Raw genomic sequence first — 288358 nt, forward strand, 5'->3', positions numbered from 1 at the left:
AAGGAGTATAGAGAATTGTTTGTTAGCTTTGGCTGTAAGTCATTAGTAAGTTTGGTCAGGGCAGTCTCAGTGGAATGGTGGGGACGGAAGCCAGATTGCAGGTTGTCAAAGAGCGAGTTAGATGCAAAGTTAGAGGAAAGTTCAGCATGGACGTGCTGCTCTAGGAGTTTGGAAACAAATGGGAGCAAAGATATGGGGCGTTAGCTGGACATAGCGCTCGAGTCAGGGGTTGGCTTTTTGAAGATAAGTGTGATTGTGGAATATTTAAAAGCAGAGGGGAAGGTACCAGAAGTTAGTGATAGGTTGAACAGTCGGAATAAGTGTGGTGGTGAGGTTTGGGAGGAGGTGGGATGGGATGAGGTCAAGTGCACAAGTGGTGAGGTGTGATTTGGAGAGAAGGTCAAGCTCTCCTTCAGTGATTTTGGAGAGGAAGTTATGGGGTTAGGACATTGGTCTGGTATACAAAGAGGTTGTGGTGGTTGAACCACAAACACTTGCCTTATTTGGTCGATCTTATTTTTCAAGTGCGTGGCAAAGTCCTCGGCAGAGATTAGGGAAGTTGGAGGTGGCAGTGGTGGGTGGTGGAGGGAGTTAAAAGTGTTGAACAACTGTTTGGGATCGGAGAGTTTGCTAAATGAAACTCTCACTGCACAATCAGTAACAATCAGGAAAATAAGGCAAAATTGGAAGCATTAAACACTTGTTAAAAAGGAAAAAAGAAATGTTTATTAAATATAAAGAGGGGGACATATCTAAAGAATAATATAATGCTCTCTGCAGGAAATGCAGGACATTCATTAGAAGAGCTAAAGCCTGTAATTAAAGGGAACCTGTCACCCCCAAAATCGAAGGTGAGCTAAGCTCATTCTGGAATGCTGTAGATAAGCCCCCGATGTATCCTGAAAGATGAGAAAAAGAAGTTAGATTATACTCACCTGAGCAGACGGTCCGGTCCGATGTGCATCACGGTCCGGTCTGGGGCCTCCCATCTTCATAGGATGACGTCCTCTTCTTGTCTTCATGCTGCGGCTCCGGCGCAGGTGTACTTTGTCTGCCCTGTTGAGGGCAGAGCAAAGTACTGCAGTGTGCAGGTGCTGGGCCTCTCTGACCTTTCCCGGCGCCTGCGCATTGCAGTACTTTGATCTGCCCCCCAACAGGGCAGGCAAAGTATGCCTGCGCTGGAGCCGCAGCTTGAAAACAAGAAGAGGACGTCATCGTAAAAAGATAGGAGGCCCCGGACTGAACCGCAACGCCCATCGGACCAGAACCGCAGCGGGACCGCCCCTGGGTGAGTATAATCTAACTTCTTTTTCTCATCTTTCAGGATACATCGGGGGCTTATCTACAGCATTACAGAGTGCTGCAGAAAGACCCCTGATTCTGGTGGGCTTAGCTCACCTTCGATTTTGGGGGTGACAGGTTCCCTTTAAGTGAGGCTTGCAAAGGAGACTAAGAGCAATAAAAAAGGATTTTAGGGGTATGTCAAAAGCAAAAGAAAAGTCAAAGATACTATAGATTTTTACGGGATGAAAAGAGTGATGTGCTGAAAATGATGTTGAGAAGGCTGAACTTTTAAATTCATATTTTGCATCTGTTATGTACAGTTCCCTGTAGCCAGCAGACTCTAAGGCTGTTATTTGGCCATGAATTGCCATGGCAAACATCAGGGCCACACAATCATGATGTTAGGGTGCCAATAGGAAAAAAGAAGAAGCCCCCACACTCTGTTAACCATTTATATGATGCACTTACTACTGACAGCAGCATCTAAGGGGCTAAACAGATTTGGATGGTGCCAACACTGATAGTTGCTAAAACAGCAAGTTGTCCGCTAAAGTTTACAGCCAATAGCTGTTTGATTGTCATCTGTATGGGGATGCTCTTCCCTTTTTGGCCAGTAAAAAGACTTATTGGTGGTCATTAAGTGAGTAAACAGCATGTATGTATGTACTTGAATAATAATACAATAACTTGCCAGAGGCAGCATAGGTTTCTAGCAAGCAAGTTATGCAAAACTAATCTAATTTATTTCTATGATGGATTCTCTGACTTGGTGGATCAGAAATGAGGTAGATATAGTATATCTCAACTTCAGCAAACCATTTGATAATGTATCTCATGGTATCCTTTTTGAAAAAAATGACCAAGTATGGGATTCACAAGTGTACAGATAGATGAATTCATAACTGGCACAGTGATCGTACTCAAAGAGTGGTGATAAATGGTTGCACATCCAATTGGAAGAGTGTTTCAAGTGGAGTACCACTAGGCTCTGTAGTGGACTCAGTGTTTGTCAGCATTTCTATAAATGATATACATAAAGGAACTAAAGGTACACTAATCAAATTTTCAGAAAAAGCTAAGAGGGATATCTAATGCTAGAGAAGACAGAGAAAGGATTCCGAAGGCTCTAGGTAAGCTTGAAAATTGGACAGCGACTAGTAGAATGGTATTTAACAGGCAAGATTCTACATCTGGGCAAAAAAAAAAAAAAATGAAAATTACATCTACAGAATGGGAGGAATAGAACTAAGCAACAGCACTTGTGAAAAAGACTTGGGTATACTAACAGAACACAGACTGCACATGAATCAACAGTGTGATGCGGCAGCAAAAAAGGCAAGCACAGTTCTAGAATGTATTAAGAGAAACATAGAGTCTAGATCACATGAAGTAATTATCCCTCTCTGCTCCATCTTGGTTAGACCTTATCTGGAATACTGTGTCCATTTCTTGGTGCCACATTTTAAAAAGACATTGGAAAACTGGAGCAAATTCAAAGAAGAGCTGCCAGGATGATGAGTGGACTGAAAAATATGTCCTACAAGGGATCTGGGAATGTTTACCTTGCAAAAAAGAAGGCTACGAGGAGACTTAACAGCTATATACATATATATGAAGGGATCATCATAATTCTCATTTGCAAATGGAAACAAGAGAAGCAATGGAATGAAGCTGAAAGGGAGAAGATACAGATTTGTTATTATAAAAACCATTTTAACAGTGAGGGTGATCAATGAGTGAAACAGGCTGCAACGAGAGGTGATTTTTCATCAATTGAAGTCTTCAATCAGAGGCAGGATAGACATATTTCTGAGATGGTTTAGTGAATCCTGCATTGAGCAGGGGTTGGACATGATGACCCTGGATGTCCCTTCCATCTCTATCATTCTATGATTCTATGATAATAACCTGCTTAGAGATTGTGTGGATAACTCCTAAGTAAACAAGACTAAGCTTGGATATATATGGGGTTGTAGCACGGATGTCAGGATAAGCTGACAAGATTGGCCAAACCGGAAACAAGTGTAGTAATAAATTCCTAACATAGTTTAGGGAACTTAAGCATTGCTACTAAACTACATCTGGTCTGCCGATAGACTGTAAAACTCTGATCAGATCACTTTAAAGGGACACTGTCACCTGAATTTGGAGGGAACAATCTTTAGACCTAGGGGCGGGGTTTTTGGGTGTTTGATGCACCCTTTCCTTACCCTCCGGCTGCATGCTGGCTGCAATATTGGATTGAAGTTCATTCTCTGTCCTCCGTAGTACATGCCTGCACAAGGCAATCTTGCCTTGTGCAGGCATGTACTACGGAGGACAGAGAATGAACTTCAATCCAATATTGCAGCCAGCATGCAGCCGGCGGGTAAGGAAAGGGTGCATCAAACACCCGAAAACCCCGCCCCTAGGTCTAAAGATTGTTCCCTCCAAATTCAGGTGACAGTGTCCCTTTAATCTGCACTAGTCTTTTAAAGTGTCAATGTGTATTGAGCAGTTTGTACAAGATTGCGCAGCCAAATGGGTGTAGAACCAACTATCAAACAGAGCCAGACCTCCAACACAGAAGATATACATGGTTTATTATTATATTTATCTTCTCAATCACTGTCTAAAAAGATAAACCAGTCGACAGTGTTGAAGGCAGAAGACAGGTCCAGGAGGAGGACAGAGTAGTGTTGCTTGCTCTTAGCGGTTAGTAGGTCGTTGGTAACTTTAGTTAGGGCAGTTTCAGTTGAGTGATGTGGTCAGAAGCGAGATTGTAACCATTCAAAGAGGGAGCAGGAGGAGAGGTAGGAGGACATGCTGTTCCAGTAGTTTTGAGGCATAAGGGAGAAAAGATATTGAGCGATAGCTAGACACAGAGGATGGGTCGAGGGAGGGTTTTTTGAGGATGGGTGTGATCAAGGCATGTTTGAAGTGTGAGGGGAAGACACCATTTGTAAGTGAGAGGTTGAAGAGGTGTGTTAGGGATGGGATGAAGACTGTGGCGAGGTTAGGGATTAGGTGGGATGGGAGCAGGTCAGGTGTGCAAGTGGTGAGATGTGATCTTGACAGGAGGGTGGAAAGCTGATCTTCTGTCATGGTGGAGAAGCTGGATATGGAGGAACAGGGATAAGCAGCTAAGAGGGGCATTGGGAGCTGCGGGTCAAACCTTTCTCTCATGGTATCAATCTTCTACTTAAAGAAAGAGGCAAAGTGTTTAGCAGAAATGAGAGGAGAGGGAGGAGTTGCTGGGGGACGGAGCAGAGAATTGAAAGTGTTGAAAAGGGTTGTGAGACAGGGAGGATATGAGTGATGAAAAATAAGTTTGTTTTGCGGCAGTGAGGGTGGACTTGAAGCTGGTGAGGGACTGCTTGTATGCGATGAAGTGCTCTGCAGAGCGGGATCTCATCCATCTCTGCTTAGCGACCCAGGAAGCCCATCTTAGTTCTTTGGTCAGGCTGGTCAGCCAGGACTGCATGTTGATTGTACAAGTTTTGCTATGTGTGAGGGGGGTGGCCGAATCAAGTGTTGCTGTTATTGTGGTGTTATAAAAAGTGGCAGCAGCATCTGTGTCATGTAAGGAATCTATGTCTGTAAGAGAGAGAAGGGACTCAGAGAGTGATTGTAAATTGAGGTGTTTGAGATTTCTGCGAGGGTGAGTGAGTTTGTGGACTGCTGGTTGCACACTAGGAGAGGAGAGGGAAGAGAATATCAGTAGGATGTGGTCAGACAGAGGGAGGGGTGAGTAAGTGAGATTAGTAAGGGAACAGAGGCGGGTGAAGATGAGGTCCAGCATGTTGCCATTTTTGTGATTGGCCACGGAGGACCACTGAGTGAGGCCAAAGGAGGCAGTTAGAGATAAATGTTTAGAGGCAGCTGGGGTGGAAGTGTCAATGGGGAGGTTGAAGTCACCCATAATGATAGTGGGGATGTCAGCAGAGAGGAAATGAAGCAGCCAGGTGGTGAAGTGGTCGAGCAAGGTGGAGATGGCTAGTTCTGGGGGGCAGTAGATGACAGCCAGCTGGAGGTTGGAGGGGGAGTAGATGTGGATGGATTGCACCTTAAAAGAGAGAAGAGTAGCAGAGGGTGATAGCAGAATCCGGGTAAAGGAGCAGGTGACACACTGGAGCAAGCCAACTTCTCCATCACGTATGTTGCTGGGGCGAGGGATGTGGGAGAGATGGAATCCGCAATAGCAAAGTGCAACTGGAGATGCTGAGTCCAAGGGGTGAGCCAGGTTTCAGTGATGCCAAGGAAGGAGAGTTTGTTGGTGATAAAGTGGTCATAGATATACTACAGTTTGTTGCATCAGAGCGTGCGTTCCATAATGCCCCAAGTAGGGGGACCAGGGGAGTGGGTCTGGATGAATGGGCATGAGGTTATTGTCATTGCGAAAACCTGTAGAGGCTCGTGGCAGGGTTAAGAAATGAGATTGGGGATGTGTTGAGGAGGGCCAGGATTTGGTGATACGTCACCAGCAATGATGAGTAGCAGACAGAGTGTTAGAAGGTGGGATTATGTATTATGTATTATGTAACGCAGTCCGTTAATGCTGCTATTAACCCTGTGTGACCAACTTTTTACTATTGATGCTGCCTATGCAGCATCAATAGTAAAAAGATCTAATGTTAAAAATAAGAAAAAAAATAAAAAATCATTATATACTCACCTTCCGGCGGCATTCTCGCTTATTGCGACGCTTCGGGCCTTGCATTGCGGTCTCGCGAGATGATGACGTAGCAGTCTCGTGAGACCACTAAGTCATCTGGGTAATTTTGCAATGCGTTATTGTGAACAGCTAGGAACAGCTTCGCTGGACGCCAGAGGGTGAGTATATAACTATTTTATATTGTTATTCTTTTTTAACAGGGATATGGTGCCCACAGTGCTATATAGTACTTGGGCTGTGTTATATACTGCGTGGCTGCTACAGTATATACTATGTGGGCAGTGTTATATACGGTATGGCCTGAGTTATATACTGTGTGGGCAGTGTTATATACTACGTGGGCAATTTTATATACTACGTGGGCAATGTTAAATACTACGTAGGCTGTGTTATATACTGTGTGGAAGCTATATATTAAGGGGGCTGTGTTACATACTAAGTGGGCAGTGTTATTTACTACGTGGCAGTGTTATATACTACGTGGGCAGTGTTATATACTATGTGGGCAGTGTTATATACTACGTGGGCAGTATTATATATTACATGGGCTGTGTATTATACAACGTGGCAGTGTTATATACTACGTGGGCAGTGTTATATACTACGTGGCAGTGTTATATACTACGTGGGCAGTGTTAAATACAACCTGGGCTGTGTTATATAACAAGGTTGGCTGTGTTATATACTACGTGGGCAGTGTTATATACTATGTGGGCAGTGTTATATACTACGTGCACAGTGTTATTACTATGTGGGCTGTGTTATATACTATGTGGCAATGTTTATACTACGTAGGCAGTGTTATATACTACGAAGGCAGTGATATACTACGTAGGCAGTGTTATATACTACGTGCGCAGTGTTATTTACTATGTGGACTGTGTTATATACTATGTGGCAGTGTTATATACTACGTGGGCAGTGTTTTATTATACTACATGGGCTATGTTACATACTACATGGGCAGTGTTATATACTGCTTGGGCTGTTATATACTATGTGGCAGTGTTGTATACTACGTGAGCTGTGTTATATACTGCGTGGGCTGTGTTATATACTGCCTGGGCTGTGTTATATACTACGTGGGTTGTGTTGTATACTGCGTCGGCAGTTTTATATACTACGTGGCCAGTGTTATATACTACGTGGGCTGTGTTATATACTACGTGGGCAGTGTTATATACTACATGGGCAGTGTTATATACTGCGAGGATGCTATATTTTTTGTGGGCTGTGTTATACTACGTGGCAGTGTTATATACTACGTGTGCAGTGTCATTTACTGCGTGGGCTGTGTTATAAACCATGTGGCAGTGTAACATACTACGTGGGCAGTGTTATATACTACGTGGGCTGTGCTATATACTATGTGGGCAGTGTTATATACTATGTGGGCTGTGGTTTATACTACATGGGCTGTGTTATATACTGCTTGGGCTGTGTTATATACTATGTGGCAGTGTTATATACTATGTGGGCTGTGTTGTATACTGCATGGGTTGTGTTATATACTACATGGGCTGTGTTATACACTTCATGGCAGTATTATATACTACGTGGCAGTATTATATACTACGTGGGCAGCGTTATATACTATGTGGCAGTGTTATATACTACATAGGCAGTGTAATATACTACGTGGGCTGTGTTATATACTATGTGGGCAGTGTTATATGCTAAGTGGGCAGTGTTATATACTGTGTGGTTGCTATATATTACGTAGCCTGTGTTATACTATGTGGCAGTGTTATATACTATGTGGGAAGTGTTATATACTATGTGTTAGTGTTATATACTAAGTGCGCAGTGTTATATACTACATGGGCAGTGTTATATACTACGTGGACTGTGTTATATACTACATGAGCTGTGTAATATACTATGTGGCAGTGTTATATACTACATGGGCAGTGTTCTATACTGTGTGGCCTGTGTTATATACCGCGTGGCTGTCTGTGTTACATACTATGTGGGCAGTGTTATATACTACATGTGCAGTGTCATATACTATGTGCGCAGTGTTATATACTACGTGGGCTGTGTTATATACTATGTGGGCAGTATTATATACTGCGTGGCCTGTGTTATATACTGCATGGCTGTCTGCGCTATATACTATGTGGGCAGTGTTGTATACTACATGGGCAGTGTTATATACTATGTGGGCTGTGTTATATACTATGTGGCAGTGTTATATACTACGTGGGCTGTGTTATATACTATGTGACAGTGTTATATACTACAAGGGCAGTGCTATATACTACGTGGGCAGTGTTATATGCTACATGGACAGTGTTCTATACTGTGTGGCCTGTGTTATATACTGCGTGGCTGTCTGTGTTATATACTATGTGGACAGTGTTATATACTACGTGTGCAGTGTTATTGTAATAATTATAGGGGATAATTCAGGAGACTCTTTGCGTGGAACAAGACAACAGGACACAGTTTTATAAGTGGTAAAGTTTATATTATCACACGGTGATTCAAGCAGTTGCAGAGAGAAACTGAAGTCCACAACACTTGGTGCAAATAATAAATGCAGCTTAGCAGTCAATAGGAAACTTCAAAGGTAGAAGCAAACAAACAGAAAGTCTACGAAGCACAGTTATACTTGATGAAACTTGACATGAATAGATCCTTGACTTAGTCCAGACACAGATAGATATGCTATTAGGCAGTTCAAATCATATCTTAGCTCAACCAGGGAGGCCTGGTTAATAGTCTTAGGTTTTGCAGAGCAGAAACAGCTTACATGTCCAGCAAATGCAGATGGAAGTAACACGAGCAGCAGATGAAGGAGGATTACTGAACACTGGTGTATGCAGCAGGAACTCAGAGCAGATTGGCAGGATCTCCAACAAAGGTTCACAGGAGCAGTTGCAGGTGCAAGGCCAGGGAGTAATCAGGAGCTGGATGCAAAGCAGAATAATCTAGCACAGACTGAAGGCTGGGGTGGAGTTTTATAGCAGGAAGACAAGTGCACATGAGACCAAAGACGCCATGTTGGAAAAGGGCAGTAATGCACAAAAGGTAAAAAATATTCAGAGTCCTGACATTAGGAGTCCTCCTTAGGAGCAGCCTCAGGATGATCCAGGACCTGGTTTCTCAGGGAATCTCTGATGAAAATGAGAAATCTTCTGTTGGGCATTGATGTTTTCCACAGGTTCCCAAGAGTATTCCTCAGGGGGATATCCCTGCCATCTTATCAGATATTGGAGCCGATTCCTGCGAATCCTGGAATCAATAATTTCCTCCACCATGAATTGTTCTTGCCCATCAATCACCACAGGCTGCGGAGGTGGCACAACACATCCCTGGAAGGTATTAGGAGATACAGGCGTTAGTAAAGATACATGAAAAACTGGGTGTACCTTCATTGTCCTAGGTATCTTCAGCCGGCAGGCCACAGAGCTTACAATACCGTTGATCTTGAAAGGGCCAATAAATTTCTGTCCAAGTTTTTGTGAAGGAACATTTAACTTCAGATTCTTAGTTGCTAACCACACGGAATCTCCTACCTTGAACATGGGTGCAGATTTACGGAATCTATCAGCCGATCTCTTATAACGTTCTTGAGCCGTGGTCAGGGATTCCTTCAGAACCTCCAGATTTTGTCTCATCGCAGTCAGCCTTTCCTCCACTGCTGGAACCGGAGAATTAATTGGAGACCTAGGTAAAATACACGGATGATAACCCAGATTGGCAAAGAAAGGTGTAAATTTAGTGCAGGCGCTCTGAGAATTATTATATGAAAATTCGGCTAATGGCAACCAATCATCCTGGAGATGGCTGACATAGCATCTTAGATATTGTTCCAGCGTCTGGTTGGTACGCTCAGTCTGACCATTTGTCTGGGGATGGTAAGCAGAAGAGAGACATACATTAATATTGAGTGCAGAGCAAATCCCCTTCCAGAATCTTGAAGTGAACTGTACTCCACGGTCAGAGATGTTCTCATCTGGCACCCCATGCAACTGAAAGACATTCTGTATAACCGAGTTCACTGTATCTTTAGCAGAGGGAAGGCCGGTGCACGGAACAAAATGAGCAGCTTTAGTCAGGCGATCAACTACCACCATGATTGTATTCATGCCCCCCGATGTAGGCAGCTCCACAGTAAAATCCATTGATATAGACCTCCAAGGGCGGGATGGAACAGGTAATGGTTGTAGAAGACCCGTAGGTGCCACATGAGGAGTCTTGTAACGGGCACATACCTCGCAAGAGAGAACATAGTCCTTGGTATCCTTCAGGCAAGTTGGCCACCAGAAGAATTGGCTCAGGAACTCTTGTGTCTTCTGTACCCCCCTGTGACCAGCCAACTTTGAGTCATGTACCATCTTGAGGATCTGCAGACGGACGACCTCCGGGACGTAGATACGTCGATCTCTGAACCACATGCCTCCCTTAAAGACAAGATTAATATCCACAGGTGGGTTGTCCAGAAATACATCACCTTCGTAGGCCTCCCTGCACTCCTTCCACAAGTCCTGATCGTGGATAACTCCGATGAAATTGGCATCATATAGAATTGTCTTGGATGGGGCTCCAGGTACGGAATCCGCAGCATGGATTCGGGATAAAGCATCAGCCTTCCCATTACGAGAACCTGGACAGTACGAGATAACAAAGTTAAATTGATTTAAGAATAAGTTCCAACGAGACTGATGAGGAGAAAGACATCTAGCGGATCTAAGGAACTCTAGATTGCGATGGTCAGTTAGCACTACAATCTGTTGTGCAGCTCCTTGCAGATGATGCCTCCATTCTTTGAAAGCCACAATAATAGCCAGCAATTCCTTGTCTCGCACGTCGTAATTCTTCACTGATGAGGTTAGTCTACAGGAAAAGAAAGCACAAGGATGTAGCAGACCCTTCTCTCCAGTTCTTTGGGAGAGAAAAGCCCCCAAAGCATTATCAGAAGCATCCACCTCCACAATGAAAGGATGTGTTGGATCTGGATGTATCAACAGCGGTGCTGATGTGAAACAGATCTTCAGCCGATCAAAAGCTTCTTGAGCCTGTGATGACCACTTAAAGGGCTTTTCCTTCTTTGTCAAGGAAGTAATGGGACGGACAATATCAGAAAAATTTCGAATTAAGCGTCTGTAGAAATTTGCAAAATTTGCAAAACCAATAAAACGTTGGACCTCCTTAATGTTCTTGGGTGCCGGCCAGTCAAGGATAGCCTGAATCTTACCAGATTCCATGTTCAGCCCCTGGGGAGAGATGATATAACCCAAGAACTGTATCTCAGAACGATGGAACTCGCATTTCTCCTGCTTGATATACAGTTGGTTCTCTTTCAGATGTCTTAAAACAGTTTTGACATGTTCTTCATGTTCCTGTAGAGAGTCAGAAAAGATTAGTATATCGTCCAAATAGATCACCACAAACTGGTCCAACAAATCTCTGAAGATGTCATTAACAAGGTGTTGAAATGCGGCAGGGGCCTTACAAAGCCCGAAGGGCATCACAAGAGATTCAAAGTGTCCATACCGGCATCTGAATGCTGTCTTCCACTCATCCCCTGGACGAATACGCACCAAATTATAAGCCCCACGAAGATCCAACTTAGAGAACACCTTAGCGTGGCGGACTCTTTCCAGTAATTCGGGAATCAGAGGCAAAGGGTAATGGTTTAGTACGGTTACCTTATTGAGTTCCCGATAGTCAACACAGGGTCTCAGGGTTCCATCCTTCTTCTTTACAAAAAAAATGGGTGCCCCTGCTGGTGAGGAAGAAGGACGAATGAAGCCTTTGGCCAGATTTTCATCAATATACTCCTTTAAGGCTTGAAGCTCAGGTGCCGCCAAAGGGTATACGTGACCAAAAGGAATATCTGCCCCAGGAAGCAACTCAATGGAACAGTCATAATGCCTGTGTGGAGGAAGTTGATCTGCATTCTTCTTGTCACAGAGGTCAGAGAACTCTTTATATGCTGGAGGTAAAGAAGATACCTGTACATGTGGTTCCATAGCCGTGGACTCAGGGACAGCTTCTGTTAACGCTGAGTTGCTCCTTGTTGAGAAGATAATCTCCTTTGTCTCCCAGTTGATAATTGGGTTCTGAGAACGCAACCAAGGAATGCCTAAAATCACAGGAAACTGAGGAGAAGAAATTAGCAAGAAAGAAAGTTGCTCCTGATGATTAGGCTCCAACAAAATTTCAAGGGGTACGGTCTCCTGAACCACAGGCCCAGAGATTAAAGGTGACCCATCCACTGTTTCCATGGTAATTGGAGAGGCTCTTTGCTGAATTTTAATACCATGTTCCTTGGCAAATGCGATATCCATGAAATTGCCACCTGCACCAGAGTCAATCATAGCTGAACTGGAAATCCACTTTCCTGAACACAGGATCTTAATAGGGAGAGAACAGTGAGAGTTCTTTCCCTTCAGCTCCTTGGGGGGTAAAGTCATAGAAAGTGAATGGAATACAGCGTTTAAAGGCAGGCTACATTCAGAGATGTCAGATTCATCATCACAGTCGTCATACTCCCCTATTGCTGCTAGCACCTTGTTAGGCTGTCTAGGACACTTAGGACAATTGATCAAGAAGTGGTCAGACTGGCCGCAGTAGAAACATAGACTTTCATGAAGGCGATGCTCCCGGCGCTCATTGATCTCGCGTCTCTGAATGGAATCAATTTGCATGGGCACCTCCTCCACTTCCCGAGATGTTTTACCTGCAGGCTCTTTGGAAGGAAGGGAAAAGTTAGAACTACGGTTATATGCAGCAAATTTCTCCCACCCACGCTCAGTAAGACGAATGTCTATGCGCACACAATGCTGTATAAATGTCTCTAGTTCTTGTGGTGACTCTGAGTGAGCTAGTTCATCTTTTATAATACTAGACAGACCCCTTTTAAAAATAGGCAATTGTGCATAACTGTCCCAATTGGTATCTACCGCCAATCTCCTGAATTCAGTGGCATACTCAATAACAGAACGTTTAGCCTGGTGTAAAGACAATAAAGCAGATTCAGCGGTTGCACGGCGATTAGGATCATCAAACATTAATGCCATAGCAGCCAAGAAATCATCCAAGTCATTTAACCGTGGGTCACGAGACTCAATCATCGGATTCACCCAGGCGAGCGCTCGTGAGGTCAGTAGCAATATTACACACAATACTTTGGATCTATCAGTAGGAAAATGGTCAGCATGCACATCAAAATATAGCATACATTGATTCACAAAGCCACGAAATCTGTCGCGATCACCATTAAATCTGAATGGGGGCAACTTAGGTGGGCTAGCTGGTGGCGGTTGCCCAGAGGGTAAAGTCACTTGTGCAGCTATTTGCGTGCTTATGTCCTGAAAAGCCTGTCCATACTGGGACTCTATGCCAGCAAGTTTGTTTTCCTGGGCTGCCATGCGATTGCTTAAGGCTACGTTCACATTTGCGTTGTGCGCCGCAGCGTCGGCGCTGCAACGCACAACGCAAACAAAAACGCAGCAAAACGCATGCACAACGCTGCGTTTTGCGCCGCATGCGTCCTTTTTTTCATTGATTTTGGACGCAGCAAAAATGCAACTTGCTGCGTCCTCTGCGCCCGGACGCGTGCGCCGCAGTGACGCATGCGGCGCAAAACGCAAGTGCGACGCATGTCCATGCGCCCCCATGTTAAATATAGGGGTGCATGACGCATGCGGCGACGCTGCAGCGCCCGACGCTGCGACGCACAATGCAAATGTGAACGTAGCATAAGTCCTGCAACGTTTGTCCAAACACTTGTTGATTGTGTTCAAAGCTTCCAAACTTCTTTTGCAGACCTTCCACATCTTTCTGCAGTGATCTAATTATGGAAAACACCTGCTCTAATCTGCTCTCTGCAGTCATTGTTCCAGCAGTCTCCTTTTTTTTATCGCTAGATTATCCTGTAATAATTATAGGGGATAATTCAGGAGACTCTTTGTGTGGAACAAGACAACAGGACACAGTTTTATAAGTGGTAAAGTTTATATCATAACACAGTGATTCAAGCAGGTGCAGAGAGAAACTCAAGTCCACAACACTTGGTGCAAATAATAAACGCAGCTTAGCAGTCAATAGGAAACTTCAGAGGTAGAAGCAAACAAACAGAAAGTCTATGAAGCACAGTTATACTTGATGAAACTTGACACGAATAGATCCTTGACTTAGTCCAGACACAGATAGATATGCTATTAGGCAGTTCAAATCATATCTTAGCTCAACCAGGGAGGCCTGGTTAATAGTCTCTGGTTTTGCAGAGCAGAAACAGCTTACATGTCCAGCAAATGCAGATGGAAGTAACACGAGCAGCAGATGAAGGAGGATTACTGAACACTGGTGTATGCAGCAGGGACTCAGAGCAGAGTGGCAGGATCTCCAACACAGGTTCACAGGAGCAGTTGCAGGTGCAAGGCCAGGGAGTAATCAGGAGCTGGATGCAAAGCAGAATAATCTAGCACAGACTGAAGGCTGGGGTGGAGTTTTATAGCAGGAAGACAAGTGCACATGAGACCAAAGACGCCATCTTGGAAAAGGGCAGTAATGCACAAAAGGTAAAAAAATGTTCAGAGTCCTGACAGTTACATACTATATGCGCAGTGTTATATACTATGTGGGCTGTGTTATATACTACGTGGCCTGTGTTATATACTGTGTGGCTGTCTGTGTTATATACTACGTGGGTAGTGTTATATACTACATGGGCAGTGTTATATACTACATAGGCTGTGTTATATACTATGTGGCAGTGTTATATACTACGCGGGCTGTGTTATACTGTATACTACGTGGGCAGTGCTATATACTATGTGGGCAGTGTTATATGCTACGTGCGCAGTGTTATTTACTACATGGGCAGTGTTACACACTACGTGGGCAGTGTTATAGGCTGCATGTGCAGTGTTATTTACTACATGGGCTGTGTTATATACTACGTGGCAGTGTTATACACTACGTGGCAGTGTTATATACTACGTGGGATGTGTTATATACTACGTGGGCTGTGATATATTCTGCTTGGCTGTTTTATATTCTACATGGCAGTGTTATATACTATGTGGCAATGTAATATACTACGTAGGCTGTGTTATATACTACGTGGGCAGCATTATATGCTAAGTGGGCAGTGTTGTATACTGCGTGGATGCTATATATTATGTGGGCTGTGTTATACTATGTGGCAGTGTTATATACTACGTGGGCAGTGTTATATACTACGTGGCAGTGTTATATACTAAGTGCGCTGTGTTATATACTAGGTGGGCTGTGTTATATACTACGTGGCAGTGTTATATACTATGTGGGCAGTGTTATATACTAAGTGGGCTGTGGTGTATACTACATGGGCTGTGCAATATACTACGTGGCAGTGTTATATACTACATGGGCAGTGTTATATACTACGTGCACAGTGTTACTTACTACGCGGGCTGTGTTAAATACTATGTGGGCAATGTTATATACAACGTGGGCAGTGTTATGTACTACGTGGGCAGTGTTCTATACTGTGTGGCCTGTGTTATATACTGCATGGCTGTCTGCGTTATATACTATGTGTGCAGTGTTATATACTACGTGGGCAGTGTTATATACTATGTGGGCAGTGTTATATACTACGTGGGCTGTGTTATATACTATGTGGCAGTGTTATATACTATGTGGGCTGTGGTTTATACTATGTGTCAGTGTTATATACTACGTGGGCAGTGCTATATACTACGTGGGCAGTGTTACAGTATATACTACGTGCGCAGTGTTATTTACTACATGGGCTGTGTTATATACTACATGGCAGTGTTATATACTATGAGGACAGTGTTATATACTATGTGCACTGTGTTATATGCTATGTGGGCAGTGTTATACACTACGTGGCAGTGTTATATACTACGTGGGCAGTGTAATATACTATGTGGGCTGTGTTTTATACAACGTAGGCTGTGTTATATACTACGTGGGCAGTGTAATATACTAAGTGGGCTGTGTTATATACTATGTGGGCAGTGTTATATGCTAAGTGGGCAGTGTTATATACTGCGTGGATGCTATATATTATGTGGCCTGTGTTATACTACGTGGCAGTGTTATATACTATGTGGGCAGTGTTATATACTATGTGGGCTGTGTTGTATACAACAAGGGCTGTGCAATATACTATGTGGCAGTGTTATATACTACGTGGGCAGTGTTATATACTACGTGCGCAGTGTTATATACTACGTGCACAGTGTTATTTACTACATGGGCTGTTATATACTACGTGGCAGTGTTATATACTACGTGGGCAGTGTGATCTACTATGTGGGCTGTGTTATATGCTATGTGGGCAGTGTTATACACTACGTGGCAGTGTTATATACTATGTGGGCAGTGTTATATACTATGTGGACTGTGTTATATACTATTTGGGCAGTGTTATATGCTAAGTGGGCAGTGTTATATACTGCGTGGATGCTATATATTACGTGGCCTGTGTTATACTATGTGGCAGTGTTATATACTATGTGGGCAGTGTTATATGCTATGTTGTAGTGTTATATACTAAGTGCACAGTGTTATATACTGCATGGGCAGTGTTATATACTACGTGGGCAGTGTTCTATACTGTGTGGCCTGTGTTATGTACTGCGTGGCTGTATGTGTTATATACTATGTGGCCAGTGTTATATACTACGTGTGCAGTGTCATATACTACGTGCGCATTGTTATATACTGTGTGGGCTGTGTTATATACTATGTGAGGCAGCGTTATATACTATGTGGGCAATATTATATACTGCGTGGCCTGTGTTATATACTGCATGGCTGTCTGTGCTATATACTATGTGGGCAGTGTTGTATACTACATGGGCAGTGTTATATACTATGTGGGCTGTGTTATATACTATGTGGCAGTGTCATATACTACGTGGGCTGTGTTATATACTATGTGTCAGTGTTATATACTATGTGGGCAGTGCTATATGCTACGTGGGCACTGTTATATACTACGTGCACAGTGTTATTTTTTTATGTGGGCATTCTTATATACTACATGGGCAGTGTTCTATACTGTGTGGCCTGTGTTATATACTGTGTGGCTGTCTGTGTTATATACTACGTGTGCAGTGTTATATACTATGTGGGCTGTGTTATATACTACGTGTGCAGTGTTATATACTATGTGGGCTGTGTTATATACTACGTGGGCAGTGTTATATACTATGTGGGCAATATTATATACTGCGTGGCCTGTGTTTTATACTGTGTGGCTGTCTGTGTTATATACTACGTGGGCAGTGTTATATACTACATGGGCAGTGTTATATACTATGTGGGCTGTGTTATATACTACGTGTCAGTGTTATATACTACGTGGGCAGTGCTATATACTACGTGGGCAGTGTTATATACTACGTGTGCAGTGTTTTTACTACATGGGCTGTCTGTGTTATGTACTACGTGGCAGTGCTACACACTACGTGAGCAGTGTTATATGCTACGTGTGCAGTGTTATTTACTACATGGGCTGTCTGTGTTATGTACTACGTGGCAGTGTTATACACTACGTGGCAGTGTTATATACTATGTGGGATGTGTTGTATACTATGTGGGCTGTGTTATATACTGCTTGGGCTGTGTTATATACTATGTGGCAGTGTTATATACTGCGAGGATGCTATATATTGCGTGGGCTGTGTTATACTACGTGGCAGTGTTATATACTACGTGGGCAGTGTTATATACTACGTGCACAGTGTTATTTACTACGTGGGCTGTGATATATACTATGTGGCAGTGTTAGATACTACGTGGGCAGTGTTATATACTACGTGAGCTGTGTTATATACTATGTGGGCAGTGTTATATACTATGTGGGCTGTGTTTTATACTGCTTGGGCTGTGTTACATACTATGTGGCAGTGTTATATACTATGTGGGCTGTATTATATAATGCATGGGCTCTGTTGTATATAGCATGGGCTGTGTTATGTACTATGTGGGCTGTGTTATATAGTGTATGGGCTGTGTTATATACTACATGGCAGTGTTATATACTACGTAGGCAGCGTTATATACTATGTGGCAGTGTTATATACTATGTGGCAGTGTAATATACTATGTAGGCTGTGTTATATACTATGTGGGCAGCATTATATGCTAAGTTGGCAGTGTTGTATACTGCATGGGCAGTGTTATATACTATGTGGCAGTGTTATATACTAAGTGCGCCATGTGATATACTACGTGGGCTGTGTTATATACTACGTTGCAGTGTTATATACTACGTGGACAGTGTTATTTACTATGTGGGCTGTGTTGTATACTACATGGGGTGTGCAATATACTACGTGGCAGTGTTATATACTACGTGGGCAGTGTTATATACTACGTGCGCAGTGTTACTACGTGGGCTGTGTTATATACTATGTGGGCTGTATTATATAATGCATGGGCTCTGTTGTATATAGCATGGGCTGTGTTATGTACTATGTGGGCTGTGTTATATAGTGTATGGGCTGTGTTATATACTATGTGGGCAGCATTATATGCTAAGTTGGCAGTGTTGTATACTGCGTGGGCAGTGTTATATACTATGTGGCAGTGTTATATACTAAGTGCGCCGTGTGATATACTACGTGGGCTGTGTTATATACTACGTTGCAGTGTTATATACTACGTGGACAGTGTTATTTACTATGTGGGCTGTGTTGTATACTACATGGGGTATGCAATATACTACGTGGCAGTGTTATATATTACGTGGGCAGTGTTATATACTACGTGCGCAGTGTTACTTACTACGTGGGCTGTGTTATATACTATGTGGGCAATGTTATATACAATGTGGGCAGTGTTATATACTACGTGGGCAGTGTTCTATACTGTGCGGCCTGTGTTATAAACTGCATGGCTGTCTGTGTTATATACTATGTGTGCAGTTTTATATACTATGCGGGCAGTGTTATATACTATGTGGGCAGTGTTATATACTACGTGGGCTGTGTTATATACTATGTGGCAGTGTTATATACTATGTGGGCTGTGGTATATACTATGTGTCAGTGTTATATACTACGTGGGCAGTGCTATATACTACGTGGGCAGTGTTATATACTAAGTGCGCAGTGTTATTTACTACATGTGCTGTGTTATATACTACGTGGCAGTGTTATATACTACGTGGGCAGTGTTATATACTATGTGGGCTGTGTTATATGCTACGTGGGCAGTGTTATACACTACGTGGCAGTGTTATATACTATGTGGGCAGTGTTATATACTACGTGGGCTGTGTTATATACTACGTGGGCAGTGTAATATACTACGTGGGCTTTGTTTTATACAATGTAGGCTGTGTTATATACTAATTGGCTGTGTTATATACTACATGGCTCCTATATACTACATGGCTGAGCTATATACTACGTGGCTGTCTGTGTTATGTGGCCTCTGCTATATGCTATGTGGCTGCTATATATACACATACATACATATTCTAGTATACCCGATGCGTTAGAATCGGGCCACCATCTAGTAGTATATAACAGGGCAGACAGATCATTGATGCAGCCTGTGCAGCTGCTTAGGGTCTTCAGGGTAGGTAGGTGCCTTTTCACCTCCAAAACAGCTTCTGTCATAGCAGAATTATTGGACTGCAAAGGGCACATATACTGCTTTTGCACAGGGGAACTTTTTTGTCTGTATTCAACACTAAGTATATAATATTATCACAAGATTCATAGATACTATAGAAATCCATGTACCCAAGGGACAAGGTCGACGGTCAATAATAGATGCTAATAATCTATGAATTGTCAGGAAGAACTAAGTTAAACAGGCATAATTCAGTTGTGCAAATCACAGAATGGGCTCAGAAACACTTCCAGAAATCATAGCCTGTGAAAAATTAAAATTAACTGAGGCTAAATAGAAAATTGTTATTTAGTTAGTTGAATAAAAATTTGCATTCATTACAGAAACCACATACTCCTTGTGTTAAACGTAGGGATTCTGCAGCTGCGCGGGATAGAGCCCAAGCATTGCCTGGTACTGTGGTCTCCCAGTCAGGTCCGGTAGCTGCGATTGCTACTGAGCACAGATGTCAGTCTCAGGTGTCTTGCTCAGGCTCGTGGTATATGTTTGGCTACTGCTGGCTCTTCAGCCCAGTCTATGGTAATCAATGATATGCAGGTGCAGCCTTGCGCTCTGGAGTCTAAGTCCAGAGTTCATATTATTGAGCATGTCTCTGATATAGCATCTTCTTATTGGTGGTCGGATATTAGCTGCTCTGGTGATGTGGTAGCTTAGGATTGGCCGGCGGGCGATGTCTCGACTGACTGGGCATGAGTGTTTGGGGTGGAGCCTAGCATATAAAAGGTTCTCAGCGGCGCACGCGGACGTGCTAGTGTCATTTACGTTTGGTGTGAGTGGGTGGTTACTCTATCTCTCTGTCTGCATGTTTATGTGAGTCTGTCTATGCTCAAAGACTATACACGTTGGCAGACAGGTAGCACACTTATGCGGTTTTTGCACCCTTAGTTTTATGCCTGTGTCTCTAGTTTGCTACATGCTTAGGGTGCCGGTCAGGCACAAGTTTGGTAGCGTCAGGACTGGGGTAACTAGCTGCTTGGTGCGGTTAGCACAGTTCAGTTACAGAGCAAGCTCCACCCTTATGCTTCTGCTCAGTGTAGTCAACAGGGTTTTGTACCTAGTGTCATAAGAGTTCTTTCTCTTGGCACAGCACCTGCTTCATTCCTATGTGCGGGTAGCACTGGTTAGTTGCAGAGCAAGCTCAATCCACTTACTACCATCCCTGTGGCATTAACAGGGTATAGTACTTAGCATTCTTAGTGCAGTACCTCTCTGTGAAGTAACTGAGCTTGGTACTCAGTGTTCCGATCACTCTGTGCGGTTGTTTTTTTCCGTCATTGTTCACACTAAGGGTATGTGCACACGTCCGGAAAGTATGCAGAAATTTCCTGAGAAAATCCTGAGGTTTTCTGCAGGATTTCTGCACGCGTTTTTGTCGAGTTTTTATCACGTATTTTGCGCATTTTTTGTGCAGATTTTACGCGTTTTTTCCGGAGGTTCCCAATGTAATAATATAATGGAAAATCCGCTTAAAATACACAAAACTAATGAACATGCTGTGAGTTTTTCTGCATGCGTTTATTTCGCGGAAAATACACAACATGTGCACAAAAATTGAGGAAACCATTATAAATGATGGGATACATATGTTTGTGTTTTTTAAGCTTTTTGGTTGCGAAAAAACGTGCAAAAACACAAAAAATCCATGAATATTCCGGAATGTGTGCACACAGCCTAACAGCAGGTTCATCTCTGTACAGTGGACTCCGGGGTACGTTTGCACTTTATTTTATATTTTATTTAGTGCAATCCGCTAACCCTAAAACCTTGTCTGTGGACTCAAGAGGAGAAGAACCATACAGCTTGTTATCAGCACATAGTTCAAAACAATGCATCTCTGCTGGTGTAGCATTTGTGCTTACAACATGTTTAGCTTACACGTTTTGTTAAGTCACTGTCACAGCTGAAATTGTTTCAGAAGATGAAGAATTTCTCTCTGAAAATTATTGCAATTACACCTGTTTTACTATATGCATGCTTATTTCCTTGGCATGCATTGGAGCAACATGAAAGAACAGATAAAAAAGGTAACTGGACATACTTTCACATAAAACCCCTAAAATGGGCTGAACAAAATTGTTGGAACCCTCAACTTATTTGGTTGCACAGCCTCTGGAATAAATAATTTTACATTCTTCTTACATCTCTCATTTGGAATTTTGGACCACTCTTCTTTTGCAAACTGCTCCAGGTCTCTCATATTTGAAGAGTGCCTTCTCCCAATAGCATTTGTAAGATCTCGCCACAGGCATTCAATGGAATTTACTTCTGGACTCATTGCTGGCCACTTCAAAACTCTCCAGCACTTTGTTTTGATCAATTTCTGGGTGTTTCTTGAAGTATGTTTGGGGTCATTTCCCTGCTGGATCCATGACATAGGACACCAACTGGGCTTTCTGACACTGGGCACTGCATTGTGACCCAAAATCCTTTAGTAATCTTCGGATTTCTTGATGCCTTGCACACAGACAAGACACAGAGTGACATAGGTAGCAATACAGCCCCAAAACATATTTGAACTTCCACCATATTTGACTGTAGGTACTGTGTTCTTTTCCTTGTAGGCCTCATTCTGTTTCCAATATACAGTAGAATGATGTGCTTTATCAAAAAGCTTAATCTTGGTCTAATCTGTCCACAAGACCATTTCCCAGAAGGAGTTTAGCTTATGTACACTTTGGCAAAATGCAGTCTAGCCTTTATATGTCTCTGTCAGCAGTGAGGTCCTCCTAGGTCTACTGCCATTGTGTTTAATTTTATTCAAATGTCAATGGATAGTTTGCACTGGCACTGATGCACCCTGAGCCTGCAGGGCAGCTTTAATTTCTTTGACATTTAATTGGGGCTGCTTATCCACCATTTGGACTATCCTGTGTTGCAACCTTTCATCAATTTTTCTCTGCCATACACATCCAGGGTGATAAGCTACAGTGCCATGGGTTGCAAACTTGATTATGGTGAGCACCGTTTTTCATCTGATTTCAGGTGTGATTTTCATATTGCCCACACCTTGTCACAGGTGAGTTTGAATGAGAATCACATGCTTGAAACAAAGTTGTTTACTCACATTTTGGTAAATGTGCCAACAATTTTGTCTGTCCCATTTTTGTGGTCTTGTGTGAAATTATTCCCTTTTTGCCTTTTTTTCTCAGTTTTTTATATTGTTGCAATACACACAAAGGAAATAAAACATGTGCATAGATGTGTAATTGCAATAATTTTCTGGGACAAATACTTCATTTTCTGGAACAATTTCAAGGGTGTCAACTAGTGATGAGTGAGTGTATTCGTTACTCTTGTTTCCCCTAGAATGTGCAGGTGGTCTCCGAGTATTTTGGCATGCTCGTAGATTTAGTTTTCATCACCACAGCTGCATGATTTGCAACTGCTAGACAGCCTGAATACATGTGGGGGTTGCCTGTTTGTTAAGGAATTCACACATGTATTCAGCCTGTCAAGCAGCCGCAAATTATGCAGCTGCGACGATGAAAACTAAATCATGCCAAAAAACTCGGAGACCACCCGAGCATGCTCGAGGAAACCCAAGTAGCGATTACTGTATGCTCCCATCCAAACAACATCTATTTCAGCAAGACAATTCTAAGCCACACAATGCACAGATCAATACAGCATGGCTTTGCAGGAAGAAGAGTTTGGATGATGAAATAGCCTACCTGTAGTCCAAACCTTTTACCAATAGTAAACACTTGGCTTATTAGATAACACAAAATATTGGGCAAAGAAGGCCCAGGACTACAAATAAGCAGATCATCATTAACATAATCAAAAAGAACCACCATATATTGAGGCCTAGAGCACTGTGTACCAGCTCTCCCAAAATGATGAAGAGATATAAATTCAACTGGACCGCTCCAAATAAATACCAACAAAGAAGAAAAATAGAGCAAAAATGTTCCAAACAACAATCCTAGAAGTATAAAGAGGTTCATTTATTAAGAAAATCATATACAAAAAGTCTCTTAAATATACATATTATATATCAGGGAAATTTTGACAGGAGGAGACCTGCAGATATGCAGTACTGATGGAGAACAATACAATACACCCCAGGGAAGCAAATATGTAACACACATGCTATAGAAAGAAAGATCTACTGGCTTTAAACAATCAAAGAAACCCATAATACCTCAGTAAATTATAAGCCAGTTCAGACCAAAAATAAATCCAAAAGTATGCTTACTCATTATTAGTCAGGGGAATGTCCCCACCTCGCCCCACAGCCCCTGACGCGCATTTCAGCTTTTTCAAAATGGGGTTCAGCAAATGGGTGGATCATGCAAAATTCGATTTCACCTGTTTACATGATTTTCCTGGTAAATTTGATGAATGAAAAAGTTATTCCCCACAAATGTAATATTCCTTATTATGCTTTGAGGTAACTCCAGACCCCTGAGCATTATAAAACGTAATGTTCAAATAATTATGTAAACTCTTATATTCGACAACCCAACCTCTCCAGCCATTTGACTGCTCACTGCCACCTGTCTGGTCCTTGTCACATCTTCCAATTGATGTTGGTGGCACTGAAATCCTGTGGCCTCAGTCGCTAGGCCAAGACTGTAAGTTTGCTAAGACCAGGAGGGTTCTGCGGAAATTCCTGGAAAGGCCTGTTGTGGTGGCCAACATACCTCTTTTTGATGAATCCACATGCCAGCAAATTACTCAAATTTTACAAAAATTTGCAAAAGGTTAAAATGAAGATTTTATTTTGTAGAATTCAATAACACTTGAGTTTTTTCACCCATTTCTATCCAGAATTATTGACCACCTAGAATCGTACATCAAACAAGAATGTTTACATTAACCCCTTCATGACCTTGGGATTTTCCGTTTTTCCGTGTTCGTTTTTCGCTCCCCTCTGTCCCAGAGCCATAACTTTTTTATTTCTCTGTCCATATGGCCATGTGAGGGCTTATTTTTTGCGTGACAAGTTGTACTTTTGAACGACATCATTGGTTTTACCATGTCATGTACTTGAAAACGGGAAAAAAATTCCAAGTGCGGTGAAATTGCAAAAAAAGTGCAATCCCACACTTGTTTTTTGTTTGGCTTTTTTGCTAGGTTCACTAAATGTTAAAACTGACTGCCACTATGATTCTCCAGGTCATTACGAGTTCATAGACACCTAACATGACTAGGTTCTCTTTTATGTAAGTGGTGAAAAAAAATTCCAAACTTTGCTAAAAAAAAAAAAATTGTGCCAATATCCGTAGCATCTCTATTTTTCATGATCTGGGGTCAGGTGAGGGCTTACTTTTTGCGTGCTGAGCTGGCATTTTTAATGATATCATTTTGGTACAGATACATTCTTTTGATCGGCCGTTATTGCATTTTAATGCAATGTCGCGGCGACCAAAAAACGTAATTCTGGCGTTTCTAATTTTTTTATCGCTACGCTGTTTAGCGATCAGGTTAATGCTTTTTTATTGATAGATCGGGCGATTCTGAATGCGTCGATACCAAACATGTGTAGATTTGATTTTTTTTTTTTTACTGATTTATTTTGAATGGGGCGAAAGGGGGGTGATTTAAACTTTTATATATATATATTTTTTTTACATTTTGTTTACTTTTTTTTTAACTTTTGCCATGCTTCTATAGCCTCTATAGGAGGCTAGAAGCTGGCACAACTTGATTGCCTCTGCTACATAGCAGCGATCATAAGATCGCTGCTATGCAGCAGAAAATCAGGTGTGCTGTTAACGCCGACCACAGGGTGGCGCTCACAGCTGCCGGGGATCTGTAACCATAGAGGTCTTAAGTACCTCTATGGTTACAAAGGAGAAGCATCGGCGATGCGCTCATTTCCGGCCGCCCTGCCGGAAGAGCAGGTTAAATGCCGCTGTCTGCATTTGACAGCGGCATTTAACTAGTTAATAGGCGCGGACAGATCGCGATTCTGCCCGCGCCTATTACGGGCACATGTCAGCTGTTCAAAACAGCTGACATGTCCCGGCTTTGATGCGGGCTCACCGCCGGAGCCCGCATCAAAGAGGGGCTTCTGACCTCAGACGTACTATCCCGTCCGAGGTCAGAAAGGGGTTAAACTCTCCCAAAATTCCAGCAATAAGTCAGTTCCCAAACATTTACAGAGTGGTGTACAAAGAAGAGGTTATGCTACTGAATGGTAGACAAGGTCCTGTCCCAACTTCTGTGAGATGTATTGCTGTCATCAATTTCTAATTAAATCAAATTGAATGGACAATTTCCAATATTCAACTTCTGATACATGTTTTATGCTCTGGTGTGAATAAAATATGGCTTTACTGTAAGATATTTCCAAATCATTCATCTCAACTTAGGGGTTACAGTTTTCATCCTTCAAGCTGTGTGCTTGGTTTTCATGAGATGAGCAGTAGTTTACATTAGTACCATTTTTATGCACAGTACATTAGGCTATTGGATCATATTTTATTCCATTTATTTAGCCCCATGATGACCAAAAAAACAGCAATTCCGTTGTTCCATACTTCGTTGTTCATTGTTTTAACTCCTTTCACCATGCAGGATAAGCAATGATAATTTTATCTATTAGGTCATTTCAGGTGTAGCAATCCCAATAAGGGATATTTTTTATTATTATAGTATAATAAATCATTCTTTTTTAATATTAGCAACCAACAAGCTGAAAGGATTCTCCAAAATTGGCTCTTGATGAAGGATTTGAACATCTAAACTGTATTGTGTTCACAAGTCTCAAGAAGGTTTGGGTTGAAGCTTTGCATGGTCAAGCTGAAAAGTGGAGACAGACAAAAGTAAATATCATTCAAACCTTTAGAAGATCTCCACTGAAGAATATGTTACCCAAGCTTCCATGCAGGTCTTTAGCCCCTTAATGACCGCCAATATTTAGTAAAACAACGGCCACTAGGGACACTTATTCCCTCATCGCTGTTTTAAAATGGCGATCAGAATAAGGCTGTAGTGCCTCGCAGAATCTCCATGGTCTTGGTTACCATTGGTAGATGAGACCCCAGAGAATATGATCAGGGATGAATTTTCTGGTCCCTGTTCATGTGATCACAAAAATAGTGTGCCCACTATTACAATGATTTCTATCTTTTCTGATATGATGTAAAGTACATGTCAGAGGAGAGATAAATGATGCCCTGCCCCTGACACCTCGCCATCCCGGACCCTCCTGATCCATCCCCCAGTGCAGCATCTTCTTCAAGGAAAAAAAATATCGGGCGCATGAGCAGTGTGCCCACTGAGATCTGCTGGCCAGTACCCGGCAACAATAGGGAATTTTTCCTATTGGTTCCTTTAGACTCTATCACAGTGATCAAAAGAAAAAATAATAAAAAATCAAACCTCCCTTTGTTACCCCCTGACTTAGATAAAATTCTAAAATATTTTTTATTTTATTTTTCCCATTCTTTGTAGTTAGGTTTAGGGTTTGGTTATGGTTGTGTTATGGTTAGGGTTGGTGTTAGTTAGGTTTGGGGTTAGAGTTGGAGTTGCGGTTAGAATTGTGTTTTTTTCAAAAGTAAAAAAAAATGATGATATGATTGTTAGTGTTGACCACAAGTGCTCTCTACTCGAGTTTGCATCAGGTGCTCGGGTATGCATGCAGTATTGTTGATCTCCGCATGTTTTTTTGAGGTGCCTAACAGCCACGTAACATGCAAGGCATTTCACTCGAGCACCTGCGATATTCAGTGCATATCCAACCACCCGATGCAAACTCGAGTAGTGAGCATTTGGGCTCAAAACTAATGACAACATATTCAGTTTGACAACCTCATGTCATCAAATTCTGTGTTGTACCTGTGTGTGCAAAATGCTTACTATACACCTGGATAAAATCCTTGAGGAGTGTAGTTTCCAAAGTGGGGTTACTTGGAGGTTTCCACTGTTTAGGCACATCAGGGGCTCTCCAAATGCGTCCTCTAAATATTCCAGCAAATTTTACCTTTAGAAAAGTCAAATGGCGCTCTTTCCCTTCCGAGCTCTGAGGAGCACCCAAACAGTAGATTTCACTTACAAATAAGGTATCGACATGCTCAGGAGAAATTGCACAACAAAGTTTGTAGTCAATTTTTTCATATTACCCCTGTAAAAATATAAAAATTTGGATCAAAATAAAATTTTTTGTGAAAATAAATAATTGTTCATTTTTTCCTTCCACGTGGCTTCAGTTCCTGTGAAGCACATGGAGGGTTAATAATCTTCTAGAATGTGGTTTTGAGCACCTTGGGGGTGCAGTTTTTACAATTGTGTCACTTTTTGGTATTTTCCATCATATAGATCCCTCAAAATCACTTCAAATGCGATTTTGGTGTCTAAAAAAATGGCTTTGTATAATTTGATAGAAAAATGAGAAATCGCTGGTCAACTTTTAAACCTTTTAACTTCCTAATAAAAAAAAAATTGTGCTTCAAAAAATGTACTGATCAAAAGTAGACATGTGGGAGATGTTATTTATTACCTATGTTGTGTGACATAATGCTCTGATTTAAGGGCATAAAAATTAAAAGTTTGAAAATTGTAATATTTTCTAAATGTTTACCAAATTTCCATCAATGGGATCTGTTGAAGCATTCCAGAGCTACAAACTCATTGAAAGTGGTCAGAATTGTAAAATTTTGCTTGGTCATTAAGGTCAAAATTGGCTTGATCATTAAGGGGTTAAAGTGCCAATAGGGCATAGATTTGGTAAGAAAAATAAGTTATTGAACAAAAAAGGTTGCAGACATTTTAGTTTGTTGCTTGATAGCTAGGTGTTTTGCTCTATGATTTGTCCATACTGTAAATCTGTTGACAATACTGTCTATAATATTATGAACTTTGCTTCCTTCCGCACTTGGCAGAGAACATTTATTTGCTTCTTTGTATTTTAGCTCACTTAATTACTTGTACTGCCTAATTAACTCCACAAACTATACTTTTAATAAACTGATGTCAACATTGTCATCTATATAAGGGTGGAGTCTACATTCATTATGACTTAGGCATCTTAAATATATAGACATTTGCAGCTTCTCCAAAGTGCTGTTCATTTTGATTTGCATTGGGCAGCCACAAGGCAAAATATACTCACAATGAAGCTAGCCACAAGTGTAGTGGTGTTAGCTGTAGCCCTTTTCAGCTGCCTAACTGGTAAGTAAGATGTCATTGAATGCATAGGATTCATACCTATAAAGTCTGCTGTGCACAGATAACATATTACCACCTAATTTAGTGATGTGTTAAGAGAATTTAATAGCTAAAGTCCAAATCGGACAATTTTGTATCAGCTTCTTTTCGATAGAAAATCTACTATGAAACTTTCTTGTCTACACATCCTCATAGTTGTTGATCAATATGTTCTCACCACTAGTGCTGGTGTAATTGGAATCATTACATAGTTTTGTATTAATCACTTTCCCAGTTATTCAGCATTGTATAAAACAGGTTCCAATCAAACTTAGAAAACCAAATATATTTTTTACTTTGAACATTACTTTCATTGCTGTGCATATTAAACATTAGCTTTAGATTTTTTATTCTACCTTAAATTCAGGATATAATAAGAGGCTCAAAAATGATTTCTAATAAACATGGATATTTACGGCAGTTCTTCATGAAACTTGTAGAAATTACAGGAAAACATAGAGTAGAAAGTGCATTAATGTTTTTTTCATCAGTGTTGTTCTGAAGTTTAGAGTGCCTTCACTGGGCTATGTGTTTGTTTTCTTTGACTAATTTTCACTTACTTCTGTCACTTCCCAATATCTGTCTTTGTCAATCATAAATGCCAAAAAATACAGTACAGGTAATTTATATACAATTATGTGTTTTATCTCCCCGGTGGAGCTCACAAACTAAATTCCCTATCAGTATGTCTTTGGAGTGTGGGATGAAACCGGAGGAAACCCACCCAAACACAGGAGAGCATACAAACTCCTTGCAGATGTTGTCCTTGGTGCGATTCGAACCCAGAATGCCAGCGCTGCAAGGCTGCAGGGCTAGCTACTGAGCCAAGTAATCAATAACTGCAAGAAACTAATCATGAAGTCCTATAAAAAGTGTTTTTCTGGGACTAGTACTAATAGAAGTTGGTATGTCACTGTAGCGATCAGTGGGGGCACATTGATAGCACATGCTAGAAATAGCGTACCAAAATTAATTAAAATTGTTATTCAACTTATAAACCTATCATTAGTGATGAGCGAGTGTGGTCGTTACTTGAGTTTTCCAAGCATGCTCGGGTGTTCTCCAAGTATCTTGGGTGTGCTCGTAGATTATGTTTGTGTCTCCGCAGATGTATGATTTCCGAGCACGCCCAAGATACTCGGAGAACACCCAAGCATGCTCGGAAAACTCGAGTAGCGAGCACACTTTCTCATAACTACCAATAATGCTTTAGCGAGGCTCACAATTTCTAAAACTATTTCAATATTTAATGCTGGAAGATGTTTAGAAGAGAATATGGGTGTTTAGCGGAAAATATAATTTAATCAGATTAGCTAATATAACAATTTTAATAGACCAAGAATGACTAGTACTCTATTTCTTCTTATTTAATATTATCTAAAAAATGGTTTACAGTCATTACTTAAGATAGTTTCTTTAAAGAACATTTCTATAAAAGCATAACTGAGAAAACTCACCATTTCAAGAGAACAATGTATCTGTATTTATCTGTACATTTGTCTTGTATATTCATTTGACTGAAATTGTATCTTATTCTAAGGTTGTTTACTAGTGATGAGCGAATATACTCATTACTCGAGATTTCCTGAGCACGCTTGGGGGTCCTCCAAGTATTTTTTAGTCCCCGGAGATTTAATTTTCATCGCCGCAGCAACCAGGCAACCCCCACATGTACTTATGCTGGCTAACAGATGGAAATCATTCAGCTGCGGCAAGGAAAACTAAATCTCAGAGTACTAAAAAATACTCGGAGGACCCCCGAGCGTGCTCAAGAAATCTCGAGTAATGAGTATATTCGCTCATCACTACTGTTTACGCCAATGAAACATTTGCATTGTATGTATGGTTCATTTTGATGCTTACTAAGAAACCTTAAGGTCAAAAGGGTTTTCCCATCACAAACATTTATAATATTTTAGAAGGACTAATAGAATATGGATGGTGTCTCTTATTTATGGCATAGAGACACAGACATTATCCTTTATACACCAAAGGAAACAAAGAACAATGGCAACTTCATTCTTCAACAAATAAACAAAACTTTTATGGGCAGATATAACAGTTGGGATTATTCAGAAAGCTATATGTAATGTAAATTGGAAATTTAAAAACGCTGAAATAATAGCAACAGGGTGAAGCCAACAGGCTTGCAACTGCGTTTGATATTGCTTTCAATAGTGCCACAAAAAATGCTACATAGTGCCAATGGAATCATCTGGAACTGGACATATTTATAGGTGTATTGTGCTATTTACTTTGATTAGTAGCATTAGAATAAATACAATATTGGGTGAAAAACAGAAACCCGCTGCTATAAAAATGAATTTTATAGAATGATGTTTTATGTTAGGTCATATACTATAGCAAAACCAAGCACAGCAGCAAGCCCAAGATGATTAAAATGCATTGGCAAGTTCTCTTGAAGTCATACATTTCAAAGCAGATTTGGGTTTCAAGATGTGCTATTCAAGCTCTTTTGAAAAAAGCCAAAAAATGGGTTACATTGAGTACTTTTAATGCAGTACTCTGCCAAGGAAACTTTGTGCAGCAGATGAAAAACACATTATGAATACTTCCCTACCAAATAGGAATATACTCAGCAGTGCCATCAGCTGAGACGTGGCAGCAGCACGTGAGAAGTCTCCCAAGATATTGCTTTTATAGAAGAATTGAGCTAAAAGGCCCAGTGACTCATCTATGCACAAAACATAAGAACTCTAGTGCAGAAAAATGGGCAGAAGATGTTGTCGACTGACAACATCAAATTTTAAACATTGGGCTGCAACAGAAGGCATTTTGTTCTGCAAAGGACTGGAGTACGATACAATAAAGAGTGTCTACAGGCCACAATGAAGCATGGCATAGGTTCGCAAGTTTGGGACAGTATTTACATAAATGGAGTTGAAGATTTGGCCAGGATTAATGATTCCCCAAGTGTTGAGAAATACAGATTAAAACTTATCCATCTTTCAAAACCACCAGGAAGCCATCTGATTGGCTCCAAATTTGTTAACCAGTAAGACGACAATCTCAAACATAATAGTCAATTTAATTAAGAACTATTATCAGAATAATGAAGAACAAGTAGGCCTGAACATGATTATATGACCTCGACAGTTCCATGATCCCAACAATATTAAGCCTGACTGAGATTACATGAAGAAACAGAAGGATTTGTGTAAGCCTACATCCACAGAAGATCTGTCTTTAGTCCAAGATTTTTGGAGCAACCTTCCTGCTGAGTTTCATCAAAAAGAAAATGATTGTGGTCAGATAAAATATTGATTTGATTTAGATTTTGCTTTTGGTAATTCACTTTTCATGTAAGAATAAACTACTGACACTTCTATTTGTTAAGGTATTCTAGCATTTTTCCAAACCTGCCTAGATGCTTTCACTGCATGCTATCTATAGAGAAAATGGTGATTATAAAATCACAAATCTAAGAATTTACCACCAGTCGCCATATCCATAAGCGAACAGCAGACTAGATTGGCATGAGTACTGGTGCACATGCTCTGGTGCAGTCCAATTCATTTATATTCCTGAAGTAATGATAGTCAGCATCTTAGCAATCTATAAAACAAGATATACACCAAATTGATGGTCATATTCATTAAGAAATGGTGGATCAAAGCAAAATATCAATGCAAAATCAAATTTGGAGGTATTTACAGTAATGCCCATATTTACGTTTACTAAAAATTAGGACAGGATAAAATTAAGATGGATTATCCTAATAAATGGACTATTTGCAAGCTTACATACAAGTGACAACCCAGCTGTGCATGCTTTCACATGGTTAATGTGGTCAAACGCATAAGATGACTGCACATTTACAGTTAGGTCCATATATATTTGGACAGAGACAACATTTTTCTCATTTTGGTTATAGACATTACCACAATGAATTTTAAACAAAACAATTCAGATGCAGTTGAAGTTCAGACTTTCAGCTTTCATTTGAGGGTATCCACATTAAAATTGGATGAACGGTTTAGGAGTTTCAGCTCCTTAACATGTGCCACCCTGTTTTTAAAGGGACCAAAAGTAATTGGACAGATTCAATAATTTTAAATAAAATGTTCATTTCTAGTACTTGGTTGAAAACCCTTTGTTGGCAATGACTGCCTGAAGTCTTGAACTCATGGACATCACCAGATGCTGTGTTTCCTCCTTTTTGATGCTCTGCCAGGCCTTCACTGCGGTGGTTTTCAGTTGCTGTTTGTTTGTGGGCCTTTCTGTCTGAAGTTTAGTCTTTAACAAGTGAAATGCATGCTCAATTGGGTTGAGATCAGGTGACTGACTTGGCCATTCAAGAATATTCCACTTCTTTGCTTTAATAGACTCCTGGGTTGCTTTGGCTTCATGTTTTGGGTCATTGTCCATCTGTAGTATGAAACGACGACCAATCAGTTTTGCTGCATTTGGCTGGATCTGAGCACACAGTATGGCTCTGAATACCTCAGAATTCATTTGGCTGCTTCTGTCCTGTGTCACATCATCAATAAACACTAGTGACCCAGTACCACTGGCAGCCATGCATGCCCAAGCCATCACACTGCCTCCGCCGTGTTTTACAGATGATGTGGTATGCTTTGGATCATGAGCTGTACCAAGCCTTCGCCATACTTTTCTCTTTCCATCATTCTGGTAGAGGTTGATCTTGGTTTCATCTGTCCAAAGAATGTTCTTCCTGAACTGTGCTGGCTTTTGTAGATGTTTTTTAGCAAAGTCCAGTCTAGCCTTTCTATTCTTGACACTTATGAGTGGCTTGCACCGTGCAGTGAACCCTCTGTATTTACTTTCATGCAGTCTTCTCTTTATGATAGATTTGGATATTGATACGCCGACCTCCGGGAGAGTGTTGGTCACTTGGTTGGCTGTTGTGAAGGGGTTTCTCTTCACCATGGAGATTATTCTGCGATCACCCACCACTGTTGTCTTCCGTGGGCGCCCAGGTCTTTTTGCATTGATGAGATCACCAGTGCTTTCTTTCCTTCTCAGGATGTACCAAACTGTACATTTTGCCACTCCTAATATTGTAGCAATTTCTCGGATGGGTTTTTTCTCTGTTTTCACAGCTTAAGAATGGCTTGTTTCACCTTCATGGAGAGCACTTTTGACCGCATGTTTACTTCATAGGAAAACCTTCCAAATGCAAGCACCACACCTCAAATCAACTCCAGGCCTTTTATCTGCTTAGTTGAGAATGACATAATGAAGGGATTGCCCACACCTGTCCATGAAATAGCCTTGGAGTCAATTGTCCAATTACTTTTGGTCCCTTTAAAAAACAGGGTGGCACAGGTTAAGGAGCTGAAACTCCTAAACTCTTCATCCAATTTTAATATGGATACCCTCAAATGAAAGCTAAAAGTCTGAACTTCAACTGCATCTGAATTGTTTTGTTTAAAATTAAATTGTGGTAATGTCTATAACCAAAATGAGAAAAATGTGGTCTCTGTCCAAATATATATGGACCTAACTGTATGTAAAGGACAGAGGAACACTAGTTGTGTACACAAACCCTAATATACATTTCAATTTGAGTATCCCCATATGCAATGGACTGTTTATCTTGCAACACAAGGACTAGTATCAATGTAATCTGCATAATAAGTAATACAATTTTAACATGATTACTCAATAAAGAAGAAATATTGTTAAAAATAACAGAAATACCATTTCTCTTCACATATTTGTTTAGAAACAATACACCCTGTTAACAGTGACATTAATAATTGGATTTTTTTTGCGTTTCTTTTTAGACCATGTTGGAAGCTATCCTTTTGGTGGAAACAGTGGTTCACATTCATCAGAAGAAACTTCAAGTTTGGAAGATAAGGTTAGTTTTGTTCTCAATCTAAATATGTATAATGACAGTTATATACTAAAGTATATATAGCAGGGTAGAAAATCCAAAAACGAATGAAAATGAAGAATAGCAATTGGATATATAAAACTTAACTTTTACTCATTGATATAAAAATACAATACAAGAAGGAAAGAGAAAACACCTAAGTGCCACGTGAACCCTATAACAACACAACAAATGGGAAAGACAAAAGTACAATGACAAATATAAAAATACTGACGCTGCTGAAAAGGTCACCCCCTGTGACCTATGTGAAATTCAGCTAGCAGACTCATGTAGCGATATTACACTTTTTAACTACTAAAGTACACGCTTGCCACAGAGTAACGAGGGGCTATGCCCGTTGTAGTCATATGCAGATTCGGCCTTGTCTACACTATGCCCTTTGCCCCTATGGTCTCATGCAAGTGTACCAATAGAAGGTATATATCAGTTCTTGCCCTCTAAAGTTGTAGCTATTTTTGACAGATCCTTAGGATATATAATTAGAGATAACCGGTATCTGTAAAAAACGGACAGCAAAACTAGTAACCAATGCCAAGGACTACTACAAATCGCTTGTTGTCGGTATACATAATAGCGTGCTATAGAGGCTTAGACTAAGAGACTAGACCACCAAAATGCAACCATGAAAACTGGGATCATGCTGCCTCATCAAATGTATCATGAGCATCCCCTATGGCCATGTTGCGTGGTAAAGATCTGTTATACACCAAACATTTTATAGAGCCGTTGGCATGTGTGAATTGGCGTCATATATTATAATCATTTAATATGGAACGATCTCACCCCGTTTGTCACTGGAATCCCCAGGACCTGTATTAGCCGCCAGGTTACAATACTCCCCTGATGAGTCTACTAAGATGAAATGCGTCGGGAGATGCCGTATTTATACAGAGGCTTCATTGTCACTCCACAGCTCCTGACAACAAGCGATTTGTACACACACTTAATAACAAGTAGTCCTTGGCATTGGTTACTTGTTTTGCTGTCCGATTTTTACAGATACCGGTTATCTCTAATTATATATCCTAAGGATCTGTCAAAAATAGCTACAACTTTAGAGGGCAAGAATTGATATATATGTTCTATTGGTACACTTGCATGAGACCATAGGGGCAAAGGGCATAGTGCAGACAAGGCCGAATCTGCATATGACTACTGTTATGATCCGGTGACCTAGGAGCAGCATGAGACTTTCTCTGGAGTTGGTGGAACCTGTACTGACCGCAAACCCTAAACTGACACCGCAACTAGAAGTAGCCGTGGGGTGTACCTAACACATCCTAGACACCCCGACACAGCCAGAGGACTAAATACCCCTATAGATGGAAATGGGAATTCTATCTTGCCTCAGAGCAGAACCCCAAAGGATAGGCAGCCCCCACAAATATTGACTGTGAGTAGGAGAGGATAGACACACGCAGGCAGAAAGCAGGATTTAGAAAAAGAGGCCACTCTAGCTAAATAGGAAAGGATAGGACAGAATACTAAGCGGTCAATATTAAAACCCTAAAAATATCCACAGCAGATAATACAAAAATTCCACCATCTAACTAAAGACATGGAATGTATATCTGCATCTCCTGAGAATCCAACTTGACAGAAAAAATCCTAACACAGTCTAAGCTGGACAAGAAAAAACAATGAATAGCACTGAATAGTAAAGCACACAGCATGTGTGCTGCAGAAACAAAAACCAGACACTTATCTTTGCTGACTTGGCAGTAGGGCAGGAGGAACCAGACAGAGGTGCAAAACCTCCAAGAACAATGGACAACTGGCAAGGACTACTGAATCCTGCACACCTAAATATCCCAGTCAGAGCTGCAATCAGCTCACCCGACCAAGACTGCAACCCAGGGACAACTGCACTACCACCAACAACCACCGGAGGGAACCCAAGAGCAGAATTTACAACAGTACCCCCCCTTGAGGAGGGGTCACCGAACCCTCACCAGAGCCCCCAGGCCAATCAGGATAAGCCAGATGAAAGGCACGGACCAAATCAGCCGCATGGACATCAGAGGTAAAAACCCAAGAATTATCCTCCTGGCCATAACCCTTCCATTTGACAAGGTACTGAAGCCTCCACCTCGAAAAGCGAGAATCCAAAATCTTCTCAACCACATACTCCAACTCCCCATCAACCAACACAGGGGCCGGAGGATCAACAGAGGGAACAACGGGCACCACATATTTCCGCAATAAAGATCTATGGAAGACATTATGGATAGCAAAAGAGGCCGGAAGGGCCAATCGAAAAGACACCGGATTAATAATCTCAGAAATCCTATAAGGACCAATAAACCGAGGCTTAAACTTAGGGGAAGAAACCTTCATAGGAACATGACAGGAAGACAACCAGACCAGATCCCCAACCCGAAGCCGGGAACCAACACACCAGCGACGGTTAGCAAAACGTTGAGCCTCTTCCTGAGACAATACCAAATTGTCCACCACATGAGCCCAAATCTGCTGCAACCTGTCAACCACAGAATCCACACCAGGACAGTCAGAAGGCTCAATCTGCCCCGAAGAAAAACGAGGATGAAAACCAAAATTACAAAAGAAGGGCAAAACCAAAGTAGTCGAACTAGCCCGATTATTAAGGGCAAACTCGGCCAATGGCAAGAAAGCCACCCAATCATCCTGATCAGCAGAAACAAAGCATCTCAAATAAGTTTCCAAAGTCTGATTAGTTCGCTCGGTCTGGCCATTTGTCTGAGGATGAAATGCAGAAGAAAAAGACAAATCAATGCCCAGCCTAGCACAAAAGGCCCGCCAAAACCTAGAAACAAACCTCTGTCGGACACAATAATTCCGGAATACCATGCAAATGAACCACATGCTGAAAAAAAAATGGAACCAAATCAGAAGAGGAAGGCAATTTAGGCAAAGGCACCAAATGAACCATCTTAGGGAACCGGTCACAAACAACCCAGATAACCAAAATCCTCTGGGAAACCGGAAGATCAGAAATAAAATCCATAGAAATATGCGTCCAGGGCCTCTCAGGGACCGGCAATGGCAAAAGCAACCCACTAGCACGGGAACAACAAGGCTTGGCCCGCGCACAAGTCCCACAGGACTGCACAAAAGAATGCACATCACGTGACAAAGAAGGCCACCAAAAGGACCTACCAACCAAATCTCTGGTACCAAAAATACCAAGATGGCCAGCCAACACAGAACAATGAACCTCAGAAATCTCTCTACTAGTCCATCTATCAGGAACAAACAGTTTCCCCACTGGACAGCGGTCAGGTTTGTCAGCCTGAAATTCCTGAAGAACCCGTCGTAAATCAGGGGAAATGGCAGAAAGGACCACCCCTTCTTTCAGAATGCCGAACGGTTCCAGGACCTCAGGAGAATCAGGCAAAAAACTCCTAGAGAGGGCATCAGCCTTAATATTCTTAGAACCCGGAAGATACGAGACCACAAAATCAAAACGGGAAAAAAACAAAAACCATCGAGCCTGTCTAGGATTCAGCCATCTGGAAGACTCGAGATAAATCAGATTCTTATGATCGGTCAAGACCACAATACGGTGCTTAGCTCCCTCAAGCCAATGTCGCCACTCCTCAAACGCCCACTTCATAGCCAACAACTCCCAATTGCCGACATCATAATTGCGTTCAGCAGGCGAAAACTTACGGGAAAAGAAGGCACACAGTTTCAACAAGGAACCAACAGAATCCCTCTGAGACAAAACGGCCCCTGCCCCAATCTCAGAAGCGTCAACCTCAACCTGAAACGGAAGAGAAACATCCGGTTGACGCAACACCGGGGCAGAAGTAAATCAGCGTTTAAGCTCCTGAAAGGCAGAGACAGCCGCAGAGAACCAATTCGTCACATCAGCGCCTTTCTTTGTCAAATCGGTCAGGGGTTTAACCACACTGGAGAAGTTAACAATGAAACGGCAATAAAAATTAGCAAAGCCCAAAATTTTCTGAAGGCTCTTCACGGATGTGGGTTGAATCCAATCATGAATGGCCTGAAACTTAACCGTATCCATCTCTATAGATGAAGGAGAAAAAATGAAGCCCAAAAAAGAAACCTTCTACACTCCAAACAGACACTTAGACCCCTTCACAAACAAAGCATTATCACGAAGGATCTGAAATACCATCCTGACCTGTTCCACATGAGACTCCCAATCATCGGAAAAAATTAAAATGTCATCCAAATATACAATCATGAATTTATCAAGATAAGTCCGGAAGATATCGTGCATGAAGGACTGAAAAACAGATGGAGCATTAGAGAGCCCGAATGGCATCACAAGGTATTCAAAATGACCATCGGGCGTATTAAACGCAGTTTTCCATTCATCACCCTGCTTAATACGAACAAGATTATATGCCCACCGAAGGTCAATCTTCGTAAACCAACTAGCCCCCTTAATCCTAGCAAACAAATCGGAAAGCAGAGGTAAAGGGTATTGAAACTTGACTGTGATCTTATTCAAAAGGCGATAATCAATACAGGGTCTCAAGGAACCATCCTTCTTAGCAACAAAAAAAAATCCCGCTCCCAATGGTGAAGAAGATGGCCGAATATGCCCTTTCTCCAAAGACTCCTTAACATAACTCCGCATGGTGGTATGTTCAGGCACAGACAGAGTGAAAAGTCGGCCCTTAGGAAAAATACAGCCTGGAATCAAGTCAATCGCACAATCACAGTCCCTATGCGGTGGAAGGGAACTGGACTTGGGCTCATCGAATACATCCTGAAAATCAGACAAAAACTCTGGAATTTCAGAAGAGGAAGAAGAGGAGATTGACATCAGCGGAACTTCATTATGAACCCCCTGACAACCCCAACTCGTCACAGACATAGACTTCCAATCCAACACAGGATTATGTACCTGCAACCATGGAAAACCCAGCACGATAGCATCATGCAAATTATGGAACACCAGAAATCAACAATCTTCCTGATGGGCTGGCGCCATGCACATGGTCACTTGTGTCCAAAACAAAACTTATTTTTAGCCAAAGGTGTAGCATAAATGCCCCTTAAAGGAATTGGGTTCTGCAAAGACTGCAAGGGAAAACCACAACGCCTGGCAAACTCAAAGTCCATTAAGTTCAAGGTGGCGCCTGAATCCACAAATGCCATGACAGAAAATGATGACAATGAGCAGATCAAGGACACAGATAACAGAAATTTAGGTTGTACAGTACTGATGGTAAATGAACTAGCGATCCTCTTTGTACGCTTAGGGCAGACTGAAATGACATGAGAAGCATCGCCACAATAAAAACACAACCTATTCTGACGTCTGAGTCCTTGTCGTTCTGTTCTAGACAGAATCCTATCACACTGCATTGGCTCAGGCATCTGCTCTGAGGACAACGCCACAGCGAGCACAGTTCTGTGCTCCCGCAAGCGCCGATCAGTCTGAATGGCCAGAGACATAGAATCACTCAGACCGAAAGGCGTGGGAAACACCACCATAACATCTTTAACGGATTCAGAAAGACCCTTTCTGTAAAATTGCCGCCAAAGCATCATCATTCCATTTAGTCAACACAGACCATTTTCTAAATTTCTGACAATACAATTCTGCCGCTTCTTGACCCTGAGACAGGGCCAACAAGGTCTTCTCCGCTTGATCCACAGAATTTGGTTCATCATATAATAATCCTAAAGCCTGAAAAAAGGCGTCAACATTAAGCGAGGCTGGATTCCCAGATTCCAGGGAAAATGCCCAATCCTGAGGATTGCGACGCAGCAGGGAGATGACAATTTTAACCCGCTGAATGGAATCACCAGAGGATTGAGGTCTCAGAGCAAAAAACAGCTTACAATTGTTTTTAAAACTCAAAAATTTGGACCTGTCACCAAAAAACAAATCAGGAGTAGGAATCTTAGGCTCTAAAACCGGAGTCTGAACGATATAATCAGAAATACCCTGTACCCTAGCAGCAAGCTTGTCTACACGAGAAGCTAATCCCTGAACATCCATGCTAGCACAAAACTCCTCAGCCACCCAGAGAAAAAGAGGGAAGGAAAGACAAAGCAGACTACAGAAAAAAAATGGCTCAACACCTTTCTTCCCTTCTTCTGAGATGCATTTAACTCATTATCGGCCAGTTGTACTGTTATGATCCGGTGACCTAGGAGCAGCATGAGACTTTCTCTGCAGTAGGTGGAACCTGTACTGACCGCAAACCCTAAACTGACACCGCAACTAGAAGTAGCCGTGGGGTGTACCTAACACATCCCAGACACCTCGACACAGCCGGAGGACTAAATACCCCTATAGATGGAAATGGGAATTCTATCTTGCCTCAGAGCAGAACCCCAAAGGATAGGCAGCCCCCCACAAATATTGACTGTGAGTAGGAGAGGATAGACACACGCAGGCAGAAAGCAGGATTTAGCAAAAGAGGCCACTCTAGCTAAATAGGAAAGGATAGGACAGAATACTAAGCGGTCAGTATTAAAACCCTAAAAATATCCACAGCAGATAATACAAAAATTCCACCATCTAACCACAGACATGGAATGTATATCTGCATCTCCTGAGAATCCAACTTGACAGAAAAAATCCTAACACAGTCTAAGCTGGACAAGAAAAAACAATGAATAGCACTGAATAGTAAAGCACACAGCATGTGTGCTGCAGAAACAAAAACCAGACACTTATCTTTGCTGACTTGGCAGTAGGGCAGGAGGAACCAGACAGAGGTGCAAAACCTCCAAGAACAATGGACAACTGGCAAGGACTACTGAATCCTGCACACCTAAATATCCCAGTCAGAGCTGCAATCAGCGGAGACACCCGACCAAGACTGCAACCCAGGGACAACTGCACTACCACCAACAACCACCAGAGGGAACCCAAGAGCAGAAGTCACAACAGACTACAACGGGTATTGTGTGCATAGCCCCTCGGTACTATGTGGCAAGCGTGTACTTTAGTAATTAAAAAGTGTAATATCGCTACATGAGTCTGCTAGCTGAATTTCACATAGGTCACAGGCGTGACCTTTTCAGCAGCATCAGTATTTTTATATTTATCATTGTACTTTTGTCTTTCCCATTTGTTGTGTTGTTATAGGGTTCACCGTGGCACTTAGGTGTTTTCTCTTTCCTTTTGTATTGTATGTTTATATCAATGAGTAGAAGTTAAGTTTTATATATCCAATTGCTATTCTTCATTTTATATACTAAAGTATAAGAAGGATAAAAAGTCCAGTCTCAAAGGGGTTGTCATGTCAGACAATTGATCAAAAACTCTATGGAAATTGTATCAGACTTACATATAGAATTTCCCACCTTCTTCCTGACTGATGAGTTCTGCAGATTCTACTCAAATGAATTGTTATGATGACAAAGGTTGATGGAAAATCAATTTAAAATGTGGTTCCTACACTACAGCACTTCATTAAACATTGTTAGAAATCCAAGTAATATTGGAAATCTGTATCATTAAACTCAGTAAGCGGAAACACGTAGAAATGTCCCTGAGCTATAAGTCAGATAAATTGATACTTATAGTTTGTTTGCTTTCAAGAAAGTGGAAAAATAAAATATTTGCAGCCAATCTTTCTGACCTCCACCCCTCTAATTAACACATTGCAATAAAAACACTAAAAAATCCACATTTCCATATGTATATGCAGAGCAAGTAGAATGTTTAGGTATGCCAGAATCCATGTGGCACTGTTCAGTACAAAGTTGTTACAAAACATGTCTCCCACTGCTTTAAAAAAAAAAAAAAAAATTGTTAAAGAAACTGCCATTCTATGAGTATGTAGCTTAAAATTGCAACAGATTGAAATCTAAAATTGTTGGCCAAAGCTTAAAGTGGCATTTCTTTTTCAGTCCATATAAAATAAAAACATAATATATCAATTGAAAAGCAGTCATATTATAAAAAATGCTGCTTCTGCTATTTCTTAAATACCATGCTGATTAAAGTAAAGGTCTTTACACAACAAAGGCAAATTCTTTTCAGTTTCATGTAGAAATTCATTAGCTGTGAATTCGTAAATAGGGATCATAGTAACCCTGTTCTGTTCCTAGTAAACAATAAAACATCATGGTGGAATTTCTTTAGAGAAACTTAGAATGTTCATTATCATTTAAATTGATTGATTCATTTTTATTGTAAAAATTAAAACTGGAGCTACCCTTTATTAATTCTGCAACAAGAAAGTCCTTTATTTCTAAACAGAGAAGTGCCTGCTTATTAGTTTTTATAATAATGTAACATGCATATTTTGGTCTTTTATTTTTTTGTATGATAATATTACTGCTTCTTTGGTCTGATATTTATTGAAATCATTTAATTTCTATTGAAACTTACTGAGTTTAATGGGATTCTGTCAACAGAAAATGACTGTTCAGACCAAGCACATCACTTTAAACCGGACATAACCCTAATAAAAATCTGTTTTTACTTTTCACAAAAATAGATCTTTATTGAAATATGTTAATGAGGTTGTCGTTGCAGCTCTAGGTGCAGATAAACTGTTCAGTGCACTATTTCATCCATCTTCTTCCCTGGTCTTCCTTGATTACAGCTCCGGCTTTTTAGTAGTCAAAAGATTGTGAAAGCAGATACACTGAACAGTTTAGCCACATGAAGGGTGTACCTTAGTAAGCTTTATCAACAAAGAACAATTTCAAGAAAACACAGCAAAAGATTCCGACACGAAAAGTAGAATTTTGTATTAGGGTTTTATCACTGCCAAGGTGCAATGTTTTGTTTGAACAGACTCAATTTAAGTTGTTTGCGAAGACATTGATTTTTCACGTGTTCTATTAAGGAAACAGACAGATGCAGGTATAAATTGGACCGAGATCGGAATACAGTGCATGGTCTGGCCGACAGCTCTCTTGACCTGAGTGTGACAGCTTCATGTATTTCTATGCAGTAGTCATGATCGGGTCGGGAAAGCCGCCATCCAGTCTGTGCACTGAGTTTTGATTTCGGACCGATTTATACTTGAGCCACCTCTGTTGTACAAGTGATGTAAAATTTCAGATCTTGAAACATTGAATTCACTCAGAATTAGGCTTGTTCCTAAAAACATGGAAGTACTGTGGATTTCTCTTGATTATTGGGTTATGGCAGTTTGTAGTCTCCCATGGAGACTATTGAAGCATGCCAAAAGTAAAAAAAAAAGCTTTTAAAAATAGAAAAAAATTAAAAAATATATAAAAGTTCAAATCACCCCCCCATTTGCCCCATTCAAAAGAAAACAATAAAAAATTCAAATATACACATATTTGGTATCGCCGCGTTCAGAATCGCCCAATTTATCAATAAAAAAAGAACCTGATCGTTAAACGGCGTAGCGAGAAAAAAGTGCCAAAATTGTTTTTTTGGTCACCATGACATTATATTAAAATGCAATAACAGCCGATCAAAAGATTGCATCTGCACCAAAATGGTATCATTATAAACGTCAGTTCGGCACACAAAAAATAAGCCCTCACCCACCCCCAGGAAAAATGGAGATGCTACCGGTAACGGAAAATGGTACAATTTAAAAAATAAAAAAAGTTTGGATTTTTCTTTCACCACTTAGATAAAAAATAACCTAGACATTTTTGGTGTCTATGAACTCGTAATGACCTGGAGAATCATAACGACAGGTAAATTTTAGCATGTAGTGAACTTAGTAGAACAGCAGAACAAAAAACAACTGTGGGATTGCACTTTTTTTGCAATTTCACCGCACTTTGAAATTTTTTTGTTCTCCAGTACATGATATGTTAAAACCAATGATTTTTTTTTAATAGAACAACTCGTCCTGCAACAAATAAGCCATTTTGACCAAAAAATAAAAAAGTTATGGCTCGGGGAAGAAGGGGAGCAGAAAATTAAAATGAAAAAACGAAAATACCTCCGGGCGTTAAGGGGTTAACCACACAGATTACATCTTTGAATGTAGCAGGTGGCTACTTTAATTACAACTGTCATTATTAGCTGATTTTGGACAGTCTGTTATAAAAAATAAATATTATATGAGTTTTATTATTATTATCATATAAGTATTATATTATATTAGTATTATTATATGATTGCGTTTTTGTCTTTTGTAGTATTCATTGTACAGGCGTAGCATTGTTAACCCCTTCACTCTCAAGCCTGTTTTCACCTTCCATCCTGACCAGACCAAATTCTACAATTCTGATCAGTGTCACATTATTTGCTAATAACTCTGAAACTTTTCAGTGTAGCCAAGTAATTCTGAGAATATTTTTTTGCCACACATTGTACTTCATGACAGTGATCAATTTTGATCAATATATTTTGCATTTATTTGTGAAAATATTTTTATTTTGCCAAAAATGTTGGACATTTCGCAGTTTTCAAACATTTAATTTGTGTGCCCTTAAAGCATATAGTTCTATCACACAACATATTTAATAAATAACAGTTGCCACATGTATCCTTTACTTCAACATCATTTTATAATTTTTTTTTCACAAGGCTAACAGGAGAAAATAGACCATATAATTTGTTGTGCAATTTTTCCTGAGTACACCGATACTCAATCCATGTGTGAAATTAGAGTTTGATAGTCTGGATGTAATGTCACATTTGAAAAGCGAAAAACCATAAAGAACAAGGATCTCTAAAATATAACTTTTAATAGAACAAAGTTAAAAACATGTCCAAGTTTGTAGACAAGAATATTAAAAAAAAATGAAAAAAATATAAAAAAGGGGATAATCGTCAGGGAAAAATTACTAAAGTGTATCCTAATAGGCCCTAATGAGTATTTATGTGAAAACTGCCTAACAGTGGAGGTTAGCACCCTAAGCTTCAGCGGTTGGCGCCCCCACTCCTCAATGGCTCACCCTGATATCCCTAGTAATCCCCAAATAGGAGAAAATCTCCTATTTAGGGATTACTAGGGATATCAGGATGAGCCGTCGAAGAGTTTGTTCACCAACCGCAGAAGCTTAGGGTGCCAACCTCCACTGCTAAGCAGTTTTCAGCATAGTGAACCATTAGGGCCTATTAGGATACACTTTAATATTTTTTCCCTGATGATTACCTCCTTTTTTATATTTTTTTCATTTTTTGAATATTCTTATCTACAAATTTGAACATGTTTTTAACTTTGGTCTATTAAAAGTTATATTTTAGAGATCCTTGTTCTTTATGGTTTTTCTCTTGTGTAGGATCTTACATTATTGCTCTTTGGTCATATTTGAAAAGCCCCTGACATGCCAAAACAGCAAACAAATCCTCAATTGACCCCAGTTTGGAAACTACATATATGAAGAAATTCTTCTAAGGCTGTAGGGGGATTTCTAACCTTCAGGCAATTCATAGAATTATATAACATTAGGCTGAGCAAAAGGCTGCTGACCGGTACGCGGCAGCAATGAGAGAATTTTCCTATTGGTTCATTTTGATTACTGTGATAGACCAAAACATACTGATCAAAATAAAAAAAATTGTAAATCAAATCCCTTTTTTTCACCCCCTTAGTTAGATAAAAGAAATAAAACATTAAAACATTGTAATTATTTCCATTCTTTGCAGTTAGGGTTAGGGTTGGGGTTAGGGTTGTGGTTGGGGTTATGTTAGGTTTAAGGTTCGGTTGGGGTTAGGATTGTTTTTGGGTTATGGTCTAAGGATGGGGTTAGAGTTGGAGTTGGGGTTAGGAGTTAGGGTTGTGTTGGGGTTAGGATTGTGGTTAGAGTTAGGGCTGTGTTGTGGTTAGGGTTAGGGTTAGGGTTGGGATTAGGGTTATGGGTGTGTTGGGGTTAGGGTTGGGTTTAGGGCTGTGTTAGGGTTGGAGTTAGAATTGGGGGTTTCCACTTTTTATTCATATCAGTGGGTCTCCAAGTACAACATGGTGCCTGCCATTAATTCCATCCAATTTTGCATTCAAAAAGTCAAACAGTGTTCCCTCCCTTCTGAGCCCTGCCATGTGCCCAAACACTGGATTTACCCCACAAATGGCGTAACAGGGTACTCCTGATACTCTTGTAAAAATAAACAAGTTTGGGTCTAAATTATTATTTTTGTGAAAAAAGTTAAATGTTAATTTGTCCTTCTACATTGCTTTAGTTCTCATGAAGCACCTGAAGGGTTAATAAACTTCTTGAATGTCGTTTTTAGCAACTTCAGGGGTGCAGTTTTTAGAATTGTGTCACTTTTGGGTATTTACTGTCATATTGACTCCTCAAAGTCACTTGAAAAGTGATGTGGTCCCTAAAAATATGTATTTGTAAATTTTGTTGGAAAAATGATAAATCGCTGGTCAACTTTTAACCCTTATAGCATCCTGACAAAAAAAAATTATACTTCCAAAATTGTGCTGATGTAAAGTAGACATGTGGGAAATGTTATTTAGTAACTATTTTGTGTGACATAACTCTGTGATTTAAGGGCAAAAAAAATAAAAGTTTGAAAATTGCACAATTTTCAAAAAATGTGGCCAAATTTCTATTTTTTTCATACATAAACGCAAGTCTTATCAAAGAAATGTTACCACTACCATCAAGTACAATATATCATGAAAAAATAGTCTCAGAATTAGTGGGATATGTTGAAGTGTTCCAGAGCTTTAACCTCATAAAGTGACAGTGGTCAGAATTGTATAAATTGGCCTGGTCATTAAGGTCAAAATTAGCTCGGCCATAAAGGGGTTAAAGCTCTTTCTTATGGCATCATTTTGGTCTTTTTTTGCATCATCATTTGTAAGCCAAAACTAGCATACTAGTGGGTCTGACACGTGAATTAAGTATTAATATTTCTTTTATAGCTTTTTCTTTTTTAAGGTTCTGGTTTTTGCTTACAACTACTAATGCAAAATATTGACCAAAATACTGACATGTGAAATTCTCTTTAGGCTTAGTTTACATTAAATATTTGCCATATAGTTAAGGTGCTTTTTCTTTCTTTTTTTTCTGCAACCGTGGTATTTTATTGAGCTTCATACAAACATCAATTAAATTATGTTATAAGGAACACAAATTAAATGTTTTGTTTATATGTACATGAAGAATCTAAAGGAAAAAGCCCACCTGCACTCAAAAAAGTTACATGAAGTAAACATAAATTCATATACAAACCTGTGGCATGAATGAGGTATTGTGAAAGACAGTTCACTTCTATGCTTGTTTCAAAATGTTTTTTTTGTTTGTGTTTCAGAGTAATGAACAGCATGATGATACTGAGCATCTCAAGAAGAGAGTTGTGGTAAGAAAATAGCTTTCCAATCAGCACATAAATATTTACCACATAAAAATCTGTATCAAAATGTTTTCCTCTTAAAATTCTGAAATAACTTTCATGGATTCGATTTCTCATCACATTTTTCATTTCAAAAGCCAAAAGGAAAACAGCTTTCTAGAGCCCAAATATACTGATTGACAGTTCTAATTTCAATAGGAGACGGATGTGTAGTACCCTACGGCTGCCGCTACAAGTAGACAGAGCAGCTCAGCAAATGTACACTTCCGGCTGGTAGCTGCTGCCACCGACATGGATAACAGCTGATCGGCGGGGGCGCAAGTGTTGTGAATTAGACTTTTTTGGCTCCCTCTTGTGGTCACTAGTGGTATGACTCTGAGATTGTCTTTCCCTAGTTTGGCACCCACCTGGGTCGTTAGTCCAGGGGTGTTGCTATATGAACTTCCTGAATTCTTAGTCTGGTGCCTGGCATCGTTGTAATCAGTCCTTTCTGTTTGCTCCTGTCTGCTGGTCCTGGTTCATGCAAAATTAAGCTAAGTCCTGCTTCCTTGTTTTTTTGGTTATTTGTATTGCTCTTATTTTTTGTCCAGCTTGTACTAAATGTGATTCCTGAGTTTGCTGGAAGCTCTAGGGGGCTGGTATTCTCCCCCCGGGCCCTTAGACGGTTCGGGGGTTCTTGAATATCCAGCGTGGATATTTTTGATAGGGTTTTTGCTGACCGTATAAGTCATCTTACTATATTCTGCTATTAGTCAGTGGGCCTCTCTTTGCTAAATACCTAGTTCATTCTTACGTTTGTCTTTTCTTCTTACCTCACCGTTATTATTTGTTGGGGGCTTGTATCCAACTTTTGGGGTCTTTTCTCTGGAGGCAAGAAAGGTCTATCTTTTCCCTTCTAGGGTTAGTTAGTTCTCCGGCTGGCGCGAGACGTCTAGAACCAACGTAGGCACGTTCCCCGGCTGCTGCTATTTGTGGTGCTAGGATTAGCTATACGGTCAGCCCAGTTACCACTGCCCTATGAGCTGGTTTTTTGTGTTTGCAGACTTGGTATTTATTGCAGAGACCCTCTGCCATTGGGGTCATAACACGCAAGGTGTCGGACTCTGGCCGCTCAGACATTGATGACTTATCCTAAGGATAGGTCATCAATGTATAAGTAGTAGACAACCTCTTTAAAGTAAGACTATACCTTTATAGGTCCTATTACAATAATAAGAAAATGTTACCAGCATTACTAGCCCTATGCCAGCACTGAGAAGTTGTGAAAATTAGCCTGAAAGTGCATTGGAGGGTGTTGATAAACTTAGAGTACATCGACAATCCCTCCATGCACTTCCAGGCTAATTTGGATGTGACTTCAGAGCTTGATTTCTCAGTACTGACTCATCCAAGACCAGTGTCAACCCCTGATGTACCTGGGCAAGTGCCTGGGCCCTGAGCAGGTGGGGGGCCCATTTTCCATCAGGGACCCCTGCGCGCTATGGGAGTCCAGTGCCAGCACCTGTGAGTGGACCCTCCCCTGCTTTCTCAGGGTCACGGACCTTGTGATACTTACCTATCCCCGTGCCACCATTGCATCGTCTTCTGCATCACCTAACTCTGTGACGTTTCAGGGCAGAGGGTGCGATGATGTCACTTGTGTGTGCATTCTGTTGTGAACAGTCACAGCGCAGAGAGCCAGAATATGGAGACGCTGAGGCATCTGGAGCAGAGCAGCAGCCAGCGAGGAGAGGTGAGTATTTCATTTTTTTTAATGTTTGGAGCAATATATGAGGCCCGTCACATACTGGAGTGGTCATCATTAGGGTTGAGCGACCTTTACATTTATAGGATCGGGTCGGGTTTCACGAAACGTGACTTTTTCAAAAGTCGGGTCGAGTGAAATTGGCCGATCCTATAAAAAAGTCGGGGTCGGGGTCGGCCGAAACTCAAAACCCAATGCAGTGCATTGGGTTTCCAATAGTTCCCAGGGTCTGAAGGAGCGGAAACTCTCCTTTAGGCCCTGGGATCCATATTTAAGTGTAAAATAAAGAATTAAAATAAAAAATATCCCCATACTTACTCTCTGATGCGCCCTGGTACTAAGCGGGAACCTTCCTTCCTTAGAATCAGCCTTCCAGGACCTTGCGGTGACGTCGCGGTGACGTCGCGGCTTGTGATTGGTCGCGCGGCCGCCCATGTGACCGTTCGTGCGACCAGTCACAAGCCGCGACGTCACCGTGACATCACCGAAGGTCCTGGAAGGGCTGATTCTTAGGAAGGAAGGCTGCCGGAAAGAAGCCGAGAGTGAGTATATTCCTATTAGGTATATATTCACCCTCACACGTGCCCTGCTTCTTTCCGGCAGCCTTCCTTCCTAAGAATCAGCCCTTCCAGGACCTTCGGTGACGTCACGGTGACGTCGCGGCTTGTGATTGGTCGCGCGAGCGGTCACATGGGCGGCCGCGCGACCAATCACAAGCCGCGACGTCACCGTGACGTCACCGCAAGGTCCTGGAAGGCTGATTCTAAGGAAGGAAGGTTCCCGCTTAGTACCAGGGCGCATCAGAGGGTAAGTATAGCGATATTTTTTATTTTAATTCTTTATTTTACACTTAAATCTGAATTCCGATACCAATTCCCGTTATCTTAAACATATCGGGAATCGGTATTGGAATTCCGATTCCAGATTCAGAAGATCGCCGACTTCATGGCCGACCCCACACAGGGGTCGGGTCGGGTTTCATGAAACCCGACTTTGCCAAAAGTCGGCGACTTCTGAAAATTGCCGACCCGTTTCGCTCAACCCTAGTCATCATATACTGGAGCATCATATGGGGTCCATTATATATGGAGCATTATGTGGAGCCCATCATGTACTAGAGAATCATATGGGGCCCATTATATGTGGAGCATTATATGGGGCCCATCATATACTGGATCATCTAATAGGGCCATATTATATGTAGAGCAACATATGGGGACCATTATATATATGGAGCATCATATGGGGCCCATTATATATGGATCATCATGTGGAGCCCATTATATATGTAGCATCATATATATGGGGCCCATCATGTACTGTATGGAGCCTTTTATGGGGCACATCATATACTGTATGGAGAATTATATGGGCCCATTCTGTTTGGAGCAATATATGGGGTCCATCATATACTGGAGCATTATATGGGGCCCATCATACATTGTTTGGAACATTATCTGGGGCCTATTCTGTATTGAGCATTATGTGGGGCCCTTTCTGTATAGAGCAATATATGGAACCCATTGTATACTGTATGGAGCATTATTTGGGACTCATTGTGTATGTAACAATATATGAGGTTCATTATACTGTATGGAACATTTTATGGGGCTCATTATACTGCTTGGATCATTACATGGGGTTCATTATACTGTATAGAGCAATATATAAGGTTCATTATTCTTCATGGAGCATTATATAGGGCCCATTATACTGTGTGGAACAATATATGAAGCTCATTATACTATATGGAGCAATAAATGGGGTTCATTATACTGCATGGAGCAATATATGGGGCTTAAAAAAATAAAATACTAGCTCAAACAGAACAAAAGCCTGTATCCCAAAGTTTAAAATCTTAGGAGATCTAATTGGTTAACTTTAATTCTCATGAAAAGTTTTTAAAAAATGGTATACAGTAATTAATTGTGAGACACATACTTTAGAAAGGTTTTATTTTATTTTTTTAATATTTGTTAACAATATTTCTCATTGGACAATTAATTTCATTGCATTTTTTCAGTGTATGGTGTATCATAGTCACCTATACATGTGCAAGGCATAGTACACTGTGTTCCAAATTATTATGCAAATTGCATTTAAGTGTCATCAAAATTTAATTGTTTTGTTTTTCATATAAACTCGTGTATGGTATTGTGTCTCAGGGCTCAATGGATCACTGAAATTAATCTTAAACACATGTGATAAATAGTTTTCCAGGTGATTCTAATTAAAAGAAAACTACTTAAAAATGATGTTCCACATTATTAAGCAGGCCACAGGTTTCAAGCAAGAAATAAAAAGGATCTCTCTGCTGCTGAAAAGAGTTAAACAGTGCAATGCCTTGGACAAGGTATGAAAACATTAGATATTTCACGAAAACTTAAGTGATCATCATACTGTGAAGAGATTTGTGAATGAAACAGAGCACAGACAGAGTTCATGTACAGGTCCTTCTAAAAAAATTAGCATATAGTGTTAAATTTCATTATTTACCATAATGTAATGATTACAATTAAACTTTCATATATTATAGATTCATTATCCACCAACTGAAATTTGTCAGGTCTTTTATTGTTTTAATACTGATAATTTTGGCATACAACTCCTGATAACCCAAAAAACCTGTCTCAATAAATTAGCATATCAAGAAAAGGTTCTCTAAGGGTATGTGCACACGTTCAGGATTTCTTGCAGAAATTTCCTGAAGAAAACCGGAAATTTTCTGCAAGAAATCCGCATTTTTTTTTTTGCGTTTTTTTTCCGTTTTTTTTCGCGTTTTTTTAGCATTCTGCAAGCGTAATTAGCTTGCAGAATGCTAAAGTTTTCCAAGCGATCTGTAGCATCGCTTGGAAAACTGACTGACAGGTTGGTCACACTTGTCAAACATACTGTTTGACAAGTGTGACCATCTTTTTACTATAGATGCAGCTTATGCAGCATCTATAGTAAAAGATAGAATGTTTAAAAATAATAAAAAAATGCTTATACTCACCCGCAGACAGCTGATATCCTCACCGGCGTCCGTTCCGTATAGATGGTGTGCGCGAGCAGGACCTTCCATGACGTCGCGGTCACATGACTGGTCTCGACCAATCACAGGACGGTCACAAGACCGTGACGTCATCGCAGGTCCTCCACCGCACATCAGCTACAGGAACCGAAGCGACAGCATGCAGTGGAGGCGGGAAGACATCGAGGGTGAGTATATGACTATTTTTTATTTTAATTCTTTATTTTTGACCAATTATATGGTGCCCAGTGCGTGGAGGAGAGTCTCCGCTCCTCCACCCTGGGTACCAACCGCACATAATCTGCTTACTTCCCGCATGGTGTGCACAGCCCCGTGCGGGAAGTAAGCAGATCAATGGACCCCTAGGTGTGCGGAATCCCCGCAATTCCGCATTTTTAATGAACATGTTGCTTTTTTTTCCGCGATGCGATTTTTTCGCGGAAAAAATCGCAACATTTGCACAAAAAATGCGGAATACACTGTAAATAATAGGAGGCATATGTTAGCGTTTTTTTCGCGTTTTTATCACGTTTTTATAGCGAAAAAACGCGAAAAAAACGCTAAAAATCCTGAACGTGTGCACATGGCCTAAATGACCTATTACCCTAATCTTCTGAATCAACTAATTAACTCTAAACACATGCAAAAGATACCTGAGGCTTTTAAAAACTCCCTGCCTGGTTCATTACTCAAAACCCCCATCATGGGTAAGACTAGCGACCTGACAGATGTCAAGAAGGCCATCATTGACACCCTCAAGCAAGAGGGTAAGACCCAGAAAGAAATGTCTCAACAAATAGGCTGTTCCCAGAGTGCTGTATCAACGCACCTCAATGGTAAGTCTGTTGGAAGGCAAAAATGTGGCAGAAAACGCTGTACAACGAGAAGAGGTGACCGGACCCTGAGGAAGATTGTGGAGAAGGACCGATTCCAGACCTTGGGGAACCTGAGGAAGCAGTGGACTGAGTCTGGTGTGGAAACATCCAGAGCCACCGTGCACAGGCGTGTGCAGGAAATGGGCTACAGGTGCCGCATTCCCCAGGTAAAGCCACTTTTGAACCATAAACAGCGGCAGAAGCGCCTGACCTGGGCTACAGAGAAGCAGCACTGGACTGTTGCTAAGTGGTCCCAAGTACTTTTTTCTGATGAAAGCAAATTTTGCATGTCATTCGGAAATCAAGGTGCCAGAGTCTGGAGGAAGACTGGGGAGAAGGAAATGCCAAAATGCCTGAAGTCCAGTGTCAAGTACCCACAGTCAGTGATGGTGTGGGGTGCCATGTCAGCTGCTGGTGTTGGTCCACTGTGTTTCATCAAGGGCAGGGTCAATGCAGCTAGCTATCAGGAGATTTTGGAGCACTTCATGCTTCCATCAGCTGAAATGCTTTATGGAGATGAAGATTTCATTTTTCAGCACGACCTGGCACCTGCTCACAGTGCCAAAACCACTGGTAAATGGTTTACTGACCATGGTATTACTGTGCTCAATTGGCCTGCCAACTCTCCTGACCTGAAACCCATAGAGAATCTGTGGGATATTGTGAAGAGAAAGTTGAGAGACGCAAGACCCAACACTCTGGATGAGCTTAAGGCCGCTATTGAAGCATCCTGGGCCTCCATAACATCTCAGCAGTGTCACAGGCTGATTGCCTCCATGCCACGCCGCATTGAAGCAGTCATTTCTGCCAAAGGATTCCCGACCAAGTATTGAGTGCATAACTGAACATTATTATTTGATGGTTTTTTTGTTTGTTATTAAAAAACACTTTTATTTGATTGGACGGGTGAAATATGCTAATTTATTGAGACAGGTTTTTTGGGTTATCAGGAGTTGTATGCCAAAATCATCAGTATTAAAACAATAAAAGACCTGACAAATTTCAGTTGGTGGATAATGAATCTATAATATATGAAAGTTTAATTGTAATCATTACATTATGGTAAATAATGAAATTTAACACTATATGCTAATTTTTTGAGAAGGACCTGTAGATAAAGGCATCATGAGGAAGGTTTCTGCCAGACAAATTCATTGAATTATGAGAGCAGCCTCTGGAGTCCCTGAAACCTCAAGATTTAGGATCCTTCAAAGGCTTGCTGCGGTGGATAAACCTACTGTTCTGCCACCCCTAAACAGTGTTCACAAGCAGAAACGGTTACTGTGGGCCCAGACATATATGAAGACTAATTTTCAAACAGTCTTGTTTACTGTTGAGTGTTGAGCAACCCTGGATGGTCCAGATGGATGGAGTAGTGAATGGTTGGTGGATGGCCACCATGTCCCAACAAGGCTGGGACGTCAGCAAGGAGGTGGGGGAGTCATGTTTTGGGCTGGAATCATGGGGAAACAGCTGGTAGGGTCCTTTAAGGTGCCTGAAGGTGTGAAAATGACCTCTACAAAGTATACAGATTTTCTGACTGACAACTTTCTTCCATGGTATAAAAAGCAGAAACGTGTCTTCAGGAGCAAAATCATCTTCATGCATGACAATGCTGTCTCATGCTGTCTCATGCTGCAAAGAATACCTCTGAGTTATTGGCTGCTTTCTGCATAAAAGGAGATAAACTCATGGTGTGGCCACCACCTTCCCCTAACCTCAACCCTATAGAGAACCTTTGGAGTATCATCAAGCATAAGATCTATGAGGGTGGGAGGCCGTTCCCATCAAAACAGCAGCTCTGGGAGGCTATTCTGACTTCATGCAAAGAAATACAAGCAGAAACTCTCCAAAAACTCACAAGTCCAATGGATGCAAGAATTGTGAAGGTGATACTGTATCAAAGAAGGGTTCCTATGTTACCATGTAACTTGGCCTGTTAGGATGTTTTGGAGTTAAATAGCTTCTTTGTTCAGTGAATGTGACCTCCTAATGCTGCAAATTCCACAAATGAGCATTTTTGGTTCTTTAAAACATATCAAATGTTTAGAAATTCAGTGCATTTTGAGTTTTTATTCATTTTGGAGATTATACTGCTATCATTTGGAGGTTTCTTCAATAAAATTTGATGTATACTCTAAGGCCCCTTTCACACTTCAGTCTTTTGGCGTCAGTTTGAATCCGCCGTTTTCCTCAAATAGCGGATCCGCCATTTTTTTTTGGCGGATCTGCTATTTTCCCATAGACTTGCATTAGCGACGGATTGTGGCGGATGGTCGTCCGTTCCATCCGCCATGTGACTGATCCGTCGAGATTTGGTGGACGTCATCTAGACATTGACGGACATTATAACGTTTTTTTTCTGCGCCGAAATGGCAGTTCGCGACGGATCCATCACGTCCGCCATTCCATAGAATAGCCGCCTATGGGTGACGGACCCTTCGCGACCGTCATTTCGGCGGATCCATCGCCCCAATCCGCTTTTTCAATTGCGCATGCTCCAAAAAGTGGATACTTTTCCCAGACCATCCCCAAGTAACGGATACGTCAAAAAAACGGATCCGTTAGAACCGTTTTCTCAACAATTGTGACGGATCCGTCGATCCGTCACTATGTCAGAGCAGACTGACGCCAAACAACTGAAGTGTGAAAGAAGCCTAAAGGGTGATGACTTTTATTAGATTGACTGTCATTTGCACCAACCATTTAGGAAAATCCGAGAAAAATATAATCTGCATAATAATTTGGAACATGGTGTATGTCAGCCCACAAGGCAAATGTGCAGCAAAGCACACAGTCGTTCTTAGTTCATCCAGCCTCTTGAACTTGATGTCATTGAGAGGGGACGGGCAGCTCAGCGCAAAATCTTGTATAAGATAGCACTACCACCATCCACAGTAAGCAGCCACCCTTAAGATAAGTTCACACTAGGTGTTTTAATGCTTTTTTTATGCTAATTTTCAGCTGCGCTTTACAGTACCAGCAAAGCCTATGAGATTTCAGAAATCTCGCGCAAACAGCTTTTTTTTGTCATCATCATTTTGGGCTTTACATGTTTTTTGGACCTAGAACATGTCACTTCTTTTAGCATTTTTTCAGCATTTTGTGAAAGCAATGGGTGATGAAAAAAATGAAAAAAGCAAGTACAGCAGTATATGAAAACTATTTATTTTTGTGATTTCCCCAAGTCTACCAACTTTGTCTTGATCACCTGTGATGGTAGTTTGGATTAGTACAGCTGAATTAAATTATTGATATGTACAAAATAAATATTGGCCAACAAAGGTGTGAAATTGAACAATGCCTTCGGCTGGCTGTCATGATTGTGTCAAGTGTGTCATCCTGGATCCGGCTGTAGAAGGTCTTTCCATTTAGCTCTACAAGCACCTGTTTGATTTTTGCATCTCTTGTATGGATTGATATCCCTCTCCCTCTAGGACCCAATAGTTACCTCCACCTTCTGCTGCTAATCACACACCTGTGCTGAAGGTGTAAATACATTCAATTGATGCAGCATGGTTCAGGTGTTAGCTCATACTTGCCTCAGTCTTGTTGGAAGCTAAGTGTTTTCCCCCCATCCGTCTTCCCTCTCTGTCTTTCGTTTTAGTGGGGACAGACGACTGCTACCCCGTTCCCTCCCTATGTAGGGCCTATAGCTATGGTCAGGCAGGGATTAGGTTCCTGTTCGATGATAGGTGCAGAACTTATATAGGGACTTTTAAAGCAGACAGGATGATTTTAGATCTGCCTGGGGGTCTCCACTTCTTTCTTCCATAGTGTTTGGGGGCTTCCCTTTCCGTCTTTCCATTGTTGTGCACTTATCCTTCACCCAGAGTGATACTGGCAGAGGTGTGAGATTGCACAATGCATGAGCAACTCAATGCCTAACCAAAGTATGAAAGTTATACAGTGTCCTACAAACGTAATGCACTGCCAGTGTCTTGGGTAAACTATTCCAGACCAATTCATCTTCCCAAGCTCTTATATTTGAATGTGTATTTTTTCATGAAAATATGTCTTTGTATTGGTAACCTGTGTTCATACTTCTGTGGTGGAAGCAAAACTGAACTTTGAGATCATGAAAAATGCACCAAAAATCGCACCAAAAATGCACAAAAACATGCGGTTTTGACTCTGCTTCTTGTCTGCCAATAATGCAGGTTTTGCTGCAGAAAAAAGTAGCAAAAACACTTAGTGTGAACTTAACCTTAGACCACGTGCAGATATTGAGTATTTGGTCAGTATTTTTCACCAGTATTTGTAAGCCAAAACAAGGAGAGGAACAATCAGAGGAAAAGTGTAATAGAAACAAGTCACCACTTCTGTATTTATCACCCACTCCTGGTTTTGGCTTGCAAATACTAAGGTAAAAAACTCACCAAATACTCAATGTGTGCACATGGCCAATGAGCTGTGATTTATTGATAAATGTATTAACATTTCTGACTGTTCCCTTTATAATTCAAGTTTCCAAATATCTATGCTGAGTTAGTAGCTGAATATTGCATAAGTTGAGCTGCAGGAGAGAGGAAGCTGCTGTCGGTCACAGCAGAACATCCACTGAGTGAGCAAAGACAGTTCATTGGGTGTATACCTTTACATACAGTATTGATTTGGGCAATGTATGCAGCTCAGGAAGGACCAGTCCTCACAAGCACATGGGTCCTTTAGCTGCAGATGTGACAGACTCTTATTTCCTAGCTTTATGTTAATTTTAACCCCTTTGAGACGAAGCCTGTTTTCACCTTAATGACCAGGCCAATTTTTACAATTCTGACCACTGTCACTTTTTGAGATAATAACTCTGGAACGCTTTGATACATCCCAGAGATTCTGAGAATGTTTTCTCATGACATATTGTACTTTATGATAGTGGTAACATTTCTTCAATATGACTTGCTTTTATTTGTGAAAACATGGAAAGTTGGCTAAAATTTTGAAAATTTTGCAAATTTAAAACTTTTAATTTTCATGCCCTTAAATCAGAGAGTCATATCGCACAAAAAAGTTAATAAATAACACTTCCCACATGTCTGCTTTACATCAGCACAATTTTGTAGCCAATTTTTTTTGGTTAGGAAGTTATAAGGGTTAAAAGTTGACCAGCGATTTTTCAATTTTTTAGCAAATTTTATAAAACCATTTTTTTAGGGACCACATCACATTTGAAGAGTCTATATGAAAGAAAATACCCAAAAGTGACACGATTCTAAAAACTGCACTGCTCAAGGTACTCAAAACCACATTCAAGAAGTTTATTCACCCTTCAGGTGCTTCACAGTAATTTTTGAAATGTGGAAAAAAAAATTAACATTTACTTTTCTTTCATAAAAATTTTCCTTTAGACCTATTTTTTTTTACTTTCGCAAGGGTAACAGGAGAAAGTAGACCATACATTTTGTTGCGAAATTTCTCCTGAGCTTGCCAATACCCCATATGTTGGGAAAATCTACTGTTTGGGTACACGGCTCAGAAGGAAAGGAGCTGTTACGAGTCTGCAACACAGGACTAAGGTAGAAGGGGGAAAACTGACCCTGCACTATGACAAGGCTGAAAGCCTACGATGGAGTGGGCGACCCATTCCTTGCGAACAGACCCACCGACGATCCTAGGTTAATCTCAAGCGAAGACCTATAGATAAGGGGAAGGGGTTCCCTAAAGGAACTAATGACTGGGTACAAAAACGGGTCACCTCCTAATAGGAAACACAGAGAAGGCTGCAGAAACCAAAAGAAAACAGAAACTAAGGCTAGCAGAACCAGTGGTACCAGCACTACACAAATAACACACACAGAACACAAAGCAAAGCACCAAGCTAGAGCTCAAGCAGATTAACACTGTTGTCCAGCAAGGACTGGGAGGCAGGTGCTGGTTAATAAAGAGTGGAACAAACACCTGACCCAAGACAAACCCAGCACCAGAGGAAAAAGACCAGCAGCCAGAACTCCACAAGAAAATGGCGGATAGTCACAAACTAAACAGATTCTATCAGGAGCGCCATTTCACTTTTTGAATGCAAAATATGCTGGAATAATTAGCGGTTGCCATGCCGCGTTTGGAGAGCCCCTGATGTGCCTAAACAGTGGAAATCCCCAACAAGTGACACCATTTTGGAAACTATATTACTACCATATTACAGTGCAGATTTAGCTTCACTTGTTTGAGTGTGCCATGTTACATTGGCAGAGCCCCTGAGGTTCCAGAAAAGAAGAACACCCCATAAGTGACCACATTTTGGAAATTATAACCATTTGGGAATTTATCCTCAGATGTAGTGACAATTTTGACTTCATGGGTATTTTCCAGAAACATGCAGCATTGGATGTTGCTGAGTGAAAATTGAAAACTGCCGTTAAGAGTCACAATTACATTATGCCCATCTCATGGTTCTGAAGACACACACCTGTAAGTTAGGTGGGCTCTCATCACTACATAAAAGTCAAACATGTGGGCGCTATATGTGGATTAGGCACACTGGGCGTCAGAAGGGATGGGGGCATTTGTATTTTGGGAGCGGAGAATTTGCTAAATTTCTTTTGGCGGGTGAGGAGCCATTTCGCCTTTCCAGAGCCTTTGTGCTACAAGTAATGTGGAAGCCCCCTATATTTATGTTAACAGATGACAGATCTGAGTGGGATCTTGCTTTTTTGTGTTTTGTATGGAAGCTTTTATTGGGAACATGTTGCATAACGTTTGGGATCACGTTTATCTGGTGCTCTAAGCTGACCACTTACCTTGGGGTTTCCATCTAAATCTCTGAGTGAGATGATTCAGATGAAACCCCCGAGGAATCCATTCACTATAATGAGGCAGCAGAGTTACTCTGGACTCCATCTGGCCTCTGATCCGCAGTGTCCTTCTTTTCAGAAGTGCACAAAACTGTGGCTGACGGCACTTTTATGCAATCCTAAAAAGACAGACACCGCCAGATCACAGGTCAGACGGCGTCCACAGTGCCTTCATCTGCCTCATTATAGGGAATCTTCAGCCAAATGTTCTGTCTGAATCACGTAGAGATTTACATGGACACCCAAATGTAAGAGCTCAGCACAGAGCACACAGTAAATGTGAGCCTTACTGCATCTTTGGGAGGCAGAATGAAAAAAATCAACAGCATTTGAAGAATTGGTTTTATTTTTTTTTTATGCAGTTCCTCGTGCGGTATAAGTGGCTTTATTCTTTGGGTTGGTGCGATTACAGCGATACCAGATTTATATTGGGTTTTTATGTTTGGCTGCTGCCCACACACTAAAAGACGCTATTTAATGTGAACACTAGTTTTTGCGTCACCATATTTTGAGAGCTATAATTTTTTCACATTGCAGCCGACAGAGTCATGAGGGCTTGTTTTTTGCAGGACGAGTTGACTTTTCTATTGGTTTCATTTTTGGGCACATAACATTTTTTGATCGCATTCTATTCCAATTTTTGTGAGACACAATGAACAAAAATCAGCAATTCAGGAATTGATTCTTTTTCTTTTTTTAATTGTTCCGCATGTGGTAAAATTGGTAAGGCAGCTATATTCTTGGGGTCAATGCGATTACAGTGATACCCCATTTATATCTTTTTTATGTTTTGGCGCTTTTACACAATAAAAACTATTTTATAGAAAAAATAATTAAGTTTGTATCAGTTTAGTCTGAGAGCTATAACTTTTTTATTTTTCTGCTGATAGAGTTGTATGGCGGCTTGTTTTATTGCGGGATACGATGACATTTTCGGTGGTACCATTTTTATTTACATCTGTTTTCTTTATTGTGTTTTATTGCATTTTTTGTTCGGCAGTCTGATGATAAAGCATTGTTTTTGGCCTCATTTTTATTTATTTTTGTAAGGTTTTCACTAAAGGGGTTAACTAGTGGGACAATTTTATAGAGCGGGTCTTTACGGATGCGGCAATACCAAATATCTGTACTTTTATTTATTGAAAAATATTTTTTTGGGGGGGCGTCTTTGTTTAGGGATTTTTTTATTTTTTAAATATTTTTACACTTTATAATTTTTTTTTAACTTTATTACTAGTGATGAGCGAATATACTCGTTACTCAAGATTTCTCGAGCATGCTCGGGGGTCCTCCGAGTATTTTTATGTGCTCGGAGTTTTAGTTTTTCTTGCCGCAGCTCAATGATTTACATTTAATAGCCAGCATAAGTACATGTGGAGGTTACCTGGTTGCTAGGGAATCCCCACATGTACTTATGCTGGCTATCAGATGTAAATCATTCAGCTGCGGCAAGAAAAATTAAAACTCCAAGCACTAAAAAATACTCGGAGGACCCCAGAGCATGCTCGAGAAATCTAGAGTAACGAGTATATTCGCTCATCACTATTTATTACATTGTCACAGTATGGGACATTACTATATGACATCAGATTGCTGACCTGACACTCTGTACTGATCTGACAGGCAAGGAAGGAGGCTTCCCAGGTCCCGCTCCCAGCAGGTGCTCACAAGCCACCTCCCGGCAGGACCTGGAAGGATCCCAGGGCCAACTTGGTGCCATCCGCGGAAACCATCAGAACAACATGATCGTATTGCGTTGTTCTGATTGCAGTGTGCAGGGAGCCCCCTTCTTGAGCGATGCTTATTTATGCCGCTGTCACTACTGACAGCGGCATCAGAGGGGTTAAATGCCTACGATTGGTGCTGGGCACCGATTGTGGGCGCTCCTGCGGGGTGTCAGCAGTCACATACAGCTGACACCCACAGGTGATCGCCGCAGTGCTCAGCTTGAGACTGCGGTGATCACGGTGCCATACTAGTACTACTCTGAGCTTGAATGCACCTCTCGCAGAGCAGTAATAGTGCAGTGAAGGTCACGAAGGGGTTAAAATATGTTGCAAAGCATTTATATAATGGCCTCATTATTATACCTCATAATTTCTTCTATCAGAAAAAAATAATAGGGTCATGTTTACAAACGCATAGTGACTGGCAAGTGCTTTACTTGTATGAGGTGTTTAATGCATACTGTATCTCCCAAGTTTTGAAGAACAGAAAGACGGACAGATCAGGTGGTGTGCATAACGAGTGGCGTCAATTTTGCCCATGCTCTTGGCCACACCCCATTCCATGCCCATTTACCATTTCTTTCTCTTCTGGCAGGAGGAGATGTCAGAGCAGCGCTGGTAGTGAGGGAAATTCAGCAGACACCCGAGACACCAGGGCATAGGCCCAAGTTCAGGACGGTCCTACAATTAGGACCAGAGATGAGCAGGTGGATTCACGGGTCTCTAGTTCAGGGTCCACGTCAGTGGTACCTGATGGCTGGATGGGAGGCCGCGAATCTCTAACCTTCCGGGTTACCCAGTGCGGCTTTTGATCACCCAGGGCTGGTGCGATGTTGTCTGTGCATCCTGCTCATCTCTAGTTGGGACCTGTGGATTATTTATTACTCTTTCATTCACAGTTGAAGCCACCAGAACTTTCTCATCTTTATGTAGCTTCGTTATATGACATCTGGCTTTTTTATGTCTATAAGGTTGTGTTCACATGCTGCAGAAATACTATGTTCCTTGTTTTCTGCAGATGTCCACAGGAAACTACACAATAACAATCTTCTTCTCCTTATTTGATGCATTTTTGGTGCAAATCTGAATCCGCATTTTTAATGAGCTTTTTTAGAACAGAAAAGCTTTCTTACTGCACTTAAAGTAACTGCAGTTTTTACATACTTTTTTTAGGCTCCATATAGAAGACAAGATGGAAAAAAAATCACCAAAACTGCACAGTCCATCAGCATCCTTGGGTGCTCAGCGGGTGCCTTTTTTGTTAATGTAGTTTTTATTGAGGATTTTATACATAAATAGGGCAAATGAAAAACGAAGAGACATATTATAAATACCAGTAATAGAAACACAACAAGAGCAAACTAAAAAAAACAAAAACAAAATTTGGTTGAAAAGGTTAAGGATGAGAAGGTGAAGGAAAAATATGGTTTATTAAGGAAAATGGTCAAAAATTATAAAGAGATAAAAGGAAAATGTACAGAATAGGCTGTGGAAAGAGGTTACCGTACACATATAAGATACCTTATATACAGTATAAAGAGGTAGGAGGAAAAGAAAAGCAATGGGAAAGGCAAGGAAAGAAAAGGGAAAGGAAGAATAGCTGTAAGAACAGAAGGAGAGTAGTGATGAGCGATTATACTCGCTACTCGAGATTTCCCGATCACAATCGGGTGTCCTCCGAGTATTTTTTAGTGCTCGGAGATTTAGCTTTCATCGCCGCAGCTGAATGATTTACAGCTACTAGCCAGCATAATTACATGTGGGGGTTGCCTGGTTGCTATGGAATCCCCACATGTAATCAAGCTTGCTAACAGATGTAAATCATTCAGCTGCGACTTTGAAAACTAAATCTCCGAGCACTTACAATACTCGGAGGACACCTGAGTGTGCTCGGTAAATCTCGAGTTACAAGTATACTCGCTCATCGCTAATGGAGAGTCAAGCAATACCAGTGCTTATCACTAAATTAGAATATCATAAAAAAGTGAAACTCATATATTATATAGAGTCATTACAAACAGAGTGATCTGTTTCAAGTGTTCATTTCTGTTAATGTTGATGATTATGGCTTACAGCCAATGAAAACCCAAAAGTCATTATCTCAGTAAATTAGAATACTTTATAACACCAGCTTGAAAAAATGATTTTAAATTCTGAAATGTTGGCCTACTGAAATGTATAATCACTAAATGCACTCAATACTTGTTTGAAGCTCCTTTTACATCAATTACTGCATCAATGCGGCTTGATATGGAGGCGATCAGCCAGTGGCACTGCTGAGGTGCTATGGAAGCCCAGATTCCTTTGACAGCAGCCTTCAGCTCGTCTGCATTGCTGGGTCTGGTGCCTCTCATCTTCCTCTTGACAATACCACATAGATTCTCTGTGGGGATAAGGTGAATCAAGTTTGCTGGACAATCAAGTACAGTGATACTGTTGTTTTTAAACCAGGTATTGGTACTTTTGGAAGTGTGGACAGGTGCTAAATCCTGCTGGAAAATGAAATTTCCATCTCTAAAAAGCTTGCGGCAGAGGAAAGCATTGAAGTGTTCTAAAATTTCCTGGTGGACGGCTGCGCTGACTTTAGACTTGATAAAACACAGTGGACCTACACCAGCAGATGACATGTTTTGAGCATCTAGTCTATGTTATACAGGCCTCATCAACAGGCCCCCCAAAATTATTGTTACTAATGTAATACAGTAGGGGACATCTCACCTACAGATTGTTTGGAATCCACACAAAAAACAGAAAAATAGTCTGTTACTAATATCATACAGTAGGGGACATCTCACTTTGAAATTTTTTGTAGCAGATCTTCTTTGTCATACAGGCCTCATCCACACTGAAAGAATTAATTCTTCTGTGAGTAATGTGATTCATTACGCCATATTTCACTTTTTAATTTTGTGGTGCTGAAATTCAGCTGTGTGCAGAGGTTGTGCAGAATAAAACATCTAATTTTTAGTTGCTAATAATGTGCTCCTAGCACAATAGCTGAGCAACATGACTGAGAAAAAGCGAGGTTGTGGTGAAAGGGGGATTAGGCTTGGTGTTAGAGGTGTGTGTGGTGTAGGTGTTAATGTGTTACAGCTGGTGGAACGCACCGAGTAAATATAGAGGCTTTATTATAATAGATGCATTTGCAGCCCGGGGTCCACTGTGCAGGAGAACCTGCTGCTAGCAAACGGCGGAACTATAAGGCGGTATGAGCTAACCCTGTTACTTCACAAAGTAGCCGAAACTCAAAGCACTGCGCCCTGTTTGACTTCACAGTGGCACAGGCTAATTACCCAACTGAGAGCAGTCAGTGGTCATGCATGCACACAAACTCCTCGCCGGAGGTGCCAGCGTTCTAGGGGCTTATTTCAGCCAGATCCCTGAATAGATTCACACAAAATCTCCTCGCCGGAGGTGCCAGCATTCTAGGGGCTTATTTCAGCCGGGTCCCTGAACACAAACTCACATGACCACTCTGGCGCAAAGCACATAACATAGAACAATACTAGCGCATGGCCGCGCGGCCATGCAAGCCTTAAATAGTTGCAGCACATACAGGACCTTCCTAGAAGGACCAATGAGAGGCTGCTACAGAGTGTGAGCACCTACAGGACCTTCCTGAAGGACCAATGGCCTTAGCTGCAGTATCTGATCACGTGACCCTCGATCTCCACTGAGAGATCTTACTCTGGGCATGCTCAGAACGAGAAAAGCAGGACTTAGTCCCAGAAGCGTCTGCTCGCCACTGCCCAGCACTGACTTCAATGGCAGAAGCAGGAAAAGCAGCAGTAACTCTTTGTACAGAGTCAGACTGAGCAAGATGCTGGGACCAACGTCTCTGCTGAGCAGGCTCCACTGCGGCAGGAGGAGAATGGGAGACCGCAGCGGAGATGGCCCGAGATTCCCCCTGTGCAGAGGTGGGGACTTGACCCCTAACATAATGTTTCTGAAAGCACTAGAGAACCACTAACATGACGCCCTATCCAAAGACAACTGACAAATTCTATTTCTGGATGTTGTAGCTTTTAGTGTCCTGTACTGTTCAAACGTAATTGCAGTGTCTGATATTTTTAGTGGGGCTTATGTGCCTGCTGTTGCTGCTGCAGGAGATGTTAACACTAATTTGTGGAAATGTGAATAGTCCTGCTTGGGTGTCCATCTGCTGTGTTGGTGTAGTGAAAGACCTGTGGCTCCCTATTATAATATTTCTATTGTGTTAAAATTGATGCCACTTTGTTGGTGTTTTCCACTAATTTTTTAAAATGTCAACACTCCTGGTTGGGTGTCCATCTGCTGTGATGGGTGCAGTGGAAGACCTGTCTGTAGCTATTAGACTATTTCTACTGTGGTGAAATTGATGTCACTTTGTTGGTGCTTGCAAATAAAATTTTGTAAATGTAGATTCCGCATTGAGTCTCCTTCATGTGTGTTGCCTGTAGCAGTAGACCTTTGATACCGGCAGTCCTCCACTGTGTTTGAATCAACTACCCGCATTACTATCCTTACTAGTGATGAGCGAGCACTAAAATGCTCGGGTGCTCGTTGCTCAGGTCGAGCAAATTGGAATACTTGGGTACTCGACCCGAGCAACGAGCCCGATGTAAGTCTATGGGAAACTGTAGTAACTTTACCGTGATCCCCCCTGGGGGTTCTTTTAAGGTCTAAAAACGTCTGAAAATGATGGAACACTGCTCAAATGACAAGGGAACATCATGGGGATTGCTCCTGGAAGCATTTCTGACTCCACGGTCACAGCTGTAAGCAATATTGTCAGAGTTTAAAACCATTTGTACAGGTGTACCAAAAACATACAAAACATAAATCAAAATGGATTTTACTGGGAAATATGTTAAGGTACATCCTTTCCAGGGTAATGAATTGTATATAAGGCAAAATAATTAACTCCCGACCAAAATGTTCCTTCACCATTTGGGCTATGTTCACATGCGTATTTCAACTTTAACATTGCTTTCAACCAATACAAATGCATTTGCTGGGAAATGTCATTGCAACATACCAAACCCTAGTGATGTGGTGTGAGACACATAAGGAGACACATCTTGCTTCATTTCTGAAGGAGGGACTCTTAAAGTCACAGAGCCTATTTTTAGAGGGGAATCAGGTGGCATTAATATTCTTAAAGGGCCAGTGGGTCTCCTATGCTGTTATTGTCTATACAGTGAATGGCTGGGTTGCCAACAATTACAACGCACCCCAATAACTCTTTCACAAGAGGTACTGAAAGGCTTCCTGAAAAAACGTTGCATTGATTGCAAGGCCTGCCCTGCTATCAAGTCATATGCACCCCAATAAGCCTTTGAACCAAGGTACTTGATGGCCACAGGAAAACCCACTTCACATTTTTCAGTTGATCCTGTCATACTGTTTTCTTATGTATTAACTGCAAGGCCTGCCCTGCTACCAAATCATATGCACCCCAATTAGCCATTGAACCCAGGTACTGGACGGCCACAGGAAAACCCACTTCACATTCTTCAGTTGTTCCTGACATACTGTTTCCTTATATATTGAATGCAAGGGCCGCCTTGACCCAAATATGCACGCACCTCAATCCCCCTTGGAAGAAACATGGAGGAGGGCCTCATAAAAAACTGTCCCATTATGAAGGAACATGTCTCCTAGACTCGTAATGCATATATACTAAGTGTATGGTCTTATAAACATTTTCTCCTGGGGGTACACATCAACATACTGTGTAATTATTTTTATCACGGGCGTTATAAACACCCTTGCAAAAAATTATATTGGCTGTTGAAGCACGGAACATGTTAACCCTGGTGATCTAGTGGCGGTGGATGATGAGACGTGGAGGAAGGCCTCATTAAAACATAGGCCCATTTTAAAGGAGTGCGTCTCCAAGACTTGTAATGGCAATACACTAAGTGTATGGGCTGACAAACATTTCCCCATGTGGGGTAAACTTTTTAAAAAAATTGTTTACGGGCATCATAAATACCATTGCAAAAAAAAATAGTGGCTGTAGCAGCACAGGACATGCTAAAATAGGCCCAATTTAAATGAGCGAGTGTCCTAGACTTGTAATGCCCATAAATTAAGTGAAGAAGCTGACAAAACTTCCCAATGGGGGTAATTTCTTTTTAAAAAATTGTTTATAGGTGTCATAAACACCCTTGCAAAAAACTAGAGTGGCTGTAGCAGCACGGAACACGTCAACCCTGGTGATCTAGTGGCGGTGGATGATGATATGTGGAGATAGGCCTCATTAAAAAATAGGCCCAATTTAAAGGAGCGGGTCTCCTAGACTTTTAATGCCCATTCACTAAGTGCATGGGCTGACAAACATTTCCCCATGGGGGGTACATTTTTAAAAAAAAATTGTTTACGGTCATCATAAACACCCTTGCAAAAACAGGAGTGGCTGTAGCAGCGCGGAACACATTTACCCTGGTGATCTAGTGGTGGTGGATGATGATACGTGAAGGAAAACTTCATTAAAAAATAGGCCCAGTTTAAAGGAGTGGGTCTCGTAGACTTGTAATGCCCATATACTAAGTGCATGGGCTGACAAACATTTCCCCATGGGGGGTACATTTTTTAAACATTTTTTATGGGGATCATAAACACCCTTGCCAAAAAACTGACTGGCTGTAGCAGCATAGAACACGTTCACCCTGTTGTTCTAGTGGTGGTGGAAGATTAGAATGAGAACAAGGAGGAGGAGTACACCAAATAGCCAAAATCAGGAAGCGTATACCCATGTGGGGGTCTGAAGAAGTGCATGGTAATACCTCCCAAAAAGACACTGTATTGGAGGTTAAGTTTTGCTGTCATTTTGGTGGTGTAGAGAAGTTTTGCCCAATCCAGCCATTGTTCATTTTTATAAGAGTCAGCATGTCTGCATTTTCCATTGACGGGCGAATGTGCCTATCTGTGATAATTCCACATGCGGCACTAAAAATCCACTCTGTCGATACGTAGCGGCAGGGCACGCCAGGAACTCCAAGGCGTAGAAAGACAGTTCATGCCACGTGTTGAGCTTGAATACCCAATAATTAAAAGGCACAGAGGAATCACGGAGGACATTGGTATGGTCAGCAAGGTATTCCCTCAGCATCTTAGAAAATATTCAATTTCTTGTTACATTACCCCACATCTCAGGGAGATGGGAGGGTCTGCGAAAACTGTCCCAAAACTTTGCCAGTGTTCCCCTGCCTCTGATGGATTGGAGTTGGGTCTCTCTCGCCTGTACTCCTTGGTTGTTCAGCAATTTGTTATGTCTGCCGCTAGTGTTTTGAGATGGGAATTATTTTTACTAATTCTACAACAATGGCCCTCTGGTAACGCATCATTTTAGTACACATGTCTGCCTCTGGAAGAAGAGATTGAAAGTTCTAGCGTGGTCTAGTAGCGTGGGTCTAAAAAGTGTCACTACCCAGTAATGACTGTCACCCAAAATTTTTACAATACGAGGGTCATGGAAAAGGCAGCGCAACATAAAGTCAGCCATGCCTGCCAGACTGGTAATATAAAAGCCTTCCGAGTCCTCACCAACAGGACGACTGACCAATGTGGCCTTCTCCTCCTCCTCTTCTTCCCTGTCCTCAGGCCATCCTCGCTGAACTGTCAGTATGACAGTTGTGCTTGTAGTACCATCTACAGCACATGAATGTAGTGTTATGATCCGGTGGCTTTGGAGCCGCATGAGACTTTCTCAGGAGAAGTGGAATCTATACTGACCACAGACCCTGAACTAACGCCGCAACTAGAAGTAGCCGTGGGGTGTGCCTAACAAAACCCTAGACACCTCAAAACACCCGGAGGACTAAATATACCTATAGATAGAAATAGGAATACTATCTTGCCTCAGAGCAGAACCCCAAAGAATAGGCAGCCCCCCACAAATATTGACTGTGAATAGGAGAGAAAAGACACACACAAGCGGAAAACAGATTTCAGCAAAAGAGGCCACTCTACCTAGACAGGGAAAGATAGGACAGAATACTAAGCGGTCAGTAGTAAAACTCTAAAAATATCCACAGCAGAAAATACAAAAAGTTCCACAATCTAACTAAAGACATGGAATGTATATCTGCAACTCCTGAGAATCCAGCAAGACTAAGAAAATACTGATACAATCTAAGCTGGACAAAAAAACACTGAATAGCACTAAATTGTTAAGCACACAGCATGTGAGCCACACAAAACCAGACACTTATCTTTGCAGATTTGGCAGCAAGGCAGGAAGGAACCAGGCAAGGACAAAACCTCCAAAAACAATGGACAACTGGCAAGGACCAATGAATCCTGCAAGCCTAAATACCCCAGTCAGAACTGCAATTAGCAGAAACACCGGACCAGGACGGCAATTCAGGGACAAATGCATTACCACCTACAACCACCGGAGGGAGCCCAAGAGCAGAATTCACAACAGTACCCCCCCCTTGAGGAGGGGTCACCGAACCCTCACCAGAGCCCCCAGGCTGATCAGGATGAGCCAGATGAAAAGCATGAACCAAATCAGCAGCATGGACATCAGAGGCAAAAACCCAAGAATTATCCTCCTGGCCATAACCCTTCCATTTGACAAGATACTGAAGCCTCCGCCTCGAAAAACGAGAATCCAAAATCTTCTCAACCACATACTCCAACGCCTCATCAACCAACACAGGGGCCGGAGGATCAACAGAGGGAACAACGGGTACCACATATTTCCGCAATAAAGATCTATGGAAGACATTATGGATAGCAAAAGAGGTCGGAAGTGCCAATCGAAAAGACACCGGATTAATAATCTCAGAAATCCTATAAGGACCAATAAACCAAGGCTTAAACTTAGGAGAAGAAACCTTCATAGGAACATGACGGGAAGACAACCAGACCAGATCCCCAACACGAAGCCGGGAACCAACACCCCGACGACGGTTAGCAAAACATTGAGCCTTCTCCTGAGACAACACCAAATTATCTACCACATGAGTCCAAATCTGCTGCAACCTGTCAAACACAGAATCCACACCAGGACAGTCAGAAGGCTCAACCTGCCCAGAAGAAAAACGAGGATGAAAACCAAAATTACAAAAAAAAGGTGAAACCAAAGTAGCCGAACTAGCCCGATTATTAAGGGCAAACTTGGCCAATGGCAAAAAGGCCACCCAATCATCCTGATCAGCAGACACAAAGCATCTCAAATAAGTCTCCAAGGTCTGATTAGTTCGCTCAGTTTGGCCATTTGTCTGAGGATGAAATGCAGAGGAAAAAGATAAATCAATGCCCAGCCTAGAACAAAAGGCTCGCCAAAACCTAGAAACAAACTGGGAACCTCTGTCAGACACAATATTCTCTGGAATACCATGCAAACGAACCACATGCTGGAAAAACAACGAAACCAAATCTGAGGAGGAAGGCAATTTAGGCAATTGCACCAAATGAACCAATTTAGAGAACCGGTCACAAACAACCCAGATAACCGACATCTTCTGGGAAAATGGAAGATCAGAAATAAAATCCATAGAAATATGCGTCCAAGGCCTCTCAGGGACCGGCAACGGCAAAAGCAACCCACTAGCACGGGAACAACAAGGCTTGGCCAGCGCACAAGTCCCACAGGACTGCACAAAAGAACGCACATCACGTGATAAAGAAGGCCACCAAAAGGACCTACCAACCAAGTCTCTGGTACCAAAAATACCAGGATGACCAGCCAACACCGAACAATGAACCTCAGAAATCACTCTACTAGTCCATCTGTCAGGAACAAACAGTTTCCCCACTGGATAGAGGTCAGGTCTGTCAGCCTGAAATTCCTGAAGAACCCGTCGTAAATCAGGGGAAATGGCAGAAAAAACCACGCCTTCTTTCAAAATACCGACCGATTCCAGGACCTCAGGAGAATCAGGCAAAAAACTCCTAGAAAGGGCATCAGCCTTAATATTCTTAGAACCCGGAAGATAAGATACCACAAAATCAAAACAGGAAAAAAACAAAGGCCATCGAGCCTGTCTAGGATTCAACCGTTTGGCAGACTCAAGGTAAATCAGATTCTTATGATCGGTCAAGACCACAATAATAACACAACTTATTCTGACGTCTGAATCCTTGTCGTTCTGTTCTAGACAGAATCCTTTCACACCGCATTGGCTCAGGACTCTGCTCTGAGGACAATGCCACAGTACGCATAGTTCTGCGCTACCGCAAGCGCCAATCAATCTGAATGGCGAGAGACATAGAATCACTCAGACCGACAGGCGTGGGAAACCCCACCATAACATCTTTAACGGATTCAGAAAGACCCTTTCTGAAAATTGCCGCCAAAGCATCATCATTCCATTTAGTCAACACAGACCATTTTCTAAATTTCTGACAATACAATTCTGCCGCCTCTTGGCCCTGAGACAGAACCAACAAGGTCTTCTCCGCTTGATCCACAGAATTAGGTTCATCATACAATAGTCCTAAAGCCTGCAAAAAGGAATCTACATTAAGCAAAGCAGGACTCCCAGATTCCAGGGAAAATGCCCAATCCTGTGGATCGCCACGCAGCAGGGAAATAACGATTTTAACCTGCTGAATGGAATCACCAGAGGATTGAGGTCTCAAAGCAAAAAACAGTTTACAGTTGTTTTTAAAATTCAGAATTTTAGACCTGTCACCAAAAAACAAATCAGGAGTAGGAATCTTCGGCTCCAAGACAGGAGTCTGAACAATATAATCAGAAATTCCCTGCACCCTAGCAGCAAGCTGGTCTACACGAGAAGCTAATGCATGAACATCCATGCTAACACAAAACTCCTCAGCCACCCAGGGAAAAAGAGGGAGGAACAGGGAAAACAGACTACAGAAAAAAAAATGACTCAACACCTTTCTTCCCTTCTTCTGAGATGCATTTAACTCATAGTGGGCCAGTTGTACTGTTATGATCCGGTGGCTTTGGAGCCGCATGAGACTTTCTCAGGAGAAGTGGAATCTATACTGACCACAGACCCTGAACTAACGCCGCAACTAGTAGTAGCCATGGGGTGTGCCTAACAAAACCCTAGACACCTCGACACAGCCGGAGGACTAAATATCCCTATAGATAGAAATAGAAATACTATCTTGCCTCAGAGCAGAACCCCAAAGAATAGGCAGCCCCCCACAAATATTGACTGTGAATAGGAGAGGAAAGACACACACAAGCGGAAAACAGATTTCAGCAAAAGAGGCCACTCTACCTAGACAGGGAAAGATAGGACAGAATACTAAGCGGTCAGTAGTAAAACTCTAAAAATATCCACAGCAGAAAATACAAAAAGTTCCACAATCTAACTAAAGACATGGAATGTATATCTGCAACTCCTGAGAATCCAGCAAGACTAAGAAAATACTGATACAATCTAAGCTGGACAAAAAAACACTGAATAGCACTAAATTGTTAAGCACACAGCATGTGAGCCACACAAAACCAGACACTTATCTTTGCAGATTTGGCAGCAAGGCAGGAAGGAACCAGGCAAGGACAAAACCTCCAAAAACAATGGACAACTGGCAAGGACCAATGAATCCTGCAAGCCTAAATACCCCAGTCAGAACTGCAATTAGCAGAAACACCTGACCAGGACTGCAATTCAAGGACAACTGCATTACCACCCACAACCACCGGAGGGAGCCCAAGAGCAGAATTTACAACATGTAGCTCCTATTCTTCCTCCTCCTCTTCCTCATGGTCAAACAATTCACGTTGGGATGACATGAGGCTGGGCTGTGTGTAATCACCCTATTTGGTTCCTTCCTCCATGTCTTCCTGTTCCGCCTGCAATGCATCCTCTTTCATTGTAAACAGAGAGCTTTTCAGAATGCAGAGAAGCGGGATGATGACACTAATTATGGCACCATCGCCACTCACCATCATGGTGGACTCCTCAAAGTTTTGGAGGATGTCGCATATGTCTGACATCCATGTCCACTTCTGACGTCTTATGTGTGGAGTCTGACCTGAATAATGATGGCCTTGCTGATGCTGGTATTCAACAACTGCCCTATTCTGCTCACAAATCTTTTCCAACATCTGCAGTGTACAGTTCCAACATGTGGGGACATCACACACCAGTCAGTGAGCCGGAAGCTGCAATCACTGCTGAAGCACGTCAAGGGTGGATGAAGCTATAACTGATTTTCCAAAATGGACACACAGGCATCATACTTTCACAAGCAGATAAAGCAGCTCTGGGTAGCTTTTTAGAAACCGTTGAACAATGAGTTTAAGCACATGGGCCAGGCATGGTACGCTTGTGAGCTCAACTCGCCTGAAAGCCGCCACCATGTTCCTGCCATTGTCACACACAACCATGCCTGGCTGGAGGTTCAGTGGTGTCAGCCACAGATCTGCCTGCTCTTTCAGAACTGTCTACATCTCTACAGCATTGTGCGGATTGTCACCTATGCATTTTAGCTTCAGCACAGCCTGTTGCCTCTTGGATTTGGCAGTGCTGCAGTGCTTCCAGCTTGGGACTGATGTGCTCATTTCAGAGATGGAGGCTGAAGAGGAGGAGGAGGTGCAGGAGCTGTAGACTGTGGGTGCAACCCTGATTGAAGTAGGGCCTGCAATCCTTGGCATCAGGAAGACGTGTTCCATCCCAAGGTCTGACTGGGTCCCGGCTTCCACTATGTTAGCCCAGTGTGCCGTCACTGATATGTACCATCCCTAGCCACAAGCACTTGTCCACGTATCCATGGTTAGGTGTACTTTCCCAGTAACTGCATGTTGAGGGCAGAGTAATATTGTGGGACACGTGCTTGTGTAAGGCTGGGATGGCACAGTGGGAGAAATAGTGGCGACTGGGGATCGAGTACCTTGGGACAGCCGCTGCCATCAGATTGCAGAAAGATTCCATCTCTACGAGCCTAAAAGGCAACATTTCCAGGGCAAGCAGATTAAAAATGTGTGAATTTAGTACTGTGGCCTGTGGGGCATTGGCAGCGTATTTCCGCTTGCTTTTCAATGACTGGGGTATGGATAACTGAAGGCTGTGCTGGAACAAGGGTGTGGATGTGCTTAATGATGGTGCTATTTGAGTGTGGGCAACAGCAGGTGCAGGGCAGGAGGCATCTTCATATGCACCGTGGACAGGGGATTGCCTTGTGTGCACAACACTGGAAGAAGCAGTGGTGTCACCTGCAGACACTGTTCCTGAGCCTGAAGTTGGGCCCACAAAGTCGGGTGCTTTGCTGCCATGTGCCTGATCATGCTGGTGGTGGTAAGGCTAGTAGTTTTGCTACCTTTGCTGACGTTTCCATGACCGGTGTTGCAAATGGCCTGTTTGGGATTATCGTCAGTCTTTAAAAAATAACCAGACTCGGGAAGACTTAACAGTTGGATTGGCAACTTCTGTCATGTTGGTGTTACGGGGAACGGTTGCCCGCCTTCTGTCTGCAGCCACCACACTGCCTGTTCCTGCCTGAAGGGGTGCGATGCCTCCGTCCCCCTGTGTGCTGCTGTCCTCACTGCATGTCCTTCTGCCAGGTTGGGACAGTTATTATACCATCCACTGCCTCATCTTCCACTTTCGCACCCTGGTCCTCCTCCTGACTTTCTGGCCATTCTTTCTCATCATCGTCCACCTCTTTTGACCTTGGCTGCTCAAATATTTTGTAATCACTACATGGAATCTCATCTTGCCCTGCTTCAAGTGGACGGGCGAGAAGCCTGAATCTAAAAATGGAAAAGTGAACAGCTCTTCAGAGTGTCAGAGGGTGGGATCAGTTGTCTCAAGGCACTCAGCATGGTGGGAAGAAGGAGGATCAGAGTGAATAATATGCAGTCTAGATTCACGGCTACTCAGACTTGACCATGTGGAAGACAGGGTGCTGGTGGTGGTAGCCAAGTAACTGGAAGTATTATCTGCTATTCAATCAACAACCTTTTCACACTGCTCTGGCTTCAATAGTGCTGTCTTGCTGCTGTCCTCTAGGACTTCAGATACTAAGGTCCAGCAAGAAGAGGTGGGTGTTTTTTGTGGCCCAATTTCAGCTTGCCCACGGCCTCAGCCTCGGCATGCACATCACCATCACTTCCACTTCCCCATTCCTTGCTACGCGCCTTGCCCATTATAAATTGACTAGAATATTTTACACGTTCACTACAAATGGCTGAACTTCGAACTAACTTGTATGTGATACGTGTGCAGAAAAACTATACTTTAAACTATCTGGACTGTAGTTAAAAATGTTTTCTTGGTTATCAAATTTGTGCCAATAAGTAGGGTAACAGACAGCAAAAACACAAGAATATGTAGGCCTAAAATGGCCACATTTTTAGCACAGACAGATGAGGCCTGTCACAGAGATTCCACACTGCAAAATATGTGGCCTGTATTTTTTTATGTTTTTAATGCAAAATAGTGCTGTATATAACTAGATTAACAGACAGGAAAAACACTGGAATACTGGCCTAAAATGCCATCGCCACTCACCATCTTGGTGGACTCCTCAAAGTTTTGGAGGATGTTACATATGTCTGACATCTATGTCCACTCCTGAGGTCAGTATTGCTGAGGGCATGGGTAATGTTGTGGGACACGTGTTGTTGTAAGGCCGGTATGGCACACCAAGAGAAATAGTGCCTGGGGACACAGTACCTTGGGACGGCAGCTGCCATGAGGTTGCGGAAAACTTGCTTCACAATGAGCCTAAAAGGCAAGATTTCGAGATGAGATGAGAAATGTGAGAATTTAGTACTGTGGCCTGTGGGGCATTGGCTGGGTATTTCCACTTGTGTTTCAATGACTGGGGTATAGACAACTGAAGGTTGCGCTGGGACAAGGATGTGGACGAGCTTGATGATGGTGCTGGTTGACCGTGGGCAATAACAGGTGCAGGGCATGAGGTATCTTTGCATGCACCATGGACTGGGGATTGGCTTCTATGCAAAACAGTGGAAGAAGCAGTGGTGTCACCTGCAGACAGTGTTCCTGGAGCTTGGGGTTCGGCCCACAAAGTCAGGTGCTATGTTGCAATGCGCCTGATTATGCTGGTGGTGGTCAGGCTGGTAGTTTTGATACCACCGCTGATGCGGGCATGGTAGGTGCTGCAAATGGCCTGTTTGGGGTTATCATCGGAGTCTTTAAAAAATAACCAGACACAGGAAGATCTAACATTTGGAATGGCAACTTCCATCATGTTAGTGTTATGGGAAAAGCATGCACGCCTTCTGTCTGCAGCCACCACACTGCTTCTTCCTGCCTGAAGGGGTGCTATTCCTCCTTCTCCATGTGTGCTGCTGTTCTCGCTCTGCATGTCCTCCTGCCAGGTTGGGTCAGTTACTATGTCATCCACAACCTCGTCTTCCACATCCGCACCCTGCTCCTCCTCCTGACTTTCTGTCAATTGTGTCTCATCATCGTCCACCTCTTGTGACACTTTCCCACCATCACCTTCGTGTAACCATGGCTGCTCAAATCTTTGGGCATCGCTACATGCGATCTCATCTTGCCCCACTTCAAGTTGACTGGCAGAGAGTCCAGAATCTTTAAAGGCAAAAGTGAACAGCTCTTCGGAGTGTCCAAGTGTGGGATCAGTTGTCTCAGGGCACTCGGCATGGTGGGAGGAAGGAGGACCAGGGTGAGCAATATCCGGTCCACATTCACGGCTACTCAGACTTGACCATGTGTAAGACTTGGTGGTGGTGGTGGCTAAGTGACTGGAAGCATTATCCGCTATCCAACCAGCAACCATTTTGCACTGCTCTGGCTTCAATAGTGGTGTGCTGTGGTCTCCTAGAAACTGGGACAGGAAGGTTGAGCATGAAGATGTGTGTCTTTGTTGTGGCCCACTTTAAGCTTGGCCATGGCCTCTTCCTCTGCATGCAGCACCAGCAGCACGTCCACTTCTCCATCCCTTGCCCCTTGACTTGCCCATTTTAAATGGACTACTGAAATATTTTAAAAGTTCGATACAAAATAATTAATTTTGATAAAGCTTGTTTGTGATCAGTGTGCCGAAAAAACACACTTTTAATTCAATGGAATATTGGTAATTTTTTTTTTGTTTTTAACAAATTTTATTAATAACTACGGTAAGACACACTAAACCAGTTCAAAGGAGCACTCAAATGCAACAATTTTTAAAACACAGATAGAGGAGGCGGCTGAAAGAAAAACCACAAAGTTCAATATGTGGCCTATTTTATTTTTGAACAGACAATTACTGTCATGAAGTAGGCTGATACAATGCCAAAAAAGTGAAATGTGTGCCTGAAAAGCAAGTATTTGGCTTCTCACTGAGATAAAAGACTATTTCAATTTGTGGCCTAGATTTTTTTACATTTTTTAAACCACAAAATAATATATAGAACAAGGGTAGCACACAAAAAAGTGGAATGTATGCCTGAAAAGCAAGGATTTGGACACCACACATAGACCTGGCGTCTGAGTTAACAGACTGTTTCAATATGTGGCCTGTATTTTTTTTTTTAAATGTAACCACAAAATAATGTTTAGCCGAAGTGTAGCAGTCAAAAAAGTGGAATGTATGCATTCAAATCTGGACACCACAGATAGACCAGGCATCTGACAGAGATAACAGACTGTTTCAATATGTGGTCTGGATTTTTTCAAATTTTTTAACCACAAAATGCTGTATAGACCAAGGGTAGCAGATCAAAAAGTGGAATGTATGCCTGAAAAACAAGGATTTCTACACCACAGATAGACTAGGCGTCTGACTGAGATAATAGACTGTTTCAATATGTGGCCTGGATTTAAAAAAAAAAAATTAACCACAAATTACTGTATAGAACAAGGGTAGCAGACAGACAAAAAAGTTTAATGTATGCCTGAAAAGCAAGGATTTGGACACCACAGATAGGTTGGGCGTCTTACTGAGATAACAGACTGTTTCAATATGTGGCCTGCATGTTTTAACAAAAAATTAACTACAAAATGCTGTATAGTCCAAGAGTAACAGACAAAAAAGTGGAATGCATGCCTGAAAAGCAAGGATTTGGACACCACAGATAGTCCAGGCGTCTGACTGAGATACCAGAATGTCTCAATATGTGGCCTGGATTTTTTTGATTTTTTTAACCACAAAATACTGTATAGACCAAGGTCAGCAGACTAAAAACTGGAATGTATGCCTGGAAAGCAAGGATTTGTACACCACAGATAGACCAGGCATCTGACTGAGATAACAGTCTGTTTCAATATGTGGCTTGGATTTTTTTATTTTTTTTTTTAACCACAAATTACTGTATAGAACAAGAGTAGCAGATAGACAAAAAAGTGGAATGTATGCTGAAAAACAAGGATTTGGACACCACAGATAGATAGGGCATCTGAGATAACAGACAGCTTCAATATGTGGCCTGTATTTTTTTTTATTTTTTTAACCACAAAATACTGTATAGACCAAGGGTAGGAGGCAAAAAAGTGGAATGTATGCCTGAAAAACAAGTATTTGAGACCACAGATAGACCAGGCGTCGGACGGAGATAAAAGTCTGATAAAAATGTAACCTTGTTTTTTTGGCCCACAAAAATTGTGTCAATAAGTGAACTATGACACTAAAAAAAAAATTGGAATACTAAAATTGTGAAATATTTAGCGCAATGATATGCGATGGGTGTGGCGTACAAATCATAGTGATAAATATAAGAACTGTGGCTAAATATTTTTGGACCAGCTACAGATTTTTTGGTAGGCAAAATATTGTCCAAAAAAGTTGCAAGACACTCTAAAAAATACTATAGTACCAAAAAAAAGACCAGAATTTTCTCCTCACTCACATCTGATGCCTGTGACAAAAAAAGTTTTTAAATTGTATTGTATTGAAATGACCTGGTTTTAGTCTGCAGTGCGACCAAGCAAATAAATGTAGAAAAAAGGGGGCTATGGATTGCTTTGTAAGAAAATTAGCAGGTTTAAGGTGCAAAAAAAAAATTCTGGCCACGGATACCTGCAGCTATGTATATATAAAATATGCAGCAGCAGACAGTAATGGAGCCTTTTTGATGTATGTATTGAGATCTATATACTCACATACAGTGCCTGCATGCCTTGCACTGATGTTGATATGTGCACATAGACTCCCATGCCTACCTAGCACTACAATCTATGTTACCCCGAATTAGCCCTAACATGGACTGTTATTTTATCAGGATTTGTGGATTGAACACCAGAAAACCCACATTTACTAATTAAAGTAAGAATCTGACCCTATCTCAGAAGCTCTCCCTACACTAGCTGAGTCAGGAGCAGAATGCGGTGAGCAGGGCGGCGCCAGGTCTCTTATAGACCTGATGACACTGTGTGGCCAGCCAATCACTGTAATACCACAACAAAGGTGGCTGCGGTATTACAGTGCATGGCAGACAATCCCTGTATGTTTATTGGTGCTCTAAAAAGCACCAAAATTAAAAGGAGGAAGTCCATGCTCCCGTCAAATAATCTCGAAAATGCTCGGTGATCGCCAAGTACACCAACCACAGTGATATTCGGGCAAGTACTGAGTAGTGGCGAGCACCTTCGCTCTTCACTAGTGCCCATCCAATATGAACACCCAGGGCCGGCTCCAGGTTTTTGAGGGCCCTGGGTGAAAGAGTCTCAGTGAACCACCCCTTTAACACATACCACGATTCATGATTGCATATAACACAGCCATGTAGTATATAACACAGCCACGTAGTATATAGCACAGCCCACGTAGCATATAACAGACCATATAGTATATTGCAGCCATATATTATATAACACAGCCCACGTAGTATATAACACGACCCACGTAGTATATAGAACAGCCATGAAGTATATAGCACAGCCCACATAGCATATAACAGCCCATACAGTACATAGCACAGCCACATAGTATATAACACGGCCCACATAGTATATAGAACAGCCATGTAGTATATAGCACAGCCCACATAGCATATTACAGTCCATATAGTATACAGCACAGCCACATAGTATATAACACAGCCATGTAGTATATAGCACAGCCATGTAGTATACAGCACAGCCCCCCTCCCCCCAAGAATGGCCCCATAGTCCAGTACTCATCGTTATAGTTACAAAAAAGAAACAAACACTCCTCACCTCTCAACGTGCCCGCGCTGCTCCAGCTCCAGTCTTGGTGGCTGCCACTGCACTGCCTGACACACAGCAAGTGCGCAATGATGTCATCGCGCACCCGCAGCGGCAGTGTCAGAGGCAGAGTGGGGAATGATGGAAGAGGGAGCATCAGGTGATGCTCTCTACTCCATCATTTGCTTTGAACTTTACCGGCAGACGCCGGTATAGTTCAATGCGGGGGCGGAGGAGTTGGGGCTAGTGACAGGCGGGCCCCCTGCCTCATAGAGGCCCCATAGCGGCTGCGTGATGTGCCACTAGCTGAGGGCCCCTGGGGGAGCGGGGGCCTTAGGCAGCTGCCTGCCCCTAACGCCAGCCCTGAATGGGCCCCCCTGTGTTATGATCCGGTGGCTTTGGAGCCGCATGAGACTTTCTCAGGAGAGGTGGAATCTATACTGACCGCAGACCCTGAACTAACGCCACAACTAGAAGTAGCCGTGGGGTGTGCCTAACAAAACCCTAGACACCTCGACACAGCCGGAGGACTAAATATCCCTATAGATAGAAATAGGAATACTATCTTGCCTCAGAGCAGAACCCCAAAGAATAGGCAGCCCCCCACAAATATTGACTGTGAATAGGAGATGAAAGACAAACACAAGCGGAAAACAGATTTCAGCAAAAGAGGCCACTCTACCTAGACAGGGAAAGATAGGACAGAATACTAAGCGGTCAGTAGTAAAACTCTAAAAATATCCACAGCAGAAAATACAAAAAGTTCCACAATCTAACTAAAGACATGGAATGTATATCTGCAACTCCTGAGAATCCAGCAAGACTAAGAAAATACTGATACAATCTAAGCTGGACAAAAAAACACTGAATAGCACTAAATTGTTAAGCACACAGCATGTGAGCCACACAAAACCAGACACTTATCTTTGCAGATTTGGCAGCAAGGCAGGAAGGAACCAGGCAATGACAAAACCTCCAAAAACAGTGGACAACTGTCAAGGACCAATGAATCCTGCAAGCCTAAATACCCCAGTCAGAACTGCAATTAGCAGAAACACCTGACCAGGACTGCAATTCAGGGACAACTGCATTACCACCTACAACCACCGGAGGGAGCCCAAGAGCAGAATTCACAACACCCCTGTCTCGCACTTGCCCGGGTACGCCGGGTGCTGACGCCGGCCCTGTGAACACCTCTCTAAGGCTGATTTATATTTTTAAAAACATTTTTTTTTTTGCTCTTTGCTTACTTCAATAGTCTTCTTAGGAAGCTTGAAGATGTAATATTCTTATCACCCTTGCTACACATAGCAGTGCTTCAGCTTTGAATTGATCATCAGAAATGATCATCTGCTATGAGTGCTGGCCAAGGAGAAGTGCTCATAGCAGATCAGCAATGACAACAACAGGGGTCTCCTGCAGACCCTGAGTTGTTATTTCAACCCATCAAAGCCCCGCGATCATGTGATGGGCATGCCGATGGGAAGGATTAGCGACGTGCTTCTGGCCATGTTAAATGCCACTGTCGGAGATTGACAGTGGCATTTAACATGTTAACAGTTGCGGGTGGATCGCGATCCTGGTTCCACCTGTAGCTGTCATGTGCTGGAAAACGTGCGGGTTCATCACCGGAGCCCTCATGGAATGCAGGGACATGATCTATGACATATATACATCATAATTTGTGAAGAGGTTAAAGGCACAGTACTACCACAGGTGGGGTTGCAGAGTACACACAGAGGCTTACAGTCACAGGGACAGTACTCAAACGTGCAGAGGTGCAGAGTGCCCCCAGAGGCTTACCGGCACAGTACTTCCTCAGATATGGGTACAGTATGCTCAGCGACTTACAGGCACAGTATTTTCACAGAATTAGATGCAGAGTACTAGGGCTGGCGTCAGCACCTGGTGCACCCGGGCAAGTGCCGGAGCCCAGAGCAAGTGGGGGAGGGCCCACTCACCATCAGGGACACCAGCAATGTATGGGGGTCCAGTGCCTGGGCTGGCACCTGCGAGTGGGTCCCCTGTCTGCTCAGGGCCCCAACACTTGTGATAATTACTTCTCCCAGCTCGACCGCTGCGGAATCTTCTGCATCTTCAGACTGTGATGATCAGTTCAGAAGGCGCACTGACATCACATCTGTGCGCACTCTTCCTGATCAAGTAAATGTAGAAACTGGGAGAAAAAAGAGAGCCAAATAGGCTTTTAACTGTAAAACATGAGGAAAAACAGAGAAGGATTCTGCTCACATGGTAAAGCTGCACCTAAGCAATATGTAAAAATTGCTTACATCAGCTGCTGCATGACACGAGTTCAAAGGACTTAGGGAGAATACGTATCCGTATCCATGTATTTTCTTTCTTCCTAAACAGTCACAGTGCAAACAATCGAAAGATGCTGAGAAGTCCAGAGCAGAGCAGCAGCCAGCGAGGAGAGGTGAGTATTTCATTTTTTTTATGTTTGGAGAAATATATGGGGACCATCATACAGTGGGGCATCCTATATGGGGCCCATTTTACACTGGAACATCTTATATGGGCCCATCAAACACTGAAGCATCACATATGGGGCCTATTATACAATGAAGAATCATATATGGGCCCATCATACACTGGAGCATCAAATATGGGGCCCATCAAATATGGAGCATTATGTGGGCCCATCACACTGGAGCATCATATATGAGGCTTATTATATATGTAGCAGTAAATGGGGCTCATTATACATGGAGCATCATATGGGGCCCATCAAATATGGAGCATTATATGGGGCCTATTCTGTATGGAACATAATTTGGGTCCCATTTTGTATGGTGCAATATATGAGGCCCATGCCATAGTGTATTGAGCATTATATAGGACTCATTATACTGTATAGAGCAATATATGGGGATCACTATACTTTTTGGGGCCCATCCTATACTGTATGGAGCATTATATGGGGCCCATTATATATGGAGCAGTATATAGGACCCATCATATACTGAAATACTATATGGAGCTCACCATATACTATATGAAATCTTATGTGTATGGAGCAATATATAGAGCTCACTATTCTTTATGGAGCATTATATGGGGCCCTTTATACAGTATGGAGCAATATATGGGTCTCATTATACTGTATCATTAAATATATGGGGCCTATTATATACTGTATGGAGCAATATATTGGGCCTATCATATAGTGGAGCATTATATGTAGCCAATCCTATACTATATGGAACATTATATTGGACCCATTATGTATGGAGCAATATTTGGGGCTCATTATTTTTTATGGAGCATTATATGGGGCACGTTATACAGTATGAAGCAATATATGGGGGAGGTGTCTGGTATGAACCCCGAACTTTACAGTTTGGGTTCGCTCAACCTTTACTGCTTAACGACCACCGATATGCTGGCGACAGTAATAGCGGCAGTAAAGGGTACTTAAAGAGACTCTGTCACCTGAATTTGGAGGGAACAATTTTCAGTCATATGGGCGGGGCTTTCGGGTGTTTGATTCACCCTTTCCTTACCCGCTGGCTGCATGCTGGCTGCAATATTGGATTCAAGTTCATTCTCTGTCCTCCGTAGTACATGCCTGCACAAGGCAATCTTGTGATCCGTATGTCATCCATAGGCAGGGTGTGGCAGCGTATTTTGCGCATGGCATCCTCCGTATGTAATCCATATGGAATCCGTACTGTGATATTCTCGCAGGCTTGCAAAACCGACATCTAATGGATTTATGTGCTCAAATGTTCGTTAAAACATATATACAGTATGTATATATATATATATATATATATATATATGGCATTGAGACACACACACATATATATATATATATATATATACACTCACCGGCCACTTTATTAGGTACACCATGCTAGTAACGGGTTGGACCCCCTTTTGCCTTCAGAACTGCCTCAATTCTTCGTGGCATAGATTCAACAAGGTGCTGGAAGCATTCCTCAGAGATTTTGGTCCATATTGACATGATGGCATCACACAGTTGCCGCAGATTTGTCGGCTGCACATCCCAAAGATGCTCCATACAAGGCAGGATGGATCCATGCTTTCATGTTGTTTACGCCAAATTCTGACCCTACCATCCAAATGTCGCAGCAGAAATCGAGACTCATCAGACCAAGCAACGTTTTTCCAATCTTCTACTGTCCAATTTCGATGAGCTTGTACAAATTGTAGCCTCAGTTTCCTGTTCTTAGCTGAAAGGAGTGGTACCCGGTGTGGTCTTCTGCTGCTGTAGCCCATCTGCCTCAAAGTTCGACGCACTGTGCGTTCAGAGATGCTCTTAGGCCTACCTTGGTTGTAACGGGTGGCGATTTGAGTCACTGTTGCCTTTCTATCAGCTCGAACCAGTCTGCCCATTCTCCTCTGACCTCTGGCATCAACAAGGCATTTCCGCCCACAGAACTGCCGCTCACTGGATTTTTTTTCTTTTTCGGACCATTCTCTGTAAACCCTAGAGATGGTTGTGCGTGAAAATCCCAGTAGATCAGCAGTTTCTGAAATACTCAGACCAGCCCTTCTGGCACCAACAACCATGCCACGTTCAAAGGCACTCAAATCACCTTTCTTCCCCATACTGATGCTCGGTTTGAACTGCAGGAGATTGTCTTGACCATGTCTACATGCCTAAATGCACTGAGTTGCCGCCATGTGATTGGCTGATTAGAAATTAAGTGTTAACAAGAAGTTGGACAGGTGTACCTAATAAAGTGGCCGGTGAGTGTATATATATATATATATATATATATATATATATATATATATATATATATATATATACTGTATTTATATTTAATTCAGCGCGAGATATGTGAAAAGCCGGTAATTCAATTGCCGGCTTTTCATTTCTCCTTCCCAAACCTGACAGGATATGAGACATGGTTTACATACAGTAAAGCATCTCATATCCCTTTTTTTTTGCATATTCCACACTACTAATGTGCAAAATTTGGGCGCTGTAGCTTGTAAAATAAAGGGTTAAATGGCGGAAAAAATTGGCGTGGACTCCCGCGCAATTTTCTCCGCCAGAGTGGGAAAGCCAGTGACTGAGGGCAGATATTAATAACCTAGAGAGGGACCATAGTTATTGGCCCCCCCTGGCTACAAACATCTGTCCCCAGCCACCCCAGAAAAGGCACATCTGGAAGATGCACCTATTCTGGCACTTGGCCACTCTCTTCCCACTCCCGTGTAGCGGTGGGATATGGGGTAAAGAAGGGTTAATGTCACCTTGCTATTGTAAGGCGACATTAAGCCAGATTAATAATGGAGAGGTGTCAATTATGACACCTAGCCATTATTAATCCAATAGTATGAAATGGTTAATAAAACACACACACATTATTTAAAAGTATTTTAATGAAATAAAGACACAGGGTGTTGTAATATTTTATTATACTGGTAATCCACCTGAAGACCCTCATTCTGTAACAAAGGAAAAATAAAAAAACAACAATATCTCATACCTTCCATCGCTCAGATCAAGTCCCACGAAGTAAATCCATCTGAAGGGGTTAAATCATTTTTCTATAAGTTGTAAAGCACTGCAAAATATGTTGGCGCTATATAAATAAAAATTATTATTATTATTATTATTTACAGCCAGGAACTCTGCTAAAGCAGTTCTCGTGCCTATAAAACCCCCGGGGAATGAATGGAAAGCAGGGTGACCTGTAGTTACCTTGAGTCGCGGTGAGGCGCCCTCTGCTGGATGTCCTCATATGAACTCGAGCGTGGGAACTTTTCTAAGGCTCCAGTACATGAGGACATATCCTCATATCCTGTCGGGTTTGTGAAGGAGAAATGAAAAGCCGGCAATTGAATTACCTGCTTTTCTATAGAACACCGCTGCATATTTCTCGCAAGTCACACTGCTGGTCCGTGTGTAATCCATATTTTTCTCGCCCCCATAGACTTTCATTGGCGATTTTTTTGCGCAAAACGGTGACAAACGCAGCATGCTGCGATTTTCTACGGCCGTAGAAGACCGTATAATACGGATCCGTAAAATACGGCTGATAGGAGCTGGGACACAGAGAATCATTGGGCCGCATGTAATACGTATTTTACGGATGTATTTTATGCGCTCATACGTCCGTAAAACTTGCTAGTGTGACGCCGGCCTTATAAGTTGACCAGCAATTTCTCATTTTTACAACACCATTTTTTTTAGGGACCACATCACATTTGAAGTCACTTTGAGGGGTCTATATGATAGAAAATAGTAAAAATTGACACCATTCTAAAAATTGCAACCCTAAAGGTGCTCAAAACCACATTCAAGAAGTTTATTAACCCTTCAGGTGCTTCATAGGAATTTTTGGAATGTTTAAAACAAAATGAACATTTAACTTTTTTTCACAAAAAAATTATTTCAGATCAAGTTTGATTTATTTTACCAAGAGTAATAGGAGAAATTGTAACAAAAGATTTGTTGTACAATTTGTCCTGAGTAAGCTGATACCCCATATGTGGGGGTAAACCACTGTTTATGCATATGGCAGAGCTCGGAAGGGAAGAAGCACCATTTGACTTTTTCAATGCAAAATGGGCTGCAATTGAGAGCAGACGCCATGTCGCATTTGGAGAGCCCCTGATGTGCCTAAACAGTGGAAACCCCCCACAAGTGACCCCATTTTAGAAACTAGACCACCTAAGGAACTTATCTAGATGTGTGGTGAGCACATTTAACCCCCAAGTGCTTCACAGAAGTTTATAATATAGAGCGGTAAAAAAAAAAAAAAAATCATATTTTTTTCACAAAAATTATCTTTTCGCCCCCAATTTTTTATTTTCCTAAAAGTAACAGGAGAAATTGGACCCCAAAAGTTGTGCAATTTGTACTGAGTTTGCTGATACTCCATATGGGGGGGTAAACCACTGTTTGGGCGCATGGTAGGGCTCGGAAGGAAAGGAGCACAGTTTGACTTTTTCAATGCAGAACTGGCTGGAATTGAGATCAAACACCATGTCGAGTTTGGAGAGCCCCTGATGTGCCTAAACAGTGGAAACCCCCCACAAGTGACTACATTTTGGAAACTGGACCACCTAAGGAACTTATCTAGATGTGTGGTGTGCACTTTAAACCCCCAATTGTTTCACTAAAGTTTATAATATAGAGCAGTGAACATTAAAACAATTTTTTTTCCACAAAAATAATATTTTTGCTCCCAATTTTTTTTTCCCAAAGGTATCTGTAGAAATTGGACCTCAAAAGTTGTTGTGCAATTTCTCCTGAGTACGCTCATACCCTGTATGTGGGGAAGAACCACCGTTTGGGTGCAAGGCAGAGCTCAGAAGGAAAGGAGCGCCGTTTTGGAATGCAGACTTTAATGGAATGGTCTGTGGGCGTCAAGTTGCCTTTGCAGAGCCCCTGATGTACCTAAACAATAGAAATCCCCCACAATTGACCCCATATTAGAAAATAAAACCCCAATCAACTTATCTAGATGTGTTTTGAGAACTTTAAACCCTCAAGTGTTTCACTTTAAGTTCAAGTTTATAATGCAGAGCCGTGAAAATAAAAAATATTTTTTTTTCCTCAAAAATTATTTTTTTTAGCCCCAAGCTTTGTATTTTCCTAAGGGTAACAGGAGAAATTTGACCACAAAATTTGTTGTCCAATTTGTCCTGATTACGCTGATACCCCAAATGTGAGTTAATCACCGTTTGGGCGCACATCAGGGCTCGGAAGGGAAGTAGTGACATTTTGGAAAGCAGACTTTGATGGAATGGTCTGCGGGTGTCATGTTGCGTTTGCCGAGTCTCTGATGTGCCTAAACAGTGGAAATCCCCAATTCTAACTCCAACCCTAACCCCATTACTCCCCTAACCATAATCCCAACCCTAACCACACCCTTAATCCTAACACACCCCTAACTCTAATCCCAAACCTAACCATAACCCTAACCACACCCCTATGTTGTGAATTCTGCTTTTGGGCTCCCTCCGGTGGTTTTAGGTGGTAATGCAGTTGTCACTGAGTCGCAGTCCTGGTCAGGTGTATCTGCTGATTGCAGTTCTGACTGGGGTATTTAGGCGTGCAGGATTCATTAGTCCTTGCCAGTTGTCTATGGTTTTTGGGAGGTGTTGGTCCTTGTTTGGTTCCTTCAGCCTTGCTGCCAAATCAGCAAAGATAAGTGTCTGGTTTTGTTTCTTGGCTCATATGCTGTGTGCTCAATTATTCAGTGCTATTCATTTTTTGTCCAGCTTAGATTGTGTCAGTATTTTCTCAGTCTTGTTGGATTCTCAGGAGTTGCAGATATACATTCCATGTCTTTAGTTAGATTGTGGAACTTTTTGTATTATCTGCTGTGGATATTTTTGGAAGGGTTTTAATACTGACCGCTTAGTATTCTGTCCTATCTTTCCCTATTTAGCTAGAGTGGCCTCTTTTGCTAAATTCTGTTTTCTGCCTGTGTGTGTCTTTCCTCTCCTATTCACAGTCAATATTCGTGGGGGGCTGCCTATCCTTTGGGGTTCTACTCTGAGGCAAGGTAGTATTCCTATTTCCATCTATAGGGGTATTTATTTCTCCGGCTGTGTCGAGGTGTCTAGGGTTTGTTAGGCACACCCCACGGCTACTTCTAGTTGCGGTGTTAGTCCAGGGTTTGCAGTCAGTACAGTTTCCACCTACCCCAGAGAATGTTTCATGTGGCTCCAAAGTCACCGGATCATAACACCCCTAACCCAAACACACCCCTAACCCTAATCACAACTCCAACACACCTCTAATCCCAAAACACCCCTAACCGTAATCACAACCCTAACCATAACCCTAACCACATCCCTAACTCTGTCACACCTCTAACCCAACCATAAATGTAATCCAAACCCTAACCCAACTCTAGCCCAGCCCTAACCCTAAATGTAGCCCCAACTCTAACCCTAACGTTAGCATCAACCCTAACCCTAACTTTAGCCCTAGCCCTAACCCTAACCCTAATGGGAAAATGGAAATAAATACATATTTTTTATTTTATTATTTTTCCCTAACAAAGGCGTTGATAAAGGGGGGTGTTATGGTTCTCAATGGCAAGAGAACATAGCCCAGCAAACATAAGTACTAGCTCTTGGAAGGATGGAAACTAAACTGACCATGAACTAAACCTGCCGCACAACTAACAGTAGCCGGGTAGCGTTGCCTACGTTTTTTATCCCTAGACGCCCAGCGCCGGCCGGAGGACTAACTAAACCTGGCAGAGGAAAATATAGTCCTGGCTCACCTCTAGAGAAATTTCCCCGATAGGCAGACAGAGGCCCCCACATATATTGGCGGTGATTTTAGATGAAATGACAAACGTAGTATGAAAATAGGTTTAGCAAAATTGAGGTCCGCTTACTAGATAGCAGGAAGACAGAAAGGGCACTTTCATGGTCAGCTGAAAACCCTATCAAAATACCATCCTGAAATTACTTTAAGACTCTAGTATTAACTCATAACATCAGAGTGGCAATTTCAGATCACAAGAGCTTTCCAGACACAGAAACGAAACTACAGCTGTGAACTGGAACAAAATGCAAAAACAAACGAGGACTAAAGTCCAACTTAGCTGGGAGTTGTCTAGAAGCAGGAACATGCACAGAAAGGCTTCTGATTACAATGTTGACCGGCATGGAAGTGACAGAGGAGCAAGGTTAAATAGCGACTCCCACATCCTGATGGAAACAGGTGAACAGAGGGGATGATGCACACCAGTTCAATTCCACCAGTGGCCACCGGGGGAGCCCAAAATCCAATTTCACAACAGTACCCCCCCCTCAAGGAGGGGGCACCGAACCCTCACCAGAACCACCAGGGCGATCAGGATGAGCCCTATGAAAGGCACGGACCAGATCGGAGGCATGAACATCAGAGGCAGTCACCCAAGAATTATCCTCCTGACCGTATCCCTTCCATTTGACCAGATACTGGAGTCTGGAAACACGGGAGTCCAAGATTTTTTCCACAACGTACTCCAACTCGCCCTCAACCAACACCGGAGCAGGAGGCTCAACGGAAGGCACAACCGGTACCTCATACCTGCGCAACAATGACCGATGAAAAACATTATGAATAGAAAAAGATGCAGGGAGGTCCAAACGGAAGGACACAGGGTTAAGAATCTCCAATATCTTGTACGGGCCGATGAACCGAGGCTTAAACTTGGGAGAAGAAACCCTCATAGGGACAAAACGAGAAGACAACCACACCAAGTCCCCAACACAAAGCCGAGGACCAACCCGACGCCGGCGGTTGGCAAAAAGCTGAGTCTTCTCCTGGGACAACTTCAAATTGTCCACTACCTGCCCCCAAATCTGATGCAACCTCTCCACCACAGCATCCACTCCAGGACAATCCGAAGATTCCACCTGACCAGAAGAAAATCGAGGATGAAACCCCGAATTACAGAAAAAAGGAGACACCAAGGTGGCAGAGCTGGCCCGATTATTGAGGGCAAACTCCGCTAAAGGCAAAAAAGCAACCCAATCATCCTGATCTGCAGACACAAAACACCTCAAATATGTCTCCAAGGTCTGATTCGTCCGCTCGGTCTGGCCATTAGTCTGAGGATGGAAAGCAGACGAGAAAGACAAATCTATGCCCATCCTAGCACAGAATGCTCGCCAAAATCTAGACACGAATTGGGTTCCTCTGTCAGAAACGATATTCTCCGGAATACCATGCAAACGGACCACATTTTGAAAAAACAGAGGAACCAACTCGGAAGAAGAAGGCAACTTAGGCAGGGGAACCAAATGGACCATCTTAGAGAAACGGTCACACACCACCCAGATGACAGACATCTTCTGAGAAACAGGAAGATCCGAAATAAAATCCATAGAGATGTGCGTCCAGGGCCTCTTCGGGATAGGCAAGGGCAACAACAATCCACTAGCCCGAGAACAACAAGGCTTGGCCCGAGCACAAACGTCACAAGACTGCACAAAGCCTCGCACATCTCGAGACAGGGAAGGCCACCAGAAGGACCTTGCCACCAAATCCCTGGTACCAAAGATTCCAGGATGACCTGTCAATGCAGAAGAATGAACCTCAGAAATGACTTTACTGGTCCAATCATCAGGAACAAACAGTCTACCAGGTGGGCAACGATCAGGTCTATCCGCCTGAAACTCCTGCAAAGCCCGCCGCAGGTCTGGAGAAACGGCAGACAATATCACTCCATCCTTAAGGATACCTGTAGGTTCAGAGTTACCAGGGGAGTCAGGCTCAAAACTCCTAGAAAGGGCATCCGCCTTAACATTCTTAGAACCCGGCAGGTAGGACACCACAAAATTAAACCGAGAGAAAAACAACGACCAGCGCGCCTGTCTAGGATTCAGGCGTCTGGCGGACTCAAGATAAATTAGATTTTTGTGGTCAGTCAATACCACCACCTGATGTCTAGGCCCCTCAAGCCAATGACGCCACTCCTCAAAAGCCCACTTCATGGCCAAAAGCTCCCGATTCCCAACATCATAATTCCGCTCGGCGGGCGAAAATTTACGCGAGAAAAAGGCACAAGGTCTCATCACGGAACAATCGGAACTTCTCTGCGACAAAACTGCCCCAGCTCCGATTTCAGAAGCGTCGACCTCAACCTGAAAAGGAAGAGCAACATCAGGCTGACGCAACACAGGGGCGGAAGAAAAGCGGCGCTTAAGCTCCCGAAAGGCCTCCACAGCAGCAGGGGACCAATCAGCAACATCAGCACCCTTCTTAGTCAAATCAGTCAATGGTTTAACAACATCAGAAAAACCAGCAATAAATCGACGATAAAAGTTAGCAAAGCCCAAAAATTTCTGAAGACTCTTAAGAGAAGAGGGTTGCGTCCAATCACAAATAGCCTGAACCTTGACAGGATCCATCTCGATGGAAGAGGGGGAAAAAATATATCCCAAAAAGGAAATCTTTTGTACCCCAAAAACGCACTTAGAACCCTTCACACACAAGGAATTAGACCGCAAAACCTGAAAAACCCTCCTGACCTGCTGGACATGAGAGTCCCAGTCATCCGAAAAAATCAAAATATCATCCAGATACACAATCATAAATTTATCCAAATAATCACGGAAAATGTCATGCATAAAGGACTGAAAGACTGAAGGGGCATTTGAAAGACCAAAAGGCATCACCAAATACTCAAAGTGGCCCTCGGGCATATTAAATGCGGTCTTCCACTCATCCCCCTGCTTAATTCGCACCAAATTATACGCCCCACGGAGATCTATCTTAGAGAACCACTTGGCCCCCTTTATGCGAGCAAACAAATCAGTCAGCAGTGGCAACGGATATTGATATTTAACCGTGATTTTATTCAAAAGCCGATAATCAATACACGGTCTTAAAGAGCCATCTTTCTTAGCCACAAAGAAAAATCCGGCTCCTAAGGGAGATGACGAAGGACGAATATGTCCCTTTTCCAAGGACTCCTTTATATATTCTCGCATAGCAGCATGTTCAGGCACAGACAGATTAAATAAACGACCCTTAGGGTATTTACTACCCGGAATCAAATCTATGGCACAATCGCACTCCCGGTGCGGAGGTAATGAACCAAGCTTAGGTTCTTCAAAAACGTCACGATATTCAGTCAAGAATTCAGGAATCTCAGAGGGAATAGATGATGAAATGGAAACCACAGGTACGTCCCCATGCGTCCCCTTACATCCCCAGCTTAACACAGACATAGCTTTCCAGTCAAGGACTGGGTTATGAGATTGCAGCCATGGCAATCCAAGCACCAACACATCATGTAGGTTATACAGCACAAGAAAGCGAATAATCTCCTGATGATCCGGATTAATCCGCATAGTTACTTGTGTCCAGTATTGTGGTTTATTACTAGCCAATGGGGTGGAGTCAATCCCCTTCAGGGGTATAGGAGTTTCAAGAGGCTCCAAATCATACCCACAGCGTTTGGCAAAGGACCAATCCATAAGACTCAAAGCGGCGCCAGAGTCGACATAGGCATCCGCGGTAATAGATGATAAAGAACAAATCAGGGTCACAGATAGAATAAACTTAGACTGTAAAGTGCCAATTGAAACAGACTTATCAAGCTTCTTAGTACGCTTAGAGCATGCTGATATAACATGAGTTGAATCACCGCAATAGAAGCACAACCCATTTTTTCGTCTTAAATTCTGCCGTTCACTTCTGGACAGAATTCTATCACATTGCATATTCTCTGGCGTCTTCTCAGTAGACACCGCCAAATGGTGCACAGGTTTGCGCTCCCGCAGATGCCTATCGATCTGGATAGCCATTGTCATGGACTCATTCAGACCCGCAGGCACAGGGAACCCCACCATAACATCCTTAATGGCATCAGAGAGACCCTCTCTGAAATTCGCCGCCAGGGCGCACTCATTCCACTGAGTAAGCACAGCCCATTTACGGAATTTCTGGCAGTATATTTCAGCTTCGTCTTGCCCCTGAGATAGGGACATCAAGGCCTTTTCCGCCTGAAGCTCTAACTGAGGTTCCTCATAAAGCAACCCCAAGGCCAGAAAAAACGCATCCACATTGAGCAACGCAGGATCCCCTGGAGCCAATGCAAAAGCCCAATCCTGAGGGTCGCCCCGGAGCAAGGAAATCACAATCCTGACCTGCTGAGCAGGATCTCCAGCAGAGCGAGATTTCAGGGACAAAAACAACTTGCAATTATTTTTGAAATTTTGAAAGCAAGATCTATTCCCCGAGAAAAATTCAGGCAAAGGAATTCTAGGTTCAGATATAGGAACATGAACAACAAAATCTTGTAAATTTTGAACTTTCGTGGTGAGATTATTCAAACCTGCAGCTAAACTCTGAATATCCATTTTAAACAGGTGAACACAGAGCCATTCCAGGATTAGAAGGAGAGAGAGAGAGAGAAAGGCTGCAATATAGGCAGACTTGCAAGAGATTCAATTACAAGCACACTCAGAACTGAAGGGAAGGGAAAAAAAAAAAAAAATCTTCAGCAGACTTCTCTTTTCTCTCCTTTCTCTGTCAATTAATTTAACCCTTTTTGGCCGGTCAAACTGTTATGGTTCTCAATGGCAAGAGAACATAGCCCAGCAAACATAAGTACTAGCTCTTGGAAGGATGGAAACTAAACTGACCATGAACTAAACCTGCCGCACAACTAACAGTAGCCGGGTAGCGTTGCCTACGTTTTTTATCCCTAGACGCCCAGCACCGGCCGGAGGACTAACTAAACCTGGCAGAGGAAAATATAGTCCTGGCTCACCTCTAGAGAAATTTCCCCGATAGGCAGACAGAGGCCCCCACATATATTGGCGGTGATTTTAGATGAAATGACAAACGTAGTATGAAAATAGGTTTAGCAAAATTGAGGTCCGCTTACTAGATAGCAGGAAGACAGAAAGGGCACTTTCATGGTCAGCTGAAAACCCTATCAAAATACCATCCTGAAATTACTTTAAGACTCTAGTATTAACTCATAACATCAGAGTGGCAATTTCAGATCACAAGAGCTTTCCAGACACAGAAACGAAACTACAGCTGTGAACTGGAACAAAATGCAAAAACAAACGAGGACTAAAGTCCAACTTAGCTGGGAATTGTCTAGAAGCAGGAACATGCGCAGAAAGGCTTCTGATTACAATGTTGACCGGCATGGAAGTGACAGAGGAGCAAGGTTAAATAGCGACTCCCACATCCTGATGGAAACAGGTGAACAGAGGGGATGATGCACACCAGTTCAATTCCACCAGTGGCCACCGGGGGAGCCCAAAATCCAATTTCACAACAGGGGGGGTTGATTTAATATTTATACCGAGTTTTTATAGCGGGTTTTTCTGATTGGCAGCTGTCACACACTTTTTATTGCAAAAAAATAGTTTTTGCGTCCAAACATTTTGAGAGCTATAATTTTTCCATATTTTGGTCCACAGAGTCATGTGAGGTTTTTTGCGGGACAAGTTGACGTTTTAATTGGTACCATTTTCGGGCATATGACGCTTTTTGATCGCTTTTTATTCCAATTTTTGTTAGGCAGAATGAACAAAAAAACAGCAATTCATGAATTTCTTTTTGGGGGGCGTTTATATCATTCTGTGTTTGATAAAATTGATAAAGCAGTTTTATTCTTCGCGTTAGTAAAATTACATTGATACCTCATTTATATTTTTTTATGTGTTGGCGCTTTTATACAATAAAAACTATTTTATATAAAAAATAATTATTTTTGCATCACTTTATTCTGAGGGCTATAACATTTTTATTTTTTTGCTGATGATGCTGTATGGCAGATCGTTTTTTGCGGGACAAGATGATGTTTTCAGCGGTACCATGTTTATTCATATCCATCTTTTTGATCGCGTGTTATTCCACTTTTTGTTCGGCAGTTTGATGATAAAGCATTGTTTTTTGCCTAGTTTTTTTTTTTTACAATTTTATATGTCGGTCCGTTTCAGATGCAGCGGATCTAAATATATGTGCTTTTATTGTTTTCTTTATTTACATAAAGAAATGTATTTATTGGAACAATATTTATTTTTATTTTTTTCTTTATTTAGGAAATGTTTTCAAATATTTTTACACAGTGTAATTTTTCTTTTTTTTACATTGTCCCAGGGTGGGACATCACTGTATATTGTCAGATCGCTGATCTGACACTTTGCAAAGCACTGTGTCAGATCAGCGATCTGACTGGCAGTGCAGAAGGCTTTCAAGTGCTTGCTCTGAGCAGGCGCTTGCAAGCCACCTCCCTGCAGGACCTGGAAGGACCCCCGCGGCTATCTTGGATCCGGGGCCTGCAGGGAGGAAAATGGAGGAGACCCTCAGAACAATGCGATCACATCGCGTTGTTCTCTGGGTCTCAGGGCACGCAGGGAGCCGTCTCCCTGCGTGATGCTTCCCCATGCCACCGAAATGATGCGATCATGTTTGATCGCAGTGTTCCGAGGGTTAATGTGTCAGGAGCGGTCCATGACCGCTCCTGGCACATAGTGCCAGATGTCAGCTGTGATAGTCAGCTGACTCCAGGCCGCGATCTGCCGCGCTCTCCTCGTGAGTGCGGCTGATCGCATGTGACGTACTATCCCATCGATGGTCATATGGGCTCGGGTCACCTCGATTGGGATAGTATGTCAGATGTCAGAAAGGGGTTAAATCACAGCGCTGATGTGTGTATGATGTGCGCTGGTGTGTATGTCTTAAAGAGGACCTGTCAGTATGATTTTGCATGTTACAGCAAAGGCATGGCCATGATGGTGTTATAATACAGTTTAAATATATACCTTTGATAAAGAAATCCACATAGTAGTTCTTCTTTAATCACCATTCAAAATTTTGGTGTAATAAGCTGTGCAATGGAGCAGGACTGTGACTATGGATTTTGGCTCTTGCCCTGATGCTTCGCCTGTCTCTGGTGTCTATATTAAGGGTCACTAATTTGTAAATGATCTGTCTACTGTTTGAAAGTTTGAGCTGGTGCCATCCAAGTGTGTGTGTGGCACTTACTGTGTATGGCACTTGGCAGATGTAATGGGGTACCAAAAAACTTACCCACAGTCCCTCCACGATGCATGTAAATCTTATTACACCAATACCTAATAAGCTGATTAAAGAACAATCACCATGAAGATTTCTTCACTAAAGGTATCTATTTAATCTGCAGAACTTCAGAACTTGCTTTTAATTTAATATGCAAAATTGTGAGGAGATATTATTCTTAAACACTCTTCATTAAGAATGGTGTGCAAAAAGCTAGGTTAGATGAATAGAAGCCTATGAGCTAAGTGTATACAGTCAATGTGAGATTACAGATTTCCTTTAATGTTCATTAATAAAAAATTCCAGAACTGTACATAACTTTTAAGTTATAAATAATGATATTACAATCTAAAAAAAGACTATCCATGGCAAAAAAGTATGAGGAAAAATACCACATTCTTATAAAGCACATATAAAATTAGAAAGCACATATAAAAGAAAATCACATATTCCATATTAATAAAGCTTTTTTTTTTCCTATTCAAGTGTACAGAAGAATATTATGAAGACACAGATATTGAAGACGAGGAAGAAGAGTCTGAAGAAGTGATTGATACAGAAGTAGAACTGAGTGATGAAGGAGAATCATCACCTGAACCTACAGAACATTCACATGAAGAAGATGAGCAAGAACATACAACTGAAGAGTGGGAAGAAGGGGAAGAAGACAAAGGAGATCAGGAAAGTGATGAAAGTGAGACAGAAGGTGAAAGTGAAGGATCTTCATACGATGTATTGGCTTACTCTTCAGAAGAAGCCCAACAAACATCTGATGAATATGGTGAAAGTGTTTCAGAAGAGAGTTATGTTGATATTAGTGAGCCATCGTCTATTTATGAATCCGACACTACTGCTCAAGAGCAAATCGCTGAAGGCACTTCTAGTGAAGAGGAACAAACAGAAGATCAGCAAGTTATTGAAGTGACTGATGAGGAAGAATCATCACCTGAACCTACAGAAGATTCATATGAAGAAGATGAACAAGAATATGAAACTGAAGAGTGGGAAGAACTTGAAGAAGGCAAAGGAGATCAGAAAAGTGATGAAGGTGAGACAGAAGGTGAAAGTGAAGGATCTTCAGACGATGTACTAGCTCACTCATCGGAAGAAGCTCAACAAACCTCTGATGAATATAGTGAAAGTGTTTCAGAAGAAAGTTTTGTTGATGTTAGTGACCCATCATCTTATGATTCTGAAACTACACCTCAAGAGAAAATCCCCGAAGGCACTTCTAGTGAAGAGGAACAAACAGAAGATCACCAAGTTAGTGAAGTGACTGATGAGGAAGAATCATCACCTGAATCTACAGAAGATAAACAAGAACATGAAACTAAAGAGTGGGAAGAAGGGGAAGAAGACAAAGCAGATCAGGAAAGAGATGAAGGTGAGACCGATGTTGATGTTAGTGAGCCAACGTCTACTTATGAATCCGACACTGCAACTCCAGAGCAAATCACTGAAGACACTTTTAGTGAAGAGGATCAAACAGAAGATCAGCAAGTTATTGAAGTGACTGATGAGGAAGAATCATCACCTGAACCTACAGAACTTTCATATGAAAAAGATGAACAAGAACATGACAGTGCAGAGGGGCAAGAAGGTGAAAAAGATCAAAGAGATCAGGAAGGTGATGAGGGTGAGATAGAAGGTGAGAGTGAAGGATCTGCAGCTGATGTACTAGTTCCCCTTTCAGGAGAAGAAGCACACCTACAGCCATCAAATGAATATAGTGAAAGTACTTCTGAACAGAGTCTTGTTGAAGGTAGTGAACCATCATCTACCCATGATACCAATACTAGACCCCCAGAGCTAATCACTGATGGCAGTTATGATGAATATTGGCAAGGTATTGAAGTTACTGATGAAGCAGAGTCATCTCTTGAACCTACAGAATATTCATTCAATTATGATGAACAAGAGCATGAAGATAAAGAAAGGCAGGGGATGTCAATTGAACATCGTTCAGATTTTCCTGACTCAAGCAAAATCAAGGTAACAATTTTAATTTATTTTTTAAGTTGTTAACCAAAGTTTGATTTCAAAGCATTTAATTTTATGACTAACCTATATTATTACTTTACCATCAGCAGTATGAAGAAGAAGATGTACAGGAATACTCACAACACAAAGATAGTTATGACAGTTCTGATTATGAATGTCCTTCAGATGTAAGTATTTTTTTCTTGTTTGTTTTGTTTATTTAAAAGCTTTTAAGGCATTTGATTTTTTTCATTGAAGTGTATACATAATTAATGAAAATATTTACTGTAGCTTTACCACCCAGTTGGTAGTTCTGGCAAATTCCATATGGGTAGGTGCCCATATTTAGACATTTGTATCTTCCTCCCTTCAGGCATGCCCTTGATTTATAGCTTTGTAATTTCCCAATTCTGAAACCAAGTGAGAAAGAGTACTCACTGCTGAGATTACATCATTCAGATGAGGTGAATCATCTAAACCTTATGCTGGGGTGGGCACACGGACCCTGGGCATTGAAACAGCAGGTAAGAAGGCACATGGGCAGTGAGAACTTGGCACACCCAGGAATATCAGGAGCAGTAGGATGGATGAGGTGGAAATCAGAAGGGATGAATGCAAGCATAAACTCAAAAAGCACAAATGGTTTAGTACATGAAACATAGGGGTAGAATCTTAATACTAAGTGTATGTGTTATAGGGCCTTGAACAAGTCTTGGAAAATAATGTAATTTATCCAAGCTGGGAAATTTGCAAAATCCAACATGGAGCACAATAGTGGGCACCAGGCCCATGTGAATGAAGCAGACTCTAGGATACCTGGGACAGCTGTATAACAAGAACACACACGCACACCTTAGAATGGCCATGCAAAGAACTCTAGAAAAATACTGACATTGTACAGGCCAATCTTGAAAGGACAAGGCACAGGAACATGAACCAAATTCATTAAGAGCCTGTTGATGGATTTTTTGGGTGGGCATCGTTATGCCCTGTCCTGCCCATTTTCCACCAACAGATCTGACTGGAACTTGCCCAGAATTCACTAAAAAACAGAATTCTCTAAATATTTGTACAACTCTGAGTTGCACAAATATTAGGCAACATATTATCTCTCAAAGACACTTTGATAAATTGATCGCCTTATTCAATCACCCTAGAGCTCTTTAAAAATGTCTGCAGTTGGATATGATTGTTTGTTCAGAAGTCATTGTTCTTTAAGATCCCTCAGAGAGAAAATATTTGGCTGAGAAATATGTGAACTGATTTAGTTCAACAACACTTTGGACCTATAAACTTTTAAATACAGCAAGAAGGACATATGCTTTGTTATTTGCACAGAAATAGTGACACTGCTAAAATCCCTTAGTGTTCTTGCCCACTGCAATATCCATTTAACCCCTTCAACACCTTATTTTTTTTCCGCTTTTGAGTTTCCGTTTTTTAATCCCCTTCCTCCCAGAACCATAACTTTTTTTTACTTTTCAGTCAACATAGCCATGTGAGGGCTTGATTTTTTTTGTGGAACGAGTTGTACTTTTGAACAACACCATTGGTTTTGCCATATCGTGTACTGAAAAACAGGAAACAAATTCAAAGTGCAGTGAAATAGCAAAAAAAGTGAAATTCCACAATTATTTCTTGTTTTGTTTTATTTACTATGTTCACTGAATGCTAAAACGGATCTGCTATTATGATTGTCCAGGTTATTACAAGTTCGTAGATACAAAACATGTATAAGTTCTTTTTATTTAAGTGTTAAAAAAAACCCAAAGTTTCTATAACAAATAAAAAGTCATCATGTTTCAAGACCAGTAGAGTCTCCATTTTTAGTGATCTGTAGCTGGGTGAGGGCTAACGTTTGAGTGCTGAGCTGACATCTTTATTGATACCATTCTGGTGTAGATATGATCTTTTGATCATGTGTTGTTGCATTTTAATGAAATGTTGCAGCGATTAAAAAAAAACGTAATTTCTTTTCTCGTTAAGACATTTACCGGTCAGATTACTTCCTTTGACATGTTGATAGATCAGGCGATTCTGAATGCGGCAATACCAAATATGTGGGTTTTTTTTTAATTGTTTTATTTTGAATGGGGAGTGATTTGAACTTTTATATATTTTTTTATATTTTTAAAATCTTTTTTTTTTAAACTTTTAACTGGTTTCAATAGTCTCCATGGGAGACTAGAAGCTGCGATCATCCAATCACCTGTGCTGCACAGAGCAGGGCTTCAGCTCACTTGCTATGAGCGCCGACCACTGGGCGGCGCTCATAGCTATCCAGCAATGACAACCACAGGGGTCTGTTACAGACCTCAGGTTGTCATGCCAACCCATTGGCGACCTGCGGTCATGTGACACAGGCGCTGATGGGTGGGATTAGTGATGCACTTCCAGCGCAATCATGTTAAATGCCACTATCAGATATTGACAGCGGCATTTAACATGTTAGCAGCCGCAGGTAGATCATGATTTCACCCGAGGCTCTCAGAGGCACATGTCATCTGGTGAAATCCTGGAAAAGTTGCGGGCTTACAGGGGACGCCACCTTAGATGTAACTAGACTTCTAAGGTGGTAAAGGGGTTAGCCCCATACAGTGTTATGCCCCTCCAAAATGCCTTCCACATACTGCATTATGCCCTTCAGTGAATTCCTCCACACACAGAATGATTTCCCATGGTATGATATGCTCTGATTCTGATGTCCTCCTCACAGTATAGTGTGCTGACAGTTCTTCTCCACTCAGTATATTGTACCCTGTCACATCTCCATTAAATCCTGCTCCTGCGACTTCTATTTCTGTCACAAGGTGCCACCATTTTTACTATGCGGGCAGCACTGATGAAAGAATTGTCAGAACCAGAAGCTTTTGATGGTGTGCTCTGTCCAGTCACTAAGTTGGAATGGATGGGACCTGTAAAGCAGTCCAACCTTGCAATTTGGGTGTGTGTGCTTTCCTGCTGAAGTGATTAGCTTCCTGCGCCAGCCAATTGGAGGGCACCAGACCATACTTAGGCTTCTAAGTTGCTTCTGCAAGCTGCCAATTATACAGTGGGGAAAATAAATATTTTATACCCTGCCAATATTGCAAGTTTTCCCACCTACAAAGAACAGAGAGGACATTATTAATTTTTATCATAGGTACACTTCAACTATGAGAAACAGAATCTTAAAAAAATATCCAGAAAAGCACATAGCATAGTATTTACATAATTAATTTGCATTTTATTGTATGAAATAAGTATTTGATATATTAGAAAAACAGAACTTCAAATTTGGAACAGAAACATTTGTTTGCAATTACAGAGGTCAGACATTTCTTGTAGTTCTTTAACAAGCTTGTAAACACTGTAGCAGGGATTTTGGCCTTCTCTTAAATACAGATCTTCTCAGGGCCGGACTGGGACTAAAATTCAGCCCTGGCATTTGAAGTCACACAGGCCCACTTGTCACATGGTGACTGTATAATATCTTTGTACACTTGTAGGCTACAAGAAGTGAGGGGAGTGTAACACGACTATATAACATAATTACAGCTGTATCCAGCATTACAGCTCAGTCCCCATAGAATGTAATACAGCACAGCCCCCATAGACTATAATACAGCACAGCCCCCATAGAATGTAATACAGCACAGCCCCCATAGAATGTAATACAACACAGCCCCCATAGAATGTAATACAACACAGCCCCCATAGAATGTAATACAACACAGCCCCCATAGAATGTAATACAACACAGCCCCCATAGAATGTAATACAACACAGCCCCCATAGAATGTAATACAACACAGCCCCCATAGAATGTAATACAACACAGCCCCCATAGAATGTAATACAGCACAGCCCCCATAGAATGTAATACAGCACAGCCCCCATAGAATGTAATGCAGCACAGCCCCATAGAATGTAATACAGCACAGCCCCCATAGAATGTAATGCAGCACAGCTCCCATAGAATGTAATGCAGCACAACCCCCATACAATATAATGCAGCACAGCCCCATAGAATGTAATGCAGCACAGCCCCATAGAATGTAATGCAGCACAGCCCCATAGAATGTAATACAGCACAGCCCCCATAGAATGTAATGCAGCCAGCCCCATAGAATTTAATGCAGCACAGCTCCCATAGAATGTAATGCAGCACAGCCCCATATAATGTAATGCAGCACAGCCCCATAGAATGTAATGCAGCACAGCCCCATAGAATGTAATGCAGCACAGCCCCCATAGAATGCAATACAGCCAGCCCCCATAGAATGTAATGCTGCACAACCCCCATACAATATAATGCAGCACAGCCCCATAGAATGTAATGCAGCACAGCCCCATAGAATGTAATGCAGCACAGCCCCATAGAATGTAATGCAGCACAGCCCCATAGAATGTAATGCAGCACAGCCCCCATAGAATGTAATACAGCCAGCCCCCATAGAATGTAATGCAGCACAGCCCCCATAGAATGTAATACAGCACAGCCCCTGTCATGATCTCAATGGCAAGAGAACATAGCATAAGCATATATAGGAACTAGCTCTTGGAAGATGGGAACTGAGCTGACCATGAACTAAACCTAACGCACAACTAGCAGTGGCCGGGTAGCATGCCTAAGTTGATTCTAGATGCCCAGCACCAGCCGGAGGACTAAATAATGCTAGCAGAGGAAAATATCAGTCCTAGCTCACCTCTAGAGAAATACCCCGAAAGGAGACAGAGGCCCCCCACATGTATTGGCGGTGAATTAAGATGAAATAACAAACGTAGTATGAAAATAGGTTTAGCAAATTTGAGGTCCACTTACTACATAGCAGAAGACAGAAAGGACACTTTCATGGTCAGCTGAAAACCCTATCAAAACACCATCCAGAAATTACTTTAAAACTCTGGCATTAACTCATAACACCAGAGTGGCAATTCCTGTTCACAAGAGCTTTCCAGACACAGTAACGAAACTACAGCTGTGAACTGGAACAAAAATGCAAAAACAAACATGGACAAGAGTCCAACTTATCTAGTAGTTGTCTAGGAGCAGGAACAAGCACAGAGAGGCTTCTGATAACATTGTTGACCGGCAAGCAACTAACAGAGCAGAAAGGTTATATAGCGACTCCCACATCTTGATGGGAACAGGTGAACAGAGAAGATGAAAACACCAGTTCAATTCCACCAGTAGCCACCGGGGGAGCCCAGAATCCAAATTCACAACAGTACCCCCCCCTCAAGGAGGGGGCACCGAACCCTCACCAGAACCACCAGGGCGATCAGGATGGGCCCTATGAAAGGCACGAACCAGATCAGAGGCATGAACATCAGATGCATTCACCCAAGAATTATCCTCCTGGCCGTATCCCTTCCACTTGACCAGATACTGGAGTCTCCGTCTGGAAACACGAGAGTCTAAGATTTTCTCCACAACGTACTCCAACTCACCCTCAACCAACACCGGAGCAGGAGGCTCAACGGAAGGCACAACCGGTACCTCATACCTGCGCAATAATGACCGATGAAAAACGTTATGAATAGAAAAGGATGCAGGGAGGTCCAAACGGAAGGAAACAGGGTTAAGAATCTCCAATATCTTATACGGGCCGATGAACCGAGGCTTAAACTTAGGAGAAGAGACCCTCATAGGGACAAAACGAGAAGACAACCACACCAAATCCCCAACACAAAGCCGAGGACCAACACGACGGTGGCGGTTGGCAAAAAGCTGAGTCTTCTCCTGGGACAACCTCAAATTGTCCACCACCTGCCCCCAGATCTGATGCAATCTCTCCACCACAGCATCCACTCCAGGACAATCCGAAGATTCCACCTGACCAGAGGAAAATCGAGGATGAAACCCCGAATTACAGAAAAACGGGGACACCAAAGTGGCAGAGCTGGCCCGATTATTGAGAGCGAACTCTGCCAATGGCAAAAAAGCAACCCAATCATCCTGGTCAGCAGACACAAAACACCTCAGATATGTCTCCAGGGTCTGATTAGTCCGCTCGGTCTGGCCATTCGTCTGAGGATGGAAAGCGGACGAAAAAGATAAATCTATGCCCATCCTAGCACAGAATGCCCGCCAAAATCTAGACACGAATTGGGTCCCTCTGTCAGAAATGATATTCTCAGGAATACCATGCAAACGAACAACATTTTGAAAAAACAGAGGAACCAACTCAGAAGAAGAAGGCAACTTGGGCAGAGGAACCAAATGGACCATCTTAGAGAAACGGTCACACACCACCCAGATGACAGACATCTTCTGAGAAACAGGCAGATCTGAAATAAAATCCATCGAGATGTGCGTCCAAGGCCTCTTAGGAATAGGCAAGGGCAACAATAATCCACTAGCCCGAGAGCAACAAGGCTTGGCCCGAGCACAAACGTCACAAGACTGCACAAAGCCTCGCACATCTCGTGACAGGGAAGGCCACCAGAAGGACCTTGCCACCAAATCCCTGGTACCAAAAATGCCAGGATGACCTGCCAACGCAGAAGAATGAACCTCAGAGATGACTCTACTGGTCCAATCATCAGGAACAAACAGTTTATCAGGTGGGCAACGATCCGGTCTATCTGCCTGAAACTCCTGCAAGGCCCGCCGCAGGTCTGGAGAAACGGCTGACAATACCACTCCATCCTTAAGGATACCTGTGGGCTCAGAGTTACCAGGCGAGTCAGGCTCAAAACTCCTAGAAAGGGCATCCGCCTTAACATTCTTAGAACCCGGTAGGTATGACACCACAAAATTAAACCGAGAGAAAAATAATGACCAGCGCGCCTGTCTAGGATTCAGGCGCCTGGCGGTCTCAAGATAAATCAAGTTTTTGTGGTCAGTCAATACCACCACCTGATGTCTGGCCCCCTCAAGCCAATGGCGCCACTCCTCAAAAGCCCACTTCATGGCCAAAAGCTCCCGATTCCCAACATCATAATTCCGCTCAGCGGGCGAAAATTTACGGGAAAAGAAGGCACAAGGCCTCATCACGGAGCAGTCAGAACTTTTCTGCGACAACACTGCCCCAGCTCCGATCTCAGAAGCGTCGACCTCAACCTGAAAAGGTAGAGCAACATCAGGCTGACGCAACACAGGGGCAGAGGAAAAACGGCACTTAAGCTCCCGAAAGGCCTCCACAGCGTCAGGGGACCAATCAGCAACATCAGCACCCTTCTTAGTCAAATCGGTCAATGGCTTAGCAATATCCGAAAAACCAGCAATAAATCGACGATAAAAGTTAGCAAAGCCCAAAAATTTCTGAAGACTCTTAAGAGAAGAGGGCTGCGTCCAATCACAAATAGCTTGAACCTTGACAGGATCCATTTCAATGGAAGAGGGAGAAAAAATATATCCCAAAAAGGAAATCCTCTGTACCCCAAAAACACACTTAGAACCCTTCACACACAAAGAATTAGACCGCAAAACCTGGAAAACCCTCCTGACTTGCTGGACATGAGAGTCCCAGTCATCCAAAAAAATCAGAATATCATCCAGATACACAATCATAAATTTGTCCAAATAATCGCGAAAAATATCATGCATAAAGGACTGGAAAACTGACGGAGCATTTGAAAGACCAAAAGGCATCACTAAATACTCAAAGTGGCCCTCGGGCGTATTAAATGCGGTTTTCCACTCATCCCCCTGCCTGATTCGCACCAAATTATACGCCCCACGAAGGTCAATCTTAGAGAACCACTTGGCCCCCTTTATGCGAGCAAACAAATCAGTCAGCAACGGCAAAGGGTATTGATATTTTACAGTGATTTTATTCAAAAGCCGATAATCGATACATGGTCTCAAAGAGCCGTCTTTTTTTGACACAAAGAAAAAACCGGCTCCTAAGGGAGATGACGATGGACGAATATGTCCCTTTTCCAAGGACTCCTTTATATATTCTCGCATAGCAGCATGTTCAGGCACAGACAGATTAAATAAACGACCCTTTGGGTATTTACTACCCGGGATTAAATCTATGGCACAATCGCACTCTCGGTGCGGAGGTAATGAACCAAGCTTGGATTCTTCAAAGACGTCACGATAGTCAGACAGGAACTCAGGAATTTCAGAGGGAATAGATGATGAAATGGAAACCACAGGTACATCCCCATGAGCCCCCTTACATCCCCAGCTCAACACAGACATAGCTCTCCAGTCGAGGACTGGGTTGTGAGATTGCAGCCAAGGCAATCCTAGCACCAAATCATCATGTAGATTATACAGCACCAGAAAGCGAATAATCTCCTGGTGATCCGGATTAATACGCATAGTTACTTGTGTCCAGTATTGTGGTTTATTATTAGCCAATGGGGTGGAGTCAATCCCCTTCAGAGGAATAAGAGTCTCCAAAGGCTCTAAATCATACCCACAGCGTTTGGCAAAGGACCAATCCATAAGACTCAAAGCGGCGCCAGAGTCGACATAGGCGTCCGTGGTAATAGATGACAAAGAGCAAATCAGGGTCACAGATAGAATAAACTTAGATGGTAAGGTGCAAATGGAAACAGATTTATCAAGCTTTTTAGTGCGCTTAGAGCATGCTGATATAACATGAGTAGAATCACCACAATAGAAACACAACCCATTTTTCCGTCTAAAATTCTGCCGCTCGCTTCGGGACAGAATTCTATCACACTGCATACTCTCTGGCGACATCTCAGTGGACACCGCCAGATGGTGCACTGGTTTGCGCTCCCGCAAACGCCTATCGATCTGAATAGCCATTGTCATGGACTCATTCAGACCCGCAGGCACAGGGAACCCCACCATAACATCCTTAATGGCATCAGAGAGACCCTCTCTGAAAGTCGCCGCCAGGGCGCACTCATTCCACTGAGTAAGCACAGACCATTTACGGAATCTTTGGCAGTAAATTTCCGCTTCATCTTGCCCCTGAGATAGGGACATCAAAGTTTTTTCTGCCTGAAGCTCCAAATGAGGTTCGTCATAAAGCAACCCCAAGGCCAGAAAAAACGCATCCACATTGAGCAACGCAGGATCCCCTGGTGTCAATGAAAAAGCCCAGTCTTGAGGGTCGCCCCGGAGCAAGGAAATCACAATCCTGACCTGCTGTGCAGGGTCTCCGGCAGAGCGAGATTTCAGGGACAAAAATAATTTGCAATTATTTCGAAAATTCTGAAACCCAGATCTATTCCCCGAGAAAAATTCCGGCAAAGGAATTCTCGGCTCAGATACAGGTGCATGACAAACAAAATCTTGCAAATTTTGTACGTTCGTGGCGAGATTATTCAAACCTGCAGTTACACTCTGAAGATCCATTACAAACAGGTGGACACAGAGCCATTCAAAGATTAGAAGGAGAGAAAAAAAAAAAAAATTTCAGCAGACTACTTATTTCTCTCCTTTCTCAGCCAAGGATTTTAACCCTTTAGTGGGCCGGTCAAACTGTCATGATCTCAATGGCAAGAGAACATAGCATAAGCATATATAGGAACTAGCTCTTGGAAGATGGGAACTGAGCTGACCATGAACTAAACCTAACGCACAACTAGCAGTGGCCGGGTAGCATGCCTAAGTTGATTCTAGATGCCCAGCACCAGCCGGAGGACTAAATAATGCTAGCAGAGGAAAATATCAGTCCTAGCTCACCTCTAGAGAAATACCCCGAAAGGAGACAGAGGCCCCCCACATGTATTGGCGGTGAATTAAGATGAAATAACAAACGTAGTATGAAAATAGGTTTAGCAAATTTGAGGTCCACTTACTACATAGCAGAAGACAGAAAGGACACTTTCATGGTCAGCTGAAAACCCTATCAAAACACCATCCAGAAATTACTTTAAAACTCTGGCATTAACTCATAACACCAGAGTGGCAATTCCTGTTCACAAGAGCTTTCCAGACACAGTAACGAAACTACAGCTGTGAACTGGAACAAAAATGCAAAAACAAACATGGACAAGAGTCCAACTTATCTAGTAGTTGTCTAGGAGCAGGAACAAGCACAGAGAGGCTTCTGATAACATTGTTGACCGGCAAGCAACTAACAGAGCAGAAAGGTTATATAGCGACTCCCACATCTTGATGGGAACAGGTGAACAGAGAAGATGAAAACACCAGTTCAATTCCACCAGTAGCCACCGGGGGAGCCCAGAATCCAAATTCACAACAAGCCCCCATAGAATGTAATGCAGCACAGCCCCATAGAATGGAATGCAGCCAGCCCCATAGAATTTAATGCAGCACAGGCCCATGGAATGGAATGCAGCCGACCCCCCCCCCTAATAGCTCCACAATCCAGTCATCACTCATTGATAAAAAAAACAAAAAAACACTCTACTCACCTCTCTCCTCGTGCCCCGCACTGCTCCGGGCTCCGGTCTTAGCAGATGCAGTCTGCCCGCCCGGTCACAGTGCAGGTGCGCGATGATATGACGTCATCGCGCACCCGCAGTGTCAGCGGCAGGCAGAGCGGGGAATGATGGGAGAGGGGGCGTCAGCGGATGCTCTCTCCTCCATCATTGCATTCAACTGTACCGGTGTCTATGACGCCTGTATAGTTGAATGCGGGGCCGGGAGTGTGCCGCGACAGCGTGGGGAGTGTGCCGACAGTGGCACACTCGAGCGGCCCACTACTGCCATCGGCCCTTCTGGCATTTGCCAGAACTGCCCGATGGCCAGTCCGGCCCTGGATCTTCTCCAGATCTTTCAGGTTTTGGGCTGTCACCAGGCAACATTGAGTTTCAGCTCCTTCCAAAGATTTTCTATTGTGTTAAGGTCTGGTGACTGGCTAGGCCACTCCAGGACCTTGAAATGCTTCTTACGGAGCCACTCCTTAGTTGCCTTGGCTGTGTGTTTCAGGTCATTGTCATGCTGGAAAACCTAGCCACGACCTATATTCAATGCTCTTACTAAGGGAAGGAGGTTATTGGTCAAAATATCATGATACATGGCCCATCTATCCTCCCTACATTAAGATGCAGTCGTGCTATCCCCTTTGCAGAAAAGCACCCCCAAAGTATGTTTCCTCCACTATGATTCATGGTTGGGACATTTTTCTTGGTGTTGTACTCATCCTTCTTCTTCCTCAAAACATGGTGAGCGAAGTTGATGCCAACAAGTTCTATTTTGGTCTAATCTGACCACATGAGCTTCTCCCATGCCTCCTCTGGATTATCTAGATGGCCATTGGCAAATTTCAACATGTGCTGACATGAGCAGGAGGACCTTCAATGCCCTACAGGATTTTAATTCATGATTGTGTAGTGTGTTACTAACGGAAATATATGAGATTGTCTTGCCAGCTCTCTTAAGGTCATTGACCAGATCCTGCCATGTAGTTCTGGGCTGATTTCTGACCTTTCTTAGAACAATCCTTATCCCACCAGGTGAGATCTTGTATGGAGCCCCATTCCAAGGAAGACTGATATCCATCTTGTGTTTCTTCCATTTTCTAATAATTGTTGCAACAATTGTTGCCTTCTCACCAAGCTGTTTGCCTATTGTGCTGTAGACATCCCAGGCTTTTGCGGGCTACAATTTCATCACTGATGTCCTTTGACAATTCTTTGGTCTTGGCCATGGTGGAGAAGTTGGAGTGTAATTGATTGTGGGACAGGTGTCCTTAATACAGGTAGCAAGTTCATACAGGAGAAATTAATACAGGTTATAAGTGCAGAGTAGGAGGGTTTCCTAAAGAAAAACTAACAGGTATGAGCCAGTATTCTTGCTGATTAATAGGTGATCAAATACTTATTTCATGTAAAATAAAATGCAATTTAATTATTTAAAAATCATACAATGTGATTTTCTGTTTTTTAATTTTAGAATCTGTCTGTCACAGTTGGTGTACCTATGATAAAAATAACAGACCTCTCCATTCATTGTAGGTGGGAAAACTTGCAAAAGCGTTATTGTATCAAAAAATTATTTTCCCCACTCCCCCTGGCAAGGTGTGCATCTTCTGCTCCAGTTTTGTTTAGTGTATTCCTGTTTTGACCTCAGCTAGATTCTGACTATTTTTATGCATCCTGATTTTCTCCTTGACGTGTCCTCTTTCTTGGCGTCCAAGCCCACCCTTGGATGGCAGCCCCTCCATGGTAGAATTCCATTGGGTCCTACTTTAAAACTCTGGAGTCTGACAGATGGAGTGGTTTGTGCCAAGTCTGTCTGATATATCCTTTTCTACCTGTGGCCTCGGTCAAAAGTTACATTATACCTGGCCTAAACAAATCAAACAGTGGTGGACCAAATGCGAGATATGGCCCATTTTCCACCTCGGTGCACAGGTATTTCCTAATAATTTTGCAGCAAATTTTGTTGATGCCAAGGTTGCAAAGGATCCTTGCCCTTGATAAAATTATGCGTTCAAATGAAAATCTCTCCTATTGATGATACATCTCTCACCAATGGTGTGGTGAAGTATGTTACTAAGGAGGTGTCCCTGCTTGTTGGTACATTACATTTTGAATTGGTGTCATTTATTGTCCTTGAGAACATGTTCACAGCTGTGGTCTTGGGCATGCCTTGGTTATGCAAACATAACTCGTTCATTGATTGGCACCAGGGTGATATTGTGCACTGGAGCCCTAAGTGTCAGCAGTAGTGTTGAGCATTCCGATGCTGCAAGTATCGGGTATCGGCCGATACTTGCTGTATCGGAATTCCGATACCGGGATTCCGATACTCTTGTGGTATCGGGTATCGGGTATCGGAACAACATTAATGTTAAAATGTGTAAAATAGAGAATTAAAATAAAAAATATCGCTATACTCACCTGTCCGACGCAGCCGGGACCTCAGCGCAGGAACCGGCAGCGTTGTTTGTTTAAAATTCCCGCTTTTACATGGTTACGCGAAGTCCCGGCTTGTGATTGGTCAGGGCGGCCATGTTGCCGGGCCGCGGACCAATCACAGCAAGCCGTGACGAAAATACGTCACGGCTTGCTGTGATTGGTCCGCGTCCCGGCAACATGGCCGCCATTAACCAATCACAAGCCGTGACGTCACGGGAGGCTGGAAACGCGCTCATTTTAAAAAGGGCGCGTGTCCAGCCTCCCGTGACGTCACGGCTTGTGATTGGTTGCGTCGCGGTCAACCAATCACAAGCCGGGAGGCTGGACACGCGCCCATTTCAAAATGAGCGCGTCCAGCCTCCCGGCTTGTGATTGGTTGATCGCGGCGCAACCAATCACAAGCCGTGACGTCACGGGAGGCTGGACACGCGCCCATTTCAAAATGAGCGCGTCCAGCCTCCCGGCTTGTGATTGGTTGATCGCGGCGCAACCAATCACAAGCCGTGACGTCACGGGAGGCTGGACACGCGCCCATTTTAAAATGAGCGCGTGTCCAGCCTCCCGTGACGTCCCGGCTTGTGATTGGTCAGGGCGGCCATATTGCCGGGACGCGGACCAATCACAGCAAGCCGTGACGTAATTTCGTCACGGCTTGCTGTGATTGGTCCGCGTCCCGGCAACATGGCCGACCTGACCAATCACAAGCCGGGAATTCACGTAACCAAGTAATAGCGCGATTTTTAAACAAACAACGCTGCCGGTTCCCTCGCTGAAGTCCCGGCTGCGTCGGACAGGTGAGTATAGCGATATTTTTTATTTTAATTCTTTCTTTTACACATTTATATGGTTCCCAGGGCCTGAAGGAGAGTTTCCTCTCCTTCAGACCCTGGGAACCATCAGGGATACCGTCCGATACATGAGTCCCATTGACTTGTATTGGTATCGGGAATCGGTATCGGATTGGATTCCGATACTGTGACGGTATCGGCCGATACTTTCCGATACCGATACTTTCAAGTATCGGACGGTATCGCTCAACACTAGTCAGCAGAAATGTATGTCCTTTTTTTGTGAAAGTGTATAAAGCCATACCCAATGGTTTACCTCATGCATTCAGAAATTTTACTGAGGTGTTTTCTTTGTCCTAATCTTAAAAACTACCCCCGCAGAAATATTATGATTGTCCCATAGACCTGGTACCTTACTCCTGTCTCTCCAAAGGTAAAATATACAATTGTGCTGAAAAGTGTTTGCCCCTTCTTGATTTCTTATTCTTTTAATTGTTTGCCACACTTAAAAGTTTCAGATCACCAAACAAATTTAAATATTAGACAAAAATAACACAAGTAAACACAAAATGCAGTTTTTAAATAAAGGTCTTTATTATTAAGGGAAAATAAAATCCAATCCTACTGGGCCCTATGTAAAAAAGTGAATGCCCCCTAAACCTAATAACTGGTTGGGCCAACCTTAGCAGCAACAACTGCAATCAAGTGTTTGCGATAAGTGGCAATGAGTCTTTTACAATGCTGTGGAGGAATTTTGGTCCACTCATCTTTGCAGAATTTTTGTAATTTAACCACATTGGAAGGTTTCTGCGCATGAATCACCTTTTTAATGTCATGCACAGCATCTCAATCAGAATAGGGTCAGGGTTTTGACTAGGCCACTCCAAAGTCTTAACTTTGTATTCTTAAGCAGTTCAGAGGTGGACATGCCAGTTGTTATGATCCCTAGTGGCAAGGGATCACAAATAGATCAGCAAGTGATTAAACTAAGGAAAAGCTCTAGGGAGATGGTAACTGGACTGATCGCAAATCTGAACCTATCCAACACAACTAGAGGTAGCCGGTGAACGTGCCTAAAAAATTCCTAGACGTCTCGAGCCAGCCTGAGGAACTAGCTACCCCTAAAGAGAGAGATAGACCTCGCTTGCCTCCAGAGAAATAATCCCCAAAGATATAGAAGCCCCCAACAAATATTAACGGTGAAGTAAGAAGAAGGCACATACATAGGGATGAAATCAGATTCAGCAAAAGAGGCCCACTAGTACTAGAAAGCAGAAAATAGAGCAGGGGTCTATGCGATCAATAAAAAACCCTTACAAAATATCCATCCTGAGATTTCAAGAACCCACACACCAACTAACGGTGTGTGGGGAGAAACTCAGCCCACTAGAGCAACCAGCAAGCGAGGAAATTACATTTTAGCAAGCTGGAACAGAAAACATGATAAACACTGCTGATCAAAAAATGAGCAAACAAAACTTAGCTTATCCTGGATGGACTGGGAGCAAGGTAGTCAGAAGGAATCTGAGTAGCACTGATTACATCGACAGCCGGCAACAAGAGGAAGTAAAACAGAGCTATATAGGAACCTCCCAGAGGATAACGAACCAGCTGATAGCCAGAGACCAGCAGGATAACAGACAAAGCCACCAGGGGGAGCCCAAAGCAAAAGTCACACCATACCACCAGTGACCACAAGAGGGAGCCTGAACACAGAGTTCACAACAGCCAGTGTATTCTGGACAATGTCTTGCTGCATAATAGGGCTACTAGTGCTACTGCATCACAGTGTGCCTCAGGTTGAGGTCAAGCACGGATGGCCAGACATTCTAGTTTAGGATTTTTTGGTGGACAACAGAGTTCATGATTCCATTTACCACTGCAAGTCTTCCAGGTCCAGAAGCAAAAACAGCCCCAGACCATCATACTACCACCACCATATTTTACTGTTGGTATAATGTTACTTATCTAAAATGCTGTGTTACTTTGAAGCTAGATGTAATGGGACATATACCTTCCAAAAGTTCAACTTTTGTCTCATCAGTCCACAGATTATTCTACCAAAAGTCTTGTGGATCATCAAGATGTTTTCTAGCAAAATAGAGAAGAACCTTTATGTTCTTATTGCTCAGCAGTGGTTTTCGTGTTGGAATTCTGCCACACAGGCCATTTTTCCCAGTTTCTTTTATGGTGGAGCCATAACTTTTATATTTTTTTCAGTCAAAATGGCCATGTGAGGGCTTGTTATTTTGTAGGACAATTTGTACTTTTGAAAGACGCCATTGGTTTAAAATATCGTGTACTGGAAAATGGGAAAAAAAATTCCAAGTTAGGTGAAATTGCAAAAAAAGTGCAATTACACACTTCTTTTTTTTTACCATGTTCAACGAATGCTAAAGCTGACCTCTCATATTTCTCCAGGTCATTACGAGTTCATATATATAACATAGCACTCAACTTAGGATGCTTGAACAGGAGAATTTATTTTGCAGTATACACAAATGTTTCGGTTCATATGGAACCTTCTTCAGTTATGTATATATAAGTGCATCTGATGCATTGTACCTGGATGTCAGCGGGCTTAGTAAAGTATATGTGGAGCATAGGGGAACCGTAGTATGCGGACTAGCCAGACTAGCGGTGGACTCCGCGTCTGGCGGTACGCTTGCCCACAACTTGGATCTTTAAAAGTACTCTTTTCCGCATACTACGGTTCCCCTATGCTCCACATAGATTTTACTAAGCCCGCTGACATCCGGGTACATTGCACCAGATGCACTTATATATACGTAACTGAAGAAGGTTTGATATGAACCGAAACGTTTGTGTATACTGCTAAATAAATTCTCCTGTTCAAGCATCCTAAGTTGAGTGCTAAGTTATATATATAAAGTATTTGGAGTGGGAGCCTAACTTTAGCACCATTCTGTAGCTTTGCTCACGGTGTTTTTTCACATTATGAGTTCATAGACACCAAACATATCTAGTTTCTTTTTTATTTAAGTAGTGAAAAAAAATCCAAACTTTGTTAAAAAAAAAAATGGCACCATTTTCTGAGAATCGTAGCATCTCCACTTTTCATGATTTAGGGCTGGGTGAGGGCACCAAGCTGACATTTTTATTGATACCATTTTGCTGCATATACAATCTTTTGATTGCCTGTTATTGCATTTTATTGCAATGTACGGCCACCAAAAAAACGTAATTCTGGCTTTTTGAATTTTTTTTCTCACTGCACAGTTTACCAATTGGGTTAATTTATGTTTATATTGATAGATCTGGTGTTTCTCAACGTGGCAGTACCAAATATGCCTATGTTTGATTTTTTTTATTGTTTTGTTTTGAATGGGGTGAAAGGGGGGTGATTTGAACTTTTACTTACTTTTATTTTTTAATATTCATAACAACTTTTTTTTTACTTTTTGCATGCTTTAATAGTCTCTATGGGAAACTAGAAGCTGCAGTTGTCTGATCTACTTCTACATACAGGTGATGTGTAACACACAGGTGCTTGGATGCAGCGACAAAGACGCGCATAACAAGGGTTAACTATTATTTAATTGTTTAACAGCAATTAACTCCTCGCAGGTAGATAATGGGGGAAAAAGGGATGCTATATAAACTGTAAAACGGTTATTTAACTAAGAAAGTATCTTGTTATCAGAGTCACTTATCGTGGCTCCGCCACTGTCTGTCACTCTCTGTAGGTCTGTCAGGTGTTGAGGAGCCAGTGGAGGCCAGTGCAGTGTCATCAGTCATCCCCGCCCAACACACAGTACCGCTTCTGGCGGCAGTGGGTGATCACCGGTTTTGCCCACTGAGCCCCTAGTCCATTCAACTATAGAGGGGAAGAGTAGAGCTCTCCACGAGATTCTACTCGGCATGTGTCTCTCTGAGCAGCCACCGTCACCTCCCTGGCTGCACTGTAATGCTCTGTCCGGCATACACTCCCCTGTGTGCCGGCCGATACCTGAAGATCCATACTTCGATGCTCTCCCTGTCATGTGTCTTCCTGTGCAATCGTGTATCTGGGTAAGTCTCTCACGCAGCTGCCCTGTCTCTGCATGCTGCGGCCTATAGCTCTCCTCACTACAGCCGTGGTCCGCACCCATTCAGCGCCCTGGCAGGAAGCCCCATTCAGTTCCTGCACAACTCATTTTAACCTCCTTCCCCTGGCTACGCCCCCTTCACCCAGGTTATAGGCTTGCTCGGTCTGCAAACTCATTCCCTCCAGCAACAGGAGGTTCGGCCTAAGCAGTTCTGGACCCGGCGCTTCAGCAGCACAGATGATCAGCAAAAATGCTCACTTGCTAAGAGCGCCGAACACCAGGCGGAGCTCATAGCAATCTGGCTATGACAACCCTAGAGATCTGCTGGAGACCTCTGGTTGTCATGCCAACCCATCAGTGACCCACTAAAAACAGCGAGAGCAGGTAGCAGCTAATGGGATTATTCATTAGCCGGTGCCTGTGCTCGAAATAGATAATTAAATATATAGAATTCCAAGAAAGAGGCAGCACTCCATTGTTTCAGTGGGAAAATGTGCAGGATTTTTATCAACCCACATGTCTGGGCGACGTTTTGGCTACAAATGAGCCTTTCGCTTGAGAAAGGCTCATTTGTAGCTGAAATGTCGCCCAGACATGTGGGTTGATTAAAATCCTGCACATTTTCCCACTGAAACAATGGAGTGCTGCCTCTTTCTTGGAATTCTATGAAGTGTGGATAATCATTGGACAGATTGTCTGGGGGCCTTGCACCCGAAGATAAGTACTATACTGTGCTGTTCCTTTTTTGTTTCTAATTAAATATATAGAAATGGCTTGAGTTCCCCTGAATTTTTGATAAACAGCCAGGCAAAACTGACAGCTGTGGAGTGCAACTCTCAGCTGACATCTTTAGCAAGGTTGGTTATCAAAAATAGAGGGGTCCTCACGCTGTTTTTTTTAAATTATTTAAATAAATATCTTAAAAAAATGGTGTGGGCTCTCCTATTTTTGACAACTAGCTAAGCTAAAGCAGTATTCTCAAGCGGATAAGGGGCCATGGATAATGCCCCCGCAGCCTAAAAATAGCAGCCCAAAGCTGCCCCAGAAAAGGTACATCTACGAGATGCACCAATTCTGGTGCTTTTCTCGGCTCTTCCCACTTGCACTGTAGTGGTGGCAAGTGGGGTTAATATTTATGGGGTTGATGTCACCTTTGTATTGTCAGGTAACAGCTAGCCATTGTATTAGTAATGGATAGAAGTCTCCATGGCACCTGTCCATTACTAATCCTATAGTTGTATTGTAAATAAGCACACAGCAAGAATAAAGTCTTTTATTTGAAATAAAAAAACACTTTAACCTTTTTATTTAAAAATAACAAACAGTTATACTCACCTAACGCCCACTCTACTGAAGCCATGGTCTCATTTTTAAAAAACAAAAATAAAAAACAACCATATCCCTCACCTGTCTGTCGTTCTGTCCCAAGTCGTAATCCATGTCTGGCGATAAACATTTTGTCAACCTTGACAGTGCCAAGATGTGTCCGTTTAGGCTTTAGAACCACTGAGGAATGAGCTGCTGCTAGCTCAGCCACAGTGACTAGCAGTGACCATTATTTCTCATGGTGCTAGTTGTTATCTCACCAAGGTCAGCACAGTTCAGGAGCCCGGCTGGGAACGCACCCCCAGTTACCTGCAATAACCATGATGACAATCACTGCTAGTCACTGAGGCTGAGCTCACAGCAGCTCATTCCTCAGTGTTTCTCAGCCTTGACAGTCACATCTAAGCACTGTCCAGGTTAAAAACAGTTTATCCCCAGACATGGATTACAATGTGGAACAGAACGTAGGACAGGTGATGGATATGGTTGTTTTTTTTGTTGTTTTTTTTACATGAGACGATGGCTTCAATTGAATGGGTGGTAGGTGAGTTTGAGTGTGTTTTTTATTTTTAAATAAAACTGTAAAAGTATGTTTTTTATTTAAAATAAAAGGACTTTATACTGGCCCAGGCTAGGCAACCCTTTCCGCCCCTGAAAACTGCATACTCATGACCAAAGCTAGCCACAGCCAGAGTTGGAGCTGAGGATGCATTGTTTGTCATGGTTGCATCACTTTGTGTATGTGTGGGAAGCTGATATGTAACTTCTTTATCTTCTTCTTCCACCATCTCCTCTTCTGAGCTACTCAGCTGCATACCTCAGAGTTCACACCAAATGGGATCTACAACCTAATTGTCATTCTCTCTGTTTTCACACTTCTCACCTCTGGTGGTTAATGTCTAGTGATGAGGGTCTGGTTTCTGCTTGAACCCTACTTCGTCCGACCCCGATATCCAACATAAAAAAAATTTGGGCATTGGTGCAGATGCTTTTCTCCTCTGGATTCTGTGAATCTTCGGAGCAGACTTCTGATGCCCATGGAATAGAATGTGTGAACAGCTGCGTAGAATGGCCCATCTGTGGTTCCCCACAATCAGTTGGGCGTTTGTGATGTGGGGAAAAACGAGGGTGATTGGGGTGCCACCTCTGAGAATTGTACTGTGTGTGATGTTAAGGTGGAGGAAAAGGAGGAGAGGCCACTTGATGCAGCTCTTGCCATCCACTGGAGCACATGCTGTTTCCGAGTCTCATCTACAAGGCATACTGCTGTGTGGCTGCCAAAGGGAGTCAAGTAGCCCAGCCAGTAACAGATGTTGTAAGTGGTCTTTGGATAGGATGGTGTTTATTCAGGGGAGCTTTCATTAACACCTAACCCACATGCACGTTGACCATCAAGCTTACTCCCTCTTCCACCACAACCTGCTTTTCCCACTCTTGTTGAATGTAGCCTTCCCCTCTTGTAACCTGCTGTTTCACATCCTTAGACCTAAAGCTGTCAGTCACCGGTCACTAAATGAACAATCACTATTTATTTTCTTAGATAGTGTGCCTGAACAACACTGATATGCCTAAAGGCCCCGTCACACTTAGCGATGCTAAAGCGATCCCGACAATGATACGACCTGTCAGGGATCGTTGCTGCTTCACTATGTGGTCGCTGGTGAGATGTCAAACAGTGAGATCTTCCCAACGACGCAGCAGCGATGCGGCGACCAGTAGCGACCTGTACAACGATGTCACATGGCAGCTATTATGACGATTCAGACCTCGATGAGGGACGTCCTGTGTGACGAGGTCGTTGTAATAAGGTGTCAAACACAGCGATGTGTGCTACCCACCGGGACCTCAACGATCAAAAAAAGGTCCAGGCCATTCCGACACGACCAGCGATCTCACAGCAGGGGCCTGGTCGCTGCTACGTGTCAAACATAGCGAGATCACTACTGAGGTCGCTGTTGCGTCACAAAACTTGTGACTCAGCAGCGATCTCGCTAGCGACCTCGCTTAGTGTGACGGGGGCTTAACAGTTTTTAAGTGGATAGCTGGCCATCTGATTTCTCACTGAAACACAGTTTTATCACAAACAATTTGGATCAGCTCATTGGGCCTCCTGGGCTGCACCCCAATATTAAGCCTAACAATTTTTAAGGGGAAAACCAGCCTTCTGATTTCTCACTGAAACAGTTTTATCACAAACAATTTGGATTAGCCAATGGGGCCTCCTGAGTCTGCAACATAGTTTTTGCACAATCTAGTGAAATGCTGGAAGATCGATTTCACACATGACAGAATCCTATCTAGCTAACAGACAATTTCACTTGCAGCACTATCAGGAATGGCATCTCTGCACTGTGACATTAAGAAAATGGTGCTAGCAAAACAAGATGTCAGCTTTTTATATGGCCAGGGACATGTGACTTTGACAACCAATCACAGAACACCTTGTGTCATGATATTGTGGATGATTTCTGAGTCCTGATTGACTTCCATAATGTATATGCATTAAGTTATTAAAAAAATTAAAAAAAAGTACACTCCACAGCTCCTCTGATCTACACACACATCCTCCCCTCAGAAAACACTCTCCCCCCTCCCTCCCGCTCATCATACACCACTATACTAGCCAAAGTAATAACAGAAGCATTAGTGGAAACTTGATGATATACCAAACTGTGACCAAATTTTGCCAACTACATTCGTGGCAAATTTGAGATTGGCGAACGGTTTCCGAACAAGTTCGCTCATCTCTACCCAAGAGTGAGACCTGACACTACTCCTACACAAAAAAACTATTTGTGGCTCACCAGTGTCAACTGTGTATTCTTCTGGAGTTTTATGATTCTGTGCTTGCATCTCACCTTGATATAAACAATATCATCAGACTGTAACCAAAACAGTTTGGTGGCCAATGGCCATAGTTAAAGACTGTAGAGAATATGTGCTGGCTTGTGAAAATTGTGCCCTAGCCCAAATGCCCCGAGCCCATACCCCTGGTTTTCTCCAGCCCCTACCCACCCCTAGGAGTCCCTGGAACTATCTCTCCATGGACTTCATTACTAACCACCGACCCTCAGAAGGGAAGAATTTTATCTGGGTGGTAGTGGACATGTTCAGTAAACAGAGTCATTTGGTTTCTTTATGTGGGTTGCCTAACTCTGAAACCCTAAGTAACTTGTCATTTTCTGTGATTATATGGTGTTCCAGAAAATATAGCTTCCGAAAAGAGGACTCAGTTAATTTCCACACTTTGGAAGGCATTCTGTTAGAAGATCAGTATTGAGTTATAATAATAATAATAATAATAATTTTATTTATATAGCGCCAACATATTCCACAGCGCAAGCTTACAGACTATGAGGAAAAGGGGGAGACACGAGAGGTGGATGGTAACAATTACTTTAGTTATTCGGACAAGCCATAGTGTAAGGCTCGGGTGTTCATGTAAAGCTGCATGAACCAGTTAACTGCCTAAGTATGTAGCAGTACAGACACAGAGGCTATTAACTGTAACTGTAGCGAGGAACCTGATTATGGTTTAAGTTTTTTTGAATGGGCCACACAGGGATAGTTAGGTTAATGCTTTGAGGCGGTAGGCCAATCTGAACAAATGAGTTTTTAGGGCACGCTTAAAACTGTGGGGATTGGGGATTAATCATATTAACCTGGGTAGTGCATTACAAAGAATCGGCGCAGCACGTGTAAAGTCTTGGAGACGGGAGTGGGAGGTTCTCATTATTGAGGATGCTAACCTTAGGTCATTAGCAGAGCGGAGGGCACGGGTAGGGGGGTAGACTGACACCAGAGATGAGATGTAGGGTGGTGCTGAGCCATGGAGTGCTTTATGGATGAGGGTAGTTGTTTTGCACTGGATTCTGGAGTGAATGGGTAGCCAGTGTAATGACTGGCACAAGGTAGAGGCATCGGTGTAACAGTTGGTGAGGAATATGATCCTGGCAGCAGCATTCAGGACAGATTGGAGCAGGGAGAGTTTGGCAAGAGGGAGGCCGATTAGTAGAGAGTTACAATAGTTCAGATGAGAATGAATAAGTGAAACAGTAAGAGTTTTTGCAGAGTCGAAAGTAAGAAAAGGGCGAATTCTAGAAATGTTTTTGAGATGCAGATAAGAAGAGCGAGCCAGTGATCAGATGTGGGGGGTGAAGGAAAGCTCGGAATCAAGGATGACCCCAAGGCAGCGGGTATGTTGCTTTGGAGTAATGGTGGAACCGCACACGGAGATGGCAATGTCAGGCAAAGGTAGATTAGTAGAGGGAGAGAACATGAGGAGTTCAGTTTTTGACAGGTTCAGTTTCAGATAGAGGGAAGACATGATGTTAGAGACAGCGGTAAGACAATCACTGGTGTTTTCTAAAAAGGCCAGTGTGATATCAGGAGAAGTGTATAATTGGGTGTCGTCAGCAAAGAGATGGTACTGGAAACCAAATCTACTGATTGTTTGTCCAATAGGGGCAGTATACAAAGAGAAGAGGATGGGGCCTAGGACTAATCCTTGAGGAACCCCTACAGTGAGGGGAAGGTGAGAGGAAGAGGAACCAGCAAAAGATACAGTGAAGGAGCAGTCAGAGAGATAAGAGGAGAACCAGGAGAGAACGGTGTCCTTGAGGCCAATGGAGTGGAGCATAGTGAGGAGGAGCTGATGATCCACAGTGTCGAATGCTGCGGAGAGATCCAAGAGAATTAACATGGAGTAGTGACCATTAGATTTAGCTGTTAGTAGGTCATTAGAGACTTTAGTGAGGGCAGTTTCAGTAGAGTGTAAAGAGCGGAAACCAGATTGAAGAGGGTCGCGAAGAGTTATCTGAGAGATAGCGGGTAAGACGGGAGTGGATCAAGCGTTCGAGGAGTTTAGAGATGAAGGGAAGATTAGAAACAGGTCTATAATTAGCGGCATAGTTTTGATCGAGGGATGGTCTTTTTAAGCAATGGATGTATGATGGCATGCTTAAATGAGGAGGGAAAAATACCGGAAGAGAGAGGTTGAATATTTTTGTTAGCTGAGAGGTGACAGCTGGGGAAAGGGACTGGAGGAGATGTGACGGAATGGGAATGGGGTCACTGGAGCAAGTGGTCGGGCGAGAAGATGCAAGGATCCTGATTACTTCTTCTTCTGTAACTGGTTCAAAGTCAGAGAGTGAGCTAGATGTAGTGGGGGAGGGGGGACAGTGCATGGTATGAAAGGATTGGGAGATAATTTCCAGTCGAATGTGGTCAATTTTTTCTTTGAAGTAATCGGCCAGATCGTCAGCACGGAGATCCGTGGTTGAGTTGTTTTTTTTTCCTTCTGCCTACCACAAAGAGACCAATGGTCAGACAGAATGCACTAATCAAACACTAGAGCAAAATTTTCAGTGTTATGTGTGTGATCATCAGTTTGATTGGTGAAACATCTGCCGCTAGCTGAATTTGCTATTATCTATATCAAGAATCCATCAAAACTACTAACATTTTCAGTAATCTTTAACTGCATCCTCATTTTGGTTCCTTTTCAACCCCTGTGATGGATACTCCAAAGATTGAAAAATCTGTGAATAAATTAAAGTTTATCTGGTCTGAGAACTTGAAGAGGGTGCAGACTATGCAGACTGCTAATTAGAAAGATTCTAAGGGCCCAAGCTTTGGATTTAGGCATAGTTGTCCATGAAAAATACATAGCTTAAGATTCCTTCTGCCAAGCTGGATCACAGATTTCTTGACCTTCATGAGATAATTGAGGTAACTAACCCTGCAGCTTTCTGCCTGAATCTACCTCATCTTTTAAGATACCCAGTGTATTTCATACGACCATCATCAAACCATATAGTTTCCCGGTTCACGCGGTCAGAAATCCTCTTCCTTCTGTTTTTTTTTAAAGAAAATTTAGAGTATGAGGTGTAGAGAATTCTGGATTCTCATATGGTAAGAGGGTCTGTACAATATCTGATGCATTGGAGGGGTTATGGCCCAGAAGAGAGATCCTGAGTCCCGTTGAGTAATATCAACACCAAAAATAAGATCAGGAAGTTTCATCTCTGGTTTCCTAACAAGGCTGATTCTTAGGGGCCAGAGGTCACCCACAAAATGAAGGGGTACTCTCACCTCACCACCAGATCCCGCTCCTGCAACTTCTGCTGTCAGGCTCTGGCATATTCACTCTACGGGCTGTGTTGGTTAGTTGTCAGAATATGAAGCTCTGTAAGTGTGCTCTATCCAGCCACTAATGTTAGAGTGGCTAGGATCTGTTCTGCCATCCAGTTTAGCAGTATGGGTGTATGTGCTTTCCAGCTTAAGTTATGAACTCCCTTGCTGCAGCCAATTAAAGAGCACCACACGATGTTTAGGCTTCAAGGTAGCTGCTGGAAGCTGCCACATTCACTTTAGTGCTCCTCTGGTTAGGTGTGCGTCTTCTGCTCCTGTTTTGTTAGTGTATTCCTGTTTTGACACTGGCTTGTTTCTGACTATTCTTGCGGATTGTAATTTTTGTCCGTGACTTGATCTCACAGCTCTGACCCTGCTTGGCAACTATTTCAACCCCTGGATGGCAGCCCTTCCATGGCAGCATTCCACTGGTTCCTATTATAAAACCAGATCCCTATACGGGGGATAAAGGATATTGAGATTTCTCTGGAGTCTGCAAGTTTGAGTCGCTTGTGCCAAGTCTGTCCAAGGCAGCGTCTAAAACTTGTTGCCTCGGTCAGATGTCACATACTCAGTTACCCCCACAGTGTGATGCACCCATAAGCCTCCTTTTACAGTTTCACACACACTATGATGTTTCAACAACCAGCAGGCAGTATGAAACATGTCCCACACAGACACACGCAGTGTACAGTGGTCCCCATGGTCCCACATGTGGTATGATAACCCCACAACCCTCCTCTCAAAGAATAATGGCTTCTACAGCCCACTTATAGTATGGTGGCCCCCATTAGTCCAACACAGTATGATAGCCCCCTAGGCCACCACACAGTATAATGGCTCCATAGTCACAACTTAGTATAATGGCTAGTGATGAGCAAATAGTGATATATTCAGATTCCGGAAAATCAAAACAAATAATTTCTATGTCTAGTCATACCGAATAACAAATCCAACGCAATTCAATCGGAAAGCTGAATATTTTTCTGCTGGACCCAACAAACAGGTTTGGGGGTCTGAGAAAAAAAGCTGAAATGGATGGGAAAGTGTTAAAACTAAATGGGAACAGCATGGAGAAGATGCATGTGCAGCGCCCCAGAGTCCTGGTCGTTGCAGTACTGTTGCTCCGCCACTAAGGGGAGTGATGGTATGTCTGATTGCACTAAAGGAGTTCACCTGACCAGGTATCGCAGACACACACTACACCTCACACTCCGGCCACCAGGGGGGGTGGTTCTATCTATTAGACCACTCCTCACACTTGGGTAAAACTGGGGGTTGAACAGGAAGTCAAGGAGAAAGGAGCTGGGAAGAGCTCGAGAGAGGACCTGTCAGAGGTGGGATCCTGGCAGAGCCCTAGTGAACAGGAAAGAACGTCACGGAGCCGTACCTGTGCTTACAACGGCAGTCTCCTAAGAAAGGACAAGAAGCGAGGGGTATTGTGAAGGAGTGAGAAACGGGAATACAGCAAAGAGGAGATAGGACCAGAAGGAGTCGTGCTGTAAGATCAAGGCAACATCCTTCTGAGGTGCAAAGTCGGTGGCCGGAACGCCGAGAAAGTAAGAGACTCTAAGCATTACTTCACACCACTGCAGGACAGCCAATTATAGGTTGGCTGTCTCACTTAAACACCTAAGCAGACAACGGAGGCAGCTGTGGGAGAGGGGCAACTCTAGGGTCCCGGAAGAACTCCAGGCCTACCCCGTCATACGGGTGTGTCCTAACCATATCATCTGGGGGACGGAGAGAACGAACATCAGAGACAGACACAACAGTTGTGAGGAGTGAGGACTATCCCGGGGTGCTCAGCAGGGAAGGACTACAACACACAGGCGCTAGAAGGTAGACACTGAATCCCACCTGTTAAGGGAACTCCGGATGTGCCTTTGGACCGGCCGGTCTCAGCCAGCCCTGTTAACAGTGCTCTGGATTGAGTATCTCAAAACCATCAGTAAAGAGGTAAAGAGACTGCAACCCTGTGTCCTCGTTATTCATCGCGACCTGCACCACACATCATCAGTCCCAACTTTCATTGGACGCCCCTTAGCAGGGTCACGGACTGGGTCTAGCCACCGTGACAATCCCAGAACTGAGACAGAGAGGCCGGGTACCGGGTACTTCTCAGCCCTGCGACTGTGGGGGCGCTCCACCTGCATGCCTTTTTGACTCACACATGGTATCTGGGAATAATGCTATCAGACTATTGCGCCGGTTTTACGGATTTCTAAGAAGATCTACCAAACCAAATCTAATTTTTTTTTAAAGGGAAAAATGCTAGGAAACATTTTTTTCTTCAGAATTACATGTACAACGTAAAGTTAAAAAAATATATATATACCTCCCCTTTAACAAATGCTCACACAGAGCATCTTGGCTTTAGTTTTTCCTTTCACTCCTACATTTGGAAGATCCCTCCCTCATTCAAAATTGTTAGCTAGATAGTGGAATACATATTTCCCATCATTTCACAATGTCAGCTAAAACATGCCCATTTGAAATGTGGGCTTCACCCGCCACCACCACCTCATTCCACCATCACCATGAAGAAGACGGTGTTTACCTTTGAAACGCGTTGTGGTAAATTACATATGTTGTCTGAGTTTCCTTCAGAGCTCCTGGGACTAATTTTTGTTTGACACACGCTCTTATCCTCCCTTGGAGGTATTCAGCTGGAGCTGCGGTGGTGCTTGACAACTCCACTTTGTCTCCCCTTCCCTGGGTTGATTCCTCTGCGCTCCCCTGTGACTGCTTTCACTTACTTTGATTTTCACACTTCAGTCTTTTTGTTTCCATCAACATCCATCGTCTTGTGAAAAAAACAGATCCAGCAAATGTTGCTGCTGGTTCCGTTTTTTTTCTCATAGACTTGCATTAGCGATGGATTGTGACAGATGGCCTTCTGTTTCATCCATCGTTTGATGGATCCATCGTAAAGTCTATGTCCGTCGACAATGGACATAGTAAAATTTTTTGTGTACGTCGAAAAGTTGGACAGCGATGGATCCTGTGCCATCCGTCGTTGGCTATAATGGAAGCCTATGGGTGCAGGATCCATCACTGTCTGTCAAAAGATGGAATCCAGTGACAGATTTCATTTTTTTAAGCTGAGCATGCCAGGAAGAATTTATATTCCTTTAATTTAACCCATTTTTCCATTCAGGGACTCTCTCTCCTCCTTTAAATTCCTGCAGCAGCTGCTTTGACAGTTCCGTTAAAAAAACGGATCCATTGCATCAGTTTTATACAATCTGCAAACGATCCGTCTTTTCAACACTTTGACGGAATGTGACTGATTCTAAAAAACTGATGTGTAAAAGAGGCCTAATCCTTGTGGATGAAAAGAGTCGGTACCTCTGCCAGCAGCGTTGTCAGAGGATAATCTTTTCAGCAACTCTTCAACAACGGCCCTCTGGTATGAATGCACTGAAAAGGGAACGAGTGCCTTAGGCTACGTTCACATTTGCGGCCAGCGCCGCAGCGTCGGGCGCCGCAGCGGCGCCGCATGCGTCATGCGCCCCTATATTTAACATGGGGGCGCATGGACATGCGGCGCACTTGCGTTTTGCGCCGCATGCGTCGCTGCGGCGCCCGCGTCGGGGCGCAGAGGACGCAGCAAGTTGCATTTTTGCTGCGTCCAAATTCAATGAAAAAAACGACGCATGCGGCGCAAAACGCAGCGTTGTGCATGCGTTTTGCTGCGTTTTTGTTTGCGTTGTGCGCTGCGGCGCCGACGCTGCGGCGCACAACGCAAATGTGAACGTAGCCTTAGACATGAGAGAAGGAAATTTCTCCTTGTACCATGGGTCAAGAAAGGTGCACAGCCGATATTTTATGGTGAGCAAAATGTCTTTCATGCGAGGGTCTTGGGACAGGCAACTGTGCCATGTGTGACAGACTACAAAGAATCAACTGTTCAGTGTCCCAACCAGGACAAACACTAACCATCCTCTCCTCCTCACGACTAGAGAAGAGCAATATTCACCAATTTAACCGTGGATTTAATCGCTGAATATAGCCGAACATACACAGCACAAAAGCTGGTGTTTCTCACGCTGCATGACAGCATGGGAAACACCGGCGTAGCGCTTCTGATTTGCAGTGAAATCATCCCCGCCGGTCAGAGAGCTTCGGTTCCCACAGCGTGAGAGCTCAGCTGTGATCAGAAGTATATAGTTTACTTCCGGTCACTGGTTTCAGCTGATGAGACTACAACTCTCAACATCCGAAACCTGCTGCCGCTAATAACAGTGAGAGCAGGAGCGATAGATGGGAGTATTCATCAGCTGCATATGCACTGTACATAAATTGAATAATGTGATCTTAGTTTTCATGTGGTCATCCAGTACGTGGGTTCAAAGGCTTATTGGGATTCATGTAACTTTGGTGCAGGGCAGGCCTTGCATTCAATGCATAAGCAAACAGTATGGGAGTACCAAATGAATATTGGGAATTTTGGTTGCATATGTTAGGGTTGGCGGAACGCACCTAGTATATATATATATTGAGTAGTAGGTGCGTTCGCAACTCGGGGTCCACAGTGCAGGAGAGAACCTGCTGCTAGTAAAAGACAGTACTATATGGCGGTACAAGCGAACTTTGTTACTTCACAGATTCGCTTGAGAAAAGAGAACGCTGTGCACTGTTAACCTCACAGAGGAACAGCTACCTAATAGAGTTGACAGTGGTCATGCAGTCAGCATAGCACACACAACACTCCTCACCGGAGGTGCGGATATTCTAGGGGCTTATTTCAGCCAAACCCTGAATCCACATACACAAACTCCTCACCGGAGGTGCCAGTATTCTAGGGGCTTATTTCAGCCAAACCCTGACCATATGCAAGCATGACCACACTGGCGATGAGCTCATAACTTAAGGTAATACTAGCGCATGGCCTTGTCGCCATGCAAACCTTTTATACTTTTAGCACTCAAGGACCTTCCTAGTGGTCCAACAGGAACTGCTTCAAGACCTGCGCATGTGACCCCCGACCTCCAATGGGAGGTTGCCCCATGGGCATGCCCAGTATAGGAAAAGCAGGACTTTGTTGCCAGAGCTGATCAGCAGCAAGCAGATCTTTCTGGGACTAAGAGAGCCTGGAGGAACAGTAGTAACCAGTCGCCCACTATCAGTCTGAGTCAGATGCTGGGACCGACGTCTCCGCTGAGCAGACTCCACTGTGGCCAGAGTAGAATGGGAAACCGCAGCGGAGATGATTTGAGATTCCCCCTGTGCAGAGGCGGGAACTCGACACCTAACAATATGGTTATCCATGAGGACTGTTGAATGGGTTGCTGATGTGCGTCCAAATTTTTGGCAGCTCTGTCACTCACTGCATATGCAATAACAGTATAAGGGACCCACTGTTTAATAATGGGAACAGCAAAGCATAGCCGGCTGTTGGCTCTCTAAGAAAAGTGAGGGCTAACTACTGGACCTATAAAAATAGACTGTGACTTTCAGAGTCCCTCCTTCATCAATGAAACAGGGTGTGTCTGATGATGTGTCACACACCACATGTTTTTATCTTGAGTCACTGTGAAATGCTCAAATACAGCTGACTTCATAAGATCCTCCTTAGACATTTTGCAATTATGTAAATTTGCTCTCAAAATAATTTTGTCCTGTAAAAAAAGGTATATTGCAATTCTTGCAAGAATAGGGAATTGTGCTTTGTATAATTTAGGATAGAAATAAAACAATCTTTGCATAAATCAATAGGACAGATGATAAGTATAAAGTGTAAAATATGATGATAGATAGCGTTACTCTGAACAAGCTTGTCTCAGAGTACAGTTCACTAAATGCTTCACATCATATTTCTTCACAGTCTATGAAGTGGGGAGGAGGGAGGTAGCATAATTGTGCTGAATCATATTCCAGAACACACACAAAAATATATATGTCCTAAGGGATCCTGTTACTGTATTTCCAAATTTAGATGTTAGAAAACAGTTTTTCCCCTTATATTTTATGTATAGTGTATATAAGTCTTCACAGCATCTAATTTCTCCAAACATGAGCTAAGAGGAAAAACATCAAGCATACAGAGACAACATATACTGGACTAATGATTTATGCACAGTTTATTGAAAGTTTAGATATGCTTTAAGAAGTAGTTACCTTCCTTAATTTGGCTTTCCTGTTCACTCCAGAAATTCTGAGATGAATGTAAGCTTTCTTTCCTTATGTGTTTGTTATTTTTCCCCCTTATGTGTAGAGGAGGAGCTTCACTATTTATCATGCACATAAACTCCAGCTCAGATTCATCTCAGCTAAAAGTGTAGACCTTAGATCAGGAATAGTACGAACATTTATAGGACATTTCATAACTTTTTCAAATTCTTATTAAAAAAATATTCCCCACGAACTGCATTGAACTACTGTATCCAATTTATTATAAATTTTAGGAGTCGGAGTCGGTTTGTTTTATACCAGCTCTGACTCCACCAAAATGGACTCCGACTCCAACTCCAACTGCATGACTCCAACTCCCCAGGCCTGTCAGTAAATTAGAATACTTTATAACATCAGCTTGAAAAATAATTTTAAAATCCAAAATGTTGACCTACTGAAATGTAGGTTCAGTAAATGCACTCAATACTTAGTCAGGGCTCCTTTTGCATCAATTACTGCATGAATGCGGCGTGGCATGGAGGCAATCAGCCTGTGGCACTGCTAAGGTGTTATGGAAGCTAAGGTTGCTTTGATAGCAGCCTTCAGCTCGTCTACATTGCTGGGTCTCATGTCCATCTAGAGCCCTGCTGCAGGCTTACAGCAGGAGTCTGTGCACATGTTACAGAAGGACAGAGAGAGAGTAAGGAGCACTGCGGGGAGCTTACCTGCCGGAGCACATGACCTGAAAGACGTGACCTCCAGGGGAGTGGATGGAGGTGGAGCCAGATGCCGAGTGGCGGCGGTGATCAGCGGAGCCGGAGAGTAGTCTGAACATGCTGAAGTCAAGACGGGAGGTTGATGAAGTGCCAAAAGGGTGAGACGTAAGCATGGTCGGGATGTAGCAAAAAGGTCGGGAAGCCGAAGATAGCGGTGCAGTACAAACGGGACAGACAGGAGGGAAGTTAGAGTACCAAGCTGAAGGTCAGAGAAAGAAACAGACAATTAGTACAGAGTCACAAAGCAAAGCCCAGAGCGAGAAAATAGACCAAGTCATACACAAGAAAGCAAATGGACTAAACAGTATGCAAACACACCAGGGGGTCAGAAACACAGCCAAGACAGATGTATCACTGACAAGGATCCCCAGATGAAGGCGGGTAGATATAGCCCTCCCCAATAGGGTTGAGCGAAATGGGTCGGCCATTTTCAGAAGTCGCCGACTTTCGGCAAAGTCGGGTTTCATGAAACCCGACCCCGACCCCTATGTGGGGTCGGCCATGAGGTCGGCGATCTTCTGAATCTGGTATCGGAATTCCGATACCGAGTTCCGATATGTTTGCGATATTGGAAATCGGTATTGGAATCCATATTTAAGTGTAAAATAAAGAATCAAAATAAAAAATATTGATATACTCACCCTCGGACACGCCCTGGTACTAACTGTCAGCCTTCCTTCCTAAGAATGAGCGCGTGAATGACCTGCGGTGATGTCGTGGCTTGTGATTGGTCGCGTGAGCGGTCACATGGGCGGCCGCGACCAATCACAAGCCGTGACGTCATCTAAGGCCCTTCACGCGCTCACTCACCCTCGGCTTCTTTCCGGCAGCCTTCCTTCCTAAGAATGAGCGCGTGAAGGGCCTTAGATGACATCACGACTTGTGATTGGTCACGACCGCCCATGTGACCGCTCACGCGACCAATCACAAGCCGCGACATCACCGCAGGTCATTCACGCGCTCATTCTTAGGAAGGAAGGCTGCCAGTTAGTACCAGGGCGTGTCCGAGGGTGAGTATATCAATATTTTTTATTTTGATTCTTTATTTTACACTTAAATATGGATCCCAGGGCCTGAAGGAGAATTTCCTCTCCTTCAGACCCTGGGAACCATAGTATCCCATTGCACTGCATTGGGTTTCGTGTTTCGGCTGACCCCGACCCCGACTTTTTTATAGGATCGGCCGATTTCACTCGACCTGACTTTTGAGAAAGTCGGGTTTCGTGAAACCCGACCCGATCCTATAAAAATAAAAGTCGCTCAACCCTACTCCCCAAACCAGAAGGAGGCTATACAAATTAACCCCGAGAGGACGGGGAAGGAACCCTGTCCAAAACCATGACAGTGCCTCTCATCTTCCTCTTGAAAATACCCCATGGATTCTTTATGAAGTTAAGGTTAATTGAGTTTGCTGCCCAAACAAGCACAGTGATGCTGTTGGGTTTAAGCCAGGTATTGGTACTTTTGGCAGTGTGAACAAGTGCTAAGTCCTGCTAGAAAATGAAATTTCTATTGCCAAAAATCTTGTCAGCAGAGGGAAGCATGAAGTGCTCTAAAAATTCCTGGTGGACAGCTACGCTGACTTTGGTCTTGATAAAACACAGTGGACCTACATCAGCAGATGACATGGCTCCCCAAACCATCGCTGATTGTGGAAACTTCACACTAGATCTCAAGCTGCTTGGATTGTGTGCCTCTCCACTCTTCCTAAAGACTATAGGAGCTTGATTTCCAAATGAAATGTAAAATTTACTTTCATCTGAAAACAACACCTTGGACCATTGAGCAACAGTCCAGTTCATTTTTTCCTTGGCCCAGGTAAGACAATTTTGGTGTTGTCTGTTGGTCATGAGTGGCTTGACACAAGGAATCTGACCCTGGTAGCACATGTCCTGGATATGTCTGTATGTGGTGGCACTTGAAGCAATGACTTTAGCAGCAGTCCACACCTTGTGAATCTCCAGCAAATTTTTGAATGGCCTTTTCTTAACAATCCTTTCAAGGCTGCAGTTATTCCGGTTGCTTGTGCACCTTTTTCTACCACACTTTTTCTTTTCTTTTCTGCTTGGATACAGCACTCTGTTAATAGCCAGCTTCTTTAGAAATGATCTTTTGTGGCTTACTCTCCTTTAGGAGTGTGTCAATGACTGCCTTCTGGACATCTGTCAAGTCAGCAGTCTTAACCATGATTGTGGAACCTACTGACAAAGACATACTGATAGGGAATTTAGATTGTGAGCCCCATCGGGGACAGTGATGATAATGTGTGCAAACTGTAAAGCGCTGCGGAATATGTTAGCGCTATATAAAAATAAAGATTATTATTATTATTATGAGACCTTTTAAAATGCTTATGAAGACTTTGCAGATGCTTTTTGCTTTTCTAATTTACTGAGATAATGACTTTGGGGTTTTCATTGGCTGTAAGCCATAATTATCAACATTAACAGAAATAAAAACTTGAAATAGATGACTCTGTTTGTAATGACTCTGTATAATATGAGTTTCACTTTTTGTATTGAAGAACTGAAAACTTTTTAATGATATTCTAATTTTGTGAGAAGCGCCTGTACCTCATACTCATACAGTCTCCACACACATTTGCTCCCTCTTCCCTATTCTGCTGTCTCTCACACATTTACCCCTTACACCCTCATACTTCCATCTCCTCGCACATGTATCCAAGTCCCATATACTGTCATCTCCTCAAACATGGACTTACTCCCCCATACTGTTGTCTCCTCATACTATTACCTACTGCCCACCATACTGTCATTTCCTAACACATTTACAAACTCCCCTCCCATACTATAATCTCCTCATATATTACAAACTCTCCTCATACTGTCATCTCCTCACATATTTATCCACTCCCCAAATAAAGTCATCTCCTCAAACATTTACACAAATTTCCCCATACTGTTGTCTCCTTATACACTTACCTCCCCCTCTTACTATCATCTTTTCACACATTTACCACCTTCTTTCATGTCATCTCCTCATATATTTGTAGCATCCCAGGTAACCGGTTGCTACAGTGATGTTGTTTTCCCTTCGGGGAGGGTAATGTCATGCTCAGAGGCAATGAAGTTCTCTTTGCCAGGTAAGGCACTCATATGCAACACATTCTGAATCCAGACCAGGAGGGGGAGCTCAGGACCCGTATTCAGGGGAGCTTCCCTAAAATATGGATGTATGTCCTATCTGGAGGAGGAGTTAGCCAGTTAGTGAAAGACACTGAAGTGGAAGGACATCTGGAGCAGACCACAAAGGCCTGCCAGCCACATAGGAGCTGCAGCCTTTGGAAAGGATAGTGAACCCGAGGGGTTGGATGTGGAAGAGCTGGAGAGGAAAGAAGCAAAGGAGAGGAATAGGGCTCAGAGGGGAACTGTGTCTGGGCACCCTCAGAGCCGAAGCCCAGTACCAGGTACAGGGAGCCCAAGGCTTTTGTGGGACTCTAAGACACAGAGCAGAACCGGAGGGCCAGGAAATGTATGTAATTGGCCCATACAACACCTGAGACGCAGCAGCACCTGAGGAGCCCGGGGCATGATAGAGTCCCTGCAAAAAGGCTCAAGCTGCACGACGTGCAGGAACCTGTCCCAGTACAGGGGGAAAACAGAGGACCCTGCAGGAAGCTTCAGGCAGCAGGGACTTCACATATAACTAGTTTGAAAGGCTCATGGATAGTGTTGAGCGATACTTTCCGATATCGGAAAGTATCGGTATCGGAAAGTATCGGCCGATACCGTCAAAATATCGGATCCAATCCGATACCGATACCCGATACCGATACCCGATCCCAATGCAAGTCAATGGGACGAAAATATCGGAATTAAAATAAACCCTTTATAAACTTGTAGGTTCATTCTACATGAAGGAAAACAACTAAGAATAATGTAGGATGTATTGGGGGACGTGGCGGAGATATTAAAGGGACAGAGGTTTAGCCCAATGTAATAGAATAGCAGGATTTTTAATTTTTTTTTATGAAGTTCGGCGTTAGAAAGAATTTGACTATGTTATTTTTTTTTTTTTTTATGTCAGATATTGATGTTTCACTACTTCCACGCCCTTCACCTTCTTTTTTACTTCTCCCACGCTTTCTTCTTAATTATCCTCATCATCAGCTTCTTTGACATCAACTTCTTCACCTTATTCATCTTCTTCTTCATCTTCTACCTATTATTTTTTGGGTTACATTGTTCATATTCTTTTTATTTTACTATTATCTTCATCATATTCAACTTCTTCATCATATTCTTATTTGTGACAGGCATTCCCGTAGTTGTTATCTATAAAAGTTTGAAGATTACACCTTCCGTTCTGCCTGTCACAAACCAGTTACATTTGTCCGCGTTCAGTTTGGCCTGCAGCATCAGGCTTTATCCAGGGGCACCACGAGGAGGAACGGACTCACCCCCATACACTGCTTAGTCTTCTTCTGCTTATAATTTACATAATATTTTTTTGCTCTGATATTTTGTGTTATGCTTAATGTCCTTCTGCTCTTTGTTCTGCAGCCTCTTGTTCTTCTGCTTCTCGGTCTTCCAGGTCGTCGTCGTCTCCAGGGTCGTCGTCTCCGGGGTCGTCGTCATCGGGGTGGTCTCCGGGGTCGTCGTCATCGGGGTGGTCTTCAGGGTCATCGTCTCCAGGGTCGTCGTCATCACGGTGGTTGTCGTCTCTGGTGTCGTCGTCATCTTAGGGGTGTTCTTCCGGGTCATCGTGTTTAGTCTCTTGAACTTGGAAATGTAGCAGAAGGTACAAGAAGGCTGAGAAAATGCCGAGAACCAGCTGATGGAACTGGAACTCGGATGGCTACCCGAAGGTCCAAGAGCCAATGGAACTACCGAGGACCAGCTGACGTTACTGGAACCCGGTTACTAAGCAGGAGGTACCCGTGCCTGAAAGCACTACCAAGGACCACCTGACGTTGGTGGAACTCGGATACCCAGAGGGAGGCACCTAAGCCAAAGGCTCTGCCCGGAACCAGCTGACGGTACTGGAACCAGGATGGGGAGCAGAAGGTACAAGAGCAAAAGACACTGCCGAGAACCAGCTGACGGTGCTGGAACCCGGATGGGTAGCCGAAGGTCCAAGAGCCAATGGAACTACCGAGGACCAGCTGACGTTACTGGAACCCGGTTACTAAGCAGGAGGTACCCGTGCCTGAAAGCACTACCAAGGACCACCTGACGTTGGTGGAACTCGGATACCCAGAGGGAGGCACCTAAGCCAAAGGCTCTGCCCGGAACCAGCTGACGGTACTGGAACCAGGATGGGGAGCAGAAGGTACAAGAGCAAGTGTCTGCGTGGCTTTTGCAGGACACGATGCCGGCTGCACAGCAGGGGAACAGCTGGCGGTGCTGGACCCCACTGACACATTGGCGAGGTGTTTTTCTCTGTGCAGCTAGCACATCTGGGCCCCAACTGGCGGTTTGTTAGAGCCCAGGGTCAGCAGGAGGAGGAGCAGGAGGAGGAGGAGCAGGGGGAGGGGAGTGTAGGCCGAAGCCTGCACTGGCGGCAGCTTTGGGTCTGTTGTGTCTGCGTGGCTTTTGCAGGACACGTTGCCGGCTACACAGCAGGGGAACAGCTGGCGGTGCTGGACCCCACTGACACATTGGTGAGGTGTTTGGCTCTGTGCAGCCAGCACTTCCGGACAGCAACTAGCGTTGTTGGAGCCCGGGCTCTGCAGGTGGAGCAGAGTGTAGGCCGAAGCCTACTTGAACCGATTTCAAAGGTCACCTTTAACCCCCCCTCAGGGGTTAGAAAGTAGAAGAGCCACAGCTTATGCAGCAGTAGTGCTGCACAAGTCAAAGGTTGCTCTTTTAATTTTTCTCCTTGCACACGCTGAATGAAACACGTATAACATTTAGCCCTTTATACAGTCAAACTGTGTTGGAGGCGCGAGTTCCCTTTGTAATGAGACGCAGCACAGGTGTCAAGAATCCCACCTTGGTGCTGGGTGCAGCCTCCCGAGCGTTGTTATTTGCTGTACAGGAGTCTGCGCTGTCGTGTTATCCCCTGGCCTAGCGCCGTTAGCGCTGCCCATCTTCTGGCATCATGTAATGTCGGCCGGTGCGGTTCGCGATGACCATGAATCCCAGCCCCACAGTGTCTTAACATTGTTAAAACACTGCGGGGCTGGGATTCAGGGCCTGGCGCAGCACATATGTTGGCCTCTCACACTCGGGTCCTTACACCCGCTTCAGACTGTGCGGCGTCATCTGATCCCTTATCGCATGCCACGGCCATGAAGCCGCACAGTCCGAAGAAGGCGGAAGGAGAGGAGGGACAGGTGAACTGATGCACTGATCCTGCCCATGAATCACACCCTCGCAGTCCCAATAAATAAGACAACGAGGGGCGTTGTGTGGGTCAGGGCGGCCGCAGAGGCGCAGGCAGCCAAACAATGATGCCAGAAGACGGGCAGCGCTACCAAGGGGGTTGCAGCGTGTCATTACAAAGGAAAGTCACACCACCGGGACGGTTAAATGGTCACACAGAGGACACATTTCAGACGTGTTTTCAGTTCCACATGTGCGAGGAGAATACGTTTCTGAGCCACCTTGCACACATGCAGCATTACCGCTGTACAAGGTGGCTGGATAACGTAAAAACGCCTGGGGGAGGGGGGACAGGTTCCCTTCAATTTCAGTTCTTGTGTCTGCGTGGCTTTTGCAGGACACGTTGCCGGCTGCACAGCAGGGGAACAGCTGGCGGTGCTGGACCCCACTGACACATTGGCTGGTGTTTTTCTCTGTGCAGCTAGCACATCTGGGCAAAAACTGGCGGTGTGTTAGAGCCCAGGGACAGCAGGAGGAGGAGCAGGAGGAGGAGGAGCAGGGGGAGGGGAGTGTAGGCCGAAGCCTGCACAGGCGGCAGCTTTGGGTGTGTTGTGTCTGCGTGGCTTTTGCAGGACACGTTGCCGGCTACACAGCAGGGGAACAGCTGGCGGTGCTGGACCCCACTGACACATTGGCGAGGTGTTTGGCTCTGTGCAGCCAGCACTTCCGGACAGCAACTAGCGTTGTTGGAGCCCGGGCTCTGCAGGTGGAGCAGAGTGTAGGCCGAAGCCTAATTGAACCGATTTCAAAAGTCACCTTTAACCCCCCCTCAGGGGTTACAAAGTAGAAGAGCCACAGCTTATGCAGCAGCAGTGCTGCGCAAGTCAAAGGTTGCTCTTGTAATTTTTCTCCTTGCACACGCTGAATGGAACACGTATAACATTTAGCCCTTTATACAGTCAAACTGTGTAATGGAGGCGAGAGTTCCCTTTGTAATGAGACGCAGCACAGGTGTCAAGAATCCCACCTTGGTGCTGGGTGCAGCCTCCCGAGCGTTGTTATTTGCTGTACAGGAGTCTGCGCTGTCTTGTTATCCCCTGGCCTAGCGCCGTTAGCGCTGCCCATCTTCTGGCATCATGTAATGTCGGCCGGTGCGGTTCGCGATGACCATGAATCCCAGCCCCGCAGTGTCTTAACATTGTTAAAACACTGCGGGGCTGGGATTCAGGGCCTGGCGCAGCACATATGTTGGCCTCTCACACTCGGGTCCTTACACCCGCTTCAGACTGTGCGGCGTCATCTGATCCCTTATCGCATGCCACGGCCATGAAGCCGCACAGTCCGAAGAAGGCGGAAGGAGAGGAGGGACAGGCGAACTGATGCACTGATCCTGCCCATCAATCACACCCTCGCAGTCCCAATAAATAAGACAACGAGGGGCGTTGTGTGGGTCAGGGCGGCCGCAGAGGCGCAGGCAGCCAAACAATGATGCCAGAAGACGGGCAGCGCTACCAAGGGGGTTGCAGCGTGTCATTACAAAGGAAAGTCACACCACCGGGACGGTTAAATGGTCACACAGAGGACACATTGCAGACGTGTTTTCAGTTCCACATGTGCGAGGAGAATACGTTTCTGAGCCACCTTGCACACATGCAGCATTACCGCTGTACAAGGTGGCTGGATAACGTAAAAACGCCTGGGGGAGGGGGGACAGGTTCCCTTCAATTTCAGTTCTTGTGTCTGCGTGGCTTTTGCAGGACACGTTGCCGGCTGCACAGCAGGGGAACAGCTGGCGGTGCTGGACCCCACTGACACATTGGCTGGTGTTTTTCTCTGTGCAGCTAGCACATCTGGGCCCCAACTGGCGGTGTGTTAGAGCCCAGGGACAGCAGGAGGAGGAGCAGGAGGAGGAGGAGCAGGGGGAGGGGAGTGTAGGCCGAAGCCTGCACTGGCGGCAGCTTTGGGTCTGTTGTGTCTGCGTGGCTTTTGCAGGACACGTTGCCGGCTACACAGCAGGGGAACAGCTGGCGGTGCTGGACCCCACTGACACATTGGCGAGGTGTTTGGCTCTGTGCAGCCAGCACTTCCGGACAGCAACTAGCGTTGTTGGAGCCCGGGCTCTGCAGGTGGAGCAGAGTGTAGGCCGAAGCCTACTTGAACCGATTTCAAAGGTCACCTTTAACCCCCCCTCAGGGGTTAGAAAGTAGAAGAGCCACAGCTTATGCAGCAGTAGTGCTGCACAAGTCAAAGGTTGCTCTTTTAATTTTTCTCCTTGCACACGCTGAATGAAACACGTATAACATTTAGCCCTTTATACAGTCAAACTGTGTTGGAGGCGCGAGTTCCCTTTGTAATGAGACGCAGCACAGGTGTCAAGAATCCCACCTTGGTGCTGGGTGCAGCCTCCCGAGCGTTGTTATTTGCTGTACAGGAGTCTGCGCTGTCGTGTTATCCCCTGGCCTAGCGCCGTTAGCGCTGCCCATCTTCTGGCATCATGTAATGTCGGCCGGTGCGGTTCGCGATGACCATGAATCCCAGCCCCACAGTGTCTTAACATTGTTAAAACACTGCGGGGCTGGGATTCAGGGCCTGGCGCAGCACATATGTTGGCCTCTCACACTCGGGTCCTTACACCCGCTTCAGACTGTGCGGCGTCATCTGATCCCTTATCGCATGCCACGGCCATGAAGCCGCACAGTCCGAAGAAGGCGGAAGGAGAGGAGGGACAGGCGAACTGATGCACTGATCCTGCCCATCAATCACACCCTCGCAGTCCCAATAAATAAGACACCGAGGGGCGTTGTGTGGGTCAGGGCGGCCGCAGAGGCGCAGCCAGCCAAACAATGATGCCAGAAGACGGGCAGCGCTACCAAGGGGGTTGCAGCGTGTCATTACAAAGGAAAGTCACACCACCGGGACGGTTAAATGGTCACACAGAGGACACATTGCAGACGTGTTTTCAGTTCCACATGTGCGAGGAGAATACGTTTCTGAGCCACCTTGCACACATGCAGCATTACCGCTGTACAAGGTGGCTGGATAACGTAAAAACGCCTGGGGGAGGGGGGACAGGTTCCCTTCAATTTCAGTTCTTGTGTCTGCGTGGCTTTTGCAGGACACGTTGCCGGCTGCACAGCAGGGGAACAGCTGGCGGTGCTGGACCCCACTGACACATTGGCTGGTGTTTTTCTCTGTGCAGCTAGCACATCTGGGCAAAAACTGGCGGTGTGTTAGAGCCCAGGGACAGCAGGAGGAGGAGCAGGAGGAGGAGGAGCAGGGGGAGGGGAGTGTAGGCCGAAGCCTGCACAGGCGGCAGCTTTGGGTGTGTTGTGTCTGCGTGGCTTTTGCAGGACACGTTGCCGGCTACACAGCAGGGGAACAGCTGGCGGTGCTGGACCCCACTGACACATTGGCGAGGTGTTTGGCTCTGTGCAGCCAGCACTTCCGGACAGCAACTAGCGTTGTTGGAGCCCGGGCTCTGCAGGTGGAGCAGAGTGTAGGCCGAAGCCTAATTGAACCGATTTCAAAAGTCACCTTTAACCCCCCCTCAGGGGTTACAAAGTAGAAGAGCCACAGCTTATGCAGCAGCAGTGCTGCGCAAGTCAAAGGTTGCTCTTGTAATTTTTCTCCTTGCACACGCTGAATGGAACACGTATAACATTTAGCCCTTTATACAGTCAAACTGTGTAATGGAGGCGAGAGTTCCCTTTGTAATGAGACGCAGCACAGGTGTCAAGAATCCCACCTTGGTGCTGGGTGCAGCCTCCCGAGCGTTGTTATTTGCTGTACAGGAGTCTGCGCTATCGTGTTATCCCCTGGCCTAGCGCCGTTAGCGCTGCCCATCTTCTGGCATCATGTAATGTCGGCCGGTGCGGTTCGCGATGACCATGAATCCCAGCCCCGCAGTGTCTTAACATTGTTAAAACACTGCGGGGCTGGGATTCAGGGCCTGGCGCAGCACATATGTTCGCCTCTCACACTCGGGTCCTTACACCCGCTTCAGACTGTGCGGCGTCATCTGATCCCTTATCGCATGCCACGGCCATGAAGCCGCACAGTCCGAAGAAGGCGGAAGGAGAGGAGGGACAGGCGAACTGATGCACTGATCCTGCCCATCAATCACACCCTCGCAGTCCCAATAAATAAGACAACGAGGGGCGTTGTGTGGGTCAGGGCGGCCGCAGAGGCGCAGCCAGCCAAACAATGATGCCAGAAGACGGGCAGCGTTACCAAGGAGCTTGTTGCGTGTGTCAATACAAAGTCAAATCACACCTGAGGGACGTTTTAATGGTCACAGAGGACACATTTTAGACGTGTTCACTTCAACATGGGCAAGGAGAATAAGTTTCTGAGCCACCTTGAACACATGCAGCATTACTGCTGTTCAAGGTAGCTGTAAAACATAGAAACACCTGGGGGAGGGGGGACAGGTTCCCTTCAATTTCAGTTCTTGTGTCTGCGTGGCGGTCGCAGGACACGTTGCCGGCTACACAGCAGGGGAACAGCTGGCGGTGCTGAACCCCACTGACACATTGGCTGGTGTTTTTCTCTGTGCAGCTAGCACATCTGGGCAAAAACTGGCGGTGTTAGAGCCCAGGGTCAGTAGGAGGAGCAGGGGGAGCGGAGTGTAGGCCGAAGCCTGCACTCGAGCAAGTTGAAAGGAAACCTTTAACCCCCCCCCCCCCAGGCGTTTGTAGCTGAAAGAGCCATTGTGTACAGCACTAATGCTGGAAAAGGTAAACTTAGCTCTTTTAATTATGGTCCTTGTACATGCGGAACCAAACATTTATGAAATGTGTCTCCTCACAGCGTTAAACCGTCCGGTAGGTGGAACTTTCCTTTGTCGTGTGACGCAGCACAGCCATCATTTTTACCCCCTTGGCGCCGTGCGCCCCCTCCTCAGCGTTGTTTGAATCTGTCCCGGAGCCTGCGCTGTTAGGTTAGCCCTTGGCCATGCACACATGTTGCGCTGCCCGTCTTCTGACCTCATTTGGTGTCAGGCTGGCTGCGCCTGTGCGGGTGCGCTGGCCGAGATCCCGCCTCGCAGTGTCGTCTAATGTAATCCCACCGCGGGCCTGTGATCCGTGCCCGTGCGCAGTGCATATCCTCTCCTCTCACTCCCCTCCCTACGGCTTTTTCAGACTGTGCGGTGTCACGGCCGTGGCATGCTATTAGGGACCAGCTGACATCGCACAGTCTGAAGAAGCCGTAGGGAGGGGAGTGAGAGGAGAGGATATGCACTGCGCACGGGCACGGATCACAGGCCCGCGGTGGGATTACATTAGACGACACTGCGAGGCGGGATCTCGGCCAGCGCACCCGCACAGGCGCAGCCAGCCTGACACCAAATGAGGTCAGAAGACGGGCAGCGCAACATGTGTGCATGGCCAAGGGCTAACCTAACAGCGCAGGCTCCGGGACAGATTCAAACAACGCTGAGGAGGGGGCGCACGGCGCCAAGGGGGTAAAAATGATGGCTGTGCTGCGTCACACGACAAAGGAAAGTTCCACCTACCGGACGGTTTAACGCTGTGTGGGGACACATTTCATAAGTGTTAGGTTCAGCATGTGCAAGGAGCATCACGAAAAGAGGCACTTTTTCCCTTTGCATTATTACTGCTGCACAAGGTGGCTCCTTCAGTAACAAACGCCTGGGGGGGGGGGGGTCAGGTTCCCTTACATTTAACTTGTTGTGTCTGCGTGGCGGTCGCAGTACACGTTGCCGTATACACAGCAGGGGAACAGCTGGCGGTGCTGAACCCCACTAACACATTGGCGAGGTGTTTGGCTCTGTGCGTACAGCACTTCTGGACGGCAACTAGCGGTGTTGGAGCCCAGGGACAGGTGGAGGAGGAGGAGGTTGGAGGAGGTTGGAGGAGGTAGGAGGGATTGCCACACACACAGCAGGGGAACAGCTGACGTTACTGAACCCCAATAACAGAGGAGGGACTGTTGACTGTGCGTACAGCACTTCTGGACGGCAACTGGCGGTGTTGGAGCCCAGGGACAGGTGGAGGAGGAGGAGGTTGGAGGAGGTAGGAGGGATTGCCACACACACAGCAGGGGAACAGCTGACGTTACTGAACCCCAATAACAGAGGAGCGACTGTTGACTGTGCGTACAGCACTTCTGGACGGCAACTGGCGGTGTTGGAGCCCAGGGACAGGTGGAGGAGGAGGAGGTTGGAGGAGGTAGGAGGGATTGCCACACACACAGCAGGGGAACAGCTGACGTTACTGAACCCCAATAACAGAGGAGGGACTGTTGACTGTGCGTACAGCACTTCTGGACGGCAACTGGCGGTGTTGGAGCCCAGGGACAGGTGGAGGAGGAGGAGGTAGGAGGAGGTAGGAGGGATTGCCACACACACAGCAGGGGAACAGCTGACGTTACTGAACCCCAATAACAGAGGAGGGACTGTTGACTGTGCGTACAGCACTTCTGGACGGCAACTGGCGGTGTTGGAGCCCAGGGACAGGTGGAGGAGGAGGAGGTTGGAGGAGGTAGGAGGGATTGCCACACACACAGCAGGGGAACAGCTGACGTTACTGAACCCCAATAACAGAGGAGCGACTGTTGACTGTGCATACAGCACTTCTGGACGGCAACTGGCGGTGTTGGAGCCCAGGGACAGGTGGAGGAGGAGGAGGTTGGAGGAGGTTGGAGGAGGTAGGAGGGATTGCCACACACACAGCAGGGGAACAGCTGACGTTACTGAACCCCAATAACAGAGGAGGGACTGTTGACTGTGCGTACAGCACTTCTGGACGGCAACTGGCGGTGTTGGAGCCCAGGGACAGGTGGAGGAGGAGGAGGTTGGAGGAGGTAGGAGGGATTGCCACACACACAGCAGGGGAACAGCTGACGTTACTGAACCCCAATAACAGAGGAGCGACTGTTGACTGTGCGTACAGCACTTCTGGACGGCAACTGGCGGTGTTGGAGCCCAGGGACAGGTGGAGGAGGAGGAGGTTGGAGGAGGTAGGAGGGATTGCCACACACACAGCAGGGGAACAGCTGACGTTACTGAACCCCAATAACAGAGGAGGGACTGTTGACTGTGCGTACAGCACTTCTGGACGGCAACTGGCGGTGTTGGAGCCCAGGGACAGGTGGAGGAGGAGGAGGTAGGAGGAGGTAGGAGGGATTGCCACACACACAGCAGGGGAACAGCTGACGTTACTGAACCCCAATAACAGAGGAGGGACTGTTGACTGTGCGTACAGCACTTCTGGACGGCAACTGGCGGTGTTGGAGCCCAGGGACAGGTGGAGGAGGAGGAGGTTGGAGGAGGTAGGAGGGATTGCCACACACACAGCAGGGGAACAGCTGACGTTACTGAACCCCAATAACAGAGGAGCGACTGTTGACTGTGCGTACAGCACTTCTGGACGGCAACTGGCGGTGTTGGAGCCCAGGGACAGGTGGAGGAGGAGGAGGTTGGAGGAGGTAGGAGGGATTGCCACACACACAGCAGGGGAACAGCTGACGTTACTGAACCCCAATAACAGAGGAGGGACTGTTGACTGTGCGTACAGCACTTCTGGACGGCAACTGGCGGTGTTGGAGCCCAGGGACAGGTGGAGGAGGAGGAGGTAGGAGGAGGTAGGAGGGATTGCCACACACACAGCAGGGGAACAGCTGACGTTACTGAACCCCAATAACAGAGGAGGGACTGTTGACTGTGCGTACAGCACTTCTGGACGGCAACTGGCGGTGTTGGAGCCCAGGGACAGGTGGAGGAGGAGGAGGTTGGAGGAGGTAGGAGGGATTGCCACACACACAGCAGGGGAACAGCTGACGTTACTGAACCCCAATAACAGAGGAGCGACTGTTGACTGTGCGTACAGCACTTCTGGACGGCAACTGGCGGTGTTGGAGCCCAGGGACAGGTGGAGGAGGAGGAGGTTGGAGGAGGTAGGAGGGATTGCCACACACACAGCAGGGGAACAGCTGACGTTACTGAACCCCAATAACAGAGGAGCGACTGTTGGGACTGTGCGTACAGCACTTCTGGACGGCAACTGGCGGTGTTGGAGCCCAGGGACAGGTGGAGGAGGAGGAGGTTGGAGGAGGTAGGAGGGATTGCCACACACACAGCAGGGGAACAGCTGACGTTACTGAACCCCAATAACAGAGGAGCGACTGTTGGGACTGTGCGTACAGCACTACCAGGCAACAACTAGCGGTGTTGGAGCCCAGGGACAGGTGGAAAAGCAGAGGAACACAATGTAGGCCGAAGCCTGAGAAAGTCGAAAGGGAACCTTTAACCCCCCCCCAAGGCGTTTGTAGCTGAAAGAGCCAGCTTGTGCAGCACAAAAGATGCAAAAGGAAAAGGTGGCTCTTTTCATCATGCTCCTTGCAAACACAGAACTAAACACTTATAAAATGTGTCCCCTGCAACCGTAAAACCGTCCCGGAGGTGGGACTTTCCTTCGTAATGTGACGCAGCCCAGCCGTCATTCCTACCCCCCCGGCGCCGCGCACCGGCTCCTCAGCGTTGTTTTATTCCGTCCAGGAGCCTGCGCTGTTATGTTATCCCGTGGCCAGGCACACTTAGCGCTGCCCGTCTTCTGGCATCATTTGGTGTCTGGATGGCTGCGCCTGTGCGGCCGCGCTGGCAGAGAGCCCGCCTCGCAGTGTCTTCTGATTTAATCCCACTGGGGGCCTGGGATCCATGGACATGCGCAGTGCATATCTGAACCTCCACCTCTCACTCATCTCCCTATGGCTTCTTCAGACTGTGCGGTGTCACGGCCGTGGCATGCTGTTAGGGACCAGCTGACACCGAACAGTCTGAAGAAGCCATAGGGAAATGAGTGAGAGGTGGAGGTTCAGATATGCACTGCGCATGTCCATGGATCCCAGGCCCCCAGTGGGATTAAATCAGAAGACACTGCGAGGCGGGCTCTCTGCCAGCGCGGCCGCACAGGCGCAGCCATCCAGACACCAAATGATGCCAGAAGACGGGCAGCGCTAAGTGTGCCTGGCCACGGGATAACATAACAGCGCAGGCTCCTGGACGGAATAAAACAACGCTGAGGAGCCGGTGCGCGGCGCCGGGGGGGTAGGAATGACGGCTGGGCTGCGTCACATTACGAAGGAAAGTCCCACCTCCGGGACGGTTTTACGGTATCAGTGGACACATTTTATAAGTGTTAAGTTCTGCGTGTGCAAGGAGCTAAACAAAAATAGCTACCTTTTCCTTGGGCAGCATTACTGCTGCACAAGGTGGCTCTTTCAGTAACAAACGCCTTGGGGGGGGGGGGACAGATTCCCTTACATTTCAGTTGTTGTGTCAGCGTGGCGGTCGCATGACACATTGCCGGCTACACAGCTGGGGATCAGCTGACGTTACTGAAACCCAATAACACTGGGTCGTATGTTTTGACTGTGCAGACGGCACGTCTGAGCCTCAACTGGCGGTGTTGGAGCCCAGGAATTTAAGTTCAGGTGGTAGAAAGATGAACACAACAGGAGACCTGGATAACGTATACAGTGACCTAATTATTCAATCAGGAGGAGGAGTGGCAAATTCCGGCGAGATCCAGGCCTTGTTCATTTTCAGGAAAGTAAGCCGGTCAACGTTATCGGAGGATAGTCGCATGCGACGGTCAGTTAGTACACCACCTGCAGCACTAAAGACACGTTCCGATAATACACTGGCCGCAGGGCAAGACAGCACCTCCAATGCATACTGGCTTAGCTCTGGCCATGTATCCAGCTTTGAGACCCAAAACTTGAAAGGGGAAGAGCCGTCTGGGAGTACAGCAAGAGGGCAAGACATGTAGTCTGTCACCATCTGACGGAACCGTTGCCTCCTGCTGACTGGAGCCGTCTGTGATGGTGTAGACTTTTGTGGCGGGCACAGAAAACTGTGCCACAGTTCGGCCATACTGGTCTTGCCTTGGGCAGAGGCACTGCTTCTGCTCCCTCTTTGTGCAGAGCCTCCACCACGGCCTGGACGCACTGAGCTGCTTTGGAATGCACTAGCAGCACTTCTCTCAGTTGGAATGGAGAAGATGATGGAATTGACCAGTGTGTCTTGGTACTCCCGCATTTTTCGCTCCCGGTTCAACGGTGTGATGAGGCTTTCTACGTTGTCCCGGTAGCGAGGATCGAGGAGGGTGAACACCCAATAATCAGACATGTTGAGAATGTGGGCGATGCGGCGGTCGTTTCTCAGGCACTGCAGCATGTAATCCACCATGTGCTGCAGACTGCCAACTGCCCAAGAAACGCTGTCCCCTGCTGGAGGCGTGATCTCTGCCCGCTCGTCATCACCCCACCCTCGCTGTACACACTGAGTACTGGACAATTGTGTAACTCCCTCCTCTGGACGGATGTCTTCCTCCTCCATTGACTCCTCCTCATCCTCCTCACAAACGGTCCCCTGCCTACGCGTTTGTGAGGAACCACGTGGCGCTGACTGTCCAGAAGATGATGGAAATGGTGAATCCTCATCCTCCACCTCTTCCACAACATCATCCCTTAGCGCTTGCAGTGATTTTTCAAGCAGGCAGATAAGGGGGACAGTCATGCTGACTAGTGCATCATCTGCACTCGCCATCCGCGTGGAATAATCAAAGGGACGCAAAACCTGGCAGACGTCATTCATAGTGGCCCACTCTGTGGTTGTGAAGTCTGTACGGCGCTGACTGCGACTTTTTTGCGCCTGAAGCAGCTGGTACTCCATTACAGCTTGCTGCTGCTCACACAACCGCTCCAACATATGTAACGTGGAATTCCACCTGGTAGGTAGGTCACATATGATGCGATGTTCCGGCAGGCGGTGTCGGCGCTGCAGAGCCGCAATGCGCGCTTTTGCCGTGCTGGAACGCCGCAAGTGAGCACACTCTAGACGGACCTTGTGCAGCAGTGCATCAAGATCCGGATAGTCCCTCAAAAAGCTCTGCACGACCAAATTGAGCACATGTGCCAGACATGGGATGTGAGTGAGGTTGCCGAGGCCCAGAGCTGCCACCAGATTTCGGCCATTATCACACACTACCATGCCTGGCTGGAGATTCGCTGGCACAAACCACACATCGCTCTCCTGCTTGATGGCATTCCAGAGCTCCTGCGCTGTGTGGCTACGATTCCCCAAGAAAATTAATTTCAAGACGGCCTGTTGACGTTTGGCCACGGCTGTGCTCATGTCGGTCGTAACAGGTACACGTTCATCACGGGTCCATGTGGAGGTGGACTGTGACGGCTCCTGCAGCGATGATTCTGAGGAACTGGTGTAAGAGGAGGAGTCAATGCGTACAGAATGGATTCCTGCAATCCTTGGAGTGGGCAGGACACGTCCTGCGCCACTCGCACGGTCTGTACCCGGCTCAACGACATTAACCCAATGGGCAGTGAGGGAAAGGTATCGCCCCTGTCCATGTTGACTGGTCCACGCATCGGTGGTGAGGTGGACCTTGCTACTGACGGCGTTCAGTAGCGCGTGTTTTATGTGTCCCTCCACATGCTTCTGCAGGGCAGGGACGGCTTGCCTGCTGAAGTAAAAGCGGCTGGGCACATTGTACTGTGGGACTGCCAATGACATCAAGTCACGGAAGCTGTCAGTCTCCACCAGCCTGAATGACAGCATTTCCAGTGACAGAAGTTTGGCAATGCCTGCAGTCAGAGCCTGTGCTCGTGGGTGGTTTGACGAGAAAGGCCGCCTTTTCTCCCATGCCTGTACTACCGATGGCTGTAGACTGGGCTGGGAGTGTGTGGATGACTGGGAAAGTGGCGCTGCGGGTGGAATTACAGCGGGTCTCTGGACAACAGGGGCAGAGGTTCTTCCACGGCGATCCTGGGAGGACGCCGAACCAGCTGCGTGTGAGGTAGAGGAAGAGGCAACACGAGCTGAAGAGGTGGTAGCTGCCGCTGTTGGTTGGCCTACCTCTTCAGTGTGTTTTTCTAACTCCGCCGGGTGCCTGTTGCGCACATGTTTCCACATGTTGGAGGTATTGAGGTTGCTGACATTTTTCCCTCTTTTGACTTTTTGATGACACACGTTGCATCTGACATAGCAAATGTCATCTGCAACTGTGTCAAAAAAGGACCAGGCACTGCAAGTCTTGGGAGCGCCCTTTTTGGCTTTTGGAAGAGACATGCTCCTAACGGGTGCCAAAGCGGAGGCTGCAGGATCCGCAGTCTTCCCCCTCCCTCTCCCTCTTTGGGCCGTACGGGGAATCTCTTCCTCAGAGCTGCTCCCACCACCTTCCTGTCCCTCACGCCAAGATGGGTCGAGGACCTCATCATCTACACTACCCTCTGCCCCCAACTGCTCCTCCTGGGTAGTCTCAGCAGCAGAGCACGCACCAGTAAGTGGCACCTGAGTGTCATCATCAGCTGATGCGGCCTGCGATGTGGTGACCGGAGCCACTGGCCCACCCGCCTCTTCAGAGGAAGACAGAAAAAGCTGTTGGGCATCACTGCACCCTGCCTCTTCTTCCATTTCTCCAATGCTGCTTGGCTGGCCCCCTGTTTCCAAGCCAAGAGATTCAGAGAACAGAAGTAGAGACGGCTCCTGTCCTGGGCTCTCTGTCTGCCTGGGCAATTTGGCAGGTGGTGAAGAGACAGATGGCTGCTCTCCAGTGCTCTGTGTCTGAGAGGATGTGGCACTAATGGAAGTTGATGCATTAGCTGCCATCCATCCGACAACAGCTTCAATTTGTTCTTCACGCAGCAGCGGTGTACGGCGCTCGGACACAAAGCTTCGCATGAACGACTGTTGCCTGGTGAAAGTGGGTGCTGATGAGTCACCGGTGCCCGCAGCAGGCACAGAATCCCCACGTCCCCTCCCTGCTCCGCGACGGCTCCCACGCCCCCGTGCCTTACTCACTGCCTTCTTCATCTTGGTTGACTGATAAAGATAAGCAGAAAAGTACTAACGGATTTGTGTGCTTATTCCTGAGCAACTCCTCCTAACAGGTATAAGAAGCACTAATTATCTAAAGTGTGGACTAGACTTTAATATGAGCTAATGTGGCCTACAGAAATGTAAAGTGGTGTAACTGGTGTGTTTGGTGAACTTTATTATTTATTTATTTTTTGGGGGCTGAACTGACAACAGATAGAGCTGCAGTCACACGGAGACCGTGCAGACAGACGTAAACGGCGCTACAAGGCCCAAAAACCCTCCTCTACTTTATCCTATGTAGTGTTTTTCCACAAATTAGCTGGAGACGGGTGGAAAGACACTAATAGGATTTTTTTGAATAAATTAGCAGCAGACTACACTATTTGGAAAAAAAAGAAAATTGATTTGGCGGTATGACGCAGTGAAAAACCCTGAGCTGGAGGCAACCAGGCTATAGCTGCTCACAGATTACAGGGCGAGCTGCAGTCACACGGAGACCGTGCAGACAGCCGTAAACGGCGCTGCAAGGCCCAAAAACCCTCCTCTACTTTATCCTATGTAGTGTTTTTCCACAAATTAGCTGGAGACGGGTGGAAAGACACTAATAGGATTTTTTTAAATTAATTAGCAGCAGACTACACTACTTTGAAAAAAAAGAAAATTGATTTGGCGGTATGACGCAGTGAAAAACCCTGAGCTGGAGACAACCAGGCTATAGCTGCTCACAGATTACAGGGCGAGCTGCAGTCACACGGAGACCGTGCAGACAGCCGTAAACGGCGCTGCAAGGCCCAAAAACCCTCCTCTACTTTATCCTATGTAGTGTTTTTCCACAAATTAGCTGGAGACGGGTGGAAAGACACTAATAGGATTTTTTTAAATTAATTAGCAGCAGACTACACTACTTTGAAAAAAAAGAAAATTGATTTGGCGGTATGACGCAGTGAAAAACCCTGAGCTGGAGACAACCAGGCTACAGCTGCTCACAGATTACAGGGCGAGCTGCAGTCACACGGAGACCGTGCAGACAGCCGTAAACGGCGCTGCAAGGCCCAAAAACCCTCCTCTACTTTATCCTATGTAGTGTTTTTCCACAAATTAGCTGGAGACGGGTGGAAAGACACTAATAGGATTTTTTTAAATTAATTAGCAGCAGACTACACTACTTTGAAAAAAAAGAAAATTGATTTGGCGGTATGACGCAGTGAAAAACCCTGAGCTGGAGACAACCAGGCTACAGCTGCTCACAGATTACAGGGCGAGCTGCAGTCACACGGAGACCGTGCAGACAGCCGTAAACGGCGCTGCAAGGCCCAAAAACCCTCCTCTACTTTATCCTATGTAGTGTTTTTCCACAAATTAGCTGGAGACGGGTGGAAAGACACTAATAGGATTTTTTTGAATAAATTAGCAGCAGACTACACTACTTGGGAAAAAAAAAAAAAAAAGGAACAGTATGAGGCAATGAACCACCCTCCCTGAACTGAATACAACCAACTATGGATGGCCTATGTGGCTGCACTCAGACTGGAGACTGGGCTGCACTCACACACACACACACACAGACCCTGCAGATCGCTGTGAAAACAGCGCTACAAGGCAAAAGCAAGGTGAATAGTAGGTGAACACAGCGGTTGCTAAATTAGCCTTTGGAAAGCACAAAGAAGCAAATCGCTATCTCTAAACTGTCCCTCAGTCAGCAAACAGCGTCCTGTCACTAACTGAATTCACAGCAGAGTGATCGCAAAATGGCGCCAGCGACTTTTAAACTGCATCATGACATCATTACACCAGCCAATCACAGCCTTGCCAGTAGTTTCATGCCCTCCATGCTAAACAGGATGTGCCCACACTTGGAATCAATCTCATTGGCTGAATTTCTGCTTTTTGAATCTTAGAACTTCCGATTCCGGTATCCGATACGCGGCAAGTATCGGAATCCCGGTATCGGAATTCCGATACCGCAAGTATCGGCCGATACCCGATACTTGCGGTATCGGAATGCTCAACACTACTCATGGACCTTGTCTGGAAAAGGGAATCCTCCATTGCCTCCGAGCCGGCTGGGCCCTACCACCACCCGTGCATGGTGCACTGGACTGTGGCCTGCCAACTACAGTAAACCAGGTAAGGACTTACAACTTGTGTCCCTTTACTCATTTACCGGCAACCATCATCATCGCCATACACCATAGGACCCCTGGGGACCCCGCTTCACCTGTGGGAAGTGTACCATCAGTGCTGCAACAACATCTCCCAGGGGACCCCTTCAATGCAGCATCGGTCCCACTAATGATCGAACTCCACAGATGACATCACAACAGACTTTAATACAATTACCCTTAAAATACCTTTCCCTTTAATTGGGCTCTCAGGGCCATGGACTGGGTCACAGCCACTGTGACATCCCCCTTTAAGACCAGACCCGGTATCAAGTACCCCACTGCCCTGGTGGGGCATTCCATATTTACCCACTTCACTCATACTGTCGTCTCCTCATATATTTACACATTCTCCCACTTATGTTGTGGTCTCGTCACACATTTTCCCCCTCCCCAATCAATGAAATGTCTGTGTCTTTGGCTCTATTAAAGCACCTACCATACTGCCGTCAACTTCTTATGCAGCACAGTTGTAACATCAGCAGCATGGTCAGCTGACCTGATGACGCAGCTGATGTTCCCCTTCCAAATAATGCAGACAGTCTAGGCTTCAGCTGTTAGTTCAACAACTGGCTGGGACAATGGACAGATCCCACTCCCGATGTTGGGAAAACACCTTGTACCATAACATTAAGCAGCCTGACAGTGCTCCACTGCTGACTGTGCCCTCCACATTCCCCTCTTATCCCCTCCCTAGATACATCCCTGCAGTTAAATACTTTTGATCTCTCAGTCCCTCATACAGTATGATGATTCCCAAAGCCTTTATACAGTATTATGCCCGCATGTGGCCCCCAAACACATTGATGGCTCCCACAGACCCCCTTATACTATGATGCCCCATAGACCTCAATCAAAGGGTTCAGAACTAGAAGAAGCCACCGGGGAGCTGGCTGGGTTTTAAACTTTTTTTTTATATACCACAGCATTTTAAAGTAAATATGCAAGCAGTTCTAAGACAAGGTGTAGGCAGAGAAGGCAGTAGCCTAGAGTCCAACATTGGAGGGGGGCACAGTTTTCCTCAATAAGCTAGTACATTATTGTAAATTAAATTGAATTTACAGTGTATCACTGCATTGCTGCATTGTGTGAAAAGACTGAAAATGGGGTGTGTTGTGTAGGAAGAGAGAAACGCTGGCCAATGAAAACTTTCCCCATCAGACTAATGAGAGCCCTCACTATCTTGTGTCCTCCTGCAAGAAACAATAGTGGAGGATGCAAATTATTAATTACAATGTGTCTCCTGCTACCTCCACTGTCCCTTTATTTCTCTGATTTCTCTTGGAACTTTAGGAGCAAGCATCTGGCAGAGCAGTCTTCAAAACTTCTTCAAAGCATCTTCAGAAAAAACTTCAGAAAAAAAAACTTCTCCAAAAACGTCCCCAAAAAGGAGAGTTTCCTGAAGTGGTTCTTGCTTGAAAAATTTTGGGTTTTAAACTGCTGAAAACAAGCTTAGTGTGGCATAGCCTAACAGCAGTATTCAAAGCTTATTCTAATCTTTGCCGTTTAGCCATTTAAATGCTGCTGGCAGTTTCTGACAGTTACATTTAAAAGCTGCAATTCTGGGAGGGTGCCCATCTTCCTCAAATCTCTACCATAGTGCAATTATTGGGTGCCAATTAGTCTTCAGTATGCCCCTGACGCTACAATCTTGGTGCTGCTGTGAATCAGGATTTTTACATAATTCAATAGAATGAAAAGGACATTAAATCCAAAGACATCTTAGAATAAAACACTATAAGACATTGTAGGTGCCCATGATAAAAGGCAGAGACAGAACGACTGCGAAATTTTGATACAACTACTCCCACACCTTCCAGTCTACGGAGAAGGAGTCATTGCCTAGCATTAGTAATGCACATGATAAGGCTTTTATTAAGCTCCAGTCACAGTATATTGGTCGCATCCATACTATAAGATCAAGCTGGCTGCCGAAGACTCTAAAATTAAACCCCATAAGGATGGACACACCAATTCCCCCCCTCCCCGCACCAACAAACAAACAAAGTGGGGCTCAGAAAATGTGTTGTAGCATGTAGTTCAAGAAATTAAACAGGTTTGCATGTTAGTGTCCCATAATGGGGCTAAAAATAAAGCAAAATAAAAACAGATATATAAAAACTAAGAAATAGAAAAGTTTTTATCTCACACACTTCTAAAGTCAAAAATAGAGAACTTGTAAATACTCAAAACAATAAGTAAATTTGGTGTAACTGCGTGTGTAAAACTCAAATCAAATACTATAAAGTAAGTATCATAAAGAATAACACCAGAACTGTTGTTTTTCTGTCACCAGTCCTCAAAAAATGCAATGCAAAGTTATAAAAAATCATATGTAGCCCAAAATGGTACTGATAAAAACTATATCTCGGCATGCAAAAACCGAGCTGTCAGTTTCATTGATGAATAATATAAATGTTATGGGTCTCAGAAAATAGAAACAAATCAAAAATGCATTTTTCAAAGTTCATCATTTTTTTAAGCCTCCAATATATTAAAAAAGACTGTAAATTTTGATATCGCCAAGAAAGAAAGACAAAAAATAGTGACATTACAGGTTTTTTTTTAGCCATTTCACATTGCTTGGAATTTATTTTCTTGTTTTTCAGTACATTAGATGATAACAATGAATGGTGTCATTTAGAGATGGGTGAATGGAATTTAATATACAGTATATCCCCCCGATATCCCCACAGCACACAGCATGGTGTCTCCATATCATCCAACCTGCAGGACAATGCCACCCGCGCCCACTACTTTCCCTACACACAATATAGTGGTTCTCACATCACATTCCCCTACACACAGTATAATGCCCCCCACATAGCATATTTCCGCAAAAAGACAGCATTATGCACCTGAAGTATATTGTCGCAAACTCGATGCCCCCACACAGTGTGATGCCCCTATATATATGATGTGCCAATATTCCCACACACAATATGGTGACCTAACAGTTCCCCTTACTCAACATCATAATTGAAGGCAAAGAATGGTCACACAAAATATTGATTTGATTTTCCGTCGCATTGTGTTAGTTTATTTCTGTCAATTATCAGTACTTTCATTTTTAAAGCATGCTTATTTTGCAGTATTTTCACCACACCCGCCTTAAATGTGTGGACAATACATATGCAACACAACTTGGTAAATGTTTTTAGGCAGGTGTGGATAAAATGTTGCAAACAAACAATGATTTAAAACTAGAAAAGTAAATAGATTTTTTTTAATCAATTAATAAAATGTAAAAATAACTTGTTCTGTGACAAGTGAGAAATCTAAATAAAATCAAAATTTGGTGTGACACCCCCCCCCTCCCTAACTAACTACAGATTTTCTGTGGATATAGAATTTATGTATTTTGAAATGGACTTGACAATATTTATATATAATACGTCCACGCAATTTTAATATTACATTAAATTAATTAACAAGTGCTGAAACACTCTATGAGCAATGTATAAATAGATATGCATACACTGTGCATCAGGAATCTGTGATTAATGTATACACAAATTCCACTATTGTTCAAAAAGTGCAAAATCCATCCAGTCAGTCAAGGTACACTTTATATATTGATGGTCTCTTTAAGTGATGGGTGAATATTCGGGTCCAGCGGGTTTGGCCAAACATTTAAAAAGAAGTTTGGATAGGATACCAGAACAGTACTAGAACTCGAACCTGAATCCGGACCCCATTTAGATGTTGTTTGCCATGCTGTCATCTACATTACAGGGTGTCAAACACTGGCTCTGATTGGTGGTAAGATCGTCACCATCGGTCAGAGCACTGCGGTTCTTAAGCTGTCATACAAATGACAGTATGTGAGACAGCAGCTGTGACCGGCGGTAAAAAGGTTACCTCAGATCACAGGTGTTGGTTGATGAGAGAGAACTATAAATAAATTATTAAAAAAAAAATAATTACATAGGGTGGCTTTTAACTGGTAGCTGACTGCAACCCTCAGCTGGTGTGGTGGCAAGTGAAGTAATATTTGTGAAGTTCATGTCAGCGGTATGGTGGCTGACACCAAGCCCAAGGGTTAGTAATGAAGAGGCATCTAGAAAACTCCCCCATTAATTAGGCCATAGTTATATTGTAAAAAAAATACAGACAGAAAAAAGTCTTTTACTTGAAATAAAGACACTGACAACTTTATTTGAAATAAAAATAAAAAATAATGTTATACTCACCTTTATGCCTAATCCACTGAAGCCCATGTCCCCTGTAAAAGACAAAAAATAAGAAAACACCATAATCCACACCTATTCAACGTGAACATTATCCTCCGATGCCCATGTCACCTGTAAAGAACAAAAAAATAATACATCATCATATTCCTCAATTGTCTGACGAAAAGATAATCTATATCTGGCCCATGAAGATCCGGGTGATTTGAATAGTGTCACGTCAGTGATGCGGCCGATATCTATGCCAGCCAACTGACACTGAGACAGGAGTGTAATCATACTTCTGCAGTGTGTAGTGCTGAGCTGCTAGGTTTAACGTCAATGGAGTTTACAGCCAATGAACCCCGGTCACCTCACTTACAGCACAACTTGCAACGATTGTCTAGGAAGAATGCATAGATAAGCGTGTTAAGCCATAAAAGGGCCACGACCTCCAATATATAGTGTAAAGAAAGTGACTACACATATTTTAGTATTAAATTAATTTACAGGTTCACAAATACACTGTGAGCAATATGTAAAAATATGTATACAGGGTTTGCCATTTATATGGATACTCCTGGGTGGGCCATTTATAAAATTGCATCCAAACTGTCTGACTTCAAAATGGCCGACATGGTCACCACCCAACTTGAAAAGTTTTCCCCCTCCCATATACTAATGTGCCACAAACAGGAAGCTGATATCACCAACCATTCCCATTTTATTTAGGTGTATCCATATACATGGCTGTCATGATTCTCAATGGCGAGAGAACATAGCCCAGCATATATGAGAACTAGCTCTTGGAAGATGGAAACTATACTGACCATGAACTAAACCTGCCGCACAACTAGAAGTGGCCGGGTAGCATGCCTACGTTTTTTTATCCCTAGATGCCCAGCGCCAGCCGGAGAACTACCTAATCCTAGCAGAGGAAAAGACAGTCCTGGCTCACCTCTAGAGAAATTTTCCCAAAAGGCAGACAGAGGCCCCCACATATATTGGCGGTGATTTTAGATGAAATGACAAACGTAGTATGAAAATAGGTTTAGCAAAAATCGAGGTCCGCTTACTAGATAGAAAGAAGACAGAAAGGGCACTTTCATGGTCAGCAGAAAACCCTATCAAAACACCATCCAGAAATTACTTTAAGACTCTAGCATTAACTCATAACACCAGAGTGGCAATTTCCGCTCACAAGAGCTTTCCAGACACAGTAACGAAACAGCAGCTGTGAACAGGAACAAAATGCAAAAACACACAAGGACAAAAGTCCAACTTAGCTGGGAGTTGTCTAGTAGCAGGAACATGCACAGAAAGGCTTCTGATCACATTGTTGACCGGCATGAAACTGACAGAGGAGCAAGGTTATATAGCGACTCCCACATCCTGATAGGAGCAGGTGAACAGAGGGGATGATGCACACAAGTACAATTCCACAAGTGGCCACCGGGGGAGCCCAGAATACAATTTCACAACACATGGCCCATCCTGTATTTAAAAGCAACAAAAGTAGTTGAAAAAGTACAAGATATATATATATATATATATATATATATATATATATATGTATATATATATATATATATATATATATATATATATATATATATAAATGCTCACGTACACTGTACACATATGTATATTAGTCAGAAACAGGGTAAGCAAGGGAATATATTCAATAGATTGTTAGAACCGGTAGCAAGTGCCTCTATGTACCTTAAGTTGGCATTGTAATAAAGGTGATATGGCGTCACTGCTCAATGTTGAATATCCTTTATTACCCTAATGAGCAATATAGCTGGTAAAGGACACCAGAATTGCCAAGTCATGTATAGCTTAAACAGGATGGCCTATGCATATTAGCAAAAGAAGAAATACTCTCCATTACCTACAGATATAAATGAGGCAATAATATGGGTAATCAGAGGAAGCCATTGAATCACACAAATGTGTCGCATGGATGGAACTGAAGGGAGTCGTGTTATAGTAATATATACAACAAGCAAGAACCAAAATGTGCCCAAACGAAACCAATCCAGATAGAATGCTGGAGGGAACCAGACGAGGTATAACATGATATCAACCATCCATGCACAATGGAAGAACTATAGGCCAATTAAAAATATTATCCTATTGCCTAGGGGTCCCCAGCCTATAGCTCGAGAGCCACATGCAGCGTGCGGGCCTGTGATGTGTGGCTCGTGGCTATCTGCCAGCTTGTTGCCTTAGCACCAGATGTAACAAACAGCTATTAAGAGTTTATCTCTAGGTGGTGACTTGTGTGTAGCCCTGCATAGAAGAGCAGATATGAATGGGGGAGATAGGAAACCCTGGAGCCTGGCATACTGCCTTGGTGTGATTTCAGTGGAAAAGCTTTGGAATATGGAACTCCGTGTCACTATTTTGAGTGAGGATGGAGCTGGATGTGGATAATGAGTGTCTCTCAGAGCTGAAAGTGGCTCTCAATAATAATAATCCCATATATTAATTTGATACTTAGCCTAATGATGACATTGCATGATCTTGATGCATCCCCCCACATACAATTCTTTAGGGTTTATCAAGAGATTCTTTCGAAGAGATGGAGCAATGCTGCAATGAGCATTTGATGCCTCAATAGCAGTGGGATATTAAGTGCACTTTAATGTCGGTGTATAGTACAATAATGACAGGGGAATTACATTAATTCCCCCGACATACCTGGTAATAGCGTAGATTTGTGCTAAAACCCATATGTGCTCCAGCAAAGACAGTGCTGTCAGTTACTGTATGTTGCATTACCGAAAGTGATATAAGTAGCCGCCACTTACAGAGGACAGACAGTACCACCCCTGCATGACGTCACTGAAAATGAAGTGACTACTGGAGGTAAACAGTAACGCCCCTCTATGACATTACCCAGGATTGATGTTGGTACATAGTATACGCGAATGTATATATTATGCATAGTCTGTGCATAATATATGCAAATAGACTTGATAATATTGCAAACAGGGCTTTGTAAGGGCCATATAGTCACTTTCAGCATTGAGAAAATGAAAAAAATGGGCAACATTGAGGATCATAGACAGAGTAGTCGACCAAAGACACATATTGCAGCTGTTTATTTCCATTTTATATTGGAAAATGTCCAGCAATGCCGTCAGCTCAGAACTGACAACAACCAATTGGACCCAGCTACACTGATCTACTGCTTGGAGAAATCTGTCCAGAAGTGACTTTCATGGAATAATTGTAGCCAAAAAGCCATACCTTCAACATGGAAACAAGGCCAAATGACTCAACTATGCATGGAAACATCAGAACTGAGTACATAAAGAATGGAAGCAGGTTCTCTGAATTGATGAATCAAAATTGGAAATATTTTTCTGTAACAGAAGGATGTGTTCTGAAGGACTGAAGCGTGGTACAATAATGAGTGTCTGTAGGCACCAGTGAAGAATGGTTGACTTTCCTAACAAGACTGGGGCTGCATTTTAACAAATAGAGTTCTGGATTTCGTGAAGATTATTGGTGTTCTCATTACTGAGAAATACAGGCAGATACTTGGCTATCATTTATTACAATCAGGGAGGCATCTGATTGGTTCCAAATGTCTGATTGGCTCCAAATGTATTCAGCAGCAGAAGAACAATCCCAAACATTCAGCAAATTCAGTAAAAACTATCTTCAGCATAAAGAAGATCAAGGAGTCTTGGCAGTGATGGTATGGTCCCCACAGATCTCTGACCTCAAAATCAGCATGTCTATCTCATATTACAGGAAGAGATAAAATAATTTGAGCACATCCATGGAAGATCTGTAGCTAGTTCCCCAAGATATTTGGAACCATTTTGTGCAAGTGTACCTAGAAGAGTTGCATCAAATATTGATTTGAATTAGATTTTTACTTTCTTCATTCACTTTGCATATTGTTTATTGATAAAAATAAACTATTAACATTTATTTTTTTTACAGGAAAGATATATATCTTGGTACCGTGTTAGTCAGTGGATAGAAAAATATTTAGAATTGATACTTTCAATTCTAAATATTTTTATATTATTTGAAGCATTCTTAGTACCGTATATGCATATACATGCATATATATACAGTACAGACCAAAAGTTTGGACACACCTTCTCATTTAAAGATTTTTCTGTATTTTCATGACTATGAAAATTGTACATTCACACTGAAGGCATCAAAACTATGAATTAACACATGTGGAATTATATACTTAACAAAAAAGTGTGAAACAACTGAAATTATGTCTCATATTCTAGGTTCTTCAAAGTAGCCACCTTTTGCTTTGATAACTGCTTTGCGCACTCTTATGTGGTGTACCTAATTATTTGTACTAAATGTCCAACTGGGGGTCTGTATGTGGGGGAGAAAGGGCAAAAACTGAGGACAAGGATGAATTCTCACCGCCACACAATAAGAGAAAAAAGAATGGATCTACCTGTGGCAATACATTTTTGTCTCCCCAATCATAACGTAACAGAAGAATATGGGAATATAAACTGATGATGACCTTTGACAGTCTTAGTGCAGGAATAAATGTGTCGCGTGGATTTATGTCTTTTACATCAACTAAGGAACTAAGGAATTTGCCCTTCAGACCATGTGGAGTCATCACAAGAGAACCAGACCCCAATCAGAGGACAATAAAACATTCCCTATCTAAGAACTGGACCAATATTTATGGACATAACTGTTTATCACCCATGTTAATTCTGCTTCATGTCACCTGTCTTATCCATGTTTTATTTCTGTGATGTTTTGTTCATAAATATGTGATTCTCCAGAATTTCTTTTAGTCTATGCCTGATGAAGAGGCCTGCGTAGTCTCAAAAGCTTGCAATTTGTAAGTGTATGTTTCCACATTCAGGAAATGCTGCGTGTTTGATGCTGCGCAGAGCCACAGCATCAAACACGCAGCGTCCAGATGTTACAGCATAGTGGAGGAGATTTTATCAAATCCTGTCTCCACTATGCATTGTAACACGCACCCGGCAGCCCTGCAGTTCTGGACATGCTGCGCGTCTTTTAAGATCGCAGCATGTCCGTTTTACCTAAGGTAAAACACAGGGCCTTATGTGTGGGGTGCGATGATGCCGGATGTGTGCAATGAATCCACTCCGTCCAAACCACCGGCCATCCTGAAGGTGGACACATACCCTTACCATCCTTTCAGTTAGCCATTAAAAGGTATCAACCACTGAGGACTGTCAAATGTAAATATTTTTCTTGCACACTCTTGGCATTCTCTTGATGAGTTTAGAGAGGTAGTCACCGGGAATGGTCTTCCAACAATCTTGAAGGAGTTCCCAGAGATGTTTAGCACTTGTTGGCCCTTATGCCTTCACGCTGCGGTCCAGCTCACCCCAAACCATCTCGATTGGGTTCAGGTCTGGTGACTGTGGAGGCCAGGTCATCTGGCGTAGCACCCCATCACTCTCCTTCTTGGTCAAATAGCCCTTACACAGCCTGGAGGTGTGTTTGGGGTCATTTTCTTGTTGAAAAATAAATGATTGTCCAACTAAACGCAAACCAGATGGAATAGCATGCCGCTGCAGGATGCTGTGGTAGCTATGCTGGTTCAGTATGCCTTCAATTTTGAATAAATCCCCAACAGTGTCACCAGCAAAGCACCCCCACACCATCATACCTCCTCCTCCATGCTTCATGGTGGTAAACAGGCATGTAGAGTCCATTCGTTCACCTTTTCTGCGTCGCACAAAGACACGATGGTTGGAAACAAAGATCTCAAATTTGGACTCATCAGACCAAAGCACAGATTTCCACTGGTCTAATGTCCATTCCTTTTGTTCTTTAGCCCAAACAAGTCTCTTCTGCTTGTTGCCTGTCCTTAGCAGTGGTTTCCTAGCAGGTATTTTACTATGAAGGCCTGCTGCACAAAGTCTCTTCTTAACAGTTGTTGTAGAGATGTGTCTGCTGCCTGAACTGTGTGTGACATTGACCTGGTCTCTAATCTGAGCTGCTGTTAACCTGCGATTTCTGAGACTGGTGACTCGGATATACTTATCCTCAGAAGCAGAGGTGACTCTTGGTCTTCCTTTCCTGGGGAGGTCCTCATGTGAGCCAGTTTCTTTGTAGCGCTTGATGGTTTTTGCCACTGCACTTGGGGACACTTTCAAAGTTTTCCCAATTTTTCGGACTGACCTTAATTTCTTAAAGTATTGATGGCCACTCGTTTTTCTTTACTTAGCTGTTTTTTTCTTGCCATAGTACAAATTCTAACAGTCTATTCAGTAGGAATATCAGCTGTGTATCCACCAGACTTCTGCACAACACAATTGATGGTCCCAACACCATTTATAAGGCAAGAAATCCCACTTATTAAACCTGACAGGGCACACCTGTGAAGTGAAAACCATTCCCGGTGACTACCTCTTGAAGCTCATCAAGAGCATGCCAAGAGTGTGCAAAGCAGTCATCAAAGCAAAGGTGGCTACTTTGAAGAACCTAGAATATAAGACATAATTTCTGTTGTTTCACACATTTTTGTTTTTTGTTAAGTATATAATTCCACATGTGTTAATTCATAGTTTTGATGCCTTCAGTGTGAATGTACAATTTTCTTAGTCATGAAAATACAGAAAAATCTTTAAATGAGAAGGTTTGTTCAAACTTTTGTTCAGTACTGTCTATCTATCTATCTATCTATCTATCTATCTATCTATCTATCTATAGTATATGTGTACATGTGGATACACACACTTTAAACAGTGCCTTACTAAATAAATTAAAATTGTTATCCTGCAGGATAATAAAGATGATGGCCATTCTGAGCAGGTATGTGCTTTTAAATTACTTTAATAATAAACTAGTTGTGAAAATTGACAAATAGCTATTTAAAAGATAGTCATGATTTTATCTGTCCTGCTTGAGGTATCTATACGGCATTCTTTGTATTGCAAAAATGAATTTTCAATTGAACTGACAAGTCAATAAAACAGTAGAATTATGGCAATACGAAACTTACATAGATTTTTGTTAACTAAGCAGTAAAAAAAAAATCTGAAGTTCATAAAAAAAATAAAATATTTGTGTTGCCATTTCTCGAGAGGAGACTTTTGGTGTTCTTATTTTATAGAATTTAGTTAATTAGTGAGTTAATTTTCACCTAATTTTCATCCTGAAAGCTTACTAGATTATTTTGTGGAAACATAGTAAGGAATACTTAGCAATATTGTTTAATTCTGAAAATTAATCAAACTAGTTTATGATGTTTGATAAATCTGGATTATTTTTAGACTGTCGAGTAATTTTATGCTGCCTATTAGTTGGCTTACCTTGTGTGTGGCTCGATTTTTGTGCATCACTTTAGTGAAGTAAGTTACACAAGTTACACTTTATTCTCTTTTTTTTATGTTAGGACCATTTTACGGAAAAACCTATCAAGGAGGTCAGTATATATAAAAAATAGATATAAGACAATAAGTTTCCAAATCTGTTGCTATTGAAAAAAAGGGGAACTTGTAAATCAATTCTGTTCATACCCAGAGTAGCAAATATCAGTGACTAACAGCGTTTAAAAAAGTTGTCCAAGGCTAACATTCTGCTGACCAATCAAAAGAATAGGTCACCAATAAGAGTTTGAAGAATGTCCTACACCCCCACCAATCAGCTGATATCTGCTCCGGCATTAGTCGGATGTAAATGGACACAGCAGTTGTATGCATTTAATGGCTGCCGCCAAGTAATGCAATTTATCTCCCATTCAAGTGATATACTCATTTATTATGATCAGTGCTAAGCAGGAAGAGTTAAAGGGAACCTGTCACCAGGAATAACGCTGGTAACCTGCAGATATGGGGTTAATCTGCAGGTTAACATCATTATGATGCTGCCCAGCGCCTGCACGCCGCAGGGAGAAAATGATCTTTATTGTCCCCGCCAGCATTCGGTGTTCAGTCATAGGGGCGGTGCCTACACTGGCTGTACATTGCAGCCGGCTGACAGTCAGGGGCCGGGGGCATGGTTACAGTGGCCGCTCGGTATTCTCAGAGCAGTGACTGAACCGGCGCCACCCCTACAACTGAATGCCGAATGCTGGTGGGGAGAATAAAGATCATTTTCTGCCCACTGAATTCGGCTACATGCAGGTGTCGGACAGCATTATTATTCTGTTAACCTGCAGATTATCCGCATATATGCAGGTTAACAGCGTTATTCGTGTTGACTGGTTTAAGGTAATTTTAAACTGCAAGATTATCATGAACAAGCACTCCTAAGAATGCTCATTTCATGATAATCATGCAGTCTAAAAAAGCTACAGACCACTCGCTGAACTAGCAGAACACTTATTTGTCAGCGAAAATGATCTTTTCTACTGCACAAAAGATCACACTTCCCGGTAGTGCATCATCCTGTGTAAACAGGACTTGGGCTGCCAAGAACATCATATGCACTATCTATTACACATCATTCATTGATCATTGGACAAGTGGTCAGCCTATATAAATAAGCATTTATATGACCGCCAATGAGCAACTTATTTGCAGTTATTTAGTGCCACATCATCAAATGTAAATGGACCTGAGAAAGATCAGCTAACTACGTTTAGAAAAAATATTAGACTAGATATGGAGCACCCACCAGGGCCGTGGGGTACTCGAGCCAGGCCCGACGGGGCTTAAAGGGGTGCTCACGGCAGCAGTGACCTGGTCCGTGGCCATAGGCATCCAATAAAAGTCAAAATGAAATTAAAGGGGAATAAAGTTTATGGGGAGGTTGCTCGTGACGCCATTCTGATTCTCCAGGTCATTGTGAGATCACAGACACCAAACTTGCCTACGTTCTTTTATATCTAAGTGGTGAAAAAAAATCCAAACTTTGTTTTAAAAAAAATGCGCAATTTTCCAATACCTGTAGCGTCTCCATTTTTCAGGATCCCGGGTTGGGTGACGCCTTATTTTTTCCGGGCCAAGCTAACTTTTTTAATTATACTATTTTGGTGCAGATACTATCTTTTTATCGCCCGTTATTGCGTTTTAATGCAATGTCGTTGGCGACCCAAAAAAGTAATCCTGGCATTTTGACTTTTTTTCTCAGTAGAACATTTACCGATCATGCTAATCATTTTCTTTTATAGATCGGGCAATGCTGAATGTGGCAATACCAAATATGTTATGTTTGATTTTATTTTTATTGTTTTATTTTGAATGGGGCAAAAGTGGGGTGATTTAAACTTGTATTTTTTTTAATTTTTTTACATTTTTAATCACATTTCTTGTTTACTTTTGGCATGCTTCAAAAGTCTCAATAGGAGATTAGAAGCTGCCATAGCCCAATCGGCTCTGCTACATAGAGGCTATGGTCACATCGCCTCTATGTAGTAGAATTGCTCACTTGCTATGAGCTCATGGGTGGTGCTCACAGCAATCCGGCACTGACAACCATAGAGGTCTCCAGGAGACCCCAGGTTGTCATTCTGACACAACGGTGACCCGTGATCACATGACGCAGGTCAACTGTGTGCGTATTTCCGGCGCAATTGCTGGAAGCGGGATTTAAATGCTGCTGTCAGAGTTTGACAGCGGCATTTATCTAGTTAATAGCTGTGGGAGGATCGCAATTCCTCACATGTAAAGCGCCATGGAATAAATGGCGCTATAACAATAAATAATAATAATAATTCCACCCGCGGCTATTGCGGGCATATGTTAGCTGTTCAAAAACAGCTGACATGTCCTCGGAAAGATGAGGGCTCACTGCCGGAGCCCACATCAAATGGAGGGATATCAACATCGGCGTACTATTACTCCTGATGTTGGTAAAGGGTTAATGGAGCATCCCATGAAAAATCTCCATTTTTCCACATATGAAATATGGGAATATGATGATATAGTAGAACTTCTCAGAAGTCTGTGACCACTAAGTTGTCTCTGTACATTGTAACAAAGCTGTTGGACGCTCGTGCACAAGAGCTCTTTAAGGGGTTGTCCACTACTAGGACAACTCTTTCTTAGACTAAATGTTCAGACCAGAAAAAATAAATAATCCTATACTCACCTTCCAGGCCTGTGCCATTCCAGCAGTGTCAGCACTCACGGTCCTGGGGATGTGAAGCGGTGGAATGACACATGATGTCCGGTGCCCAATCATCGCTGAAGTCACTGTCTCCACCCTCAGAAAACCTGAACATGTAAAGGAAGTCCAGGCTGCAGCTGATCCCGGACTTCCTTTTCATGCTCAAAATGGCTGAAGGCGGGGACAGTGATTCCAGCGCATATTGTCCATCATGTGTCATTCCACCACATCACATCCCCAGGACCGCGAGTGCCGACACCGCAGGAATTACCCCAGCAAAGGAGGTGAGAATAGGTTTACTTATTATATCAGGGCCGATCATTTGGTTAAAGAAGGTGTTGTCCTAGTAGTGGACAACGCCTTTAATTATGTGACTCTTCTAACACTATGGAATTACTTTTGGGTTGAAACATCTAAAATTGTAATCATTACACTTTTTCTTCAAATGAGTTATCTCAATAATGTTGGGAATATCAAAAATCTAAATTAATTATTGTAAAAAAATTAAATTTCACTACTTGCACAATTTTACATATGTATTCTCTGTTTTGTTGCAGAAACATTCCAAAGAAGATTCAGCTTCCAAAGAGGTTAGTTTCTGTAAAGGCAAATTATTTTATTGGAAAGTCCATTGCTTATGGAAAAAGCATCCAATACTCTAAATAATGGAATGATAAAATGAATGCACTAATATAATGACATACCAAGTGTGGACCTGACAGGGTTTTGCTTGACACAGGGGTTCAAAAAGTGACATGGTCAGCAGCAGGCATAATACAGTAACAGTTTAGCATGGGTAGCTTCGGCTTAATACAAACCTATACCACAAATCAGAGCCCTCTGAAAAATATTGCAAGTCACAAAGTGCCAACAAATGGGAATCGGCCAGCAGGTTTTTTGCAGAATCCAACGATGTATCGCTTAAATTACTGGGTGCAACCGCTCTGCCACAATCAGATATTTTAGATTTAGCAATGAAAAGCTGAAAAAAAGCTGTCCCTGCCCACATCAGGTTCTGTATGTGCAATGTCCATAGACAGTGAGCTACAGATCATAGGAGGGGGCGTGTCTGACCGTGTCTCACAAGCCCAGCTAGTCACAGCAATCATCAGCTACTTGTGCTAAAACAATCATTGCAGGACAACAAAACCTCACAGCTTTATAAGAGAGGCAAAGCTGAAATCTGTGCTGTAACCCCTACAGCATGCTTTCTTCAGCTTACATAGCAAAAACTTGCTGACAGGTTCCTTTTAAGAAGGACCAGCTAAACTATACCCTAAAATGTAATATGTTATTAGTGCTCAAGAAGTTCTTTTTATGTTGTAATAACCTCTAGGTACCACTCATTGCATCCATTACAATACGTTTCTCTAAATAATGGAAGTAGCACATTTAGAATCCCTGTTTTATAATAATTTCATGAGCAAGACAATTCATGTGCCTGTGTAAAGCAGGAAATCAGTTGCAAATCACAGATGAGCACAAGGCTGAAACAGACAACAAACTATTTATTGCTTCCGGTATGCCATAAACCTGTGAAACTTGGGAAGCAGTTTAACAATAAAAACAACATAAACACAAGTTGGCTAAACATTGCACAACATGCAATACGTCTTGAGGTTTAATCTGAATAATCAGAGAAGTCTCTTAAGGGATTATACAGCTGTCTCTCTGATAGGGATGGTACACCAGTTCCTGGTAGAACTGCTATGGTATCTCCTCTTAACACAATGGTCCTGCGGAGATCACCAAGTTTTCCCACTAGGCTGCAAATCCTCCTAATGATCTCTATCAAAGAATGCTGAGTCTCCTTTAGCTCATCCAATACCAACCCCACCTGTTGTCCTAGTCAAGGCCAACCCATATACAGTATGTTGGGGTCAGAAGCAATGGCCCAGCTCAGCTATGTCTTTCTCCTATCAACCCAGGCGTCCTCCCCCAGTTGAAGTCTCCTCTTGGATCTTAAGTGCTTGACCGATGGCGAGTGTCTACTGGGCCTGGGAAAAAAAGGACTGGCCTCCATCATCTGGTCTGGAACCTGACTGGCGTATAGTGCGGATTCGAAGCATGAGTGGCGCAGTCTGGACTCTGGGTCTTGGCTGACGTAGATCTGGTACTCGGGTCTTGACCAGCATAGTTGGGTCTTCAGATCTCACTGGGCAATGTCTAAGCTCTGTCTGACAGCGCTCCAGCATCATGCTGATGCATGCTTTCCACTGAGGCCTGTCAATCTGGCTTCAGCGTCATCCTTGGTCCACATCCGAACCTCTATCTCTCTTGACGCCAAATCACCCCTCAGTTTGGAGCGCAGGCGCTTTATATCTGGGAGTTTCTTCATCAAAGGCACCTGACCGGGTATCACATTAAAAGTCATCCAACTCTTCCTGTGTCGGCTTGTTCCACATGGTCCCATCTAGCCAGCAGGTGGCAGCCTTCAAGCACTAATGAAATATCAGGCAGGAGCTCTGTAGGAGTATCATAGCCTCCTCTTACATATATGCCCTATTATGTGGCCTTTCTTTGAGCCACAAAGAAGATCGCCTCTGCAATTACAGTCAATCTATTCATTAAAATCAGCTCATTGTGAGGCAAGTTTTCAATTCTTTTCACATAGCAATATTAGCTTGTATCTGTATTTTAACAGTTTCCTTAGATTTGGGGCATTTAAGATTTTTTGCTTTGCACCAGCTGCTGTTGGTAGAGATGGCACAAAAGGGTGTTTGTTTTTTAAGGAGATTTGTTTTTCACTGGATAATTAATGTTAATGAAGTATGCCAATAATACCTCCATATTGCCCAACATAACATAGGGGCATAGGATGTTACAATAAAGCCTCACATAAGTATGTGGGTGTCATATTAAGTCTAGACAATATGGAATTAACTTATCAATGCAGCCCAAGCTGTGAACAGCATGAATCAGAGCCTGACTGCATAACTATTGCAGACATATAAATCTTTCTCTGAAAAGCTCTGGTATTTTAGAGAAAATACAGTGGCTTGCAAAAGTATTCCCCCACACCCCTACACTGGCATTTTCATTTTGCAACCTCACAAACTAGAATTTCACTGTTTTTTTTTGAGGGTTTGCATCAGTTCATGTAAAGAGCAATCCTTTCAACTATGAACATTTAGTTTTCTGTTTATGTGAAGCATAATTACTGAAAACTACAGCGTGCAAAACTATTCACCCCCAAAAGTCAGTACTTTGTAGAGCCTCTTTTGCTTTAATTACAACTTCAAGTTGCTTTGGATAAGTTTTTTATAAGCTTTTACAGAAATGTAATTTTTTCTCTTTTTGTGAGTCTCTGCTTGACTCAAACCAATGACCTTTATAATTGCAAGCAATAGCTAAAGACATTAGCCACAGGCTCCAACAATGTGTCTCAGAGAGTTTTACAAACTTGAGCTGTATTGCAGCAACATAACCTGCAGCAACATAACCTACATAACCTACGTAACCTAACCTATGCACATAGATATAACATAACCTACCAGCAGATTATACTCGCATTTTCCAACTCTGTCAGTTCACCGCGGGTCAGGTGCGGAGTCTGTGCATGCTCAGTGACCACTGTCTCATTATGAGGTTATAACTCTGGAACGCTTCAACGGATCTTGGCGATTCTGACATTGTTTTCTCGTGACATATTGTACTTCATGATAGTGGTAAAATTTATTCGATATAACTTGCGTTTATTTGTGAAAACATGGAAAGTTGGCTAAAATTTTGAAAATTTTGCAAACCTTTAATTTTTATGCCTTTAAATCAAGAGAGTCATATTGCACAAAAAAGTTAATAAATAACACTTCCCACATGTCTACTTTACATCAGCACAATTTTGTAGCCAATTTTTTTGGTTAGGAAGTTATAAGGGTTAAAAGTTGACCAGCGATTTTTCATTTTTTTAGCAAACTTTACAAAACCATTTTTTTAGGGACCACATCACATTTGAGGAGTCTATATGAAAGAAAATACCCAAAAGTGACACGATTCTAAAAACTGCACTCCTCAAGGTACTCAAAACCACATTCAAGAAGTTTATTCACCCTTCAGTTGCTTCACAGTAATTTTTGGAATGTGGAAAAAAAATTAACATTTACTTTTCTTTCATAAACATTTTCCTTTTGACCTATTTTTTTTTACTTTCGCAAGGGTAACAGGAGAAAGTAGACCATACATTTTGTTGCGAAATTTGTCCTGAGCTTGCCAATACCCCATATGTGGGGAAAATCTACTGTTTGGGTACACGGCTCAGAAGGAAAGGAGCTGTTATGAATCTGCAACACGGGACTAAGGTAGAAGGGGGAAAACTGACCCTGCACTATGACAAGGCTGAAATCCTACGATGGAGTGGGCGACCCATTCCCTGCGGATTAAAAAAAATGGAAATTTGACGAAAATTTAGAAAATTTCGCAATTTTCCAACTTTGAATTTTTATGCCCTTAAATCACAGAGATATGTCATGCAAAATACTTAATAAGTAACATTTTCCACATGTCTACTTTACATCAGCACAATTTTGGAACCAAAATTTTTTTTTGTTAGGGAGTTATAAGGGTTAAAAGTTGACCAGCAATTTCTCATTTTTACAACACCATTTTGTTTTAGGGACCACATCTCATTTGAAGTCATTTTGAGGGGTCTATATGAAAGAAAATACCCAAGTGTGACACCATTCTAAAAACTGCACCCCTCAAGGTGCTCAAAACCACATTCAAGAAGTTTATTAACCCTTCAGGTGTTTCACAGGAATTTTTGGAATGTTTAAATAAAAATGAACATTTAACTTTTTTTTCACACAAAATTTATTTCAGCTCCAATTTGTTTTATTTTACCAAGGGTAACAGGAGAAAATGGACCCCAAAAGTTGTTGTACAATTTGTCCTGAGTACGCTGATACCCCATATGTGGGGGTAAACCACTGTTTGGGCGCATGGCAGAGCTCGGAAAGAAAGGAGCGCCATTTTACTTTTCAATGCAAAATTGACTGGAATTGAGATGGGACGCCATGTTGCGTTTGGAGAGCCCCTGATGTGCGTAAACATTGATACCCCCACAAGTGACACCATTTTGGAAAGTAGACCCCTTAAGGAACTTATCTAGATGTGTGGTGAGAACTTTGACCCACCAAGTGCTTCACAGAAGTTTATAATGCAGAGCCGTAAAAATAAAAAATCATATTTTTTTACAAAAATGATCTTTTTACCCCCAATTTGTTATTTTCCCAAGGGTAAGAGAAGAAATTGGACCACAAAAGTTGTTGTGCAATTTGTCCTAAGTACGACGATACCCCATATGTGGGGGTAAACCACTGTTTGGGCGCATAGCAGAGCTTAGAAGGGAATGAGCGCCATTTTACTTTTCAATGCAAAATTGACTGGAATTAAGATGGGATGCCATGTTGAGTTCGGAGAGCCCCTGATGTGCCTAAACATTGAAACCCCCCACCAGTGACACCATTTTGGAAAGTAGACCCCTTAAGGAACTTATCTAGATGTGTGGTGAGCACTTTGACCCAACAAGTGCTTCACAGAAGTTTATAATTCAGAGCCGTAAAAATAAAAAATCATATTTTTTCACAAAAATGATCTTTTCACCCCCAATTTTTTATTTTCCCAAGGGTAAGAGAAGAAATTGGACCGCTAAAGTTGTTGAGCAATTTGTCCTGAGTACGCTGATACCCGATATGTGGGGGTAAACGACTGTTTGGGCGCATGGCAGAGCTCGGAAGGGAAGGAGCGCCGTTTGACTTTTCAATGCAAAATTGACTGGAATTGAGATGGGACACCATGTCGCGTTTGGAGAGCCCCTGATGTGCCTAAACATTAAAGCCCCCCACAAGTGACACCATTTTGGAAAGTAGACCCCCTAAGGAACTTATCTAGATGTGTTTTGAGAGCTTTGAACCCCAACTGTTTCACTACAGTTTATAACGCAGAGCCGTGAAAATAAAAAATATTTTTTTTTCCACAAAAATTATTTATTAGCCCCCAGTTTTGTATTTTCCCAAGGGTACAAGGAGAAATTGGACCCCAAAAGTTGGAGATGAAAATACCGTCTCAAGACCATTCAGTTTTATCCAGGGAGAAAATCAAATGATTTGTATCTTTTATGTAGCTTGGAAGTTTGATAATCAGTGGTTGCAGATACATATCCACCCAGACACTAAGGTTTTTACCCATGCTTCCAATACCTGCTACTATGGGTCTGAATGTAGGAGGAAAGACTTCCTTGTGGATCTTAGGCAGGGAATGGAAGATGGGGATTATAGCGTGTTCCACAAATAAATCCTCAGACAGTTTTTTATCTAGTGCTCCTATAGCAAAACCCTCAGAAAGCAGATGTTTTAGTTTTTCTGGAATACTTCAGTGGGATCATGCTGTAGTCTCCTATATGTGCTGTTGTTATTTAGCATCACCATGTTCTGCTGTGCATATAGACCTGCATTCAATAGGACCACAGCTCCTCCTCTGATCTCCTCCAAAGCTTTCCTTCCTGTTTTACTCAGGTTGGGTCTGTTGTGGTTAAATGAGGATTTCTTGTTAAGTTCTGTCAGGTCCTCCTCTATGCATTCCTGGAATGGATCCAAGATATTAGGTCTTGAGTTGACAGGGTAAAAATAGGGTTTTTTAGATTTATAACCAGAGTTTACATTTTTGATGGATTCAATTGATTCACTCTCAAGGGTCCTCGGGTCACTAATGGATCAAAGTTCTGGGAAAGTCCCTATTTCACCCAGTGTGGTCAGGTCACTCTGTGTGGTCAGGTTCTGTATAACATCATGATCTGATTTTTCTTTGAAAAAGTGGCATTTTAAAGTCAACTTTCGAACAAATTTATTTATATCCAGTAATGTTCTGTACATATCAAATTCATTCGTAGGGGAAAAAGTGAGACCTTCAGATAGAATCTCCATTTGGGTCTCACTAATTAGATAGCTGGAAAAGTTAATTACCACATTTTTCTTTCACCTATGTGGATATCTTCTTGTTGTTATGCTTCTTGTTGTTATGCTTCCTGCCACCCCTTCTCCTGCATCTCGTCCGTTTTTTGGTAGTGCTTGAGTTGGGGGGGTCTTTCCCAAATCTTTGGTCATGATGAGGGGTAAATAATTGTCTTTCATAAGAGGAATCAGACATATTTCCTGAGGTATACTTGTCTGAATTTTCATGAGAGACATCCGTATCAGAGAAGTTAACCCTTCTTTTTTTGGTAATTCATCTGTCCATTTCTATTACTCCCTTTCAGGACTGAATTAGGTGATTTATATGGTGCACATCTTTTTTCATGCCAGTCATATACCGCATTACGAATATAATCCTGATGGTCCCTTTCAAATTTGCTAATTTTAATTTGGGTAATGTATTCCTCAAGCTTGTTGAGATTTAGTTTAATAGATTTCATCCATTCATCATATTGTTTCAGAGATGAGTATACTTTTAAAGAGATTTTAGTCCCATCAATTTGTCCATGAACTGAAGCTAAAACTTTCTCATCTTCCTGAACAATAATTTTCATAAGCTGAATGGAGCAATTATCCAGGACCTCATAGCACGATTTCTCAAAGCTATCAGAAAAAATAGTATATAAACAGGGGGCGTCAGTAAATTACCATATGCCACGACTCAATAGCACATAATATATATAGGAGAAACACGAGTCCAAAAAATGGGCTAAAAAGATAAAAAGTACCATAGAATTATATTTTATTCAAAATCCATTAAAAATACATCATATGCAATAATATGCAAAATAGTGATTAGTGACTAAATACAAGGTGCATCAAAAATTCCAGGAACCATGGACGGAACATCAGGTAATATATTATTGCGGTATTTTATAGTTTATATACATGTGCAAACTAGCATTAGGTTGCGATGTGCAGGAGGTATAAAGGTATAAACCCTAAGTATAAATATATCAATGGTGCACCCTCTCTGTATCAGCCGCACATCGCATCCCAACTATCCGCAAATATAAATGTGCATATAGTATACAATAAGTTATTTACCCATGAATGTCTGTAACCGTCAATCCAGGTCCTGGAAAAGTACCCCTCCAGGGTACTTTTCCAGGACCTGGATTGACGGTTACAGACATTCATGGGTAAATAACTTATTGTATACTATATGCACATTTATATTTGCGGATAGTTGGGATGCGATGTGCGGCTGATACAGAGAGGGTGCACCATTGATATATTTATACTTAGGGTTTATACCTTTATACCTCCTGCACATCGCAACCTAATGCTAGTTTGCACATGTATATAAACTATAAAATACCGCAATAATGTATTACCTGATGTTCCGTCCATGGTTCGTGGAATTTTTGATGCACCTTGTATTTAGTCACTAATCACTATTTTGCATATTATTGCATATGATGTATTTTTAATGGATTTTGAATAAAATATAATTCTACAGAAAAAATAGTAGTTGCTTTCTTCTTGAGTCTGAATCCCCTTGGGATCATGTTTTTACTGATATACGCATTCAATGTGGTAAAGTCCCACCATGTTTTAAGTTCATTTGTTTGTAATTTTCTAATAGTTTCATAAGGTTATCAAGTTCACATGATTCCTTTGTGTAGTCAGGTTTGTTTCTTGAGAATATTTCTTGTGCCTTATTTCCTCTAGCTGTAAGCTCTTCCTCTGATTGTGTGGTGTGTAGTCCTTGTACTGTGTCCACATTAGAAGCCATATGTGACATTTTAGTCAAAGGTAACCCATGTGTCTTGCTCAGGATATTATGATGGAAGGTTATATTTGAGAGGGGAGCAAGATCGCACTGAATATCAGAAAAGAAAAAGCAACAAAGATCAGCTTACCTCCTCTCAGTCCCACTGAGCGGATCATGCAGTGCTGCAAGTAGTATTGTGAGGGTGATCTCTTAAAGTGAGATCAATATGATTGCTTGTACCTGACCAAATATAAGCTGAGTGCGCGCTTAGAGGCCAAAGAATGTATCAAACACACAGACAGATACACATTCCTCTCTCAGTCAAAGTCGGTGCCCAACTGAACTTTATTCTCAAAAACAAAAGAATATACTAAGAGCAGGAAATAAGGGGGTCGCACAACTTCTGAACAGCTAGTCACTTTGTAATTGGTCCAGTCCAAGCTTCATTTCCAAATATGGTGTATTCCAGTGCCTTCACTCCTGCATTCCAAAGATTCCTTCCAGGACAGTTTCAAGGATCTCCAAGACAGCTTCAAAGACACAATCGCCATCTTGCTACACCATATCTGAACTGACTTATATAAGGTTTAATAATTGATTTTATTAGCCATTTTCTCCTTCACAGTATGAAGGTGAAGCAGAAGTCCAGCGTGGGTGATGTCCATAAAAAATAACTTTTATTCCATTTTCATTAATAGCACATAAGTCCAAAATCCATCTTTATATCCAGAGACACAAAAACGGGTGATTCATACCAGTGACAGTCACAGGCTGAAAGTGCAATTAAAAAAATTGTGAGCTGATCTTTGTTGCTTTTTCTTTTCTAACAAATATAATGCTCCAGATTCAGAACTAGCTCAAAGGAACGTCAGGTTTATAGGTTCTCTAATCAGCCAAACTGTTTTCAGCTGTGCTAACATACTTGCACAAGGGTTTTCAAGGGTATTCTAACCATCCATTAGCCTTCTTACACAGTTAGCAAACACAAAGTACAACAACAACACTGGAGTGATGGTTGTTGGAAATACATATCTATGAAGATATTGCATTAAAAACCAGACATTTGCAGCTAGAATAGTCATTTACCACATTAACAATGTATAGAGTGTTTTTCTGAATCGTTTAATGTTAGCTTCATTGGAAAAATCTGTGCTTTTCTGTCAAAAATATGGAAATTTCTAAGTGACCCTAAACTTTTGAACGGTAGTGTATATATATATATATATATATATATATATATATATATATATATATATATATATACATTTATCTCCACTAAGATGGCGTTGGCTGATAAGTTAGGTGAAACAAAAGATACTGCTGCGCAGGTGGCGGTGCCATCTTGGAAGAGGCTTTTTTTTCTCTAGCACGATGACGCCGCCAGCGCCTGCACAGTGGCAGCTATCGGATCGCCGGATTGGAGGTGTGGCCGGCGCTATCATCAAACTGATTATTTTAGGAATTTATGGATACCATTAAAAAGAATAATTAAATGCATATTGTGGATGCTATCATGGTGCAGCACAGGCTCCCTCGCAGACGCCTGCCTGCAGAAGGGGATTTTTTCTTTTAAATACATAATATTGATTATGTAAAGTAGGGGGCAGGTTACTGAGGGATCAGTGATCTGTCAGAAGCCATACACATGAACACCTAATCAGAGCACCACATGAAGACCCCCCACAGGCCGCCATAGAGCAAGAGCATATCATTAACTCAAAACTAAAAATAAAGATTAAACAGCAACCACAAGATGGATTTCATCACCAGGTATCATTTTAATCAGTATAACAGCACCAGCCTGACACTGTCTGTAGGTTACTGAGCACAATCCTGCTGACAGGTTCCTTTAAAGAGAACCGGTCATCTGATTACTGCCCAAAGTGCGGTCAATATAAATCAGAGCCTGGTGGTTGCATGATTGTAGCCTAGTTTATCTTTTCTCTGTTATGAAACAGAGACCTGTCAATCACCTATAGCGGCGCTGGGAAGAGCCGGCCAGGGGACAGTACAGAAATGCATAAGAGAAAAATATACCGTACCTTAGCTGCAATCCCGCTGCCAGGTTCTGATTGTTGCTGCCCCTCGGTTTGGGCAGAATGAAACAGATGACAGATTCCCTTTAACCACATCAATCTAATATTTAAAGATGTATTCACCATAATTTTTTTCTTTCATATAGTTATCTTAATCAGTGTTAGAATATCTCAAACCTAAATTAACTAATATACAAATGTGTATTCTGCTATTTGCACAAAGTTACACGTGTAATTTACATGTTTTGTTGTAGAACTCCAAAGAAGATGATTCTCCCAAAGAGGTTAGTTCCTACAAACACACATTATTGTACATGACAATAGATGATTCTTCAAATTCTACAAACAGAATAGATAATGTATATCATAATCATCTGTGTTCTTATTAGTCCAAGGTCTGAAGAGACAGGGGTGACACAAGGGTTCTGACACTGTCATGGTCGGCAATAGGTATAACCCGATGGGGCATATTTATCACTACCGTCTAATCCTGAGACAGTGCACTCTAAAGACACATTTACACTGCAATATTTACACTTAAGATGCTATTCTTTCTTAAAGGGGTTTTATTGTGAATACTCTACAAACAAAGTACTCTCACGTAGCAATTGTAAAAAAAATACAAACCGCCACTCTATGTTACCTGAAATAAGCTAGCCACACATGAGCCATTATTTCCTTGCTATTTTTTTCTCTTTATCATGTTAATAATTTTCCTAGCTTGGGTATGCATGAAGACAATTATCATAAAAATGATGTATAATCGTGGTTTATGCTTAAATGCTGCACCCTTTTTCATGTGCAGTAATAGAGTTCACATTTACAATCTAAAGAGGTTGAATGCTTTCAGTAATCTGTTATTACTTTGTAGATCTTGTGTTTTTTACATGTATTGGGGCATATTTTTTATACTCTCCATTTGTCATACAATGGAAACTTGAGAAGTGCAAGATTTACTATAGTAGTTTCTACCCTATATATACAGGGTGGTCCATTTATATGGATACACCTGTGTGGGCCATTTATAAAGTTGGAGCCAACCAACTGGTTGGTGATATCAGCTTCCTGTTTGTGGCACATTAGTTTATGGGAGGGATAAAACTTTTCAAGATGGGTGGTGACCATGGCGGCCATTTTGAAGTCGGCCATTTTGGATCCAATTTTATTTTTTTCAATGGGAAGAGGGTCCTGTGACACATTAAACTTATTGAGAATTTCACAAGAAAAACAGTGGTGTGCTTGGTTTTAACGTAACTTTATTCTTTCATGAGTTATTTACAAGTTTATGACCACTTATAAAATGTGTTCAAAGTGCTGCCCATTGTTTTGGATTGTCAATGCAACCCTCTTCTCCCATTCTTGACACGCATATAGTAACACCGCAAAAAAATGCTAGCACAGGCTTCCAGAATCCATTGTTTCAGATGCTGCACATCTCGTATCGTCACAGCATAGACAATTGCCTTCAGATGACCCAAAAGGTATAAGTCTTAGGGGGTCAGATCAGGAGACTGACCAGTCTAGTGGCCACCAAGGTCTCTCAATCTGACCCCCTTAGACTATATTCTTTGGGTCACCACCATCTTGAAAATGTTTCCCCCTCCCATATACTAATGTGACACAAACAAGAAGTTGATATCACCAGCCATTCCCATTTTTTTCATGTGTAATTGTTTCCATATAAATGGCCCACCCTGTATTATGAAATGTTCTTCAGTATCAGCATTCAAGAAAAAGTATATGGAACTATATTCTAATGTTAAATAAATTTAGGAGAGGCATAAACTTTAGAGTTTTGGAGGTTCTTTGAGAATAGAAAAAAGTAAATAACTAATTGTCCTTATAAATAAATTCCTAAATAGTAGCTGCATATAATTGGCAAATCGCAAATCACTTTGTTTATGGAAATAAAGACTATAAAAGTAAAATGGCCGCCAACTTGATGTGCTCAAAAAAACCTATCCTAGAATGTTAGGCTAGGTGCCTGCAGTAGGAAGCCAATGAAACCTACACCATGTATAGTCTTTCAGAATGACAGGGTAGACAACTGTGTGAGAAGCCTCTTTTTCTTCAACCCTCCCGTTATCTCCACTGTTAGATCAGGTAGACAGGGTGTACAGTATTATGAGCAGCTTATTTTTAGCCACTGGCATTTACAGTATTAGATGAGATAAACAGGGTGGACAGAAGTTTGAACAATCTCTTTTTACATTAGCACCACTAGTATCTCCATTACTACAGACAGATAGGGTGGACAGCAGTGTGAGCTGTTACTTTTTGCCTTTGCATCCCTGGCATCTACAGTACTAGAACATACAGACAGGGTGGATATCAGTGTGAGCAGATTCTTTTTCACCTCAGCACCCCTGATATTTCCAGTGTTAGATTAGATAGTGAGCAGCCTCTGTTTACCTCGGCACACATCATATCTCCATTATGAGACAGGGTGGACTGCGATGTAAGCAGCCTCATCTTACCTTACCTCCCCAAGTATCTCCAGTACTAGATCAGATAATCATGGTGGACAGCACTGTAAGCAGCCTCGTCTTACCTCACCTCCCCTGAAATCTTCAGTATTAGATCAGATAGACAAAGTGGACAGCAGTGTGAGCAGTCTCGTCTTACCTCACCTCCCCCGAAATCTTCAGTATTAGATTAGTATTAGATCAGATAGACAAAGTGGACAGCAGTGTGAGAAGTCTCTTTTTACCTCATCAAATTTGGTATCTCCAGTATGTAAGAATTTATTTATAATAATATTTGGATAGTATTGGAAGTTTAATCTTCATTGAAATCAACCATTGTTTTATTATTTTTCCATTTCAGAAAAATCAGGCAAATCATGAAAAAGGTTTGTACACATTATATTTCTATCAGAAAGACTTGCAATAACACAAACTCAAACCACTAATGCCATGTCAGCAATAAAAAAGGCCAAATGGCAGAATATATCAGGGTCGTATTGACAGTAATTATTGGAACACTCCACTGATTAGGCTTAGGAGCAGTGTAGTAGTAGTCTTGGTCAACAGATCACATTGATGCTTTAATTTGCAATGTTCAGTAGATATGGGTGAAGTGCGGCCCGCGAGCCACATCCGGCCCTCTGGCAGGCACAGTTGGGCCTTCTGACCCAGACAGACTAAGGGCTGAAACTGTGTCCCACGGGCTGCACCATGCCATCCCTCACTTGCCGTCCATTCGTTACCGCCGCTCGCTGTCACCACTCTGCACATCCTCTGGATGAAGACAGCAGTGAATACATTGGTGAAGGTTGATGCTGATCGCCCCATCTTCTACCAATCAGTGTGCGAGCCAGCATTTGTGATGAAGACATTACATCACATCAGCTTTGCCTGCGGTGAGTCAGAGCAGAGGTAGAGCATGGGGGAACTGATGCAAGGTGAACAGGTTTTGTTGCTTTTTTTACGTGTATGGGATATTTGCATATATATGTAGGAGGCTGTGTGGCTATATACTGTACATAGGGGGCTTATGCTGTATATAAGAGACAATGTGGGGCTTATGCTGTATATCGGTGGACTATGTTGGACTCATACTGTACATAGGTAGCTATGTGGGGCACATGCTCTATATAAGAGGCTATGTGAGGGCTCATGATCTATATAAAAGGCTATGTGAGGGCTCATGCTGTACATAAAGTGCTATGTGGAACACATGCTGTATATCAGAGGCTACATGGCGCAGATGCTGCATATCAGAGCCTACATGAGGCACATGCTGTGTATCAGAGGCTACATAGGGCACATGCTGTATTTCAGAGGCTCTAGGGGATACATGCTGTATATAAAAGGCTAAATGGGGCATATTTTGTACATGAGAGGCTACGTGAGGCTCATACTGTATATAGGAGGCTATGTGTAGGTTCATACTGTATATGGGAGGCTATGTGGGGGGCTCATACTGTATATAGCAGGCTATATGGGGACTCTTACGGTATATAGGGGTCTTTGTGTAGACTCTTAAGGTTTATAGGTGGCTTTGATTGGGCTCTTACAGTATTTAGGGGGCTGTGTGTGGGCTCATACGGTGTATAGGGGGATGTCAGCACACTTAATTGTGCTCAATATTAAGTTATATAATTAATACTAATATAAAATAATTATAATTAATATGTTAATATTAGCCTATGATTTCAACCCTCCACAACAGTCACGGTCTCTCATGTGGCCCCAAGGGAATATGAATTGCTCACCCCTGATATACAGTATTAGTCCTTATACCACTTTCCTCAAATAACAGGCCTAAGTCCACATGCTAGAATTGTGAAATCCAAAGAATTAAAAATCACTTTAGTTAATTGTTTTCTTTTATGAAACAGAAGTATGTTGCAAAATCTATTTAATTATTATATTTTACTTCTAGTTTAACATTACAGCAACTCCTCATTTAAACTGTGAGTATTGCCTACAACAATTTAGTTTTTTTATTTGATTATTGGTTTCTAGATTACTTATTTTGAAACTCCCATACAATTTTTTGGGTTGGAGAATCAGCATGCTTGGTCAGATCTCCACATCACCAGATTTAGGGCTACCCATGCGCATTAAACTAATTTCACCATCTACGGGCTAATGGGCTCGGCTGACTGCCTTATGAGATATTGGGGAAATTATGTACACATTATATTGGGGGAATAAATGGTCAGGCTATTTGAGTTTTAACACCCAACTTTTTTTATTCAGGAAATAAGACAAAGCAATAAAATGCATGTGTATTCAGCAAAACCAAATATTCAAATATATGGTGGAGTTGGGAGAGATTGATGAAAGAGGAAATAGCTCACGACGGGATGTATATGTGTGTGTCCAATCTATGGAATTTCTCTACAGCTATACATGACACTTTATAAAAATCAACATTGTATCAAGTTCCCAATAAACTTCTAAATGGGTTGTCTGGGCATATAATATTAATAACTAATCCCTGGAATTTGTCATAAAGTTCAGATAAGAGGGTTCTGACTCCTGGCATCTCCAGCAACCAGCTGTAGTTAGCATAGCTGGCAGCCAGATGTAAGCAATGAATTGAGCTGAAAAGCACAGCTCTATTCAAAGTTTCCATGTAGCTCCTGGGGACGCTGGATGTCGATTCACCACCAAACTGATATCAATATTATATGCCTGGAATACTCCATGAATGGAATATTAAGAAGACATTTCACGAAATGTTTCATGTCGAACTGGATACTTGATGTACTAGTACCAGCAGAGTAGAACAGCACATTTTCTTTTTCATTTTGTCTTTCTGTGGTTGAGATAGTAGCATTTGTTAAGCCTAAATAGGTGTTATGAGATAGTTTTCACTGGAAATGTGTATTTCTTCTACCTGTATAATGTTTCTCAATCATAAGCAAGAAGCAGCACACTGGAGAAAGAACACCCACCCCCAAGAGCTTAGAGCAGGTTCCTCAGTCTCAGATGTAATCACAATTGTGACCCTGAGTCACTTCTAATGAACAAGCCATAAGTCGGGGAATTTAAGTAGTCCAAGGTCAAGAGCCAGAAGTGTATGTCATAAACAGGGGAGAGACAAAGGTGGAGTCAGGTCAAAGTCTGGGGTCAGAATACCAAGGGCAGAGTGCGTCAAGGCAAAAGGGTTAATACAAATGGGTAGTCAAATGGCAAATCCAAGGTCCAGCAACAAAGATCAGAATATCAGAGTACAGAGAAAACACACCACTGAGCTCAAAGCTACGATTGGCAATAGTTCCAACATAGTGAGCCAGCTAAATGGCCAAGCAATCACCCTAAAACGGCGACACATGGAAGATTTCCAGCAGGCCCGGCTTCATTGGGCTACAAGGAATTTCCGTACACAAACCTGACAGCCCAGCAATCCTCTGCATACTATAGGATAACCGATCTGTCACTGACAATGCTGACAGCCCAGAAAGCCCCTGTCATCCATAGGCTGGCTGAGCTGTCATTCACTGTGCTTCTGGGACACAGTGAGTGGCAGAAATGTGACCGCACTTTTGTTTGCTGTGCTCAAGCAACTTGTAATTGCCCTGCAGCGAGAGAAGGCTGTCATTATGTGTCACACAGGGGCAGCCTGTTCTGGGCTACTTTTGTGTGATATGTAATGACAGTCTTCTCTGCTGATCCTTTATGCCCAACAGACATAAGCGTGATACTAATACATCTCTGGATAGACAATGTGGGATGAGAAGCAGGTTAGACCTGGAAATGAGGATTATGTGTCATTACATCTCACACACTGAGAAACCTTTTATAAGCTATAGTGAAGGCATGTTCTTTCTCTAGTGTATTGCTGCCTGCTTATGCAGGTCAGCATCATACATACATTTGCAATGAAGAGGTGGAATTTAATAAAGTTTTATTCCACTCTGCACCACTAATACAACTTATGCCCAATTCAACACACACAATAAATTGACACATCTACATGCAAAAATGTATTACCTCCTGTGATTTTACTGTAACCTACTCCCTGAGTTCTCTGCAATGCCTTAGCATATTACATGGTGATATGCTCAAACACATAGTAAAGCAGCAGCATCTATTTCTGTTGAAATTGTAATTTGGAGTATTAATCAAAAGCTATAACCAACCATCACATAGATTTCATTACTTTGCTTGTGGTATACTCTCCTGGATTTTCAAGAAGTCTTCAGAAATGGTCAGAGGACTACTACCTAGACCTTCAGATGAACAGTTTTGCCTCTTAAAGAGCCTGGAGTTTGGTCTAATGGACAACTCAGAAGGGCCAGTGTGGGCTGTCTTTGCGCTCAAGACATGAGTGCCAAAATGTCTGCCTCTCACAGGGTCCACTGGCATGATAGTTATCCAATGATAGCTGCCAAATGAAATGTATTATTAAATGTAGGGAAATGTATTATTACATGGCAGCCAGGCAAATTAATCGCTTTCTTTGTTACACAAGAACTGCTTGAGGTTTCCAAAAGGGGAGCTGCACTCCCATGGTTTTCTCTATGAGACACCTCTTCAATTTGTCTGACAAGAACCCATAGAGAGGTACCTACTGAATTGGAGGGGGTCCACCTGCTGATGCCCACATGGTCCAGAGGTTACCCACTAGATCAGAGGATATTTACGGTATCACTTTTATTAGTTTAAGTGAAAGCTTTTACTTTCTACCCAATATAATATTATACAAGTTTAACAATATTTTGTTTGCTTCTTTCTCCAGGAAAATATTCAACTGATGAATGAGAGGTTTCATGTTGGAAGATAAACTGAAGATGTTATATTTTTGCTCCTTAAATGATATGGAGAATATAGTGTAATGTTATTTCTTTAAATGTACATATAAATTGAATAAAGTCCATTCAGCATACTATGAGATTTCTCCTTTTGTCATATTTCAATAGTGCTTGTAACTTTATTTTCAGTGATTTTTTACATTGGGTCCTTTTAATCAATCAAGGAAAACTTACTGCATATCTTCCACAGTCTAGGTTATCCAAAGTCCACCTGACTAATGGATACTATCATGACAACAAAGTCCTTAACGACCTTGGACATATAGGTACGTCCAAGTTTATCTCCCTGCATTTCATGCGGGTTCTGGTGCTAAGCCCGCATCTTTCCCTGCACATAACAGAGATGTGATCAGTTGTCATGTGCCTCTAACAGCTGGAGGTGGATTCATGGTTAAGTTAAATGCTGCTGTCAATCTTTGACAACGGCACTTAACACTTGCCAGACGGAAGTGTATAACAAGGCACGCCCATCGATGCCCCTGTCACATGATCACAGGGCACGCCGATGTGCAGTCATGACATCAGGGGACTAGAGTTGAGTGAATATGTTCAGAATTGGTCCCCGAATCAGAATTTGCTATATTCGTGCCATTTTATTACCCTATTCCTGCGAAATTTTAGGCTCGGTGATCGGTTACGAACATATTCGGCAATTTCTACTCCCATTGACTCCAATGACTTTTGTCTATTGCAAAAACAATACCAGCGCATGGCCGGTGTTCATAGGAGAACATAATTTATGCTACACATAGCAGGGCTGAAGCACAGGCGATCAGATGACTGCAGCTTTAAGTCTCCGAAGGGAACTATTGAAGCCAGTAAAAATTAAAACAAAACATTTAAAAATTATTAAAGAAACACAAAAGTTCAAATCAAGCCCTCGCATTCAAAATAAAACAATAAAAAATATAAAATGAATCCAATCGGTAAATGGTGTAATGAGAAAAGAAAGTTGAAACACCCGTATTACGGGGTTTGGCCAAAGCAAAATTGCAATAAAATGCAAGAACAGGCGATCAAAACATTATACCTACTCCCACAAGGTATCAATTAAAACGTCTTCTCGGGGCGCACAAAATAAGCCCTCATCCAGATCCTGAAAAATGGAGATGCTACAGATCTCGTAAAATGGAAACTTTTTTTTCTTACACATTATGGAATTTTTTTTCACCACTTAACCCCTTAATGACAGCCAATACGTCTTTTAACTGACCTGCGATATAAGAGACTAGCATCTCCATACAGGTGACAATCCTGCAACTGTTGGTTGTGCACTATAGCTGACAACTTGCTGTATCAGCCACGATCAGTGTTTGCACCTTCCAAATCTGTTTAACCCCTTAGATGCTGCTGTCAATAGTGACTACATCATAAATGGTTAACAGAGTGTGGGGACTTCCTCTTTATCCAAACTGGTGCCCTCAGATCATGATTGTGTGGTCCTGATGTTTGCCATGGCACTTCACATCCAAATAGTGGCCTTACAGTCTGACAGCTCTAGTAATCTGTTCAGAAGTTAGAGGCATTTAGGTGGTAAAAATACACATTTTCATTTCTGTCATACCACTTTGTATTAATTCCTGTAAAGCACCTGAAGGGTTAATAAACTACCTGACTGCAGTTTTCAATATGTCAGGGGGTGCTGTTTGTAAAATGGTATCGTGTTTGGGGGTTTCCCAATATACGAGACCCCTAAAGTCACTTCAAACATGGATAAGTCCCTAAAAAATAAATTTTGTAAATTTCCTTGAAAAAATGAAAAATTGCTGCTACATTTTTAAACCTCCTAAAATGCTAACAAAATAAAATAACATTTTACAAATGGTGCTGATGTAAAGCAGGTATGTGGGAAATGTTATTTATTAATGGTTTTCTGTGGTATGACCATCTGGATTAAAGGGATAATCATTCAAATTTAGAAAATTGCTAATTTTTTAACATTTTTCTCAAATTTGTGATATTTTGTATAAATAAACACAAAACATATTGACCTAAATTTACCATTATCATAAATTATAATGTGTCACGAAAAAACAGTCTCAAAATCACTGGGATTTGTTGAAGCATTGCAGAGTTATTACCACATAAAGTGACACTGGTCAGATTTCAAAAATGTGGCTCTGTCACTATAAAAAATAACCTATATATAAGTTTGGCATCTGCATACTCGTACTAACCTGGAGAATCATTATGGCAGGTCAATCTAAGCATCTATTGCACATAGTACATAAAAAATACAAAAAAAAACTATATTTAAATTGCACTTTTTTGCAATGTCAGCGCACTTGGATTTTTTTTTCCTGTTTTGCAGTACATTATGTAGTTGAATCAATGGTGCCATTCAAAATTATAACTTGTCCCGCAAAAAACAAACTCATATATGGCTATAGGACAGCAAATTTAAAAAAGTTATGGATCTGGGAAGAAGGGGAGCAAAAAATAGAAAATTGCAAGGTGGTGAAGGTTTTAAGGGGGTCTTCCTATCCACAAGGATAACAAAGATGACTGATACATGCAGGTTCTCACTGCTGCAGTTTTTATCATCTCTCTTGCCAATGAAGCTCAGAGTATGCTAGTTTTTGAACTTTTTGGGTGAATTCACACACCACATGACACAATTCTTTAACTATGGCATTTATGTGAATAGGGCTTGCAGATACCCACCCACCTACAAAACAACCCAGAGATTTCTGAAAAAAATCTGCCTTGTGTGGATGTATCCTTAAGTTAAAACTGCCTAGGCCAGAGGTGTCAAACTGCATTCCTCGAGGGCCGACAACAGGTCATATTTTCAGGATTTCCTTGTATTGCACAGGTGATAATTTAATCACCTGCACAGAATAATTCCAGCACCTTGTGGAATGCTAAGGAAATCCTGAAAATATGACCTGTTGGCGGCCCTCGAGGAATGCAGTTTGACACCTCTGGCCTAGGCAATCTGAGCTTTAGTTGGCCAGACACAGGGGAGGACATGCCGCTCGTTGCAACCGATGCAGCTGCACCGGGGCCAAGGCAGGAGGGGGCTGAGGAAAAACTAATGGCAGTGGTTCATAATCGATCACAGAGCCAGCGGCAGCATCATCGCTAACAGGAGAGGCTGGCCCATTCTGCTGCGCACAAGATTATGCTGAGGGGCCCTGTCCTCATCTGGTAAGTTCTGATGCTGCTGTCCGGTCTCATCTATGTGGAGAAGCTGCGGGGAGAATGGAGTGTCAGAGAGGTAAGTATTTTATTATTTTGTTGTTTTTTTTAAATATGGAGCATTATATGGGGTCCATTAATCTGTATGGAACATTATATGAAGTCCATTATTCGGTATGGAGCATAAGGGGCCCATTCTGTATGGAGCATTAAATGGGGTCCATTTTGTATGAAGCATTATATGGGGTCCATTATTCTTTATGGGGCATCATATGTGGTCCGTTATTCTGTATGGAGAATTATATGAGGCCCATTATTCTGTATGGAGAATTATATGATTTCCATTATTCTATATGGAGCATTATATGGGGTACATTATTCTCTGTGGATCATTATATGGGGCTCATTATTCTGTATGGATCATTATATGGGTGTTAGGGTTGGTGTATTGCTCCAAATAAAATTAATAATAAAGTATAATTGCAACCCGGGGTCCACCGTGCTGCTAGTGTGAACAAATGATGGATAAAAAAAACTAGGGAACACACTGCGTTAAAGCCACACAGAGCAAACAGGACACAGAGTACCAAGCTCAGCTAACCACCGAGCGGCAAAGAAAATATAAGTACCAAACTCAGTTAACCACCGAGTGGCACAGAAAATATAAGTACCAAGCTCAGCTAACCACCGAGTGGCACAGAAAATATAAGTACCAAGCTCAGCTAACGACCGAGCGGCACAGAAAATATAAGTACCAAGCTCAGTTAACCCCGAGCGGCACAGATAAATAAAAAAAGTTCAAAACCCTGTTAAACCCGCAGAGGTTAAAGCAAATGGCAAGCTAGGTGTGCAACTCTATCACTCACCCAGGGAAGTCTAGGCTAGTGGTTGGACTTGCTCTTCAACTCAGCTGTACTAATCGCACACACGACCGGAGACAGATGCTAAGCCAAGCGGGGTTTACCCACCCTACCACCTTTTATGCGCTAGGCTTCACCCCAAACACTAATGCCCAGACTGACAGGGCTGCCACATCACCATAGCAGTCAGTGTCCGAGCACCAATGAAAAGGTGCCTGTGACGGGGTATGCGACAGAGCAGGAAGAGACACCAGGCCGATAAACAATCCAGGAAGATTTATTGGAACAGAGAACTGAGACAACTCAAATGAAAGTAATTCTGCAGCGTTCATAAGTAGTCCACAATGAGTTCACACAATGAGTCCACACAAAGAGAGCAGATCCAGGGGCGTCACCCAACAATCACACGCCAAGGAAATAGAAATAGTCCTTGAGTGAATTCAATGGCTCCAGCAGATGAGGGACACAACACATTCCCTCGTGGCAACTTCTAACAATATACATGGTCACCGGGATCTCTCCTCAGCATAAAATTCCAGCCCTTTGCAAGTCACCACACAACAACAGTCTTCAGATTCAGTCCTTAAATCCAGTAGGGTGGTGAGACATCACAATTCCATGTGACAAAATGATCTCCAATCTCCATACATGATACCAGGATCCAGCTGTAGCTGCAGATCCTTGTCCTTCAAAGCACACAGCATCGACTAACAGAACATGTGGCTTGTTGTCCTACCACTATTAGTATCTCTGCCCAACAAAGGGGCTGATCCCAACACCCACACCCTTAAACATAGCTCCAAGGATTAAGAACTTTCCAGAAACCCTGTCTGCAGTCTCTATACAGGTTTGTGTATGGGAGATGCCCCCTGCAGATATAGGGCAAGGAATGCTAATATAAGCCTGATTACAGTATGGTCCATGCGTACAGGCTGGGGTGACACTCTGTTACAGCGCCACATCATGGGCATGCTCAGTAAGATGATTTCTGGACTTAGACTCCAGAGGGAAGGGCTGCCTCTGTATACCACTGGTTACCATAGACTTAGCTAGAGAGCCAATAGTAACACATGGACACTACAAAGCAGTGCAAGATGCTGGGACCAAAGTGTGTGCAAATCAACAATCCCAGTGGCTGGGCCTGGATGGGAGACAGCAGAGGCAGAGATGGCCTGGGATCCATCCACGGAAGAATCCCGGCGCCTAACAATGGGGCTCATTTTACTGTATGGTGCATTATATGGGGTCCATTTTTCTGTTTGGAGCATTGTATGAGGTCAATTATTCTGTATGGAGCATTATATGGAGTCCATTATTCTGTATGGTGCATTATATGAGGGCCATTATTATGTATGGAGCATTATATGAGGTCCATTATTCTGTATGGAGCATTATATGGAGTCCATTATTCTGTATGGAACATTATATGGGGTCCATTATTCTATATGGAGAACCTTATGGGGCCATTTTACTGTATTGTGCAAAATATGGGGCTCATCATTCTGTATGGAGCACTATGCGGTGCCCATAATACTGTATGAAGGACTATACTGTCCGGTTTCTGAGCTATTGATATCAGTTATGTAATGTAAGAAGAAAGTGAAATCTTTGGCAGTGTACTATTTCTATATTTCTCTGCCGTATCTGTGCATCATGAATCATGGTATGTGTTAAAGGGCCCACTGAGACTCTTTCACTCAGGGCCCATGAAAACCTGGAACCAGCCCTGTGCATCTGTCTGTACATTTGTGTGTATGTTTATACATGTGTGTGCATGTGTTTATGCATGTGTGAGTTTGTATTTATTTATGCATGTGCATGTATGTATTTATCATGTGTGTATGTGTGCGTCTGTGTATGTATATTTGTATGTATGTGTGTGTGTGTGTATGCATGTGTATGTGTATGTGGGAACTTATTTGTTTTGGTTCATGTATGACACTGTAATTGTAAAGAACAGGAAAATCAACCTGGCTCTTTAAAGAGTTATTCACCAAATAATCAATTATCTCTGTGATCCATAGGATCTCCCCCTGAGATTCTGAGAACAGGACTCTGCAGACTCGTCTTGAATGGAGCAGAGTTGTGCCTGCTCGGCCTCTGCTCCCCATTATCTATAGAGCTGCTGAGTGCTGCGCTGGGCTATTTCCATCAGCTCCCTAGACAATGAATAGAGAAGAAGTCAAGCAGGTGCCCCTCCAATCCATTCATGGCTGAGCTGCAGAGTCCTGTTCTCAGGATTGTTAGGTGTCACAGTGGTCAATCCCCTAAAAGTAAGTTATCCTTTATTATCGTGATCAGGGATAACTTGATTTATTTGGGTGTGGTGTAGTGACCAATGTTACAGCCAAGGGGCGCTGTGTGTGCTCTTCAAGATGCACTTGGAGGCAGGGTTATGATGAAACAGTGACTGGTAGTGTGGTGAATGGCCGATATGTGTCGCAGAGGGAGTCTGCGTGGTAAGTCTGATGTAACGTGGTTGTTCTGGGACCTGTAGTCCCACAAGAGTTTGTGTGATGTTGTATAATGATCATGGGGGACTTACTAGGCTAGTTGTGTGAGATGGGCGGGACAAACTAGCCACACAACCACACTCCCACCCATGGGAGTGGTTAAGGGTAGATAATGTGACCAGGGTGTGGGTCACATGGTCTTGTGAGGTTCCTGTATATGGAGCCGTTTGTTCCTGTGCAAGGTCCTGGATGGTCGGTGTTGGAGACTCCTGGGAGTGGAGTCGTCCTGGAAGCACCTGGAGACCGTAGACCTGGACGGTCTGTGTTGAGGACCTGGGACTGACGTGAAGTCAGTGTGAGGAGTGGAATTCCTGAGAGGTAACCCCGGACAGGGAGATCATAATATACAGCAGAGAAGCCTATCTGCTACATGAACTGTCTGATGTCCTGTAATGTATTGTGGCTGTAATGAAAAGGACTGTACCCTATCTGGTTTATGCGGAATTTAAATAAACCATATGGACTGATTTGTGTGAGGAACCGTGCCTGTCTGTGATGATTCTGCTACCAAGCGAGTGTCTCCAAGACCCGTAGCAGGTGGAAACGCTACATGGGGAATAACCCTTTAAGGTTGCCATCACACTATCAGTATTTGGTCAGTATTTTACATCAGTATTTGTAAGCCAAAACCAGGAGTGGAACAATTAGAGGAAAAGTATAATAGAAACATATGCACCACTTCTGTATTTATCACCCACTCCTGGTTTTGGCTTACAAATACTGATGTAAAATACTGACCATACTGCGAGTGTGACGGCAGCCTAATGGAGATAAATATCTCCATCTCAGTAAAAACATATATAAAGGCTATGTGCACACGATGCAGATTTGCTGCGGATCTGCAGCGGATTTTCCGCACAGAACCGTTGCAGATCCGCACTGTGATTTACAGTACCATGTAAATCAATGTCTAAAACAAAAAGTTTTGCAGATTGTGCAGAAAAATCAGTGTGGAATTGCTGCGGATTTAAAAGAAGTGCATGTCACTTCTTTTGTGCGGATCTGCAGCGCTTCTGCACCCCTCCATGATAGAAATCCGCAGTGGCAAAAACCGCAGAAAATCCACACAAAATCCGCATCAATTCCGCCGCAAATCAACACAAAATCCGCATACCCAAACATACCCAAACATACTTCTTGCACATGGACCCCAAGCTATCAGTGTCCGCCCCTGGCCAGACATGTTGGTCTACTGTTACGTTCAGTATAACTAAAGCAAACAGTACAATATTTACTTACTGGTGTCTTTAGTTATGAAATGAGTAACTTTCTGTGCTGATAAGAGCTGTTTCAGAAAATCACATTTGGTAATGACTGAACACCTGGTTGCACACATCACTTCAAAGTGTACAGTATGTACAGAACATCACATGAAGATAGGGATAAAGGGGGCATGCACTACTCACAAATAAAGCAAAAAAAAGTGAAACATACCTCAAATAATAAAGTAGACATGCCTTATAAAACCAATCAAAAAGAAGTTATAAGGAGATTGAAAAGTTTTAAAGTAAATTAATTAGCATGCCAAAGGCCACAGACTACATACAGTCCATCAACACACGCACAAACACAGCACATAAATGTCATCAATAGGACAGTTACAAAATGAAATGGGAAATAGAAAAAAGCTAAGCTAAGTGACAATATAATGCAGATTCAAGATCAAAATGAAAAAGATTTAATATAAGTTTAAAAGACAAATGTTATAAATCTAGTCTCAGAACGAAAGGTATATAGTTCCCCCTAAATAAACATTTTGAGTAAATGGTGGCGTATTCCTATAGCATAATTAAACCAAAAGACCAAAATAAAATTGAGTAAGCAAAGACTATCGACCAAAGGGACAGAATAAAATCACCTTTTATTAACTCTATGTTAAAAATCAATTCCAATCAAGGAAATACAGATAGGACTAATAAGGAGGAAATGGTTGGGAAAACATCAGAATCCAAAGACAAAACATATAATTAGTACCAGCAAGTACCTTGGTGTCATTAAATCCCTGTGTAGCCTGAGCTGCTCCCCTGGACACCTGATACCTGGCTGAGAATCCTCTGCCTTCCTGTGATGTCAAGTCAGATTAATAATGATTTCCTGTCTTTTGAATCTGACATGGCATCACAATCATGTGACATTTGCTGTGAGGCTGGGCAGAGCAATATTCAGCAGAGCTCACTTACTGCTTCTACGCATGCGACTGCAAACACAGCTCTCCCATGTCCCTGCATGTTCTCACTCCAGCATTGTAAACCCAATGGAGCTGGTGCAGGAGGCGTCAAGTCTGGCACCTTAGCTCCTGGATCCTGAGCCTCAAGGGGGATAGCAAATGGTTTGTAGATGGGAAAGCATATTTCCTATTTTCTTCATAGGGAGACACAGAGTATAGGACATGCCACAGCTAAGCCCATCATCCACTCACAAACAACATCTTTTAAAGGGACCAAGCTGCATCATCACAGAAATGTGAGCCTACAATCAGTATTATACAAATCAAAGAGATGCACCCACATGTGATGGCGGCCTTAGGGCTGATGCGATCCATAAGTCTCTTCTCCTTCCCTCAAGGAAAACAGAAAATAACTGCAGACAGAAACTTATAGATATTTCTGTTATTTCTCCCTTTTTATTTTATAACTGTTTTGCATATGTGTGTTGCATATGTATCATTTTATTTTTACCTTTTTATATGTTTATTGTAAGCACTGTATATTTTTATATTAAAGCTTAAGGTCTTTAACTTTGACCTTGGTGAAAGTTTCTATAGCCTTTGAAAGAGTGCGCAACAATTTGATTGTCTGGCAATAACATATTTTGGGGACTCATCTCTAGAGATTGTAATGCTCGCACCCAGACTGGCTGGCGCGGGCGTCCGGGGGTGTGGACCCACTGGACCACAGACCAGACTACCCTGGAAGAAGTGTAACTAAGTAGCTTCCTAGGTGTTCACCGGAGCCTCAGATGGTGAGGTCAGACTTGTGCGGCAGGAAGCAACCAGGTACCTTTCCAGGGTAGTGTCTGGCTGTGGATGCTGATCCCATTGGGGGACAGGACACAGACAGGCAGGAACAGCTGTGAAACTGGCTGGCGGACGGATACGGCAGAGGCCCTGATGGGCAGACGGGCTTGACGGAGACACAGGCAGGCAGGCGGGCATGGCTGGCACTCTGGCAGACAGGCGGGCACAGCTGGAACTCTGGCAGGTCAGACGGACAGGGCTAATAATCTGGTAGGAACTGGTATACAGGCGGGTGTATGGAAACAGGTAAGAACCTGTTCAGACTGGAGAGTATAGGGGAACAGGTAGGGACCTGTTCAGACTGGTGAATATAAAGAAACAGGTAGAGACCTGTGTGGCAAGTTGCAGAATGGAGATAGAGCAAGATCGCGAGAGCGGATGCAAAGTAGAACCATAGGAGGCGGAGTTAAGAGCAGGAGGCGGATCCAAGAACAGAAACGCAGGAGGCGGAGCCGAGAGCAAGAGGCTAAGCCAAGAACAGAAACACAGCTAAGAGCAGAGAAGGAGAAGACAGAGCTAAGAGCAGAGAAGAGGAAGGCAGAGCTAAGAGCAGAAAAGGAGAAGGCAGAGCTAAGAGCAGAGAAGAGGAAGGCGGAGCTAAGAGCAGAGAAGGAGAAGGCAAAGCTAAGAGCAGAGAAGAGGAAGGTGGAGCAAAGAGCAGAGAAGAGGAAGGTGGAGCAAAGAGCAGAGAAGGAGAAAGCAGAGAAAAAGGCAGAGCTAAGGATGGAGCTGATGGAGGCAGAGCCAAGAGCGGAGATGCTGGAGGCAGAACCAAGAGCAGAGATGCTGGAGGTGGAGCCAAGAGCGGATATACTGGAGGCAGAGTCATGAGCGGAGACGCTGGAGGTGGAGCCAAGAGCAGAACCGCAGGAGGCAATGCCAAGAGTCAGAACTGCAGGAGTCAATGCCAAGAGCCAGAAGGCAGAGAGCAACAGATTGTGGCGAGCAAAGCAGAGAAGCACAGAACCACAGGTTGTGGCGAGCAAAGCAGAGAAGCATAGAGCCACAGGTAGTGGCGAACAGAGCAGAGAGGTGCAGAACCACTGGTAGTGGCAAGCAGAGAGATAAGGCAGAGGTACACACAGCAGAGTGAGAATGACAAACAAACAAAGAAGGAACAGGAACGGACATAAAGCCCTGTCTCACATAGCGAGATCGCTAGCGAGATCGCTGCTGAGTCACAAGTTTTGTGACGCAACAGCGACCTCCATAGCGATCTCGCTATGTGTGACACGTACCAGCGATCAGGCCCCTGCTGCGAGATCGCTGGTCGTGTCAGAATGGCCTGGACCTTTTTTTGGTCGTTGAGGCCCCGCTGACATCGCTGAATCGGTGTGTGTGACACCGATCCAGCGATGTCTTCACTGGTAACCAGGGTAAACATCGGGTTACTAAGCGCAGGGCCGCGCTTAGTAACCCGATGTTTACCCTGGTTACCAGCGTAAATGTAAAAAAAAAACAAACAATACATACTCGCCTTCTGATGTCCGTCAGGTCCCTTGCCGTCTGCTTCCTGCTCTCACTGACTGCCGGCCGTACAGTGAGAAGTGAGAGCACAGCAGTGACGTCACCGCTGCGCTCTGCTCTCACTGTACGGCGGCTCAGTCAGAGCAGGAAGCAGACGGCGAGGGACCTGACGGACATCAGAAGGCGAGTATGTACTGTTTGTTTTTTTTGGTAACCAGGGTAAACATCGGGTTACTAAGCGCGGCCCTGCGCTTAGTAACCCGATGTTTACCCTGGTTACCCGGGTGCTGCAGGGGGACTTCGGCATCGTTGAAGACAGTTTCAACGATGCCGAAGTCGTTCCCCTGATCGTTGGTCGCTGGAGAGAGCTGTCTGTGTGACAGCTCCCCAGCGACCACACAACGACTTACCAACGATCACGGCCAGGTCGTATCGCTGGTCGTGATCGTTGGTAAATCGCTTAGTGAGACGGGGCCTATAGACTAGAGTTCAGACAGAAATGGACACGGATACACAAACAGAACATGGATAAAGGCCTGCGAATTGCAGCCCTCAGAGACAGAACACAACCTGGCAGCTCAGTAGCAAATACTAACCGAGGGAAATAGTTTGCTCAGGCGTCTGGTTCGTCAAACATACCCGAACCCTGTGAATTCAATAGGAGGTACAGCCAAATGCACAGGCAACACCTTCAGATGGCAAAAAGCTGCCAGAATAGCTAAAATTAAGGCAGACCCTAGGAAAAGTAGCATCAATTGATCCATAAATTGCTATAAATACATAATTTTAAAAAATTAACATTGGGTCCACTGTATTTTTGATAACCAGCCAGGCAAAACTGACAGCTGCGGGTTGCAACCCTCAGCTGTCAGCATTTACAAGGCTGGTTATCAAGACTAGAGGGGTCCCCACACTGTTTAAATAAATATTTTGAAAAAAGGCATGGGTCCCCCTATTTTTGACAGCCAGGCAAGCTAAAGCTGAGAGCTGTCACTTTTGCATTGTCCAGTGACATCAAGCCTATGGCTTAGTAACAGACAATACATACAAAAGTGACATAAACCCCACAAATATGAATCCCACTTTCCACAGGCACAGGATAAATGGGAAGAGTCGGGCAAAGTGTCAGAATTGGAGCGTCTAATAGATGCGTCATTTTTGGGCGCCTTCAGACTGCAATTTTTATGATTGGGGAAGCAATATCCATGTCCCCATAGAAACCATAGAATACCAGGACCCAGCTGTCAGCTTTACTTTGGTTGGTTTGTTGTCAAAAATTAGGAGAACCCACACCATTTAAAAAAAAAATATTTATTTAAAAAACTAAAGAATATGGCATGGGTACCCCTTTATTCTTGATATTCTTGATTTTTGCTGAAGCTGACAGCTGAGGGTTGCAGCCTGCAGCTGTCAGTCTTGCCTGACTGTTATCAAAAATATAGGAGAGCCCCATGTCATTTTTTTATTTATATATTTATAGTGCAGGGGGAGGCTGAGGAATACTTTCATCAACCACCGCCTGCTCTAGCTGTTAAGAGTTGAATACAACTCTCAACATTGTCCCCTGTTAGCACTTATCACAGCACGAGCAAGGGACAGTGATGTCAGCTGTCTTCCATTCAGCACAAACAGTATCGCTGATTCCCAGGTGCCGATACGTGTCACACTGATGACACAGGGATGTGATCCGTGTATCATAAGTGTGTATGTGTACGAGACGTTTTGCGGCCTATACTGCTACCAGAAACACTGACGTCTAAAAGAGCCCTTAGTGAACTCAGTCAATTACTGAACTTTGGTTGACTTTTGTCGATTTTTAGGAAAAAAGCTTGCTAATCCGAACACAAATCAGAATGTCCAACGTTTGTGCTGAATTTGAGATTGATGAACGCTTTCCAAACAAGTTTGCTGGTCACCCGATGTTAAATTATTAAAAGACTCAGAGGCAGGGTACACATTAAATATGCAGCCATAGAAGAATATTATTAGAACAGTGTAACTTCACCACCGCATGTGTACCAATGAACAATACATAGGACAAATCTGAAAATTACAAAAAAAAAAAACGAATAAAACACTGAAAATCAGTCCAATGATTATAATGTAAGAAATATTTATTGCAATATGCAACAAAGAGTAGGGTGGGGGAAAAGTACCAGAAAGAAAGGGACACACCACAAGGGACAAAGGGAGATTGCAAAAAATAGATGCAAAGCATCAAAGCTATTAAGCTCATGTGGTAATAAAGTGCAAATGTGCTTGATTACATTAAATGACTAAATGGCATTTATATGCTGTTGTATATGAATAATAAGATGCGATCAACAAAAAATGATTGTGTGCAGATAAGAAAACAAATTAAAGTGCATGTGTCAAGGTATGGAGAGAGGCAGGATACACACAGCTACTTATAAGTCAAGTGACATAGTGGGACATAAAATATGCCACTGTAAAAAATATAAGTATGGAGCCTCTGGTAAATTACCTGGTGCACAGAGTGAGAGTCCCTAGGATGCGCCGACCCTGACATGCATTTCGGCATCTGCATTCGACAGGGGGTGATGAAGGCAGACCCCGAAACATGCGTCAGAGTGGGCGCATCCTAGGGGCCTTCACTCTGTGCATCAGGTAATTTACCAGAGGCTCCATACGTATATTTTTTACAGCGGTGAGGCACATAATCCAAGATGCTTGAGGTCTAGTGTGAAGTTTCCACAATCAGTGATCGTTTGGGGAGCCATGACATCTGCTGGTGTAGGTCCACTGTGTTTTGTCAAGATCAAAGTCAGCGCAGCCATCTACCAGGAAGTTTTAGAGCACTTCATGCTTCCCTCTGCCAACAAGCTTTTTGGAGATGGAAATGTCATTCTCCAGCAGGACTTGGCACCTGTCCACACTGCCAAAAGTACCAATACCTGGTTTACACACAACAGTATTACTGTGCTTGATTTGCCAGCAAACTTGCCTGACCTTAACCCCATAGAGATGCTATGGGGTATTGTCAAGAGGATGATGGGAGACACCAGACCCAACAATGCAGATGAGCTGAAGGCTGCTATCAAAGCAACCTGGGCTTCCATAACACCTAAGCAGTGCCACAGGCTGATCGCCTCCATGCCACACTGCATTGATGCAGTAATTAATGCAAAAGAAGCCCCGACTAAGTATTGAGTGCATTTACTGAACATGCATTTCAGTAGGCGAACATTTTGGATTTTAAAATCATTTTTCAAGCTGGTGTTATAAAGTATTCTAATTTACTGAGGAAATAATGTTTGGGTTTTCATTGGCTATAAGCCATAGTCATCAATATTAACAGGAATAAACACTTGACATAGATCACTCTGTTTGTAATGACTCAATATTATATGTGAGTTTTACTTTTTGTATTGAAGAACTGAAATAAATTAACTTTTTGATAATATTCTAATTTTTTGAGAAACACCTGTATTATACTCCATTTTTACTACGCCAGTTGTGAATCAAAATAAAAAAAAAAACTGAGTTTATTGGCTAGAAATAGCATAGCTGTATTGCTACTGCACTGTAACAATATCATCTGAGGTGAGCAAATTTTCCAGTGCTAGTACTCTTGGAAATATTTTTCAGCAGGGAATTATTATACAGCATTTATACTGCACCAGTTGTGCATGGAAATAAATAAGCCAGTCTTGGTTGGTCAGAAATAGCATTGTTATATTTCTCCTGCACTGTAACAGGTCCATCAGAGGTGGGCAAAAGTTCTTGCAATACTAATTCTGCAAAAATTGTTTAGCAAGGAAATATTATATGTCATGTATACTGTTCCATTTGTGCATCAAAATAAAAAAGTCAGAGTTGGTTGGTAAGAAATAGCTTCGCTATATTGTTCCTGCACTGTAATAAGTCCATCTGAGGTGGGCAAATTTTCTTGCGCTATCATTCCTGCAAATTTTTTTCAGCATTGAAATATTATACAGCATTTATACTATGCCAGTTGTGCATTAAAATAAAAAAGTTGGTTGCTTAGAAATTGCAGCTCTATATTGCTCCGACACTGTAATAAGTTCATCTGAGGTGGGACAATTTTCCTGCTATAGTAAACCTGCAAATTGTTTTCAGCAGGGAAATATTATATGCCATTTATAGCACACCAGTTGTGCATGAAAAGCATACAGCCAGACTTCGATGACTAGCAATAGCATTGCTATATTGCTCCTGCACTGTACCAAGTCCATCTGAGGTAGGCACATTTTCCTACACTACTATTCCTGCAAAGCTTTATCAAAAGTGTTATATCATATGCAATTTTAAATGGGCAAGGCATGTAGTAAGTGATGGGTAAGTGGACGTAATGCTGATGGTGATTGCAGAGGCAGAAGCTGTGAGCAAGGTGAAAGAGTGCCTGCCGTGGGAGCTGTTATGATCCCTAGTGGCTGGGGATCACAAATAGACCAGCAAGTGAATAAACTAAGGACAAGCTCTAGGGAGATGGTAACTGGACTGATCGCAAATCTGAACCTATGCAACACAAATAGAGGTAGCCGGTGAACGTGCCTAAAAAATTCCCAGACGTCTCGAGCCAGCCTGAGGAACTAGCTACCCCTAAAGAGAGAGATAGACCTCGCTTGCCTCCAGAGAAATAATCCCCAAAGATATAGAAGCCCCCAACAAATATTAACGGTGAAGTAAGAAGAAGGCACATACATAGGGATGAAATCAGATTCAGCAAAAGAGGCCCACTAGTACTAGAAAGCAGAAAATAGAGCAGGGGTCTATGCGATGAATAAAAAACCCTTACAAAATATCCATCCTGAGATTTCAAGAACCCACACACCAACTAACAGTGTTTGGGGAGAAACTCAGCCCACTAGAGCAACCAGCAAGCGAGGAAATTACATTTTAGCAAGCTGGAACAGAAAACATGATAAACACTGCTGATCAAAAAATGAGCAAACAAAACTTAGCTTATTCTGGATGGACTGGGAGCAAGGTAGTCAGAAGGAATCTGAGTAGCACTGATTACATCGACAGCCGGCAACAAGAGGAAGTAAAACAGAGCTATATAGGAACCTCCCAGCGGATAACGAACCAGCTGATAGCCAGAGACCAGCAAGATAACAGACAAAGCCACCAGGGGGAGCCCAAAGCAAAAGTCACACCATACCACCAGTGACCACAAGAAGGAGCCTGAACACAGAGTTCACAACAGTACCCCCCCCTTGAGGAGGGGTCACCGAACCCTCATGAAAACCACCAGGGTGATCAGGATGAGCCACATGGAAGGCACGAACCAAATCGGCTGCATGAACATCAGAGGCGACAACCCAAGAATTATCCTCCTGACCATAGCCCTTCCATTTAACCAAATACTGGAGCCTGCGTCTAGAAATACGAGAATCCAAGATCTTCTCCACCACGTATTCCAATTCTCCCTCATCCAGCACCGGGGCAGGAGGCTCAACCAGAGGAACCACAGGCACCACATACCTCCGCAACAACGAGCGATGGAACACATTATGAATAGCAAATGATGCTGGGAGTTCCAGACGAAATGACACAGGGCCAAGGACTTCCAGAATCTTTTAAGGACCGATAAACCGAGGCTTGAACTTAGGAGAGGAGACCTTCATAGGAACGAAGCGAGAAGACAACCACACCAAGTCCCCAACGCGAAGTCGGGGACCCACACAGCGACGGCGGTTGGCAAAGAGCTGAGCCTTCTCTTGAGACAGCTTCAAATTGTCCACCACATGATTCCAAATCTGAGACAACCTATCAACCACAACATCCACTCCAGGACAGTCAGAAGGCTCCACTTGACCCGAGGAAAGACGAGGATGAAACCCCGAATTACAAAAGAAAGGAGAAACCAAAGTAGCAGAACTAGCCCGATTATTAAGGGCAAACTCGGCCAACGGCAAAAAAGTAACCCAGTCGTCCTGATCAGCAGAAACAAAACATCTTAAATAAGTCTCCAAGGTCTGATTAGTTTGCTCGGTTTGGCCATTCGTCTGAGGATGGAAGGCCGACGAAAAAGACAAATCAATGCCCAATTTAGCACAAAAGGTCCGCCAAAATCTAGACACAAACTGGGATCCTCTGTCAGAAACAATGTTCTCAGGAATCCCGTGCAAACGAACCACATTTTGAAAAAACAGTGGAACCAACTCGGAGGAGGAAGGCAACTTAGGCAAGGGCACCAAATGGACCATCTTAGAAAAACGATCACACACCACCCAGATGACAGACATTCTCTGAGAGACAGGGAGATCTGAAATAAAATCCATGGAAATGTGCGTCCAAGGCCTCTTCGGGACAGGCAAAGGTAACAGCAAACCACTGGCTCGAGAACAACAAGGCTTAGCCCGAGCACAAATTCCACAAGACTGCACAAAGGAACGCACATCCCGCGACAAGGAAGGCCACCAAAAAGACCTGGCCACCAAGTCTCTGGTACCAAATATTCCAGGATGGCCCGCCAACACCGAAGAATGAACCTCGGAGATGACTCTGTTGGTCCATCTATCCGGGACAAACAGTCTCTCCGGTGGACAGCGATCAGGTCTATCCGCCTGAAACTCTTGCAGCACACGTCGCAAATCTGGGGAGATGGCAGACAAAATCACCCCTTCTCTAAGAATACCAGCCGGCTCTGAATCTCCAGGAGAGTCAGGCACAAAACTCCTAGAAAGAGCATCAGCCTTCACATTCTTCGAACCAGGCAGGTACGAAACCACGAAATCAAAATGAGAGAAAAACAACGACCAACGAGCCTGTCTGGGATTCAGCCGCTTGGCCGACTCGAGATAAATCAAATTCTTGTGATCAGTCAAGACCACCCACACGATGCTTAGCTCCCTCGAGCCAATGTCGCCACTCCTCAAATGCCCACTTCATAGCCAACAACTCCCGATTACCGACATCACAATTCCGCTCGGCAGGCGAAAACTTTCTTGAAAAGAAAGCACATGGCTTCATCACAGAGTCATCGGAGCTTCTCTGTGACAAAACAGCCCCCGCTCCAATCTCGGAAGCATCAACCTCCACCTGGAAGGGAAGTGAGACATCTGGCTGACATAAGACTGGAGCCGAAGAAAACTGGCGCTTCAGCTCCCGAAAGGCCTCCACAGCCGCAGAGGACCAATTAGTCACATCAGAACCTTTCTTGGTCAAATCCGTCAAAGGCTTAACAACACCAGAAAAATTAGCTATGAAGCGACGGTAAAAATTAGCAAAACCCAAGAACTTCTGAAGACTCTTAACCAATGTAGGCTGCGTCCAGTCATGAATAGCCTGAACCTTGACTGGGTCCATCTCAATAGTAGAAGGAGAAAAAATGAAACCCAAAAAAGAAATCTTCTGGACTCCAAAAAGACATTTTGAGCCCTTCACAAATAAAGCATTGTCACGCAGGACCTGAAATACCATCCTGACCTGCTTAACATGAGACTCCCAATCCTCCGAAAAAAACAGAATATCATCCAGATACACAATCATAAACTTATCCAGATATTCACGGAAGATGTCGTGCATAAAGGACTGAAAGACTGAAGGAGCATTAGAAAGTCCAAAAGGCATCACCAGGTACTCAAAATGGCCTTCAGGCGTATTAAATGCAGTTTTCCATTCATCACCCTGTTTTATACGCACAAGGTTATACGCACCACGAAGATCTATCTTGGTGAACCAACTAGACCCCCTAATGCGAGCAAACAAATCAGTTAACAATGGCAAAGGATACTGAAATTTGACCGTGATTTTATTCAAAAGGCAATAATCAATACAAGGTCTCAGGGAACCATCCTTCTTAGCCACAAAAAAGAATCCCGCACCAAGAGGGGAAGAGGACGGGCGAATATGTCCCTTCTCCAAAGACTCCTTTATATAACTCCTCATGGCAGCATGCTCCGGCACAGATAAATTGAAAAGTCGTCCCTTAGGAAACTTACTACCAGGAATCAAATTTATATCACAATCACAGTCCCTATGAGGAGGTAGAGAACTGAGTTTGGGCTCCTCAAATACATCCTGGTAGTCTGACAAAAACGTAGGGACTTCAGAAGGAGTGGACGAAGCAATTGACACCACAGGAGCGTCACCATGAATTCCCTGACAACCCCAACTTGACACAGACATAGCTTTCCAATCCAGGACTGGATTATGAGTCTGCAACCATGGTAGACCCAACACGACAACATCATGCAAATTATGCAATACAAGAAAGCAAATCACCTCCTGATGAACAGGAGTCATGCACATGGTCACTTGTGTCCAGTACTGAGGTCTATTTGTAGCCAATGGCGTAGAGTCAATTCCCCTTAGTGGAATAGGGAATTTTAAAGGCTCCAAATCAAAACCCCAGCGCCTGGCAAATGACCAATCCATCAGACTCAGGGCAGCACCTGAATCTACAAAGGCATTAACCGGGTAAGATGACAGGGAACAAATCAGGGTAACAGACAACAAAATGAACTTAGGCTGTAAAGTACCAATGGTGACAGATTTATCAACCTTTTTTTTGTGCTTAGAGCATGCTGAGATAACATGAGCTTAGTCACCACAGTAAAAGCACAACCCATTTTGCCGTCTATAATTTTGCCGTTCACTTCTGGTCAGAATTCTGTCACATTGCATAGATTCAGGTGTCTGTTCAGAAGACACCGCCAAATGGTGCACAGGTTTGCGCTCCCGCAACCGCCGATCAATCTGAATGGCCAGAGTCATTGACTCATTCAGACCTGCAGGCGTAGGGAACCCCACCATGACATTCTTAATGGCTTCAGAAAGACCTTCTCTGAATTTTGCAGCCAGGGCACACTCATTCCACTGAGTAAGCACCGACCATTTCCGAAATTTCTGGCAGTACACCTCTGCTTCATCTTGCCCCTGCGAGAGGGCCAATAACGCTTTTTCAGCCTGGTTCTCAAGATTAGGTTCCTCATAGAGCAATCCAAGGGCCAGAAAAAATGCATCCACACTGAGCAATGCAGGATCCCCTGGCGCCAATGCGAAGGCCCAATCTTGAGGGTCACCACGCAAAAAGGAAATTATAATCTTAACTTGCTGAACGGCATCACCAGAGGAACGAGGTTTCAAAGAAAGAAACAACTTACAATTGTTCTTAAAATTCAGGAACCTAGATCTATCTCCAGAAAACAACTCCGGAATAGGTATCCTAGGCTCAGACATAGGACTGTGAAGAACAAAATCCTGAATACTTTGAACTCTAGCAGCAAGATGATCCAGACTGGAAGCCAAGCTCTGGACATCCATGTCAGCAGCTGAACTCAGAGCCACACCAAGATTAAGAGGAGGAGAGAAGCTAGCACAGCAGCTAGACACACGGCAACAACAAGAAAAAAAAATTTTCTCAAGGCTTCTTTTCTCCTGCTTCTGCCATGCAATTAACACCTTCAGGGCCGGCTGTACTGTTATGATCCCTAGTGGCTGGGGATCACAAATAGACCAGCAAGTGAATAAACTAAGGACAAGCTCTAGGGAGATGGTAACTGGACTGATCGCAAATCTGAACCTATCCAACACAAATAGAGGTAGCCGGTGAACGTGCCTAAAAAATTCCTAGACGTCTCGAGCCAGCCTGAGGAACTAGCTACCCCTAAAGAGAGAGATAGACCTTGCTTGCCTCCAGAGAAATAATCCCCAAAGATATAGAAGCCCCCAACAAATATTAACGGTGAAGTAAGAAGAAGGCACATACATAGGGATGAAATCAGATTCAGCAAAAGAGGCCCACTAGTACTAGAAAGCAGAAAATAGAGCAGGGGTCTATGCGATGAATAAAAAACCCTTACAAAATATCCATCCTGAGATTTCAAGAACCCACACACCAACTAACGGTGTGTGGGGAGAAACTCAGCCCACTAGAGCAACCAGCAAGCGAGGAAATTACATTTTAGCAAGCTGGAACAGAAAACATGATAAACACTGCTGATCAAAAAATGAGCAAACAAAACTTAGCTTATTCTGGATGGACTGGGAGCAAGGTAGTCAGAAGGAATCTGAGTAGCACTGATTACATCGACAGCCGGCAACAAGAGGAAGTAAAACAGAGCTATATAGGAACCTCCCAGAGGATAACGAACCAGCTGATAGCCAGAGACCAGCAGGATAACAGACAAAGCCACCAGGGGGAGCCCAAAGCAAAAGTCACACCATACCACCAGTGACCACAAGAGGGAGCCTGAACACAGAGTTCACAACAGGGAGCACAACAAGGACACACATCATGTCAATCTAGCTTCTTGTCCCATTTTGTAGGGGCACGCAGAGCACCACTCTTGAAACCAGACCGGTGTGAAAAGGTTTTTGGAAGGACAGCAGATAATGCTTCCAGTCACTTTGCCAGCACCACCCTGTCATATGTAATATGACATACTAGCTGTTTCCAGCCAGCTAATGCTCGGCACGCTCATTGCTATCTAATTAACGCTGCTGGGTAATGTGTGGCGATGGAGCATCGTGTGGTAATGTGTGGGGACGGAGCCTCATGTGGTAATGTGTGGGGATGGAGCCTCGTGTGGTAATGTGAGGGGGTGGGATTATGTGTGGTAATGTGGTGGGAAGGTGGGATTATGTGTGGTAATGTGGTGGGGGGTGGGATTATGTGTGGTAATGTGGTGGGGGGGCAAGATTATCTGTGGTAATCTGTAGTTGTTAGGCTTCCTAGATCCATGCATCTGCTTGTCTACCCTGAACCCGTCTGCTCCTACCTGCCTGTGCACTTATGTCCTTCAGCTGGTCCAGCCCACACCTGCCAATGCTTTTCTGTTCCGCAGCCAGTCCCATTTGCACTCATGATTTCATTGATCCTACAGTGCCTGCCTGCATTTTTCATTACTCCTTCTGGTGGTATTAGCCTACCCACTCTAGGGGTCAGTTGCCACCCTCTGTAGATCAGCCCTGGAGTAGCACCTGGTGCCTCCTCCTTGTCTCTCCTTGGGTTGCAGTTTATGTCCTGCTGATACTTATCTGAAATGGGATTTATTAGGCCACCTAGTTAATCCCCTCCAGGCTTTCCGAGCAGTACAGCACAATGGTTTCACCACCTTGCCCGTTACAGTCTCCATCTGCTGGGTTGGCTGTAGTGGAAAGCGTGTCGGTCTCCAATATAGTAGTTCTACTCTGTTGCAATTGATGCCACTTTGTTGGTGTCTGACGTTAATTTCTGGAAATGTGTAGACTCCTGGTTGGTCCCTTTCATTTGTGTTGCCTGTTTCAGTAAGCCTTGGAAACTGGCAGGCCTCCACTGACTTTGAGTCAACTACCCATGTTACTATCATTAGATTTTTATGACAATACTAGTCTATGAAACTGATATTTGTGCCACCTGTGTGTGACTGAGGATGAAAGCAGACTAAGCTGTTGCATACACCGATTCTTCATCCACCTCATCTTAATTTAACGTTCAATTCAATGGTGTAAATGCTGGCTCAGATCCCGATACCTTATGCATGGCTAATGCCATGCTAAAATTTGTACTGTGGGTGAATTGAGGCCAGCTTCCTGGTGTCTGCCCCTCATTTGATGTGTTTTGGCACCTTTTGGACCCATTTGAAGTTGTTGCATATGAGTTTGTTTTTGCCTCCCAATGACTTGAATGGCGTTCCGCTATGTTCATCAAATATTTGACAAATTAATTGTCGAATATTGCAAATTCGGCTATCGCAATCCAAACCAAATATTGAAATATTCACTTATCTCTAGTACTAACCCCTGGACTTGATGTCAGCTAACATTACACAGCTGACATCAACCCCAAACCTATTACTCCGATTGTCCATGCAGCAAGGCAATCAAGAAGAGTCAAGGCTAAGCGCCATTTCTGGGCTGGCTGAGGGCTGGTGTTATTAGTCTGGGAAGGGGCCAATTTGCATGATGCCTTCCCAGGCTATTAATATCAGCCACAGCTGTCTGCTTAGCCTTTGCTTGTTATTAAATATAAGGGGGATCCCATACATCTTTTTTTCCTTTTTTTCATTGATTTATTAGCTAAATACAAATACAGAAAACTACTCAGGGAAAGCACTGATTACATATCTCACTGACATCTTTCTATCCATCTATTCTATCTATATATTTATTCTATTCTGATGGTTCAGGTGGTGAATTTACTGTACTTGTGAATTTACTGTACTTGGCTGATGAGATGTCGGGTTTCGTTTGAGATGTTTGTGTAAAAATCCGGTGGCACAAGCATGGTCTGTGTGCTGTGCAATTTTTTTTTCTTGCATTGGCGAGTCTCATCTAATATACGTGGCCACTCGCAGCAAACTGATTTTTTTCTCAGTCCGATCAGATCTGAGCTGAGAAAAAAATTGCAGATGAGCAAGGAATCATAGAATAAAATTAGTCAGAGTGCAATACTATTTTTTATCGCTTTGCACTTGTTTGATTTATACGCAGATGAGAATAAGCCCTAATGGACAGTATCTATTCTCACCTATTTTATTACTTCATTTTTATATTTGCATTTAGTCACACTTCCAGTCAGCATGTACATTCCCATGGTGTAATGCAGAGAAATATTGATTACGTAGTTGTTTTTTCTTCTGTTAATGAGTAACCCAAATAACATGACAAATGGCGAGAACTATAAAAGAGTGACTTTCTTCACCTGTGAATTATTCACCAATATTTTCCATCTCCAAACCCTACAAAATAACATTTCTTTGAATTTTAATAGAACCAGATACCTATAAGCATGAACTTTAGAGGTATCCTATCAATTTCATTGATTCTTCTCTGTCTTCTCTTGGGTAAGTCATCAGTTAAGGTAGTCGCTGGAATTATTTTTTTGCCTTTTATCAATTAATTATACATTTTACAATGTAGAGCAGGATAGTAAAATTGGTTTAGAATACTGTATATGCATCCAATAATTAATGAGGATAAAAGTTAAAGTAGTACAATGGAGATCACCAGTACTGGTGGTCTACTGGTATATACAGTATTTTAGTAATTTCTGTACAATTTCAGGTAGCACAAAGAGTACCACTGCTTCCACTGAAGAAAGAGAGGTAAGAATCATACTTTTAATGTAAGCTATATCCTTCTTATTATCTTTTCACATGTAAACTTGTTTCATTACTGTAGGTATATAATTAATAATAAGCTAATCAATAAAGTTGTATTACTATGAATTACTGTAATATATCTTGTACATCATGCATTTAATAATACATTGACTATATTGTCATCTGTATACATGTATTGTTAATTATAATTTTTAATGTACAATATAAAATGATTTAAAAAATAAAATGTATTTTATTACTGAGAAATTACTAATAATTACTCAAAGGAGACTCACATTGGCCTACAAGTTAAGTTTCTTACATCAAATTTATCTGAAAGAGCAAAAAAACATATTTTAAACGCTCACTATAATAGATAGTATTGTAATGACAGAAGTCTTTTTACAGCCTAACTGTGATGTAGGCGCATCATCAAGATGCCCTCGTAACTATGATCCTGTATGTGGAAGTGATCAACAAACATATGACAATGAATGTCTGCTCTGCATGGAAAAGATGTAAGTACAATTATTTTTCTCTTCATATTACACCTTGCCGTATGTTCCAGCACACCAGCAAACATACTGTATATTATTGAGAGTGTCTCATCCAAGTATATATCATTAGAATAGATTATTAATGTGAGATGAGTGGGGGCCAATACCTGTACTCCCACTGATCAGCTAATATCTGCTAGAGCAGTGTAGTGAAAGAATAGGAAGTAATGTGCAGTACCAGGGACAAGGGCACGAAACAATGTACGGAGCTATGGTGCTCCACTCCATAAACTGCTTACATTCAGCCAACGCTGCAGCAGATATCATTGACCAGTCAGCGTGTCAGGAGTCAGACCCCACTGATCTCATATTGATAACCTTTCATATGGATACTTCATCAACATTTTATCCCCTTACAACCTTTTTAAAATATCACATATATGAAGTTAATGATGACGAGAAAGACACTCCATCTTGTCCAAAATATTATCCTTCACTTGTCGAGAAACACGTATGGCTGAAAAAAGCTTTATCCATCTACTGAGAAGCAGGCACCAACTTGGACTAAAATTCAGGCCTGGCATTTGAAAGCACACAGGCCCATGCCCCCCTCTCCCTACCCTAGATGGGGGTCCCTATTACTAATATTACCCTGCCTGGAGGAAATTAAATTTTACTTCAAGACCTAGATTTCCAATAATACTGATATATAAGATTATTTATTAATAATAATACTAATAATAATAATAATACAATAATAGTGAAATATAACAGATAAATAACACCAAACCATAATGTATTACCAGCAAATACAGAAATGATAATTCCACTGTACAGGTCATTCGCCAAAACCACTGTACTAGGACTGATATTAACACCATATAGTGACCATACAATGGTAATATCAGTTCTACACCAGTGCTCTGTATACCATGTTTGTATATACTGCACAGATTTTAACCAGTAACATTGTAGTAATTTATTTTTCCATTTCTTCTCCATTAAGCCCAGACCGCCATGACCACTTTTTCCACTCATAACTTGTCCCTGCAAAATGTAACACAGAAACGTCTTTGGCTTATTGCTTTGCAGCCCTCGCCTCACATTCTACAACTTCTAAGCAAGCCATATACAGTATATCCTATAACCAGTGCCCTATAAATAATGTCTTCTCTGTAAAAGTACCCTTCTTTTGTGTCTCGCACAATAACAGTGCTGTCTATGCCTCTACACAGTAATAATGTTCCCTTTGTACTTCCTCATAGTAATAATATCCCCTTGTGCCCTACCTTAATAATACTCCCTCTTGTCAGCTTATATTAATGTAAATTCAACAAATTCTCAATATGGGAGTGAGAAAAACCGAGGCATCCATAAGATACTAAAAAGTCCAATATTTTATTAGAAAAAAATATTTTTACATAAAATTTGATTAACCAACGGATTAAATCAATACAATGGAAAACTTAATTAAAAACAAGCAGCAATGGGCAAGAAATGAAAAATAAAGCTACTGCATAGCCTCTGAACAATAAGAGTATTCTGGTATAATTATGACCTTAAAATCTCCACCTATTAGACAAATATGGTAATTGCAATAAAATACAAAAACTTGCTGCAGACCTATGACAGTCAAAAATATACTTATAATCATGATCCTCAGTGATTCTTTAGTGTAACAACAATGCCTCTAAGCTGGGACGTAGAAAGAAATCATGGGACACCATAACAAAAGTCCTTTAACAGCACATAAGCGCTGTCACAGAAGGACAAACATCCCAACTTTTCAAGATACAGGGAGGAATTTATATTGCATCATCTTCTTTTAGGCCCCCATATGGGAACCTTAAAATGCCACTACACAGTATAATGTCCCCACATTCCTATACCTTATGATTGCACCACAAACCCAACGCTCCACAGCAACCCACTCAGTAAGATGGTCACCACAGCTCCCCACATCAACATAGTTTGATATACACAAAAGCTTCCAATAAAGATTGATGTCCACCACAGCCCCCCAATAGAGTAGGCTGGTCACCAAACAAGGACTTACAGAGTAGGCTGGTCTTCAGGTAGCCCCCAAGACAAATGATGGCCTACACAGGTTCCCATAATGTATGATGGTTCTCACACAACCCCATAACGTATAATGGCAACCAAAAAAAAACCCAATCAATTATGCTGCTTTCCACACAGTGCCATATTAGATATGCTGGTCCCCGCGCAACTCACCTTAACCCTTTACCGACATCGGGTGTAATAGTATGCCAATGTCGGTATCCCTCCCTCTGATGTGGACTCCGGCGGTGAGCCCACATCTTTCCGGGGACATGTCAGCTGTTTTGAACAGCTGCTATATGCCAGCAATAGCCGAGAGTGGAATTGCGATCCACCCGCAGCTATTAGCTAGTTAAATGACGCTGTCAAATGCTGGCAGCGGCATTTAAATGGAGCTTCCAGCAGTCGTGCCGGAAATCCGCACACCGGTGACCTGCATCAAGTGATCGCGGGTCAACGGTGTGTTGGCATGACAACCTGAGGTCTCCTGGAGACCTCTATGGTTGTCATTGCTGGATTGCTGTGAGCCCCACCCTGTAGTCAGCGTTCATAGCAAGTCAGCAATTCTATTATATAGAGGCGATCTGAGCATCCCCTCTATGTAGCAGAGCCGATCGAGTTGTGCCAGCTTCTAGTCTCCTATGGAGACTATTGAAGAATGGCAAAAGTAAAAAAAAATGTTCTTAAAAATATTTAAAAAATTAAAAAATATAAAAGTTCAAATCACCCACCCTTTCGCCCCATTCAAAATAAAACAATAAAAATAAATCAAACCTACACATATTTGGTATCACCATGATCAGAATCACCTGATCTATAAAAAAAAGAAAAGGATTAACCTGATCGCTAAACAGCGTAGCGAGAAAAAAAGCCAAAATGCCAAAATTACTTTTTTTGGTCACCGTGACATTGCATTAAAATGCAATAACAGGTGATCAAAAGATTGTATCTGCACCAAAATGGTACCATTTAAAATGTCAGCTCGGCACACAAAAAACAAGCTCTCACCCAACCCCATATCATGAAAAATGGAGACACTACGGGTATCACAAAAATGTCACAATTTTTTTTTTCTTTTTTTAGCAGAGTCTGGAATTTTTTTTTCACCATTTAGATAAAAAAGAACCTAGACATGTTTGGTGTCTGTGAACTCACAATGACCTGGAAATCATAATGGCAGGTCAGTTTTAGCATTTAATGAACCTAGCCAAAAAGCCAAACAAAAATCAAGTGTGGGATTGCACTTTGATTGCAATATCACCGTACTTTTTTTTTCCCATTTTCTAATACAATCATGGTAAAACAAATTATGTCATTCAAAAGTACAACTCGTCCCCCCAAAAATAAGCCTACATATGGCAATATTGACAGAAAAATAAAAAAGTTATAGATCTTGGAAGGAGAGCGAAAAATGAAAGCGCAAAACCGAAAAAGCTCCGGTGTTGAAGGGGTTATAGGATGTTGGTCCCCAGACAGCCTCTATAATATATGATGGTGCCCACAGGACCTACCCTAATGTATGATGGCCCCACAAAGCCCACCATAATGTATGATCACCCCTCACACAATAAAAATAATGTATGATGACCCCCACAGAGCCCCACATAATATATGATGGCCCCTACACAGCATCCTATAATATATGATGGCCTCCACATAAACCTCCATAGCGTATGATGGTCTCAGCGCAGCCCTCAAAAATGTATAATTGCAACCCACACAGCCTCCCATATTGTATAATGGTCCCCACACAACAGCCCATAATTTGTGATGGCCCTCACATAGCCCATCCTAATGTATGATGGTCCCCACATAGCCCCTCGCAATGTATGCTGGTGAAACACAGCCCCCATAACATATGATGACCCCACACACCCCACATAACGTGTAATAGTCCCCACACAGCCCTTCATAACTTATAATGGTCACCACACAGCCACCCATAATGCATGGTGGCCCAACAGAGCCCCCCAAAATGTATGATGGTTTCCACACAACTCCATATGATGGCAACCGCAAAGCCCACCATCGAGTATGCTGCTTTCCACATAGTCCTCCATTGAGTATTTAAGTATGCTGGTCCCTAAACAGCTCCCCCCTTGTCTCCCATTACATATCCTGGTCCTCACACACCCCCCTTTAAAGGATATTGGTCCCCACATAGCCCGCCATAGCAAAAGATGGTCCTGACAGAACCTGCTATAATGTATGATGGCCCCACAAAGCTCTCCACCAGGTATGATGGATGCCATACAACCCCATATAATGTATGACGGTCTCCACACAGCATCCCATAAAGTATGATGGCCCCCACACAAACCTTCAAAATGTGTAATGGTCTCCAAACAGCCCCCAATAACGTATAATGGCCACTGACACAGCCCCCATATTGTATGTGATTAGGATTGTAGCAGTCATTTACTGACTAGACTCTCTTCTGCTTCTCCCAATGACAAATTAAAAGAAGCAGCTGAGACTTTAGTTGGAACATGACGGCAACAATACAAATCATAAACTTGGTATCACTTGACCACCCATCTGCATGAGAATACTGGGGAACATCACACACTGCCACTTTGCGGCAGTCTGTGGTCATAAAGAATGGTGGCAGACCTTCTTTCTCAGCCAAGTAAATCAGATTAAAAGTTTAATTTAACTGGAAATGAAACTGTGGCTGCACGTTTATGGAAGTTGTGAGAAGAACAACACCTGGCTGTTGGAATGACCTTGCTAAACTATTAGCAGTATGTCAGTAATGATGTGAATAAACAGCTTATACAAATTCTGAGGATCTCATGTTTTTGTTTACTATCTTTTTTGTCTTTTTTTCCAGAAAGAAAAATGTTCACATTAAGATCAGCAAAAATGGAAGATGCTGAAAATGTTGTTTCTATTACAAGAAAGCGATGTTCTCCATCATTTTCCTTGCTATGTTCAGCCTTATTTTTCTCTGAATTTTAGAGAGAATATTTCATATGAATGTGATCCTTGCAAATAGTCTCCAGCTTAGCTAAAAACTATTGTGTTGCGAGTAGAAAGATAAATGCTGTTTTTCAGTTAGGAACAAAAGCCTGATTCATCATTGTCTTAGCACCTGCGTTTGTCTAGCTTTGTGCCCTTTTTTTTGTTTGCACCAAATTCATTATTCTATTTACACCTTTTTTTGAAGTCTTTATTATGTGTTCTCAAATCTTTGCTTTTTTTGGCTTTGTGTGTGGAATTCCGAGATTCCAGATGTTTCCACCTGATTAATCAAATGAGACAATTTAAAAAGTTGCAAAATTTGGCACAACTCTACTTCAGCCATGCTCTGGTGTACTTTTGAGTATGCCAATACTTTAGGGCAATTTTTGCGCCATTTTGCTAAATTTGTAATTTTTGCAGCAAAAATTTGCAAATACATTTCAAGACACAAAAATAACCAGTTATCACTTTGCACCAGATTCTTGAATCACATGCTCCATTTTTAAGAATTTGGTGCAAAAAACAGCAACTAATACCAGAAAGCAAATAAAGGAAGTGACTTTAAAAAATATGTCAATGAAGAATCTGGGCCAAAGTCCTTATCAGTACTAACATACATACTCCAAATATTCTCAAAGATTTCACATTGCTAAAAGTAAGCACAGGAGTTAAGAAGTCAAGAATGTTGGTAGTAAACTGTAATAAAAGATTTTGGGAACTGATGCTTTACTTTCAATATATTACTAATGGCTTTTGTTTGCATGTGTAGTAATTAGACAGTTCAATCATAATAGTAGCTTTCCACATTTACGATAAGGTTGGATTTCTGGAGACTCTTTGTGTTTACCTAAAAAAAAAAATATATATATATATATATATATATATATATATATATATATATATATATATATATATATATATATGTCATGTACAGTAGGTGAACATTGCCTGCTCATAACCCATAATAATATGGCAGCACCCACAAAGACATTCAAGTACTCACACAGAGATGCACATGACTATGTCTCTACCAAGCCTAAGCCCAAGACGTTACCACCAGAGATTAGTGAATCAGTTGACAGGACCCAGGTCAGACTGCCAGGGCAAGCTGTGTACTGCTTCCTATCTTACGGCAGTCACAGCTCCTCTTTTGGTTAGCTTGTGTGACGCACACATGACATCATGCCTGAAGAGCCCCAGCTAAATGGAGTTGACGAATCATGCACACTGCTTCTCCATTTATTCTTAATGGGAGAGTTGAAGATTACCAAGCACTGCTCTTGGCTGATCTTCAATGATCCTATTAGAATGAATGGAGAGGCACTGCTCTGCTCTTTCACATCGGGATCTTCAAAGCCCCAGCTCTCAGGATCTGTGGGGGCCATAGCAGTTTGACCATAAGAGATCAGAAAGTAATGCCCTATTCTATTTTACAAGATTAGGGGGTGTAGGGATGGAAAGGGGCTACTTGGAATAGTGGACAACCTTTAACAATAGAAATATTTTAAACTCTATTATTTATTGCTCATTGCCTAGGCTACCATCTACTGCATTAGTTTAGTAGTGGTGGGAGAACATGGGCTTTGCTTATGAACAATATTAGCTCCCAATCCTTTTTGAGTGGCACTGCTTTTCACTGATGCTACCTCATATACGAGTAGTGTGACAATGCTACTAGGCTGAAGTACGAATTAAGCAAGAAGCTGGGAAGCGGTGTGCTCTTGGCTAAGCAGTTGAGAATTAACCTATAAAATGACAGCATAATGTCTACCTCTAATGATTGTGTAGTCCTTCTGGCACCAGTCTGAGAAGAAATGCATGGAGACCACACCGACTCAATGTACAATCTACAGAATGAGTTCTGTGCAAAAAGATGTAACAATTGTAATCCTGGAACAGCTGTTCTTTAGTGTGCCCAGTGATGTTTTACTTTTGGCAACATTATTTGGGCAATGAATTGCAATGTTGACTATAGAATGTGGGGGCATTGTACATAGCTGAGATGACTGTAAGCTAGGTTCACATGCAGTCACATGGCCATGCGGCTGGAATAAATACCTTGTGTGAGTTAGGTTTTGTACTTTAAGCATATAGACAATCCAATCTTTTGAAGACCACACAGAAGGACAAATCATGCAGATCACATAGCAGGACCAAAACACTAGCCACACCTCAAGCCACATCCATTTGCCATTTATGTCTACTCTGGCAGGAGGAGATGTCAGAGTGATGGTGGCTTTAAGTAACATTTACGCCCAAGACTGCAGGGCGTAAAGCCAAATCCTAGACTGTCCTCTGTATCTAGGATGATTGGGACTAAAGATTAGAGGATCGATAGGCAGGACTTGGGTCCATCATTCAGGTCATTGGTGCTCGATGGCTTGACTGTATTTATTTTATTTTCTCTGAAGAATATAGGGACATAGGAATACACTGTTATATGCAATGATCCCCGGTTTTGGTGGCTGCACTGCAGCCTCAAGTATAGAGATTCCTCCTGCACTTGTCAGTGCAAACTGTGGCTCATAGATTTAGCTACTGTCAGCAATGACGTAGAGTGCTGGTTCATTTCCAGGGAAGACCAGATCAAAAGAAGAGTAATTAATTTTTTTTAATTATTTTTCATTATTTTTTAGTTGTTTTATAGAAACAAAAAAGCCCTGACTTTTCTTCACCTTTAAAATACAGGTACATTGAAATACACTGCATTGTGCAGATATAGCTCTATGTACCAGTATAATCTGACTATGTGTTTACTGCGTGCAATACAGTTTCAAGTAAAAGAAAAATCCTCCCTTACTTGTCAATGTAGCTGTTGGCTCATAGCTTTGACTATTGCCTAGATAGATAGCGGTTGTGCGTTTGCTGCCTGTGGAGTCAAGAGATAATGGCATAAAACTAAAAGGGAGAAGATACAGATTAGATATTAGAAAAAACTTTTTGACAGTGAGGGTGATCAATGAGTGGAACAGGCTGTCATGAGAGGTGGCAAGTTCTCCTTCAATGGAAGCCTTCAAGCAAAAGCTGGACAGACCTCTCTTTGAGATGGTTTAGTGAATCCTGCATTGAGGGATCACTGACATGTTAGAAGTCTGTATGATGAATATCTAGTCAGAGCACCACATAAAGCCCCCCTAAAGGCCACCCCCGAGAACGAGCATATAATTAACTCAAAGCTGAAAATAAAGATTAAGCAACAACCACAAGACGGATTTCATCAACCAAGGTATCATTTTAATCACTATAACGATGCTGACCTGACAGTGTCTGTAGGTTACTGTGCACAATCCTGCTGACACGTTCCCTTTAAAGGGGCAGCCCCCCATATAGTAAATGCTCTCAGCAGGTAGCTGAGAATCATTTAGTATAAGTAGCACACGTGCAAGATGGCTCCCAGCTGATAACTGGTAGGCATCTTGTATAAAAAAAAATCTCCCTCTCCACTTGGGAGTTGCCATGCTATGTATTAAATCATTTTTTAGTAAGGTATACTATTAGTGAGTTGTGAGGTTCCCTGGACCCACTGTGGCCAGAGCCTGAAAGTTATCCTTTAGTCCCAGTGAGGCCAGTCCTGAATCCATAGTCCCGTGGTCTCGGAGTGGCCAGGGCCTTAACCACGCCCCCTTGTTCTGGAGCAGCCAGTCCCTAAACCTTGTCCACTGGTGCCAGAGAGGCCAGTCCTGTTCCTGAAGTTTCCTGGTCCCAGGGCATGAACACTATCCCCAGGTCCATGATTGACCTAGCCCTGGTCCAGTAAAACTAACTAAACTGACGTCAGGAAATATTCAGAAAAATTCCCACGCTAGAGTTAATATGAGTTTATGCCACCAGGGGCACATCACCGCAAGTCTACGAAGCTATGTTCTCCTGCATTCCATTCATTCCTCAGTTTTTACAGCCAGGGGCAGCTGCATTAGCAGGCTCCTGGTTGTAAAATTATTTAACCCCTTCAGATGGATTTACATCGTGGACATGACTGTACGGCGGACATTGTTGCTTTTTTTATTTTCCTTTTTTTCAGATGACAGGGATTGTCAGTTGGATTGAGAGTACAAAAAAGATGTTAAAACCCCATGTGTATTTATTTCATTAAAATACTTTATTCATAATGTGTGTGTCTTTTTTTAACCCTATTTTTATTATTGGATTAATAATGGATAGGTGTCTTATTGACATCTCTCCATTATTAACCTGGCGTAACGTCACCTTACATTAGCAAGGTGACATTAACCCATTATTACCCCATATCCCACCGCTACTCGAGAGTGGGAAGACAGAGGCTAAGTGCCAGAATAGGTGCATCTTTGAGATGTGCCTTTTCTGGTGTGGCTGGGGGCAGATATTTTTAGCCAGGGGGGGGCAATAACCATGGTCCCTCTCTAGACTATTAATCTGCCCTCAGTCACTGGCTTTCCCACTTTGGGGAAGAAAATTGTGCGGGAGCCCTTGACAGTGATTTAACCCTTTATTTTAACACCTAGAGCTCCCAAATTTTGCACACAGACACTTCTAACATTAGTAATGAGGAATGTGTAAAAAAAATAAGGGATATGAAATGGTTTACTGTATGTAAACCATGTCTCATATCCTGTCGGGTTTGATAAGGAGATAGCAAAAGCCGACAATTGAATTACCGACTTTTAAGCTATCTAGCTCTCTATTAAAAAAAAATATATATATATATATATATATATATATATATATATATATATATATGTGTGTCAATGACATATATATATACAGTATTTATACCTACACCATGTGTAGACATTTATTTGATCTATTCTATTCTAACCTGTCAGTGTGATTTTACTGTACACTGCACTGAATTACTGGCTTTTCTATAGGACACCGCTGAGTATTTCTCCCAAGTCACACTCATGGTCCATGTGTAATCCATATTTTTCATTTGTGGATTTTTTTGCACAATACGCTGACAAATGCAGCATGCTGCGATTTTTTCAGCCCTTGTGCAATGCATTATTTTTGCGCCTCTCATACGTCTGTATTCCTCTCTAGGGTGACCCTGGCCTTATTCATTGAAAATAGGGCCGGCTCCAGGTTTTTGAAGGCCCCAGGCGAAAGAGTCTCAGTGGGCCCCCTTTAACATATGCCATGATTCATGATCGCATATAACACAGCCATGTAGTATATAACACAGCCCACATAGTATATAACACAGCCACGTAGCATATATCACAGCCATGTAGTATATAACAGCCCACGTAGCATATAACACAGCCACGTAGTATATAGCACAGCCCACGTAGCATATAACAGCCCATATAGTATTTATTAGTAAAATTAACATCTTAACTACCAGAAGTATTTTTGGTTTTGCATTTTCATTTTGTTGCTCCCCTTTTTCCCAGAGTCATAACTTTTTTATATTTTGGTAAAAATGGTCATGAGGGCTTATTTTTTGCGGGACGAGTTATACTTTTGAAAAGCACTATTGGTTTTAACATATCGTGAGCTGTAAACAGCAAAAAATTCCAAGTGCTGTGAAATTGCAAAAAAAGTGCAATCCCACAGTTGTTTTTAGTTGGGTTTTTTAACTTTGTTTACTAAATGTTAAGACTGACCTGCTATTATGATTCTCCAGGTCATTACGAGTTCTAAGACACCAAACATCTATATTTTCTTTTTTATTTAAGTGGTGAAAAAAATGTCTAAAGTTTGTTAAAAAAGCGCCATATCCTAATACCCATAACGTCTCCATTTTTTGTGATATCGAGTTGGGTGAGGGCTTATTTTTTGCATGCCGAGCTGATGTTTTTAATGATACAATTCTGGTGCAGATACGATCTTTTGATCGCCCATTATTACATTTTAATAGAAAGTTGTGGCCATCAAAAAAAAAGTAATTCTGGATTTAAGACACGCTTGCTGGAAGCATGTGTTAAATGTCAGAGTTTGGCCGGCGTCACACTGGCGTGTTTTACGGCCGTATGAGAGGCACAGAAAATATGGATTGCATACGGTACAATGATTCTCTATGGCCCAGCTTCTATCTGCCGTATTTTACGGATCCGTAATATACGGTCTTGTACGGCCATAAAAAATCACAGCATGCTGCGTTTGTCAGCGTATTGCGCAAAAAATACGCCAATGAAAGTCTGTGGGGGCGAGAAAATTACTGATTACACACAGACCATGCGTGTGACTTGCGAGAAATACGCAGCGGTGTTCTCTAGAAAAGCCGGCAATTCAGTGCGGTGTACAGTAAAATCACACTGACAGAATAGAATAGAATAGGTAGAATAAATGTGTACACATAGAATAGGTATATATATGTATATATCTATCTATATATATATATATATATATATATATATATATATATATATATATGTCAGTGAGACACATATATATATATTTATATTTAATTCTTAATAATTTTTAATTTTCACAAGGGTAACTGAAGAAATTGGACCACAAAAGTTGTAGTCCAATTTGTCCTGAGTACGCCAATACCCCATATGTGGGGCGGAACCACTGTTTGGGCGCATGGCAGGGCTCAGAAAGGAAGGAGCGCCATAAGACTTTTTCAAGCTAAAATTAGCTGGAATTGAGATTGGACGCCATGTCGCGTTTGGTGAGCCCCTGATGTGCCTAAACAGTGGAAACCCCCCACAAGTGACCCCATTTTGGAAACTAGACCCCCTAAGGAACTTATCTAGATGTGTGGTGAGCACTTTTATCCCCCAAGTGCTTCACCAAAGTTTATACCGCCCGTGCGTGAAAATAAAAAATCCTATTTTTTCCACAAACATGATGGTTTAGTCCCCAATTTTTTATTTTCACAAGGGTAACTGAAGAAATTGGATGACAAAAGTTGTAGTCCAATTTGTCCTGAGTACGCCAATACCCCATATGTGGGGGGGAACCACTGTTTAGGCGCATGGCAGGGCTCAGAAGGGAAGGAGCGCCATAAGACTTTCTCAAGCTAAAATTAGCTGGAATTGAGATTGGACGCCATGTCGCGTTTGGTGAGCCCCTGATGTGCCTAAACAGTGGAAACCCCCCACTAGTGACCCCATTTTGGAAACTAGATCCCCTAAGGAACTTATCTAGATGTGTGGTGAGCACTTTTATCCCCCAAGTGCTTCACAGAAGTTTATACCGCCCGTGCGGGAAAATGAAAAATCCTATTTTTTGCCCACAAAAATGATCTTTTAGTCCCCAATTTTTTAATTTCCCAAGGGTAACAGGAGAAATTGGACCACAAAAGTTGTTGTCCAATTTGCCCTGAGTACGCTGGTACCCCACTTGTGGGAGAAAACTACTGTTTGGGCACACGTCAGGGCTCGGAAGGGAAGTAGTGACGTTTTGGAACGCAGGCTTTGATGGAATCTTCTGCAGCCGTCACGTTCCATTTGACGAGCCCCTGATGTGCCTAAAAAGTGGAAATCCCCCACAAGTGACCCCAATTTGGAAACTAGACCTCCTAAGGAACTTGTCTAGATGTGTGGTGAGAACTTTGAACCCCAAAGTGTTTCACTAAAGTTTATACCGCCCGTGCGGGAAAATAAAAAATCCTATTTTTTGCCCACAAAAATGATCTTTTAGTCCCCAATTTTTTAATTTCCCAAGGGTAACAGGAGAAATTGGACCACAAAAGTTGTTGTCCAATTTGCCCTGAGTACGCTGGTACCCCACATGTGGGAGAAAACTACTGTTTGGGCACACGTCAGGGCTCGGAAGGGAAGTAGTGACGTTTTGGAACGCAGGCTTTGATGGAATCTTCTGCAGCCATCACGTTCCATTTGACGAGCCCCTGATGTGCCTAAAAAGTGGAAATCCCCCACAAGTGACCCCAATTTGGAAACTAGACCTCCTAAGGAACTTGTCTAGATGTGTGGTGAGAACTTTGAACCCCCAAGTGTTTCACTAAAGTTTATACCGCCCGTGCGGGAAAATAAAAAATCCTATTTTTTGCCCACAAAAATGATCTTTTAGTCCCCAATTTTTTAATTTCCCAAGGGTAACAGGAGAAATTGGACCACAAAAGTTGTTGTCCAATTTGCCCTGAGTACGCTGGTACCCCACATGTGGGAAAAAACTGTTTGGGCACACGTTGGGGCTCGAAAGGGAAGTACTGACGTTTTTGAATGCAGACTTTGATGGAATCGTCTGCGGGCGTCATGTTCCGTTTGCAGAGCCCCTGATGTGCCTAAACAGGAAAAAAACCCACAAGTGACAACATTTTGGAAAGTAGACCCCCAGAGAACTTACCTAGATGTGCCAACTTTGGAATTATTCTATTTCCTGTAAAGTAAATTAGTAGTGCATGGAGGTGTGGTACAATTTAAAGCAATCCTTCATACACAGGCCAGGTTTGTCGGGGCAGGTGTCGCATTGATAGATGGTGTCACTTCGAATTCCTCTTTTGTAGCACACTCGGCACCTTTTTTGCGGCTTACCTTTTTTTTCAGTTGGCGGGACCACCCCAGGAAAATGCTGGCCTGGTACGACACGTGCACCTTCAGTTCCAGAAGTACTGGAGCCCGCTCCTTCCCTCGTGCCAAACATCAGGGCCTTAACCACTACCTCCTGGAAATGAAGGTACGATGTATCGGTGTTGCGTGCACATCGTGACAGCAGGAAAGCGTTGAGCATTGCCATTTGTACGATGTGCACGGACAGCTTTTTGTACCACACCCTGGCCTTTCTCAAAGCACTGTATGGTTGGAGGAGTTGATCGGAGAGATCAACGCCCCCCATGTTTTTGTTGTACCCCAGTACACAGTCTGGTTTGCAGACCTGTGCAGAGGTACCCCGTACAGTGCTGAGGGCACTGCCATCACCGTGTATGGTGGTCAACAGAAGGACATCCCTTTTGTCCTTGTACTTGACAACCAGCAGGTGGTCGCTACATTGGGCTTTGCTCTCGCCTTTTCTGAGAATCTGCCCAAGTAGCGTCTTCGGGAGGCCTCTCTGATTTTTGCGGACAGTACCGCAAGCTGCGGTACCTCGCGCAAAGACAGATTTGTAGAGTGGGATGCTGGAATAAAAGTTATCGGTATAGAGGTGATAACCTTTATCCAGCAGTGGGTGCACCAAATCCCACACAATTTTCCCACTCACTCCCAGGATAGAAGGACACTCAGGCGGTTCAATCCTGCTGTCCTTCCCTTCGTAGACTCTAAAGCTGTGGGTGTACCCTGAGGTACTCTCACACAGCTTGTAGAGTTTGATTCCGTACCTGGCCCTCTTGCTGGGCAGGTATTGACGGAATCTAAGCCGCCCCTTAAAATGAATTAAGGACTCATCCACGCAGATGTCCCTTTGAGGCACGTACACTTCTGCAAACTTTTTGTTGAAGTGTTCGATGGCCGGCCGAACTTTGAACAGACGGTCAAAGTTGGGGTCATCACGTGCGGGACACCGTGCATTATCGTTGTAATGCAGGAACTTATGGATGGCCTCAAAGCGTGTCCGGGTCATGACCATTCGGAATACTGGAGTGTTATATAAAATATCCACACTCCAATATTGCCGAAGTTCAGGCTTCTTCAGGATCCCCATGTGGAGGACCAGGCCCCAAAACTGCATCATTTCAACTGCGTCTACAGGAGACCAGTTAGAATATGATGAACCCGAGTTTTGGTCCAAAAATTGCCGAGCATACAGATTAGTTTGCTCCACCATGAGGTTGACGAAAGCCTCAGAGAAAAAGACTTTGAAAAAGTCTAGTTCTGTGAGGCCGGTGGTGTCAAACTTGATTCCTGATTCTGCCACAAAATCAGGAATCAGTGGCTCGTAATTTTCAGGTGGCGAGGTCCATATGGGGTCCGCAGTGGGGTGCGCTGGTTCGTCTTCAGCAATGGTGGGCGCTTCATCTTCATCTTCATCAACGATGGGCCTAGCCTCATCTTCTGTCCTGCGGCGTCTGCGTGGCGGTTCCGCAGGGCCGGAGGAGGAAGATGAGGAGTGGGAAGAGGATGAGGAAGAATCAGAAAAATAAAGAAAAGTGGGATCCTCTCCCTCGCTATCAGTGTCGGAGGCAAGGAAAGAATATGCCTCCTCCGCTGAATAGCGCTGTTGGGACGAACGAGATGAGCGGGACATTTTTTTTGTAAGTGTGGTGCTTGGGTGCACTTTATTGGTAACTGTGTAAGTGTGGGGGGATAGTGTTTGGTGCAAACTACTCTGAAAAGAAAAAGCTAAAGGAAAAAAAAAATACCTGTGAAAGAAAAGTATAAAACAGCAGGCCCTAGCTCTGATAAGTGAACCGCGTCACTTATCAAAGTTTGGCGGCTGCTGGGTGTGTGAACGGGGATGTGAAGAAAAAAAAACGCAGGCACTAGAGCTCTGATAAATGAACCGCGTCACTTATCAAAGTTCAGTGGCTGCTGGGTGTGTGAACGGGGATGTGAAAAAAAAAAACGCAGGCACGAGAGCTCTGATAAATGAACCACGTCACTTATCAAAGTTCAGCGGCTGCTGGGTGCGTGCACAGGGATGTGAGAAAAAAAGAAAAAAAAGTACGGGTTAGACGCGGCGGGGTGAGCGCACGGAGATGTGGGGGAAAAAAAAAAGGAAAGCACTGGTTAGATGCGGCGGGGTGAGCGCACGGAGATGTGGGGAAAAAAAAAAAAAAAGAAAAAGGAAAGCACGGGTTAGACGCGGCGGGGTGAGCGCACGGAGATGTGGGGAAAAAAAAAAGGAAAGCACGGGTTAGATACGGCGGGGTGAGCGCACGGAGATGTGGGGAGAAAAAAAAAAAAAAAGGAAAGCACGGGTTAGACGCGGCGGGGTGAGCGCCCGGAGATGTGATGAAAAAAAAAGAAAAGGAAGGCAAGGGTCAGATGCGGAGGCTGGGTGAGCGCACGGGGATGTGTAAAAAAAAAAAAAAAGAAAACGGCAGGCACGAGAGCTTTGATAAGTGAACCGCGTCACTTATCAAAGTTCGGCGGCTGCTGGGTGTGCGCACAGGTGTGGTGAAAAAAAAAAAGGAAAACGGCAGGCACAAGCTCTGATAAGTGAACTGCGTCACTTATCAAAGTTTGGCGGCTGCGGGATGGGTGTACGGAATTGGGCAAAGGGGGCTGCTGAAAAAAAAGCGAGCACGAGTGTTGATCAGTGAACTGCATCACCAATCAACGCTCGGCGGCTGCTAAAAGTGCGCACGGCGGCGACGCAAAGAGGGACGGAGGGGGTAAAAAAGAGGGGGGAAGGGGGGGAAGGGGGGAGGGGGGGATGGGTGGATGGAGGGGGGGATGGGGGGGTGGATGGAGGGGGGGATGGATGGAGGGGGGGATGGGGGGGTGAAGTGAGACCGGGTAGGGGCTGTTAGCACTTACCTTTTGTAGTCTCTCTTCTTTCTTTGGTTTTCTTTCTTCTTTCTTTCGCTTTTTTTGTATCGCAGGGGATTGTGGTGTTACAGGCTTCTGTAGCACCACAAGGCCCAGCAAGACAGGATCTGGCTGTGTGACCGCTCAGCAGGAGTCCGTCAGCTAGAGTGAGGACCCCTGCAGAGCGGTCACACAGGTCACCTGCAGGTGACAGACAGGTCACAGAGCGGTCACACCGCTGCTGTGAGCTGTCATTGGTGGGATCGAATGATAACATCGATCCCACCAATCCCTGCAGGGCTTGGTAACCATGGCAACTGCCTTGGATCTCTCCTATCCTAGGCAGGTCACTGCCAGGTCACCAGCAGGGCACACAGCGGTCACAACGTGACCGCCGCTGTGCCCTGTGATTGGCGCGATCGTCGATCGCATCGATCGCGCCAATCAGCACCTGCAGGCCCTGCTGGGCCTGCACTAATCACTGGCCTGTGATCGGTGCCATTGCAGCACCGATCCAGGCCGCTACACCGGGGGACAGCAGGGAGCAGGGCGTACGGTACAGAAGGGCACAGCGGCGGTATTACCGCCGCTGTGCCCTGTGATTGGCGCGATCGTCGATCGCATTGATCGCGCCAATCAGCTCCTGCAGGCCCTGCTGGGCCTGCACTAGGCTCTGGCCTACGATCGGTGCTATTGCAGCACCGATCCAGGCCAGTACAGCAGGGCACAGCGGCGGTAATACCGCCGCTGTGCCTTGCGATTGGCGCGATCGATACGATCGGCGATCGCGCCAATCCGGGGGGGATTCTAGGGATGCCTAGAATTAGGCATTCAGGACCTGAAAATTACGTCACGGCTTGTTGTGATTGGTCGCGTCGCGGTCACATGGGCGGCACACGACCAATCAGAAGCCGTGACGTCACGGAAGGCAGTAAACGCGTGCATTTTAAGCAAACAAGGCTGCCGGTTTCCTCGGTAAGGTGTAGGCTGCGTCGGAGAGGTGAGTATAGCAATATTTTTTTTTTAAATTCTTTATTTTACACATTATATCGATCCCGATACCGATTCCCGATACAACAAAAGTATCGGATCTCGGTATCGGAATTCCGATACCGCTAAGTATCGGCCGATACCCGATACTTGCGGTATCGGAATGCTCAACACTAGTGACGACATTATTGACATCCTTGGTGTCGATCCCTGTCCCACTTGAGCCACTGGTATGTTTGTTTGGAGTATGGGAAGCGGAGGCCTGGGATTACCACACGGAAATTTTTCTGAGGGAGACGCTGTTTATGGCGCGAAAGGTGTTGGCACTACGGTGGATGGGAGGCTCTTGTCCATCTCTTAGAGCATGGGTTGACTTGGTGAATTCAATTGTTCCATACGATCGAACGCTGTATCAAAATAGAGGTTGTCCAGCCAAATTTGAGAAGATTTGGGGAAGATGGAACTCATCCTACCATACTGTTTAGGTCAAAATAACTTAGTATATGCATAAGAAAAGGGTGTACGATTATACAGACACTATTTACACGCAGGGCGGAATCTATTTAGAACTCTCCTGCAGGCGGCACTATGTTAGTTTTAGAGGTTTTATTAGAAGTAAATGTAGTTAAGGTTCAAAATAAGACATTGATGATCAACATGCACAGTTTATTACTTTTATAATACTTTCGAAATGGTTATGTATGGTAGTTTTCTGTAATTAATGGATAACGATGAATACAAACAAATGTGTGTATGTTTTATCCTGCAATCAATAAACGACAAAAAAAAAACAGCTGTCATGCGCCAGAAAAGATGTGGGCTCAGTGCCGGAGCCCATGTAGGGGATATGGTAAAAGGTGTTATTGCCTTTGCCTTTCCCTCTCATCCCGGTGCTGTATGTTATTAGTGTATGTGCATAGATTAACATATGTTAATATTGCTACACAATTTAAGTGTACTATCACGTCATATATAATGGTACTGCTACACAATCAGGTGTATTACCATGTCTTGTTCACTATATATATATATATATATATATAATGCAATGTATATATTTTCTATTTGGTATATCTGTTAAATAGAGAAAGCGTAGTATTAACTTTTGCTCACAAGAGGAGTACCTTAGTATAGCGTATGAGTCGCTCGACAGAGCAGTGGGGTACTCGGTACTGGGTATCGGGTCTGTTCTGTCTTTCCTTCCCAGGAGCTGCAGAATCACTCCTTTGCACAGCTCCAGCTTTCCTTCCTCACACATCTCTCTCCTCTCACCAACTACTAGCTCTTCCTAACTGCCTAGCAAAAGCCTAGCAACTGACTCCTCCTACTGACTAGAGAGAGCAGCTCCCCTGGAGTCGGGTGTAGAGCTCCCCCTTCTGGTCTGAAGTCAGAATGGTGTTGTATGTGCTGATTACCTGTTAAATGGATCCTTCCCTGCTTCCAAGCGTGACATCACTCTCCCCGTGAGGAAAGCAATGCCACTGCAACAACCGGTTACCTGGGGTGCTACATGTACGTAATGCTAGATAGGGGTTTCACATAGCTGGGAACTAGTTACTGTAGGAGGGGTTAGCTGCAGCTAATGGAAGGAGTGTTTCCTGTATCTAGTTAGAAGGGTCCGAGCACCCGAACAGTCCTCATGGGATTAAGTGCCCAGGACGTTAGCAGCTACCACACAACATTGGCTGTTTAATAGAAGAGAGCCCAGCCATCCACAGCATCAGGCCAGGAGAGCGGAGGCCAGCACAGCAGAAAGAAAGAGTAGAGTACGCGGGCACAGGTAGCCCTAGAATGTGGCAGCTTATAGCTTGGGCAGATGTCCCCAATACCGGGGCAAGGTGGTGGCTGGGGCAGATCCCTGAAGCAGTGAGCTGGGAGCAGGACAGTGCTGGGACATCACAGAGCACAATACTTAAGGGCAGGTCACTCATCAGGTGGCAACTAGCTTCAGAGATGGAAACTCTCTTGTCTGGTGCGAAACAGACTAAGGAAGGCCTAACCATATCAGAGCTGAATTAGGAGGACACTGAGGACCTGTGCGGCACGGTCCGACCCTGGTATGCATTATGTGAAAGGAAGGAAGGTGCAGGGAGAGAAGAGGAAATGTGTAATGCTGATCCTGCTGTAATTGCTGTGACGAGTCTGGATGTGCTGTGTAAAACTAACAGTAAAGTTGTTGATTTGAAAGTTGAAAAGGCCTGTATTTCAATCTTTATTAAACCGACTGATGGGAACCCACAGCAAAACAGAGGTGACCCTGACGGCGCGGAGAATAAAGCCACAGGTAAACAAAGTAATGGACAATGTTTTCATGTATTGGGAGACACTGATGTACCAGAGTGTTTGGCCATGACAACTGCACTGGTCCGGCCCGTTACACCCACATGAAAGGGAGGGAATCCGACATCAGCGTACATTTATGCCTGATGTCGGAAAGTGATTAAAAGTGAAAGACATTCACAGAGTCCAGCAGCACACTACCAACCAATGCTTTTCAGCTTGGAAAGCCGTACTCATGGTCACAATGTGCATACTGAAGCCATGGATAAATATAAGACATACAACATGACATGATAATGATAGTCCAATATAATTGGAGCATGTAAATAAGTCAAATGTGAGCACGTGGGAAAGCTCTGAGAGACAAATCTAATTGTTAAATAAGTATAGCAAACACATGCAGTCTAGTTTAGCATCGTGAGGGGGTCTTTGGGTTTAATTTGAAAATCCAAAAGAATTCTCCGTTCAAAATTGTCCTCTTAAAATTACGTCCTCTAACGCGTTTACTAACCTTTTCAATGGCTCTGAATTTAAATGTAGACAAATCCCCATTGTGTATTCAAGAAAAATGACTTGATAAAGCCCAAATGTTCAAGGCTGTTGTGCTAATAGCATCAGATAAGTGACATCTGATGCATCTTTTTAAAGTGCAGCCTGCGCATTGGATGAATATTACGTTGAAATAGACCTAATATTCACGCTGCAACAAAATACCTGGCTTTTATTATTATTATTATTATTATTATTATTATTATTTATTGTTATAGCGCCATTTATTCCATGGCACTTTACAAGTGAGGAGGGGTATACATAATAAAAACAAGTACAATAATCTTGAACAATACAAGTCATAACTGGTACAGTAGGAGAGAGGACCCTGCCCGTGAAGGCTCCCAATCTACAAGGGATGGGTGAGGATACAGTAGGTGAGGATAGAGCTGGTCATGCAGCGGTTTGGTCGATCGGTGGTTACTGCAGGTTGTAGGCTTGTCGGAAGAGGTGGGTCTTCAGGTTCTTTTTGAAGGTTTCGATGGTAGGTGAGAGTCTGATATGTTGCGGTAGAGAGTTCCAGAGTAGGGGAGATACGCGAGAGAAATCTTGTATACGATTGTATACGGCTTTGAACAAAATGTTTCTTTAAATGCAGCTGTAATAAATGCATTTCTTGCAAACATTTACACAAATCCAAAGATGTCACTTCTTTTTCTACAGGTCAAACATTTTCTATTCAGTATTTCATGAACTGCAATACGAAGGGGGTCATTTACCTCATAGTGTCACAGCTCTGTTGTTAAGTGTCCCGGGGCCATGGGCTACTTCCTTGTCCCTAATGCTAGTGGCTCCCTAGTTTGTCATGTTCCCTGAGTTACTGCTGATGGGGAAGATGCCGGGGTCACATACCTCACCTTAGTTCCTGAATCCACCCTCAGTCTGTAGCCTTCCGCCACCCAGGGAAGAAGGGTGTAGAAGTGTAGTGATATACATGTAAGAGAAGAGAAAAATGATGCCCCCTGAGATCCTCCAAGACCTTCGCAATCCCCTGGTCCCTCCTCATCTGTCCCCCAGCCAGGCCTCATCTTCCTCGAAAAATGATGGCAGGCACATGAGTCGAGACCTGCCGGCAGGTACCCGGCAATATAGTAAATTTTTCCTATTGGTTCTTTCTGATCGCTGTTATAGACCGTATCACAGTGATCAAAATACAAAAATAGTAAATCAAGTCTCCTTTGTCACCCTCTTAGCTAGATAAACATTATAAAAAAAGTTTTTTATTTTTTCTGTTCTTTGCAGTTGGGCTTAGGGTTGGGATTAGGGTTAGGGCTGTGTTAGGTGTGCTGGGGCTAGGGTTGGGGTTAGGGGTCTTTTAGGGTGGGGGATAGAATTGTTTTTTTATTCTTCAAAAGTTAAAAAAATGAGGATTTGATGGCCATTGTTGAGTGCAGACATTATTTTTTTAACTTTTTTACTTAGTCGCTCTATGGGACTTTAACTTTTATTAGTTTGACTGTTGGTATAATGCACTGCAATGCCGATGTTTCACTGCCAGAAATATCTTAGATTATGCCTCTGGTATGGTCTAACAGGCTTGCCTTAGCTGGCTGACTCCGAGGCCGTCATGGTGAACTTGGGTTGCCATGGCAATGATCGGGCCCTTGGGATGACCCCCCCTCCTAACCTCCCAAATGCAGCAATCAATATCAATCACAGTTTTTAGGTTGTTATACAGACAGGGGTAGTGCAGGCATCGCTCCTGACAGCCAAGTCTCTGCTGTCACCTAAGCTGCAGTGAACGCGTGGGCTCAGCTCCTGTGCCGAACACAATAGCCATGACGTACCCATATGTCACTGGTAGGTAACCCCTATCTGATGATGTTGTATAGGTACAGTATATCAAAGGCTGCGAAGAGATTAAGCCATTTCTAGATGACAGTCTTCACAGTGTTTTAGCAGTTCAGTTTGTAGTTTTTATTGGTACTATTTTGGGATACATATAACATAGGAATCTTTATTCCGGGACTTGGAAAGTTGCACGTCTTAGAAAATGGTGATGCACACAAAATTTTTGTAACTACCAAAATCCAGGGCCGGTTTTAGGCAAAGTGGGGCCCTAGGCAAAGTTTAAAATGGGGCCCCAAATGCTAACATATTGCACGTCACACAGAAGCATTTCGGTTGTATTTACCTGCGCTGATCTCAGGCCGCTAAACGAGTGTGATCGACAATACTGAAGTCGTTGGACGCTTGTTTCCCGGCCTCTTTCCACCATCTGAGAAAGAATGATGGGACAGAACCATCACTAATAGATCACTAACAGATCACCATACAGTATCATGTTATCAACAGCACATCTACAGTTTACACTGGCTATGTGCTGCTGAGAACAATGATTTTTATTCCGGCATAAACAATCCAATCACCCAATGAATATGCAGCATGTTGCTTGTTTAGTATAATACACCCCATAGTCCTCCATATATTATAATGTGCACCACAGTCCTCCATATTGTAAAATGCACACGCCATAGTCCTCCATATAGTATACAGCAGAGCCCACAGTAGTATACAGCAGAGCCCCCAGTGGTATACAGCAGAGCCCACAGGGGTATACAGCAGAGCCCACAGGGGTATACAGCAGAGCCCCCAGGGGTATACAGCACAGCCCCCAGTGGTATACAGCAGAGCCCCCAGGGGTATACAGCAGAGCCCCCAGTAGTATACAGCACAGCCCCCAGTAATATACAGCAGAGCCCCCAGTAATATACAGCAGAGCCCCCAGGGGTATACAGCAGAGCCCCCAGGGGTATACAGCACAGCCCCCAGTGGTATACAGCAGAGCCCCCAGTAGTATACAGCACAGCCCCCAGTGGTGTACAGCAGTGCCCCCAGGGGTATACAGCAGAGCCCCCAGTAGTATACAGCACAGCCCCCAGTAATATACAGCAGAGCCCCCAGTAATATACAGCAGAGCCCCCAGGGGTATACAGCAGAGCCCCCAGTAGTATACAGCACAGCCCCCAGTGGTGTACAGCAGTGCCCCCAGGGGTATACAGCAGAGCCCCCAGTAGTATACATCACAGCCCCCAGTAATATACAGCAGAGCCCCCAGTAATATACAGCAGATCCCCCAGGGGTATACAGCAGAGCCCCCAGTAGTATACAGCACAGCCCCCAGTGGTGTACACCACAGCTCACATCCCCCCCTCTCCTCTCCTCTCCTCCCCTCTCCTCTCCCCGTCCAGTAAAAAGAAAAAAAAAAACAAAACACAAGCTCCTCACCTCTCCACACGTGCCCGCGCTGCTCCTGTGTCGGTGGCTGCAGCTGCTCTGCCTGGGACACAGTGAGTGCGCGCGCACCCGCTGTGTCAGAGGCAGAGCGGGGAATGATGGGAGAGGGGGCGTCAGGTGACGCTCTCTCCTCCATCATTGCTTTGAACTGTACCGGCAGACGCCGGTACAGTTCAATGCGGCGGGGGAGTCAGCGCTGGCGGCAGGCGGGCCCCCTGCCTCACAGGGGCCCCATAGCGGCTGCGTGATTTGCCGCTAGCTGGGGGCCCCTGGGGGAGTGGGGGGCCCCTGGGGGAGTGGGGGCCCCAGGCAGCTGCCTGGTCTGCCTGCCCCTAACGCCGGCCCTGCCAAAATCTTAAAGCTGTGCAATGTTTGGTATTGCCATAATCATAGTGACCTGAAGAGGTTGATTAACTTTGTAAAATAAAATAAGAAAAAATACATTTTTTTAAACTATTTACATTTTTTTCCATATTTCTCAGTACATGAATGTTGCCATAAATGTTGTCATTCAAAACTACAACAGGCCACACAAAAAGCAAGCCCTCACATGGCTTATGTCAACTTAAAAATGAACAAAGTTATGGTTCTCGAAAGAAGAGTAGAAAAAAAAGCAAAGCACAAAAAATCACCCAGCTATGAAAGTATGAACCTTAGTGTTACATTATTCTGTTCTTGTACACATCCACAGGGTGGCACTGTTTAATCAATAATAACATAATTATAGAATGAAGTATAACAGCAAAACGTTAATCACTACCTAACTAAAATTACAATGAAACTATGCAGTATCTTTCACCAGTATGTACTGTAAGAAAATTGCATAAATTGCTTTGTTGAAAAAATATTAGAATTCACATTAGTTGTAGAATGATTTCAATATCAGATATCTACTGAATAGCAGCAGACATTCGGAGAATGGTTGAAAAATAAAGTAGCTGTGAAAATTTCATAGCACTTAATTGCACAATTAGCTTGATTTCTAATATAAAAAACTAGAGGCTCGCTTCCACTTGCGATTAAATCAGACAAATGAAATCCGATTCAATCCAATCAAGGGTGTTTTTTTCCCTGCTCCTATAAGATGGCAATCGGGCAGGAAAAAAAAAATGCAGAATGCTGAGATAGCAAGCCAAATTCGAATCACATGCACCCATATAAGTCTATGGGTGCATGTAAAATATCGCACTGCACTCAGATATCACACAAGTGCAGTGCAAATCCCGCCAACGCCGTCAGCAGAGGAGATGGAGTAATTAATTTATCTGTCTCCTCCACAGCTGTGCTGCGATCCTCTCATGCTAGAGGATCAGAGTGCCCAGCACTGACACTCGACTCCCACTCGCAGTAGTGCAGTAGTCAAGTGTCAGGTCAGGATAAATGCGATCCCCAATATTATATAAAAGGTTCCAACCAAAAGCTTCAAATCAATCCATAAAAAAAGCAATTTCCCACTCAGGTCCGTCACCTGTCAATGGAATTATAGGGGGCTTCCATGTTACGGGTAGTACAAAGGCTCTGGAAAAATGAAATGGCTTCTCACCCCCAAAATAAATTCAGCAAATTATGTGCTCCCAAGTTCAAATGCCCCTCTTCCTTTTGAGCCCCAGAGTGCCATATCTACATTTAGCATCCACCGGCTTGAAATTCGAGAATATGAGAGCCCCCCTAATTTACTGATACATGTCTCCAGAAGCACAAGCTGAACACTATAATGTACTGGGCACTACAATGTACTGGGGACTAGGGTTGAGCGACTTTCATTTTTTTAAGATCGAGTAGGGTTTTGGGAAACCCGATTTTGTCCAGAGTCGAGTCGAGTGCAGTCGGCCGATTATCGCTAAAAGTCGGGGATCGACCGAAACACGAAACCCAATGCAAGTCAATGGGGAAGCATAGTCGGCAGTGAGTGGAGGCCAGGAAAACACCTACAGTGCCCATTTTAATGCCAAAAACATCCATTCTTGTTTCTGAAGCTTGCCAATCTTAATTAACTGTATAATAATAGTTGGGCATAGGGAATTGGGGGAAAGTTGTGGGGGGAGTAGGGCTGGCTCAAGTTTTTCGTGGGCCCAGGAAATGCGGACTACGTCACGGCGGTGTTGCAGGGAAAGGTAAGTATTTAAACGTTGCAAGTGCTGTGATCCTGAGCAAGCAGGGGGGGGCCCACTCGTTCGCATTGCCACTGGCACAGGGCCCCTCAAAGTACGGCGGTGTGTTTGCATGGCGGGGGCGCCTCCCACCAGCAGCGACACTTTTGCGTACTCTGAGGGGCCCTGTGCCAGTGACGTCGCCAACGAGTATGCCCCCCCACCTGATGAAGGAACCTGCACTTTCATCTGCACCTTCCTCTTTGTCCCTGTGTAAGGTGGTATAACATGCGGGAAGGGGAACCTTACTTTCAGCAGGGTCAGATTCTGGCTGTGTAGAGTACAAGGGGAATGTAGTGGTCTAGGTCAATGTACCAGCAGACTCATTTAGCAGTGGCTGGGCAATGGGCAGGATGAGGAGGAAACAGATATAGGGCCAAAGAATAAAGTAGGCTAAATGCAGTTCAAAATTGGTAACAGGACTAAACAGGCGGCATTGCTTTGTTCAGTGGAGTAGCAAACCCAAGAGCAGCAGACACTGTTTCAAGGGCCTAACCACACTAGTAGGCCAAATGCAGTTTAATATCTGATAGTATAGGGCGAAAGCCAGAATGTGGAAGCTCAGCTTTGTTCAGTTGAGGACAACACCAGGGAGGGGCAGACACCTTTAGTAGGCCGGAAAAGCCTATTGCATTTTTTAAAATGGTAATTTGGAGCAGAAGGTTGAAGCTCAGCTTTATTTAGTTGAGGACAACACCAGGCAGGGGCACACAGACAGACACCTTTAGTAGGCCGGAAAAGCCTATTGCATTTTTTAAAATGGTAATTTGGAGCAGAAGGTTGAAGCTCAGCTTTATTTAGTTGAGGACAACACCAGGCAGGGGAACACAGACAGACACCTTTAGTAGGCCGGAAAAGCCTATTGCATTTTTTAAAATGGTAATTTGGAGCAGAAGGTTGAAGCTCAGCTTTATTTAGTTGAGGACAACACCAGGCAGGGGCACACAGACAGACACCTTTAGTAGGCCGGAAAAGCCTATTGCATTTTTTAAAATGGTAATTTGGAGCAGAAGGTTGAAGCTCAGCTTTATTTAGTTGAGGGCAACACCAGGCAGGGGCACACAGACAGACACCTTTAGTAGGCCGGAAAAGCCTATTGCATTTTTTAAAATGGTAATTTGGAACAGAAGGTTGAAGCTCAGCTTTATTTAGTTGAGGGCAACACCAGGCAGGGGCACACAGACAGACACCTTTAGTAGGCCGGAAAAGCCTATTGCATTTTTTAAAATGGTAATTTGGAGCAGAAGGTTGAAGCTCAGCTTTATTTAGTTGAGGGCAACACCAGGGAGGGGCAGAAGCCGTTAGTAGGCCCTAACCACCATTTTTTTTTTTTAAAACCACTTAATGAGAGCCGGAAGGTTGAAGCTCAGCTTTATTTAGTTGAGGACAACACCAGGCAGGGGCACACAGACAGACACCTTTAGTAGGCCGGAAAAGCCTATTGCATTTTTTAAAATGGTAATTTGGAGCAGAAGGTTGAAGCTCAGCTTTATTTAGTTGAGGGCAACACCAGGCAGGGGCACACAGACAGACACCTTTAGTAGGCCGGAAAAGCCTATTGCATTTTTTAAAATGGTAATTTGGAGCAGAAGGTTGAAGCTCAGCTTTATTTAGTTGAGGACAACACCAGGCAGGGGCACACAGACAGACACCTTTAGTAGGCCGGAAAAGCCTATTGCATTTTTTAAAATGGTAATTTGGAGCAGAAGGTTGAAGCTCAGCTTTATTTAGTTGAGGACAACACCAGGCAGGGGCACACAGACAGACACCTTTAGTAGGCCGGAAAAGCCTATTGCATTTTTTAAAATGGTAATTTGGAGCAGAAGGTTGAAGCTCAGCTTTATTTAGTTGAGGGCAACACCAGGCAGGGGCACACAGACAGACACCTTTAGTAGGCCGGAAAAGCCTATTGCATTTTTTAAAATGGTAATTTGGAGCAGAAGGTTGAAGCTCAGCTTTATTTAGTTGAGGACAACACCAGGCAGGGGCACACAGACAGACACCTTTAGTAGGCCGGAAAAGCCTATTGCATTTTTTAAAATGGTAATTTGGAGCAGAAGGTTGAAGCTCAGCTTTATTTAGTTGAGGACAACACCAGGCAGGGGCACACAGACAGACACTTTAGTAGGCCGGAAAAGCCTATTGCATTTTTTAAAATGGTAATTTGGAGCAGAAGGTTGAAGCTCAGCTTTATTTAGTTGAGGACAACACCAGGCAGGGGCACACAGACAGACACCTTTAGTAGGCCGGAAAAGCCTATTGCATTTTTTAAAATGGTAATTTGGAGCAGAAGGTTGAAGCTCAGCTTTATTTAGTTGAGGACAACACCAGGCAGGGGCACACAGACAGACACCTTTAGTAGGCCGGAAAAGCCTATTGCATTTTTTAAAATGGTAATTTGGAGCAGAAGGTTGAAGCTCAGCTTTATTTAGTTGAGGACAACACCAGGCAGGGGCACACAGACAGACACCTTTAGTAGGCCGGAAAAGCCTATTGCATTTTTTAAAATGGTAATTTGGAGCAGAAGGTTGAAGCTCAGCTTTATTTAGTTGAGGGCAACACCAGGGAGGGGCAGAAGCCGTTAGTAGGCCCTAACCACCATTTTTTTTTTTAAAAACCACTTAATGAGAGCCGGAAGGTTGAAGCTCAGCTTTATTTAGTTGAGGACAACACCAGGCAGGGGCACACAGACAGACACCTTTAGTAGGCCGGAAAAGCCTATTGCATTTTTTAAAATGGTAATTTGGAGCAGAAGGTTGAAGCTCAGCTTTATTTAGTTGAGGGCAACACCAGGCAGGGGCACACAGACAGACACCTTTAGTAGGCCGGAAAAGCCTATTGCATTTTTTAAAATGGTAATTTGGAGCAGAAGGTTGAAGCTCAGCTTTATTTAGTTGAGGGCAACACCAGGCAGGGGAACACAGACAGACACCTTTAGTAGGCCGGAAAAGCCTATTGCATTTTTTAAAATGGTAATTTGGAGCAGAAGGTTGAAGCTCAGCTTTATTTAGTTGAGGGCAACACCAGGCAGGGGCACACAGACAGACACCTTTAGTAGGCTGGAAAAGCCTATTGCATTTTTTAAAATGGTAATTTGGAGCAGAAGGTTGAAGCTCAGCTTTATTTAGTTGAGGGCAACACCAGGCAGGGGCACACAGACAGACACCTTTAGTAGGCCGGAAAAGCCTATTGCATTTTTTAAAATGGTAATTTGGAGCAGAAGGTTGAAGCTCAGCTTTATTTAGTTGAGGACAACACCAGGGAGGGGCAGAAGCCGTTAGTAGGCCCTAACCAAAGTTGAAGGCCAAATGCAGTTTAATTTCTGATACTATAGGCCGAAAGCCAGAAGGTGGAAGCTCCAATTTAGACAGTGGAGGACAATTTGAATTAGGGACTGCAGACAGACTTAGTAGGCTGTCCCCTGTGGACCATGCATCCACCACATTAACCCATTGCGCCGTAATGGACACGTAATCTTCCGTGGCCATGCCTACAGGTCCATGCGTCTGTTGTCAGGTGCACCTTTGTACTCACAGATTGCCAGAGTGCATGGACAATGCGGTCTTCTACATGCTGGTGGAGGGTTGGGATGGCTTTTCTCGCAAAATAAGTGTCGACTGGTTAGCTTGTAGCGTGGTACAGCGTAGTCCATCATGGCCTTATTAATAGTAAATAAAATATATAACTAGGCTCTATGAACTTTTAAATAGGTTCCAGGGGTACACGGGCAGCATTGGTGTGGTCAGTGGAGGAGTATTGCAAGTAGGGGCTGCAGACAGGCTATCAAAGGCCTAAAATACCAAACAGTAGGCACTCATGGCAGTTTTACATCGGTTACATGGATACACAGGCAGGCACTCCAGGCAGCATTGTGGTCAGTGGAGGAGTATTGCAAGTAGGGGCCGCAGACAGGCTATCAAAGGCCTAAAATAACAAACAGTAGGCAGTCATGGCAGTTTTACATCGGTTACATGGATACACAGGCAGGCACTCCAGGCAGCATTGTGGTCAGTGGAGGAGTATTGCAAGTAGGGGCCGCAGACAGGCTATCAAAGGCCTAAAATAACAAACAGTAGGCAGTCATGGCAGTTTTACATCGGTTACATGGATACACAGGCAGGCACTCCAGGCAGCATTGTGGTCAGTGGAGGAGTATTGCAAGTAGGGGCCGCAGACAGGCTATCAAAGGCCTAAAATAACAAACAGTAGGCAGTCATGGCAGTTTTACATCGGTTACATGGATACACAGGCAGCTAGGTGGTGAGTGGAGGAGTAATTAAAGTAAGGACCGCAGACAGGCTATCAAAGGCCTAACATAACAAACAATAGGCTCATGGCAGTTTTACAGCGGTTACATGGATAGACGGGCAGGCAGCTTGGTGGTGAGTGGAGGAGTATTTAAAGTAGGGACCGCAGACAGGCTATCAAAGGCCTAACATAACAAACAATAGGCTCATGGCAGTTTTACAGCGGTTACATGGATACACGGGCAGGCAGCTTGGTGGTGAGTGGAGGAGTATTTAAAGTAGGGACCGCAGACAGGCTTCAAAGGCCTAACATAAGAAAATGGGCTGGCTGTAGGCACTTTATAATTGGTTCCAGGGGTACACGGGCAGCAGTGGTCTGGCCAGTGGAGGACTAGTGGAAGGAGGGACCGCAGACAGGCTTCAAAGGCCTAACATAAAAAAATGGGCTGGCTGTAGGCACTTTATAATTGGTTCCAGGGGTACACGGGCAGCAGTGGTCTGGTCAGTGGAGGACTAGTGGAAGGAGGGACCGCAGACAGGCTTCAAAGGCCTAACATAAAAAAATGGGCTGGCTGTAGGCACTTTATAATTGGTTCCAGGGGTACACGGGCAGCAGTGGTCTGGTCAGTGGAGGACTAGTGGAAGGAGGGACCGCAGACAGGCTTCAAAGGCCTAACATAAAAAAATGGGCTGGCTGTAGGCACTTTATAATTGGTTCCAGGGGTACACGGGCAGCAGTGGTCTGGCCAGTGGAGGACTAGTGGAAGGAGGGACCGCAGACAGGCTTCAAAGGCCTAACATAAAAAAATGGGCTGGCTGTAGGCACTTTATAATTGGTTCCAGGGGTACACGGGCAGCAGTGGTCTGGTCAGTGGAGGACCGCAGACAGGCTTCAAAGGCCTAACATAAAAAAATGGGCTGGCTGTAGGCACTTTATAATTGGTTCCAGGGGTACACGGGCAGCAGTGGTCTGGCCAGTGGAGGACTAGTGGAAGGAGGGACCGCAGACAGGCTTCAAAGGCCTAACATAAAAAAATGGGCTGGCTGTAGGCACTTTATAATTGGTTCCAGGGGTACACGGGCAGCAGTGGTCTGGCCAGTGGAGGACTAGTGGAAGGAGGGACCGCAGACAGGCTTCAAAGGCCTAACATAAAAAAATGGGCTGGCTGTAGGCACTTTATAATTGGTTCCAGGGGTACACGGGCAGCAGTGGTCTGGCCAGTGGAGGACTAGTGGAAGGAGGGACCGCAGACAGGCTTCAAAGGCCTAACATAAAAAAATGGGCTGGCTGTAGGCACTTTATAATTGGTTCCAGGGGTACACGGGCAGCAGTGGTCTGGCCAGTGGAGGACTAGTGGAAGGAGGGACCGCAGACAGGCTTCAAAGGCCTAACATAAAAAAATGGGCTGGCTGTAGGCACTTTATAATTGGTTCCAGGGGTACACGGGCAGCAGTGGTCTGGTCAGTGGAGGACTAGTGGAAGGAGGGACCGCAGACAGGCTTCAAAGGCCTAACATAAAAAAATGGGCTGGCTGTAGGCACTTTATAATTGGTTCCAGGGGTACACGGGCAGCAGTGGTCTGGCCAGTGGAGGACTAGTGGAAGGAGGGACCGCAGACAGGCTTCAAAGGCCTAACATAAAAAAATGGGCTGGCTGTAGGCACTTTATAATTGGTTCCAGGGGTACACGGGCAGCAGTGGTCTGGTCAGTGGAGGACTAGTGGAAGGAGGGACCGCAGACAGGCTTCAAAGGCCTAACATAAAAAAATGGGCTGGCTGTAGGCACTTTATAATTGGTTCCAGGGGTACACGGGCAGCAGTGGTCTGGTCAGTGGAGGACTAGTGGAAGGAGGGACCGCAGACAGGCTTCAAAGGCCTAACATAAAAAAATGGGCTGGCTGTAGGCACTTTATAATTGGTTCCAGGGGTACACGGGCAGCAGTGGTCTGGCCAGTGGAGGACTAGTGGAAGGAGGGACCGCAGACAGGCTTCAAAGGCCTAACATAAAAAAATGGGCTGGCTGTAGGCACTTTATAATTGGTTCCAGGGGTACACGGGCAGCAGTGGTCTGGCCAGTGGAGGACTAGTGGAAGGAGGGACCGCAGACAGGCTTCAAAGGCCTAACATAAAAAAATGGGCTGGCTGTAGGCACTTTATAATTGGTTCCAGGGGTACACGGGCAGCAGTGGTCTGGTCAGTGGAGGACTAGTGGAAGGAGGGACCGCAGACAGGCTTCAAAGGCCTAACATAAAAAAATGGGCTGGCTGTAGGCACTTTATAATTGGTTCCAGGGGTACACGGGCAGCAGTGGTCTGGCCAGTGGAGGACTAGTGGAAGGAGGGACCGCAGACAGGCTTCAAAGGCCTAACATAAAAAAATGGGCTGGCTGTAGGCACTTTATAATTGGTTCCAGGGGTACACGGGCAGCAGTGGTCTGGACAGTGGAGGACTAGTGGAAGGAGGGACCGCAGAGAGGCTTCAAAGGCCTAACATAAAAAAATGGGCTGGCTGTAGGCACTTTATAATTGGTTCCAGGGGTACACGGGCAGCAGTGGTCTGGCCAGTGGAGGACTAGTGGAAGGAGGGACCGCAGACAGGCTTCAAAGGCCTAACATAAAAAAATGGGCTGGCTGTAGGCACTTTATAATTGGTTCCAGGGGTACACGGGCAGCAGTGGTCTGGTCAGTGGAGGACTAGTGGAAGGAGGGACCGCAGACAGGCTTCAAAGGCCTAACATAAAAAAATGGGCTGGCTGTAGGCACTTTATAATTGGTTCCAGGGGTACACGGGCAGCAGTGGTCTGGCCAGTGGAGGACTAGTGGAAGGAGGGACCGCAGACAGGCTTCAAAGGCCTAACATAAAAAAATGGGCTGGCTGTAGGCACTTTATAATTGGTTCCAGGGGTACACGGGCAGCAGTGGTCTGGTCAGTGGAGGACTAGTGGAAGGAGGGACCGCAGACAGGCTTCAAAGGCCTAACATAAAAAAATGGGCTGGCTGTAGGCACTTTATAATTGGTTCCAGGGGTACACGGGCAGCAGTGGTCTGGTCAGTGGAGGACTAGTGGAAGGAGGGACCGCAGACAGGCTTCAAAGGCCTAACATAAAAAATGGGCTGGCTGTAGGCACTTTATAATTGGTTCCAGGGGTACACGGGCAGCAGTGGTCTGGCCAGTGGAGGACTAGTGGAAGGAGGGACCGCAGACAGGCTTCAAAGGCCTAACATAAAAAAATGGGCTGGCTGTAGGCACTTTATAATTGGTTCCAGGGGTACACGGGCAGCAGTGGTCTGGCCAGTGGAGGACTAGTGGAAGGAGGGACCGCAGACAGGCTTCAAAGGCCTAACATAAAAAAATGGGCTGGCTGTAGGCACTTTATAATTGGTTCCAGGGGTACACGGGCAGCAGTGGTCTGGTCAGTGGAGGACTAGTGGAAGGAGGGACCGCAGACAGGCTTCAAAGGCCTAACATAAAAAAATGGGCTGGCTGTAGGCACTTTATAATTGGTTCCAGGGGTACACGGGCAGCAGTGGTCTGGCCAGTGGAGGACTAGTGGAAGGAGGGACCGCAGACAGGCTTCAAAGGCCTAACATAAAAAAATGGGCTGGCTGTAGGCACTTTATAATTGGTTCCAGGGGTACACGGGCAGCAGTGGTCTGGTCAGTGGAGGACTAGTGGAAGGAGGGACCGCAGACAGGCTTCAAAGGCCTAAAATAACAAACAATAGGCTCATGGCAGTTTTACAGCGGTTACATGGATACACGGGCAGCTTGGTGGTGAGTGGAGGAGTAGTGCAAGGAGTGTCTGTCCCAGTACTCCCAAAATATAAATAGATGTTAATGTCTCGCAAAACAACCAAAACAAAAAAAAAGGTGGCATACTTAGGTACAGGGGTGGGCTCATCTGCTGAGTTTCTGACATAGTAATTTGGCAGTAACTATTTAATGGTGCCAATATAGGACACAGACACAGACTACTTTAAGTTGCATCATAGATGTCTACAAATTTGTATTGTCAGTGCCAGACATTGAATGATGTCAGCGAATAGACTAAAGATTGGTGGAGCTGTGCGACATAATTTTGCACGTGGTAGAGCACATTTTGAGCTGGGGTAGGGGGGAACTCTCTTGAGGCCGGCGGGACCGCCCCAGGGCCCCTCATGTTACAACGGTGTGTCTGACGTTGGGTGCGCACCACCACCGCCAGAGACACTACATTGTACTATGAGGGACCCAGTAGCAATGCCGTCAACCAAAAGCGAGCACACCCACCTCTTCAGACAAACAGCAGTCTCACGGGTGCTTGCGCCAAGTCGCGATACCACGGCCCCGTGTGGGGAGTTTTGCCATTTAGGGAGGTGTAAACATGTCGTATGCTGTACAATCAGCTGCAGCAAATTAGACATTAGAAAAGTAATTCACAGGCAAGAGCTTTTCATAGGAAAGCTAGGTGTCGGCCGGGCAAGGTGGGGCAAAAGATTTCGAAATCCAGTTGTGGTTCATTTTAATGAATGTTAGATCGTCAACATTTTGGGTAGCCAGACGAGTCCTTTTTTCGGTTAATATTGAACCTGCAGCACTGAATACTCTTTCTGATAGGACACTTGCTGCCGGGCAAGCAAGCTCCTGCAATGCATATTCTGCCAATTCTGGCCAGGTGTCTAATTTGGAGGCCCAGTAATCAAATGGGAATGACGGTTGAGGGAGAACATCGATAAGGGATGAAAAATAGTTAGTAACCATACTGGACAAATGTTGTCTCCTGTCACTTTCAATTGATGCAGCAGTACCTGTCCTGTCTGCGGTCATAGCAAAATCACTCCACAACCTGGTCAGAAAACCCCTCTGTCCAACGCCACTTCTGATGTGTGCACCCCTAACACTCCTAGTCTGCTGCCCCCTGGAGCTCGTGTGAGAACGATCACGTGCGCTGTGTGCTGGGAATGCCTGAAGCATACGGTCAACAAGAGTTGATTGTTTGGTTGCTAATATTAGTTCCAAGTTCTCATGTGGCATAATATTTTGCAATTTGCCTTTATAGCGTGGATCAAGGAGGCAGGCCAACCAGTAATCGTCATCGTTCATCATTTTCGTAATGCGTGTGTCCCTTTTTAGGATACGTAAGGCATAATCCGCCATGTGGGCCAAAGTTCCAGTTGTCAAATCTCCGGTTGTGATTGGTTGAGGGGCAGTTGCAGGCAAATCTACGTCACTTGTGTCCCTCAAAAAACCAGAAACAGGCCGTGACACGCAACCAATTTCCTGTGCCCCCGGGAAAGGTTTGGCATTAAAAATATACTCATCCCCATCATCCTCCTCGTCCTCCACCTCCTCTTCGCCCGCTACCTCGTCCTGTACACTGCCCTGACCAGACAATGGCTGACTGTCATCAAGGCTTTCCTCTTCCTCTGGTGCAGACGCCTGCTCCTTTATGTGCGTCAAACTTTGCATCAGCAGACGCATTAGGGGGATGCTCATGCTTATTACGGCGTTGTCTGCACTAACCAGCCGTGTGCATTCCTCAAAACACTGAAGGACTTGACACATGTCTTGTATCTTAGACCACTGCACACCTGACAACTCCATGTCTGCCATCCTACTGCCTGCCCGTGTATCCTCCCACAAATAAATAACAGCACGCCTCTGTTCGCACAGTCTCTGAAGCATGTGCAGTGTTGAGTTCCACCTTGTTGCAACGTCTATGATTAGGCGATGCTGGGGAAGGTTCAAAGACCGCTGATAGGTCTGCATACGGCTGGCGTGTACAGGCGAACGTCGGATATGTGAGCAAAGTGCACGCACTTTGAGGAGCAGGTCGGAGAACCCAGGATAAGTTTTCAATAAGCACTGCACCACCAGGTTTAAGGTGTGAGCCAGGCAAGGAATGTGTTTCAGTTGGGAAAGGGAGATGGCAGCCATGAAATTCCTTCCGTTATCACTCACTACCTTGCCTGCCTCAAGATCTACTGTGCCCAGCCACGACTGCGTTTCTTGTTGCAAGAACTCGGACAGAACTTCCGCGGTGTGTCTGTTGTCGCCCAAGCACTTCATAGCCAATACAGCCTGCTGACGCTTGGCAGTAGCTGGCCCATAATGGGACAACTGGTGTGCAACAGTGTCATCTGCCGATGGAGTGGTTGGCAGACTGCATTCTGTGGAAGAGCTGTAGCTTCTGCAGGAGGACGAGGAGGAGGAGGAGGAGGGGGTGCGAACGCCTACAGCCAACTGTTTCCTAGACCGTGGGCTAGGCACAACTGTCCCTAAATTGATGTCGCCTGTGGACCCTGCATCCACCACATTCACCCAGTGTGCCGTGATGGACACATAACGTCCCTGGCCATGCCTACTGGTCCATGCATCTGTAGTCAGGTGCACCTTTGTACTCACAGATTGCCTGAGTGCATGGACGATGCGCTGTTTAACATGCTGGTGCAGAGCTGGGATGGCTTTTCTGGAAAAAAAAGTGTCGACTGGGTAGCTCGTATCGTGGTTCAGCGTACTCCATCAGGGCTTTGAAAGCTTCGCTTTCAACTAACCGGTAGGGCATCATCTCTAACGAGATTAGTCTAGCTATGTGGGCGTTAAAACACTGTGTACGCGGATGCGAGGATAAGTACTTCCTTTTTCTAACCAGAGTCTCATGTAGGGTGAGCTGGACTGGAGAGCTGGAGATCGTGGAACTTTCGGGTGTGCCGGTGTACATGGCAGACTGAGAGACGGTTGGAGACGGTATTGTTTCCGCCGGTGCCCTAGATGCAATATTTCCTCCTACAAAACTGGTGATTCCCTGACCCTGACTGCTTTTGGCTGGCAAAGAAACCTGCACAGATACTGCCGGTGGTGCGGAAAATGGTGACCTTACAGTGACGGAAGGGATGTTGCGTTGCTGACTAGCTTCATTGGCCGAGGGTGCTACAACCTTGAGGGACGTTTGGTAGTTAGTCCAGGCTTGAAAATGCATGGTGGTTAAGTGTCTATGCATGCAACTAGTATTTAGACTTTTCAGATTCTGACCTCTGCTTAAGCTAGTTGAACATTTTTGACAGATGACTTTGCGCTGATCAGTTGGATGTTGTTTAAAAAAATGCCAGACTGCACTCTTCCTAGACTCTGATCCCTTTTCAGGGATTGCAGACTGAGCTTTAACCGGATGGCAACGCTGTGCTCCAACAGGTTTTGGCTTTGACACGCGTTTTGGGCCAGATACGGGCCCGGCAGATGGAACCTGTTGCGATGTTGATGCCTGCTGCGGCCCCTCCTCCACCTCCGCTTCTGAACTACTGCCGCCTGCACCCTGTTCCCCCAATGGCTGCCAATCGGGGTCAATAACTGGGTCATCTATTACCTCCTCTTCGAGCTCGTGTGCAACTTCGTCTGTGTCACTGTGTCGGTCGGTGGTATAGCGTTCGTGGCGGGGCAACATAGTCTCATCAGGGTCTGATTGTGGATCTGTACCCTGAGAGGGCAATGAGGTGGTCTGAGTCAAAGGAGCAGCATAGTACTCTGGCTGTGGCTGTGCATCAGTGCACTCCATGTCAGAATATACTTGTAATGGGCATGGCCTGTTAAGTGTTTCACTTTGTAAGCCAGGGACGGTATGTGTAAAGAGCTCCATGGAGTGACCCGTTGTGTCGCCTGCTGCATCCTTCTCTCTTGTTGTAGTTTTTGCTGAGGAGGACAAGGAAGCGACTTGTCCCTGACCGTGAACATCCACAAGCGACGCGCTGCTTTTACATTTACCAGTTTCGGAAGAGGAGGCAAAAGAGCTAGAGGCTGAGTCTGCAATGTAAGCCAAAACTTGCTGTTGCTGCTCCGCCTTTAAAAGCGGTTTTCCTACTCCCAGAAAAGAGAGCGTTCGAGGCCTTGTGTAGCCTGACGACGAAACTGGCTCCACAGCTCCAGACTTAGGTGGAATATTTTTATCCCCACGACCACCTGATGCTCCACTACCACTACCATCATTACCAGCTGACAATGAACGCCCACGACGACCTCTTGCACCAGACTTCCTCATTGTTTTAAAATCTTAACCAAAGTAACTTTATTTGTTGCTGTCAAACAACTTACACGGTGAGCTATAACTTCAGTATGATTTCAATATCCCTTAACAGGTTGGTGAGACCACAAGGAAAATCAGGCACAATGGTACACACTCTGTTTTCTGTGGCACAAAATCACAGAGATGACACACACGCAGGACTGTCACTCAAGCACTAATGTCAATATTAATCTCCCACCTAATTTATTTTTTTTTTTTTCTCAGGGAGACTTTAGAAACCAAATAATATAAAAAAAAAAAAAAAAAAAAAAAAAGGCTTTCTATGGCCCACAATTAGAGAGAGAGAGGTGGCACACCCAGGAGTCAAGACTGGCGCACAAGCTGAAAGGGCAATATTACTCTCCCACTGTTTTTTTAAGTTTTTTTTTATTTCAGGGAGACTTTAGAAACCAAATAATATTAAAAAAACCAAAAAAAAATAGCCTTTCTATGGCCCACTGAATGAGAGAGAGAGGTGGCACACCCAGGAGTCAAGACTGGCACACAAGCTGAAAGGGCAATATTACTCTCCCACGGTTTTTTTATGTTTTTTTTTTTTTCAGGGAGACTTTAGAAACCAAATAATAAGAAAAAAAATAAATAAATAAATAGGCTTTCTATAGCCCACTGAATGAGAGATAGCACACACAGCAGTGGCACACAAGCCCTGACTGAGGCCAATATTTTTCTCCCACTGATTGATGTAGTGTTTTTGTGTTGAGGTAGATTTTAGAACACAAATCAAGGAAAAAAAAAAAAAATGCTTTCTATGGCCCACTGAATGAGAGAGAGGTGGCACACCCAGGAGTCAAGACTGGCACACAAGCTGAAAGGGCAATATTACTCTCCCACTGTTTTTTTATGTATTTTTTGTTTTTTAAGGGAGACTTTAGAAACCCAATAATATTTTTAAAAAAAATAAATAGGCTTTCTATGGCCCACTGAATGAGAGGGAGAGAGGTGGCACACCCAGGAGTCAAGACTGGCACACAAGCTGAAAGGGCAATATTACTCTCCCACTGTTTTTTTATGTATTTTTTGTTTTTTAAGGGAGACTTTAGAAACCCAATAATATTTTAAAAAAAAAATAAATAGGCTTTCTATGGCCCACTGAATGAGAGGGAGAGAGGTGGCACACCCAGGAGTCAAGACTGGCACACAAGCTGAAAGGGCAATATTACTCTCCCACTGTTTTTTTATGTTTTTTTTTTTTTTTTCAGGGAGACTTTAGAAACCAAATAATATTAAAAAAACCAAAAAAAAAAATAGCCTTTCTATGGCCCACTGAATGAGAGAGAGAGGTGGCACACCCAGGAGTCAAGACTGGCACACAAGCTGAAAGGGCAATATTACTCTCCCACTGTTTTTTTAGGTATTTTTTTTTTTTTCAGGGAGACTTTAGAAACCAAATAATATTAAAAAAAAAATAAAAATAAATAGGCTTTCTATAGCCCACTGAATGAGAGATAGCACACACAGCAGTGGCACACAAGCCCTGACTGAGGCCAATATTTTTCTCCCACTGATTGATGTAGTGTTTTTGTGTTGAGGTAGAATTTAGAACACAAATCACGGAAAAAATAAATAGGCTTTCTATGGCCCACAATTAGAGAGAGGTGGCACACCCAGGAGTCAAGACTGGCACACAAGCTGAAAGGGCAATATTACTCTCCCACTGTTTTTTTAGGTTTTTTTTTTTTTTTCAGGGAGACTTTAGAAACCAAATAATATTAAAAAAAAAAAAATAAATAAATAGGCTTTCTATAGCCCACTGAATGAGAGATAGCACACACAGCAGTGGCACACAAGCCCTGACTGAGGCCAATATTTTTCTCCCACTGATTGATGTAGTGTTTTTGTGTTGAGGTAGATTTTAGAACACAAATCAAGGAAAAAAAAAAAAATGCTTTTTTATGGCCCACTGAATGAGAGAGAGGTGGCACACCCAGGAGTCAAGACTGGCACACAAGCTGAAAGGGCAATATTACTCTCCCACTGTTTTTTTATGTATTTTTTGTTTTTTAAGGGAGACTTTAGAAACCCAATAATATTTTTTTTAAAAAATAAATAGGCTTTCTATGGCCCACTGAATGAGAGGGAGAGAGGTGGCACACCCAGGAGTCAAGACTGGCACACAAGCTGAAAGGGCAATATTACTCTCCCACTGTTTTTTTATGTTTTTTTTTTTTTTCAGGGAGACTTTAGAAACCAAATAATATTAAAAAAACCAAAAAAAAAAATAGCCTTTCTATGGCCCACTGAATGAGAGAGAGAGGTGGCACACCCAGGAGTCAAGACTGGCACACAAGCTGAAAGGGCAATATTACTCTCCCACTGTTTTTTTATGTTTTTTTTTTTTTTCAGGGAGACTTTAGAAACCAAATAATATTAAAAAAACCAAAAAAAAAAATAGCCTTTCTATGGCCCACTGAATGAGAGAGAGAGGTGGCACACCCAGGAGTCAAGACTGGCACACAAGCTGAAAGGGCAATATTACTCTCCCACTGTTTTTTTAGGTATTTTTTTTTTTTTCAGGGAGACTTTAGAAACCAAATAATATTAAAAAAAAAATAAAAATAAATAGGCTTTCTATAGCCCACTGAATGAGAGATAGCACACACAGCAGTGGCACACAAGCCCTGACTGAGGCCAATATTTTTCTCCCACTGATTGATGTAGTGTTTTTGTGTTGAGGTAGAATTTAGAACACAAATCACGGAAAAAATAAATAGGCTTTCTATGGCCCACAATTAGAGAGAGGTGGCACACCCAGGAGTCAAGACTGGCACACAAGCTGAAAGGGCAATATTACTCTCCCACTGTTTTTTTAGGTTTTTTTTTTTTTTTCAGGGAGACTTTAGAAACCAAATAATATAAAAAAAATAAATAAATAAATAGGCTTTCTATAGCCCACTGAATGAGAGATAGCACACACAGCAGTGGCACACAAGCCCTGACTGAGGCCAATATTTTTCTCCCACTGATTGATGTAGTGTTTTTGTGTTGAGGTAGAATTTAGAACACAAATCACGGAAAAAATAAATAGGCTTTCTATGGCCCACTCAGTGAGAGATGGCACACACAGGGATGGCACTGTAGCAGAAATGCCAATCTTAATCTCCCACAAAAAAAACAAAAAAAAAACAGGGACTGTCCTACAATTACTATCTCCCTGCAGTAATCTAAGCCAGGCATGGCAGGCAGCAATAGGAGTGGACTGATGCACAAATTAAATAAAAAGTGTGGACAAACAAAAAAGATAGCTGTGCAGAAAGGAAGGAACAAGAGGATATGTGCTTTGAAAAAAGCAGTTGGTTTCCACAGTGGCGTACACACAGCAATACAGCTATCACGGAGCCTTCTAGGGCAGCCCAATGAGCTACAGCGCTGAGGGGAAAAAAAAAAAAAATAGCTTCCACAGTCCCTGCACACCGAAGGTGGTGTTGGACAGTGGAAATCGCTGCAGCACAAGCGGTTTGGTGGTTAGTGGACCCTGCCTAACGCTCTCCCTGCTTCTGACGAAGCGGCAGCAACCTCTCCCTAAGCTCAGATCAGCAGCAGTAAGATGGCGGTCGGCGGGAACGCCCCTTTATAGCCCCTGTGACGCCGCAGACAGCAAGCCAATCACTGCAATGCCCTTCTCTAAGATGGTGGGGACCAGGATCTATGTCATCACGCTGCCCACACTCTGCGTTCACCTTCATTGGCTGAGAAATGGCGCTTTTCGCGTCATTGAAACGCGACTTTGGCGCGAAAGTCGCGTACCGCATGGCCGACAAGCACAGGGGTCGGATCGGGTTTCATGAGACGCCGACTTAGCCAAAAGTCGGCGACTTTTGAAAATGATCGACCCGTTTCGCTCAACCCTACTGGGGACTATAATGCAAGTTTTCAATTGTCATTCAGCAACATCCACTGCTGCTTGTTTTTGTAAAACACCCATGGAAGCAAAATCAGCACTTCACTTGTAGAAAAATTCCCAAAGGGGTATAATTTCCTAAATGGGGTCAATAGAGAAGGATTCTGCTCTTCTAGCATTTATGGGCTCTGTTTATGGAGTCTGCAAACTATTCCATGAAAAGTCTGCTAACTCGAGACCACTGAACGTCCACTCTCCTTTTACTTTGGGCATGATACTACTCAGGCAACACAGTGTGAGGATAAAACAGTGTTGCAACATTTTATTGAACCTCAAAACATGCAAAAAAAACCACATAGAACTGTCCCAGCAAAATACCCAAGATGGTACAAAATTACAGTCTCACTTTTCCGCTGACTCACCAGGAATAGAGCAGCTGTGACTTAGGAGCTTCCAGGGCCAACTACCCTTACCAGTGGCACCCCACTTTTGGTGGGCATCCAAAGGGAAGAAGTAACAACACACTTAGGAAGCTAACCGAAAGTAGTAAGGTATGTGGCCAGGTGACTTGATTGTCCCAAACTGGATCCTTCAAGACGCCTATGAGGGCTCAGCGATGGCCAATGGAAAGATCTGTTTTCTTCCAGCTGACATCCTGTATAGTCAAATCTGTGTCACTTATGATAAAGCCATGATGTTCAGGCAGCTGTCTTGTAGAGTGTTCCTGGCTGTGATTTTGTAAAGAGTCTCTGGTTCTCTGTATCTCTTGTCACAGAGGCATATCTCCATTTTATAGTTTACAACTGTTTTCCTACAAGCCATTACCTAAAGGTCAAGAGGAAGATGTGTTGAGATTATCTCAAATTTGAGTATTTAATCACTTTGCATAGTTTTTGCTTGTCTGTCTTGCAAGTCAACAAACCACAGGGTCCCATACAACGGTTAATCAACATGTTATCAAACATCTATTGTTCAATGACCCTGCATGTCTGTCTTGTAAAGATACAGGTGTGAGTCGCCCCGAGGGCTAGGGGTCACTCGGTACCGGGCCCTGCAATTCACAGGGGGATGTCACGGTGGCTGCGACCCGGTCCGTGGCCCAGGGAGCCCATGTAAACGGGAAAGGTATTTAAAGGGATAGAGTTTATGTTCGTGACTCCACCTGTGGTATTCGGTCAGTGGGGACCGACGCTGCTTTAAGGGGTCCACTGGGGTGATGTTATGGCAGCTAGATGGTATATCTTCCCACAGGTGAAGTATATCCCCAGGGCTCCCGGTGTGTAGATGATGATATGGGGAGAGGTGCAGATAAGAACGACGACACAAGGTTGTAGTCTCTTTACCTTTACTGAAGGCTTCAGCATCCACAGTCCAGAGCACCAGGTCACAGGGCAGGCAGAGAAGTCTGAACAGTCCAGAGACAAGCAAGTTCCCCTGGGTAAGTCAGGTGGGAGCCTACCACTCTGCGCTTTCTGTCTCTAAGTCCCTGCTGCCACTAAGTGTCTCAACAAGGTCTTTAATCATTCTGCTGTCCTAGGACAGGTACCTGTATGGCAGGCAGCTCGGGCCATATGAACTGGGGTCTGTTCTCAGTGATTCCAGGCTCCTAGGTGCTGCTGTGCCACAGGTAATTATGGGCAAAGTCCTTGTAGAACAATACCCTCCGGTTCTGCTCTGTGTTTTATAATCCACAAAAGCCTCGGGCTCCCGGTACCCGGATTCTTGTGCTGATACTCTTCAGAGGCCTGCTCATGACCTCCTGGAGCTCTCTCTTTCCTCTGTGCTCCACTCCTGTCTGTCCGTGCACACAGACTCCTGCTACAAACTGAGCTATCACCGCCTCCAAACCAGGATCTATATTGAGGGACACTGCCCTAAAACAGAGCTCCCCCTCCTGGCCTGGAAGTGGAAGGTGTTGTGTGTGTGTAAACCTACCAAACGAAACCTCACTTGTCTCCAGACATAGCAATATCCTCCCCATGAGGAAGACAGCACTACTGTGGTAACCAAACTCCTGGGGGGCCACAGGTGCTTCTCATAAAATTAGAATATTACCAAAAAGTTAACTTATTTCAGTTCTTCAGTAGAAAAAGTGAAACTCATATATTAAATAGAGTCTTTAAAAACAGAGGGATCTATTTCAAGTGTTTATTTCTGTTAATGTTGATGATTATGGCTTACAGCTAATGAAACCCTAAAAGTCATTATCTCAATTAGAATACTTTATAACACTCAGTAGATGCACTCAGTACTTGATCAGAGCTCCTTTTGCATCAATTACTGCATCAATGTGGTGTGGAATGGAGGCGATCAGCCCGTGGCACTGCTGAGGTGTTGTGGAAGTCCAGGTTGCTTTGATAGCAGCTTTCAGCTCATCTGCATTGTTGGGCCTGGTGCCTGTCATCTTTCTCTTGATAATACCCACTAGATTCTTTATGGAGATGAAGTCAGGCGAGTTTGCAAGCCAATCAAGCACAGTGATACTGTTGTTTTTAAACCAGGTATAGGTACTTTTGTCAGTGCAGACAGTCCTGCTGGAGAATGAAATTTCCATCTCCAAAAAGCTTGTCGGCAGAGGGAAGCATGTGTTCTAAAATTTCCAGGTTTTTGCTCTTGATAAAACACAGTGGACCTTCACCAGCAGAAGACACGGCTCGCCATATATTTACTGATTGTGGAAACTTTACATTAGACCTCAAGCAGCTTGGATTGTGGGCCTGTCCACTCTTGCTCCAGACTCTGGGACTTTGATTTCCAAATGAAATGCAAAATGTACTGTCATCTGAAAAAAACACCTTGGAACACTGAGCAACAGTCCAGTTCTTTTTGTACTTGGCACAGGTAAGACGCTTCTGGTGTTGTTTATTGGTCATGAGTGGCTTGACACAAGGAATGCGACACTTGTAGCTTATGTCCTGGATACGTTTGTGTGTGGTGGCTCTTGAAGCAACGATTCCAGCAGCAGTCCACTAATTGTGAATCTCTCCCAAATGATTCAATGACCTCTTCTTAACAGTCCTTTCAAGGCTGCTGTTAACCCGTTTGTTTGTGCACCTTTTTCTACCACACGTTTTCCATTCATTCAACATTCCATTAATTTGCTTGGATACAGCACTCTGAACAGCCAGCTTATGTAGTGAAGACCTTTTGTGGCTTACCCTCCTTGTGGAGTGTGTCAATGACTGCCTTCTGGACATCTGTCAAGTCAGCAGTAGTGTTGAGCGATACCTTCCGATATGTATTGGTATTGGTATCGGATAGTATCGGCCGATACCGGCAAAATATCGGATCTCGCTGATACCGATACCCGATACCAACGCATTTCAATGGGACGCAAAGTATTGGAATGGTTCCCAGGGTCTGAAGGAGAGGAAACTCTCCTTCAGGCCCTGGGATCCATATTCATGTGTAAAATAAAGAATTAATATAAAAAATATGGATATACTCACCTCTCCGGCGGCCCCTGGACTTTACCGATGTAACCGGGAGCCTCCGTTCCTAAGAATGAGCGCGTGAAGGGCCTTCGATGACGTTGCGGCTTCTGATTGGTCGCGTGAGTGCTCATGTGACCGCTCACGCGACCAATCACAAGCCGCGACGTCATTGCAGGTCCTTCACGCGCTCATTCTTAGGAACGGAGGCTGCCGGTTACGGCGGTAAGGTCCAGGGGCCGCCGGAGAGGTGAGTATATGGATATATATATATATATATATGGATATACTCACCTCTCCGGCGGCCCCTGGACCTTCCTGCCGTAACCGGGAGCCTCCGTTCCTAAGAATGAGCGCGTGAAGGACCTGCGATGATGTCGCGGCTTGTGATTGGTCGCATGAGCGGTCACATGAGCGCTCACGCGACCAATCAGAAGCCGCGACGTCATCGAAGGCCCTTCACGCGCTCATTCTTAGGAATGGAGGCTGCCGGTTACAGCGGTAAGATCCAGGGGCCGCCGGAGAGGTGAGTATATCCATATTTTTTATTTTAATTCTTTATTTTACACATGAATATGGTTCCGATACCGATTCCCGATATCACAAAAGTATCAGAACTCGGTATCGGAATTCCGATACCGCAAGTATCGGCCGATACCTGATACTTGCGGTATCGGAATGCTCAACACTAGTCAGCAGTCTTCCCAACAATTGTTGAATAAATAACTCAAGGCAAGGGATATGCAAAACTACACGTGTGCGAAGATGGTCAATGTTTATATGTGCACATATACCCAAAACAATGGACTTAATACCAGACAACTCGGAAATTCATATATAAACATAAAGAACAAAAACCGAACTAGTGTCCATATAATAATTGATTTTATTAAAGAAAAAAATATTAATAACAAGAAATAACACTACATAGATTGGTAGGGGGCGGGAAAGAAACCAAAAAGGTATGGCACAAAAGGGATACAGCAGCATATAATACACAGTCTAAAATATAGCAGTACTATGTGAATAAATAAATAAATAAATAAATAAATAAATAAATACATATGTATCATATAGTAAAAGACTGGAAAATATTAATGTAAGTTTGTTTACACCCCAGCATACAATACCCCAAAATTAATAATAAATAAATATGTATATATGTGAGCAAAGTGCAAACACTAGTGCAAAAATAAAGTGCACAGGTGCAAAAAATTGATGAGGTAAGCTGCTCGGGTAACAACTAACTGCAGGAGACTGCCATCTAGTGTCTAGGCACTGATCCAAGACTAGCTCCAATTGCTCCCCATGAATGATTTATATGTTTACAGGTGTAACAATCATAATACAAGGAAGCAAAGAGTGAAGCAAAGAAAAAGCGCCCAGGGCAAGTTTGTACCTGCAATGCTGCTGTCTCCAGGATGTGCCAGTCCCCGACGCGCGTTTCGGCGCTAGCCTTCGTCAGGGGGTGGCAACATCCAGCAGGGAAGGAGACTATAAAGGAGGGACATCCAATGAGCGGCGGACACGCATGTGGAGCGACGCACAGCGTTGCTGGATAGGATCCAGGCACACACGCCGCCGCCGGACCATGTGATCCCCAGGGCTGCGTGCAGATGACGCAGCGCTGGGGGACATGAGACCGGAAAGCGGGGATGCCAGGAATCCAGCAGCGATGCGCGTACCATCCGGTCCGCCGTCATAGGCTAGCATGGAACATGTGATCTAAGGTCCTGGAAGGGTAAAGTGGGACAAAAAGGAACATATAACCGCAGGTCCTGGAAGGGTAAAACAAAAGGAAAGAGGGGATGAAACAATGCAACAATGGAGTCCTGGTGATGATATATACAGAAAAACAAGGAGGAGTTAGAATGGACTAGTGGATATACAGATTTGGCTGGAAAAATATATATATATGTATACAAATTTAATATATGTGTGTATATATGACAGGGATCTGTACATAGAACAGAAAACAATAAAAAATAATAATAATGAATAATAAATAATGAAAGAAAGATATACAGTGCCTACAAGTAGTATTCAACCCCCTGCAGATTTAGCAGGTTTAATAAGATGCAAATAAGTTAGAGCCTTCAAACTTCAAACAAGAGCAGGATTTATTAACAGTTGCATAAATCTTACAAACCAAAAAGTTTTGTTGCTCAGTTAAATTTTTATAAATTTTAAACATAAAAGTGTGGGTCAATTATTATTCAACCCCTAGGTTTAATATTTTGTGGAATAACCTTTGTTTGCAATTACAGCTAATAATCGTCTTTTATAAGACCTGATCAGGCCGGCACAGGTCTCTGGAGTTATCTTGGCCCACTCCTCCATGCAGATCTTCTCCAAGTTATCTAGGTTCTTTGGGTGTCTCATGTGGACTTTAATCTTGAGCTCCTTCCACAAGTTTTCAATTGGGTTAAGGTCAGGAGACTGACTAGGCCACTGCAACACCTTGATTTTTTGCCTCTTGAACCAGGCCTTGGTTTTCTTGGCTGTGTGCTTTGGGTCGTTGTCTTGTTGGAAGATGAAATGACGACCCATCTTAAGATCCTTGATGGAGGAGCGGAGGTTCTTGACCAAAATCTCCAGGTAGGCCGTGCTATCCATCTTCCCATGGATGTGGACCAGATGGCCAGGCCCCTTGGCTGAGAAACAGCCCCACAGCATGATGCTGCCACCACCATGCTTGACTGTAGGGATGGTATTCTTGGGGTCGTATGCAGTGCCATCCAGTCTCCAAACGTCACGTGTGTGGTTGGCACCAAAGATCTCGATCTTGGTCTCATCAGACCAGAGAACCTTGAACCAGTCAGTCTCAGAGTCCTCCAAGTGATCATGAGCAAACTGTAGACGAGCCTTGACATGACGCTTTGAAAGTAAAGGTACCTTACGGGCTCGTCTGGAACGGAGACCATTGCGGTGGAGTACGTTACTTATGGTATTGACTGAAACCAATGTCCCCACTGCCATGAGATCTTCCCAGAGCTCCTTCCTTGTTGTCCTTGGGTTAGCCTTGACTCTTCGGACAAGCCTGGCCTTGGCACGGGAGGAAACTTTCAAAGGCTGTCCAGGCCGTGGAAGGCTAACAGTAGTTCCATAAGCCTTCCACTTCCGGATGATGCTCCCAGCAGTGGAGACAGGTAGGCCCAACTCCTTGGAAAGGGTTTTGTACCCCTTGCCAGCCTTGTGACCCTCCACGATCTTGTCTGTGATGGCCTTGGAATGCTCCTTTGTCTTTCCCATGTTGACCATGTTTGAGTGCTGTTCACAAGTTTGTGGAGGGTCTTAAATAGTCAGAAAAGGCTGGAAAAAGAGATAATTAATCCCAACATGTGAAGCTCATTGTTCTTTGTGCCTGAACTACTTCTTAATACTTTAGGGGAACCAAACAGAATTCTGGTGGGTTGAGGGGTTGAATAATAAATGACCCTCTGAAAAGACTTTTCACAATTTAAAAAAAAAAATAAACAAAGAAATAACATTCTTTTTTGCTGCAGTGCATTTCACACTTCCAGGCTGATCTACAGTCCAAATGTCACAATGCCAAGTTAATTCCAAATGTGTAAACCTGCTAAATCTGCAGGGGGTTGAATACTACTTGTAGGCACTGTATATATATATATATGTAAAAAATAATAAAAGAAAAATATATGTGCATAAATACAAATGTGAAAATATATATGTATATAAATATATAAGAAAATATAAGAAAAAAAGGAATAAAATAACATACTGCGTGCAAATAGTAAGTGACATGAAATGTATAAAAACGTGAAAGATTAATACTGTAAAATGAAAAACCCTAATGGGGGACTGATGATAATAGTACAAGCATATGTGCACAAATATAAAGTGAAAATTACAGACGTATATGTGAACATTGGAAGAAAAGAGCAAAATAAATAAAAAATAAAAAATAAATAAATAAAAAATATATATGAAAAATATGAAGAATAAATAAAATAAAAGAATGAAAAATACTAGAAAAATAATAATGAATAATGTAAATAAAAATAAATATAACTATAAATAAAAATAAATATACATAAAAAGTAAATAAATGAAAAATGGAAATAAAATAGTAAATAAGAAGATAATAATCCATGCAATATGGTAAAATAATTTCCAAATGTCCATTATTTTTTATGACTCTCTCTCCAAATCTCTACATCACAGGAATCTTCAGCCGGACATCCATCAATCTGCCGCAGCACCCGGAATCAAAAAGGTGAATGAATAGACATACAACAACGTGCCCCCAATGGCAAAGACACCAGACAAGACGAAACCCACATCCATGGAACACCAGGTAAGTAACAACTAGAAAGGGAAACTGAAAATACAAATGAGTAAATAAAATGCAATAAAAACATGACAAAAACAATAACGATAACAATAGGGCACAGAGGATACAACTTACACATAGCTATATATATCTCTAGGAACAATCCAGTATACATACATGTGTAAAATTGTACACACTCGTGCACACCACAAAAAGTCCCCACAACTCAATTAAGAACAATATTTTAATGAAAAATAATAGCTAAAACCATTAATAAAAACATATACCAGAATTCATTATACAAAACTTCACTACTGGATAACAAGGCGGAACAGGATATTTATAAAATGCTAATAAAACTATATATCTATAAAAATGGAACAAAGCTGATGTTTTCGTTTAAACCACGGGGTTGTATTGTATTAAGTGACCAGATCCATCTAGATTCCATTTGTGCCAATTTTTGGCTGATGTTGCCTCCGCGGATTGATGGATTAATTTTATCAATACCTCTGATCTTAAGATATGATGGGTCACAATTATGGAACAGTCTAAAATGCTTCGGAATCGTTTTAAGGGTACTCACATCAATTTCATCATTCTGTGCGGCAACTATGCCATTGACATGTTCACGCACACGCACCTTAAACTGGCGAGTAGTGAGGCCAACATAGATTTTAGGGCAAGGGCATGTGGCGTAATAAATAACCGCCTTGGTCTCACAATTAATAAAATGTTTAATAGTAAATTGTTTTGACCCGTTGGAATCACAAAATGTATTAGTTCGTTCAATATTAGGACATGCCTTGCAATGGCCACACTGAAAGGATCCTTTCTTCTGTTGAGTCTGAGACAAAAAAGTTTTAGGACAATTTTCATAATAACTTTTTACCAGCATATCACGAATATTCCTCGATCTACGAAACGTAATGCTAGGTTGTTCATTCAGGTATTTGGAAAGTGTCTCATCTGCAAGCAAAATAGGCCACACCTTCTCAAGCACCTGTCTCATTTTCTGATTTTGGGAATGATAGTCAGTGATGAACCGCACATTCATCGTATTGGATGGTGTAGAAACTGAATACAGTAGATCATTCCTTGAGGAGTGTCTAGCTCTGTTATATGCCCGTTTCAAACAGCGATGGCTGTATCCCCGATTTAGAAATCTGGATTTCAATTCCTGTGCGCGTAATTCAAAATCTTTATCGGTGGAACACAGACGCCTAAGTCTTAAAAATTGACCCACTGGAATAGATTTGATTAAAGATTTGGGATGCGCGGATGAGGCATGCAGCACTGAATTAGATGCGGTCTTTTTCCGGAATATATCCGTTTGTAAAATGTTGTTACTGTCACGTTTGACAGTGACATCCAAAAATTCAATTTGAGACTTGTGATGGTGGTATGTCAGTCGAATATTCAAATTATTATCATTGAGATGGGAGATGAATGAATCCAACAGTTCAACACTGCCTTGCCAAATGAAAAAAATGTCATCAATGTACCGTGTCCAAAATAGGACACGGTACATGTATTGATGACTGTCTGACATAAATAGGTCCCTCTCCCACAGCCCCAGGAAAAGATTAGCATACGCAGGCGCATATGATGCGCCCATTGCGGTGCCCTGGAGCTGTAGGTAGAGGGACTCTTTGAAAATGAAAAAATTATGTGTCAGACTGAATTCTAAAACTTCAATAATGAAGTCAATCATGGACGTCGGGTAATCAGATATAGAAAGAAACCATCTTGTTGCACACATACCATCCGTGTGTTTTATGCTTTTTCTTTGCTTCACTCTTTGCTTCCTTGTATTATGATTGTTACACCTGTAAACATATAAATCATTCATGTGGAGCAATTGGAGCTAGTCTTGGATCAGTGCCTAGACACTAGATGGCAGTCTCCTGCAGTTAGTTGTTACCCGAGCAGCTTACCTCATCAATTTTTTGCACCTGTGCACTTTATTTTTGCACTAGTGTTTGCACTTTGCTCACATATATACATATTTATTTATTATTAATTTTAGGGTATTGTATGCTGGGGTGTAAACAAACTTACATTAATATTTACAAGTCTTTTACTATATGATACATATGTATTTATTTATTTATTTATTTATTTATTTATTCACATAGTACTGCTATATTTTAGACTGTGTATTATATGCTGCTGTATCCCTTTTGTGCCATACCTTTTTGGTTTCTTTCCCGCCCCCTACCAATCTATGTAGTGTTATTTCTTGTTATTAATATTTTTTTCTTTAATAAAATCAATTATTATATGGACACTAGTTCGGTTTTTGTTCTTTATGTTTACCAACAATTGTTGAGCCTACTGAAACAGACTAAGGGACCTTTTTAAACAATTAGGAAACAGTTCCAGGTGTTTTTTGTAAATTATTTTAATTTAATGAGATAATGACTTTGGGGTTTTCTTTGGCTGCAAGCCATAATCATCAACATTAACAAAAATAAACACTAGAAAGAGATACAGTGCCTTGCGAAAGTATTCAGCTCCCTGGAACTTTTCAACCTTTTCCCTGGGTCTGGGCAACCTCCTCGTCAGTTACCTAGACTTAGGCATCTCCTGACACTTGGAAGACATAGGGCAGAAAGGGCAGTCTTTTCTCCAATGTCCTATGGACCCACAGTAGAAACAGAGCTTATTCTCTCTGTGACGTCTCCTCCCATTCATGGAGACAGCTCCTACCTCCATGGGCTCAACAGACGATGCTGAAACAGATTTGGTAGAAAATAAGGGAGTCTTACATTGTACCATTCCTCTTTCACTAACCCTGTGATCCATTCGAATGGCCTGCATCTTGGCCTCCTCCAAAGAGTCAGGGGTGGATACAGAGCCAATGCGTTCTGAAGGTGGTCTGACAACCCTCTTTGGAACAACCCTCTGAGTGCAGAGTCATTCCAAGTGACCTCCGGAGCCCAACATTGACATTCAAAACAATATTATTCGGCTTAGAGCTTTCCCTGAGAAAGACTCATAATCGTGTCCTCAGCCAACCTCACACAATCTGGTTCATCGTAAATCAGCCCCAAGGCCGCAAAGAACCAATCAACAGAGGGTCAGGGGTAGAGGGAGAGGGAAAAAGCCCAGGACTGCGGACCCTCTCTAAAAAGAGAAATGACAAAGCCCACCCTTTGGCTCTCATTGCCTCAAGACTGAGGGTACAAAGAAAACAGTCATTTTCATCCCTCCTTAAACATCCGGAAATTACTCTTGTCCCCAGAAAAGGTGTCCGTAAGTTTGACAGAGGGTTCAGAGGAAGGTAATGAAACATCAGACATCCTTACAGCCAGAAACAAAAAAAGCACTCCGAATGGATTTAACAGTCTCAGCTAGTTCTGTCCGCACCTGTTGGTGAGATGCCACTAAGGACCTTTGCTCCACAGACAGATTTTGCATCATCTGAGTCAGATTAGTTACCTGCTCAGACAAAGCATGCAGCGGATCCATATACACAGACAAACAAAAGTGCCTCCAAACAAATTTTGAAAGTGGGTCGGTGATAATGTAATGACACACAGTGTGTGTTACCTGAGGAGCCTAGGAGGTGCTAGCAGGGAGTCCGGAACCGAGCACAGGGAGTGTGAGAGCTAAAGCACGCAGTGTGCACAGGACCTGACACTAAACAGTCACGTGATTGCAGGGGGTGGAGCTACCGCATGTGAGGATGGGGAAGAAGCTGAGAGCGCGGAATACAGGGCACAAAACATAAACATAGTAAAATGGAGAGCCAAGGGTCAAAGCAAAACTAGAGCAAGGTATCTAGGGATGAGACAGCGAGTGAACCGAAATGAGCCAAGGCGTCAGAGAACCAGGAAGGACAGGGCAGTACAGAGCAGAACACAGAGGCAGAAGTCAGGGGACAAACCGGGTCATACACAGAAAAGCTTACACGCACAGAGGCACAATGATTACAGACACTCGTCAGCAACCCCTAGCCGTGTAAATGGAAGTATCACCGACACTGGACCCAGGAACTACAAGCATTAAATAGCCTCCCAGAACAAAAGAGAGGCAAACTATCTTAACCCTGATCTGACCAGGACGGAGCCAGAACCACCCCATCCTGAGTCATGACAAATAACCTGATTTTTTATATATAAATATTCAGACCTATGAGAGTATCATGTGACACTAGTTCCAAATAATAGGATATGTATAGATAATTTATATTGAATACATACATACATAAGTAGTAAAAAAATAACAAGTAGATAAAGAAAAAATAATCATAAAATAGATTCCTACTCATTGAAATGATAATCCTTCTGTTCACCTTTTGTTTACCAGCAATAAAATATCTGACCACACCAAATACAGAGAGCTGTAGTAGATTTATAAAGATAAATCTGCTCATATGTTGCTATCTAATTTTTTTCTAATTTGTCCACTATGAAGATATTCAGTAATGTATTCTGTTTACATTCAGAGAAAAAAAAATGAGTTGTAATATTACCATCATCTGGGGCGTTAACGCTTGAATTTTTCCTACAATCAGAGTTATAAGGGCTGTTTGATAACCACCTAAATCAGATTTGCAGTAAAGATAAAAGGCATATGAGAATCAGATTGGCATGAATAACTAATGCATAGATAATTAATATATAGGTAAATCGATCTAAGTACATTTATGGGGAACTCCTACTGCAAGTAATTCACATTTATCCTGTGCTCTACACTGAGTACTTGGCCTTTCGTGTAAATTCTCAAAAACAGGACTGAAGTGGAATCCATTAACTATAATGAGTAGTCCCCATATATATGATGGGGAGTACATGGCTTGAAATATCTATTAGAAATTTGTAGCCATCAATATTTTATTATAAGAATTCGATGTGCTGTCTTTAGCATATCTATTTCTAGTCGCACTTACTATGTCAAGAGGTCAGTGGAGTAAGCTATACAGAGTCGTAAGCAGATTCTAACTGGTTCTTGACGTTGGGATGCACAATCTTTTTTACAAGGATTTGATATGCAACCTGCAAAAGAGTGGGAAATTATTGAAGTATTTAAATTCTGGTTCGGTTATCAGCTGGCATTCGCCATATGATAAGCAGACAGATGGAGACTCTCCTGGAACAGCTACTGAGAGCAAGTGAAGCCGGCGGAGAAGAATAGCTGATGAAATTCTTATAAGTAGGGATGGGCAAACCCGAACTGTTAAGTTTGGGACCATACCGAACACATAGTGTTCGGTCACATGGTCCCAAACACGGGTTTCCATGGGAAACCCATGTTACAGTTCGGGTCTGGTTCAGTCTGTAGAAGAAAAACAGTAAATTATTAATAAACATTATAAATATGCTTACCTGTCCAGCGACGCGTCCTCCCGTCACACTGTCTCCCACCCGCATCTACTTCTGGGGCCACTCATTGACTGCCGGTGTTCACTGCACTTGGCAGTCTTTGGCTTTTCCGGCAGTGTTTGTGCGGTGACATCACCGCATGAACACTGCCGGAAAAGGCCGAAGACTGCCGAGTGCAGTGAATACTGCCAGCAGTTAATGAGCGGCCCCACAAGCAGATGTGGCAGGGAGACAACGGGATGGGAGTATATGTCACTGGACAGGTAAGTATAAGTGATTTCTATGTTCCGGGTACGGACTGTGGTTGGGTGGAGAATTTTTCATCGGTTAAAATGTTTGAGGAAGTAGTTAGTGAGAAAAAATAATAAATAAATAGAATTGAGTAGTATACAGTATAACACAGCCCATGTAGTATATAGCACAGCACACCCAGTATATAGCACAGCCCATGCAGTGTATAACACAGCCCACGTAGTATATACCACAGCCCATGCAGTGTATAACACAGCCTACGTAGTATATAGCACAGCCCACGTAGTATATAACACAGCCCACACAGTGTATAACAGCCCACGTAGTATAGAGCACAGCCCACACAGTATATAGCACAGCCCATGTAGTATATAAAACAGCCCACATAGTATATAACACAGGCCACATAGCATATAGCACAGCCCACATAGTACATAACATAGCCACGTAGTATAAAGCACAGCCACGTAGTATATTGCCCAGCCATGTATATTGCACAGCTACGTAGTATATAGCACAGCCCATGTAGTATATAACATAGCCACATAGTATATAGCATAGCTCACTCAGTATATAACACAGCCACGTAGTATATAACACAGCCACGTAGTATAGAGCACAGCCCACGCATTGTATAACACAGCCCATGTAGTATATAGCACAGCCCATGCAGTGCCCACGTAGTGTATAACTCAGCCTACGCAGTGTATAGCACACCCCACGTAGTATATAGCACAGCCCATGTAGTATATACACAGCCCATGTAGTATATAACACAGGCCACATAGTATATAACACAGCCCATGTAGTACATAGCACAGCCACATAGTATATTGCCCAGCCATGTATATTGCCCAGCCTATGTAGTATCTAACACAGTCACAAAGTATATAGCACAGCTTACGCAGTATATAACACAGCCCATGTAGTAATAACACAGCCACGTAGTATATAACACAGCCACATAGTACATAGCACAGCCCATGTATTATATAGCACAGCTCACGCAATATATAACACAGCCACGTAGTATATTGCCCAGCCACGTAATATATTGCACAGCTACATAGTATATAGCACAGCCCACGTAGTATATAACTAAAGCCACGTAGTATATAGCACAGCCACATAGTACATTGCCCAGCCATGTATATTGCACAGCTGCGTAGTATATAGCACAGCCCACGTAGTATATAACACAGCCACGTAGTATAAAGCACAGCTCACTTAGTATATAGTACAGCTTACGCAGTATGTAATACAGCCATAAAGTACATTGCCCAGCCATGCAATATATTGCACAGCTACATTTTATACAGCACTGCTCACATAGTTTATAACACAGCTCATGCAGTATATAACACAGCCACGTAATATATTGCACAGCCTACGTAGTATATAGCACAGAGATGCAGTATATAACACAGCCCACATAGTATATAGCACAGCGATGTAGTATATAGCACAGCCCACGTAGTATACAGCACAGAGACGTAGTATATAACACAGCCCACACAGTATATAACACAGGCCACGTAGTATATAACACAGCCCACGCAGTGTATAACACCCCACGTAGTATAGAGCACAGCCCATGCAGTGTATAACACAGCTCACACAGTATACAGCACAGCCCATGTAGTATATAAAACAGCCCACGTAGTATATAACACAGGCCACATATTATATAACACAGCCCACATAGTACATAACACAGCCACGTAGTATATAGCACAGCCACGTAGTATATTGCCCAGCTATGTATATTGCATAGCTACGTAGTATAAAGCACAGCCCATGTAGTATATAACACAGCCACGTAGTATATAGCATAGCTCACGCAGTATAAAACACAGCCACATAGTATATAACACAGCCACATAGTATAGAGCACAGCCCACACATTGTATAACACAGCCCATATAGTATATAGCACAGCCCACGCAGTGTATAACTCAGCCCACACAGTGTATAGCACATCCCACGTAATATATAGCACAGCCCACGTAGTATATAACACAGCCACGTAGTATATAGCACAGCTCACACAGTATATAACACAGCCCATGTAGTAATAACACAGCCACGTAGTATATAACACAGCCACGTAATATGTAGCATAGCTCACGCAGTATATAACACAGCCACGTAGTATATAACACAGCCACATAGTATAGAGCACAGCCCACGCATTGTATAACACAGCCCATGTCATATATAGCACAGCCCACGCAGTGTATAACTCAGCCCACGCAGTGTATAGCACAACCCATGTAGTATATAGCACAGCCCACATAGTATATACACAGCCCACGTAGTATATAATACAGGCTACATAGTATATAACACAGCCCATGTAGTATATAGCACAGCCACGTAGTGTATTGCCCAGCCATGTATATTGCACAGCCCATGTAGTATATAACAAAGCCACATAGTATATAGCACAGCTCACGCAGTATATAACACAGCCCATGTAGTAATAACACAGCCACGTAGTATATAACACAGCCACATAGTATATAGCACAGCCCATGCAGTACATGGCACAGCTCACGCAGTATATAACACAGCCACATAGTATATTGCCCAGCCACGTAATATATTGCACAGCTACATAGTAAATAGCACAGCCTACATAGTATATAGCACAGAGACGCAGTATATAACTAAAGCCACGCAGTATATAGCACAGCCATATAGTATATTGCCCAGCCATGTATATTGCACAGCTACGTAGTATATAGCACAGCCAACACAGCATATAACACAGCCACGTAGTTTAAAGCACAGCTCACTTAGTATATAGCACAGCTTATGCAGTATATAACACAGCAACATAGTACATTGCCCAGCCACGCAATATATTGCACAGCTACGTAGAATACAGCACAGCTCACATAGTTTATTGCACAGCTCACACAGTATATAACACAGCCACGTAGTATATTGCCCAGCCACGTAATATATTGCACAGCCCACGTAGTATATAGCACAGAGATGCAGTGTATAACACAGCTAACGCAGTATATAACACAGCCCACATAGTATATAGCACAGCGATGTAGTATATAGCACAGACCACGTAGTATACAGCACAGAGATGTAGTATATAACACAGCCCACACAGTATAAAACACAGGCCACATAGTATATAACACAGCCCACATAGTATATAGCAATGTGGGCACCATTTCCCTGTTAAAAAAAGAATTAAAATACAAAATAGTTACATACGTACCTTACGGCGGCCCCCGGAATCAGGCGAGGCGTTTAGCGATGCTTCTCGCGATGCTCCGGTCCCAAGAATGCATTGCGGTCTCGCGAGATGATGATGTAGCGATCTTGTGAGACCGCTACGTCATCATCTCGCGAGACCGCAGTGCATGGCCCAAAGCGTCGCGAGGAGCGGGAAAGGTGCCGAAAGGTGAGTATATAATGATTTTTTGTATTATTTTTAACATTAGATCTTTTTACTATTGATGCTGCATAGGCAGCATCAATAGTCAAAAGTTGGTCACACAGGGTTAATAGCAGTGCTAACGGACTGCGTTGCATCGTGGCATAATGCATTGTAACGCAGCCATTAACCCTGTGTGGGTCCTTAATCATATATCGCTTTGGTAGAGTGATGTGTGGTATATGAGTATACCCAAAAGGGGTCTCAAATCAACGTATTTAGTCCGTATGCTAGGTAAGTGGATAGCAGCGTTTGTGTAGGGAATATGACACATGAGATGCACCTTAAATGCCCTCCTGGAAAAGCAGCGCTCCCGCGCTCTGCTGTGGATAGCTGTGCACAGCTATCCACAGCAGAGCGCGGGAGCGCTGCTTTTCCAGGAGGGCATTTAAGGTGCATCTCATGTGTCATATTCCCTACACAAACGCTGCTATCCACTTACCTAGCATACGGACTAAATACGTTGATTTGAGACCCCTTTTGGGTATACTCATATACCACACATCACTCTACCAAAGCGATATATGATTAAGGACCCGGAGGGTCCGAAACGTCATTTAGTTGTAACGCTTTATATTTGAATTCTGTACAGTGATGCTATACTATTGTTGTACACAATAAATTGTCTATTTGTTGCATGATATTCCACTTGTGAGTGCGGTATAATTCTAAAACTACTAGTATTTGGGACAATTGTCCACTATACCAGCACCACCTTTTACGTTTACCGAAAGAGTGCAGACCAATCATACTTAAATTAACCCTGTGTGAGCGCTGACTGGAGGGTGGACTGACAGAGAGTAGGAAGGGGCGAATTCGTCCACGACCAATCAGCTATGCGGGATTTCCGTGACAGACAGACAAACAGACAGAAAGACAGACAAACAGATGGAAGTGCCCCTTAGACGATTATATATATATATATATATATATATATAGAAGTGTCATATTATTATTAGTGTTGAGCATTCCGATACTGCAAATATCGGGTATCGGCCTATATTCGCTGTATCGGAATTCCGATACCGAGTTCCGATAGTTCTGCGATATCGGAAATCGGAATCGGAAGTTTCCACAGTGCAAAAATGCAGTCTAATTAAGTGTGGGCAGTGAATGGGTTAAGACTGCATGTCTCTGTGCAGGTGGGGTCTGTGCAGGACCGTGGGTGGTTTGTGCGTGCCTGCCGGTGGGTCTGTAAGGCCTGCCGGGGGGTCTGTAAGGCCTCTCCGGGGTCTGTGCGGCCTCTCCGGGGTCTGTACGGCCTGCCGGGGGGTCTGTGCAGCCTCTCTGGGGTCTGTGTGGCTTGCCGGGGGGTCTGTATGGCCTCTCCGTGGTCTGCACGGCCTGCCGGGGGGTCTGTGTGGCCTCTCCGGGGTCTATGCGGCTTGCCAGGGGGTCTTTGCGGCCTGCCGAGGGTCTTTGTGTCTGTGCAGGCATCGTCCGATGGGACTACAAGTCGCATCGGACGATGCATGCTACAATGACAGTGATTGACACATTAGCCAGTAATGGGACAGTAGTAGTCCCATCATCCGGCTAATGTGTTGAATGTAAAAAAAAATACTCCATACATGCTACATACATGCTACATACATACTAAATACATACTACATACATGCTACATACATTCTACATACATACATGCTACATACATACATGCTACATACATACATACTACATACATACTTGCTACATACATGCTACATGCTACATACATGCTACATGCATGCTACATACATACATGCTACATACATGCTGCATACATGCTACATACATACATGCTACATACATACATGCTACATACATGTTATATAAATACATACTACATACATACATGCTACATACATGCTACATACATACATGCTACATACATGCTACATACTACATACATACATGCTACATACATGTTGCATTCATACATACATACTACATACATGCTACATACATGCTACATACTACATACATGCTACATACATGCTACATACATACATACATACTACATACATGCTACATACATGCTACATACATGCTGCATGCATGCTACATACATACTACATACATGCTACATACATACATGCTACATACATGTTACATACTTACATACTACATACATACATGCTGCATACATGCTACATACATACATGTTACATACATGCTACATACTACATACATACATGCTACATACATACTACATACATGCTACATACATGCTACATACATACTACATACATACAACATACATACTGCATACATATTACATACATTCTGCATACATACTACATACATACATACATACTCTATACATGCATACTGCATACATGCATACATACTACATACATTCTACAGACATACATACATACTACATACATACTACATACAATGCATTCATACAATACATTCATACATTACATACAATATATACATATAGACATACAGTACATTAAACATAGATTACAAACTCAACATTACTTATCATTTTGATCCCTGAAGCCAGTGTCATCTGTTAAAAATATGAAAAAAACAAACAACCAATATACTCCCTGTCTGCAGAAATCCACAAGTGTCCCACAACGATCTCCTGTGGAGAACGGCAGCAACAGCTGTTGCAACCACTCTCCAGGGGTCCCAGGAACACAATGACGGGAGGAAGGTACTCCTCCGCCGCTGTAAAAAAAGTCCCTAGTCTCACTTTATGGCATTGCTGTATGAGAAATTTGACCAGGCAGCAATTGCCATAAAGATAGACTTTGAACTCATGTAACCTCAGTGATGCACTGCAGGAGCCATTGTCTCCTGTCAGTGTGTCACTGAGGGTCCTATAGAGCAGTGACATCACCCGATGTCACTGTTCTATAGGGGAGATCGTCGTGGGACCCTCGTTATTAATTGGACTACGGCGGACAGGTAGTATACGGTTTATTATTTTACGTTTTTTGCAGGCGCTGAAGTATGATAAGTATGGTGAAATGAAGAATATTAAAATACTTTTTCCTAATGTGTGCGTGTTTTATTAACCCTTTCTTACTATTGGATTAATAACGGATAGGCGTCTTATTGACGCTTCTCCAATATTAACCCGGCTTAATGTCACCTTACAATAGCAAAGTGACATTAACCCCTCATTACCCCATATCCCACCGCTATACGGGAGTGGGAAGAGAGGGGCTAAGTGCCGGAATTGGCGCATCTTATAGATGCGCCATTTCTGGGGCGGCTGCGGACTGGTATTTGTAGCCGGGGGGCAATTACCATGGCCCCTCTCTAGGCTATGAATATCAGCCCGCAGCTGTCTGCGTAGCCTTTCTGGCTATAAAATATAGGGGGACGCCACGTCATTTTTTGTGGGTCCCCCTATTTTAATAGCCAGTAAAGGCTACGCAGACAGCTGCGGGTTGGTATTCATAGCAGGCTATAAATACTGGCCCCCGGTCATCGGCATTCCCCCTCTAGCGCAGAAAATTGTGCGGGAGCCCACGCCATTTTTTTCAGTTTTTTTTAATTCAACACTCATAAAGGCCTCTTTCACACTTGCGTCGGTACGGGTCCGTCACTATGCGTCGGGCCGACGTACCGACGCACATTATGAAATTTTTCAACGCATCCACTGCCCATTCTGAAGTCCGGGGAGGAGGGGTCGGAGTTTCTGAAGCGCACGCGCGTTAGAAAATGGCGGACGCGATGGACAAAAAAAGTTCACTTGAACAGACAGATCGCAACGGATGGCCACACGTCGCATCCATCATGGAACGGATCCGTCGTGTTTTGGCGGACCGTCGGCAGGAAAAAAAAAATAAGTGAACTTTTTTTGTCCATCGCGTCCACCATTTTCTACCGCGCATGTGCAGCACAAACTCTGCCCCCTCCTCCCCGCACTTCAGAATGGGCAGCGGATGCGTTGAAAAACTGCATCCGCTGCCCACTTCATGAACAAATTTCACAACGTGCGTCGGTACGCATAGCGACGGACCCGTACCGACGCAAGTGTGAAACAGGCCTTTATAAGCGTTGAATTTAAGAAAAAAAAAAATTTTTAAAAACGGCGTGGGCTCCCGCGCAATTTTCTGCACCAGAGGGGGAAATCCGATGGCTGGGGGCCAATATTTGTAGCCTGCCATGAATATTAGCCTGCAGCTGTCTGCGTAGCCTTTACTGGCTATTAAACTAGGGGGACCCCCCAAAAAAAATGACGTGGGGTCCCCCTATATTTTATAGCCAGAAAGGCTACGCAGACAGCTGCGGGCTGATATTCATAGCCTAGAGAGGGACCATGGATATCGCCCCCCCCCCGGCTACAAATACCAGTCCGCAGCCGGCCCGGAAATGGCACATCTGTAAGATGCGCCAATTCCGGCACTTAGCCCCTCTCTTCCCACGCCCGTGTAGAGGTGGGATATGGGGTAATAAGGGGTTAATGTCACCTTGCTATTGTAAGGTGACATTAAGCCGGGTAAATAAAGGAGAGGCATCAATAAGACGCCTATCTGTTATTAATCCAATAGTAAGAAAGGGTTAATAAAACACACACACATTAGGAAAAAGTATTTTAATATTCTTTATTTCACCATACTTACCATACTTCAGCGCCTGCAGAAAACATAAAATAATAAACCGTATACTACCTGTCCGCCGTAGTCCAATTAATAACGAGTGTCCCACGACGATCTCCCCTATAGAACAGTGACATAGGGTGATGTCACTGCTCTATAGGACCCTCAGTGACACACTGACAGGAGACAATGGCTCCTGCAGTGCATCACTGAGGTTACCTGAGTTCAAAGTCTCACTTTATGGCAATTGCTGCCTGGGAAAATTTCTCATACAGCAATGCCATAAAGTGAGACTAGGGACTTTTTTTTTTACAGCGGCGGAGGAGTACATTCCTCCCGTCATTGTGTTCCTGGGACCCCTGGAGAGCGGTTGCAACAGCTGTTGCTGCCGTTCTCCACGGGAGATCGTCGTGGAATACTTGTGGATTTCTGCGGACAGGGAGTATATTAGTTTTTTGTTTTTTTTCATACTTTTTACAGGTGACACCGGCTTCAGGGATCAAAATGACAAGTAATGGTGAGTATGTAATCTATGTTTAATGTACTGTATGTCTGTATGTATGTCATGTATGTAATGTATGAATGTACTGTATGTAGTATGTATGTAGTATGTATGTATGTATGTAGTATGTATGTATGCAGTATGTATGTATGTAGTATGTATGTAGCATGTATGTAGTATGTATTGATGTATGTATGTATGTTGTATGTATGCATGTATGTAGCATGTATGTAGCATGTAGCATGTATGTAACATGTTGCATGTATGTAGCATGTGTGTAGCATGTATCATGTATGTAGCATGTATGTAGCATGTAGCATGTATCTAGCATGTATGTAGCATGTAGCATGTATGTAGCATGTATGTAGTATGTATGTATGGAATATTCTTTTTTTTTTCATTCAACACATTAGCCGGATGATGGGACTACTACTGTCCCATTATTGGCTAATGTGTCAATCACTGTCAGTGTAGCAGGCATCGTCAGATGGGACTTGTAGTCCCAGCACGCCGCACAGAGACCCCCCCACGCCGCACAGAGAAACCCCCATGCCACACAGAGACCCCCCCACGCCGCACAGAGAAACCCCCAAGCCGCACAGAGACCCCCCCACGCCTCACAGAGACCCACCATGCCACACAGAGACCCCCCCATGCCGCACAGAGACCCACCCACGCTGCACAGGGACCCCCCCATGCCGCACAGAGACCCCCCATGCCGCACAGAGACACCCCCATGCCGCATAAAGCCCGGGCAGCCCACATAGAGCCCCGGCACGCTGCACAGAGCCTTGGCAGCCCGGATACAGCCCCGCATAGAATTAAATCCCTGGCAGGCCCGCACAGACCCCGCCCGCACACACAGACACTCACAGTGTCCGCCCACGCACCACCCACACTCTTCCCCCCTCCGGAACAGCATATAGAAGGACAGAAAGGGCTTATTTACGTCCCAATATTTGTGTCCTATTGACTTGCATTGGTATCGGGTATCGGTATCGGCGATATCCGATATTTTTTGGATATCGGCCGATTCAATCCGATACCGATACTTTTGAATATCGGAAGGTATCGCTCAACACTAATTATTATTATTATTATTTATATAGCACCATTAATTCCATGGTGGTGTACATGACAGGGGGTTACATCAAAATACAAATATCACTTACAGTAAACAAACTAACAATGACAGACTGGTACAGAGGGAAGAGAACCCTGCCCTTCCTGGCTTACATTGAAAAGGATTACGGGGGAGGAGACAGTAGGTCAGGGGTTATGTAAGAGTAAATATGGCCATGAGAGAGGATATGGTAGTATGGCTAGAGTTCTTTTAATGGAAGTAGCTGTTGGCAAGTTGATTAGTCATTTTTTCACAGACGCTGCTGGGAGCTTTGGTTATGGAGCCGTTTTGAATGGACAGTTGTCATCTGACTCATGGCCGGTCTCTTGAGCGTCTTGTAAGGTTGTTAAAAGTATAGTTACTTTAGAACTTTTTGGTAGTAGTAGTTGTATGGGGTTCCCAGGTTAAAAGCAGGAGGATTTTAATACATTCCCAGGAGATGTTTTTGCAGTGAATACAGTGGCATCTAAGTGTAATTTGATGGTTAAATTACTCAGGCATTTAGTTCTTTATTCCTTGAAGCAAAACATTTGGTTAAAAGCATGCTATATTGAAGGTTGTAAAAACAATGTGGCTGCTGCTCTTTCTCGATGCCAGTGAGAAACATTTTGTTTGCTGGTTCTAGGAGCACAGCAAGAAGGAACGCCATGCGCAGCTCATCTTTGGGATCTCAATTGGGACTGATTCCATTATATATTAGATATATTAGGAATTCAATTGCTGTTAAAACATTCACCTGTGTGGAAAAAATGGAAGGATTTTTGTTGTTCATTAAACTTTGATTATTGCAAGAGCTGCATGGAAATAGATTTAGTTTTTGTTAATTTCTTGTTGGCTAGAAGTTTATCTATTTCCTCTATATTAAAATTGCTAGTGGGCATCTCATATTTTCCAACGTTTCTAGGTTAAGTGTTGTTGCATAGTTTTTTACTAGTAAAATAGGCCCTAAGGGGCTATAGGCGTTTATCTGCTAAACCATATGATAGACGCTCAATTTCTATTGAACTGCTTCAGAAGCTATCACTAATTTTATGTGAGGTTTGTTTGGATGATTTCGAGGCATGATTGTTTAAAGGAGCGTAACTGCTAGCATTCTTCACTGCCCTGAGGATTGGTGAGTTGTTATGCGAAAACAAGAAATAAGTATTGGGTTTACAAACCAGTGATGTAGCCATTAATAAACAGTGTAGTTTTGTTTTTATAAGAAGATCAAAGACTAACCAGATCAGTAAAGGTTCCTGCAGTAAGTTGAATGCTTTGGATAATTTGGATAATATGTCCTGTAAATAACATTAACAATTGGTTGGACATAAGACCTGAAGGTAAAGGCTCATTATTTGTTAATAAAAATGGCATCCCAGCTACAAAATGTAAGTTTATTGCAATTTTTTCAAAATGTTCGACTCGATTGGGTTTGCTTAATCTAAAAATATCATCTCGTTCATTGAGAATTGGTGCAGCAACAAAAGATGCAAAAATAGGTCTAGAAAAAAAATGAGAAAAAGATAGGAAGATGGGAATCGAGCAGATACAAGCTATACAGTGGGGAAAAAAGTATTTAGTCAGCCACCAATTGTGCAAGTTCTCCCTCTTAACTAGATGAGAGAGGCCTGTAATTGACATCATAGGTAGACCACAACTATGAGAGTCAAAATGAGAAATCAATCCAGAAAATCACCTTGTCTGATTTTGGCAAGATTTATTTTGCAAATTATGGTGGAAAAATAGGAATGTTGTCACCCCCCAAAAAAATGCAAGATTTCTGGCTCTCACAGACCTGTAGCTTCTACTTTAAGAGACTCCTCTGTCCTCCACTCATTACCTGGCACCTGCTTGAACTTGTTATCAGTATATACTGTGTTCCAAATTAGTATGCAAATTGGATTTAAGTGTCATAAAGATTTAATTGTTTAGTTTTTCAAATAAACTCGTAGATGGTATTGTGTCTCAGGGCTCGATGGCTCACTGAAATCAATGTTAAACACATGTTATTACTTTTCCAGGTGATTCTAATTAATGGAAAACTACTTAAAAAATTATGCTCCACATTATTAAGCAGGCCACAGGTTTCAAGCAATATCGGAAATAAAAAGGATCTCTCTGTTGCTGAAAAGCATCAAATAGTGCAATGCCTTGGACAAGGTATGAAAACATTAGATATTTCATGAAAACTTAAGAGTGATCATCATACTGTGAAGAGATTTGTGGCTGAAACAGAGCACAGACAGAGTTCATGCAGATAAAGGCATAATGAGGAAGGTTTCTGTCAGACAAAATCATTGGATTAAGAGAGCAACTACCAAAATACCATTACAAAGCAACAAACAGTTATTTGAAGCTGCTGGTGCCTCTGGAGTCCCTCGAACCTCAAAGTGTAGGATCCTTCAAAAGCTTGCTGTGGTGCATAAACCTACTATTTGGCCACCCCTAAACAGTGTTCACAAGCAGAAATGGTTGCAGTGGGCCCAGACATACATAAAGACAAATTTTCAAACACTCTTGTTTACTGATGAGTGTCGAGCAACTCTTAATGGTCCAGATGGATGGAGCAGTGGATCGTTGGTGAATGGCCACCATGTCCCAACAAGGCTGTGACGTCAGCAAGGAGGTTCAGGAGTCATGTTTTGGGAAGGAATCATGGGTAAACAGCTGGTAGGGCCATTTAAGGTTCCTGGAGGTGTGAAAATGACCTCTGCAAAGTATGTAGAGTTTCTGACTGACAACTTTCTTCCATGGTATAAAAAAGCAGAAACATGCCTTCAGGAGCAAAAGCATCTTCATGCATGACAATGCACCATCTCATGCTGCAAAGACTACTTCTGAGTCATTGGCTGCTATGGGCATAAAAGGAGATAAACTCATGGTGAGGCCACCATCTTCCCTTGACCTCAATCCTATAGAGAACCCTTGGAGTATCATCAAGCAAAAGATCTATGAAGGTGGGAGGCGGTTCACATAAAAACAGCAGCTCTGGGAGGCTATTCTGAAATACAAGCAGAAACTCTCCAAAAACTCACAAGTTCAATGGATGCAAGAATTTTGAAGGTGATATCAAAGAAGGGGTCCTATGTTAACATGTAACTTGGCATGTTGGGATGTTTTGGAGTTAATAATTTGGAACAGTGCATTTTTTATATTTATTCATTTTGGAGATTATAGTGTTATCATTGGGAGGTTTCTTCAATAAAATTCAATGTATCCTCTAACGGGTGATGACTTTAATTAGACTGACTGTCATTTGCACCGACCATTTAGGAAAATCCGAGAAAAATGTCATTTGCATAAAAATTTGGAACATGGTGTAAAAGACACCTGTCTACAATCTCAAACAGTCACACTCCAAACTCCAATATGGTGAAGACCAAAGAGCTGTCGAAGGACACCAGAAACAAAATTGTAGCCCTGCACCAGGCTGGCAAGACTGAATCTGCAATAGGCAAGCAGCTTGGTGTGATTAAATCAACTGTGGGAGCAATATTAAGAAAATTGAAGACATACAAGACCACTGATAATCTCCCTCAATCTGAGGCTTCACGCAAGATCTCACTCCATGTGGTCAAAATGATCACAAGAACAGTGATCAAAAATCCCAGAACCACACAGGGGGGTCTAGTGAATGACCTGCATAGAGATGGGACCACCATAACAAATGCTACCATCAGTTACACAATATGCCACCAGAGACTCAGGTCCTGCAGTGCCAGATGTGTCCCCCTGCTTAAGCCAGTACATGTCCAGGCCCATCTGAAGGTTGCTAGAGAGCATTTAGATTATCCAGAAGAGTATTGGGAGAATGTCAAATGGTCTGAAGAAACCAAAGTAGAACTGTTTGGGAGAAACAAAACTCGTCATGTTTGGAGGAGACAGAATGCTGAGTTGCGCCCAAAGAACACCATACCTACTGTGAAGCATGAGGGCGGCAACATCATGCTTTGGGGCTGTTTCTCTGCAAAGTGACCAGGACGACTGATCCATGTACTAGAAAGAATGAATGGGGCCATGTATCGTGAGATTTTGAGTGAAAACCTCCTTCCATCAGCAAGGGCATTGAAGATGAAACGTGGATGGGTCTTTCAGAATGAAAATGATCAGAAGCACACTGCCAGGGCAATGAAGGAGTGACTTCATAAGAAGCATATTAAGGTCCTGGAGTGGCCTAGCCAGTCTCCAGATCTCAACCCCACAGAAAACCTTTGGAGGCAATTGAAAGTCCTTGTTGCACAGCAACAGGCCCAAAACATCACTGCTCTGGAAGAGATCTGCATGGAGGAATGGGCCAACATACCACCAACAGTGTGTGCCAACCTTGTGAAAACTTACAAAAAATGTTTGACCTCTGTCATTGCCAACAAAGTATATATAACAAAATATTGCGATGAACTTTAGTTAATTAATGACCAAATACTTATTTTCCACCATATTTACCAAAAATATCTTGCCAAATAGGATAAGGCAATTTTCTGTATTTGTTTTCTCCTTTTGACTCTCATAGTTGTGGTTTTCCTATGATGTAAATTACAGGCCTCTCTCATTTTTTTTAAGTGTGAGTACTTGCACAGTTGGGGCTGACTAAATACATTTTCCCCCCTGTATACTGATATCCCCACGCTTGTGTAATTCGACTAGTTGAATAAATACTGGATACAGAAAGATGGATTATCTAAAATATTTACATAATTGATCGCCATGTTAATTGAAAAAATCCAAGCTCATAAAATTTATTATATCTGCACCTGAAAATAATGTTGGCCAGAAGTGTGCATCCCAGATTGACATAGTATGCTCCAAAAATATGTTGCCAGCAGTGTAATGTTTATGACACACCATGATAGAGGGAATGTGTGCGATATAATGGGCTGTTGCGTGTTGGTGTGAGTTTCGCACTACCTAATAAGCAAGCACGCTAGGTGATATGCCATTTACTATGGGCATGAATAGTATTGTGTGTTGCCTAGTGGGCATACAATATGATGTATGAGGGAGACTAACATGCTTGTATCTTACTGATAGTCAAATCTTGTGTTCGATCGGGACTAGTTAAATTGATGCAAACAACGTTGGGGTTGTGGTGAAATACTTAAAAAGCATTCAAAGCTAGAGATGGGTGAGATATTCATAAAGCTAAAGATGGGTGGCTCAATTGCTGAAACTCCAATATATCTGTTAGATCAGTAGTCTCAGGCCGCTGAACAAGAGGAAGGCAAATCTCTTATCTTCTGGAATCCTGTCTGTAGCTTTTGATAAGTCAGGATAGCGCAACATCATCATTTCTGCATAACGCACAGATGACATTAGCTCAGCCTTGCTAATTAAATACTGTATCAAAGATCCTGAAAGATAAGAGATTTGCAAAGCCTCCCTTCCAAAGGTCAGGGATCACTAACCGGGCCTATGGACAAGAGTCCTGAAAATATATCCTCCTTTCTCTACACAGTGATCTAAACTACAGTATATGCAATACATTATCACGGCACTAAACTATATATTATGTGCACCCAGCACTACACTATATACTATATATAGACAGCTCTACACTATGTACTGTACTATATACAAATCTCTACATTATATACTATTGGATCCTCAAAAGATCACTTCCCTCCTCCTTCCGGTAAGGTCTTATTTGTACTGCACGTCAACCTTTTTAGCAGTGGCGTAACTACAAAGTTATGGGCCCCGATGTGAACTTTCAAATGGGCCCCCCACGCCAAAATATTTTCCTCCCAAATTCATATTTTCCCTATTCATTTTGCACACTATAGCTTTATTGCAAAGTTGTATAGTGTGACCTCAGTTGAATAACTATCCGGTGCCCCATCATGGGATATATTTGTCCCCTGTACTACCATTGTTATGTAATGTATAAAAGTTAAACCATTATACTCATCAGGGGCTAACATAGAAGTCATGGGGATCCATGTAAGAAGTATAATGCACCCCCATAGTCCTCCTTGTAGTATAATACACTCCCCATAGTCCTCCTTATAGTATAATACACTCCCCATAGTCCTCCTTATAGTATAATACACTCCCCATAGTCATCCATATAGTATTGTACACTCCTCAGTCCTCCATATAGTATAATACACTCCTCATAGTCCTCCATATATTAAAATACACTCCTCATAGTGCTCCATATAGCATAATACACTCCTCATAGTGCTCCATATAGTATAATACACTGCTCAGTCCTCCATATAGTATAATACACTCCTCAGTCCTCCATATAGTATAATACACTGCACATAGTGCTCTATATAGTATAATGCACCCCTCATAGTCCTCCATACAGTATAATACAGTCCTCAGTCCTCCATTTAGTATTATACACTCCACATAGTCCTCCATATATTAAAATACACTGCTCAGTCCTCCATATAGTATAATACACTCCTCATAGTGCTCCATAAAGTATAATGCACCGCCATCGTCATCCATGTCGCACAATTCACTTCCCACAGTATAATGCACCCCATAGTTCTTCATATAGTATAATATATTCCCCATAGTCCTCGATTCAGTATAATGCAGCCCACACAGTATAATGCCCCAGAGTATAATGCAGCCACCCCACAGAGTATAATGCAGCCACCCCACAGAGTATACTGCAGCCCTGCCATACAATTCAATGTAACCCCCATAGAATATAATGCAGCCCCCCTCATAGTATAATGCAGCCCTCCATACAGGGGCAGTGAGAAAGACATGAGCAAATGGTGACGAGGGGGCAGGGGATAGGGCACAAGGGGGCTAGGGGAGACAGGCACCAAGGGTAACATAGGGGGGCTACTGAGCAAGGAAGACAGGCACAAGGGGACACATGGGGGCTAGAAGGCAGGGGAGAAGGTTACAAGGGGACTAGTGGCCAAGGGAGACTGACACAAGGGGACAAGGGAGACTGACACAAGGGGACACACAGGGACTAGTGGGCAAGGGAGCTTGACCCAAGGGGCACACGGGGACAAGTGGGCAAGGGAGACTGAAACAAGGGGCACATGGGGACTAGTGGACAAGGGAGACTGGCACAAGGGAACACAGGGACTAGTGGGCAAGGGAGACTGATACAAGGGGACTAGTGGGCAATGGAGACTGACACAAGGGGACACACGGGGACAAGGGACAAGCACAAGGGGACAAGGGAGACAGGCACAAGGGGACACACAGGGACTAGTGGGCAAGAGAGACTGACACAAGGGGACACAAGGGGACAAGGGATACAAGCACAAGGGGACACACAGGGACAAGTGGGAAAGGGAGACTGACACACAGGGACTAGTGGGCAAGGGAGACTGACACAAGCACAAGGGGACAAAGGAGACTGACGCAAGCACAAGGGGACAAAGGAGACAGACATATGGGGACACACAGGGACTAATGGGCAAGGTAGACTGGCACATGGGGACAAGGGACACAAGCATAAGTGGACAAGGGAGACAGGCTCAAGGGGACACACGGGCCCCTGACCTTCCAGAGCCACTTGCAGCTGCAACCGCTGCGACAGTGGTAGTTACGCCCCTGCCTCACACACACACACTACAGATATCACACACACATACTACAGATATCACACACACACATACTACAGATATCACACACACACACATACTACAGATATCACACACACACATACTACAGATATCACACACACACACACACACACATACTACAGATATCACACACACACATACTACAGATATCACACACACACACACACACATACTACAGATATCACACACACACTACAGATATCAGACACACACACACCAGATACCAGCTCATATAAACCGGCTCATATAAACCTGCAGCTCCTCAGCTTCTCCTGCTTACAGCAGCTCTGTCCCGCACCTCCCCCTGCTCTCGCCTTCTGTCCTGGGGTTGCAGAGCAGGAGAAGCTGTCTCACCGTGCTGACTGGAGCTGCTTCCTATCTCTCACATACCCCGGCTGCCCCCTCCCCCTAAATACGCCTCAGACTGTTGCAGTGCAGGAGGAATCTCCTGCACTGCAACATGGTGTTGGGTGCCTCTGACCCAGAGGTGTATCTAGCCTTTCCTGCACCTGGGGCAAAGGATCAGTTTGGCGCCCCCACCCAAACCTCCCCCCCAAAAAAACCCTCCCCCATTTGAACCTTAACTCTATTGAAACTGTATGACCAAGCCAAGGTACATTCCTGAATCTCCATAATGTTAAAATAGACACCAATAAAAGTAAAATTAATTGAGACATCAGTAGGTTAAGTGTTTTTGAATATCCATATTGAATCAGGAGCCCCATATAATGCTCCATACAGTTCATGATGGGCCCATAAGATGCTCCATATTAAAATATGCCCCATGTAATGCTGCATAAAGGCTAATAATGGCCCCATAAGATGCTCCATAGACACATTTGCCCAATATAATGCTGCAGAAACGTTGATTATGGCCCCATAAGATGCTCCATATGGACACTTGCCCCATATAGTGCTGCACAAATGTTATGGCCCCATAGATGCTCCATACAGACACTTGCCCCATTATAGTGCTGCACAAATGTTATGGCCCCCATATAGTGCTGCACAAACGTTATGGCCCCATATAGTGCTGCACAAACGTTATGGCCACCATATAGTGCTGCACAAATGTTATGGCCCGCACAAATGTTATGGCCACCATATAGTGCTGCACAAACATTATGGCCCCCATATAGTGCTGCACAAACGTTATGGCCCCCATATAGTGCTGCACAAACATTATGGCCCCCATATAGTGCTGCACAAACATTATGGCCCCCATATAGTGGTGCACAAACATTATGGCCCCCATATAATGCTGCACAAACGTTATGGCCCCATATGGACACTTGCCCCATATGCTGTTGCTGTGATAAAAAAAAAATCACATACTCACCTCTCCGTCACTCAGGCCCCCGGCACTTTCAATATTCACCGCTCCTCGTTCCATTTGCCACTCCATTTTCTGCCTCCTCTGCACTGACGGTCAGGCAGAGGGCGCGCACTAACTACGTCATCGCGCCCTCTGACCTCAGCGTCACTGCAGAAGACGGAGCGGTGGCTGGAACGAGGCGCAGGTGAATATCGCACAGCACTGCGCTCCCCTCCCCGTTTTACTCACCTGCTCCTGGCGCGGTGCAGTCCCTGCTTCCCCGGTGCTGCTGCTTCTTCCTGTACTGAGTGGTCACCTTTACTGCTCATTACAGTAATACCCCTATGGGAGGTGGAGCCGCATATTCATTACTGTAATGAGCGGTATCATGTGACTGCTCAGTACAGGAAGAAGCCGGGTCACCGGGTAGCCATGGACCTGCAGGGACCGCGCCAGGAGTAGGTGAGTACAATAAGACAGCCCCCACTCCCAGGCCCTGCCAACCCCCTCCTTTGACCACCGCTTAATCAGGCGGCCCGCTGGCACCCCCCTGTTGGCTGTGCCCGGGGCACATGCCCCGGCTGCCCCCCCGGATATGCCACTGCTCTGACCTGCCGACCCCCTGACCCACCGGGCCCGGTCGCAGCAGCGACCGCTGCGACCGCGGTAGTTACGCCCCTGCTTTTTAGTGAATGCAAAGTACAAATTGTGGGAAAATTTTAAAAAAAATGATGGATGATGGTATTTTTGCTGTACACTTTGTATGGCAGAAAAAACAGGTTTCTTACATATTGTCTATAATTTTACTAATGGCAGGCAACTCAGTGTCATGTTAAAATATATCTGATCCATTGTGCCAACAAATGCTGAAGAAATTGAGTTGGTAGCTGCTTATACACCGTATTCCTTTGATAATATACAGAAACCGGTTGGCCATTGGATTGCATCTAGTTTACAATGAGGCATTGAAACTTCAAACATACAGTGCCTACAAGTAGTATTCAACCCCCTGCAGATTGAACAGGTTTACACATTTGGAATTAACTTGGCATTGTGACATTTGGACTGTAGATCAGCCTGGAAGTGTGAAATGCACTGCAGCAAAAAAGAATGTTATTTCTTTGTTTATTTTTTTTTTTAAATTGTGAAAAGTCTTTTCAGAGGGTCATTTATTATTCAACCCCTCAACCCACCAGAATTCTGTTTGGTTCCCCTAAAGTATTAAGAAGTAGTTCAGGCACAAAGAACAATGAGCTTCACATGTTTGGATTAATTATCTCTTTTTCCAGCCTTTTCTGACTATTTAAGACCCTCCCCAAACTTGTGAACAGCACTCATACATGGTCAACATGGGAAAGACAAAGGAGCATTCCAAGGCCATCAGAGACAAGATCGTGGAGGGTCACAAGGCTGGCAAGGGGTACAAAACCCTTTCCAAGGAGTTGGGCCTACCTGTCTCCACTGTTGGGAGCATCATCCGGAAGTGGAAGGCTTATGGAACTACTGTCAGCCTTCCACGGCCTGGACAGCCTTTGAAAGTTTCCTCCCATGCTGAGGCCAGGCTTGTCCGAAGAGTCAAGGCTAACCCAAGGACAACAAGGAAGGAGCTCCGGGAAGATCTCATGGCAGTGGGGACATTCGTTTCAGTCAATACCATAAGTAACGTACTCCACCGCAATGGTCTCCGTTCCAGACGAGCCCATAAGGTACCTTTACTTTCAAAGCGTCATGTCAAGGCTCGTCTACAGTTTGCTCATGATCACTTGGAGGACTCTGAGACTGACTGGTTCAAGGTTCTCTGGTCTGATGAGACCAAGATCGAGATCTTTGGTGCCAACCACACACGTGACGTTTGGAGACTGGATGGCACTGCATACGACCTCAAGAATACCATCCCTACAGTCAAGCATGGTGGTGGCAGCATCATGCTGTGGGGCTGTTTCTCAGCCAAGGGGCCTGGCCATCTGGTCCGCATCCATGGGAAGATGGATAGCACGGCCTACCTGGAGATTTTGGCCAAGAACCTCCGCTCCTCCATCAAGGATCTTAAGATGGGTCGTCATTTCATCTTCCAACAAGACAATGACCCAAAGCACACAGCCAAGAAAACCAAGGCCTGGTTCAAGAGGCAAAAAATCAAGGTGTTGCAGTGGCCTAGTCAGTCTCCTGACCTTAGCCCAATTGAAAACTTGTGGAAGGAGCTCAAGATTAAAGTCCACATGAGACACCCAAAGAACCTAGATAACTTGGAGAAGATCTGCATGGAGGAGTGGGCCAAGATAACTCCAGAGACCTGTGCCGGCCTGATCAGGTCTTATAAAAGACGATTATTAGCTGTAATTGCAAACAAAGGTTATTCCACAAAATATTAAACCTAGGGGTTGAATAATAATTGACCCACACTTTTATGTTTAAAATTTATAAAAATTTAACTGAGCAACAAAACTTTTTGGTTTGTAAGATTTATGCATCTGTTAATAAATCCTGCTCTTGTTTGAAGTTTGAAGGCTCTAACTTATTTTCATCTTATTAAACCTGCTAAATCTGCAGGGGGTTGAATACTACTTGTAGGCACTGTAGATTATTTCCAACTTCAATATTTTCCTGGGGGTATATTGGCATCTTTTTGGTATTTTTGGCTAAAAAAAACAAGAAAATTGGATGTTTCCTATTAAAGTAATCCCTTTCTTGTATTTACCTGTAACATTATTATTTTTAGATGTACCATATATACTCGAGTCTAAGCTGAGATTTTCAGCCCATTTTTTTGGGCTGAAAGTCCCCCTCTCGGCTTATACTCGAGTCATTCCCAGGGGTCGGCAGGGGAGGGGGGGTGGGGGCTATCTAATTATACTCACCTACTGCTGGTGCAGTCCCTGCGCATCCCTGCTTCTTCCAGCGCTGCATATTCTTCCTGTACTGACCGGTCACATGGTCCCGCTCATTACAGTAATGAATATGCGGCTCCACCTTGAACCTTATATGTAGAAGGGGGCACCACGGATGCCAGAGAGGGATCACCCAGACCTCCAAAGTATGAGACTCAAAAAGACCAAGAAGAAGGTAGAGGTCATGCAAATGGGGATCACCACTCAAAGGATTTAGCAAAAGTGAACATGATTTTATTAATGTAATATAATACATAGGAAACAAGTAATAAAGAAAACACACATTAAAACCAATTAAAAAGGGAACATACTTGTTCCTTGAGACCACAGCCCATAATAGGGCTTGCACCTGCGCCAAAAAAACTGGGTCAATGTCAAATAAGATAATACCTATATGAACAACACTGTGCATGCAGATATAAATATAAATATAAAACCATAGGGCAAATGCACTTATACACCATGAAGCAAATACATACAGATTTGTTCAGATGGACAGAATGATAAGAGATGCCATCAATGCGTAGCATATGCACAGTGTGTGCCAAAATAGTTACTGCAAATGTAGCCCAAGCTGCTGACTCTAAACGGAGGCCTGTGCAATATAATGTATGCAGGGGTAAAGGTGCTAACTCGCATCACCATGTAAGGCTGAAAGCGAGTGAAAGTGCAAAAGGCCCCATGTGCAGCCATGCAATACAATACCCAGGACAGATCCAATGTGACCCTAGTAGATGAAGCGCAGGTGAAGCGGAGACCCGACGCGTGTCGCCCCTCAAAGGAGGCTTCGTCAAGGTGTGACTAAAGAATTAATTTCGCTGCATAGAGCATTAACAAAATCATGGTGGAATGTCAAGACATTAGAAGAGTATAAAAGAGTTCGTCTGGTGCCCAGAGGCCTTAGGGTACAAATTTTGCCAGCTTGGGAAGTTGATGGTAACTTTCAGGAGTCATGGGAGCAGGGTCTATTAAAATGCTCTCAGATTATTATTGATATGTTATTAGAACACGACCATAAGGCTTTGGACTTGTTGAGAGACAAAATTAAAATGTGTGAAAACAAACTTGAGAAATTTGACAAAAAAACATTGGTGGATCCATTTCAAGTGACATTAAAAACAACCATAGACAATTTTGAGAAAGATGTGATTGGGAGGAAAAAACGCAAGTTTCAAATAGACCAAGCAGATTTCAAAAGTGGTCGTGCATTCAAATGGATACACAAGGGTAATGGAAGAACCTGGGGTAGTGCCAGACCCAACAACAATAATACAACACCAGCCACAGAAATAACATCCAGTGATGATTTTTTATCGACGGACCCAAGCGATGCCGAAGGCGCCATAGGAGGGGCAGAAGGAGGAGACCCACCCCAAAAGAAGCGGTCCAAGAACTACAGGGCCTGGTCCCCCCGTTACAGACGGGAAACACGTCAGAACAAAAGACGCTAACAACAGGCGAAGGATTGGACCTAGGGCCTGGAGAGGGTAAGTTACAGATTATTAATCTGTCCAATTATGCTCTCTGGGAATTAGAAACTTATGTGCTTGAGAAAGGTCTTTCTTTTTGTCCTATGGGGGGTCTTGACAAGTTCACGTTTATTAAAGATGTATATCTCTTCTGCAGGCAACTCACTTTCAAATTGTTGTTTCATCGACCTTCAGCCATTGATGAATTGCCTGCAGCTGATAGAGGGGTCCTTAGGGATCTACTGGACCTACTTGATGAAGGTGAGGATGGGCTCGGTAGAAGGAGGTTTACGGGAAGACTGCCCTCACAAGCTACCCCCTCTTTTTCACTATTTCCCGCTGTGCAAAGTTTTTTCAACTCAGTCTGTAGAGAGATACATCATTTAAAATTGGACCCTAACAGAGGTAGGAATTTAAGTAAGAAGGAGCAATCTGTTATTACCAAACTGGGGTCCAATAGAGACTTTGTGATCCGCGAGGCGGATAAGGGTGGGAACTTGGTGATTTGGCCAGCAGATTTGTATATTCAGGAAGCCAAGCATCAATTACTGAATATTGAGTGTTACCAGGTTCTCCCCTCAGACCCCTCTCATGTCTTTCAGCCTTACATGGTGATGTGAGTTAGGACCTTTACCCCTGCATACATTATATTGCACAGGCCTCCGTTTAGAGTCAGCAGCTTGGGCTACATTTGCAGTAACTATTTTGGCACACACTGTGCATATGCTACGCATTGATGGCATCTCTTATCATTCTGTCCATCTGAACAAATCTGTATGTATTTGCTTCATGGTGTATAAGTGCATTTGCCCTATGGTTTTATATTTATATTTATATCTGCATGCACAGTGTTGTTCATATAGTGGTGATCCCCATTTGCATGACCTCTACTTTCTTCTTGGTCTTTTTATGCGGCTCCACCTCCCATAGTGGTGGAGCCGCATATTCATTTCGGTAATGAGCGGTAACTGTGACTGCTCAATACAGGAAGAAGATGCAGTGCTGGAAGAAGCAGGGACTGCACAGCGCCAGCAGTAGGTGAGTATACAGTGCTGCGCAGCGCTGCGCAATATTTACCGCTCCTCATTCCGGTGCGGCTCCGTCATCAGCATCTTCTGGCTGTGACGCT

General features: G+C 43.4%; 2 protein-coding genes across 7 annotated transcripts; both read left to right on the plus strand.

Annotated features, from left to right (window-relative positions):
• Positions 1-28520: 28520 nt before the first annotated feature.
• On the plus strand, positions 28521-184967 carry LOC143776465 (uncharacterized). Of its 6 annotated transcripts, none has more exons than XM_077265880.1 (12): positions 28521-28675; positions 34483-34559; positions 47731-47778; positions 97950-99455; positions 99551-99631; positions 163633-163662; positions 164246-164275; positions 167460-167492; positions 177878-177907; positions 180450-180474; positions 182010-182040; positions 184818-184967. In XM_077265880.1, exons 1-11 carry the CDS (start codon positions 28618-28620, stop codon positions 182012-182014), a joined length of 1923 nt encoding a protein of 640 aa, XP_077121995.1. In that variant the 5' UTR covers positions 28521-28617; the 3' UTR covers positions 182015-182040; positions 184818-184967. The 6 variants fall into 6 exon arrangements, with proteins under 6 accessions (XP_077121995.1, XP_077121996.1, XP_077121997.1 ...); XM_077265881.1 differs by having other exon boundaries at positions 99554-99631; XM_077265882.1 differs by lacking the exon at positions 164246-164275.
• A 23553-nt stretch (positions 184968-208520) lies between these two features.
• Positions 208521-215146, plus strand: LOC143773829 (serine protease inhibitor Kazal-type 1-like). The gene is made up of 4 exons (XM_077261167.1): positions 208521-208645; positions 208866-208906; positions 209312-209421; positions 214295-215146. The coding sequence occupies exons 1-4, from the start codon at positions 208591-208593 to the stop codon at positions 214338-214340; spliced, it is 252 nt and encodes an 83-aa protein (XP_077117282.1). The 5' UTR covers positions 208521-208590; the 3' UTR covers positions 214341-215146.
• The last annotated feature ends 73212 nt before the right edge of the window (positions 215147-288358 follow it).

Source organism: Ranitomeya variabilis, chromosome 5, assembly GCF_051348905.1.
Source record: "Ranitomeya variabilis isolate aRanVar5 chromosome 5, aRanVar5.hap1, whole genome shotgun sequence".
NCBI classification, from domain to species: Eukaryota; Metazoa; Chordata; class Amphibia; order Anura; family Dendrobatidae; genus Ranitomeya; species Ranitomeya variabilis.

What these genes read in the sequence shown, in the direction of transcription:
- LOC143776465 (XM_077265880.1), top strand. Translation starts at nt 28,618, where the DNA reads ATGAAGCTAGCCACAAGTGTAGTGGTGTTAGCTGTAGCCCTTTTCAGC. An exon ending in CTGACTCAAGCAAAATCAAG is followed by an intron (nt 99,456 to 99,550) that starts GTAACAATTTTA and finishes CTTTACCATCAG; the next exon opens with CAGTATGAAGAAGAAGATGT. An exon ending in ATGATGGCCATTCTGAGCAG is followed by an intron (nt 163,663 to 164,245) that starts GTATGTGCTTTT and finishes TTTTTATGTTAG; the next exon opens with GACCATTTTACGGAAAAACC.
- LOC143773829 (XM_077261167.1), top strand. Translation starts at nt 208,591, where the DNA reads ATGAACTTTAGAGGTATCCTATCAATTTCATTGATTCTTCTCTGTCTT. An exon ending in TCTTCTCTGTCTTCTCTTGG is followed by an intron (nt 208,646 to 208,865) that starts GTAAGTCATCAG and finishes GTACAATTTCAG; the next exon opens with GTAGCACAAAGAGTACCACT. An exon ending in CTGCTCTGCATGGAAAAGAT is followed by an intron (nt 209,422 to 214,294) that starts GTAAGTACAATT and finishes CTTTTTTTCCAG; the next exon opens with AAAGAAAAATGTTCACATTA.